At 50.4% G+C, this 283,164-nt stretch overlaps 10 protein-coding genes and 1 pseudogene across 14 annotated transcripts; 4 read left to right on the top strand and 7 right to left on the bottom strand.

Annotated features, from left to right (window-relative positions):
* Positions 1-6,359: 6,359 nt before the first annotated feature.
* On the bottom strand, positions 6,360-10,412 carry LOC144274262 (uncharacterized). Its single transcript, XM_077832922.1, is given in 4 exon segments — positions 6,360-6,806; positions 6,808-9,334; positions 9,643-9,756; positions 10,262-10,412. Coding segments are annotated over 4 exon segments (2,859 nt in total). The 5' UTR covers positions 10,389-10,412; the 3' UTR covers positions 6,360-6,715.
* A 14,744-nt stretch (positions 10,413-25,156) lies between these two features.
* LOC144274469 (zinc finger protein RFP-like) lies at positions 25,157-36,081 on the top strand (annotated as a pseudogene). The gene is made up of 7 exons (XR_013347882.1): positions 25,157-25,629; positions 27,261-27,356; positions 28,353-28,583; positions 28,921-28,943; positions 29,690-29,805; positions 33,725-33,784; positions 35,159-36,081. The product of XR_013347882.1 is annotated as a zinc finger protein RFP-like (transcript).
* A 21,739-nt stretch (positions 36,082-57,820) lies between these two features.
* Positions 57,821-80,485, top strand: LOC144274785 (E3 ubiquitin-protein ligase TRIM39-like). The gene is made up of 7 exons (XM_077833874.1): positions 57,821-58,237; positions 61,494-61,589; positions 62,141-62,371; positions 62,899-62,921; positions 63,614-63,729; positions 78,446-78,505; positions 79,971-80,485. The coding sequence occupies exons 1-7, from the start codon at positions 57,821-57,823 to the stop codon at positions 80,483-80,485; spliced, it is 1,458 nt and encodes a 485-aa protein (XP_077690000.1).
* A 19,934-nt stretch (positions 80,486-100,419) lies between these two features.
* LOC144274849 (uncharacterized) lies at positions 100,420-104,914 on the top strand. The gene is given in 5 exon segments (XM_077833948.1): positions 100,420-100,443; positions 101,299-101,425; positions 102,022-102,135; positions 102,431-103,844; positions 103,846-104,914. Coding segments are annotated over 5 exon segments (2,031 nt in total). The 3' UTR covers positions 104,198-104,914.
* Positions 104,915-122,972: 18,058 nt separating this feature from the next.
* Positions 122,973-129,187, top strand: LOC144274257 (uncharacterized). Its single transcript, XM_077832920.1, has 6 exons — positions 122,973-122,996; positions 123,855-124,056; positions 125,914-126,027; positions 126,330-126,650; positions 126,903-128,852; positions 128,937-129,187. The coding sequence occupies exons 1-6, from the start codon at positions 122,973-122,975 to the stop codon at positions 129,185-129,187; spliced, it is 2,862 nt and encodes a 953-aa protein (XP_077689046.1).
* A 27,780-nt stretch (positions 129,188-156,967) lies between these two features.
* On the bottom strand, positions 156,968-163,775 carry LOC144274263 (uncharacterized). Of its 2 annotated transcripts, none has more exons than XM_077832923.1 (5): positions 163,259-163,775; positions 161,502-161,582; positions 160,862-160,988; positions 160,153-160,266; positions 156,968-159,829 (listed from the first exon to the last, which is right to left on the bottom strand). In XM_077832923.1, exons 2-5 carry the CDS (start codon positions 161,523-161,525, stop codon positions 157,947-157,949), a joined length of 2,148 nt encoding a protein of 715 aa, XP_077689049.1. In that variant the 5' UTR covers positions 161,526-161,582; positions 163,259-163,775; the 3' UTR covers positions 156,968-157,946. The 2 variants fall into 2 exon arrangements, with proteins under 2 accessions (XP_077689049.1, XP_077689050.1); XM_077832924.1 differs by having other exon boundaries at positions 156,968-159,826.
* A 7,997-nt stretch (positions 163,776-171,772) lies between these two features.
* Positions 171,773-198,119, bottom strand: LOC144274271 (uncharacterized). Its single transcript, XM_077832935.1, is given in 6 exon segments — positions 171,773-175,073; positions 192,720-194,583; positions 194,904-195,017; positions 195,581-195,707; positions 196,288-196,401; positions 196,403-198,119. Coding segments are annotated over 6 exon segments (3,591 nt in total). The 5' UTR covers positions 196,490-198,119; the 3' UTR covers positions 171,773-173,788.
* Positions 198,120-205,777: 7,658 nt separating this feature from the next.
* Positions 205,778-213,038, bottom strand: LOC144274256 (uncharacterized). The gene is made up of 3 exons (XM_077832919.1): positions 212,912-213,038; positions 211,775-211,888; positions 205,778-211,408 (listed from the first exon to the last, which is right to left on the bottom strand). The coding sequence occupies exons 1-3, from the start codon at positions 213,036-213,038 to the stop codon at positions 208,527-208,529; spliced, it is 3,123 nt and encodes a 1,040-aa protein (XP_077689045.1). The 3' UTR covers positions 205,778-208,526.
* A 7,680-nt stretch (positions 213,039-220,718) lies between these two features.
* On the bottom strand, positions 220,719-252,374 carry LOC144274268 (uncharacterized). Of its 2 annotated transcripts, none has more exons than XM_077832932.1 (5): positions 241,539-241,950; positions 240,712-240,825; positions 238,231-240,342; positions 234,723-234,725; positions 220,719-223,578 (listed from the first exon to the last, which is right to left on the bottom strand). In XM_077832932.1, the coding sequence occupies exons 1-5, from the start codon at positions 241,723-241,725 to the stop codon at positions 221,495-221,497; spliced, it is 4,500 nt and encodes a 1,499-aa protein (XP_077689058.1). In that variant the 5' UTR covers positions 241,726-241,950; the 3' UTR covers positions 220,719-221,494. The 2 variants fall into 2 exon arrangements, with proteins under 2 accessions (XP_077689058.1, XP_077689059.1); XM_077832933.1 differs by lacking the exons at positions 220,719-223,578; positions 234,723-234,725; positions 240,712-240,825; positions 241,539-241,950 and adding exons at positions 249,273-250,451; positions 250,769-250,882; positions 251,444-251,570; positions 252,161-252,374 and having other exon boundaries at positions 236,177-239,910.
* On the bottom strand, positions 223,702-226,430 carry LOC144274266 (zinc finger protein 707-like). Its single transcript, XM_077832930.1, has 4 exons — positions 225,553-226,430; positions 224,852-224,978; positions 224,083-224,261; positions 223,702-223,821 (listed from the first exon to the last, which is right to left on the bottom strand). The coding sequence occupies exons 1-3, from the start codon at positions 225,580-225,582 to the stop codon at positions 224,137-224,139; spliced, it is 282 nt and encodes a 93-aa protein (XP_077689056.1). The 5' UTR covers positions 225,583-226,430; the 3' UTR covers positions 223,702-223,821; positions 224,083-224,136.
* A 7,273-nt stretch (positions 252,375-259,647) lies between the features above and the next one.
* LOC144274265 (zinc finger protein 688-like) lies at positions 259,648-265,006 on the bottom strand. 2 transcript variants are annotated; one of them, XR_013347850.1, is made up of 5 exons: positions 264,795-265,006; positions 264,562-264,688; positions 263,430-263,543; positions 262,073-263,053; positions 259,648-260,721 (listed from the first exon to the last, which is right to left on the bottom strand). XR_013347850.1 is itself a non-coding variant. In XM_077832929.1 (4 exons), exons 2-4 carry the CDS (start codon positions 264,686-264,688, stop codon positions 262,404-262,406), a joined length of 891 nt encoding a protein of 296 aa, XP_077689055.1. In that variant the 5' UTR covers positions 264,795-265,006; the 3' UTR covers positions 261,897-262,403. The 2 variants fall into 2 exon arrangements, 1 of the variants encoding a protein (XP_077689055.1); XM_077832929.1 differs by lacking the exon at positions 259,648-260,721 and having other exon boundaries at positions 261,897-263,053.
* Between the last annotated feature and the right edge of the window lie 18,158 nt (positions 265,007-283,164).

Genomic DNA, 283,164 nt, shown 5'->3' with positions numbered 1-283,164 from the left:
CTCTATGGCCCCTGGAAACTCCTCCCTCTCCCTCCCTGCCACCCCAGGGATGGGAGGGGGAAGAACTTTAATTTCCACCTGTGATGTTTGAATTTTGAAGGCAGATGTGGGATTTTTTTCCCTTAAATTGGTTGTGTGAACCCAACACCAGTGAGGAGAGCCGTGTAGGTCACTATGATGCTAGCCTGGACCTTACAGTAGTATGTTACTATCCAGCCTGCACACAGGGCCTTGTGCTTTGTGTCAGCATGTATGTCCAGGGCCAGCCCTAGGGAAAATGATGCCCTGGGTGAACTTGTATTTTGGCGCCGTTGGCCCCCGTGGGCTCCCCGCACCGAGCCCCCTTCATGCCAATCCCTGTAACCCCCCCTCTCCTCCCGGCACCCACCTGCAGAACCTGATCTGGATGCATGGTGCAGCTGGCATTGCTGCTCACACCCCCTCTCAAACACTGCTTCTCCACACACCCCTAGGGGCTGTGGAAGTGTCTGATGCCTCTCTGGTGTGGGAGTGTGGTTTTTCATTAGCGATAAGGGTTGTGAAGTGCATGGAAATATAAAGAACAAAAAGGAGAGGTGTATTTAACCACAAGGCTTCTAGCTCCTGCTTTGTTGCATCATTGCTACCGACTATTTCCTGGCAGAAGAGTTTCTCACGGGTTCAAATGTAGGGGCAGGCGATCCAGGTGACTGCCTGGGATGCCGGACTTGGGTGGCGCTGAGCTCGGGGTACTGTTTGTGACAAAAGTTTAACAAATGGCGGGGGGCACCAAAGACGCAGTTTTACTTTATGTTAACAAAGTTTTGCTTCTGAATTTATGTTCACGTTATCAGTAGAAAATATGGTCCAGGTCTACACAGGTAGTTGAGCACCTAAACCCCAGATTTAGGCCTCTAAATTCCAGTTTTAGGTTATCGTCATGCCTCATCTGGATGCCTGTCTCTCATGTAAGCTCCAGCATGATCCACACACCAGGGGAAGGTATGCACAACTCCCCTGCCTGTAACCCCTGTGAGGACAGATCTGGTATGCATGCGCTGAGCACCTCTCCTGGAAGAGGCGCCATTAAAATCAAGGAGGACCTGGTGGGGAAGATGCCCATATTATAGTTTTCAGCCCACTGATTAAAGCAGTCACCCAGGATGTCAGAGACCTGCATTCAATACCCCCTCTGCCTGGGGAGGAGAAAAGATTTGGACATGGGCCTCCCACATCTCTCAAGAGCATGCCCTACCCATGGGCTATTCTCAGGTGGGGCTCCCTCACTCTCTCCTGTTGAAGCTGTTCCATTGAGAATAAATACTTAAAGAGTCATCGAATTCGGGGGAGCGAGAATGAGAATTGTTCTGTTGCCTAAAACATGCACCTGGAAAATCCCTGCTCACATGCTTTCCCATCTTCAGAAGATGGGGGAATTGAACCTAGCACTCCTACATCACAGCGGAGTGCACTAATCACTGGGTTACAAGGTAAGCAGCACCAGCTCCCCTTCTGGTCACTTTGTAAGGTGTGGGCAGGCACCTGCGCTGTTCTGAGGCCCTTGGAATTGCAAGCTCTTGCTTCAAGAGCATAGGTGAGGAGAGGTTCTTTGGTCCTGCTTGCAACAGGGGCTCTGCAGCACTCCACTGAGCAGACGCTGACCGTGTTTTCCAGACAGCCAGCTTAGAGCAAGGTGGGGTGAGTTGTGTGGCTGTGGTTTAGGGAGCAGCCTGGTTTTCTCTCTCTCTATTTGATTTCTTGTGTGTTCTGAATTCTAAGACATAACTTCTCTATCTGTCTGCTGTGAACACAACAGCGCCAAACTCCTTTCCGTAAGACCATCTTAGGTACTTAAGCACACCCAGGAATCTGAGTTTAACCTGATGGGTTTTTTTAATTCTGTGTTCTCTGTAATGCTTCTCAGTTAACAATCAGTGTGCTGGCTTAGAAGGAGCCGTGCAATAACGTATAACTGCTGGCGATACACAGAGAACAAGGTGCAAGCCCTCCTCCACCTTGGTGTCTGTCTTCTGCTTGGCAACTTTCCATTCCTCCAGCGCCAGCCCCCACCCCCCGCAGAGGGCAGGTGGAAAACAGGTTTCCCTTAGGACAGGAGCAGGCAAACTTTTTGGCCTGGGCTTCTCAGTTAACAATCAGTTAACTTTTGTTAACTTAACAATTGATGTGATTGCCTTTTATGAAGCATACACATAATAATATATGTTGAATTCTTTCTATTTGCCTTCTGGTTTCTCAGACCTTTAGGCTGCACTCAGATCATATTTTCAAGTTTTTCTCTGCAATCAAGAAAGCTAGAAACTTCCTTTGTTTAGGAAAGGAAAGCCAAGAGTCTCTCCTCATCACATGCTTCTAGGAGCTGGGGCTTTAACAAACACAACAAATACAATGAGCCTCATTAGAAAATCTTGATAACACCGCAGCTTCTTTACACTGAGCCAGAGCTGCCTTAGTGTACATGAGAATCAGGCCTTTGAAACATTGATCTCAGCTTAACCTAGGTTTTCTCCTGTGAATTTCATATCACTAGACTTCGAAGGATTAGACTTTATTGGTTGATGTCTGTAAATGTTGATTTCACTCTACACACAAAAACCAGGAAAAACTACTCCCACTGCTAATAACTGAAATTTACCAATAGGCACAGTAAGAACAATGCTTCCTGAGAAGTTATTAGACATTGATTTAAGAATATTTACTTTGCATATTTGGATATGTGATGTTGACATTCTCTATTTTAATGGTTGTGAAGCTTTAACTTTTGGAATCTGTCTCTACTGTCATTACATAGTTATTGTCTGACCCAAATATTGTCTGATCCCGCCCTAAATCTCCCACCACTGTGAACATTTAAATGGAGGACAATTGGAATGAAATGCTAAAAACCCAGATTTTTGTGCAACTGTGAATGTTTAAATCAATAAATATAAAATTGCTTAAAAATATATATTAAAAAAAAAAAAGAATTCTACCAAGCCTGACTATCCCGCCTTAGACTCACAAATCCTGCTCCTGCAGGCTCATAGAATCGTAGAAGATCAGGGTTGGAAGGGACCTCAGAAGGTCATCTCGTCCAACCCCGTGCTCAAAGCAGGACCAATCCCCAACTAAGTCATCCCAGCCAGGGCTTTGTCAAGCCTGACCTTAAAAACCTGTAAGGAAGGAGATTCCACCACCTCCCTAGGTAATCCCTTCCAGAGCTCATCCTCACAGGGGGATGCCTCTCATTGCAAGACCAGAGCCCTAGAGGTACATTTTTCACTAAATGGTCCAGAGGGAGCCATGGCCACAGAGAACCCCCTGGAAAGTCTCCAGGAGGAAGCTACACGTCCCGTCTGTCTGGAGTAGTTCACAGAAGCTGTCACTCTGGCGTGTCGGCACATCAGCCAGTGCTGGGAGGGATCCGATACAGCCGTCTCCTGCCCTCAGGAACTGAGCAACACAGAAACATCAGGCTGAACAGGCAGCTGGCAAACATGGTAGAAATCACCAAGTGGCTGAGTTTACAGGCAGCAAAAGGAGCAGGAGAGGACGGGGTGTGTGGGGAACACCAGGAGGCTCCAAAACTTCTGTGAAGAGGATAAACTTCGATCTGTGTAGTATGCCATCTGTCCCGGGCTCACCGAGCTCACACGGTGGTTCCCAGAGGAGGCTGCACAGGAGTACAAGGGAGGGAACTGCTGTCAAGTTTAATGGGTAATAACTTTGGATTTTAATTTTAGGCTAATTTCACTGAAAGTTACCTGGCACAGGCATGAGGCATCATTCAGCTCTGTAAACCGTTCATGGTATGGGAGATGCTGTAACAAAATAACTGATTTGACAGAGTGGCAACAGAGGAAGGTCTTTAACGATACCTGATGTGGGAAAATGTCCTCTGAGATTCTGATGGGGATTCCTGAAAATCTTCATCATATAAAGAATTCTACCAATCCCAAAGGATCAGACATGTTACCCACCAAGTTAATGAATACTTCAGTTCTTACCCAAGTCCACGCTTACAGCCAATTCTTGTTAACTAAAGTACGATTTATTAAAAGAAGAAAAGGCAGTATTGGCTAAAAGATCATTAGACATACAAATGCGAATAGAGTCCATAGGTCAGTTTCACCATAGAGATGACGCGTTATAATTGAAAAGAGTCCTTTTCAGAATCATTTCATCACGTTCTAGTCCAATGTCTAAATGTTCAATATCAGGGCGGTCCAGAGAGGACTGGAGATCTCAGTCTTACGACTCGAACTCCCCCTGAATAAAGCTTAAGAAGATCTGAGATAAAAGGATCAGGTCCCAAGAGTTTATATAGAAGTTTTTGCAGCCTCTCGACAGCAGGCAGTCCTTGGGTGAACAATAGGTTTTGGAAGTAACCTCCTATTTCCCAAACATCACAGGTAATAAAACTACATGGATTAATATAAGGTAATTATCTATAAAGCAGTTCATAGACAGTTTACCACAAACTTTAAAAAGAGATATATATACAATGACATTATTACACCCAAGTTTCATTTAAATGTTAATATTTCCTTTTGACTTCTGAATTAACAAAATACAGTCGTCGACAGAAACCCTTTGGTTATACTGTTAATCTATATCTCGTTACAGATTAACATAGACTACTACAATTACTATGTTCTAGGGCTGTCAAGCGATTAAAAAAATTAATCGTGATTAACCGTGCTCTTAAACAATAATAAAATACCATTTATTTAAATATTTTGGATGTTTTATACATTTTCAAATATATTGATTTCAACTGCAACACAGAATACACTCCATGCATCTGATGATGGGTTATAGCTCACAAAAGTTTATGCCCAAAGAAATGTGTTAGTCTCTAAGGTGCCACAAGGATTCCTTGCTGATTTTACAGAATACGAAGTGTACAGTGATCACTTTATATTTTTTATTACAAATACTTGCACTGTAAAAAACAAAAGAAACAGTATTTTTCAATTCACCAACTGCAAGTACCGTATGCAATCTCTTTATCATGAAAGTTGAACTTACAAATGTAGAATTATGTACAAAAAATAACTGCATTCAAATGTAAAACTTTGGAGCCTACAACTCCACTCCGTCCTACTGCTTGTTCGGCCAATCACTCAGAAGAACAAGTTTGGTTACAATGTGCAGGAGATCATGCTGCCCGCTTCTTGTTTACAAGGTCACCTGAAAGTGAAAATAGGCGTTCACGTGACACTGTTGCAGCCGGCGTCACAAGATATTTACGTGCCAGATGCTCTAAAGGGTCCTAGGTCCCTTCCTGCTGGAACCACCATTCCAGAGGACATGCCTCCATGCTAATGACGGGTTTTAATCGATAACGATCCGAAGCAGACCAGACCGACACGTGCTCATTTTCTTCAACTGAGTCAGATGCCACCAGCAGAAAGTTGATTTTCTATTTTGGTGGTTCGGGTTCTGTAGTTTCCCAATCAGCGTCTTCCTCTTTTAAGACTTCTGGAAGCATGCTCCACACCTCGTCCCTCTCAGATTTGGAAGACACTTCAGATTCTTAAACCTTGGGCCGAGTGCTGTAGCTATCTTTCGAAATCTCAGATACTTACTTTCTTTGCGTTTTGTCAAATCTGCAGTGAAAGTGTCCCCCCATGTGCTAGGTCATTCTCCAGGACTTCGATATGATGACATATTTGGCAGAACGTGTGTAAAACAGGACAGGGGACATACAAGTCTCCTTCAAGGAGTTCAGTCACAAATGGAATTAATGCATTATTTTTTTAAAATGAGCATCCTCCACTGAAATGGTGGCCGAAGGGACTTAGGCATGTTTAGCATATCTTGCACTTAAATACCTGTGCTGCCAGCTACAAACATGCCATGGGAACGCCTTCTCACACTTTCCGGTGACATCATAAATTAGAAGCAGGCAGCATTCGCTCCCGTAAATGTAAACAAACTTGTTTGTCTTAGCGAGTGGCAGAAAAAGAAGTAGCACTGAGTGGACTTCTAGGCTTTAAACTTTTTAATTGCTTTATTTTTCAGTTCACTTATATAATTAAAATCATCTATGTTTCTAAGTTACACTTTCCTGATAAAGAGATTGCACGACAGCACTTGTATGAGGGGAACTGAAAAATGCTACTTTTGTTTCGCATGTTTGCAGTACAAATATTTGAAATCAAAAATAATATAAAGTGAGCACTGTACACTTTCTATTCTTTGTTGTGAGAGAAATCAATAGATATGAAAACACAGAAAAACATCCAAAAACATTTAACAAATTTCAACTGGTATTCTATTGTTTAACAATGTGATTCACTGAGATTAATTTTTCTAACCACAATGGATTTTTTTGAATTAATCACACGAGTTAACAGCAATTAATCAACAGCCCTACTATCTTCTTCCAGTCAGTGCTGATGGGGTCTCTCTCCTGTGTGGATCCTCTGAGTGTTATAAGATTTGATCTTTGTGTGAAACTTTTCACATGATCCAAACATTTATGGGGTCTCTCTCCTGTGTGGATTGCCTAATTTGAAACAAGTTCTGACTTCCATTTCAAAGGTCTTTCACAGGCTAAGCAGTTATGGGGTTACTCCTGTGTGTGGATTCTCTGATGTAAAACAAGGGATAACATCTATTTGAAACATTTTTCCAAAGTCAAAGCACTTACGGGGGTCTCTCTCGTGCGTGGACTGCCTGTTGTTTAGAAGGGCTGATCTGTTTCTGAAACCTTTCCCAGAGTCTTATGGTATTATGGTCTCCATCTTGTATGGATTGCTTGATGTTTAACAAGGTGGGACCTCTGTATGAAACTTTTCGCACAGTCTAAGCACTGATGGGGTATCTGTTGTGTGGATTTTCTGATGTTTAGTTAGACCAAATCTCCGTACCAATTTTTTCCCAGAGTCTAAGCACTTGTGGGGTCTCTCTCCTGTGTGGATTAGCTGATGTTTAAGATGGGATGACCTTTCTGTGAAACTTTTTCCACAGTCTAAGCACTTATGAGGTCTCTCTCCTGAGTGGGTTGCCTGATGATTAAGTAGGTTTGACCTCTGTATGAAACTTTTCCCACAGTCTAAGCACTTATGGGGTCTCTCTCCTGTGTGTATTCTCTGATGTGTCACCAGGGCTGATCTCCATGTGAAACTTTTCCCACAGTCCAAGCACTTATGGGGTCTCTCTCCTGTGTGGATTACCTGATGTTTAAGAAGGGTTGGCCTTTCTGTGAAACTTTTTCCACAGTCTAAGCACTTATGGGGTTTCTCTCCGGTGTGGACTGCTTGATGTTTAAGAAGGTCTGACCTCTGTATGAAACTTTTCCCACATTCTAAGCACTGATGGGGTCTCTCTCCTGTGTGGATTTTCTGATGTTTAATTAGGCCTGACCTCCATATGAATTTTTTTCCACAGTCTAAGCACTTGTGGGGTCTCTCTCCTGTGTGGATTACCTGATGTTTAAGAAGAGTTGGCCTTTCTGTGAAACTTTTTCCACAGTGTAAGCACTTATGGGGTCTCTCTCCTGTGTGTATTCTCTGATGTGTCACCAGGGCTGATCTCCATGTGAAACTTTTCCCACAATCCAAGCACTTATGGGGTCTCTCTCCTGTATGGATTACCTGATGTTTAAGAAGGGTTGGCCTTTCTGTGAAACTTTTTCCACAGTCTAAGCACTTATGAGGTCTCTCTCCTGTGTGGGTTGCCTGATGATTAAGTAGGTTTGACCTCTGTATGAAACTTTTCCCACAGTCTAAGCACTTATGGGGTCTCTCTCCTGTGTGTATTCTCTGATGTGTCACCAGGGCAGATCTCCATGTGAAACTTTTCCCACAGTCCAAGCACTTATGGGGTCTCTCTCCTGTGTGGATTAGCTGATGTTTAAGTAGGGTTGGCCTTTCTGTGAAATTTTTTCCACAGTCTAAGCACTTATGGGGTTTCTCTCCGGTGTGGACTGCTTGATGTTTAAGAAGGTCTGACCTCTGTATGAAACTTTTCCCACATTCTAAGCACTGATGGGGTCTCTCTCCTGTGTGGATTTTCTGATGTTTAATTAGGCCTGACCTCCGTATGAATTTTTTCCCACAGTCTAAGCACTTGTGGGGTCTCTCTCCTGTGTGGATTACCTGATGTTTAAGAAGGGTTGGCCTTTCTGTGAAACTTTTTCCACAGTGTAAGCACTTATGGGGTCTCTCTCCTGTGTGTATTCTCTGATGTGTCACCAGGGCTGATCTCCATGTGAAACTTTTCCCACAGTCCAAGCACTTATGGGGTCTCTCTCCTGTGTGGATTACCTGATGTTTAAGAAGGGTTGACCTTTCTGTGAAACTTTTTCCACAGTTTAAGCACTTATGGGGTCTTTCTCCTGTGTGGATTAGCTGATGTTTAAGAAGGGTTGGCCTTTCTGTGAAACTTTTTCCACAGTCTAAGCACTTATGAGGTCTCTCTCCAGTGTGGACTGCCTGATGATTAAGTAGGTTTGACCTCTGTATAAAACTTTTCCCACAGTCTAAGCACTTATGGGGTCTCTCTCCCGTGTGTATTCTCTGATGTGTAACCAGGGCTGATCGCCATGTGAAACTTTTCCCACAGTCCAAGCACTTATGGGGTCTCTCTCCTGTGTGGATTACCTGATGTTTAAGAAGGGTTGGCCTTTCTGTGAAACTTTTTCCACACTCTAAGCACTTATGGGGTCTCTCTCCAGTGTGGACTGCTTGATGTTTAACAAGGTCTGACCTCTGTATGAAAGTTTTCCCACAGTCTAAACACTGATGGGGTCTCTCTCCTGTGTGGATTTTCTGATGTTTAATTAGGCCTGACCTTCGAACGAATTTTTTCCCACAGTCTAAGCACTTGTGGGGTCTCTCTCCTGTGTGGATTAGCTGATGTGTAATCAGTGCTGACTTCCAATTCAAACAATTCCTGCTCTCAAGACACCCAGAGGGTTTCTCTCCCATGTGGCTTCTCCCATGGTTAGTAAGATCTGAGCGCTTATTGAAGTTTTCCCCACAGTCCAAACATTGAAGTGTTTTCTCTCCAGTATTTATTGCCTGAAGCATAAGAAGCGCCGGTCTCAGAATGAATCCTTTCCCATAACCGAGGCATTCATAGCATTTGTCTTCCTTGGGGGTTGTCTGCCGGGCTGTGGGATCCCTGTATCCTTCCCCACATATAATAGATCCATCCAGTTGCTCCCTTGAGTGGTTTCCCAGCAGCCTCTTTGACCTCTGCCAATTTCCCCAGGCTTCTCCCTGTGCCAAGCACTGGGAAAAATTCCCTTCAGCTCTTCCCACAAAAATCCCCTGTGGTTCCCCGTGCCCAGGAATTTCCTGATGTTGATTCCCCTCCTTCTTCTCACTCACTCTCTCATCACCTGCTGGGAGAGAGACAATGCAGACAGGAGTCATTCTGCTGAGGAGAAATTAAGAGGAATAGAACCGAGGGAAAACCCAACATACTAAAGCTGCAGAGATGGAGCAATTGGATTCTGCCTCCACTTCCCAGTTGGGAAGGAAACTCCTGCAGTGAACAGGACACGCAGGAAGCGATGTCAGTGATATCTGCTGCCTGCAGCCCTGCTCTGGGTGAGATGAGGAAGGAACCGAGGGCACTTACTAATATGTCATTTTTGGGATTCTCAACTTTTTCTTTCATTCACTAGATGATTTGTATGTCAGCGCTCACCTGTGTGGGTACCTCTTGGGATCTCTCTTTCATCACAGGCCTGGAGATCGGGCACCCACGGCTCTTCCCCTCGTTCCAGCCGGGTGATCAGGCCAGGTTTGGGAAGGGGAAATCCTGTGCAGGGAGTGATATCAGACCAGATCAGGGTTTGTGGAGGATTGAGAGAGCATCTGTCAGAAAGGATATTCCATGGGTGGCACCTGTCCCAGTGCTGTGCTGGGGAATGTGGAATCTAAGAGGACAGGAACGTGGTCACTGAGCCCCCTTGCGGGAGGCAGACGTCTGAGGAGGTGAGGGCAATTGTGATGCACACCCAGCTCTCGTGTTAAACCCCTGCCTATTTCTAAACCTGCCAAACCCAGAGCCCTCCACATGACTGGAGCTGTTCCCAAGGAGCGGGGAGAAGAGGGATTCTGTGTGCGACAGAGAAACAACACAGACAGGACAATGCACGGCTTCTCCACCGTGCAAGATAGGGGGTTGGGTGGGGATGATTTAGTATGTGCCTTATGTTTTGACACCCTCTTCTCATTGGAGCATGATGAGGGAAGAACCTGACCGGTGTCAGACACGCAGACCTCCCCAGTTTCCAATAACCAAGGGGCCAGGAATCCCTTACCCAGCGAGGTCACTGTCTCGTAGTTCTCCTGCATGACATCCCTGTAGAGGGCTCTCTGAGCAGGGTCCAGCAAAGCCCCCTGCCCCTGGGTGAAATACACAGCCACCTCCTCAAAGGTCACCGGCATCTGAAACAACAAGAGTCCCCCGCTCAGCACCTGCTGCCCCAGCCACAATCCCACTAGTCATGGGGTAGGACGGAGAGAGAAGCAGAATCCTCCGCGCACCCTGCTCAGAGTAGCTGGGAGGCTTGAGGGGGTGGGAGAAGGTGAGAGCTCGTTGTCCTCCCCAGCACACGGAGTGGGGCAGGGTCTTCTCATTTCCCACTCGCCTGCCAGCCATAGGCTGAGACGGGAAGCAGAGCTCTGAGCCACGGACAGGGACAGGAACCTTGACAGCTTCCCTTTGTATTTCACAGCAGCCTCTGGCCAGTGGGTCAGGCTCCAGCACTGGGAGTCTGGTCCGTTTTCCCAGCCCTGCCCAGGGGGGTGTTTCCTGGTTCAGAAATGGGGGATTGTTTCCCCTCCCTCCCCCCGTCAATGGGCCTTTTCAGAAAATCAGACCCAGGTTGATCACGTTCCAGCAGGTTTATCGCACCCCGTCCCACCCCGGGTGATTAACCCCTTTACACTACCCCTCCCCCACCACCAAAAGCCCCCTGAAAATCCCCTACCTGAGCTGGCTCCATCACAGCCATTTCCCTGCCCTGTCCCCTGCAAGATGGGACAATCTGAAGCGAAACGTGGACGCAATTCCTCAGCCTGTCGGAGGAGCAGGGAGATTGGGCAGGTTTCATAAGGGGCTGGAGTCCATGTCACTCCCCGATTCCCCCCAGGCTCTCTCCCTGCAGACAGACGCTCTGATTCTATGACTCTGCCATGCCAGGAACAAACCTAGTTATTTTGTTACCTCCCCGGCCAGCCCCCCCCGCTTAGAACTAACCCACCATGTCCCTTCTAAACCTCCCCAGAGCAGCATCTCTGAGCCAAACGCTGGAAAAAGAGCAGATCAAAGGAGTCACTTCAGGGTACTGCCCCACAGTGTATTGTGACCCCCTCTAGCTCTCCCCCGTCTCCCTCCGTAGTGCGGTGCTCAGCAGAGCGAGCAACTGGCTTTTCCTCTCTCAGCCCCTGCTCTTGTTCCCAGGAGAGCGGACTGCCGCGGGGGTGCAGGGAATGGATCTGGGCAGGGCTGGGAACCTCCCTCCCCACTTCTTGATGCTGCTGCCCTTCAAGTCTCTCCGCTCTCCCTTTTTATCTTCTTCCCTCAACCTGGGAGAACGGGTGACTGTCCCATTGCCATGGGCCTTTGCTCTCATTAGGCAGCTCAGCCACTGACACTGGTAACAGGGGTTTGAACCTGGCTGTGTCACTGAGGGCAGGAGCTGTGGGACTCACAGACACGGGGAGCCACTCCCCTTGTAGGCCAAACTCACCAGCCAGTCCCTGAAATCAGCTCTTTGTGCAGAGTCATTTCCCTGCCTAGCTCCAACCCTTTCCCCAGGTCTCTCCATCATCTGGAGGTTCAGGCTCAGGGGCTGGTATGGTCAGAGTGGTTCCAGTCACTGAGAAAGTGCCCCTGGGGCTGGTCTCAGAGGGGTGTGATGAAGGGGGAATGTTCTTAATTTTTTCTCTGAATAGTGAGTGTGTGCCTCAGTTTCCCCATGTATTACTCAACTATCAAGCTGGTGGGATACAGGTGAGTGGTTACTGCGGAGACCTCAAGAGGGCAGGTGTCACTGCAGAGTGGCTGCGTGGTCACAGAGAATGGCCAAAATTCTGTATCCTGAGGTCTCTGAGGATGCGGGGCTGGAAGTGGGTCAGTCTCCTGATTTGGGACTCAGCGGGGAGAGCCCAGGGCTCGGGACTCTGGATTCCCCCCAAGATGGACTTTGCTGAATGCTCCTGATTTCTGTGCTAACAAGCTCTGTTCCACACTGTTTTCTCAGCAACCAATGAACCCTTCTGTTTTCCAAGCTGGCTGAGAGTAACAGCTGACTGCGGAGGTGGGGTGCACGGCCCCTGTGAGGAGCATGTCAGGCTTCTCCTTAGGCTGCCCCCGGGGTTCAGGCTGGGGCCATGTGCCCTCCCTGGGCCCCAGGACCGGGAAGGCTGGGGCCACATGCTCAGCAGGTCGGGGGAGATGTTGGGGGTGCTCAGGGTCTGGGGTCCTGCCCCTACAGTGGGAGGGGGACTTGCCTCCCCCAGTCCGAGGTTCATCCCCCACCAGCTGTACCTCGTTCTTCTTCCCAGCTCCTAGTCCCAGGCAGGGGGGCTGAAACAATCTGTACAGTGGGGTGTCAAGGTTCCTTCCCCACTCTGAACTCTAGGGTACAGAAGTGGGGACCCACATGAAAGACCCCCTAAGCTTATTCTTACCAGCTTAGGTTAAAAACTTCCCCAAGGTACAAACTTTGCCTTGTGCTTGAACAGTATGCTGGCACCACCAAATGTTTTAAACAAAGAACAGGGAAAGAGACCACTTGGAGACGTCTTCCCCCCAAAATAGCCCCCCAAACCCTACACACTCCCTTTCCTGGGGAGGCTTGAGAATAATATCCTAACCAATTGGTTACAAAATCATCAAAGACCCAAACCCCTGAATCTTGGAAGAATGTAAAAATCAGTCAGGTTCTTAAAAAAAGGATTTTATTAAAAAAAAGAAAAGAGCGGTAAATCTCATCTCTGTAAAATCAGGATGGAAAATACTTTACAGGGCATTCAGATTCAAAACACAGGATCCCCCTCTGGGCAAAACCTTAAAGTTACAGAAAACAGGAATAAACCCCCCTCTTAACACAGGGAAAATTCACATAAAACAAAAGATAAACGAATCCGCCTTGTCTGGCTTACCTATACTGGTTGCAAAATTGGAGACTTGGATTAGGATGGGTTGGAGAAGATGGATTTCTGTCTGGCCTCTCTCAGTCCCAAGAGAGAACAACCACATAAACAAAGGTTTCAGAGTAACAGCCGTGTTAGTCTGTATTCGCAAAAAGAAAAGGAGTACTTGTGGCACCTTAGAGACTAACCAATTTATTTGAGCATGAGCTTTCGTGAGCTACAGCTCACTTCATCGGATGCATACCGTGGAAACTGCAGCAGACTTTATATATACACAGGTTTTTAAGGTCAGGCTTGACAAAGCCCTGGCTGGGATGATTTAACTGGGAATTAGTCCTGCTTCGAGCAGGGGGTTGGGCTAGATGACCTTCAGGGGTCCCTTCCAACCCTGATATTCTATGATTCTGTGATTAATATGAAACAATACCTCCTCCACAAACAAAAGCCTTCCCCTCCCCCCGCAAGATTTGAAAGTATCTTGTCCCCTTATTGGTCCTTTGGGTCAGGTGCCAGCCAGGTTAGCTGAGCTTCTGAACCCTTCACAGGTAACAGGATGTTGCCTTTGGCCAGGAGGGATTTTATAGCACTGTGTACAGAAAGGTGGTTTCCCTTCCCTTTATATTTATGACAGGGGGGCTGAGAGCCATTGAACCAAACTGTAAAGCCTGGATAGGATGGAAACCCCTTCAAGCCAGGGGGTGCAGCAGGGCCCCGCCAGCCGAGATCCAGAGCCTGTGCTGCCCCCCCCCCCCGCCCCGATTGTGCCCCTGGGCCCCGCTCCCTCCCCGACCCCCAGCTGGGGCCTCCACCCTGCATCCAGTTTGGCCCCGGCCCCCCTTCTGCCCCTCCCTATTTACCCCCCTCACATCTCCCTGATCTGCAGCCCCCGTCCACACCAGCCCGGCCAGGGCAGGGAAACAAAAAGGCAGATTGCGGGTGGAGGGGGTAACGTGATCCTGCCCCCGCCCCGCACACGCCGGGAGCTGCGGCAGCTTTCCCGGGCCCGGGGCAGGGAATCGCAGCCGGCTCCGCGGGGAGCAGCCTGGGGCCAAACCCGCCCCCTGCAGCCCGGGGGTGACGGGGGGGGCGGGTCTCTCTTACCTTCCCTCCGAGCGGGGCCCCCGGGGCAGGGGCCGGGCCGGGAAGGGGCCCTGGCCGGGCTGGGGGCTCTGCCCTGGGAGAGGCTCCCGGGGAGCAGCGGGCAGGGCCCGGCTGGAGGTTCCCCTCTCCCGGCTGCAGCCCGGGCTCCGGGCTCCCAGCACCAGCCGCCGGGGCGCGGGGATCTCGCCGGGAGCCAGAGTCCCCGCAGCGGCTGCAAGTCACTTCCTGCGGCCGGGCCTGAGCCCCGCGATCCTCCCCCCAGAGCCGCCCCCCAGCCGCTCCTGGGTCCTAGCGATCAACCTACCGCACTGCGGCATCTCTGTGCCCGGCTCCTGTTACACTCACAGGCTCGAAGTTCAGAAGGGCCCCTCATGAGCATCTAGCCCAGGGGTTCTCAGCGGATAGCAACTCTCACTGGTGGAGGATCTGACATTTTTCCCTAAATTAGTTAATGCACTTTCGCAGAAACCAGTAAACATGCACAGAGGTAGGCAGGGAAATGGTCCCCTTACTGTGGGAAACTTTCCTGACTTAAACACTGCCCTGGTGGAATCAAATAGCAGAAGGATCTGAGTCCTCGCTCCCTCTTCCCTCACCCAGAGCCTGCTTCACCTTGAGGGCTCCCCTTCCACTCTCCTGTGTAGCAAAGTCCTTATAACCCTGACAAGGCTGGGCCCTGGCTTCCTGTGGGGCTCGGCCCCCCCAACCTGGTTGTGACCACTCAGGACACGGGCTAGAGCATCCCCACTCTGGGTTCTTTCTCCACTCTGGATGCTTCCCTGACCTCTTCCCTGACCATTGTCTATACCCCAGAACAAATGCAATTTATTAAACAGCAGCTAATAAAAGAAATCAGGAAGCAATGGGAAAGGTGAAAGGAAAACACTTAGCCCCACTCTGTGGGCCCTGGGGAAGCACAACCAGGGTCTGTGGAATACCAGGGCAGTTCACAGTCGTCCCTCCCATGTCCCAGGCCTCCTGCCCAGGCCCTGGCTGTGCTGCAGGGATGCTGCGGGTTAGACCCGTGCTCTGGCGGTGGCCACACGCCCTCAGGCTCTCGGTGACAGGACCTTTCTTCCCAGTGTCCTCAGAAAGGAGCAAATCCAGAGGACAAATAAAAAGCCCCCCCCCCCCCCCTTTGGTAATCTCTGTCAGCTGATGGGGATGGGGGAGACTCCTGATCTTTGAGCACTTCTGGCTGCTAACCTAGTTCTGTCCCTGCCCTCCCCCAGGGTTCCACGGGGTGCAGGCCATGGACCGGGACACCCCATGGGGGGAGGAAATGACAGTACTGCAGGGATGACTTCATCACCTTCCGCATCCAGCGTCAGGCCCCTTACCCCTTTCTGCATCCTGACCCCCCCACCCGAAGCCATGGCCCTGCTCCCGGCCCCACCTCAACGGGATGGGGGGGCACAGAGAGGGATAAGGGGGGACACCGCACCCCTTCTCTAAAAATCATTCCGCTGGGCCCAGAGCAATTTCAGCCTGTCTGCCTGTGCTTTGCATGGCTAAACCAGTCATGGTGGCAGCAGGGATGCCGGGTGGGGGCGAGAGCCAGTATCCTGGGCGGGGGTCTATGTTGTGAATTCCTTTAACGTGTAACCAATACAATTTTAATAGTTGAAACGGTTACTTTTGTAAAATGCTATTTGCATCCCTAGTCTGGACACCTGCCTTGTAGCTTCAGAGCCCTTAGGCAGAAACCTCCACCTACCCCCAAAGCTTCCCTGACTATTTGCAGTAAAAGAATGCCCCTCCCCCTCTCCTGCCCCATGGGGTGAGGAGCTGCCATTGTATCTTTCCCTCTCCTTCTCCTTGACCCCACCCTCTTTCCCTCCCTCCTCCAGCCAGCCTGCTCTTGCTCTCACAGTCTACTCCCAGCTTCCCCCAGCCTGACATCCCGCCTTCCCCTCTCAGTGACCCCCACCACCAGTTTCCTTCTATTGCAGCTCTGTTCCCGTCTGGCCCATAAGTCTTGTCTATTCCCCTGCGTTACCCCATGTCCCCTGCCCTGCCCACTCCATCCCCCTCCTGCCCCTGAGCCGTCCTTCATCCCCCCCGCCACAATCCCACGTTTTCTACACCCCCTTCCCCTCTTCAGGTGTCTTTCAGCTCCCCCCAGGGGTGGCTGTCTCAGCCCTCCGCACTGCGTGGGTTGGCTTCCCCCCTGCTCTGCACACAGTGGGAACTGGCGAGTGTCGAACAGGAAACTGTTCCCGGTAGGAATATGCTACCTGCACCAGTTGCAGATATGTAAAAGGTTTGTAAGAAACTGCTATTGGAAAAACAACTGCTCTCTGATGGAACAAATGATGACAGAGAACAGTTTGTCCCCTGCACTCATGGCAGGACTAAGTATTATCTGGACCATTCCTGGCAGGTGTTTGTCAGGTTCATGACCCCCCCGACCAGTCAATTTTCCCCCCTGATCAGACCCTAGCTGCCCCCCTTCTCCGATTTGCCCCCTTTGCCTCTTTTTAACCCCTGTATAAAGCAGTCAGCACAATCTTATGCTTAGTAAGAGTAGGGTGAAGGTCAGTGGCACCATTCCTACAGGGAGAAGTTGTCTGTACTGCACCAGCGGGAGAGGCTAATCCACTAATCCAGACTAATCCACCCCAATGGGAGATAGCAGCTATGTCCGTGGGTGAAGCCAATTGACTCTCCTTTGGCAGGAGGCAGGCAAATGGGAAATGCCAGCCAGAGGGGATTTCCCTGGCAGATAAGGTTTCCAACTCTCCCGGACCAGACGCCATTGCCACAAATGGCGTCCAGTCCAGGAGAGTTGGGAACCCTACTGGCAGATGAAAAATTTTCCCCATAGACCCTAGAAGAGGCTAAAGGGCTGAAGAATGATCAGCTCTGGTCTGAGCATGGGCAGCAGGTATAACAGGCCAGGGGAAGGGATATTAAGCAATGGTGGTTGAAGCATGAAGGGACAGAGGAATCTTTAGTGCATCTGGCATGTAAATATCTTGCGACTCCGGCTGCAACCGTGTCATCAGATTGCCTCGTCTCACTTGCCGCATTACCTCCTGCAAATGGAAACAAACTTGTTTGTCTAAGCGATTGGCTGAACAAGAAGTAGAACTGAGTGGACTTACAGGCTCTGAAATTGTACATTGTTTTATTTAATTTATTTATTTATTTTTTGAATGCAGGTATTTTTTACATAATTCTACATTTGTAAGTTCAACTTTCATGATAAAGGGATTGAGCTACACTACTTGTAATAGGTGAATTGAAAAATACTATTTCTTTTGGGGGGGGTTTACAGGCAAATACTCGTAATAAAAAATAAAGTGAGCACTGGAGACTTTGTATTCTGTGTTGTAATTCAAATCAATATATTTGCAAATGGAGACAACATCCAAAAATATTTAGAGAAATGGTATTCTATTATTGTTTAACAGTTCAAATAATCATGTGATTAATCAGGATTAATTTTTTTAATCACTTGAAATCCCTCATTCCAATTGATTTCTTTGTTAAAATTATATGATAAAAAAGAGAAAGGAAGTAATTTTTCACTAATAGTAGCTGTGACACTTTTGTCTTTTTCTGTCGGATTTTGGAAGCACGTCATTTTTCAGTGAGCCAAGGAGGCAAGACAGATCAGACTCCTGAAAGAGGTACCATAGTGGGGAAAGGCTGAGAGCCACTGGAATATAGGACCAACAGAAAGAGCACACTGGAGAACAGACAATGGTGGGGGGACCACTTCAGCAGTTTACTGGACTATAACTGGGGGACAAAAACAGCACCCTGCAGTCCTTCAGGAAGCCAAAAAGAGAGCATGCTTTGCATTCATGAAAAGGGGGATTTCATCAGTGGTGGCTGGTGGCCCTGGGAGAATGCGTTAGCCATGGATTTTACCTGTTAAAGTTAAACTCGGCCTATCTGAATCCTGTTATACCTGATGATTGGTTTGTAACCTGTTGGTCTTATTGCTTCGCTCACTATCTCTTCAATCTTAACTAATAAACTCCTGTTTGTTTTCACTAAAAATACATCTCAGTGCTGTGATGTTCTGTTGGCACTGATCCTCAGATGAATCAAAGAAGCTGGTGTTGTCCCGATGGCCTACCTGGGAATGTCTGAGTGTCCAGTGGAGAGGGGGTGGCCACTACAGAAGGACACGTCAAGGGGGCTGGAGACAAGGTTGCGCCCAGTGTTAATCTGCAAGGCAAAGTTAGGACTGGCAGAGCCCTGATGAGTTTTTGTGGGGAGGTAAAAGGCTGGGAGTGACAGGGAACTGACACCCATTGAAGCAGAAGCACGACTCCCTCGCACTGAGACAGGGGTGGAAACAAGGAGATTCACTGTCCAGGGTGTTGGGACGGTGCTGAATTATTATGAATTACTGTGCTTCTTATTAATGAATGTGGTGAACATGAATGTGGTACGGCTTGACATGTTTGAATTTGCTAGAGGATTCTGGGAGCAGGGCCTCCTTAGTTTCAAACGGTTAAAGTGGAAATTCTCTATTCTGCGTATCTGTTCTGTTACCGACCTTTGTCAGTCAATATGCCAGCTCACTAGGTAAAGAAAATGTATAGACACAAGATCAGTGAGCTTGGCACAAGCTGACCCGGGGCAAAATGACCCCTTTGGAAGGCATTTAACTGACAGCTTGAGTGAATGATTGATGAGAGCACCAACGTGGGGTGATGTCTGGTCGGTACCCCTTCTGCAGTCCCTTCCAAAGTATTAATTAGGAGAAAATTAGTAATAAAATGTCCACAGGGCATAAGACTCCTTTGAAAACCACTGCCTCGGGGGAATCCTTGATAGATCAGGTGACTGAGAATAGAAGACAATGAAAGAGAGAAATCCTCATCTAGATTGATAGTTATACCAGCTTTGCTAGCCAATCAGAATACTGTGTGGGGCCAGTATAAATACTGAGGGTTTGTGCCTGGGGAATTGAGGCTCACTAGGGAGACGTGTATTAGATAACCTTATACTGCTTCTGTGATTCTTTCTCAAATAAACTGTTTTGCATGGAGTCTACTGATTCTGACTTGTTGACGGGTACCGGGAACATTCTGCCCAGCTGTCAGTCGTTAAAGATCCATTTCAATATTTTGTAGCCGAGGATGGTGACCGTGCCAGTGACTAAGTCAACTGTTTCTGAACTGGTTGGATAAGCTAAATTCTTGTCTTAAGATATTAGACTCAGTGGCCGAGGAATTGAGGATTGGATCAGATTGGGATCAGATTATTGGGAGAGAGGAAAATACATAGGCACATGGAGTTGAATTCGTGTTATATTCAAGTCTATGATGTTCTGCAAGTGCGAGCAAGGTGGGTTTACCTGAGAAGAAGGGGGACACCCTGAGGCCTCCAGCTATGGTTGATGAGTGCTTGTTAAGACAGGTGTTTAAAAGCTTGGGGTCTGATCCATGTGTGACCGCTGCAGTCTCTACATTGCACAAGAAAGTTCTGGACAACTTCTCGTTGGGGAATCAAGAGGGCTATTCCCCCAAGAAAGTCCAAACAGCAGCACGAGTCACCTGTGCTATGTCTCAGGCTGTAAATAAGCTCACAGAAAAGCACCATGCCTGTGAGTATGAAAAGGAAAATTTGGAACAGGAATTGGAAAAACTAAAATTGCAACATGAAAACCAGAAACAAAATTTGGATAGTTGGATGGGGGCGGGCTCCCAGGGCATGGCAGGGAGCGAGGGGGGATTAGATGGCGTTGGGAGTCCCAGGGGGGCAGTCAGGGAGCAGGGGGTTTGGATAGGGGTGGCGGTCCCAGGGGGCAGTGAGGGGGCAAGGGGAGTGGACAGGAGGTGGGAGATCCGGGGGTCAATCAAGGGGCAGGGAGAGGGGCGGGGTTGGCTAGGGGGCAGGGGCCGGGTCACGCCTGGCTGGGGAAGCACAGACTCCCCCAGCCTTCCCTACCTGCCCCTCCATACATGTGTGGCCCTCAGGCCAAAAAGTTTGCCCACCCCTGCTATAGACTCATTGTCACCCCCTCGCTCTGACTCAGGGGCTATTTAATTATTTAGCCAATGTGAAGCAGCTTGATCAGAAAAGATTGTGGGAGCCTCACATCAGAATATCCCAGACCCCTGTGGTTAGGGCAGTCACCTGAGCCGTGGGAGACCTGTGTTCAAACCCTTCCTCCCCGTCAGGCAGAGCAGGGAGTAGAACTTGAGTCTCCCATATGCCAGGTGAGTGCCCTAACCACTGGGCTCTATGTTATAAAGGAGCCTCTGCCAGCACCTCCTCTGGGTTTTGTCTGAGCCCTGATCCAAAAGGGGTGCTCAGCGCACTGCTACAGGATTGGGCCCCACAGGCAAGAGAGGCTTTCCACTGCCGGCCTTCTGCTTGGAGGCTCCTTCTGGGGTTTAGACGTGAGGCAGGTGTCTGGACGCCGAGAAGGAGGCAGCAGGGCCCAGGCCCAGAAGCAGAAATTCAGGAACCTTGGGAAATTTTCCCATCGAAATGTTGGTGCTGAGTGAGTTGAGGCCCCTGCAGAGTTAGGGGCAGCCAGGCAGAGATTTTCTGGATTTCAGTGGCACCTAATTCTGGGAGTCAGGGGTCGAAACCTGGGCTTTAGCCACCTAAGTCCCACTGGGGATCTGGGTCTTCACTGCACCGTGCCTCAGTTTCCCATCTGTGAAATGGGGAGAACGTCACTGACCTTCACTGTAAAGTGCTTGAGCTCTACAGATGAGAAGTGCTATGTACGCGCTAGGGGAGGAGGAGGGTGATGAAATGGCCCATGAGTCTCCACATGTCCGTGACCTGCCATCACAGGGAAAGACAGAAGCTTAGAGGCAGGAAATTGTTTCTCATTTTGACTCTCTGGGCTGGAATATCCAGGACCAAGAGGAAAAGGAGGACTTGTGGCACCTTAGAGACTAACCAATTTATTTGAGCATAAGCTTTCGTGAGCTACAGCTCACTTCATCGGATGCATGCTTATGCTCAAATAAATTGGTTAGTCTCTAAGGTGCCACAAGTACTCCTTTTCTTTTTGCGAATACAGACTAACAAGGCTGTTACTCTGAAACCAGGACCAAGAGCAATTCCTGCTGGCCCAGCTTGGGGAACTGGACAGGGAGATTGGGAAGAAATTACGTGAAAATGCCACCAACTTTTCCAAGCCAATATCTCATCTCAACAAGCTGATCAGTGAGCTGCAGGGGCAGGGCCAGCAGCCAGCGAGTGAATTCCTGTAGGTGAGACTGTTCCAGCCACCCAGACCCCTGCACAGAGACAGGACAGCTCCTGAATCCTGGGCGCTGGAGTCCGGAACTCAGAGATCACAGCGTAACTCGGTGTGTGCATGGCAGAGACGGGAATTATTATTGTTCTTAGCAGAGTTACAGACGTGCAGATGTTAGAGATGAAAAAAGCCCCATTCGCTCAGAGAATCCATGGCTTTGGGGCCAGGGCAGGGTCTCGATTTCCGGTGTTTGTAAAATCCCTTCTGATCCTTGTTGATGCCTGCCGGTTACCGTTTCTCTGGTTTGCTTGTGTTCCCTAATTCTTTCCCTGCAGTATTTACTGTCCCTGACTAGTCTTTGGCTGCCTCCCCCTTTCCATTCCCAGGACAGGTTGGTTTATCCTCAGACCCCTTAGGGAGCCACTGGCTGATTCTCATTCCTGCACTCAGCGTTGTCAGGGCTGTCAGAGGCTGGTGCTGGCCTTGAGTTCAGTGGGCCAGATCCAGCCAGCCATTTTTATGCAGAACTCCCCAGTGTGCTGAGAACTGCACTGATAACACATGTATCCAGGTGGTCTGCTGGGCTGGGGCCTTTCACGGATTGGATTCTGCAACTGCCAGCACATGGTTTGCTGAAATCTCATCCCCTGATGCTGCTGCAGACTCTGATCCCTTCCCTTATTCTGCATTTGCTGAAAGGAGGATCTAAACTTACCATGCACAGAGCCATCGCCCCGTATCCCAGAGTCCGACAGCCCCACCAGGGGCCCCACTGTGAGACATATTAGACGGAGCGCTCTTTTCTCTCTTTTTCCCCTCTAGGACGTCAGAGGCACCTCGACCAGGCACGTGGCTCCTTCTCGCTCCCCCTCACACTTCTTGAGCCTGGGCAGGGGCTTGGCCACCAGGTGAAAGCCACGTCTCCCCAGGGCACCTCAGCACAGTGTGGACAGGAGCTACATTTCTGCTACTTTCACTTTGTTCAAGTTAACCTTGAGGTTCTCGCCCTGTGAACAAAACGGTGGGTTTACCCATCCCGTGGGAAAGATTATGAACTTGTTACATCCCTGGGGGACTGGCTGCCTGTAGGCACTGGGGATATAATATGGGCCTTACACTACTAGCTCTCTGCTTACCATCGGCGCTGACTTTTATTTTTCCCTGGGGATGCTTCACCCCTGCTCCGCCCTGAGGCCACGCCCCCACTATGCCCATCCCTGAGGCCCTGCCCTCACTCCGCCTCTTCCCACCCCCACTCTGCCTCCTCCCCTAAGGCCTTGCCCTCTGTCTGCCTCTTCCCACCCCTGCTCCAACCCCTCCCCGAAGCCGCAGCCAATCTGCAGCTCGCTGCTCTCCGCCCTCCCCCAGGCACCTCCCCCAGCCACCAAACAGCTCATTGGCAGCCCCGCAGAACAGCTGTGGCTGGTGGGTGCTGAGCTCCCCCTGTATTTTTTCCGTGGGTGTTTGAGCTCCGGAGCACCCCTGGGGTCAGCACCTCTGCTGCTTACAAACGTGGGACCGAGCAGTGACCTAGTATAAACAGCAACATACAGTGAGACTTAGCCCACGTCCTGCTGTTAATGGACAAGTCGGTGACGCCTAAATTTACAACAGTGGCCTAATTTGGGGTGTCTCAGTTTATCTCCTCGAAACACAGGACTTCAGGGCACGTGTTCCACCTGCATGCTCAGCTGCAGCCGGAGTCAGTGGGCGCTGCCGGTGCCCAGCCCCTTGGAGAACCAGCCCCTCAGCACTTAGCTCAGTCCCCAGATTTGGACCCTAAATCAAAAGACATTCTTGACATTTGGACGCAGCCCAGCATTGTGCTCTGGCTCCTGTGCCGGCGAGCGTGGCTGTTTGTGCCTCCTCCCCAGCAGCTGCCAGCACAGGGAGTGCTCCTGGGAGGGGCGGGAGGGAGTGGGGATGGGGCATGGACAGGCTGGAGGAGGAAGTGGTGGAAAGGGACAGAGGGGTGTGGCCAGGGTGAAGCTGCATCTCTTGTACTCTGCACCCTGGCAAAGCCCCTTAGGACCATTAAACCAGAGATGCAGCTCTGGCTGGAGCTCAGGACTCGCCAAGCTGCTGCTCAGGTCTGCATTGGCCCTTGCAGCCAGTGAATAGGGGGCCCATTGAACCAGCCCACTCCCTGCCTCAGTTTCCCCATCTATACAATGCCTGTGTGTCTCTTCGCATTACAGTCTGTGGAGGACGAGGGCCCCAGGGTGCTGAGCTCTAAGCAGATGCTGAGCAAATAGACCCAGAAAGCTTATGATTCAGTGTCCTGATCCTGAAAGGTCTCAGCATCCCAGTGATGCCAAAGGGACCGGAGTGGGGAAAGTTACAGCCACCATTTACTGCGAAAGGGGCAGAGCAGAAAAAGGCCACCCCAGCTGTCTGACTGAATGTCTCTAAGTAACCAGCTGCACACGGTACACCTGACAGCCAGGAGAGAGAAATTACAGGTACTATATGTACCATGCCAGTCTCTTTCCTTTCCGTAACCCTGTATCAAAGCACTGAATCTGCTCTGCTCTGCAACGCTGAGTGAAGACTCAGGTACCTGAGACAGCAGCAGGGGAAAGGTGTTTGAGGGATGCCTGCAAATCTCAAGCTGCGTGGAGATCAGCAAAAGGGCAGCACTTCACTCCGCTGAGCTGCAACGTCTAGTAACCACGTTGTTAACCTGCTGCGGCGCTGGACCCGGGTAACCAGCTGCATCCGCAGCAGCATCTCTGCACAGCACGGCTTCCCCGCCACAGCTGAGTTCCCTCGCCGTGTCCCCGATGGCGGCTTCCCAGACTGCCCCAGGCCTCCTCCGTCTGTCCCCACATCCCCTGCTGCAGTCGCAATGGCAAGTGGCCTGAGAGGTCTCTGTTTATCCCACACCATGTACCCTGCAGGCCTCTAGTGCGAGCTCCCCTCACACCGGCTGCCCTCGGCCATTGGGCCCCAGCCCTCACGTGGGGGACAGGAGCTTGGTCTCCCTGCAGTCCCTGGTCTCTCTGCTGGGACCGACAAACTGGGAGAAAATGGGAGCAGGCCTTGCTGGGCGTGGTTGTGTGACAGGGTCACCTGCCCCCAGGGCCCAGGCTGAGATCCCAGCACATTCCACAGGCCCCTGAGCCGCCAGCAGATGGACTCTCAGCCTCGGTCCGTGTGGTGGTGGGGGACGCACTGGGTCATTGCCCTGGGGGAGCTGCTGGGGGAGGGAGGAGACTGACCTGCTCACAGACAATTTTAACAGTTCTAAAGCTTCAACTTTTTGAATCTCGGTGTCAAGTGTCATTAATTAGTTCTGGCCTGACCAAAATATTGTCTGATCCCCCCAGAATTTCCCACAACTGTGAAAATTTAAATTGGAATGAAAGGCTTAAACCCCAGATTGTTGTGCAACGGTGAAAGTTTAAATCAATAAATATAAAAATTGCTTAAAATAAACACTATCTGTCACAATTCTATATTATAAAAAATGTCTGCCAAGCCTGACTATCACTCCTTAGACACACAGCTGCTGCTCCTCCAGGTTCATCCTCACAGGGGGATGCCTCAGTGACCCTCCACACCAGCACAGGGGCTGATTGCAGGCCGGGAGCCCTTTGGGGTTTTAATTACAAGCTAATTTCACTGAAAGTTACCTGTCAGGGGTGTGACTGTTCATTTTTTCACTAAAGCCTCCCGGGGTGAAATTGGTTGGGTTCTTCCTGCTCAGCAAACAGCATGAGTCACTTTCAGGCAAGGAAACCCCGCCTTGCTGCTGCAGGCAGGGCATAGTGTGAACTCAGGAAATGGAAACAAAGCCTGTCCCACTGCCCGGAGGGAGCCATGGCTGCAGCAAGCCCCATGGAAAGTCTCCAGGAGGAAGCGACATGTCCCGTCTGTCTGGAGTATTTCACAGACCCTGTCACTCTGGAGTGTGGGCACAATTTCTGCGGAGCCTGCATCGCCCAGTGCTGGGAGGGACCCGACACAGCCGCCTCCTGCCCTCAGTGCAGAGAAACTGTGCAACAGAGAAACCTCAGGCCCAACAGGCAGCTGGCAAATATCCTAGAAATCGCCAAGCGGCTGAGTTTCCAGGCAGTGAAGGGAGCAGGAGGGGGCGAGGTGTGTGGGGAACACCAGGAGGCTCTGAAACTGTTCTGTGAAGAGGATCAAACCCCCATCTGTGTGGTGTGCGACAGGTCCCGGGCTCACCGCGCTCACAGGGTGGTTCCCATACAGGAAGCTGCCCAGGAGTACAAGGTAGGGAGTTGCTGCCCAGTCTAATGGGTAATAACTTGGGATGTTAATTACAGGTTAATGGTGTGACCCTGTCATTCAGCTGTGTGTAGCCTTCACTTCATGAAAGCTGATTGGGGGAGTTACAAGCTGTGGCTGGTATTACTGGTTGTATCAGTGTTTATTGTTATTTGCATCCCCTAGAGACCCCAGATGAGATCTGACCTCGATTGTGGGGGCCTTGCACAAAACCCAGTGAGGGCCAATCCCTGCCCCGAGTCATTTACAGTCTAACTGGACAAGACAGACAAAGGGAGGGAGGGGAAACTGAGGCACAGTGAGAGGAAGTGACTTGTCCAAGGTGACTCCGTAGATCAGTGGCAGAGCTGGATATAAAAACCTGGTTTTCCAAGGCCCAGTTCAGTGCCCTAACCACTAGCTACTCTGCCCCTTTCAGCAGGACTGAGCAGTGATGAAGTGCAGACAGTAGGAGGAAAAGACTCCTTGATACAGTTCCTAGGCCCGGCAGTGAGAGCAGGTTTCCCACGGGGATTGTGAATTCCTGTGCTGCTCCATGAGGGTTAAACTCAGATGCTGCCGGCCTGCACTAGAGGAGATCACTGGGCTGAACATGGTGTGGGACCCCAAGCACCTTCAGTCCACAGCCACAAGGGCTCCAGTGAGCTCAGGTCCATGCCACATGCCGCTGGGATCAGACTTATCTTCAGCAAAACTAACCCCTGGGCAGTGCAGACCTGTGTCAGTCTGACCTGTTCTCGTGTGTTCATTGGCAAGGACCAGCCAACGTGGTTCCGTTAGTCCCACCAGGCAGCCCTTTGAAATCTGCCAGAATCCACCACTTCTGGGGTCTTTGCTAGGGACTTTGGGGTAGCTACCCAGAGGCCATTGCAGGGAAAGGGGCTAGGACAGCACTAGGGCAAACCCCAGCTGTTCCTAACACAAGTCAACACATCTAATGGGGTTTGCCCTAGTCCTTACATCAGTGCTGTCCAACCCATCCCATCCCCAGGGGTACAGGGCTGAAAGTCAATGGAGTTTGACTCCTTTGAGCATCCCAGCCTACATGGCTGCCCCCGGTGGTTTCTGGGATTGGTATCACTGTTTGTTAAATCTTCTCAAAAACAGCTTTATAGATTCACCGCCATGGGACACCAGTTTTCCACTGGTTCCACGCAATGGAGAAAGTGGATGTAAAAACTTCAAACAATCTGAATACAAAACACGGCCAATTTCCATAAATAAGCTTTCATTTCCTTGGTGTCTCGGATGTCCTACCTCTAGAAAGACTCACTGTTGTATACAATATTGTTATTGGTCCCGGGATATTAGAGAGACAAGGTAGGTGAAGTAATATCTGCTCATGGCCAGTTTCTGTGGGTGAACAACAAGCTTTCAAGTTTATACAGAGCTCTTCTTCAGGCCTAGGAAAGTGTACGTTCCCCAGAGCTGAGTTGTGTGTAAGCTCAAAAGCTTGGCTTTCTTACCAACAGGAGCTGGGCCAGCAGAAGATATTGCCTTACCCACCTAGTCTATCTAGGAAGACTGACTGTTATCTTGAATTTTGGGTGGGAAAACACCTCATCCACCCCCTACAACCCTCAAAATAAACCCACCAAATCATTTCTGTTTCTCAGGAAAAAATACAAGCCCATTTGAAGACTCTGAGGGAAGAGAGAGAAAAGATGCTGGGATTGAAAGTGACTGGAGAGAAGAGAAGCCAGGAGTATCTGGTCGGTGCCTGTTGTTCTTCGCCTGCTGGGACATGGAGCTGGGAGGGATGTTTATTGGTAGATTTCTCTGTGGCCTTGTGTGTGTTTCTCCATGATCATGGGATACTCTGTGTGTGTGCACGCAGATGTGCATATCACAAATGTTCTCTCCCTGGAGAAGGACAACAGCATCTTCTGCAAGATCTGAGATGCATTTTCGTTAATGAGTTAATTACGACCCCTTGTGGCTTTCACAAAATTTCTCCCAAACCGCACTGACTATATCCTGGTAGACACGGAGACAGCCCTTGCAGAGAGATTGGGCCCAAATGCGAAGCTGTAAGAAAATCCTCTCCTTTGTGATCACAGTGTAGAGTCAAGTGTCAGGATGTGAAGAATGGTGGGTTTGGAACCTCAGCCCACAGAGACTCTCATGACAACCCGACCGCTCTCCAGAGCCGGGGGGGCGGGGCTAGTGGAACTCTGGCCCACCTGCGGATCTGCCTACGAAGCTCCTGATTGGAGCAGACGTTCGGATACATGAATTACGCCAGCAGGAGTCACGGGAAGTTGTCCAAACAACTGAGTGAACTCCCGATCTGCTGCTGGACTGGACCCTGACTCTGGCTTGGCCCTGGAGTTGTTCCTGACTCAGGTTTGACCTGCAGTGCTGCTGTCTGACTTTGGATTGACCCTTCGCGAGGGTGCCTGACTCCGACTCCAGTCCTGATCCCCCATGTGACTCCAGACACTGATTCTGGCTCAGCTTTTGGCATGACTTCTGAGCTCGACTGTAGCCCCAACCCTTGGTGAGATCCTGACTTTGACTCCAGCTCTGACTTCGGCTGCAGTTCCTTCCTTCTGACTGCAGCTCTGAGCACTAGGCCTGTCGGCTCATGGCCTGGTCTCTACACAGATGTGTTAGAGATTGTAAAGAAACTCTCTCTTGTAAGACTGTATGAAAGGTCAACAGGCTCCATCCATGTTCCTGACCAGCCCTTTCCTTATTTCTTATAGAAACAGACAGAAACTGAGAGGCAGAAGATTGTGTCTGAATTTCAGCAACTGCGGGAGCTCCTGGAGGAACAAGAGCGACTCCTGGTGGCCCAGCTGGAAAAGCTGGACAAGGAGATTGTGAAGATACAGAATGAAAATATCACCAAACTCTCAGAGGGGATTTCCCGTCTCAGTGAGCTGATCAGTGAGATGGAGGGGAAGTGTCAGAAGCCAGCAAGTGAATTCCTGCAGGTGAGACTGAGCTAGAAACATCCCAAATCCCAACACAGGGACAGGACAGCTCCTGAAGTACGGGCACCGGGGTCCAGCAGTCAGAGATCTCAGTGTAACTCAATGTGTGCATTGCTGAAATGTGAATGACTATTGTTCTTTGCAGACTCAGAGACACATTGATATTAGAGATGGAAAAGCCCCATTAGCTCAGTGAAACCATGGCCCTGGGGCCAGGGCAGGGCTGATTTTCCCTGTATTTGCAAAATCCCTTTCCTGGAATCCCAAGTGTGTTTCAGGTGGGGTTTTTTAATCTGAGATTTTTTTAATTTCTCTCTCTCCTCTCTCTCCCCTCTAGGATGTCAGAAGCACCTTGAGTAGGTACGTGGCTCTCTCTCTCACTCCCACATATACTTGGCAATGCTGGGAAAGAGCATGGAGATGATGTTAGCACCGATCTCCACAGCAACGTATGTTGGGAAGGTCACATTTTGGATACAAATCTCTCAGATAAATTTAATCCTGAGGTTCTCACCCTGGTACAGAAGACTCTGGAATTCTCCATTCAGTGGGAAAGACTGACCTCAAGTGTTTCCTCAAGATGTCACATCCCTGAGTGACTGGCTGCCTCAGGATTGTGGGGATGGAATATGGGCCTGTCACTACTGCGGCCCTGGTTACCATTCAGCCCAGGGCAGCAGTGGTCAAGAGTCTTTCCCACCTGAGTCTTTCCCAGCCTGGGGGTTGTTAGGAGACCTGTGTGGAATGAGCTGGGGAGTGGGGAGTTCCCAGTCTAGTCTCAGTCTAGATCCTAGTGGACAGATTTCTATAGCACTTTATATAGGAACATCCTGTCCCTCAGAGAATGGAAGCCAAGGAGTGAATTGGCCATGGAGACTCATTTCCCCTTTTGTCCCCAGAGCTGATCTCTTCAGACCAGAGCTGAAGAATATTAATGAGACCTTTGAAGGGAAGATTGTATGGCCATGGGCTGTGTTGCACTTGCTCTGAGGCTCGGAGAAGTCGAGGAATTCTAACTCCAGGCATATTAGAGCAGCGACTCACTAGCCAGAATTTATAATGAGTCACACAATGAAATATAATCACATGAATTTGTTTCTCTCCAGGTGTGAGAAGGGGAAGTTCCAGCAGCCAGAGGAGATTTCTCCTGAACTGGGAGAGCGAGTCAGCGATTTCTCCCAGAAAACTATTGTGCTAATGGAGACTCTGAGGAAATTCAAAGGTACCTAAAATGGATCTAGGAATGGAAATTGGGATGAGCCTCTGAGACTGTGGGAAGAGAATGGTGCTGGTCAATTGGTTCACACTTAGATGATGCTTCTATTTAATTTTTGGGTGAGATGGCCAGACATTTGTGTCCAAGACACTCAGGTTGATTAATTCAAACCTTTGTTTGCACCAGAAACATGCTTTTCAATTACAGTTACAAAGTAAGAAATGACTCATCGACTTTAAGGTCAGAGGGGACCATCATGATCCATCGACTCTGACCTCCTGCACATTGCAGGCCACAGAACCTCCCCACCCACTCCTGCAATTTACCTGTAAACTCTGGCTGAATTACTGAAGCCCTCATATAATGAGTTAAAGACTTCAAGTTACAGAGAATCCATAATTTATTCTAGTTTAACATCGGTAAATGATATGTGCCCCATATGGCAAAGGAAGGCAAAAGACAAAAAACAAAAAAAATCCCCAGGGTCTCTGGCAATTTGACTTGGTGGAAAATTCCTTCCCTATCCAAAATATTGTGGTCAGCTGGACACTGAGGATTTCAGCAAGACCCTACAGCCAGACATCTGGGAAAGATTTCTCTCTCACTCAGAGCCCTCCCCGTCTAGTGCCCCATCACCAGCCATTGGGATATTTGCTACTAGCCATCGCATATAGAAAGAAGTGCTGGTCAGTTCCCTTCTCCCGGACCGTAGGTAGGTCATGGGGCATTTCTCCTTCGAAGCTCTGATCACCCCTTACAATGTCTGACATATTATACACATCCAAATTGCATATTTACTAGTTCTGTTCCAATCACCTTTGAGTGGTATGAATATTAAGTTCCTTATATTATATTCCTTATATCCTATATATACATGCATGAACATATCATTGGCAGGGCTTTTTTTGTTCAAGCTATTTTCATGTTATTGTTCTCTTCTCTGATTGGTTTATTCCCACTGATTATGCAGGTTTCAGAGTAGCAGCCATGTTAGTCTGTATTCGCATGGTCTCTGTGTGTATATAATGTCTTCTGCAGTTTCCACGGTATGCATCCGATGAAGTGAGCTGTGGCTCACGAAAGCTCATGCTCAAATAAATTGGTTAGTCTCTAAGGTGCCACAAGTCCTCTTTTTACTGATTATGCACACGCCACTTTGACTCTTGTCTCCACACAAGGGGTATTGGACTTTGCTAACTTCTCTGTGGTTGGATGCACAGCCCCCCTCAGCCTAGCTCCAGCCCTTCAGTGCCTCACCCCACTGCACAGCCCCCCTCAGCCTGGCTCCAGCCCTTCAGTGTCGCCCCCCACTGCACAGCCCCCCTCAGCCGAGCTCCCTCCAGCCCCTCGGTGCCACCCTGCACTGCACAGCCCCCCTCAGCCTAGCTCCAGCCCCTCAGTGCCGACCCCACTGCACAGCCCCCCTCAGCCTAGCTCCAGCCCTTCAGTGCCTCACCCCACTGCACAGCCCACCTCAGCCTGGCTCCAGCCCTTCAGTGCCACCCCCTACTGCACAGCCCCCCTCAGCCTGGCTCCAGCCCTTCAGTGTCGCCCCCCACTGCACAGCCCCCCTCAGCCGAGCTCCCTCCAGCCACTCGGTGCCACCCTGCACTGCACAGCCCCCCTCAGCCTAGCTCCAGCCCCTCAGTGCCGACCCCACTGCATAGCCCCCCTCAGCTTAGCTCCAGCCCTTCAGTGTCGCCCCCCACTGCACAGCCTCCCTCAGCCGAGCTCCCTCCAGCCCCTCAGTGCTGAACCCACTGCACATCCCCCCTCAGCCTAGCCCCTGCCCTTCAGTGCCTCCCCTCACAGCCAGAGCCAGAGCTTGTCCCTATGTCCTGGTCAGGAGGCAGAGGAGGTTCCCACCCACCCTGGGATAACCCCTGCCTGGAGAGGGGTGCCTTGGTCACAGTGAAGGGAAGGGAAACCCTGCTCCACTGAGAGACCCCCATTCTCTGCTTCCCACATCCTGTGACACGATGGGGGATCTCCCATGTAAGGGACACAGACAGGGGATAGACATGGGGTAAGTGGTGTAGAGGTGGGACACACACACACAGACACTCATCCTCCCATCAGACATATTATTTAAACAAGAAAAATAAAAAACTAGTGACAACAAAGCACTGAAATATGGTTTTAGGATAAATATTTATTTCAATGCCCCCATCCCACAAAAAAAATATTGACTGCAGCAGTGAGGTACATTCAAAAACACTAACGTGAGTTGAGTTTATTACTATTATTTATTATTTATTAACGAGCTAGGTTATGGTTTTTTCAGTGTGGAAAATTGTGTGTTATTTTACGGGTTGAATGATGACTGAATGACATAACCCCCCGCCAGTGTCCGTCACTCACTCCGGTAATTTTGTCAAGTGTCCGTCGCACAACATGATGCTGCCAACCCCTGGCCAAAGGGACCAAAGTGGGTAAAGTTACTTTTCTGCCAAAGTCTTTGTATGATCTGGATCTAGGGTACGACAAAAGGCAGTGAGTGAATGAGACAAACCAACTGGAGTCTGAAGGCTGGGAGGGGATGAGAAAGGGAAATGTAAATCTCTCTTGCAGATTGTGTCCTGGGATGGTTGTGAGGCTGCAAAGACGTTGGTCTTATTGAGATTGAAGTGTTCTCCGACTGGTTTATGAATGTTATAATTCTTGACATCTGATTTGTGTCCATTTATTCTTTTACGTAGAGACTGTCCGGTTTGACCAATGTACATGGCAGAGGGGCATTGCTGGCACATGATGGCATATATCACATTGGTGGATGTGCAGGTGAATGAGCCTCTGATAGTGTGGCTGATGTTATTAGGCCCTGTGTTGGTGTCCCCTGAATAGATATGTGGGCACTGTTGGCAACGGGCTTTGTTGCAAGGATAGGTTCCTGGGTTAGTGGTTCTGTTGTGTGATATGTGGTTGTTGGTGAGTATTTGCTTCAGGTTGGGGGGCTGTCTGTAGGCAAGGACTGGCCTGTCTCCCAAGATTTGTGAGAGTGTTGGGTCATCCTTCAGGATAGGTTGTAGATCCTTAATAATGCGTTGGAGGGGTTTTAGTTGGGGGCTGAAGGTGACGGCTAGTGGCGTTCTGTTATTTTCTTTGTTGGGCCTGTCCTGTAGTAGGTGACTTCTGGGAACTCTTCTGGCTCTATCAATCTGTTTCTTCACTTCCGCAGGTGGGTATTGTAGTTAGTGGTTCTGTTGTGTGGTGTGAGGTTGCTGGTGAGTATTTGCTTCAGGTTGGGGGACTGTCTGGACACAAATCAGATGTCAAGCATTATAACATTCATAAACCAGTTGGAGAACACTTCAATATCTCTGGTCACTCGATTTCTGACCTAAAAGTGGCTATCCTTCAATAAAAAAACTTCAAAAACAGACTCCAATGAGAGACTGCTGAATTAGAATTAATTTGCAAATTGGATACAATTAACTTAGGCTTGAATAGAACTGGGAGTGGCTGAGTCATTATACAAAGTAAAACTATTTCCCCTTGTTTATTCCTTTCCCCCCCCCCCCCCCGCCCCCACTGTTCCTCAGATGTTCTTGTTAACTCCTTGAAATGTGCTGGAAATGGCCCACCTTGATTATCACTTCAAAAGGTTTTCTCTCCCCCCACCCCACTCTCCTGCTGGTAATAGCTCATCTTAAGTGATCACTCTCCTTACAGTATGCATGATAAACACCCATTGTTTCATGGTCTGTGTGTATATAAATCTCCTCACTGTATTTTCCACTGAATGCATCCGATGAAGTGAGCTGTAGCTCACGAAACCTTATGCTCAAATAAATTGGTTAGTCTCTAAGGTGCCACAAGTACTCCTTTTCTTTTTGCGAATACAGACTAACACAGCTGTTACTCTGAAACCTGTTATAAATAAGAAAGCCTGAAATCTCATCTCTTTTCTCCTTTCCCCTGCCAGACACTCTGCCGTCTGCACTGGAGACACAAATTGGGGAATCCCTAGGAGCACACAGACAGGGTGAGTTTGCAGCTGGAGATTGTCTTTAAATTATGAGAAAATTCCAGTGAAAACATCTTCCTGAGATTGCAACGAAAGTTACCAACCAAATCACCAGTGGCCATGACACACACAGCCCTAAAAATAACCCATTAAACAGTGAGGAGATCCAGGGGCACTGGAACATGGGGGCCCAGGGGGCCAAGCCCACCCACTTTTTAACATGGGCATAGTTTGGGGGCAGGGGGCCCTGTTGGCCCCCCACACTGCAAGCCTTGGGCAGGCGTGGAACATCGCAGCATTGGCTGTGCTTCATGGAGGGGCGGCTGATCAACTGTGCCTTGTGTAGTGCAGCTTCTTCCTGGTGCTTGTCCCTCTCAGTGGCCCCACCCCTGCTCCTCTTCCCCCCGGACCCTCCACCTGCCCTGGGTGCTGCACGCCGGAGAGTGGGGACATGGGAAGGTGGAGGCTCAGGGGCTCTCCAGAGTGGCCAAGGCTCCCAGCCTGGCCAGAGACAGGGCCTCAGCGGGAAGATGAAGAGTGGGGCAGGGCCAGGGAGAGGGCAGGGCCACAGGTGGTGGGACCTCGTACCCCCCTCCCCAACTTCTGCCAAGGTGCCGGAACAGCTGGGGAGATCCCAGGCTGACATCACACAAATAATCCTGACATCAACCTGAGTGCTGAGTTCATGCCCATGCTAATGAACAGAAACACTCTCCCTGAGCAGCACCCGAACAGAGCTCAATGCCCTGAGGACTGACACATCCCTCTACTTTATCCCAGTGCAGGGGGGTCTCCTCATCGCCCTTCTCCAACATCCTGCCTTTCCTCTGGGCAGGGCTGGGCTCTCTCATTGGAGCTGCTCCCTGCTTCCTGGATTGGAAAGATGCTCTTCCTCTGATGCTGGGAACTCCTCCCTTCTCTCTGGGCTGGGGATGGGGCTACCCCACCCAATGCCACCTCCTACTCTCTGGTGTTAATCAGCTCTTCCCCAATGCTGCACCTTCCTCTCTGTTCCCAGCCCTGGGAGTGGAGGCTGCATTAGGGGAGGGAGGTTCCGTCTCGGATTCAAAACTGTACCTGCTTCCTCTGCTCCCTCCCCACTAAAACCTTTCTTGGTGTGTCTCTCCTGCTGGGAATGGAGCAGAATCAACAGGGGTAGGTGGGAGCTGAAGCTTATGCAAGCAAATGGGAAACTAATGAAGTGGGTCTCCTTACAGAGACTGAGGAAGTGCAGTGACATCCCTGCTCAGTCTCAGGTGCCCAGGACAGAGGCAGCTCCCTGGGATCTAGGCCTGTCCCAGCCAGAACAGGGCTGCTGGGGAGTGTGAGAAATGGCCCCAGCCTCCCCCAGGGCTGAGCTCTGCCCCTCACGCTCCGATTCTCTCTCCCCAGCGAATGTGACTCTGGATCCAGACACGGCTGATCCCCACCTCGTCCTGTCTGAGGGTGGGAAAAGTGTGAGATGGGGAGACACGAGGCAGCGACTGCCCAACAACCCTGAGAGATTTGACACTGAGCACTGTGTGCTGGGCTGTTAGGGATTCACCTCGGGGAGACATTGTTGGGAGGTGGAGGTAGGGGGTGGGCAACGCTGGGCTGTGGGGGTGGCCAGAGAGTCTGTGGGGAGGAAGGGACAGATCAGCCTTAGCCCTGAGCGAGGGATCTGGGCTGTGGGGCGGTGGGGGGATCAGTTCTGGGCTCTCACCTCCCCTGTAACCCTCCTGCCCTGGAGCCGGGCCCCCAGCAGGATCCGGGTTTGTCTGGACTGTGGCCGGGGGCAGGTGACATTTATCGATGCTGGTGACGAGGCCCCGATCTTCACTTTCCCGCCGGGCTCCGTCCCTGGGGAGAGAATCCACCCCTGGCTCGGGGTGGGGCCGGGATCCCGGCTCCGACTGTGCCCCTGAGACCCATAGCAAAGGGGGAACCAGAAATCAGCCTCTCTAGCCTCACAGACCCCAGTCTCTATGAGGGGGAGGAATGGAGCAGCCATGGGGGATGATCTGTAACAGGGAGGGGAGGAGAGTGGGAGAAAAACAGGAAAATAAACAGGGATCAGAAGGGAGGGTTAGAAAAATGAATAGAAAAGGAGAGTATGAAAGGAAAGGGAACAGAGAGATTTATGACATGTTACTGAAAGTGAGACTGTAATTTATTAATTCCCTGTATTAATTCCTGGCCATTGGTGCTATTTTGGTGCCATTAAGAAAACTGTTCTCGTAGCTGGGGGTCTCCTTGCCATGCTGTGGTTATTAAGGCTCCTTCTCGGCTCCTTTTACTTACCACCTTTAGTTACTTACTGTAAATAAAACATTACAAACAATTCTTCTTGTTTGTTCCGCTTGAATGTCCCAGCTGCAGTTGTCGGGGGCAGAGCCGTGGGATTTGCTTCTTGACTTGGTTGTGTCCCCCTAGACCCCACAGGGAATATCGCACCTCTAGGAGGAGAGTTTGGGGTTTTACTGGGATGTGTCACTCTCCAGCCTGTGCTCTGTCTCTGTCCTGTGCACGCCCATGTCAATCTGGAATTGCTCAGCTGTGCGCTGCAGAGAGATGACTGGTTGCACAGGGTGCAATCCACGAAGGGACTTGGTGTTGCAATGCTGAGCGTCACAGGGCCTAGTTTGTAGGCAACCAGAAAATCACACTCTGCAAAGCTGAGTCAGGGGCCTGAACCCCCTAGACAATGTGTGGGCATCAGAGGCACCTTACAGTGCGATTCACAAAAGCCAGCTCACTCGGCGGGGAGCCATCTAAGCAAGACAAGGGGAGATGCTGACAAGGGGGGAGGGGACAAGGGGGGAGGGGTGGCCTAAGCCCTGCCCCCTCTCACCGACAGGTGCCTAAACCGGGGCTGCAGGGGGCGTTGGTCTCTGCTCAGCCGCCCACAGACGGGAACCTAGCACCTGACGGTCAGTGGCTCAGGCTCCTACGGCATTTCTTGCTGGAATGAGTCAGGCACCTGCCTCGCTCCACACAAAGTGTGAGTGTGGGGGTGGGGAGAAGGTGGAGGTGGGTTTTTTGATGTCACCTGCCTTATAACTTTCACCCCCATGGTGAGAGCCCTCAGCTGGCATGTGGGAGATGCAGGTTCAACTCCACTGTCTAGAGTAGCTCACAAATGTGAGTACCAACCTCAGGGCAAACAGTTCCAAACCAGGGTACAAACCCCACGCTAGGTATCAAATGTGATCCTCTCAAGCACCATAACAGCCTGAACATGGAGTCACAGACAGTCCCCTTGGGTTCTCCGGTCTATCTTGCTGCTTTTCTGCCTCCTCCCCTGCTCCATCTCCCCGCTCCCCCTGCCGGGGCTGCCACATTCCCAGCAGCAGAGTCGGGGGGGCTCCTGGCCACCGGTTTCTCTGGTTAAAGTCACCAGCTGCTCTATCCTGGCCACAGAGAACGGTGGAAGACGTGGAACAGGAGACAGCCTCTCCCCAGCCCAGGAAGAACCATTAATAGAAACCTTCCCACCCCAAGGCAAAGGGAGCAGGAGGTGGCAGCCCTGGAGGGAGAGACTCTTATCCAGAAACAGGGAGAAGCATCCAGGAAAGATCCCCCCTCAGCCCAAGGCAAAGGGATGTGGCAGCCTGAGGGGGAGACCTCTCCATTCATGTCTCCAGACCCCACCTGGTCAGAGTTAAGGGGGTTTGAATGCTGGGCACTGAGAAGGTTTCTGTTTACTGGTGTGTGTATCCCAGACCTGGTGAGGTGCCACCGGATTGAAGAAAGGGGAACCCAATCTTCTGAGCCCCAGGATCCCCAGATAATTCAAGCCTCTGGGACCGGAACAGAGTTGACCCTCCAGACTCCCGCATGCTTAAACGCACCATCTCCCAGAACTCCACGCCAAGGTGAGAGCCCGCTGGTTTCAGCAGAATTCCCTCCGGAGGCGCGCAGTGGTTGTGAAGCATTTGGCTCTGTCTTCACTAGACAGCAAACCGCTGCCTGTGGGGTCACCTGCGAGCGCTGGGGAGAGAGATCTCCCAGCACTCCTGGTCAACCAGGTCGACGCTCAGAGCCTGTCTACACTGGTGCATTACAGCGCTCAAACTTGCTGCACTTGGGGTGGGGAGGGTGTGATTTTTGACACTCCTGAGACAGCAAGCTACTGTGCTGTAAAGGCACTGTAAAGGCTGCCATCACCAATAATAGCATTAAGTCATCAGTGGCTCCATTTCACCTCCAGAGCCTCCTTCTCAATGCCTAATTAGGTTACCTCCTGTGGGAACAACTTCCTGAGGAGATAGACAACAGGGTGTTCTCCTCCTCTGACTTGTTGAGATAGCACTGCTCAGAGTCTGCCATCGGACGCATCTGTTTGGAGAATAAAGGGCTTTGAGAAGGCTGAGTGGAATAGTACTGGCTCCTGGGTCAATGGCTCTTGTCGTGCCCTAAATGCCTTGTCACAGCTTTTGATCCAATAGACCCTTTTGGCTGCAGTGTCCTTAACCTGGTCTGTCAAAGCGGCAGCCGTGGTAGGATGAACCGTTGATAGTACCCCACTATTTGAATAAGCCACTAGACTGGCTTGTTAGTGAAAGGGACAGGGCAGCCCACTAGGGCTTGGAGTTTTTCCAACAAAGGTCGTAGCTTCCCCTTCCTCACCCCACAGAATATGATACGTAAGAGACATCATGGGTGGCCACTTGACACTTGGTTGGGGTGGCCATGAAACCCAGCTGTCACTGCAGATGATGATATTATCAATGTGTGTGGCTGTGTAGGACCCATGCGGCCGAAGCACTCTGTCCATCAGCTGCTGGAAAGTGGCAGTGATCCCAGGAAGTCCAAAGGGCATGGTTTTAAACTTTTGTACTCCATCATTGGCACAGGAAGTTTGATCAATTGTGGAGTTGTTTGCTTTTAAATGTAACTTTTATTTATTTATTTTTTTACATTATTAAACCTGTTTTTGTTTGTTTGCTTACTTTATTCATTATTATTATTGTTGTTGTTGTTTTGTTTATTATTATTATGATTATGGACATTAATATAACTTCATAAAATGTCGGTGAAAGACTAACCTGGATAAATTTCCCACAAAAAGCTAATTTGAATAATTGGTAAGCAATAGAGTAATTGAGTTTGTTCAGTCTGGAGATGAGAAGACTGGGGGGTGGGGGGGACATGATAATTTTCAAGTATATGAAAAGTTGTTACAAGGAAGAAGGAAGTAAATTGTTCTCATTAACCGTGGAGGATAGGACAAGAAGCAATGGGCTTAAATTGCAGCAAGGGTGGTTCAGGTTGGACATTAGGAAAAACTTCCTAACTGTCAGGGTAGTTAAGCACTGGAATAAGTTGCCTAAGGAGGATGTAGAATCTCCATCATTAGAGATTTCTAAGAGGCAGGTTTTTATTCTTTTTTGGAAGGGTTAGTGTAATTCTGTAAAATGTGGGGAAATGCTAAATTGGATAGATTGCACACCAAAAGCTACTTTAAAAAACTGGTAAGCAATACAGTCGTGAAGTCAGAGTTTAAGATCAGAAGGGACCACTGGATCCTCTTGTCTGATGTTCTGAAGAGGATGTTGATTTCTCTCAGCCTTCACTTTGATGACAAAGTGAAATAAAAGGTAAGAAAATAGAAATGCCTAACAAAAATATATATTTATTTCTCTTTCGTTTTTAGAGAAACGAGATAACGAAATAAGTAAGTATCGTTATCCTTCCTCTGACAAGAAACTTTTTGTTCCAATTTGGAGTCTTATGTGGCTGTTTCTTTAACTGTGGTGGAGTTGTTTGCTTTTAAATTATTATTTTTTAATTGTTACAATAGGAAATCTTTTTTTGTTTGCTTGCTTTCTTTATTACTATCATTCTTTTGGGGTGTGTGTTTTTTAATATGTCTTTATAGAATGTGGGGAAAGACTAAACTGGATGAATTTTCCACAAAAAACTAATCTGAAAAATTGATAACCAATACAGTAGTAAAGTAGGTAGTGTCCAAGAAAATATGGCCCAGGAGGAATTGTGGGAAGGCACTGGAGGACTATCAGCCCCTGAGACGATTAACCTCCCTCCAGACGGCAAAGTGGGCATGTAACCAACCTGAATTAAAGTGGTACTTGGGCTAAAACCTACACTTAAAGTCTTGCCAGCTAGCCTGAGTGTAAAGCACCACCAGACTTGAGTCAGAGTTTTTGTGCTTGTGCAATAAACAGATTGGGGCAACAGCCAGGTCTGATGCTGGCCTAACTCTGCAGTGAAGATCCACCCCGGGAGAGAGACACTCATGCAACCCAGTGAAGCTTCTGATGAACTTATAACTTGATTTTTCCCTCAGTGTATTTGTTTGTACAATATTGACTCATGCAATACCGGTTCAGACCCGCTCTCCTTTCTAATTTTGTGGCTGGTTTTAGCGTGGAGAAGATCTGTGGCACCTATAAAAGAAGGTAATTAAAGATCATATTTTATCAACATCCAGATATCTGTTCCCATTAGGCAATGTGCCTCTTTCCTTGAATGTGGGAGTGGATGTGATATGTAAGGGGACTGTTGCCCCCTTACTAACATTCAGTGGGGGGGGGGGGCGGGGTTGGTTGGCTAGCTCCCAGTACTAAAAGGGGAAGGGTCTATGGGAAAACAGGACCCTGAGACTGATAGTCCCCAGGAACAATGGGGAGAGGCCAATGCTCCAGGTCAGCATGAATGACAGGGTGGGCAGGCTAATCAGAGTCAGGAGGCCAGGGAGGTCCCATCCTCTGTGCGAGCTGGATTTGCCTGGGTCAGACAGAGTGACGCCGAGCTAAGGAGAAAGCAGGGGCCCAAGTTAAGTTGGGGAGCAGAGCTGTGCCAGATCCAGAGGGACCAGAAAAGAAGCCCAGAGAGAGCAGATCCTGTCCTGGGAGCAGAGCTGCAGCCCCAAAGCCAGAGGCACAGCCCAGAGAGAGCAGACTTGTCCTGGGAGCAGAACTGCAGCAACCAGAGCCAGAGGGGCCAGAAAAGCAGCCCAGGAACCAGGTCAGTGCTGGGAGCAGAATCACAGAAGCAGCCTGCAGAGCAGACCTGTCCTGGGAGCAGAGCTGCAGCAACCAGAGCCAGAGAGGCCAAAGAAGCAGCCCAGGGAGCTGGAGGCAGAGCAGCAGCCCCAGCAGCAGTGCTGAGGCAGAGTGGTGGAGCTGGGGCTGGGTGCGGTGAGCAGCTGGGGAGAGCGAGGGGGACCCTGGGCAGCGGGCCCAGCACAGGGAGACGCCTCAGCCAAGGGGCTCTGCAGGCCGGGCTTGGATCATAAACCCGACAGGGCGGGGGCGATACTGGGAAGAGGGGTCCTACCACTTAGAGCCTGAGAGCGTGTGGCCACCACCAGAGCAAGTGTCCAACCCACAGCATCCCTGCAGCACAGCCAGGGCCTGAGCAGGAGGCCTGGGACTTACAAGGAACAGACTGTGAACTGCCCTGACATTCCAGAGACACTCTTTGTGATGTTCCCTGCCGCAGAGTGGGGTGATGTGTTTCCTTTAACCTTTCCCATTTTTCCTTATTCTTTTTAAAATTAATTGTTGATTAAATAACTTGCATTTGCTTTAACTTGTATGTAATGGTCAGTGGGTCAGAGAAGTGCCCAGTGCAGAGAGAGTACCCCAGAGGGGGGACACCCTAGCCCCTGTCCTAGGTGACCACAGCAGGGCTGGGGGTCGAGCCCCCCAGGAATCCTGGGCCCAGCCTTGTTGGGGTTACGAGGACTCTGCCAGACAGGAGAGTGGAAGGGGAGTCCTCAAGGGCAGGGAGGCCACTGGGTAAAGGAAGTGGGAGTGAGGACTCAGATCCTTTCGCTAGCCCACTTCACCAGGGTAGTGCAGAGGCCAGGAAAGTTCCCCACAAGAGGGGGACTGTTCCCCCCGCTTACAATAGTTCAGGGCAGAACTCCCCAGCACCCTTCATTTCATGGCGCATCACAAGGTGAGGTGAGGTTTGTGCCTATGTCCTACCACACCATAATGAATCTACATCATGTTACATCTACGCTTCCTTCCCCTCCACCCCTGGCATGTGCACTGCGCCCTGCCGAGATCTGTGACAGCCACTGCCACCCCTTGTACAGAACCAGTGGGACAATCACCTCCACAGCCACTTCTCCAGGGGCAGTTTGTTCTGTCTCCCTGTGCTGATGGCCAATCCCCAATTTTTCTCTGTTTCTTCCTTCATCTTTTCCCCTCTGAAGAAAGCCAAGAGCTCTGCAGTGACCCCACACTGATGGGGTGAGCAGGGACTGTGTCTGTGGATGACCCTTGCACCAGTCTCAAGCGGAGGACCAGAGCCTTGATCAGACAGGGGCTCTCCTGGCTCCATGATAAAGATACAGGGAGCTCCTGTGATCAGAGCTGTGAGCTTGTCTCTTTGCTCCTCTCTCCATCCACCATGACCCCAGTAGTATTCTCCTGTCTCTGGTAAACAGGACGTCACTTCAGTCTCCTCACCACTAGCATGACCCGCTCCCTCTTTGCACCAGCCACCTATTCCATATCTCCCCCTCTCCCCCAGTGGCCCAGGCCAATTGGGTGTCTCTGTGACCCAACCTGCTCTGCCTGTCCAGCACTCTTGCCACTGAGTGGGATCTGGGCCCAGGGGCTTGCCGGGCTTGTCCCATTCCACCGGCCTGGCACTCCAGCCGGGGAGTGAAGTCGGGTGTGGGGGTTGGCCACGCTATCCGCCGGGACTGCCAGGTGGGCGGAGAGGGGCAAGCCCCTGTGCCCTGACTCCATTTCCCCTGCAGAAGTGTGAGGAGGTGGAGGGACTGCAGGCAGAAGGGCTGGGGTGGGGTGCCCCCTTGCTCTGGCCCATGGCCCCAGAGAACCCTAATCCGCCCCTCCTCCCCCACACTCGTAGCTTCTTCCTCATTCCCCCTTCACTTGTGCTGACCCCTCCCTCCCCCAGGCTAATGTACTTTTGTGCTTTGACTGCTGCTGAGCAGTGAAACTCTGGGCATGTTGAATCCTGGTACCCTGTGGCCTGTTGCTGTCCGAGCTGTGACATTTCAGAGGAGGGTGGGTCCCAGCCAGGATGGGGCTGCTGGGGAGTGTGAGAAATGGTCCCAGCCTCCCCCAGGGCTGAGCTCTGCCCCTCACGCTCTGACAGGGGCAGCAAGTTATATCTCCACGTGGTGCCTTGGCACCAGCAATATTCAGAGCCCAGGGGCCCAGCTCCACCAGTATTTGGGGCTGGGTGTCGCCCCCCCCCCCGCGCCTCCCCCAGCCCCCGCTTGCTGCCCCCACACACCTCCCCGGACCCAGAACAGAGCATCCCTGGCTGCCTCTTCCGTCAAGCTCCAAGCTGCCTCCCTGCAGCAACTGCTGCTGCAGTGTCCTCGTGTCCCGTCTCCACTGCCAGGGCAGACTGACTGAGCCTGCCCTTCCACCTCAGACCCTTCCCTTCTCCGGCGGGACCCTCCACCAGCACGGGGGGGGCCCGCCTGCAGTCACCGCTCCTGCCCCATGCTGGGCAAGAGGCAGCCCCATCCCTCACCCCCAGTGAGGCTACAGTGAGGGGCAGCAGGAGGGGAGGAGGTGCACGCAGCACCCCCTGGCACCCACCACGGGGGAGGCGAGGGAGATTCCTGGACCTGAGAGGGGCCCTAGGAGCACATGCAGTGACAGTGGTGGGGCTGCGTGTGCTGTTCGGGGGGCTGGAAGGGAGGGCTCCTCCCCCAGAGCTCGCTGCTGCTGGCAGGGAAAGGGCTGGGGGGAGTCCTCCTCTCTGGCCCCTGTCCCGGAGCAGCCTGCCTGCACCCCAAACTCATCCCTAGCCCTGCCCCACTGCAGAGCCCACAGCCCCAGCCAGAGCTTTTACCCCGCCCACACCCTCAACCCTGTACCCTAGCCCTGAGCCCCTCCAGCACTCCAAACACCTGATCCCCAGTCCCAGCCAGAGCCCTCACCCCCCTGCACTCCAACCCCCTGCCTTAGCCTGAGCCCCCTCCAACACCACAAACCCCTCATCTCCAGCCCCAGCCAGAGCCCTCATCCCCCCACACCCCAACCGTCTGCCCCAGCCAAGCCTCTCCAACACCCCAAACCGACCAGCCCCAGACAGAGCCCTCATTCCCCACATTCCTACTCTCACCCTGAGCCCCTCCCACACCCCAAACCCCTCATTCCCAGCCCCAGATAGAGCCCTCACCCCCTACACCCCTACTCTCGCCCTGAGCCCCTCCCACACCCCAAAGCCCTCATCTGCAGCCACACCCCACAGCCCTCACCCCTGCATCCCCTCCCTCTGCACTCCCTCGCATCCCCAAACTCCCTCCCAGAACCTGCACCCCCTCCCATCCCCAAACTCCCTCCCAGAGCCTGCACCCTGCAGCCCAATCCCTGCCCCAGCCAAGGGCCTGCACCCCAGACCTCCTGCCCCACCTAAACTCCCTCCCAGAGCCTTGGCCAGGAGGGGGCGGAGTTTGGGGGGGCGGATTCTGGCCACCACCAAAAATTATACAAACCTGCCGCCCCTGCGCTCTGATTCTCTCTCTCTCTCCAGTGACTGTGACTCTGGATCCAGACACGGCTCATCCCGACCTCGTCCTGTCTGAGGGTGGGGAAAGTGTGAGATGGGGAAACATGCGGCAGGATCTGCCCGACACCCCTGAGAGATTTGACACTGAGCCCTGGGTGCTGGGCTGTGAGGGATTCACCTCGGGGAGTCATTGCTGGAAGGTGGAGGTGGGGGGTGGGCGATTCTGGGCTGTGGGGGTGGCCAGAGAGTCTGTGGGGAGGAAGGGAGGAAGCCCTAAGGAGGGGATCTGGGCTGAGGAGTGGTGGTGGGGAGAGGCGTTGGCTCCAGGCTCTCACCTCCCCTGTGACCCCCCTGCCCCTGAGCCGGGCCCCCAGCAGGATCTGGGTTTGTCTGGACTGTGGCCGGGGGCAGGTGACATTTATCGGTGCTGGTGCCGAGGCCCCGATCTTCACTTTCCCGCCGGAATCCATCCCTGGGGAGAGAATCCGCCCCTGGCTCCGGGTGGGGGTGGGGGGATCCCGGCTCAGATTGTGTCCCTGGGCGGGGTGGGGGGATATCCCACTGGGGAACCAGAAATCAGCCTTTCTAGCCTCACTCACCCCAGTCTCTAGGACCTTGGAGGACCCCTGTCTACCCAGCCCCTGGCTCCTCATTTCTATGACCCCTGGAAGCCCCTGCCCTTCCCTGTAGCCCCAGGGATGGTAAGGGGAGGAACCCCTGGAGCAGCAGGAGGGGCAGAGGGGCCCTGAGGGGCAGAGGCGGGGGCTGGGCAGGGGGCAGAACAAACAGCCGGGATGGGGACAGGCAGAGGTGGGGGCTGGGCGGGGACCCAGCATGAATCAATCAGGGTTTGGGGGGTTGGGGAGAAGCAGCAGCAGCAGGGAGCATTTTGTACAAATCTGTGTCCTTAGATCTCATTGGGGGTCTCCCAGCCAGAGCTTCTGTGCAGAACCGTAATTAAGCATTTTAGCACCGTGGGCAAGCAAGGATATTTGCATCCAATAGATGTGATGGGCCGGGGGGGGGGGGGCGGCATCCATGTGACCCTGTGTGCCCCCCACATGCACACAGTTTCTGCCTTGCATTAGCACAGAACTATTCTCTGAGGTGCTTTCTGCAATACCCATCCCCTTGGGCACTGGCCTCTCCGCAGCCCAGTCACACCCCGCTCACTGCCTGGGGACCTGCCATTGCAGCTGCGTCACTCTCCCCAGCCTCCCTGTGCACGGAGCAGAACTGTCCCTTGCTCCCCTTGGCTGCCCTGCCCCGACCTGTGGCTGCCAAGCTTGTGATCACACAGCCCAAGCTCTGAGCCCAGCTGCGCGAACCCAGCGTCCAGCCCAGGTGCTGGGGGCAGGCGGCTGCTGCTGACAGGGTGGACTCACTCCCACAAGCTCTGGAAGCTGAGGCCATGAGAATGGAATAACCCCCCCACCCCCACCGCACAGGCCACCAGACATGGGGAGGTGGCAGGGGGCGCGTCTGACACACATTTCCGCTCAGGCCTGTGGCACCCAGCTCCCTGCCACTGCCCCACGGTCCTCGCACTCTCGGGAGATCCTGCTCCAGCCAGGGTCACTGGGCCTGGGCCGGGGCCTGCGGGGAGGGGAGACTGCTAAGCACCGTGGGCTCCCTCCAGCTGACACTGCTGGGCCTGATCTTGGAGGGGCTGAGCACCCTCTGTTCCAAGTGACGCAGCTGGGCCTGAACCTGTGGGGGAGGGGGCTGAGACCCCTCTGCTCCTGCTGAAGCCACTGGGCTTGATTGTGGGGGTGGGGAACAAGCACCTCTGGGACCATGGCAGCTGGGTTCCATGGGCAGGGGCCAGCCCCAGAGGTTATCATTAGCTGACACTGGGCTTCTTCGGGGCAGAGGGAAGAGTGCATCATGGGTGCAGCTTAGAGCTGTGCTCCCCGCCCTGCCTGGGGAGACCCTGGCCTTGCAGAAGCAGCCCGGCTCGGGGAGAAGGACAGAGAGGGCTGCTGGGAGTTAGGGGGCTTATTTCTTCACCCACTTACTTCCCTGGTCCTTCTCGCATGAACAGAGAACAATAATACCCGAAGTCCAAAGGTACAAACAATTCAATGTTTATTGGGGTGAACTTCCAGCAAGCATGATTCCAGTTTCCTTCCTTAGTGTCCCCCTTCCCAGCTCTGACACCACAGAGCCTTACACCTGTGTCCCTGTTCCCATTCCTGCCCTTAGCCAAACATGATTCCAATTTCCCCACCCCCATTCCCTGTTCCCATTTCCCCCACCCACACACTCACTACCTGATTGACTGCAGACTATATAGTAAAACTTGAGTTCTGCTTAGCTATACCTTAACCAATCATTTTCCTAACCAATCCTAACATATTGTAACATGATTGATTAACCAATTATATCCCACCACCTTAATTAGTTTACACCCAGCAAAATTAATTATACAGCAGACAGAAACAATCAGAACCAGACAGAGATTATACAGACAAACAATAGGGAAATGGGGACTACAGTGATAGAACAAACACAGAAATGAGGATTTCCCTTCCCAGCTATTGATAAGTGAGTTCTTGCCAGACAGGATGCTATCAAACTAAGTTTCCTTTTACATCGTCTAGGCACTTCCCTTTCTCTGGAGGCGATAGGCACTATCAGGACAGGATTGTATTCCGAACAGCCCAATAGCACCTTCTTTCAATGTGACTAGGTTGGAATGTGAGGATGTGACCGTTCGCTTCCCAGTTTATGGCTGCCTCTGCTGCTTAGCCAAAGATCTTAGCCTAAGCACAGGGCCTCAGACTGTCACAGTAAGCCCTGGTCTACACTAGGAGTTTAGGTCGAATTTAGCAGCGTTAAATCGATGTAAACCTGCACCCATCCACACAATGAAGCCCTTTTTCTCGACTTAAAGGGCTCTTAAAATCGATTTTCTTAATCCACCTCTGACAAGTGGATTAGTGCTTAAATTGGCCTTGCTGGGTCGAATTTGGAGTACTGTGGATGCAATTAGATGGTATTGGCCTCCGGGAGCTATCCCAGAGTGCTCTATTGTGACCGCTCTGGACAGCACTCTCAACATAGATGCACTGGCCAGGTAGACAGGAAAAGGCCCACGAACTTTTGAATTTCAATTTCCTGTTTGCATGGTCACCTGCAGCTTGCCACGCTGGCCAGAGCTTATCAGCAGAGGTGACAATGCAGAGCTCATCAGCACAGGTGACCATGATGGAGTCCCAGAATCGCAAAAGAGCTCCAGCATAGACCAAATGGGAGGTACGGGATCTGATCACTGTATGGGGAGAGGAATCCGTGCTATCAGAACTCTGTTCCAGTTTTCGAAATGCCAAAACATTTGTCAAAATCTACCAGGGCATGAAGGACAGAGGCCATAACAGGGACCCGAAGCAATGCTGCGTGAAACTTAAGGAGATGAGGCAAGCCTACCAGAAAACCAGAGAGGTGAACGGCCGCTCCGGGTCAAAGCCCCAAACATGCCGCTTCTATGATGAGCTGCATGCCATTTTAGGGGGTTCAGCCACCACTACCCCAGCCATGTTGTTTGACTCCTTCAATGGAGATGAAGGCAACACAGAAGCAGGTTTTGGGGACGAGGAAGATGATGATGATGAAGTTGTAGATAGCTCACAGCAAGCAAGCGGAGAAACCGGTTTTCCCGACAGCCAGGAACTGTTTCTCACCCTAGACCTGGAGGCAGTCCCCCTCAAACCCACCCAAGGCTGCCTCCCGGACCCGCCAGGCGGAGAAGGGACCTCTGGTGAGTGTACCTTTTAAAATACTATACATGGTTTAAAAGCAAGAATGTTCAATGATTAATTTTCCCTGGCATTTGCAGCTCTCCTGGATATATTCCCAAAGCCTTTGCAAAAGGTTTCTGGGGAGGGCAGCCTTATTCCACCCACCTGGTAGGACACTTTACCACACCAGGCCAGTAGCACGTACTTGGGAATCATTGTAGAACAAAGCATTGCAGTGTATGTTTACTGGCGTTCAAACAACATCCGTTCTTTATCTCTCTGTGTTATCGTCAGGAGAGTGATATCATTCATGGTCACCTGGTTGAAATAGGGTGCTTTTCTTAAGGGGACATGCAGAGGTGCCCTTTCCTGCTGGACTGTTTGCCTGTGGCTGAACAGAAATGTTCCCTGCTGTTAGCCGGCGGGGTTGGGGGTGTGAGGGGCTAGCCACGTGGTGGGGGGAGGCAAAATGCGACCTTGGAACGAAAGCACATGTGCTGTGTATGTAATGTTAACAGCAAGGTTTACTGTGAAAGAGTGTAGTCATTGTTCTATAAAATGTGTCTTTTTAAATACCACTGCCTCTTTTTTTTTCTCCACCAGCTGCATGTGTTTCAATGTTCACAGGATCTTCTCCTTCCCAGAGGCTAGTGAAGCTTAGAAGGTGAAAAAAACGCACTCGTGACGAAATGTTCTCTGAGCTCATGGTGTCCTCCCACACTGACATAGCACAGACGACTGCGTGGAGGCAGACAATGTCAGAGTGCAGGAAAGCACAATATGACCGGGAGGAGAGGTGGCGGGCTGAAGAGAGTAAGTGGAGGGCTGAAGAGAGTAAGTGGCGGGCTGAAGACAAGGCTGAAGCTCAAATTTGGTGGCAGCATGATGAGAGGAGGCAGGATTCAATGCTGAGGCTGCTGGAGGATCAAACCAATATGCTCCAGCATATGGTTGAGCTGCAGGAAAGGCAGCAGGAGCACAGACCGCCGCTACAGCCCCTGTGTAACCAACTGCCCTCCTCCCCAAGTTCCATAGCCTCCTCACCCAGACGCCCAAGAACACGGTGGGGGGGCCTCCGGCCACCCGGCCACTCCACCCCAGAGGATTGCCCAAGCAACAGAAGGTTGGCATTCAATAAGTTTTAAAGTTTTAAACTTAAAGTGCTGTGTGGCCTTGTCCTTCCCTCCTCCACCACCCCTCCTGGTGCTTCTCTCCTCCACCACCCCTCCTGGGCTACCTTGGTAGTTATCCCCCTATTTGTGTGATGAATGAATAAAGAATGCATGAATGTGAAGCAACAATGACTTTATTGCCTGACAGAGGTGATCGAAGGGAGGAGGGGAGGGTGGTTAGCTACAGGGAAGTAGAGTGAACCAAGGGGCGGTGGGTTTCATCATGGAGAAACAAACAGAACTTTCACACCGTAGCCTGTCCAGTCATGAAACTGGTTTTCAAATCTTCTCTGATGCGCACTGCTCCCTCCTGTGCTCTTCTAACCGCCCTGGTGTCTGGCTGTGCGAAACCAGCAGCCAGGCGATTTGCCTCAACCTCCCACCCCGCCATAAACGTCTCCCCCTTACTCTCACAGATATTATTTAGCGCACATCAAGCAGTAATAACAGTGGGAATATTGGTTTCGCTGAGGTCCAACCAAGTCAGTAAACTGCGCCAGTGCGCTTTTAAACGTCCAAATGCACATTCTACCACCATTCTGCACTTGCTCAGCCTATAGTTGAACAGCTCCTGACTACTGTCCAGGCTGCCTGTGTATGGCTTCATGAGCCATGGCATTAAGGGGTAGGCTGGGTCCCCAAGGATAACTATAGGCATTTCAACATCCTCAATGGTTATTTTCTGGTCTGGGAATAAAGTCCCTTCTTGCAGCTTTTGAAACAGACCAGAGTTCCTGAAGATGCAAACGTCATGTACCTTTCCCGGCCATCCTACGTTGATGTTTGTGAAACGTCCCTTGTGATCCACCAGTGCTTGCAGCACTATTGAAATGTACCCCTTGCGGTTTATGTACTCGCCAGCTTGGTGCTCCGGTGCCAAGATAGGGATATGGGTTCCGTCTATCGCCCCACCACAGTTAGGGAATCCCATTGCAGCAAAGCGATCCACTATGACTTGCACATTTCCCAGGGTCACTACCCTTGATATCAGCAGATCTTTGATTGCGTTGGCTACTTGCATCACAGCAGCCCCCACAGTACATTTGCCCACTCCAAATTGATTCCCGACTGCCTGGTAGCTGTCTGGCGTTGCATGCTTCCACAGGGCTATCGCCACTCGCTTCTCAACTGTGGGGGCTGCTCTCATCTTGGTATTCTTGCGCCTCAGGGCAGGGGAAAGCAAGTCACAAAGTTCCATAATAGTGCCCTTACGCATGCGAAAGTTTTGCAACCGCTGGGAATCATCCCAGACCTGCAACACTATGCGGTCCCACCAGTCTGTGCTTGTTTCCTGAGCCCAGAATTGGCATTCCGCCACATGAACCTGGCCCATTAGCACCATGATGCCCACATTGCCAGGGCCCATGCTTTGAGAGAAGTCTGTGTCCATGTCCTCATCACTCACGTTGCTGCGCTGACGTCACCTACTCGCCCGGTATCGCTTTGCTAGGTTCTGGTGCTGCATATACTGCTGGATAATGCGTGTGGTGTTTAATGTGCTCCTAATTGCCAAAGTGATCTGAGCGGCCTCCATGCTTGCCTTGGTATGGCGTCTGCACAAAAAAAAGGCGCAGAACGATTGTCTGCCGTTGCCCTGACGGAGGGAGGGGCAACTGATGACATGGCTTACAGGGTTGGCTTACAGGGAATTAAAATCAACAAAGGGGGTGGGTTTGCAAGAAACAGAATGGCCCCCTCAAGGATAGAACTCAAAACTGGGTTTGGCAGGCCATTGATTTCACAGAGGGAAGGAGGAAAAAATGAATACAAAACAAATCTGATCTATTTCTTGTTTTGAGCCACTTCATCTATCTTTATACATCTTGCTGGCAGCAGACTGTACAGTACAACCGCTAGCTGTCATCATCTCCTGGGTGCTCGGCAGAAGACGGTGCAGTATGACGACTAGCCATCATCTTTTGCTGGCTGGAGGTTAAAAGATAGTACACTGCCGGTAGGACTGAATCGCCACGAGACGAAACTTAAAAGGGAAATGACCTGGCTGAGTCACTCCCATGTTTCCCAGGCGCCTGATTAAAAGAGCACCCAGGACTACGTCGATGACGGCTACCAGTCATACTGCACTGTCTGCTGCCAAAAGGCAATAATAAGCTGCTGCTGTGTAGCAATGCAGCACCACGTCTGCCAGCACCCAGGAGACATACGGTGACAGTTTGCTGAGCGGGCTCCATGCTTGCCGTGGTATGGCGTCTGCACAGGTAACTCAAGAAAAAAGGTGCAAAACGATTGTCTGCCCTTGCTTTCATGGAGGGAGGCAGGGAACGGGGGCCTGACGCTATGTACCCAGAACCACCCGCGATAATGTTTTAGCCCCATCAGGCACTGGGATTTCTACCCAGAATTCAGATGGGCGGCGGAGACTGCGGGAACTGTGGGATAGCTACCCATAGTGCAACGCTCCAGAAGTCGACGGTTGCCTTGGTACTCTGGAAGCACTCCGCCGACTACATGCACTTAGAGCACACACAATCAACTGTATAAAACCGCTTTCTACAAAACCGACTTCTATAAATTCGACCTAATTTCGTAGTGTAGACATACCCTTAGAGAAGGACCTTACACCATCAGACAGTGATTTTGATTCTTTCTTTTATACCTCTATAACTAGCTAAGTGATAAGAATACACCTAAGTTCTTAAAGACTAGGCCTTTGCAGACAGGCCTGAATATCTATATCCTAACACTGGGCAGACAGCCAGTTCCCTGGCTCCCAAAGCATGAGCAGGCCAGGTGGCTTCCACCAGCTTCTGATCTGCCGGTGCCCCCCTCAGTTTGAAAATCTCTGTGCTAAATGGAAGGCAGAAATCGGCGGCGGGTGGGGGGGGCATGAGCCCCACTTGCACACCGGCCCATTTTCCTGCTCTCGCTGGCTTTGCACCCTGGGTGGCTGCCCCTCTCACCCTGCACTACTTATGGACCTGTTCCTGTGGCAGGGGCCAAAGGCACCTTCCTCTACGAAGCTGGGAGGGTTGGCACCATTGTAATCACACACATGGGGATGAACAGGGAATGGACAAAAATCACAAGATGAACCAGATACATTATATAATATAGTTTTGAAACCTCCGCTTTTTTGGCGGGGGGGTGGGTGTCAAACCCATGCTCTTTGATTCTGTCTCACGATTTTTAACTTTTGGGGTTGTTAACACTGGACAGGGTGGGAATAGAAGAAACAAAAGGAAAATATGTCAAAGCAAAACAAAACCAACAGAGAGTCCTGGAGAAAGGGTGAAGACTAGATATGAAAACAATGAAAGGAAAGCACTCTGAAGAGGTGAAACAGCCAGAGGCAGTGAGAGGGGAAAGAATGGAGACCATGAGGGGGAATGATCTGTGACAGTGATCCAAGGAGAGTGGAAGAGACACAGAAATAAACAGGGATTGGAAGTGAGAGCATGCATCCGATGAAGTGAGCTGTAGCTCACGATAGCTTATGCTCAAATAAATTGGTTAGTCTCTAAGGTGCCACAAGTCCTCCTTTTCTTTCTAGAAAAAATGGTGAGTCAAAAAGGAACAGTATGAAAGAAAAGGGAATGCAAGAGGGACAGAGAATTATAAACTGTCACTGAAAGTGAGACTGTAACTCTTCAGTGTTACTTCCTTTACTTTGTTGTCATTTTAGTGCCATTAAAAAAGCTGTTTCCAAAATCTGTAGGTCTCTTTTCCATTGTTGTGGGTATTAAAGCTGCTTCTCGGCTCCTTTTCACTCAGATGGGTATTTATAGTAAATAAAGCAGGAAAGACAATTCTGATTTGTTCCTTGTTAATATTCCAACTGTAATTGTTGTGAGCAGAGTCATGGGATTTGCTTCCCTGCTTTGTTGTGTCCCCCCAGCACCAATAGAAAATATACCATGTAGCCTTTTATTTTATTTAAGGTGAATTGAGTAAGGTGGTGTTACACCTCCCTGGATTCAGCTTTGGTGGCGACAGTTTCAAGCTCAACAGAGTGAAAGTCACCTCTGTTACATGTTTCAGATTTAGAACCTCTAGAAACACATAAAGACCAAGGATGGCGACCGCACAGACATTCACAAGTACATACTCACATCCTGAACGATATTCTTAAGGTCTGATGGCTGCCTTCTCAATTGGTCATTAGTAGAGGGATGGTTCCTGCAGGCGTTTCCCACAGGGAACTCATTTTACCCAATCTGCAAGCAGGGGTGCAGGTGCTCGGGCTGTGGAGGGCACCAGGATTTGTAAAGTCGGCCCTGCTCCGCTGGGATCTAAAGGGTCCTGAGGCCAAGTGGAGAGGGGGCTGTTGCAGTCAGCAGGTGCAATGCTCACCCTCCCCCCTGCACATGTCCTCCATTTTTCCCATTTTGGTTTTCTTTGGTGGAGTTTCCAGCTCAGTAACTGTCCCAACCTGTTTTTTCCTTTCTCCTGTGCATGGGGTGCAAAGATCTCCCCCCTCTTCAACTCTGCTGCTGTGCCAAGCACTCGGGGAAGTATGGTGTCGGCACCAATAGCTGAAGCTGGCACAGACTGAGGAATTTGTCTCTCCAGTCTCCTCCCCACTGCTCCTGGGTTTCACTTCTGCTGCCCTAAAATAATTGATGGGGGAGGGGAAATGAAGAAAAGCAGGTGAAACTCTTTGCCAGGGACAGTGAAATAAGGTAACTCTGGGTCTGAGTTCCATTCTGTTCCATCCAGGCTGGGAGTGAGGCTGATCCTCCTGGCAATGAGACCTCTTGGGACGGTGCTGAATTAGTATGATGTGGTTCGCAAAAAGAACAGGAGGACTTGTGGCACCTTAGAGACTAACCAATTTATTTGAGCATAAGCTTTCGTGAGCTACAGCTCACTTCATCGGATGTGGTTGTTTTGTGTTGTGCTGTGGTTGTTATGAATGAATGTGGTATGGCTTGACATGTCTGAATTTGCTCGAGGATTCTGGGAACAGGATTCTTCTCTTAGCATCGGTGGAAATTCACTGGCTGGCTCTATTCTGTGTGTATGTTTCAATACCAACCTTTGGAATATGTCAGTCAATATGCCAGCCCACTAGGTAAAGAAAATGCAAAAAAACATGTTTCAGAGGGGTAGCCATGTTAGTCTGTTTCTGAAAAAACAACGAGGAGTCCTGTGGCATCTTAAAGACTAACAAATTTATGTGGGCATAAGCTTTCATGGGCTGGAACCCACTTTGTCAGATGCATGAAGACAAGCGATCGGTAAGCTTGGCACAAGCTGACCTGGAGAAAAATGACCCACTTTGGAAGACATCATGCCGTCCGATGAAGTGAGCTGTAGATCACAAAAGCTTATGCTCAAATAAATTGGTTAGTCTCTAAGGTGCCACAAGTACTCCTTTTCTTTTTGCGAATACAGACGAACACGGCTGTTACTCTGAAACCTGTCATTGATAAGAGGGTAAACATGGAGTGATCTTTGGTTGATACCTCTGTGCACTCCCTTCCAAAATATTAATCAGAGAAAATTAGTAATAAAACATCCACAGGGAATGTTTCTGGAACATGTGACTTCTTGGAGAAAAAAAGGTATAAATATTAAGTAAAGTAAATCAGGTTTAGAAAGAAGGAAACGTTCCTTAATTAACTTCCGAAGACACCTGTAATGCTGTAAGACAATCTCCGAGTAGCCAAGACTCTGCCTTGGGGGATATTTGACAAGCCAAGTGACAGAGAAGAGAAGAGCCTGCATCTAGAAGTGATACCTACACCCACTTTGTTTGCCAATCAGGATACAGTGTAAGGCCAGCATAGTTACTGAGGGTTTGTGTTCAGGGAATTGAGGCTCACTCGGGAGACGTGCATTAGATAACCTTATACTGCTTGTGTGATTCATTCTCAAATAAACTCCTGTGCATTCACCATACTGGATCCGACTTTTCACTGGTTCTAGTAAACATTCTCCCCAGCGGTGGGTGGTTAAAGATCTGTTTCAATAAGACCCAGTAGAATATCACTCAGGGCATGTCTACACTAAAATATTAAGTCAACCTAACTTATGTCGGCCTACAGCTGCCATGGTAACTGCATCACTTGTGCTGTCTGCACTTTGCTTCTTGTGTTGGCGGGGCGTGTCCTCACCAGGGGCGCTTGTATTGATTGGACTGTGAGTGTGGGGCAGCATGGAATGGCTCCTGGGAGCCAGTAACAGTGGATGGAAGCTATGCAATGTCCACTGGAGCACCAGAAGCAGTTGGGGCCAAGGGGCCATGCTCCCCCCCTTTTTAACATGGGCATTGTTTGAGCAGCAAGGGGCCAGGTGAACCCCCCAAACTGAAAGCCTTGGGCAGACGTGGAATGGCACCAACAGGGGCTGCGCTTCCTGGTCGGGGAGCTGAGAAGGTGATCAGCTCCCTCGATGTGAAGTGCAGCCCCTGCCAGCAGAGCCAGCTTCTTCCTGGTGGGGGAGTTGAAGTGGCCTTAGCCCCTGACCGGCAGTGAATCCCGATCCCTCTCAGTGGCCCCACCCCTGCTCCTCCTCCTCCCCTCCTTAAGCTCCCACCCCCTGGCCTGCCCTAAGTGATGTGCCCTGGGGGGCAAAGGAGTGGAGCACCTCCAGGGGAAACGAGAAGTCAGCACCTGTGTGGCACAGTATTGACAACCCCCAGCATTTACAAAGCACAAGTCAGGCTCCTCAAAATCATGAAGTTGGTGTGGTCCTGCTTTGAGCAGGGGATTGGACTGGATGACCCTCCTGAGGTCTCTTCCTAATCTTCTGTGATTCTATGAAATGTAATCATAATAAATATTAGGTTGTTTCTATTTGGGTTTTGGTTGCTCAGACCTGTAGGTGGCACTTGGGTCACTTTTTTTAGATTTTCTCTGCAACTGAGAGGGCGAGAATCTTCCGTTGCATAGAAAATGAAAGCCGAGAGTCTCACCTCATCCCATGCTTCCAGGAGCTGGGGCTTTTCAGGCCTGTCTGTAAAGGCCGATGCTTTAAGAATTTCGGTGTATTCTTATCACTTGGCTAGTTATAAAGGTATAAAAGAAAGAATCAAAATCACTGTCTGCGGGTGTAAGGGCCTTCTCTCACAGTGACAGTCTGAGGCCTGTGCTTAGGCTAAGGCCTTTGGCTAAGCAGCAGAGGCAGCCATAAACTGGGACGCAAACGGTCACATCCTCACATTCCAAACTAGTCACATTGAAATAAGGTGCTATTGGGCTAAAGATGGTTGAAGAAAACTTAGTTTGATAGCATCCTGTCTGGCAAGAAATCACTTCTCAATAAGTTGTGGTTGTGAAACCCTCATTTCTGTACGTTTTATCTTTGTGGCCCCCACTTTTCTATTGTTAATCTGTCTGGTTCTCTAATTCTTTCTGTCTGCTGTATAATTAATTTTGCTAGGTGTAAGTTAATTAGGGTAGTGGGATATAATTTGTTAGAGAATTATGTTACAATATGATAGGATTGGTCAGATAGATTTCAGTAAAATGATTGGTTAAGGTACAGCTGAGACTATTGCTATATAAATTAGGGGCAAACAGGAAGTAAGTTGGGATTCAAAAATAAGGAAAAAGGAGCTTGGATTTAAGCTTGGTGGAAGTTCACCCCAATAAACATTGAATTGTTTGCACCTTCGGACTTCGGATATTGTTGTTCTCTGTTCATGCGAGAAGGACCAGGGAAGTGAGAGGGTGAAGGAATAAACCCTCTAACAGGGCTTTAGCAAATGCACCAAATAGAATGAGACTCTTGATAAAATTATGAGAGATGGTGACACTGCTTGCATTAAGGCCTGTTTACATTGAGCAAGAGCAGCCTTAATGTAAATGAGAATCAGGCCTTTGAAACATGGACTCCAGATTAACAAAATTTTTAGCCTGTGAATTTAATATCCCTAGGTTTAGAAGGAATAGAGTTTATCAGTAAACGGTGATAAATGTTGATTTCACTGTACACACGCAAACCAATGACTATATATTTCCATTGACGATAATCACAATGTACAGTCACAAAAGGAACAGTGCTGCATGAGAACTTATTCGAGTTTGACTTAAGGAGAGTTATTTTGCATCTTTTCACATGTGATGTTGACAATTTGTGTTTTAATGGTTATAAAGCTTTAACTTTTTGAATCTCAATGTCTGCTGTCATTAAATAATTGTAGTCTGACTCGCTATTGTTTTATCCCCCACTAATTTCCCACAACTGTGAAAATTTAAATTGAGAAAAATATAAAAACAAAGCTTCAAACCCATCATATTCTGCAAGTGTGAAAATTTCACTCAGTAAATAAAGAAAAATGCTTAAAAACAAACAGCAATATTATACATCAAAATTATAGACACACACATATACAATAGCTTGACTATCCTTCCTTAGACACACACAGACCCTGCTTCTGCAAGCACATTGTGACAGGGGGATGCTGATGTCCTGTGAAGTCTCAGTGACTGTCCACAGGAGCAAAGAGCCATAGGGGCACATTTGATCACGTTCCACCCCAGATTTTAATTGTTAAAGCTACGTGCTCCCAGGCGCGTCCCCGGGGTGCCTGCATTCTTCCCCCTGCCCTCCTTCGCCCTCCTGGCCACTTTGTTATCAGTGGCTCGCTCCACCTCAGCAAACAGCCTGAGTCAGTTCCAGGAAGGGGAACCTGGTGACACTCAATTGTGTTGCAGGTGGAGCATATTTATGAGCTCAGAAAAGTGAAACTAACTCTGTTACACTGTCCAGGGGAAGCCATGGCTGCAGAGAATCCCATGGAAAGTCTGCAGGAACAAGCTACTTGTCCCATCTGTCTGGAGTATTTTAAAGACCCAGTGATAATAGAGTGTGGGCACTATTTCTGCCGAGCCTGCGTCGCCCAGTGCTGGGAGGGACCCGATACAGCCGCCTCCTGCCCTCAGTGCAGAGCAACTGTGCAACAGAGAAACCTCAGGCCCAACAGGTGGCTGGAAAACCTGGTAGCAATAGCCAAATGGCTGAGTTTACAGGCAGCAAAGACAGCAGGAGGAGAGAGGATGTGTGGGGAACACCAGGAAACTCTGAAACTCTTCTGTGAAAAGGACCAAACCCCCATCTGTCTGGTTTGCTATCTATCCCGGGCTCACAGAGCTCACACGGTGGTTTCCATAGAAGAGGCAGCCCAGGAGTACAAGGTAGGGAATTTCTCTCAAGTTTAATGGGCAATAACTTTGGATTTTAATTACAGATTAATTTCACTGCAAGTTGCCTGTCACAAGTGTATCTACATCATGCAGCTCTGGCAAGAAAGGCAAAAAAAAAAAAAAATTCTTCAAAGATACCTGATTTGGGAAACTTTTATCTGAGTAGCTGAATCCTTGCCAAACCCAGCTTCCACTGGTGAAATAAAGGAACTTTTTATGAAATGAAAGCTGTTAAATGATCAGGGAAGCTGAGATCACAAGAGCTGCAGGCCTGTCTATGTGAGAGTGCTGCTTTCAGGCTGGAGAAGGGGAAGTTACAAGCTGTGGCTGTTATTACTGATTTGTATCATGGTTTATAATTGTTCTTATTTTTATTTGGCTCACAGCAGCCCTTACAGCTCTGAAATGAGATCTGTGCCCTGCACAAAACACACTGAGGGATAATCCCTCCCCTGAGCGGGTTGCAGACTAAGTAGACAAGAGAACGGGTGTGAAGGGAAACTGAGGCACAGAGAGGGAAGTGACTTGTCCAAGGTCACACATCAGGTCAGTGGCAGAGTTGGGAATACACCCCAGGTATCCCAAGACCTAGTCCAGTGCCCAAACCACTAGGCAATGCTGCCACCCTAGCAGCAGCACTGAGCAGTGATAAAGTACAGACATTAGGAGGGAAAGATGCCTTAATAGAGGTCCCCGGGGAGCCCAGCAGGGAGAGGAGGTTTCCCACGGGGATTCTGAATTCCTATGTTGTTCCATGAGGGGTTAAACTCAGATACCGGCCTGCACTAGAGATGATGAATGTGCTAAACACTGTGTGGGACCCCGAGCACTTTGAGTCCACACACAAAAGGGCTCCAGAGAGTGCAGGCTCATTCCAAATACTACAAGGATTAGGCTTGATTGCAGCAGAACTAACCTTTGGGCGGTGTTGAGCGGGGTCATTCATCTGCTTTATTGTGTACGTAGGCAAGGACCAGCCAAAGTGGTTCCATTAGTCCCACAATACAGCATTTTCAAACCTCCCAGAATCCACTGCTTCTGCCACCTTTACTAGGCAGTGGGACTGTAGGGGTAGCTACCCAGAAGGCATTTCTATGAAAAGCATTCAAGATAGCACTAGGGCAAACCCCAACCATTCTTACCAAAAATCAGCCTGTCTAATGGGGTTTGTCTGTAATGCTTAGACCAGGTCTGTCCAGCCAGTGCAATCCCCAGGGCTTCAAGGCTGAAATTCAATTGGGAGTTGGGCTGCTTGGAGAATCCCAGCCCATATTTCGAGCCCTGGTGGTTTCTGGGATTTGTATCACTTTGTTAATCTTCTGAAAATCACGTTAATTGATTCACTACCACATGACCCCAGTTTCCTGTTCTATGCTGTACTAGTTGTGATGTTGCACCCCATAATGCTTTATAGAAATATGCTTATGAATGTAAATATGCCATAAATGGAATATGTTTTATGCTACATATGCCATGTAACATATCTTTGCAAAGGTTATGTTCTACTGAATGTATTCATCCTATTCGTATGCATGTGTCATTTTTATATCTGAAGTTATGGGCTTGGCTCTATGCTTGTATTTAAAGTGAAAAGAAAAGGAGTACTTGTGGCACCTTAGCGACTAACCAATTTATTTGAGCATGAGCTTTCGTGAGCTATAGCTCACTTCATCGGATGCATACCGTGGAAACTGCAGCGGACTTTATATATACACAGAGAATATGAAATTTCATATACCGTGGAAACTGCAGCAGACTTTATATATACACAGAGAATATGAATATTTCATATTCTCTGTGTATATATAAAGTCTGCTGCAGTTTCCACGGTATGCATCCGATGAAGTGAGCTATAGCTCACGAAAGCTCATGCTCAAATAAATTGGTTAGTCTCTAAGGTGCCACAAGTACTCCTTTTCTTTTTGCGAATACAGACTAACACGGCTGTTACTCTGAAACCTGTATTTAAAGTGTTTCCTGTAGGAAGCACCTAAGGCAAATCTGGTCAACATAGTGTGAAGGGGTTATTCAAGTAATTGGGAGTACTTGGCTAACAATGGACCTTGATAGACACCAATCCACATCTGAGCTTTCCTGGGAAGGTTCAAACTAGCATGTGGACAATGGCGTCCGCCTGTAAAGAACTGAGTCATGCATGGGCATGTGACTTGCCCATGTGACTCCAAAACTCCATCTTGTAGCTGTAATTCTACACAGGGGGAGAGAGGGGTTTCCACCCACAAGAGAGAGACTATATAAGACCCTGGGAAACCCCTCCATTTTGTCTTCAGCTGGCTCAAGAGATAGCCTTTCCACCCCAAAGAGATGCCGTAAAGAAACTGGAACAAAGGACGGTAACTACAGGGGTGTGAGTGATGGCTGGACCCAGACTAGGAGGAAGTTCAGTCTGTAAAAGAAGCTTATTGGAACATCTGTGAGGGTGGGATTTACCTGCATTTAGTTTCTGACTGTATTAGGCTTAGACTTGCATGTTTTATTTTATTTTGCTTGGTAATTCACTTTGTTCTGTCTGTTATTACTTGGAACCACTTAAATCCTACTTTTTATGTTTAGTAAACCCACTTTTTACTTATTAATTAACCCAGAGCAAGTAATTAATTCCTGGGGGAGCAAACAGCTTTGCATATCTCTCTATCAGTGTTATAGAGGGCGAACAATTTATGAGTTTACCCTGTATGAGCTTTATACAGAGTAAAACAGATTTATTTGGGGTTTTGATCCCATTGGGAACTGGGTATCTGGCTGCTGGAGGCAGGAGCACTTCTTAAGCTGTTTTCAGTTAAGCCTGCAGCTTTTGGGGGACGTAGTTCAGACCTGGGTCTGTGTTTGCAGCAAGCTGGCATGTCTGGCACAACCAGGCAAGGCACTGAAGTCCCAAACTGCCAGGGAAAACGGGCTTAGAGATAGTCCCAGCACATCAGGTGGCAGTCCCAAAGGGGTTTCTGTGACCCAACCCTTCACACTAGTAATTAATTAATAAATACCAATCAAGCTTGGATAATGGAGCTCTCTCTCTAATTACTAAAAAGACTGAATCTGAACTGGCAATAAGCCTGAATATGATACACTGCCAGTCTCCATTATTAGGTTTAATTTCTTTGGTGGCCCTGGTGTCATCAACCGATTAGGACCAACATTCACCTTGGGTTTGGGTGGAAAAACATCGCCTTACACACCGCTCTCATCTCTCAAAATAAAACCTCCCAAATCATCTCTGTTTCTACAGGGAAAAATCCAGGCCCATTTGAAGACTCTGAGGGAAGAGAGAGAAAAGCTGCTGGGATTAAAAGAGACTGGAGAGAAGAAAAGCCGGAAGTATCTGGTAGGTGCCTGTTGTTATTAACCGGCAGGGACTGACCCTGGGAGGTCTGTTTGGAAGGAGACTCTTGTGTGGCCTTGGTGAACGTGGGCTTGTGTGTGTTCCTCCATGATCCTAGATTTTCTGTGTTAGGTTCATGTGCAGAATCTAAGCTTTCATCTCAGTGAATGAGTTAATTTCTAGCCCTTGTGACTTTCCCTGTGTCTGCGTCATTTCTTGCGTTGGTGAATTCTTTGATTCCTTTTTTCCCTTGGAACTTCTGTCAGTGTAATGCTGAGTCCTGCCTCCTGCTGCTCTAGGTCTCCATGCTCAGAGGCCATTGATAACACAATGTCCTGACCACCTCAGAAATGGAAACATCCCTTTTTAGAGACACTGTTGAGAAATGAAAAAGATGAGAGAGAATCCTCTCCCAAGTGACCACAGGGGAGAGTCAAGTGTCAGAAATTTTAGGGTTTGAAAGGAAATTCTCCCCTCTGCACACTCAGCACTCGATGGAAGGACCCCAGGCTGCTGCCATGTCCCTGACCAGCTCTTTCCCTGTTGCTTTACAGAAACACATAGAAAAGGAGAGGCAGAAAATTGTGTCTGAATTTCAGCAACTGTGGCAGTTCCTGGAGGAACAAGAGCGACTCCTGCTGGCCCAGCTGGAAAAGCTGGAAGAGGTGACTGTGAAGATACAGAAGGAAAATATCACCAAACTCTCTGAGGAGATTTCCTGCCTCAGCAAGTTGATCGGTGACCTGGAGGGGAAGTATAAGAAGCCAGCGAATGAATTCCTGCAGGTGAGACTGAGTTAGAAATACTCCAGATCCCACCACAGGGACAGGACAGCTCCTAAAACATGAGCACAGGAGTCCAGCAATCAGAGACCACCGTGTAATTCCATGTGTGCATTCCTGAAATGTGAATGATCATTGGTCATTGCAGAGTCACAGACACATAGATATTAAGAGAGACAAAAGCCCCATTACTTCAGTGAATATATGGCAATGTAGTCAGGGCAGGGCCTCTCTTCCCCATATTTCAAAATCCCTTTCTTGGAAAATTAAGTGTGTCAGGTGAGACTTTTTTCAGAGTAGCAGCCGTGTTAGTCTGTATCTGTAAAAAGAAAAGGAGGACTTGTGGCACCTTAGAGACTCACAAATTTATTAGAGCATAAGCTTTCGTGAGCTACAGCTCACTTCATTGGATGAGCTGTAGCTCATGAAAGTTTATGCTCTAATAAATTTGTTAGTCTCTAAGGTGCCACAAGTACTCCTTTTCTTTTTTCAGGTGAGACTGAAATTCTTTCCCTCTCTCTCTCCTCTAGGATGTCAGAAGCACCTTGAGCAGGTACGTGGCTCTCTCTCACATCCCCTCATACTTCACAATGCTGAGAAAAATCTTGGTGGTGATGTTAGCACCGCATCTCCCCAGGGCGCTACAGCAAAATGTGTGGGGAAGGTCATATTCTGGATACAAATCTCTCTGATCCATTTAATCCTGAGATTCTCACCCTTTTATAGAAGACTCTGGAATTCTCCATTCAGTGGGAAAAACTGACCTCCAGTATTTCCAAGAGATGTCACATCCCTGGGGGACTGGCTGTCTCAAGATTGTTGGGATGGAATATGGGCCTGTCACTGCTGGGGCCCTGGTTACCATTCAGCCCAGGGTAGCTGTGGTCAAGAGTCTTTCCCACGTGAGGAAAGTGTGGAGAGCTGTGTGGAATGAGCTGAGGGAGGGGGGACTCAGTCTAGTTCCAAGTTGACAGATTTCTACAACACTTAACAAGGAAACCTCCTGTCCCTCAGAGCATGGAGGCCAAAGAGTGAACTTGCTATAGAGACTCATGTCCCCTTTTGTCCCCAGAGCTGGACCTTTGGGGGGAAGGTTGCATGGCCATGGCTTGTGTTGCATCTGCACTAAGGCTGGGAGAAGTAGAGGAATTCTGACTCTAGGCCTTTTAGAACAGCAACTGACTAGCAACAACTTATAATGCGTCACTAATTGAAATAGAACCATGTGAAATGTTTTCTCTCCAGGTGTGAGAAGGGGAAGTTCCAGCAGTCAGTGAAGATTTCTCCTGAGCTGGAAAAGAGGCTCTGTGATTTCTCCCAGAAAACTGGTGCTCTAATGGAGACTCTGAGGAAGTTCAAAGGTACAAAGAAGGAATCTGTGGCGGTGGAGGGATGAGGGTGGGGAATTAGGATAAGCCTCTGAGATTGAGGGAGGAGAATGGTTCTGGCCAACTGGTTCATAATTAGATGACACTTCTATTTAATTGTTGGGTGAGAATGTCACACAGTTGGGGTCCAAGTCACTCAGGTGGATTAATTCAAACCTTTATTTCTACCACAAGCATGCCTTGCCATTACAATTACTATGAGAGTACGTAATGACAGACATACTGAAAGAAATATTACCCAGTTACTGGGGTGGAGGATAGGTTGTCCCAGGCCCCACAGCCCCCTAAGGACAGCCCTACCTGGGGCATAGGTGGGTCACAGGGGATTTCTCCTATGATGCTCCGACTACCCTCTTACAATGTCTGACATATTATACACATCCATATTATATATTTATTAGTTCTTCTTCGAGTGATTGCTCTCAACCCCCCAGGCAGAGGGTCGGTGGAATGCTCCTCTCTGGTCCCACACTCAGAAGGGGACCAGACACCGCACGTCCATCCTCATCCTCCCTGGATGAGGCCATTATGGCGCCCCCTTCTCCTGTTCCCCAGGAGGATACACAGGCCCACCAAGAGCTCCTGAAAAGAGTGGCCTCAAGCCTCAACTTACAGGCTGAGGAGGTTGAGGAGCCCTTGGACTCCCTCTTTGATGTCCTCTCAGCCACAGTGCTGGCTAGGGTGGCCCTCCTGCTCCATGAGGGGGTGACAAAAATCTCCACTGCCCTATGGCAGACTCCATCTTCCTTGCCCCCCATCTCTAAGAGGGAAGAGCAGAAATATTTTGTGCCCACCAAGGGGCACAATATCCGTACACTCACCCTCCCGCAACTCCCTTGTGGTCAAGGCAGTCAACCACAAGGAGCACCAAGGCCAGCCCATGCCCACCCCAAAGAATAAGGACTCAAGGAGGCTGGACTTGTTAGGCAGAAAGCTTCATTCCTCTTCAAGCTTTCAGCTGAGGGTGGCAAACCACCAAGCCTTGCTGGGCAGATATGATTTTAACTTGTGGTGGTCAATGCCTAAGTTTACGGACTCCCTCCAGGAACGTGACAGGAAAGAGTACAAGGTTCTGGTGGAGGAGGGCACCGCTGCTGCCAGAGCAGCCCTTCAGGCAGCCTTGGACACGTCAAACATGGCAGCAAGAACCATGGCTTCTGCAGTGTCCATGCGAAGGGCGTCATAGCTACTCTTGTCCAGGCTGTCCAATGAGGCACAGAGCTCCCTGCAGGACCTCCCCTTCGACAGCAAGGCCCTGTTCGCAGAGCAAACAGACATAAAATTACACCGGTCTCAAGGACTCTTGCATGGCCTTAAAGACTCTTGGCCTCTATGTCCCGGCCCCGGCCAGGACCAAGTTTAAGTCTCAGCAGGCCCCCAGCCAAGCCACCCTCTCCTGGCACGAACCTTCTTACAGGAAATCTAGAACCTATAAGAAGCATTCACAGTGGCAGGCTCAGTCCGCCCCCCAACCTGGCCCCTCTAAGGGCAAGCAGGTGGGTAAGTGCACATTTTGATGGGACGCCTGGGGATGACTTACCAGTCTGCACTAGGGATCCCCCCTCCCTACCCTTCTCCAACCATCTCTACACACTCCTCCCAGAGTGGTCACTGCTGACCTCAGGCCGCTGGGTACTCAACACCATCTCCCGGGGCCATACCCTCCAATTTCTTTCAACTCCACCTACCCACCCTCCCTCCCTCCCTGTCCCACATCAGAGACCCCTCTCAGGAGAGTCTGCTCGAGCAAGAGGTGAGGCAGCTCCTTCACCTAGGAGTGATGGAGATGGTGCTTGCGGAGTTCAGGAACAAAGGTTATTACTCCAACTATTTCCTTAGCCCAAAGACCAAAGGGGGTCTCAAGCCCATCCTGGACCTGTGAGGGCTAAATCAATACATGGTAAAACTCAAGTTCTGTGTGGTCTCCCTGGCCTCCGTTATTCCCTTCCTGGATCCCCGAGACTCGTACGCTGCCCTCCATCTCCAAGATGCGTACTTTCACATTCACATATTCGAGGGACACAGATGTTTCCTCTGCTTCATGGTAGGAGAGGAACGCTGCCAGTTCACCAACCTCCCGTTTGGCCTCTCAACAGCACCCAGAGTCTTCACAAGCGTATGTCTGTGGTGGCAGCCTACCTGAAACGTCGGGGGGGGTCCAGATCTTCCCCTATCTTGACAACTGGTTGGTCAAAGGCAGCTCCAGGTCACAGATACAGGACCATGTAACACTCCTCCTGCCCATGTGCACCACACTGGGGCTGTTGGTGAACAACATCAAATCTACGTTGGTATCGGTACAACGAATAGAGTTCATTGGTGCAATTCTCGATGCGACATCGGCCAGAGCTTCTCTCCCTCCGGACAGGTTCGAAACCTTGAGAGATCTCATTAGGGGTTTCCTGTGCCAACGGCCAGGGAGCGCCTCCAGCCGCCGGGCCACATGGCAGCGTGCATGTACGTGGTATATGCCAGACTCAGAATGAGGCCCCTTCAGCTCTGGTTGGCCTCGACGTTCTCCCGGTCTGGAGACAGGTTGGACAAAGTCCTCACCAGGCCTGAGACCATACTTGCCTCCCTCCTTTGGTGGACCACCCCGGAGAACAAGCTCCAAGGGGTCCCGTTCAGGAGCCACTCCCCCACCATAGAATTGGTGCATCGGACTTGGGGTGGGGAGCCCGTGTCAGAGACCTCCAGACCCAAGGCTTGTGGTCTGCGCAGGAACTGGGCCTGCACATAAACATCAAAGAACTCCGAGCAGTCTGTCCGGCCTGCATGGCTTTTCACTAGTGCCTTGCAGGCGGGGTAGTCAGAGTTCTCATGGACAACACGGCCTTGATGTTCTACACCAACACGCAAGTCAGAGCCCGCTCTATAGCCCTCTGCCTGGAAGCCCTCCTGCTGTGGGATTTCTGCATCACCCACAATATCGACTTGGAAGTCTACCACTTACCTGGCATCCGGAACTCTCGAGGTGGATCACCTGAGCTGGGACGTCTCCTCCCAGCACGAGTGGTTGCTGTATCTGGAGGTAGCACACATGATCTTCCAAACGTGGGGCCCTCCCCAAGTGGACCTCTTTGTGACCAGGCAGAACCGCCGGTACCCCCAGTTTTGCTCCAGGAGGGTCCTGGGCAAGGGCGTGATCTCCGACGCCTTCCTTCTGTCCTGGTTGGGCCAGCTGCTATATGCCTTTCCTCCAATTCCGTTGATCAGCAAGGTCCTGCAAAAAATCAAGCTGGACAAGGCTCACATCCTCATGATTGCCCTGGCATGGCCTAGACAACACTGGTACAGGACTCTGATGGACCTGTCCGTTGCCCCACCCATGGCTGCTGCTGGGCCACCCAAACCTTCTCTGTCAGGACCAAGTCACCTCATCCACCCCAACCTTGCAGCCCTCCACCTCATGGCATGGATGCTCAGTGGTTAGACCAAGAGGAAAGGAGGGTGTCCAGCAAGCCTTCCTGGAAAGCAGGAGGCCCTCCACGCATCAGGCTTATCTGGCAAAATGGTCAAAGTTCTCTTGATGGGCCGCCAATCATGGCGTCTCACCAGTGGCTGCTCCCCTCCAGCTAATACTGGATTACCTCCTTCATCTAAGAGCCCAGGGTCTAGCGCCCTTGTTCGTCAAAGTGCACCTGGCAGCCGTATCAGCTTTCCACCAGCCTGTGCAAGGCCACACACATAGGTGGCCAGTTATATGGGCCCGTGGTGCCTGGGCACCAGGAATATTCCTGGCCCGGGACCCGGCTCCAGCAATGTTTGGGACCGTGTCTCTCCCACGGCCCCACCTGCTGCCCCCGAGAGCTTCTCCCCCGCACGTCCCCCAGGCGATTTAAAATGGCCCAGGGCCCCCACCCACCACTGGCAGCACAGCGGGGCTGAGTGGCTTCCTGCCTGCTCACTCCTTGTGGCTGTTGGCCCCTCCCTGTGGCCCCTGGGCAGGGTGGGGCGGGGCTGGGTCTCCGCCTGCTGCCCCCATGCCAAGCACTCCTGTGGCCAATAGGAAGCTGCAGGGGCAGACTCTGGGGGTAGCAGAACATGGAGACCCGCCCCCAGCCCACCCCGCCTAGGAGCCCCAGGTAAACGCCGCACCCCCCACCTCCTCCCAGAGCCTGCACCCCTTACCCCCTTCCCACACCTCCCCTCCTGCCCCCAAACTCCCTCACAGAGCCTGCACCCCCACCCCCTGCCCCAGCCCAGAGCCTGCACCCAAACTTCGTCCCAGAGCCTGCACCTCTCACCCCTCCTCCTGCACCCCCTGTCCCAGCCCAGAGCCTACATCCCTCACCCCCTCCTCTGGCACCAGTCCACAACCTGTACCCAAACTGCCTCCCAGATCCTGCACCCCCACCCCCTTCCCATACATCCTGTCCTGGCCACAAACTCCCTTCCAGAGCCTGCCCCCAAACTCTGTCCCAAAGCCTGCACCCCTCACCCCCTGCCCCAGAGCCTGCAGCCCACACCCCCTCCTCCTGCATGGAAAGTAGCCTTTCTCATGGCAATCACTTCAGCTAGGAGAGTCTCAGAGCTTTGGGCCTGACCTCCGAACCCCCATATACGTTTTTTCATAAAGACAAGGTCCAGTTCTGCCCACACCCTTCATTCCTCCCCAAAGTAGTCTCAGCCTATCATATGGGCCAGGATATCTTCCTTCTAGTCCTCTGTCCCAAGCCTCACGCATCTAGTGAGGAGTGCTGTTTCCACATGCTAGATGTGAGAAGGGCCCTGGCATTTTACCTGAAATGGACAAAACCGTTCAGGAAATCTACACAGTTGTTTATCGCCACGGCTGAAGGAATGAAGGGTCGACCGATCTCCACTCAGCAGCTCTCTAGCTGGATCACTTTGTGTACCCGTACATGTTACGACCTGGCGGGAGTCCCCCCGTCACCAACTGTGAGAGTGCACTCTACAAGGGAGCAAGCCTCGTCCGCTGCCTTTCTGGCTCACGGTCCCTATTCGAGACGCTTGTAGAGCTGCAACATGGTCATCGGTGCACACATTCACCTCGCATTATGCGATCACCTCCCAGACGCCGTGTTTGGCAGGGCAGGGCTCCGTCCCAAGTGTCTGTGAACTCCTACCTACCACCAACAGGTATAGCTTGGAAATCACCTACTGCGGAATACACATGAGCAATCACGTGAAGAAGAAAAGAGAGTTACCTTTTCTGTAACTGGTTTCAGAGTGACAGCCGTGTTAGTCTGTATCAGCAAAAAGAACGAGGAGTACTTGTGGCACCTTAGAGACTAACAAATTTATTTGAGCATAAGCTTTCATGGGCTAAAACCCACTTCATTGGATGCATGCAGTGGAAAATACAGTAGGAAGATATATATATATATATATATATATATATATATATATATATATACACATATACAGAGAACATAAAAAAATGGGTGTTGCCATACAGACTATAATGAGAGTGATCAATTAAGGTAAGCTATTATCAGCAGGAGAAAAAAAATCTTTTGTAGTGATAATCAGGATGGCCCATTTCAAACAGTTGACAAGAAGGTGTGAGTGACAGTAGTGGAGGGAAATAAGCATGGGGAAATAGTTTTACTTTGTGTAATGACACATCCATTCGTAGTCTTTATTCAAGCCTAATTTAATGGTGTCCAGTTTGCAAATTAATTCCAACTCAGCAGTCTCTTGTTAGAGTCTGTTTTTGAAGGGGTTTTTTTTGTAATATTGCGACTTTTAGGTCTGTAATCGAGTGACCAGGGAGATTGAAGTGTTCTCTGAATAGTTTTTGAATGTTATAATTCTTGACTTCTGATTTGTGTCCATTTATTCTTTTATGTAGAGACTGTCTGGTTTGGCCAGTGTACATGGCAGAGGGGCATTGCTGGCACATGATGGCATATATCACATTGGTAGATGTGCAGGTGAACGAGCCTCTGACAGTGTGGCTGATGTGATTAGGCCCTATGATGGTGTCCCCTGAATAGATATGTGGACACAGTTGGCAACGGGCTTTGTTGCAAGGATAGGTTTTTTGTTGTGTGGTGTGTGGTTGCTGGTGAGTATTTGCTTCAGGTTGGGGGGCTGTCTTTAGGCAAGGATTGGCCTGTCTCCCAAGATCTGTGAGAGTGATGGGTCGTCCTTCAGGATAGGTTGTAGATCCTTGATGATGCTCTAGAGAGGTTTTAGTTGGGGGCTGAAGGTGACAGCTAGTGGCGTTCTGTTATTTTCTTTGTTAGGCCTGTCCTGTAGTAGGTGACTTCTGGGAACTCTTCTGGCTCTATCAATCTGTTTCTTCAGTTCAGCAGGTGGGTATTGTAGTTGTAAGAACGCTTGATAGAGATCTTGTAGGTGTTTGTCTCTGTCTGAGGGGTTGGAGCAAATGCGGTTGTATTGTGGAGCTTGGCTGTAGACAATGGATCGTGTGGTGTGGTCTGGGTGAAAGCTGGAGGCATGTAGGTAGGAAAGGCGGTCAGTAGGTTTCCGGTATAGGGTGGTGTTTATGTGACCATCGCTTATTAGCACCATAGTGTCCAGGAAGTGGATCTCTTGTGTGGATTGGTCCAGGCTGAGGTTGATGGTGGATGAAAATTGTTGAAATCATGGTGGAATTCCTCAAGGGCTTCTTTTCCATGGGTCCAGATGATGAAGATGTCATCAATGTAGCGCAAGTAGAGTAGGGGCATTAGGGGACGAGAGCTGAGGAAGCGTTGTTCTAAGTCATCCATAAAAATGTGGGCATACTGTGGGGCCATGCGGGTACCCATAGCAGTGCCGCTGACTTGAAGGTATACATTGTCCCCAAATGTGAAATAGTTGTGGGTGAGGACAAAGTCACAAAGTTCAGCCACCAGGTTTGCTGTGACATTATCAGGGATACTGTTCCTGACGGCTTGTAGTCCATCTATGTGTGGAATGTTGGTGTAGAGGGCTTCTACATCCACAGTGGCCAGGATGGTGTTTTCTGGAAGATCACCGATGGATTGTAGTTTCCTCAGGAAGTCAGTGGTGTCTCGAAGATAGCTGGGAGTGCTGGTGGCGTAGGGCCTGAGGAGGGAGTCTCCATAGCCAGACAATCCTGGTGTCAGGGTGCCAAAGCCTGAGATGATGGGGCACCCAGGATTTCCAGGTTTATGGATCTTGGGTAGCAGATTAAATTAAATTAAATTAGGCTTGAATAAAGACTGGGAGTGGATGGGTCATTACACAAAGTAAAACTATTTCCCCATGTTTATTTTCCCCGCCCTACTCACTCACACCTTCTTGTCAACTGTTGGAAATGGGCCATCCTGATTATCACTACAAAAGGTTTTTTTCTCCTGCTGATAATAGCCCACCTTCATTGATCACTCTCGTTATAGTCTGTATGGCAACACCCATTTTTTCATGTTCTCTGGGTGTATATATACATCTCCCTACTGTATTTTCCACTGCATGCATCCAATGAAGTGGGTTTTAGCCCACAAAACTTATGCTCAAATAAATGTGTTAGTCTCTCAGGGTATGTCTACACTACGAAATTAGGTCGAATTTATAGAAATCAGTTTTGTAGAAAGCGTTTTTATACAGTCGATTGTGTGTCCCCCCACAAATGCTCTAAGTGCCTGTAGTCAGCAGATTGTGTCCACGGTACCGAGGCAGCCGTCGACTTCCGGAGCGTTGCACTGTGGGTAGCTATCCCACAGTTCCCACAGTCTCCACCGCCCATTCGAATTCTGGGTAGAAATCCCAGTGCCTGATGGGGCTAAAGCATTGTCGCGGGTGGTTCTGGGTACATATTGTCAGGCCCCCCTTCCCTCCCTCCTTCCATGAAAGCAAGGGCAGACAATCGTTTTGCACCTTTTTTCTTGAGTTACCTGTGCAGACGCCATACCACGGCAAGCATGGAGCTCGCTCAGCTCACCGTCACCGTATGTTTCCTGGGTGCTGGCAGATGTGGTACTGCATTGCTACACAGCAGCAGTTTATTGCCTTTTGGCAGCAGACAGTGCTTTATGACTGGTAGCCATCATCGACGTAGTCCTGGGTGCTCTTTTAACCAACCTTGATGAGGTTGGGATGCCTGGGTAAACATGGGAGTGACTCAGCCAGGTCATTTCCCTTTTAAGTTTCGTCTCATGGCGATTCAGTCCTACCGGCAGTGCACTGTCTTTTAACCTCCAGCCAGCAGAAGATGATGGCTAGTCGTCATACTGCACCGTCTTCTGCCGAGCACCCAGGAGATGACGATGGCTAGCAGTCGTACTGCACAGTCAGCTGCAAGCAAGATGTACAAAGATAGATGAAGTGGATCAAAACAGGAAATAGACCAGATTTGTTTTGTATTCATTTTCTCCTTCCTCCCTCTGTGAAATCAACGGTATGCTAAACCCAGTTTTGAGTTCTATCCTTGAGGGGGCCATTCTGTTTCTTGCAAACCCACCCCCTTTGTTGATTTTAATTCCCTGTAAGCCAACCCTGTAAGCCATGTCGTCAGTCACCCCTCCCTCTGTCAGGGCAATGGCAGACAATCGTTCCGCGCCTTTTTTCTGTGCGGACGCCATACCATGGCAAGCATGGAGCCTGCTGAGATCACTTTGGCAATTAGGAGCACATTAAACACCACATGCATTATCCAGCAGTATATGCAGCACCAGAACCTGGCAAAGCAATACCGGGTGAGTAGGCAATGTCAGCGCGGTGACGAGAGTGATGAGGACATGGACACAGACTTCTCTCAAAGCATGGCCCCTGGCAATGCATGCATCATCGCACTAATGGGGCAGGTTCATGCGGTGGAACGCCGATTCTGGGCTCGGGAAACAAGCAGAGACTGGTGGGACCGCATAGTTTTGCAGGTCTGGGACGATTCCCAGTGGCTGCGAAACTTTCGCATGTGTAAGGGCACTTTCATGGAACTTTGTGACTTGCTTTCCCCTGCCCTGAGGTGCAAGAATACCAAGATGAGAGCAGCCCTCACAGCTGAGAAGCGAGTGGCAATAGTCCTGTGGAAGCTTGCAATGCCAGACAGCTACCGGTCAGTCGGGAATCAATTTGGAGTGGGCAAATGTACTGTGGGGGCTGCTGTGATGCAAGTAGCCAACGCAATCAAAGATCTGCTGATATCAAGGGTAGTGACCCTGGGAAATGTGCAGGTCATAGTGGATCGCTTTGCTGCAATGGGATTCCCTAAATGTGGTGGGGCCATAGACGGAACCCATATCCCTGTCTTGGCACCAGAGCACCAAGCCGACGAGTACATAAACTGCAAGGGGTACTTTTCAATAGTGCTGCAAGCACTGGTGGATCACAAGGGACGTTTCACCAACATCAACGTGGGATGGCCGGGAAAGGTACATGACGCTCGCATCTTCAGGAACTCTGGTCTGTTTCAAAAGCTGCAGGAAGGGACTTTATTCCCAGACCAGAAAATAACCGTTGGGGATGTTGAAATGCCTATAGTTATCCTTGGGGACCCAGTCTACCCCTTAATGCCATGGCTCATGAAGCCTGGACAGTAGTCAGGAGCTGTTCAGCTACAGGCTGAGCAAGTGCAGAATGGTGGTAGAATGTGCATTTGGAGGTTTAAAAGCACGCTGGTGCAGTTTACTGACTCGGTTAGACCTCAGCAAAACCAATATTCCCATTGTTATTACTGCTTGCTGTGCGCTCCACAATATCTGAGAGAGTAAGGGGGAGACATTTATGGTGGGGTGGGAAGTTGAGGCAAATTGCCTGGCTGCTGGTTATGCACAGCCAGACACCAGGGTGGTTAGACAGGCACAGGAGGGCGCTGTGCACATCAGAGAAGCTTTGAAAACCAGCTTCATGACTGGACAGGCTACAGTGTGAAAGTTCTGTTTGTTTCTCCTTGATGAAACCCCCCCGCCCCTTGGTTCACTCTACTTCCCTGTAAGCTAACCACCCTCCCCTCCTCCCTTTGATCACCACTTGCAGAGGCAATGAAGTCATTGTTGCTTCACATTCATGCATTCTTTATTCATTCATCACACAAATAGTGGGATAACTACCAAAGTAGCCCAGGAGGGGTGGTGGAGGAGAGAAGCACCAGGAGGGGTGGTGGAGGAGGGAAGGACAAGGCCACACAGCACTTTAAAAGTTTAAAACTTTAAAACTGATTGAATGCCAGCCTTCTGTTGCTTGGGCAATCCTCTGGGGTGGAGTGGCTGGGTGGCCAGAGGCCCCCCCACCGTGTTCTTGGGCGTCTGGGTGTGGAGGCTATGGAACTTGGGGAGGAGGGCGGTTGGTTACACAGGGGCTGTAGTGGCGGTCTGTGCTCCTGCTGCCTTTCCTGCAGCTCAACCATACACTGGAGCATATTATTTTGATCCTCCAGCAGCCTCAGCATTGAATCCTGCCTCCTCTCATCATGCTGCTGCCACCTTCCAGCTTCAGCCCTCTCTTCAGCCTGCCACTTACTCTCTTCTGCCCGCCACCTCTCCTCCCAGTCATTCTGTGCTTTCCTGCACTCTGACATTGTCTGCCTCCACGCATTCCTCTGTGTTCTGTCAGTGCGGGAGGACAGCATGAGCTCAGAGAACATTTCATCACGAGTGCGTTTTTTTCACCTTCTGATCTTCGCTAGCCTCTGGGAAGGAGAAGATCCTGTGATCATTGAAACACATGCAACTGGTGGGGGAAAAAAAGGGGACAGTGGTATTTAAAAAGATACATTTTATAGAACAATGGGTACACTCTTTCACGGTAAACCTTGCTGTTAACATTACATACACAGCACATGTGCTTTCGCTCCAAGGTTGCATTTTGCCTCCCCACAGTGTGTGGCTAGGCCCTCCCCCATCCCCGTGGCTAACAGCGGGGAACATTTCTGTTCAGCTACAGGCAAACAGCCCAGCAGGAATGGGCACCTCTGAATGTCCCCTTCAGAAAAGCACCCTATTTCAACCAGGTGACCATGAATGATATCACTCTCCTGACGATAACACAGAGAGATAAAGAACGGATAAAGAACACCAGCAAACATACACTGCAAGGCTTTGTTTTACAATGATTCCAGAGTACGTGCTACTGGCTTGGAGTGCGGCTGTTACTCTGAAACCTGTCCTACCATGGTGGATGGAATAAGGTTGCCCTCCCCAGAAACCTTTTACAAAAGCTTTGGGAGTACATCCAGGAGAGCCGCGAATGCCAGGGCAAATTAATCATTAAACATGCTTGCTTTTAAACCATGTATAGTATTTTAAAAGTTACACTCACCAGCGGTCCCTTCTCCGCCTGTTGGGTCTGGGAGGCAGCCTTGGGTAGGTTCGGGGGGTACTGGCTCCAGGTCCAGGGTCAGAAACAGTTCCTGGCTGTCGGGAAAACCGGTTTCTCCGCTTGCTTGCTGTGAGTGATCTACAACCTCATCATCATCATCATCTTCCTCGTCCTCAAAACCTGCTTCCGTGTTGCCTCCATCTCCATTGAAGGAGTCAAACAACACGGCTGGGGTAGTGGTGGCTGAACCCCCTAAAATGGCATGCAGCTCATCATAGAAGCGGCATGTTTGGGGCTCTGACCCGGAGTGGCCGTTCGCCTCTCTGGTTTTCTGGTGGGCTTGCCTCAGCGCCTTAAGTTTCACGCGGCACTGCTTCGGGTCCCTGTTTTGGTCTCTGTCCTTCATGCCCTGGTAGATTTTGACAAATGTTTTGGCATTTCGGAAACTGGATCAGAGTTCTGATAGCACGGATTCCTCTCCCCATACAGCGATCAGATCCCGTACCTCCCGTTCGGTCCATGCTGGAGCTCTTTTGCGATTCTGGGACTCCATCATGGTCACCTGCAGCTTGCCAAGCTGGCCAAACATGAAATTGAAATTCAAAAGTTCGCGGGCTTTTTCCTGTCTACCTGGCCAGTGCATCTGAGTTGAGAGTGCTGTCCAGAGCGGTCACAATTGAGCACTCTGGGATAGCACCCGGAGGCCAATACCGTCTAATTGTGTCCACAGTACCCCAAATTCGACCCGGCAAGGCCGATTTCAGCGCTAATCCCCTTGTCGGGGGTGGAGCAAGGAAATCGATTTTAAGAGCCCTTTAAGTTGAAAAAAAGGGCTTCGTCGTGTGGACGGGTGCAGGGTTAAATCGATTTAATGCTGCTAAATTCGACCTCAACTCCTAGTGTGGACAAAGGCCACAAGTACTCCTCGTTCTTTTTTCTGAAACTGGTGTTCTTTGAGATGTGTTCCTCGTGTCCATTCCACATCCCACCCTCCTTCCCCACTGTCAGAGTTGTCCGGCAAGAAGGAACTGAGGATTGGGGGAGTGCACAGCGCCCTTTATATTGCGCCATGGAGGCGCTGCCCTATGGGTACTGCTAGGGGAAAAACTTCCTGTAATAGTGCATATGGCGAGCACGCACGCCTACTGTGAAATGGATGTGAGCAACACATCTCGAAGAACACCAGTTATGGAAAAGGTAACTGTCTTTTCTTTCCCAATCACCTTTGAGTGTTATGAATATTAAGCAAAAAGAAAAGGAGTCCTTGTGGCACCTTAGAGACTAACCAATTTATTTGAGCATGAGCTTTCGTGAGCTACAGCTCACTTCATCAGATGCATACCGTGGAAACTGCAGCAGACTTTATATATACACAGAGAATATGAAACAATACCTCCTCGCACCCCACTGTCCTGCTGGTAATAGCTTATCTAAAGTGAGCATCAGGTTAGGCCATTTCCAGCACAAATCCAGGTTTTCTCACCCTCCACCCCCCCACACAAATTCACTCTCCTGCTGGTGATAGCCCATCCAAAGTGACAACTCTTTACACAATGTGCATGATAATGAAGTTAGGCCATTTCCTGCACAAATCCAGGTTCTCTCACTTCCTCACCCCCCTCCAAAAACCCACCCCCATACACACACAGACTCACTCTCCTGCTGGTTTAACTTGGTTTTAAACTTGGAGAGTGGTCAGTTTGGATGAGCTATTACCAGCAGGAGAGTGAGTCTGTGTGTGTATGGGGGTGGGTTTTTGGAGGGGGGTGAGGGAGTGAGAGAACCTGGATTTGTGCAGGAAATGGCCTAACTTCATTATCATGCACATTGTGTAAAGAGTTGTCACTTTGGATGGTCTATCACCAGCAGGAGAGTGAATTTGTGTGGGGGTGGAGGGTGAGAAAACCTGGATTTGTGCTGGAAATGGCCTAACCTGATGCTCACTTTAGATAAGCTATTACCAGCAGGACAGTGGGGTGGGAGGAGGTATTGTTTCATATTCTCTGTGTATATATAAAGTCTGCTGCAGTTTCCACGGTATGCATCTGATGAAGTGAGCTGTAGCTCACGAAAGCTCATGCTCAGATAAATTGGTTAGTCTCTAAGGTGCCACAAGGACTCCTTTTCTTTTTGCGAATACAGACTAACACGGCTGCTACTCTGAAACCTGTCATGAATATTAAGCACCTTTTATAACTCAGACGACACATGCATGAGCTTTTTAAAAGCAGGGCTTTCGCTGTCAAAGCTATTTTCATGTCTCTAGTCTCTTCTCTGCATAGGTGTTGCAGACTTTGCTAACTGCTCCTTGGGGTGTCTGTTGCATGGTCAAAACATCTCTTTGTCCCACATAGCAACTTATGAACACATCACTTAATAACAAGGCAATTTAAGGCAACATTTCCTTTTGCCAAGCAAACTGCTAACCAGAGTCCAGGCCAAAGCTAAGTCAGTCAGTATAAACGCTCCATCTCGGTCTGTCCAAAAGCTGGCCCCAGCCCATCACTGGGTTCTGGTCCCGTACGGCAGCTAGTCTGGGCCAAATGGGCTGCAGGGACGGAGAAAGCCCCTCCCCCACGGTGAGGGATCCCTCCAGCACAGGAGCCTCTTGTGTCTCCTCCCCAGCAGCTGCAAGCACAAGGCGGGTTCCTGAGAGGGCTGGGAAGGGGGTGGGGATGGCGAGGACGGGTGGAAAAGGGAGGGGGGGTGGACGAGGGACAGAGGGAGGTGGGCAGTGTAAAGCTGGGCCTCTGACACTGCACGCTGGGCAAGACACACAGGGGCCATTGTCAGAGGGAGGTAGCTCTGGCTGGCTTCAGAACTTCCTCAGCCTGGGCCAAAGTCTGCACCGGCCCCTGCAGCCACTGAACAGCGGAGTCACAAATGGCCCCTCCCCTCTCTCCTTTTGCCAGGGGTGAATCTGGCTCACTGAGCCACCTTCTCTGAGCCTCACTTTCCACATTGAAAAAATGATTTTATTATTATTCCTATATCTGCCTATGAAGGACAAGGCCCCATCGTGCTGGTCATGCTAGAGAAACTGAGTAAACAGACTCACAATTAGAGCCAGGATTTCACAGCCTCTTAACAGCCCATTAGTGTCAAAGGGACCAAAGTGGGTAAAGTTACTTTTATGCCAAAGTCTTTGTATGATCTGGGTCTAGATTACTATAAAAGGCAGTAAGTGAATGAGACAAACCAACTGGAGTCTGAAGGGTGGGAGGGGATGATGAGGGAAAAGTAAATCTCTGTTACAGATTGTGTGTCCTGAGATGGTTGTGAGGCTTCATGGAAGATCATGTTGCTGCCATTACTGGGAGAGGCCTGAATGAGAGAGGAAATAGAAGGTTTCAGAACTTTTTATATTAAATACCTGAATGTGTCTCGATCTGGTTCTCTATCGTAATTAAAACACAGGTCTATGAGTTCAGAGTGAGGATGTCATTATAGATATGAGAGCCTGACATCTCGTCTCTTTTCTCCTTTCCTGCTCCAGACACTCTGCCATATGTCGTGGAGACAAAAAGAGGGGAACCCCTAGGAGCACACAGACTGGGTGAGTGTGCAGCTGGAGATTGTCTTTAAATTATGAGAAAATTCCAGTGAAAACATCTTCATGAGATTGTAGCTAAAGTTACCAAACAAACCAACAGTGGCCATGGCACACAGAGCCCTAAAACACACTGAACAGCGAGGAGATCCAGGGGCACAGGAACAAGGTGGACCGGGGGGGCATGCCCCCACCCCCAATTTTTAACATGGGCACAGTTTGGTGGCAGGAGGCCAAGTTTCCCCCAAACCTCAAGCCTTGGGCAGGCGTGGAGCATCGCAGACAGTGCTTCATGTTGGGGCAGCTGATCAGCTCTCCGCTGCCCACAGCTCCAGCCTCTTCCCAGTGCTGGCCCCTCTCAGTTGCCCCACCCCTGCTCCTCTTCCCCTGAGGCCCTGCCTCCTGGCCAGGCCAAAAACTAGAGCCAGGCTGCCACTGGGGAGCTGCACTGGGGAGCCCTGCATCCTCCCCCTGCTCTGGGTGACGCACTCTGGAGAGTGGGGATATGGGCCAAGGGCTGCTCTCTGTGCCCCCAGATCTCTGCCCAGGCCAGGTGGAGGGACAGGGGCTCTCCACAGGGGCCAAGGTTCTCAGCCTGGCCAGGGGGTGGGGCTTCAGCAGGAAGAGGAGAAGTGGGGCGGGGCTATGGAGGGGGTGGGGCCACAGACAGCAGGACTTTGTGACCCCCGCAACATCTCTCAAGCTTCCAGCACTCCAGGGGAGATCCCAAAGTGAAGTCAAACACTCCTAACAACAAACTTAGTGCTGCGTTCAGGCCCACGGATGAAATGATGCTGCGTTCAGGCCCTCTCATTCTCACTGAGCAGCACCCGAACAGAGCTCTCTCCCCTGAGGGCTGCCACATCCCTCTGCTTTACCCAGAAACTCCTCATCGCCCTTCTCCAACATCCAGCCTTTCCTCTGGTCACGGCTGGGCTCGCCCATTGGAGCTGCTTCCTGGGTTGGGGAGATGCGCTACCTCTGAGGCTGGCAGCTCCTCCCTTCTCTCTGGGCTAGTGATGGGGCTCCCCCACCCAATGCCACTTCCAACTCATTGGTCTTAAGCAGCTCTTCCCCTGCACTGCACCTTCCTCTCTGTTCCCTGGCCTGGGACTGGAGGTTTCATTAGGGGAGGGAGCTTCTCGCCGGGGTTTAAAGCTGGTACCTGCCTCCTCCGTTCCCTCCTCACCAAACGCTTCTGATACCTTCCTGCCCGTGTCTCTGCTGCTGGGAAATGAGCAGCCCCAGCAGAGGGAACAGGGAGCTGAAGCTTCTGCAAGCAAATGAGAAACAGAGTGAGGAGCTTCAGTGACATCTCTGCTCAGCCTCAGACCGCCAGGACAGAGGCAGCTTTCTGGGATCCAGGCCTGTCCCAGCCAGAACAGGGCTGCTGGGGAGAGTGAGAAATGGCCCCAGCCTCCCCCAGGGCTGAGCTCTGCCCCTAACACTCTGATTCTCTTTCTCTCTCCAGCGAATGTGACTCTGGATCCAGACACGGCTCACCCCCAACTCATCCTGTCTCAGGATCGGAAAAGTGTGAGATGGGGAGACACATGGCAGCAACTGCCCGACAACCCTGAGAGATTTGACTATTGTTTCTGTGTGCTGGGCTGTGAGGGATTCACCTCAGGGAGTCATTCCTGGGAGGTGAAGGTGGGGGGTGGGAGATACTGGGCTGTGGGGGTGGCCAGAGTCTCTTTGAGGAGGAAGGGATGGATCAGCCTCAGCCCTGAGGGAGGGATCTGGGCTGTGCAGCGGTGCAGGGATCAGTTCCGGGCTCTCACAACCCCTGAAACCCCCCTGACCCTGAGCCAGGTCCCCAGTAGGATCCGGGTTTATCTGGACTGTACCCGGGGGCAGGTGACATTTATTGATGCTGGTGACGAGTCCCCAATCTTCACTTTCCCACCAGGCTCCATCCCTCGGGAGAGAATCCGACGCTGGCTCTGGGTCGGGTGGGGATCCCGGCTCAGACTGTGTCGCTGAGACACGTAAGGGAGGGGGGAATATCCCTCTGGGGACCCTGAGATCAGCCTCCCTAGCCTCACACACCGTTGTCTCTGCCTGTGGGCTTTCTATCATGCCATCACTGTGACCCTGGAGGTTGCTTCTGGTCTCAACTCTGTGCAGCCTCTGCACTGTCAAACCATAGAAATCAGGGAGTGAGAGGCAGAGAAGCCAATCTCATTGCCCCAGGGATTGTGCAGCCTGTTTGCCACTGTCCTGTGTGGTCCAGGAGGACTCTGGGGATGCTGGGTCAGACAGTGTCACTGAGACATGGCGGGGGGGAGGGGAACAGCCCACTGGACATGCAAAAATGGGCTTCTCTAGCCAAGTCATCCTAGCCCCTATTGTCTGGAGGACTCCTGTCTACCCAATCCTCTGGCCTCTTAGCTTTATGACCCCTGGAAACTTAGGCACCCACTTCTGCTGGCACTGGTGGGTGCTCGACCCCCCCTCAGCCCCACCCCAACTCTGCCCCTGCCCCGCCCCCATTCCAACCCCTTTCTTAAAGTCCCCACCCCCACTCTGCCCCCTCCCTGCCCCTATTCCAACCCCTTCCCCAAATCCCCGCCCTGGCCCCGCCTCTTCCCCACCTCCTCCCCTGAGCTCTCTGCATTCCTGCTCCTCCCCCTTCCCTCCCGGAGCTTGTTACGCCACAAAACAGCTGTTTTGTGGCAGCAAGCGCTGGGAGAAGAAGCAGGGAAGCAGTGCGCTCAGAGGAGGAGGTGGAGGCAGAGATGAGGTGGGGCAGGGAGGGGAGGTTGGCTGCTGCACCCACCAATTTTTCCCTGTGGGTGCTCCAATCCCGGAGCACCCACAGAGTCAGCGCCTATGCCTGGAAACTCCTCCTTCCTCTCTGCAGTACCAGGGGTGGGAGGGGAAGAAAGGAGAGGGGAGGGAAGGGGGAAGAACCCCTGGAGCTGCAAGAGGATCATAGGTGCTCTGAGGAGAAGATGTGGGGGCTGGGAAGGGTCAGAACTGATGGAGGGGCTGGGGGAAGGAGTGATGTGGAGTTGGGGGAGAATTAACATCTGGGGACAGGCAGATGTGGGGGTGGGAGGGACACAGAATTAATTAGTATTTGGAGAGTTGGGGAGAATCTGGAAGCTCTGTACCAGCAGGGATCCTGGGAGTGGGAGAGCCAGGGACTGAGGAGTGTGACCTACAAGTCATGAAGGAAGGGCTGGTTAGGTGGGAAGGAGTTAGAGGGCAGGGTGATGTCAGCTAGATGAAGATGTGGAGGGTCACGCACAGGGCAAGTTTAAGGGAGAGAAGAAATGAAAGAATAAAAAAGGGAAAAATAAAGTAAAACCAGTGTAAAGAGAGAAGCCTGGAGAAAGTGGAGGGAAATTCAAATGAAGAGTGAATGCAAAATTATCCTGAGGAGGGAAATGATCTGAGTGAGCAGCAAGAGATGATGGAATAAACTCAGGGGAAGGACCTGGGAACCTGAGGTGGAATGATCAGTGATAAGGAATAGAGAAGGGTTAGGGAGATTCAGAGAAATACACAGATGGAAAACGAGTGCTAGAGAAAATGATGTGTAAAACTCGATGTGAAACTTACTCCTGGGGGAATTGTGCAGATTTTGCACAGAATCCCATGTGCTGCACAGAATTGGGGCTGCAGAGCTGCTGGCCACCACGAGGGGCTGCTGGACTCTGCAGAGCCCACTCTCCCTCTTGCAGTGAGCCGAGTGCCTGGGCAGGGATGGAGGCTCTGTACGCTGTGCGGCAGGGCTTGATCATCCACCAGAGATGGGAGTGGGCCCGGGAGACCCGGCTCTGGCAAAAGGTAAGGACAGGGCTTTACCACGTCCACCAGCGAGACAAAGCTGAGCCTACGGCTGGGCTCTGGGGGGCCAGGGAGGGAAGGGAGCATGTGTCTGGGCCGGGGGGGGGGCCTCACGCAACCCCCTCCAGCAGCCCCCAACTGGAACTGGATTGTTTTAGGGCAGGGGTGGCCAACCTTAGAAGGAGCCAGAATTTCCCAATGTACATTGCCAAAGAGCCACAGTAATATGTCAGCAGCCCCCCCATCAGCTCATCCGCCTCCAGCCCCAGCGCCTCCCCCTCTCCCCGCCCCCTCATGCCTCCCGCCTGCCATGATCAGCTGTTTTGCACGTGCAGGAGGCTCTGAGGGGGAGGAGGGAGGGCACAGCATGTTCGGGGGAAGGGGTGGAGTGGGGGCAGGGCCTGGGGCAGAGCAGGGGGTTGAGTAGTGAGCCCCCCCCCCTCCAGGCACATTGGAAAGTTGGTGTCTGTAGCTCGTGCCCCAGAGTCAGCACTTATGCAAGGAGCTGCATATTAACCTCTGAAGAGCCATAAGTGTCTCCGGAGCCACAGGTTGGCCACCTATTTTAGGGTTTAACTCTCCATTCCCAGAGGAATCTTTTTTGCTGTCTGTGTCGTTGACATACTTGCTGACAAGTATTTTGAAATTAATTACTAAAATAATTGAAACGGGTGTGATTTTATTGTGTTATTTTTGACAAATAAAATATGCAGAATTTTAAAACATGCACAGAATTTGTAATTTCTTGGTGCAGAATTCCCCCAGGAGTACAGTACACACACCTGAGCCCAGCGAAGGTGTCTCCAGCCACACCAAGTGGTATAAAGAGGTTGCAATCATTGTTCAAGACTAACACTAAAGGATGCTTCAGAGAAGGAGACAAGTCTCATGGGGTAGCCGTGTTAGTCTGTATCCACTAAAACAACAAAGAGTCCGGCGGCACCTTAAAGACTAACAGATTTATTTGGGCATCAGCTTTCGTGGGTAAAAAATCCACTTCTTCAGATGCATGGAGTGAAAATTACAGACACAAATCGGACATCAGGCGTGGTAACATACAAAAGCCGGTAGGAGAACATTTCAATCTCCCTAGACGTTCTATAACAGATTTAAAAGTAGCCATACTTGAACAAAAAAACTTCAGAAACAGACTTCAGAGAGAAACTGCAGAGCTACAATTCATTTGCAAATTTAACACCATCAATTTGGGCCTGAATAGGGACTGGGAGTGGCTGGCTCACTACAAAAGCAACTTTCCCTCTCTTGGTATTGACACCTCCTTCTCAATTATTGGGAGTGGACCACATCCATCCTGATCGAATTGGCCCTGTCAACACTGGTTCTCCACTTGTGAGGTAACTCCCTTGTCTTCATGTATCCGTATATCTATGCCTGCATCTGTAATTTTCACTCCACGCATCTGAAGAAGTGGGTTTTTTACCCACCAGATCTTATGCCCAAATAAATCTGTTAGTCTTTCAGGTGCCAACGCACTCCTGGTTGTTTTTCAGAGAAGGAGAGTGACTTGACCAGTTGTGCAGAGGGAAGCTGACAGATACCAGGTTTCACAGTGGAGGCCCATTCACATGGAAAAAGCTGCCTTGACAAAGAACACCGACTTCATGGATATACGCCGCTGGCTGGAGGGAAAAAGTGGCCACAGGGGCATGCACAGGAATAAAAATGTGGCTGCATTTGGAGGGGCATTTTCTGTGCCCCCTGCAGCCAGAGGAGCTGGCTCTCCACCACTGCCCCGCTGCCAGAGTAGCTGGCTCTCCCTCTCCCTGTAGCTGGAGGAGCTGGCTCCCCCCCCAACACACACACACACACAAACCTGAGGGGACGAGAAACCCGACTCCCATGACCGGAGGAACTGGTTCTCCCCACCATGGCCCCAGGGTTGGTGGACTGGAGCTGGCCCTTCCCTCCTCCCCCTGCAGCCCTGAGTCTGTGGAACTTGCTTTTCCCGGCAGCCAGACGAGCTGACTCTCCCCCCACGACTCCAGGGCTTGGGGAAGCTATCTCCCACCCTGTCTCAGGGCTGGAGGAGCTCACTCTCCCCGCTCCAGCAGAGTCTTTTGCCCCTGCTTTCACACCCCCCCTCCCTTGCACACACCCATAAGTGGCCACAAGAACTAGTGTTCTGTCAATGCCACACTGTGTGCTCCCTTGTCCAGGGCTCCAGCTGGCTGTACTGCCTGCTCCTCAGCGTCCATATCACTGCTTCTATGGCAGCGGGCAGGAATGATGGGGAGGAAACGGGGGCAAGACACTAGCTGAGAGGTGTGTGAGTGGGAGACCCCTAAGGAGCGATCAGGCAACCCTTGGGTCTGTGGCATTCCCTTAGTTCACCAGACAACAAGCTGCTGTTCATTGAATCAGAAGATTCTTCTTCGAGTATGTGTCCATGTGGATCCCATGCTAAGTGGGCATGTGCCCCTGTGTATGAGACCAGATTCCTTTAGGTAGCATTATACAGTCGAGCCATGCATGTGCCCTGAGCCTCCTTGTGCTCCTGTGCAAGGGAATACAAGTGGGAGCATTCCTGCCATTCCCTCAGGTCCCTCTGACCATCCGCTGAAGTGAGTTAGAACCTAGTGGAATCCACTCTGGTGAGCAATCTCCAGCATTCTAATTCTTCCAAAAAATGTCTGAAAATTCAGAACTCCTCTAAATTACCCCCCTTCATCGCCTACACTCCGAAATCCTCACAGGGAATGGAAAATCTGTGACCAAACCCACTCTCTGGGACTCCCTCTTGTACAGACACCCCCCGCCTCCCCGTACAAGTGATGGACTCTAAGATGGGCTTCAAGCTGTGCCACCATGGGATGGTCTCATCCCCCTGACAGATGGGAATAGCAGGTGCCTGTTTGGCCTGGGAGAATCTCACATCTCAGACAGGGGCTCTGCCTGCCTGTCGTTCTCCACCCCAACCAAAAAAAAAAAAAAAAAAAAAATCACAGGATGCCTGAACCTCCATCCCCAGGAGCAGTTGCTGAGAGTAGCTTCAGACTCAGAACAAGGGGGCCAAGTTCTCTGATAAGACTGTAGCCATAGAGCAGGTGGGTGAGGCCTAAGGTGGACAATGGATAAATCAGCTCTGAGTTCACCACCAGCACCCACAACAGCATTGCTCCCAGCGATAAGCCCAGAACCCAGGTTCTCTCAGTGGTTTGTGCTGAGATCGGCCTCCCAGTCCGCAAAGCAGACTGATAGACGGTGTACAGAATTCTGGGGTCAAGGTTTAAGAAAAAGATCCATAGCCCCACCCACCCACAGAGACATGGGAAGATCTTGAAAGAGAAATCTTCCAAATATCACCAGCGCACAGTACAGAGCTGCAACCACAGGGGCAATGTGATTAAATAGCAGTAGCAGGGAGCCAGTTTCTCACTGTCAACCTGCAAACCGGCCAGTGTGGGATACCAGCAATTGAAACGTGTGACAACTGTTTGCAATGTGGAACACCTGCAGTTTCCAGCAGGTCAGACCAGAAGCTACAGATTATAGTTAAAACATTATGGTCTGAATGAAATAAAGCACTGAAAAAAATTATGCAAAAAGAAAAGGAGGACTTGTGGCACCTTAGAGACTAACCAGTTTATTTAAGCATAAGCTTTCGTGAGCTACAGCTCACATCAAGCTTATGCTCAAATAAACTGGTTAGTCTCTAAGGTGCCACAAGTCCTCCTTTTCTTTTTGCGAATACAGACTAACACGGCTGCTATTCTGAAACCTGAAAAAAAATTATGACCTTCAATCACAAAATCACCCTTAAAAATAACCCTTCTCTATTACGTGAGTTTCAGGATTAATTGCTCTTGTTTCTATGGCTCAGCCGCTAGTGGAAGGAGCTTGACAAACATTTTGCCATGGGGTTACACAACCATTTACTAGACAGCAGTAGAGTATTTGAGATCAGGACTCCTGGGTTCTCTCCTGGCTCTGTTGTGACGGGGGAGGGGGAGGGACAGCAGCTGGGACCCCTGGGTCCTTCAAATTACCTCCAAAGCCCTGGGGTGCCGACTGCCACCGCCACAGCCCCAGGGCTCCTGGCCACCATGGCAGCAGCTGCCATGAAGGGCTGGCTGGGAGAGACTGATCCCCAGCCCTGCTCCTTCCACCCAAGGCCCTGCCCATTCCAGGGGTCAGAGCCACCCCCCGACACCTTGCCCAGGAGGGACCCAACGTACCAATAAGTCCCTCTACTTACTTTCACCCCTGAAATGGTCTGAAATATGATGTCAGCACCAGGGTTGTCTGTGTTTATTTTCCTTCTGCCCCCGGAGATTCCCTGCCCAGGTCTCAGGGACTGGCCCTGGTCACCCAGTCGCTGCCATGGCTGGTGAGGATATTGCCTTACCCTGGGCCTTGATCCCCAAGGATTAGTGCGGAGCACATGGAGAGGTGCTGGCACCTCTGAGCCTTCTGCATCTCTCGCTCACATGGAAAGGGTCCAGCTGAGGACCAGATGTCACGGTGTTGTGCAGGGACAGAGTTTCTGAAAGACTGACTCAAAGGATGTGTAGCCTTGAGGGGACATGATCTCAGGCCTTCTGGGGAAGAATACTTTAAAAAAAAAAATTGATTTTAAAAGGACACTAATTGGACATTCAAACTTGCATGGCTGCCAGATCCTTCTAAGAGTCTAAGCAACCATTTATTTGGAGGACTCTTCATTGCTTCTTACACTGTTACCAATCCTAGCCCACCGCTGGGACCTAGGATTGTAGTGGTCCTAGCAACGAGGTCTTAATAGAGCCTGTCTTCCAAGGCCTCCCACTTCTTCCTTGGTGCCAGACCCCCAAATCTGCCTCTCTTTCAAACAGGGTCCCCTTCCACTGGAGTCCTCCAATAATTGCTCCAGGAGCAGAAAATAAATGAAAGTGTTCTTATGATCGCCCTCTCCTTCCATAGCTGTGATCACTTGAACACTCAAAAACAAAACGTTCATATCATCATAGTACTATCCACTGTAACCAAATTAACCCTTCTCGGGCATATCAGTCAAAACAGGGCTCATTCTTATGAACATAGAATTATTTACCTTAAATTCCCTTAATATCTTACAACTGAAAGCTTTCACTTACCTTTCAGTATGCTTTTATTCAAACGAAATCAGTTTTAGATGTGTGTGTATATAAATACACACTTTATATATATATATATAGCCAGCCATACCTAAAGGCTGCTGTGTGTGCGTGAGAAATCCAGCCAGGTAGTGATTTAACCTGAGTACAATTAAGATATCCTGGCCACACCTGAGTGAAAAGTTTTACGTACCATTCAAATTTGCACGGCTGCCAGATGTGCTAGTGGGTATGTATATGTGTACGTGTATTGGTTTTTACGTGTGTGTGTGTGTGTGTGTGTGTGTGTGTGTGTGTTTATACGTCAATGTCAGAAAGGAAAGAGGTAAAAAGAGAAGAAAGGAAAGATCATAGAATATCAGGATTGGAAGGGACCTCAGGAGGTCATCTAGTCCAACCCCCTGCTCAAAGCAGGACCAGTCCCCAATTAAATCATCCCAGCCAGGGCTTTGTCAAGCCTGACCTTAAAAACTTCTAAGCAAGGAGATTCCACCACCTCCCTAGGTAATGCATTCCAGTGTTTCACCACCCTCCTAGTGAAAAAGTTTTTCCTAATATCCAACCTAAACCTCCCCCACTGCAACTTGAGACCATTACTCCTTGTTCTGTCCTCTTCTACCACTGAGAATAGTCTAGAACCATCCTCTCTGGAACCACCTCTCAGGTAGTTGAAAGCAGCTATCAAATGCCCCCTCATTCTTCTCTTCTGCAGACTAAACAATCCCAGTTCCCTCAGCCTCTCCTCATAAGTCATGTGTTCCAGACCCCTAATCATTTTTGTTGCCCTTCGCTGGACTCTCTCCAATTTATCCACATCCTTCTTGTAGTGTGGGGCCCAAAACTGGACACAGTACTCCAGATGAGGCCTCACCAATGTCGAATAGAGGGGGACGATCACGTCCCTCGATCTGCTCGCTATGCCCCTACTTATACATCCCAAAATGCCATTGGCCTTCTTGGCAACAAGGGCACACTGCTGGCTCATATCCAGCTTCTCATCCACTGTCACCCCTAGGTCCTTTTCCACAGAACTGCTGCCTAGCCATTCGGTCCCTAGTCTGTAGCGGTGCATTGGGTTCTTCCGTCCTAAGTGCAGGACCCTGCACTTATCCTTATTGAACCTCAGATTTCTTTTGGCCCAATCCTCCAATTTGTCTAGGTCCCTCTGTATCCTATCCCTGCCCTCCAGCGTATCTACCACTCCTCCCAGTTTAGTATCATCCGCAAATTTGCTGAGAGTGCAATCCACACCATCCTCCAGATCATTTATGAAGATATTGAACAAAACCGGCCCCAGTACTGACCCCTGGGGCACTCCACTTGACACCGGCTGCCAACTAGACATGGAGCCATTGATCACTACCCGTTGAGCCCGACAATCTAGCCAACTTTCTACCCACCTTATAATGCATTCATCCAGCCCATACTTCTTTAACTTGCTGACAAGAATACTGTGGGAGACAGTGTCAAAAGCTTTGCTAAAGTCAAGAAACAATACATCCACTGCTTTCCCTTCATCCACAGAACCAGTAATCTCATCATAGAAGGCGATTAGATTAGTCAGGCATGACCTTCCCTTGGTGAATCCATGCTGACTGTTCCTGATCACTTTCCTCTCATGTAAGTGCTTCAGGATTGATTCTTTGAGGACCTGCTCCATGATTTTTCCAGGGACTGAGGTGAGGCTGACTGGCCTGTAGTTCCCAGGATCCTCCTTCTTCCCTTTTTTAAAGATGGGCACTACATTAGCCTTTTTCCAGTCATCCGGGACTTCCCCCGTTCGCCACGAGTTTTCAAAGATAATGGCCAATGGCTCTGCAATCACAGCTGCCAATTCCTTCAGCACTCTCGGATGCAACTCGTCCGGCCCCATGGACTTGTGCACGTCCAGCTTTTCTAAATAGTCCCTAACCACCTCTTTCTCCACAGAGGGCTGGCCATCTATTCCCCATGTTGTGATGCCCAGCGCAGCAGTCTGGGAGCTGACCTTGTTCGTGAAGACAGAGGCAAAAAAAGCATTGAGTACATTAGCTTTTTCCACATCCTCTGTCACTAGGTTGCCTCCCTCATTCATTAAGGGGCCCACACTTTCCTTGGCTTTCTTCTTGTTGCCAACATACCTGAAAAAACCCTTCTTGTTACTCTTGACATCTCTCGCTAGCTGCAGCTCCAGGTGCTATTTGGCCCTCCTGATTTCATTCCTACATGCCCGAGCAATATTTTTATACTCTTCTGTGGTCATATGTCCAACCTTCCACTTCTTGTAAGCTTCTTTTTTATGTTTAAGATCCGCTAGGATTTCACTGTTAAGCCAAGCTGGTCGCCTGCCATATTTACTATTCTTTCGACACATCGGGATGGTTTGTCCCTGTAACCTCAACAGGGATTCCTTGATATACAGCCAGCTCAAGATGTGTTTGTCTATGTATGTACATGTGTATGTGTATTGGGTATATATATGTGTGTGTATGTATGTAATGGGTATTGTATGTGTGTGGTGTGTGTACGTGTACATCTGTTCAATCCAGCCACACCTACAGGCTGCCAGATATATATATGTGTGTGTGTGTGTGTCAAATCCAGCCAGGTGGTGATTAAATCTGAGTACAATTAAGATATTTCAGCCACACCTGAGTGACAAGTTTTACTTACCATTCAAACTTGCACATGGCTGCCTGCGAGCAGGTATGTGTATGTATACGGATGTGTATGTAATGAAATGTGCAATGTAATATGTGTTTGTATCTGTCAGAAGAAAGAAAGAAAGAAGAGAAAAGAGAGAGAAAAAAATACTGCTTGGTGTCAATCATCCTTTTATCCAGTAGGAGGTGCTATACCCTCCAGGACTTTACAATAAGCCTTTCAAGATCAGGGTTTAAAGTCGTACCTTGAGCCCACCCAGGGATGCCAATTTTTTGCCTTAAAATTTAGACACCAATTATGTTACCTACAAATTTGTAATTTAACAAAAGGGTAACAAAGTTGTGTCCCACCATAAAGGAATTGCCAGGGTATTACCGGGGGGCTTGACTCTGACCCACAGAAGGCTCCCCAGATTTGTCTTGCTGACCCCTGAAAGGACACAGATACAGCCTTCCACTCAAGGATGGACATACAAGCAGTAATTCTTCAAAAACAAAAGATGTATTTAATAGAAAATAAGTGGTTACAATGTATTTAATAAAGCCAGAAAGAATTATTCCTGTTGGAATTCTGCAACAGTACACTGGCTCCAAATGGAACAGTTGCAGAATTCCAACAGGAGTAAAGTATGCACAGAACGTAGTAAAAAGCAATAGAATGAAGTTTAAAGTATCATATGATTAAAGTGGTGCAACAAAATAAAAGACACAGGCTGTAATGGGGTGCAGACTCACCACCATGGCACCTCCTGCTGGCTGCTCTAGGAATTAGCTCAGTCCAGTTGATTATACTACCTTTCAGGTGGTGTCTCACCTGCCATCAGTCTGCTATCTCCTCCTTCTGCACTGTCTGCGGACCTATGTCACTCTCAGATGGCGACCCTCCAGCTGTGCCCCCAACTCAACCCTTCGGGGAGGGGGGAGGAGATACAATCCAGGGGTACCAAGAATCCTCAGTCCTTGCACCTGCCTCAGCAGCCCAAAGTCTAGTCCCTCACCTCAGGGGCAAACTGAAGTCTGGATTGGCCACGCTCCTCAGTGGCAAGGGCACTGCAAGGTGAGGGGGAAGAACTGCCCCCCCCCCCCGAACTGGACAGCAGCCACACACCGTGTTGGCTGCAACCCCCCAGCGCCTGCTTTCCTGGTCCACTTCCTTGCAGCCCCAGCACCTTTCTGGCCCTTGGTATCAGGGGTCCCAGTAGCCAGTCAGGGTGGAACTCTCTCTTGCTCAGCACTGCTCTATCCAGCGAATCCTTCTCCCTCACCCTCCAGGGAGAGACTGAGCTCTGGTCTGCTGAGCAGCCCCTTATATCTGGGCTGCTCCAGCAAGCCCTTTCCTTATTGGTTCTTAATGAGCTTTTTTGCCATTGGCTGGGCTCTGTGCAGCCGCTCCAAGGCTGCTCTAGGTTCTCCCAGGCCAAAGTGGGACAGCCGCCCCACTACACAGGATATTTTAACACATGCAGTCATTTCAATTTTCAGAGTAACAGCCGTGTTAGTCTGTATTCGCAAAAAGAAAAGGAGTCCTTGTGGCACCTTAGAGACTAACCAATTTATTTGAGCATGAGCTTTCGTGAGCTACAGCTCACTTCATCAGATGCATACCGTGGAAACTGCAGCAGGCATTGGCACCCTGACAGCAGGATTGTCTGGCTATGTAGACTCCCTCCTCAGGCCCTATGCTACCAGCACTCCCAGCTACCTTCGAGACACCACTGACTTCCTGAGGAAACTTCAATCCATCGGTGATCTTCCTGATAACACCATCCTGGCCACTATGGATGTAGAAGCCCTCTACACCAACATTCCACACAAAGATGGACTACAAGCCATCAGGAACACTATCCCCGATAATGTCACGGCTAACCTGGTGGCTGAACTTTGTGACTTTGTCCTTACCCATAACTATTTCACATTTGGGAACAATGTATACCTTCAGATCAGCGGCACTGCTATGGGTACCCGCATGGCCCCACAGTATGCCAACATTTTTATGGCTGATTTAGAACAACGCTTCCTCAGCTCTCGTCCCCTAAAGCCCCTACTCTACTTGCGCTACACTGATGACATCTTCATCATCTGGACCCATGGAAAAGAAGCCCTTGAAGAATTCCACCATGATTTCAACAATTTCCATCCCACCACCAACCTCAGCCTGGTCCAGTCCACACAAGAGATCCACTTCCTGGACACTACAGTGCTAATAAACAATGGTCACATAAACACCACCCTATACCGGAAACCTACTGACCGCTATTCCTACCTGCATGCCTCCAGCTTTCACCCTGACCACACCACACGATCCATCGTCTACAGCCAAGCTCTGCGATACAACCGCATTTGCTCCAACCCCTCAGACAGAGACAAACACCTACAAGATCTCTGTCAAGCTTTCTTACAACTACAATACCCACCTGCGGAAGTAAAGAAACAGATTGATAGAGCCAGAAGAGTTCCCAGAAGTTACCTACTACAGGACAGGCCTAACAAAGAAAATAACAGAACTCCACTAGCCGTCACCTTCAGCCCCCAACTAAAACCCCTCCAACGCATTATTAAGGATCTACAACCTATCCTAAAGGATGACCCAACACTCTCACAAATCTTGGGAGACAGGCCAGTCCTTGCCTACAGACAGCCCCGCAACCTGAAGCAAATACTCACCAACAACCACATACCACACAACAGAACCACTAACCCAGGAACTTATCCTTGCAACAAAGCCCGTTGCCAATTGTGCCCACATATCTATTCAGGGGACACCATCACAGGGCCTAATAACATCAGCCACACTATCAGAGGCTCGTTCACCTGCACATCCACCAATGTGATTTATGCCATCATGTGCCAGCAATGCCCCTCTGCCATGTACATTGGTCAAACTGGACAGTCTCTACGTAAAAGAATAAATGGACACAAATCAGATGTCAAGAATTATAACATTCATAAACCAGTCGGAGAACACTTCAATCTCTCTGGTCACGCAATCACAGACATGAAGGTCGCTATCTTAAAACAAAGAAACTTCAAATCCAGACTCCAGCGAGAAACTGCTGAATTGGAATTCATTTGCAAATTGGATACTATTAATTTAGGCTTAAATAGAGACTGGGAGTGGCTAAGTCATTATGCAAGGTAGCCTATTTCCTCTTGTTTTTTCCTACCCCCCCCCCCCAGATGTTCTGGTTTAACTTGGTTTTAAACTTGGAGAGTGGTCAGTTTGGATGAGCTATTACCAGCGGGAGAGTGGGTCTGTGTGTGTGTGGGGGTGGGTTTTTGGAGGGGGGTGGGGGAGTGGGAGAGCCTGGATTTGTGCAGGAAATGGCCTAGCTTCATTGTCATGCACATTGTGTGGGGAGTTGTCACTTTGGATGGGCTGTCACCAGCGGGAGAGTGGGTTTGTGTGGGGGGGTGGAGGGTGAGAGGGCCTGGATTTGTGCTGGAAATGGCCTAACCTGTTGCTCACTTTAGATAAGCTATTACCAGCAGGACAGTGGGGTGGGAGGAGGTATTGTTTCATATTCTCTGTGTATATATAAAGTCTGCTGCAGTTTCCACGGTATGCATCTGATGAAGTGAGCTGTAGCTCACGAAAGCTCATGCTCAAATAAATTGGTTAGTCTCTAAGGTGCCACAAGGACTCCTTTTCTTTTAACAGGGGAAAAATTAGCATGGGGAAATAGTTTTTAGTTTGCCTAATGACTCGTCCACTCCCAGTCTTTATTCAAGCCTAAGTTAATGGTGTCCAGTTTGCAAATTAATTCCAGTTCTGCAGTTTCTCATTGGATTCTGTTTTTATAGTTTTTTGTGGAAAAATTTGCAAAAAGAAAAGGAGTACTTGTGGCACCTTAGAGACTAACCAATTTATTTGAGCATAAGCTTTCGTGAGCTACAGCTTATGCTCAAATAAATTGGTTCGTCTCTAAGGTGCCACAAGTACTCCCTTTCTTTTTGCGAATACAGACTAACACGGCTGTTACTCTGAAACCTGTGGAAAAATTGTGACTTTTAGGTCTGTGATTGAGTGTCCAGGGAGATTGAAGTGTTCTCCGACTGGTTTTTGAATGTTATAATTCTTGACATCTGATTTGTGTCTATTTATTCTTTTGCATAGAGACTGTCCGGTTTGGCCAATGTACATGGTAGAGGGGCATTGCTGGCACATGATGGCATATATCACATTGGTAGGTATGCAGGTAAACAAGCCCCTGACGGTGTGTCTGACGTCATTAGGTGCTATGATGGTGTCCCTTGAATAGATATGTGGACAGAGTTGGCAATGGGCTTTGTTGCAAGGATAGATTCCTGAGTTAGTGTTTTTGTTGTGTGGTGTGTGGTTGCTGGTGAGTATTTGCTTCAAGTTGGGGGGTTGTCTGTTAGCAAGGACTGGCCTGTCTCCCAAGACCTGTGAGAGTGAGGGATCGTCCTTCAGGATAAGTTGTAGATCCTTGATGATGCGCTGGAGAGGTTTTAGTTGGGGGCTGAAGATGACGGCTAGTGGTGTTCTGTTATTTTCTTTGTTGGGTCTGTCCTGTAGTAGGAGACTTCTGGGTACTCTTCTGGCTCTGTCAATCTGTTTCTTCACTTCAGTAGGTGGGTACTGCAGTTTTTTCACCTGAAGAATGGTTGGAAGCTCACGTGTGCCACAGACAGATTGTCGCCTGCCCGCCAGCTGGGGGTTAACCTTGAAGACGAGAGTGGTATAAAAACAAGGGAGAGTGGCCTCCATTTTTACTCTGTAGTTTACTTCATGAGTGGCTGGCTAGTGGCACTCAGTCCTGTGTAGCTGGGAGTGACTTTGAAGGCTGGTGGCTGTGTGGGAGAAGAGCCTGAAGGGGTTTGTTGTTGGAAGGGGGAAGCAGTGTGAAAGATGCCCTGGGATGGAGAACTAAGCAGTTCAACAGACTGTACCCTGGGGTGTCTCACACCCACTGTCTCCTGGGGCCCAGCATGGCACCATTGGGCTCTCATCATCCTGCTGCTGAAAGACGACCTGAGCAGGGCTAACCAGAGAGGGGGAACCAGCCGACATCCTCTCTTCCACAAGCTTCGGCTAAATCCTGAACCACCCCGGCATGTGACTTGGGGTTGTGCTGTCACCCTTCCCCTCACGCATCATTTTCCTTCCCCACCTTAGTTCTGCTCTCTCCTCTCTCTCCCTTCGCCTTGTGTCTCCTACAAGTCTGGCTCAGCCCGTCCAGACAACGCCACCTCTTCTTCAGCCCTGCTTGTAGCCTGTGACCAGAAACGCTGTGGGTTTCGGAGTAACAGCCGTGTTAGTCTGTATTCGCAAAAAGAAAAGGAGGACTTGTGGCACCTTAGAGACTAACCAAAGTATTTGAGGATAAGCTTTTGCTTAAAAGCTTATGCTCCAATAAACTGGTTAGTCCCTAAGGTGCCACAAGTCCTCCTTTTCTCTTTGCAGCACGGTGGGTTGATCGCTAGGACCCAGGAGCAGCTGGGGGGCGGCTCTGGGGGGAGCGATCGCTGGGGTCAGTCCCCGGCAGGAGGAAGTGACTCGCAGCCACTGCGGGGACTCTGGCTCCCAGGCTCCCGGCGAGATCCCCGAGCCCCGGCGGCTGGTGCTGGGAGCCCGGAGAGGGGACTCTCCAGCCGGGCCCTGCCCGCTGCTCCCCGGGAGCCTCTCCCAGGGCAGAGCCCCCAGCCCGGCCAGGGCCCCTTCCCGGCCCGGCCCCTGCCCCGGGGGGCCCCTGCTCGGAGCGAAGGTAAGAGAGACCCGCCCCCCCCCCGGCACCCCCGGGCTGCAGGGGGCAGAGGATAAAGAGATGCAGGGGGACTTGTGGGCAGGACGGGAGAAGGGGGGAGGAGGCGGGTGATGGGGATGCAGGCGGGCAGGATGGGATGGGGGAGGGACAGGGATGATGGGGCGATGCAGGGGGAGGGGGGATGTGGGGTGGCTGGAGGGAAACTGTGAGAGCAAGCGCAGACTGGCTGGGGGAGGGGAGAGCCTGGGGCAGGGCGGGGGGGGGGACACAAGGCAGCTCCCCCCAACCCCCATGGGGTAGGAGAGGGTGAGGGGCTGCCCCTCCCAGCAGCCAGCCAGATTTCTTTTCCTGGATCTGGTCAAACAAGCTTTGGGGAGTGAGTGAGCAGGGGACTAACCCCTCACTCGGGGCAGGCATTTCAGATTTTGAGTGTGTGTGGGGGGGGGCAACTTTAACTGTGATGCCAGGGGCTACTTAGGCACCTGCAAACTCTTGAGGTTTTTTTGCTGACAGGCTCACCAGATCTAATTCTGACATTAAAAAAAGAGCATTAGATAAATATTAGACCCACTCAGCTCTAATACAAACATGTTCTCAAAGCTTGTGTCAAGTCACGTGAGGGACATGGGTTAGGTTTTGGGAATTTTTGGTAACTCTTGAATACAACAATTGAAACAATTGTAGAAAAATCTGGATTTGTTCCTATCACCATTTTTTGCCGTTCACCAAGTTTGCAATGGATCATTTAACGTTTGGAACCATCCTCCTAGGGCAAGACCCCCTGAGTTTATACGGCAGGTGCCTGGGGCTCGAGGGGTGTTACCCCACTACAAATAATAACTTGAGGCTGACTCTAAACAGGAGTGAAACTGACACTTTAAAGTCCTTTTCCCAGTATTGCCAACTCCAAATGTTCAAAATAGTGAGACTGGCTTTAAAAATAATAGATTTGGAGTTTTTTATTTGCCTTCCTGACCTCTGTGCTCCTTTGCATGCTGTCAAGCTGGATGTCCTTCCCAACCACCTGTGACCATTTGCTGGAGTCTCAGAGAACTGACTGCCCTTTTTGCTCCCATCTGTGAGTCCTCTTTTCCTGCAGCATGCCGCAGAGAGATAGGCTGGGCCAGTGGATAGGGAGCTGGCCCTGGGAGACCTGGGTTCTACCCCCCATGCACTTCCTGTATGACCTCAGGCCAGTGCCTTAGGGACTGAATTTCAAAGTTTTTTAGGCACCCAAAGGTGCAGCTAGGCATCTAGTGGGGTTTACAAAGCACCTGACCTTCTAGGCACTTTTGAAAATCGCATTAGGTACCTAAACACCTTTGAAAATCTGGCCTTTAGTCTGTGTGTGCCTCAGTGTCCCATCTGTTCAATGGGGATAACAGCACTGCTCTGCCTCGCCGAGGGGCTCTGAGGCGGTTAGACCTTGTGAGGCGCTCAGGCACTGTGGTGTCGGGGCCCCATAACTACCACAGGTCGAGTGGGAACCTCTCTATACCACTGCTAGCCCTTCCCTGGGTTTTAGCCCCTTCTTTTCACCTATGCCCCCAAATCACCTCCTTTTCTGAATGTAGCCTTTACTCCGGGGGGAATTCTGGGCCGCTGCGCAAGGCAGAATTTTTGGGAAACTAAATGTTGTGCGTGCAGAATTTCCTTCCTTCCACAGAGCCCAGCTCACACAGAGAAGTCAGTGCTGAGTGGTGGGAGAGGGAGCTAGGGGGGTTCCTGGCAGCTGCAGTTCCCAGCATGTCCTGAGGGAAGGAGCGGGTGGTGCTCAGGGTTCCCCGTGCAAGCCTGTGACCGAGCATCCGGCTGTTTTTCCCTCTGGATCCCTGGGCTGCGGAGGGGAGGTACCTGAGCAAGGGGGGCCCCTGTGGCTGGGCTTTGGGGGTGTGGGGATGCAGGTATCTGGGCAAGCGAGGGCCCCGTGGCATAATTATGTCTTGTTATTTTGACAATAACATTTGCAGAATTTTACAGTATTGTTTGCAGACTTTTTAATTTTTTGGAGCAAAATGACCCAAGGAGTAAACCTTGGCACAGAGAGTCCTCCATATTCTTTCTTAAAACACTCCCCTCCCTTCCCCCCACTTCCTGAAAAGGGATTCCTGTTTTACAGGCAATTACCACCACTTTCTTATGTTAATCACCCTGCCTCTGTTTGTCAACACAATACTGACTCTCTGCAGAACTCACATTCCGCACTGACTAAGAGCTCCACCTGGGACCACAGCGCCTGCATGAAACTCCTTGGGGGGTGGGCTGAGTCCTGCAATTGGCCCCCCTGCCCTCACGGCTCAGAAGCTCCAAGGCAAATATGCACAGGCCACCCCCTCCCTTCCCGCATACCCACACCCTGCTCCCACCTTCTTATTTGATTTCTAATAAAAGACAAACTCATGACCTTTGGGGGTCTATTTCCTGACTGTTCAGGGTTGCCCGGGCTGCCCAAGGCCCTGGGCTGATTTCTGTACAGCATTCAGATCTCAGCCACACCCGGTGTCAGACCAGAGTCACTGCTGGGTATGGCAGGGGCTGAGTGCGGATGGGCCAATGGGATCAGCCTCCACCTGCCTGTCCCTGGGGGCTGCAGGGGGAGACCAGGGCAGCTCATTCATCAGGTGTTGCCACCAGAGGGCTCCAGTTCTGGCTAAGGGAGAAGAGGAGGCTGGTGTGTGTCTCCCTGCCCATGTAATTATAGCCCTGGAGTGCAGCTCCCCGGATCAGAAGCTGCTGCATTTAGACCTGTGAGCCCAGACTGAGAAGCTGCTTCTTACCCAGCAGAGAAGAGACCTTTGTTAAAGCCCCTCTGTGCCCAGCCAGGGTGGGGACTTTCTCCAGTGGCTGGAACCAGCCCCTGGGGCTCTGCTGACCCCAGCTTCTGAGTTGGAGCCTGCAGATGATGAGATGTGGGAAAGGGCTGGGGGCTGGGCAGAAAAGTGACTCTTCACAAAGGGCTCCTTTCAGGGACCAGCTAGTGCATTTGGCCTGCATAGGGAGGGGCTCCCTGTGTCTGTGAGTCCTAGAGCTGCTACACTTATGGACATAGCCAGGTTCAAACTCTGTTAGCAGTGGGAGGGACTGATCTGCCTAATGGGAGCCAAAAGAACAACTTTTGAATTTGGATCTACCCTGCCCCTTCTCTGAGGCCCCGCCCCACTCCATCCCCCCTCCCTCCATCACATGCTCTCCTGCACCCTCACTCACTTTCACTGGGCTGGGGCAGAGGCTTGGGGTGCTGGAGGGGGTGCAGGCTCTGGGCTGGGGCTGAGGGCGAGTTCCCTCAGCACCAGTGGGTGCTCGTGCCCGCTTGCTCCCTGCCCCTCCCCAACTCCACCCCATCCCCATTCCCCGCCCCCCTTCCAACCCCTTCCCCAAAGTACATGCCCCAAATCCACCCCCTCCCTGCCCCTATTGGATCCCTTCCCCAAATCCCCACCCTGGGAGAAGCAGGACCCATCCGCGTGCTCGGGGGGGGAGGCAGAGCGGAGGTGAGCTCGGGTGGGGAGTTCCTGGTGGGTGCTCTGCAGGCACCAATTTTCCCCGTGGGTGCTTCAGCCCCAGAGCACCCACGGAGTCGGCGCCTATGCCTGAGGGGCTTGGGGTATGGAGGGGGCTCTTGGCTGAGCCTGGGGCAGGTGGTTGGGGTGCAGAAGGCTGTGAGGGGTGCAAGCTCTGGACCGGAGTTTGGGTGCAGGAGGGGGCTCTGGGCTGGGGCAGAGTGTTGGGGTAGAGGAGGGGGTGCAGGGTGCAGGCTCTGGGAGGGCCTTTGGGTGCATGAGGGGGCTCAGGGCTGGGGGAGGGGGCTCAGGGCACAGGAGGGGGTTTGGGGTGCTGGCTCTGGGAGGGCACTCTGGGCTGGGGTTGGGGTTTGGGAGGGGGTGCATGTTGCAGGCTCCGGCGGGGTAGCACTTACCTCAGGCAGTAGTGCTGCAGGGCTAAGGCAGCTCCCTGCCTACCCTGCCCCCACACCACTCCTGGAAGTGGCCGGCAGGTCCCTGTGGCCTGGGGGGGGCAGACCTAGCTGCGCGCCCTGTCCCTCTCTGCAGGCACCGCCCCCACAGCATCCAGTTGCAGTTCCCCGTTTCTGGCCAATGGGAGTTGCGTGGGCAGGGCCTGCAGACAGGAGCAGCGAGCTGAGACCCCCCTGTGCCCCACCCCCAGGGGCTGCGTTGCCGCAGGGACGTGCCGGCTGCTCCCGGGAGCGGCATGGGGCGAGGGCAGGCAGGGAGCCTGTCTGAGCCCCGTTGCACCGCTGGACATTTAGCGGCCTGTGATCGAGGTCGACTGTCAGAGGCTCCAGGGTCCACTGGTTGGTGACAACTGCACTACGTTGTAGGGCAATCCCTTGAAGTGGCTCCTTTGATTCTGCTCTTTTTGGCGCAGAGATGCTGTTACGGGGAGAGTTTAAAACTGCCCCGGCGGGTTTAGTCCTGCTGGGATGGGCCTGGCCTGGGTTGTAATAAACTTGGTTTCTTTCCAGCATGGCAGAGTCCAGAGCGTCTGTGTGCAGGGAGAGAGCCTGGGGGGAATGGGGGTGTCACATGGACTCAAGCACCTTCTGAAACCCCCCTCCCCTCCCATTGCCTCTCTCGCCCTGACAGGCTGAGGAATCACGTCCACATTTTGCTCCAGATCGACCCAGGAGACAGGGCAGGGAAATGGCTGTGATGGAGCCAGCTCAGGTAGGGGATTTTCAGGGAGCTGCTGGGCGGGTGGAGGGAGAGGGAGGGAGGAGACAGGGTGTGATAAACCTGTTGATTTTCTGAGCTGGCCCATTGGCTGGGGGAAACATTCCCCCATTTCTGAAACAGGTAACACCAGTGATGAGCTGCCAAAAGCTGAAGAACTGGTTCCTTCACTCGCTCCAGGTCTTCGGCGGCGCTTCGGCGGCAGGTCCTGAAGGACGTGCCGCTGAAGTGCCACCGTAGACCTGGAGCGAGTGAAGGACCCGCCGCCACTGTGCCACCGAAGACCCGGAGCGCCGCCAGGTGAGTAAAAATGAAAAAGGGATTCTCACGGGAGCCTCCCCAGCCGAGAGATCAGACAGGCCAGACCCCTTTAACAACTGGTTCTAAACCGGCTTCAAAATTTAACAACCGGTTCGCATGAACGTGCGAACTGACTCCAGCTCACCACTGGGTAACACCCCCCTCAGCAGGGCTGAGAACATTTTCCAGACTGACAGTGCTGGAACCTGACCCCACTGGCCAGAGGCTGCTGTGAAATACGAAGGGAAGCTGTCGGGATTCCTGTCCCTGTGCCCGGCTCAGAGCTCTGCTTCCTGTATCTGCCTGTGGCTGGCAGGCATGTGTGAAATGAGAAATGCCGTGCTCCGTCTGCTGGGGGAACAAGGAGCTCTCACCTTCTCCCACCCCCTGAAGTGTCCTGGCTGCTCCGAGCAGGGTGGGGGTGGGATTCTGATTTTCTCGGCCCCCCCGAGCTTCCGAGATGTTCATTTTTTCTTCTTCCTTCCCTGTGTGACCAGTGGGGTTGTGGCTGGGGCAGCAGGTGCTGAGGGGGGACTCCTGTTGTTCCAGATGCTGGTGACCTTCGAGGAGGTGGCTGTGCATTTCACCCAGGGGCAGGGGGCTCTGCTGGACCCCGCTCAGAGAGCCCTCTACAGGGACGTCATGCAGGAGAACTACGAGACGGTGACCTCGCTGGGTAAGGGATTCCTGTCCCCTTGGTTCTTAGAAAGTTTCTGGCCTGCATTTCTGACTCTGTTCAGGTTCTTCCCTGGTCAGTTAGCTGAGAGGGGAATGGGTTCCATAGTCCATAGCTGCCGTGTGAGAGAGACCTGCATCTCCAGCCCCCTCCAATGGGACCAGAGTGTCAAAACGGACATGCTAAACCCTCCCCACCATTCCAGCTTTCAAGGCCAAGAAGCCATATATTGTCCTGTGTGTATTGTTTCTCATTTGAACACAGAATCCCTGTTCACCTCCCTCCTTGGGACTAGCTCCAGCCCTGGGGAGGGCTCTGGGCTCTACAGGGGTAACTCCAGAGCTGTGTGTGCATCAGCAAGGGCCCCAGAGTGCAGAGATCCTGCAACCTCCTAGCGAGGGTGTAAAAATTCTCTCCACCTCCCCAGACATCTGCCTCTCCCAAGGGGGCTCAGTGACCATGTTCCTGTCCCTTTGGATTCCTTATTCTCCCAGCACAGCAGGGGGACAGGTTCCACTCCTGGATTGTCCTTTGTGACAGACACACTCCCAATCCTCCATGCAACCTGATCTGGTCTGATTTCACCCCCTGCACAGGATTTCCCTTTCCCAAACCTGACCTGATCGCCCGGCTGGAACGAGGGGAAGGGCCGTGGGTCCCGGATCTCCAGGCCCCGGTGGAAAAAGAGATCCCAAGAGGCACTTGCACAGGTGAGGACTGACAGAAACCATCGGGCGAATTAAGGAAAAAGTTGAGAATCCCAGAAATGTGGTGTGAGTAAGAGCCCTCAGTTGTTCCTCATCTCAGCCGGAGTAGGGCCGTAGTCAGCAGATATTGCTCATGTCTTTCCACCCAGCCTGTTAGCTGCAGGAGTTTCCTTCCCAACTTTCCTTCTGCATGAGTGTTTGGGTGGGAAGTAGAGGCAGAATCCAATTACTCACAGTGTTAGCAGATTCCTCTTTCTCCCCAGCACAATGACTCCTGCCTTGATTGTCTCTCTCCCAGCAGGTGATGAGCAAGGGAGTGAGAACGAGGAAGGGAATCACCATGAGGAAGTTCCTGGGGAAGTGGAACCACAGGGGACCTTTGTGGGAAGAGTTGAAGGGAATTTTTCCCAGTGCTTAGAGGAGGGAGAAGCCTGGGGAAATTGGCACAGGTCAGAGAGGTTGTTGGGAAACCACCCAAGGAAGAAAGTGGATGAATCTATTAAAACTGGGGGAGGAGACAAGGATTCCACAGCTCACCACACAAATCCCAAGGAAGAAAAACCCTACCAGTGCCTTGAATGTGGGAAAAGATTCATTCTGAGATCACACCTTGTGAAACATCAGATAATCCATATTGGAGAGAAACCTCTTCAATGCTTGGACTGTATGGAAAGCTTCAATACCTGCTCACTTCTTAATAACCATGGGAGAAGCCACACGGGAGAAAATCCCTACCCATGCCTCGAGTGCGGGAAATGTTTCAGTGGGAAGTCAGAGCTAATTAGACATCAGGCAATCCACACAGGAGAGAGACCTCACAAGTGCTTGGACTGTGGGAAAAGTTTCACACGGAGATCAGGCCTTGTTACACATCAGAGGATGTACACCGGAGAGAGACCCCATAAGTGCTCGGACTGTGGGAAAAGTTTCGTATGGAGATCACATCTTATTAGACATCAGAGAGTCCACACAGGGGAGCGAGCATATACATGCTTGGTGTGTGGGAAAAGCTTCACTAACAGCACAAACCTTACTAACCATCAGAGAATCCACAGAAGAGAGAGACCCTATAAATGCCTCGATTGTGGGAACTCTTTTGGTTGGAAGTGCAATCTTATCACACATCAGGCAATCCACACCGGAGAGAGACCCCATAAGTGCTTGGACTGTGGGAAAAGTTTCACATGGAGATCAAACCTTACTAGCCATCAGAGAATCCACAGTGGAGAGAGACCCTATAAATGCCTCGATTGTGGGAACTCTTTTGGTTGGAAGTGCAATCTTATCACACATCAGAGAATCCACACAGGAGAGAGACCCCATAAGTGCTTGGACTGTGGGAAAAGTTTCACACAGCAATCAGCACTTCTTGCACATCAGACAGTCCACCCAGGAAAGGGACGCTATAAATGCTTGGAGTGTGGGAAAAGTTTCAGTTGGAAGTCAGGCCTTATAACACATCAGAGAATCCACACTGGAGAGAGACCCCATAAGTGCTTGAACTGTGAGAAAAGCTTCACATTGAGATCAGCCCTTGTTACACATCAGGCAATCCACTCCGGAGAGAGACCCCATAAGTGCTTGGACTGTGGGAAAAGTTTCACATGGAGATCAAACCTTACTAGGCATCAGAGAATCCACACAGGAGAGAGAGACCCCCATAAGTGCTTGGACTGTGGGAAAAGCTTTAGCTGCAGGTCACAACTCACTCAACAGGAGAACCCATATGGGAGAAAGATCCTATAAATGCCTTGAGTGTGGGAAAAGTTTCATTGGGAGTTCTGATCTTGTTGCACATCACAGAACTCACACCGGTGACAAACTTCAGAAATGCCTCAACTGTGGGAAATGTTTCCTGTGGAACTCTACCCTTATAATACATCAGAGGATCCACACGGGAGAAAGACCCCATAAGTGCTTGGACTGTGGGAAGAGTTTCACACTGAGATCAAACCTCATTAAACATGGGAGAATCCACACAGGATCTAAACTTCATAAATGCCTTGCCTGTGGAGAAAGCTTCATTCAGCGATCACACCTCATTAAACATCAGAGAATCCACTAAAGTTTGAGATTCAATCTGAGCTCACACATCAGTGATCCACACAACAGAGAAAGCTTGAATGTGGGGAAAGGTTCATTTGGTGCTCCTGGAGTATCAGGCACCGGCAAATCTACATAGGGAAGAAACCTCTGAGATGTTCTCAGTGTGGAAAATGCTCCAAGTGGAGCTAAGACAAAGTTGGACATGAGAGACTCCTGCACACAGCACGGAAATTTTCTCAGGGCTCTGACTAAGCCACAGTAATCAATGTCCTCATTCCCACACACATCAGGGGCATTTGGCTCCCAAGGACCCAGCTGCCCATCACTGGAGTGAGGATCCAGCAGCAGCTGATCATCAGCTAGTCAGTGACCCTCTGGTTCTGCTTGGTCTAAGCAAACCCCAGGCAGAGAGGGAGAAGCCCCGATCAGCCCCTCCTCCCTGCTACAGCCCTGGCTGCTGAGCTGATGGGCCACAGGGGGGAAGGGAGAGAGAGAAAGTCCTCCAGCTGCTCCCTCTGCCTGGCTGAAGTTCCCCCATCTCCCTTCCCCTCCCAGCCGGGATCCCCCTGCCATGGAGATGAGTAGAAGGACACTTGGGCCAGGCCCCACTTTCACTCTTGACACCCATCTCCATCCCCCATCTTCCAGCAGCCCCTGGGCTGGGCTCCCCCACTTACCTGGAGTGTCCCTGGAGCTGGTTATTCCTCCCCTCCCTGAATCCCCCAGGGCGCTGGGCTCTGGGGAATCAAATATTGAGGGACCAGGCTGATGGGTTCTGGGGAGGACACTGAGGATTGAATGGTTGGGGCTGGGGGAGCTGGGAAGCAGGGGGAGCTGGGTGCTGGGGCTATCGAGTGTTTGGGGATCATGGGATAAGAGGAGAGGGAGAGCACAGGGGTAGAGAGGTGCTGCCTCTCCTCACTCACCCCCTCTGCCCCTTCTCCCTGCCCCCGCTGCATTCAGACAGCACCACTGAGAGGGGCTGATTCCCACAGGGCCCTTTGTGGGAGGCCTGGAGATCCCACCTCTGCCTCGGCAGCATCAGCCTCCGAGCATCTGTCTATGGTTGGAAAATGGTTGGGATTAGCCAGCTCGTCTCCCCTGACGCTCCAACACTCTTTCTAGTCACACTGACCCTGAAGTATATTATCTAGTCTGATCCTCGCCATGAGCAGAGTGATCGGTAGTCCCTGACTTTCCCCCTTTGGGGCCGGATTGTCTCATTCCCAGCCAGTCTCACATTACTCCAGGCCGTGCTGAAAAGCATTGAGTGTTTGTACATTTTCTCCCTTAGGGGGCAGAACTAAACAGATGCTAAAAAAGTGGGAGCAGGGATAGTAAAATGTGATGTTTTAGCTTCTGTGTATTTCAGGGCAATAGGGTGAGTCCGAGGTATCCCCTCCTTCCTGTATCACCATCACCCTCCACACAGCAGCCTCTGTCCAAGCGATGGAGAGTTTTATCCTGTCCCTGTTCTACCCCTCTGCCTTCTAAGGTGACACTTACCACCGTGTCCCTGGCTCTAGGTGCTTAAGAATCAGCTTTGATTTCTGTGATCCTCCATGAGACTTTGGAGGGCTGGAGAAGAAAGTGTGACAGACCTGCAAGGAAGGGGAAGGGAGGAATCCCAAAGAACCTCAAAGCACAGTTTACTTTTCTGATCGGTTTCTATGTATTGCTGAAATTGCTTCCAGACTTTTCTGTGCTAGTCTAGATCATTTGTAGATGGGAAGTTTTTTTTTGTTTTTTTTTTTTATTTCTTATGATGATGCTAAAACTTTTCAGCCGTGTTAGTCTGTATCCGCAAAAAGAAAAGGAGTACTTGTGGCACCGTAGAGACTAACAAATTTATTTGAGAATAAGCTTTTGTGAGCTACAGCTCACTTCATCGGATGCATCTGATGAAGTGAGCTGTAGCTCACGAAAGCTTATGCTCTAATCAATTCGTTAGTCTCTAAGGTGCCACAAGTCCTCCTTTTCTTTTTGCTAAAACTTTTGTAACTCATACAACCGAATTATTAGGCAAGAGGTGAAGACAGTTTAGCCACTTTGGAAGAAAATGGCTACATTTATTTTCCTGATTTTGAGTCTTCAGGTTCTCTGCGATTTCACTTTATGAATGTAAAAGTGTTTTATAGCCCGCCCTGGAGTGTGGGTTTTTCTCTATTCCAGAAGGCTGTTTGGTCACAGACTTTGATATTGGCTTAGTTTAGATGTAGCTCAGATTTACTGAGGACTTAATGAATGCCAGAATAGTCCTTTTTTATTTTATTTTAACCGTATTCTACCCTTTGTGATGTGAACTTTGTTTTATTCGAACAATGGCAAAGGTCTGTGTGTCTCAGCACATGCATGAGGGTGCCATCTCGCGTCACGTCCGAGAGGCAGAGATGGAAACGGGGAATGAAATCGCTGCCTGACCCCTGCAGTGACGTGACTTAGGGCCCAGCCACCCTTCAGAGGCTGCTGCGGCGGAACTGCACTGATGCAGCTTTTGCGCTTCGAGGGGGACGCTACGTGGACCAAGGAGAGGGGTTCTCCCATCGGCGTAGGTCACCCACCTCCCCAAGAGGGGGCAGCTACGTCGATGGGAGAAGTCCTCCTGTTGCCATAGTGCTGTCTACACCAGAAGTTAGGTTGGTCCAGCTGCGTCGCTTGGGGGTGTGGAGTTTCACAACTGACGTAGGTTGCGAGCGCAGACCAAGCCGCAGCGTCAGGAGGAGAAGAGGGTGGGAGGTGAGAACAGAGCTGGGAAATGGCTGGGTTTGCTCTTCAGAGCCAGACGGCTGAGGCTGAGAACTGTGAACTCGCTGCACCAGAGCCAGAGAGACACTAGACCTGACCTATAAGTGTTGTGTGAAGCTTCCCCTGCAATCTAAAGGACCATGAACGACACCCCAAAAATGATTGGGGGAGGGGGCAGCGTCCCCCTATTGCTGAGGTGCCGAGGTTGGGCACAGGCAAGAAGGGAGCCAGGGATGTCAACAGACCTGGGCAGCCTTGAAACCAGGCCAACCCCTAGCATTGAGGCCAGAGGGAAATGAGGAGCCCTAGAGCCCTGCTAGTCACCCCCTCCCCATCTGCCGCGGTGTCCTGTGTGGGGACGAGAGAAACTGTCTCTGCCCCACTCACCCCACACTCATCCCTCCTTTCTGAGATCTTTGAATTCCCTGCTCTCAGAGTGTTTCCTTTTGTGATGGGGTCCCAGTGTCTGTCGTGGCTTCTCACCACTTTTCTATCATTTATAGGTGTGGCTCTGTTTTTGGTTCTTGTGAGAGTTGGGCGTGGCACTGTGCTGGGATGGAACCGAAAAGTACCCCCCTGAGCTGGGCTGGGGGTGGGGAATGGAGTCTGTCTTTGTTCGTCCTTTGGAATAATAAAGTAGCATTTAGTTTCTCCCACTGCCAGTCTCCTTCGTTTTGCATTAAATACCCACCAGATTCAGAGTGGAAGTTAAAAGTGAAAGCAATGCAGATGTGGTCTGGGATGGGAATGCTCAGTGAGGTCACCCAGCCAGCCTCACGCCTGCCTTGTTGCAGACTCTGTCTAACTTCCCATAGAGATAAAACTCTCTACAATCTGGTGCCCCTCTCCCTGACCCCAGTACAAATGAGGAAGAGTTTGACTGGGTTTCTGGGGTCATTATCTTCTCCCTCACCCTGGTGTAAACCAGAAGTAATCCCACTGGAACCCTTTGAACTGTCTACACCAGTGTGAAGTTGTTGTGAGAGGAAAACCAGACCATGGGCCTTTAAGTGTGTTAGCAGGAACAATACTCACACATAGAGAGTGGTATTGTCACCCCAACACTTCAAATATCATGAGTCAGACCCCCAAAAATCGTGATATTGGCTGAAAAATGACGACATTCTTCCAAAAGACGAAATTACAATTTCTTTTGAAATCCACCTGTTTTTTGATCTCCTCCTGCCTACTCCCAGTGTAGTGTGAATAGCACGGCACTGCCCACCCGTGCATATTTATGGAAAGGAAGTGGATTTTGGCTCCTGCTACAGGAGTTCTCACAATAATGCAAAGATCTCGGACCTTTATGCAATTATGGAGCAGGGCCTGCAGGTGCCACTTCCTATCTCTTGCCCGCCCAGGCCATGGCAGTAACCTGTTCCCATAGCTGCTAAAGTTTGTGCAGCTCCATGCAGGACATTTAGCACCCTTGCGAAAGTCACTAGTTTCCCCTAAGTGGTCCCTGGCCACCGGTTGTGAGAGGGACAACCACAGGAGAAACATTGAAGACTCACGGATGAGGAAGCTTTTCTCCCCCTCAAAAAGTCGAGGCATGCCCCATACCTTTTGTGGCCCTTCTAATGCCTCCGATCCTGTCCTGCTGATCTCCGGCAGGAAGCCCTGACTCAGGAGTGGGGGATGCAGAGGAAGATGATGGAATCTTCACTCTGCCTTGCTCCTGGTCCGGAGCAGTAGCAGTGCCCGGAGCAGCCCTACCATCTGCCCCGTTCTCTCTCAGACACATGGAAATAAATTGGTTCGTCTCTGAGGTGCCCCAAGTACTCCTTTGCTTCTTGAAAGCAATGGGGCCATTAGCAGTGCAGTAGTACAATGAAACGTGTAAGATTTTGCAGGATTGGGAATATAGTTTGCTTGGCTTGGGGGTTTCTCTCTACTGATATTCGGTCTGTTCCTCACACCACAACTTTCCCCAGTTTCCTTCTTCTCTGACTGCAAAGTAACTGTTTCTATGGATACCAAGATTATTTTTAATACGGTAGCAGCTAGAAGCTGCACCCAAGACCGAAGCTCTATTGTGCTCAGCATGGTAGTCTATATACAGAGCATGAGAGACAGCACCTAAGGGACAGAGCTTCTTGTCTAAATACACAAAACAGACAAAGTCATGATTCTGTAGGTACTGGGAGCGTCTCCATGATTAAAGCCGGGTGCTTAAAGTAGGTTTTCAACTTCCCACATGTAAGAGAAATACATAAAGCATGGGGCCATGTTCCCAGCTGGTGTAAATCAGCCTAGATCCAGCAAAGTCAACACAGCTTTGCTAAGTGACAGCCAGTGAGATTCTGGCCTTTGTTTCTGCCCTGGAATCACAGTGTGATTAAGTGATTAGCTCCATTGTTGTAGCTGGAAATGGCTATTCTCTGTGATTTAGCTTCTCCAGGTTTGTGCTCTCTGGCAGCCAGATGCTGCATCCTTGCCCTTTGAACTGGGATCGCCCCCAAAATAAAGTCACACAGTCCTGTGTCTCCAGCTTTAGATCCCACCTTTTAGGCCATGTGCATGCTGAGAGAAAAGAGGTTTTTTTTAACTAAGGGTCCCCAAACATGAGAAACAGATCTTGTACAAGCCTGCTGGAGACAAGGTAAGTCACAGCTTCACCTTGTTGTACCTGATCGAGATGCACCCCACCCCATAGTGTTCCTCTCTACACTGAGGTGAAACTACCATTTGCATTGTCTACACCAGGGTTGGTCAATAGGCGGGCCAGGGGACAAATCTGGATCTCCAGACACTTTTGAACAGACTGCAAAATCTTTTATTATCATTATTGTTATTATTGTTGTATTGTTTTCTCTGGAATGTGGACCTTGAATATACCCTGACCAAGAAATTAGGACCCTGACCAAAAAAAAAAAAAAAAATTGTCCCTGATCTACAGTATGACTTTACAATAAGAGAAAGAGAATCAACATCCTAGTGCAGACAAATCCTCAGAGACCGTCTCTTGGAGCAGGTTTCGCCCTTTAACACCTCCATGGCCACCTCAGTTAATGCTGATGGGCAGGAGAAATGCAAAATATTTCATATGTCTTTACCCAGCTTGGAATACATTTCAATCCACACGGGAACCAAGCTAAAGAGTCAGCACTCTATGGCACGCAGCTAAGGAATTCCTGATTTATGTGGCTACAGCCAGCACAAGAGACAGAGCACAGGCTAGCCAGTGACATGTCAGAGTAAAACCCCAGCTCTCATCAGAGGGACATGCCAGCCTATTCCCCATTGTTGTTGTGTCCTGCTGAACATCTAAGTTCCTAACTCCCCTCCCCAGGGAGAAGCAGAATTATGGTCACACCCTGGGTGATGACCAGGTGCAGCTTGTGTGCTGGTAACAAGCTGTGGCCTGTTTGCTCTTGGTTGAGTCTCACTTGAGCTCATCAGTATTTTCTCCTGTCATCACCCTGAAAGTGAAAAGGTCTATAACTCTCTAATCACACCCGCAGCAGGTTGGATCATATTAAAGAAGTTCTGTATTAAAATCACAAATGAGTTTGATTCCCCATAGTTTAAAATCCAGGGTACTACTAATTAAGAGCTCTCTTGGTTTTTGGTACTGTATCTCTCCCTCTATGTGTGAAACTTGCAAGCTGCTAATTGCGTTAGTACATTCTAAGACAGAGTCTGTTCTCAAAGCAATTCACAGAGAGGGAGACTCAAAGTAATACTCTGTAACAACAGAAACAGCACCCAGAGACTCCCCGCCCTTTTGTTGTATTAACAATTGTGATTAAAATAGAGATAGAGGATGTATGTGGATGGATGCTTGGTGTGGATAATAACTGAATGATCAGGGAGGTGCCAGCCTAAGAATGCAGTGTCCATTGGCTGAAGAAGGCGTCAAGTGGAAATAACCAGAGGACCCCCGGAGGGCAGACTGGAATCCACCCAACAGCCTCAAGAATGGGAGAACCAAAGAACAAGACAACATCTGGCAGCATGGAGCCGTCAGGAAATGTGACATCTGCTGATTGATTCAGCAACAGCATGATGAAGCAATTCCCATAGACTGGCATAGGAAGAAATTCCTATAAAAATGGACTCTAGAAAGTGAGAATTTTGGGGGTCTGATTTTGCAAACCAACTTCCAGGAGCATCAGATGAGCATCTGACAAGGCCCTGCTCCCTGCTCATGTCCAGGCCACCTGGCCAGTGGCTTGGCATGAGCAACTCTAAGGCTGGTAACTATGATAACAACCTTGCAGAACCTGTGTGTGTGTTTGTATGAATGAATGTGTGAATAAATATGAGACTGAATGGAATGTTATAGCTATAACTAACTGCTTACTATGATTCTTTCTGTATTCACAATAAATGTGGTATTTTGCCTTTTCCCCTTTAATAAGATCCTGCTGGTTTTTATTTTATTAGTATAACAAGTACCCCTGAATTCATGCCCTGCACACTAGTGTAATAATATTTACACCAACATGCCTTCAAGGGTGTCAGCGAAAAGCTCAAACAACGAGGAGTCCTTGTGGCACCTTGGAGACTAACAAATTGATTTGGGCATAAGCTTTCCTGCTCTAGAACTCCCTTCATCAGATGCATGGAGTGGAAAATATAGGGGAAGGTATATATGTACTTGTGGGGTTGGGGGTTTAAATTGCGACAGCCACAAAGAAGGGGGCCCGATTAAATGAATTTGAGAACCACTGCTCTACACTATTATGGTCACCACTTTTATAAAATGAAGATAAAACTTCTACAAAGTATGCCTTGTGAGGTATCATATGAAAAGTCATTGTCTGCTGAACATTATTGTTCAATTAAAATGTATGTATTAACATTGGGTATGGAGTTATGAGATTTTGCTACATGTTTGTTACTGAAACATGCTGTAAAGCTGAAAAACGCCCTCAGAGCCAGGTGCTCTGTAAATCTGAAAGACTAGCTCCTCAGAGCCAGGTGCTAAGTGTCCATTGATTGCTTAGCCGGCCATTCACCAGCAGGGGAGTTGTGAATAAGAAATGTACTGGTTTCAGAATGGGAGCCGTGTTAGTCTGTATCAGCAAAAAAGAACAAGGAGTACTTGTGGCACCTCAGAGAGTAACAAATTTATTTGGGCATAAGCTTTCGTGGGCTAAAACCCACTTCATTGGATGCATGCAGTGGAAAATACAGTAGGAAGATAGATAGATAGATAGATATAGATATACAGAGAACATGAAAAAAATGGGTGTTGCCATACCAACTCTAAGGAGACTAATTGATTAAGGTGGGCTATTATCAGCAGGAGAAAAAAAGCTTTTGTAGTGCTAATCAGGATGGCCCATTTCCAACAGTTGACAAGAAGGTGTGAGTAACAACAGGGGAAAAATTAGCATGGGGAAATAGTTTTTAGTTTGCCTAATGACTCGTCCACTCCCAGTCTTAATTCAAGCCTAATTTAATGGTGTCCAGTTTGCAAATTAATTCCAGTTCTGCAGTTTGTCATTGGATTCTGTTTTTGTAGTTTTTTGTGGAAAAATTTGCAAAAAGAAAAGGAGGACTTGTGGCACCTTAGAGACTAACCAATTTATTTGAGCATAAGCTTTCGTGAGCTACAGCTTATGCTCAAATAAATTGGTTCGTCTCTAAGGTGCCACAAGTCCTCCTTTTCTTTTCGTGAATGCAGACTAACACGGCTGTTACTCTGAAACCTGTGGAAAAATTGTGACTTTTAGGTCTGTGATTGAGTGTCCAGGGAGATTGAAGTGTTCTGCGACTGGTTTTTGAATGTTATAATTCTTGACATCTGATTTGTGTCTATTTATTCTTTTGCATAGAGACTGTCCGGTTTGGCCAATGTACATGGTAGAGGGGCATTGCTGGCACATGATGGCATGTATCACATTGGTAGATATGCAGGTAAACAAGCCCCTGATGGTGTGTCTGACGTCATTAGGTGCTATGATGGTGTCCCTTGAATAGATATATGGACAGAGTTGTCAATGGGCTTTGTTGCAAGGATAGATTCCTGGTGTTTTTGTTGTGTGGTGTGTGGTTGCTGGTGAGTATTTGCTTCAAGTTGGGGGGTTGTCTGTTAGCAAGGACTGGCCTGTTTCCCAAGATCTGTGAGAGTGAGGGATCGTCCTTCAGGATAGGTTGTAGATCCTTGATGATGCGCTGGACAGGTTTTAGTTGGGGGCTGAAGATGACGGCTAGTGGTGTTCTGTTACTTTCTTTGTTGGGCCTGTCCTGTAGTAGGAGACTTCTGGGTACTCTTCTGGCTCTGTCAATCTGTTTCTTCACTTCAGTAGGTGGGTACTGCAGTTTTTTCACCTGAAGAATGGTTGGAAGTTCATGTGTGCCACAGACTGATTGTCGCCTGCCCGCCAGCTGGGGGTTAACCTTGGAGACGAGAATGGTATAAAAACAAGGAAGAGTGGCCTCCATTTTTACCTCTCTTCCCCCATCTTTTGGAAGGCAACAAAGTGCCTTGAAAGACAACAGGTGCACTGGAGACCAAGTGCTGGAAGGAAATCCAGTCTGGGTACTAAGAACTGTGAACTGCCTGCAACATCGGGTGGGGTGAGAAAAGCTGTTTGCTTCACATCTTACTTAGGTTGATAAAATGTAGAATTTAAAATCCATGTTGACCATTTATTTTTGCTTAACCAAATTGGACCTTTTACACTTTTATCACTTGTCACCACTTAAAATCTACCTTTCTCTCCTTAGTAAACTTGTTTTGTTGTTTTATCCAAACCAGTGTGTTTTCCTCGAAGTGTTTGGGGAATTTCACTTCAGATAACAAGGCTGTTGCCTGACCAGCATCCTTTGTGGGGAGGACAAACGAATTAAAGAGCTTGGACAGCACAGTGCACAGACTGGGCAGTACAAGACTCACATTTCTGGGGTGCAAGGCTAGGACTAGTGAATTGGTTTATGTTGCTCTGTAGTTTACTTCGTGAGTGGCTGGCTAGTGGCACTCAGTCCTGTATAGCTGGGAGTGACTTTGAAGGCTGGTGGCTGTGTGGGAGAAGAGCCTGAAGGGGTTTGTTGTTGGAAGGGGGAAGCAGTGTGAAAGATGCCCTGGGATGGAGAACTAAGCAGTTCAACAGACTGTACCCTAGGGTATGTCTCACACCCACTGTCTCCTGGGGCCCAGCATGGCACCACTGGGCTCTCATCATCCTGCTGCTGAAAGACGACCTGAGCAGGGCTAACCAGAGAGGGGGAACCAGCCGACATCCTCTCTTCCACAAGCTTCGGCTAAATCCTGAACCACCCCGGCATGTGACTTGGGGTTGTGCTGTCACCCTTCCCCTCACGCATCATTTTCCTTCCCCACCTTAGTTCTGCTCTCTCCTCTCTCTCCCTTCGCCTTGTGTCTCCTACAAGTCTGGCTCAGCCCGTCCAGACAACGCCACCTCTTCTTCAGCCCTGCTTGTAGCCTGTGACCAGAAACGCTGTGGGTTTCGGAGTAACAGCCGTGTTAGTCTGTATTCGCAAAAAGAAAAGGAGGACTTGTGGCACCTTAGAGACTAACCAATGTATTTGAGCATAAGCTTTTGCTTAAAAGCTTATGCTCAAATAAACTGGTTAGTCTCTAAGGTGCCACAAGTCCTCCTTTTCTCTTTGCAGCACGGTGGGTTGATCGCTAGGACCCAGGAGCAGCTGGGGGGCGGCTCTGGGGGGAGCGATCGCTGGGGTCAGTCCCCGGCCGCAGGAAGTGACTCGCAGCCGCTGCGGGGACTCCGGCTCCCAGGCTCCCGGCGAGATCCCCGCGCCCCGGCGGCTGGTGCTGGGAGCCCGGAGCCCGGAGCCCGGGCTGCAGCCGGGAGAGGGGAACCTCCAGCCGGGCCCTGCCCGCTGCTCCCCGGGAGCCTCTCCCAGGGCAGAGCCCCCAGCCCGGCCAGGGCCCCTTCCCGGCCCGGCCCCTGCCCCGGGGGGCCCCTGCTCGGAGCGAAGGTAAGAGAGACCCGCCCCCCGCCCCGGCACCCCCGGGCTGCAGGGGGCAGAGGATAAAGAGATGCAGGGGGACTTGTGGGCAGGACGGGAGAAGGGGGGAGGAGGCGGGTGATGGGGATGCAGGCGGGCAGGATGGGATGGGGGAGGGACAGGGATGATGGGGCGATGCAGGGGGAGGGGGGATGTGGGGTGGCTGGAGGGAAACTGTGAGAGCAAGCGCAGACTGGCTGGGGGAGGGGAGAGCCTGGGGCAGGGCGGGGGGGGACACAAGGCAGCTCCCCCGCCCCATGGGGTAGGAGAGGGTGAGGGGCTGCCCCTCCCAGCAGCCAGCCAGATTTCTTTTCCTGGATCTGGTCAAACAAGCTTTGGGGAGTGAGTGAGCAGGGGACTAACCCCTCACTCGGGGCAGGCATTTCAGATTTTGAGTGTGGGGGTGGGGGGGGGGGCAACTTTAACTGTGATTCCAGGGGCTACTTAGGCACCTGCAAACTCTTGAGGTTTTTTTGCTGACAGGCTCTCCAGATCTAATTCTGACATTAAAAAAAGAGCATTAGATAAATATTAGACCCACTCAGCTCTAATACAAACATGTTCTCAAAGCTTGTGTCAAGTCACGTGAGGGACATGGGTTAGGTTTTGGGAATTTTTGGTAACTCTTGAATACAACAATTGAAACAATTGTAGAAAAATCTGGATTTGTTCCTATCACCATTTTTTGCCGTTCACCAAGTTTGCAATGGATCATTTAACGTTTGGAACCATCCTCCTAGGGCAAGACCCCGTGAGTTTATACGGCAGGTGCCTGGGGCTCGAGGGGTGTTACCCCTCTACAAATAATAACTTGAGGCTGACTCTAAACAGGAGTGAAACTGACACTTTAAAGTCCTTTTCCCAGTATTGCCAACTCCAAATGTTCAAAATAGTGAGACTGGCTTTAAAAATAATAGATTTGGAGTTTTTTATTTGCCTTCCTGACCTGTGTGCTCCTTTGCATGCTGTCAAGCTGGATGTCCTTCCCAACCACCTGTGACCATTTGCTGGAGTCTCAGAGAACTGACTGCCCTTTTTGCTCCCATCTGTGAGTCCTCTTTTCCTGCAGCATGCCGCAGAGAGATAGGCTGGGCCAGTGGATAGGGAGCTGGCCCTGGGAGACCTGGGTTCTACCCCCCATGCACTTCCTGTATGACCTCAGGCCAGTGCCTTAGGGACTGAATTTCAAAGTTTTTTAGGCACCCAAAGGTGCAGCTAGGCATCTAGTGGGGTTTACAAAGCACCTGACCTTCTAGGCACTTTTGAAAATCGCATTAGGTACCTAAACACCTTTGAAAATCTGGCCTTTAGTCTGTGTGTGCCTCAGTGTCCCATCTGTTCAATGGGGATAACAGCACTGCTCTGCCTCGCCGAGGGGCTCTGAGGCGGTTAGACCTTGTGAGGCGCTCAGGCACTGTGGTGTCGGGGCCCCATAACTACCACAGGTCGAGTGGGAACCTCTCTATACCACTGCTAGCCCTTCCCTGGGTTTTGGCCCCTTCTTTTCACCTATGCCCCCAAATCACCTCCTTTTCTGAATGTAGCCTTTACTCCGGGGGGAATTCTGGGCCGCTGCGCAAGGCAGAATTTTTGGGAAACTAAACGTTGTGCGTGCAGAATTTCCTTCCTTCCACAGAGCCCAGCTCACACAGAGAAGTCAGTGCTGAGTGGTGGGAGAGGGAGCTAGGGGGTTCCTGGCAGCTGCAGTTCCCAGCATGTCCTGAGGGAAGGAGCGGGTGGTGCTCAGGGTTCCCCATGCAAGCCTGTGACTGAGCATCCAGCTGTTTTTCCCTCTGGATCTCTGGGCTGGGGAGGGGAGGTACCTGTGCAAGGGGGGGCCCTGTGGCTGGGCTTTGGGGGTATGGGGATGCAGGTATCTGGGCAAGGGGGGGCCCCGTGGCGTAATTATGTCTTGTTATTTTGACAATAACATTTGCAGACTTGTACAATATTGTTTGCAGACTTTTTAATTTTTTTTTTTTTTTTGGTGCAGACTTTAATTTTTTGGAGCAAAATGACCCCAGGAGTAAAGCTTGGCACAGAGAGCTTGGCTGTATTTCTTCTGAGTCCTCCACATTCTTTCTTAAATGGAAATGGCCCAACTTGATTATCATACCCATTGTAAGGAGAGTGATCACGTCAGATAAGCTATTACCAGCAGGAGAGTGGGGTGGGAGGAGGTATTTTTTCATGCTTTTTGTGTGTATATAATAAGATCTTCTACACTTTCCACAGCATGCATCTGCTGAAGTGAGCTGTGGCTCACAAAAGCTTATGCTCAAATAAATTGGTTAGTCTCTAAGGTGCCACAAGTCCTCCTTTTCTTTCTTAAAACACTCCCCGCATTCTCCTCCCCATTAAATCCCAGTTCCTGAAAAGGGATTCCTGTTTTACAGGCAATTACCAGCACTTTCTTATGTTAATCACCCTGCCTCTGTTTGTCAACACAATACTGACTCTCTGCAGAACTCACATTCCGCACTGACTAAGAGCTCCACCTGGGACCACAGCGCCTGCATGAAACTCCTTGGGGGGCGGGCTGAGTCCTGCAATTGGCCCCCCTGCCCTCACGGCTCAGAAGCTCCAAGGCAAATATGCACAGGCCACCCCCTCCCTTCCCGCATACCCACACCCTGCTCCCACCTTCTTATTTGATTTCTAATAAAAGACAAACTCATGACCTTTGGGGGTCTATTTCCTGACTGTTCAGGGTTGCCCGGGCTGCCCAAGGCCCTGGGCTGATTTCTGTACAGCATTCAGATCTCAGCCACACCCGGTGTCAGACCAGAGTCACTGCTGGCTCTGGCAGGGGCTGAGTGCGGATGGGCCAATGGGATCAGCCTCCACCTGCCTGTCCCTGGGGGCTGCAGGGGGAGACCAGGGCAGCTCATTCATCAGGTGTTGCCACCAGAGGGCTCCAGTTCTGGCTAAGGGAGAAGAGGAGGCTGGTGTGTGTCTCCCTGCCCATGTAATTATAGCCCTGGAGTGCAGCTCCCCGGATCAGAAGCTGCTGCATTTAGACCTGTGAGCCCAGACTGAGAAGCTGCTTCTTACCCAGCAGAGAAGAGACCTTTGTTAAAGCCCCTCTGTGCCCAGCCAGGGTGGGGACTTTCTCCAGTGGCTGGAACCAGCCCCTGGGGCTCTGCTGACCCCAGCTTCTGAGTTGGAGCCTGCAGATGATGAGATGTGGGAAAGGGCTGGGGGCCGGGCAGAAAAGTGACTCTTCACAAAGGGCTCCTTTCAGGGACCAGCTAGTGAATTTGGCCTGCATGGGGAGGGGCTCCCTATGTCTGTGAGTCCTAGAGCTGCTGCACTCATGGACGCAGCCAGGTTCAAACCCTGTTAGCAGTGGGAGGGACTGATCTGCCTAATGAGAGCCAAGGGAGAGTGGAGGGACTGGAAGGGGCAGCAGGAGCAAGAAGGGAGGAGCAGGTTCCCAGCTCCCAGACCTGCCCAGATCCATTCCCTGCACCCTCCTGGGCAGACTGACTCTCCTGGGAACAAGGGGAGGAGCTGAGAGAGGAAAAGCCAGTTGCTGACTCTGCTGAACACCCCACTACTGGGGGGGGGGGGGGGGGCTAGAGAGGGTTACACTACACTAGTGGTTTCCAACCTTTTTACGCAAAAGATCAACTTTTGAATTTGGATCTACCCTGCCCCTTCTCTGAGGCCCCGCCCCACTCCATCCCCCCTCCCTCCATCACATGCTCTCCCTCACTCACTTTCACTTGGCTGGGGCAGAGGGTTGGGGTGTTGGAGGGGGTGCAGGCTCTGGGCTGGGGCTGAGGGCGACTTCCCCCAGCGCCGGTGGGTGCTCGTGCCCGCTTCCTCCCTGCCCCTCCCCAACTCCACCCCTTCCCCATCCCCATTCCCCGCCCCCCTTCCAACCCCTTCCCCAAAGTACATGCCCCAAATCCACCCCCTCCCTGCCCCTATTGGATCCCTTCCCCAAATCCCCACCCTGGGAGAGGCAGGACCCATCCGCGTGCTCGGGGGGGGAGAGGAGGGAGGCAGAGCGGAGGTGAGCTCGGGTGGGGAGTTCCTGGTGGGTGCTCTGCAGGCACCAATTTTCCCCATGGGTTCTCCAGCCCCAGAGCACCCACGGAGTCATAGAATCATAGAATATCAGGGTTGGAAGGGACCCCTGAAGGTCATCTAGTCCAACCCCCTGCTCGAAGCAGGACCAATTCCCAGTTAAATCATCCCAGCCAGGGCTTTGTCAAGCCTGACCTTAAAAACCTCTAAGGAAGGAGATTCTACCACCTCCCTAGGTAACGCATTCCAGTGTTTCACCACCCTCTTAGTGAAAAAGTTTTTCCTAATATCCAATCTAAACCTCCCCCACTGCAACTTGAGACCATTACTCCTCGTTCTGTCATCTGCTACCATTGAGAACAGTCTAGAGCCATCCTCTTTGGAACCCCCTTTCAGGTAGTTGAAAGCAGCTATCAAATCCCCCCTCATTCTTCTCTTCTGCAGACTAAACAATCCCAGCTCCCTCAGCCTCTCCTCATAAGTCATGTGTTCTAGACCTCTAATCATCTTTGTTGCCCTTCGCTGGACTCTCTCCAATTTATCCACATCCTTCTTGTAGTGTGGGGCCCAAAACTGGACACAGTACTCCAGATGAGGCCTCACCAATGTCGAATAGAGGGGAACGATCACGTCCCTCGATCTGCTCGCTATGCCCCTACTTATACATCCCAAAATGCCATTGGCCTTCTTGGCAACAAGGGCACACTGCTGACTCATATCCAGCTTCTCGTCCACTGTCACCCCTAGGTCCTTTTCCGCAGAACTGCTGCCTAGCCATTCGGTCCCTAGTCTGTAGCGGTGCATTGGATTCTTCCGTCCTAAGTGCAGGACCCTGCACTTATCCTTATTGAACCTCATCAGATTTCTTTTGGCCCAATCCTCCAATTTGTCTAGGTCCTTCTGTATCTTATCCCTCCCCTCCAGCGTATCTACCACTCCTCCCAGTTTAGTATCATCTGCAAATTTGCTGAGAGTGCAATCCACACCATCCTCCAGATCATTTATGAAGATATTGAACAAAACCGGCCCCAGGACCGACCCTTGGGGCACTCCACTTGATACCGGCTGCCAACTAGACATGGAGCCATTGATCACTACCCGTTGAGCCTGACAATCTAGCCAGCTTTCTACCCACCTTATAGTGCATTCATCCAGCCCATACTTCCTTAACTTGCTGACAAGAATACTGTGGGAGACTGTGTCAAAAGCTTTGCTAAAGTCAAGAAACAATACATCCACTGCTTTCCCTTCATTCACAGAACCAGTAATCTCATCATAAAAGGCGATTAGATTAGTCAGGCATGACTTTCCCTTGGTGAATCCATGCTTGCTGTTCCTGATCACTTTCCTCTCATGCAAGTACTTCAAGATTGATTCTTTGAGGACCTGCTCCATGATTTTTCCAGGGACTGAGGTGAGGCTGACTGGCCTGTAGTTTCCAGGATCCTCCTTCTTCCCTTTTTTAAAGATTGGCACTACATTAGCCTTTTTCCAGTCATCCGGGACTTCCCCGGTTCGCCACGAGTTTTCAAAGATAATGGCCAATGGCTCTGCAATCACAGCTGCCAACTCCTTCAGCACTCTCGGATGCAACTCATCCGGCCCCATGGACTTGTGCACATCCAGCTTTTCTAAATAGTCCCTAACCACCTCTATCTCCACAGGGGGCTGGCCATCTCTTCCCCATTTTGTGATGCCCAGCGCAGCAGTCTGGGAGCTGACCTTGTTAGCGAAAACAGAGGCAAAAAAAGCATTGAGTACATTAGCTTTTTCCACATCCTCTGTCACTAGGTTGCCTCCCTTATTCAGTAAGGGGCCCACACCTTCCTTGGCTTTCTTCTTGTTGCCAACATACCTGAAAAAACCCTTCTTGTTACTCTTGACATCTCTCGCTAGCTGCAGCTCCAGGTGCGATTTGGCCCTCCTGATTTCATTCCTACATGCCCGAGGAATATTTTTATACTCTTCCCTGGTCATATGTCCAACCTTCCACTTCTTGTAAGCTTCTTTTTTATGTTTAAGATCCGCTAGGGTTTCACCATTAAGCCAAGCTGGTCGCCTGCCATATTTACTATTCTTTCGACTCATTGGGATGGTTTGTCCCTGTAACCTCAACAGGGATTCCTTGAAATACAGCCAGCTCTCCTGGACTCCTTTCCCCTTCAAGTTAGTCCCCCAGGGGATCCTGGCCAACCGTTCCCTGAGGGAGTCGAAGTCTGCTTTCCTGAAGTCCAGGGTCCGTATCCTGCTGCTTACCTTTCTTCCCTGCGTCAGGATCCTAAACTCAACCAACTCATGGTCACTGCCTCCCAGATTCCCATCCACTTTTGCTTCCCCCACTAATTCTACCCGGTTTGTGAGCAGCAGGTCAAGAAAAGCGCCCCCCCTAGTTGGCTCCTCTAGCACTTGCGCCAGGAAATTGTCCCCTACGCTTTCCAAAAACTTCCTGGATTGTCTATGCACCGCAGTATTGCTTTCCCAGCAGATATCAGGAAAATTAAAGTCACCCATGAGAATCAGGGCATGTGATCTAGTAGCTTCCGTGAGCTGCCGGAAGAAAGCCTCATCTACCTCATCCCCCTGGTCCGGTGGTCTATAGCAGACTCCCACCACTACATCACTCTTGTTGCTCACACTTCTAAACTTAATCCAGAGACACTCAGGTTTTTCTACAGTTTCGTACCGGAGCTCTGAGCAGTCATACTGCTCCCTTACATACAGTGCTACTCCCCCACCTTTTCTGCCCTGCCTGTCCTTCCTGAACAGTTTATAACCATCCATGACAGTACTCCAGTCATGTGAGTTGTCCCACCAAGTCTCTGTGATTCCAATCACGTCATAGTTCCTTGACATCACCAGGACCTCCAGTTCTCCCTGCTTGTTTCCAAGGCTTTGTGCATTCGTATATAAGCACTTGAGATAACCTGTTGATCGCCCCTCATTCCCAGTATGAGGCAGGAGCCCTCCCCTCACAGACATTTCTGCCTCGGCGCCTATGCCTGAGGGGCTTGGGGTACGGAGGGGGCTCTTGGCTGAGCCTGGGGCAGGAGGTTGGGGTGCAGAAGGGTGTGAGGGGTGCAAGCTCTGGACTGGAGTTTGGGTGCAGGAGGGGGCTCTGGGCTGGGGCAGAGTGTTGGGGTAGAGGAGGGGGTGCAGGGTGCAGGCTCTGGGAGGGCCTTTGGGTGCATGAGGGGGCTCAGGGCTGGGGGAGGGGGCTCAGGGCACAGGAGGGGGTTTGGGGTGCTGGCTCTGGGAGGGCACTCTGGGCTGGGGTTGGGGTTTGGGAGGGGGTGCATGTTGCAGGCTCCGGCGGGGTGGCACTTACCTCAGGCAGTAGTGCTGCAGGGCTAAGGCAGGCTCCCTGCCTACCCTGCCCCCACACCACTCCTGGAAGTGGCCAGCAGGTCCCTGTGGCCTGGGGGGGGCGGACCTAGCTGCGCGCCCTGTCCCTCTCTGCAGGCACCGCCCCCACAGCATCCAGTTGCAGTTCCCCATTTCTGGCCAATGGGAGTTGCGTGGGCAGGGCCTGCAGACAGGAGCAGCGAGCTGAGACCCCCCTGTCCCCACCCCCAGGGGCTGCGTTGCCGCAGGGACGTGCCGGCTGCTCCCAGGAGCGGCATGGGGCGAGGGCAGGCAGGGAGCCTGTCTGAGCCCCGTTGCACCGCGGGACATTTAGCGGCCTGTGATCGAGGTCGACTGTCAGAGGCTCCAGGGTCCACTGGTTGGTGACAACTTCACTACGTTGTAGGGCAATCCCTTGAAGTGGCTCCTTTGATTCTGCTCTTTTTGGCACAGAGATGCTGTTACGGGGAGAGTTTAAAACTGCCCTGGCGGGTTTAGTCCTGCTGGGATGGGCCTGGCCTGGGTTGTAATAAACTTGGTTTCTTTCCAGCATGGCAGAGTCCAGAGCGTCTGTGTGCAGGGAGAGAGCCTGGGGGGAATGGGGGTGTCACATGGACTCAAGCACCTTCTGAAACCCCCCTCCCCTCCCATTGCCTCTCTCGCCCTGACAGGCTGAGGAATCACGTCCACATTTTGCTCCAGATCGACCCAGGAGACAGGGCAGGGAAATGGCTGTGATGGAGCCAGCTCAGGTAGGGGATTTTCAGGGAGCTGCTGGGTGGGTGAAGGGAGAGGGAGGGAGGAGACAGGGTGTGATAAACCTGTTGATTTTCTGAGCTGGCCCATTGGCTGGGGGAAACATTCCCCCATTTCTGAAACAGGTAACACCAGTGATGAGCTGCCAAAAGCTGAAGAACTGGTTCCTTCACTCGCTCCAGGTCTTCGGCGGCGCTTCGGCGGCAGGTCCTGAAGGACGTGCCGCTGAAGTGCCACCGAAGACCTGGAGCGAGTGAAGGACCCGCCGCCACTGTGCCACCGAAGACCCGGAGCGCCGCCAGGTGAGTAAAAATGAAAAAGGGATTCTCACGGGAGCCTCCCCAGCCGAGAGATCAGACAGGCCAGACCCCTTTAACAACTGGTTCTAAACCGGCTTCAAAATTTAACAACCGGTTCGCATGAACCGGTGCGAACTGACTCCAGCTCACCACTGGGTAACACCCCCCTCAGCAGGGCTGAGAACATTTTCCAGACTGACAGTGCTGGAACCTGACCCCACTGGCCAGAGGCTGCTGTGAAATACGAAGGGAAGCTGTCGGGATTCCTGTCCCTGTGCCCGGCTCGGAGCTCTGCTTCCTGTATCTGCCTGTGGCTGGCAGGCATGTGTGAAATGAGAAATGCCGTGCTCCGTCTGCTGGGGGAACAAGGAGCTCTCACCTTCTCCCACCCCCTGAAGTGTCCTGGCTGCTCCGAGCAGGGTGGGGGTGGGATTCTGATTTTCTCGGCCCCCCCGAGCTTCCGAGATGTTCATTTTTTCTTCTTCCTTCCCTGTGTGACCAGTGGGGTTGTGGCTGGGGCAGCAGGTGCTGAGCGGGGGACTCTTGTTGTTTCAGATGCCGGTGACCTTCGAGGAGGTGGCTGTGCATTTCACCCAGGGGCAGGGGGCTCTGCTGGACCCCGCTCAGAGAGCCCTCTACAGGGACGTCATGCAGGAGAACTACGAGACGGTGACCTCGCTGGGTAAGGGATTCCTGTCCCCTTGGTTCTTAGAAAGTTTCTGGCCTGCATTTCTGACTCTGTTCAGGTTCTTCCCTGGTCAGTTAGCTGAGAGGGGAATGGGTTCCATAGTCCATAGCTGCCGTGTGAGAGAGACCTGCATCTCCAAACCCCCTTCAATGGGACCAGAGTGTCAAAACGGACATGCTAAACCCTCCCCACCATTCCAGCTTTCAAGGCCAAGAAGCCATATATTGTCCTGTGTGTATTGTTTCTCATTTGAACACAGAATCCCTGTTCACCTCCCTCCTTGGGACTAGCTCCAGCCCTGGGGAGGGCTCTGGGCTCTGCAGGGGTAACTCCAGAGCTGTGTGTGCATCAGCAAGGGCCCCAGAGTGCAGAGATCCTGCAACCTCCTAGCGAGGGTGTAAAAATTCTCTCCACCTCCCCAGACATCTGCCTCTGCCAAGGGGGCTCAGTGACCATGTTCCTGTCCCTTTGGATTCCTTATTCTCCCAGCACAGCAGGGGGACAGGTTCCACTCCTGGATTGTCATAGAATCATAGAATCATAGAATCATAGAATATTAGGGTTGGAAGGGACCTCAGGAGGTCATCTAGTCCAACCCCCTGCTCAAAGCAGGACCAATCCACAACTAAATCATCCCAGCCAGGGCTTTGTCAAGCCTGACCTTAAAAACTTCTAAGGAAGGAGATTCCACCACCTCCCTAGGTAACGCATTCCGGTATTTCACCATCCTCCTAGTGAAAAAGTTTTTCCTAATATCCAACCTAAACCTCCCCCACTGCAACTTGAGACCATTACTCTTCGTTCTGTCATCTGCTACCGCTGAGAACAGTCTAGATCCATCCTCTTTGAAACCCTCTTTCAGGTAGTTGAAAGCAGCTATCAAATCCCCCCTCATTCTTCTCTTCCGCAGACTAAAGAATCCCAGTTCCCTCAGCCTCTCCTCATAAGTCATGTGTTTCAGTCCCCTAATCATTTTTGTTGCCCTCCACTGGACTCTTTCCAATTTTTTCACATCCTTCTTGTAGTGTCTCTCATGTTATATATGGTGAAAGATTTGCATGGTTTCTAAGCACATGAAAGAATAAAAGAATGTGCCTTCTTTTCTTCTCAGTAATAAAAGTCCATTTCTTTCAACACCTATCTTTCATACATCTGGAATAATTATATTGTCTTGAAAAATCCAATTGTATACTCCTCCCACAACTATCAGGCAGCTATCATCATCCTGTGTGTTGAAAGTCAGAGAAAAATTTCTACAGGGACAAAGGACAATCCAAATTTGTGCCATACCATGAGCTTTCTTCTAATTTAAAATTAGAATGAAATTTCAAGCTCTTTTTCACTTGCAGAGATCAATTTCATAATGCAAAAATTCATTTTATTTTATATTGAATAAATCAGACAATTTCTTGCTAAATAATAGCAATTATCATTGAACAAGAGTTACAAAGGGCTTAAAACACACATATTAAATATGGATTCTTTTTAAAAGGAGATTGCTATCAGCTTACACTTTACTTTCTTTTAAAGGTTGTGAGCCCTTTGGAATATAAAGAAAATCTTCCAGATGTAAGCAGAGTGTAAACTGGTGCATTGTTTCTTCCAAATTCTTCAGGCAACTCCAGTACTTTTGCTATTGCTTATGGCTTTTCCAAGCAGCAGTGATAACTGCCGCTATTTATATACCCGTGGGCAGCAGTGAAACCACAAAGCTGTCAGGCTATTTTCACTCAGCTGCTGCTTGGAAAGCCAGGCGCAATACCACAGGAGCTATTGACTAGGATGGATAACTCAAAAAGAGGCTGAGAGATGTAAATTAAATGGAGACAATCCTGACCATCCATGCAGCAACCAAAAGGCTCTGTGACAGACACACTCCCAATCCTCCATGCAACCTGATCTGGTCTGATTTCACCCCCTGCGCAGGATTTCCCTTTCCCAAACCTGACCTCATCGCCCGGCTGGAACGAGGGGAAGGGCCGTGGCTCCCGGATCTCCAGGCCTCGGGGGAAAAAGAGATCCCAAGAGGCACTTGCACAGGTGAGGACTGACAGAAACCATCGGGCGAATTAAGGAAAAAGTTGAGAATCCCAGAAATGTAGTGTGAGTAAGAGCCCTCAGTTGTTCCTCATCTCAGCCGGAGTAGGGCCGTAGTCAGCAGATATTGCTCATGTCTTTCCACCCAGCCTGTTAGCTGCAGGAGTTTCCTTCCCAACTTTCCTTCTGCATGAGTGTTTGGGTGGGAAGTAGAGGCAGAATCCAATTACTCAACCTTCACAGTGTTAGCAGATTCCTCTTTCTCCCCAGCACAATGACTCCTGCCTTGATTGTCTCTCTCCCAGCAGGTGATGAGCAAGGGAGTGAGAACGAGGAAGGGAATCACCATGAGGAAGTTCCTGGGGAAGTGGAACCACAGGGGACCTTTGTGGGAAGAGTTGAAGGGAATTTTTCCCAGTGCTTGGAGGAGGGAGAAGCCTGGGGAAATTGGCACAGGTCAGAGAGGTTGTTGGGAAACCACCCAAGGAAGAAAGTGGATGAATCTATTAAAACTGGGGGAGGAGACAAGGATTCCACAGCTCACCACACAAATCCCAAGGAAGAAAAACCCTACCAGTGCCTTGAATGTGGGAAAAGATTCATTCTGAGATCACACCTTGTGAAACATCAGATAATCCATATTGGAGAGAAAACTCTTCAATGCTTGGACTGTATGGAAAGCTTCAATACCTGCTCACTTCTTAATAACCATGGGAGAAGCCACACGGGAGAAAATCCCTACCCATGCCTCGAGTGCGGGAAATGTTTCAGTGGGAAGTCAGAGCTAATTAGACATCAGGCAATCCACACAGGAGAGAGACCCCACAAGTGCTTGGACTGTGGGAAAAGTTTCACACGGAGATCAGGCCTTGTTACACATCAGAGGATCCACACCGGAGAGAGACCCCATAAGTGCTCGGACTGTGGGAAAAGTTTCATATGGAGATCACATCTTATTAGACATCAGAGAGTCCACACAGGGGAGCGAGCATATACATGCTTGGTGTGTGGGAAAAGCTTCACTAACAGCACAAACCTTACTAACCATCAGAGAATCCACAGAGGAGAGAGACCCTATAAATGCCTCGATTGTGGGAACTCTTTTGGTTGGAAGTCCAATCTTATCACACATCAGAGAATCCACACAGGAGAGAGACCCCATAAGTGCTTGGACTGTGGGAAAAGTTTCACACAGCGATCAGCACTTGTTACACATCAGACAGTCCACCCAGGAAAGGGACGCTATAAATGCTTGGAGTGTGGGAAAAGTTTCAGTTGGAAGTCAGGCCTTATAACACATCAGAGAATCCACACTGGAGAGAGACCCCATAAGTGCTTGAACTGTGAGAAAAGCTTCACATTGAGATCAGCCCTTGTTACACATCAGGCAGTCCACACCGGAGAGAGACCCCATAAATGCTTGGACTGTGGGAAAAGTTTCCCATGGAGATCACGCCTTGTTACACACCAGGTAATCCACACCGGAGAGAGACCCCATAAGTGCTTGGACTGTGGGAAAAGTTTCACACAGCGATCAGCACTTGTTACACATCAGACAGTCCACCCAGGAAAGGGACGCTATAAATGCTTGGAGTGTGGGAAAGGTTTCAGTTGGAAGTCAGGCCTTATAACACATCAGAGAATCCACACTGGAGAGAGACCCCATAAGTGCTTGAACTGTGAGAAAAGTTTCACATTGAGATCAGCCCTTGTTACACATCAGAGAATCCACACCGGAGAGAGACCCCATAAGTGCTTGGACTGTGGGAAAAGTTTCCCATGGAGATCACGCCTTGTTACACACCAGGTAATCCACACCGGAGAGAGACCCCATAAGTGCTTGGACTGTGGGAAAAGTTTCACACAGCGATCAGCACTTGTTACACACCAGGTAATCCACACCGGAGAGAGACCCCATAAGTGCTCGGACTGTGGGAAAAGTTTCATGCAGAAATCACACCTTATTAGACATCAGACAGTCCACACAGTAGAGAGACCCCATAAGTGCTTGGACTGTGGGAAAAGTTTCACACAGAAATCAGCACTTTTTACACATCAGACAGTCCACACAGGAGAGGGACGCTATACATGCTTGGAATGTGGGAAAAGTTTCAGTTGGAAGTCAAGCCTTATAACACATCAGAGAATCCACACTGGAGAGAGACCCCATAAGTGCTTGAACTGTGGGAAAAGTTTCACATTGAGATCAGCCCTTGTTACACATCAGGCAGTCCACACCGGAGAGAGACCCCATAAGTGCTTGGACTGTGGGAAAAGTTTCACATGGAGATCACGCCTTGTTACACACCAGGCAATCCACACCGGAGAGAGACCCCATAAGTGCTTGGACTGTGGGAAAAGTTTCATACAGAAATCACACCTTATTAGACATCAGACAGTCCACACAGTAGAGAGACCCCATAAGTGCTTGGACTGTGGGAAAAGTTTCACACAGAGATCAGCACTTGTTACACATCAGACAGTCCACACAGGAGAGGGACGCTATACATGCTTGGAATGTGGGAAAAGTTTCAGTTGGAAGTCAAGCCTTATAACACATCAGAGAATCCACACAGGGGAGAGACCTCATAAGTGCTTGGACTGTGGTAAAAATTTCATACAGAGATCAAACCTTACTAGGCATCAGAGAATCCACACAGGAGAGAGACCCCATAAGTGCTTGGACTCTGGGAAAAGCTTTAGCTGCAGCTCACAACTCACTCAACATCAGAGAACCCATATGGGAGAAAGATCCTATAAATGCCTCGAGTGTGGGAAAAGTTTCATTGGGAGTTCTCATCTTGTTGCACATCACAGAATTCACACCGGTGACAAACTTCAGAAATGCCTCAACTGTGGGAAATGTTTCATGTGGAACTCTACCCTTAAAATACATCAGAGGATCCACATAGGAGAAAGACCTTATAAGTGCTTGGAGTGTGGGAAAAGTTTCACACTAAGATCATGCCTGAAAACACATCAGGTAACCCACACGGGAGAAAGACCCCATAAGTGCTTGGATTGTGGGAAGAGTTTCACACTGAGATCAAACCTCATTAAACATGGGAGAATCCACACAGGATCTAAACTTCATAAATGCCTTGCCTGTGGAGAAAGCTTCATTCAGCGATCACACCTCATTAAACATCAGAGAATCCACTAAAGTTTGAGATTCAATCTGAGCTCACACATCAGTGATCCACACAACAGAGAAAGCTTGAATGTGGGGAAAGGTTCATTTGGTGCTTCTGGAGTATCAGGCACCTGCAAATCTACATAGGGAAGAAATCTCTGAGATGTTCTCAGTGTGGAAAATGCTCCAAGTGGAGCTAAGACAAAGTTGGACATGAGAGACTCCTGCACACAGCACGGAAATTTTCTCAGGGCTCTGACTAAGCCATAGTAATGAATTTCCACATTCCCACACACATCAGGGGCATTTGGCTCCCAAGGACCCAGCTGCCATCACTGGAGTGAGGATCCAGCAGCAGCTGATCATCAGCTAGTCAGTGACCCTCTGGTTCTGCTTGGTCTAAGCAAACCCCAGGCAGAGAGGGAGAAGCCACGATCAGCCCCTCCTCCCTGCTACAGCCCTAGCTGCTGAGCTGATGGGCCACAGGGGGGAAGGGAGAGAGAGAAACTCCTCCAGCTGCTCCCTCTGCCTGGCTGAAGTTCCCCCGTCTCCCTTCCCCTCCCAGCCGGGATCCCCCTGCCATGGAGATGAGTAGAAGGACACTTGGGCCAGACCCCACATTCACTCTTGACACCCATCTCCATCCCCCATCTTCCAGCAGCCCCTGGGCTGGGCTCCCCCACTTACCTGGAGCATCCCTGGAGCTGGTTATTCCTCCCCTCCCTGAATCCCCCAGGGCGCTGGGCTCTGGGGGATCAAATATTGAGGGACCAGGCTGATGGGTTCTGGGGAGGACACTGAGGATTGAATGGTTGGGGCTGGGGGAGCTGGGAAGCAGGGGGAGCTGGGTGCTGGGGCTGTCGAGTGTTTAGGGATCATGGGATAAGAGGCGAGGGAGAGCACAGGGGTAGAGAGATGCTGCCTCTAATCACTCACCCCCTCTGCCCCTTCTCCCTTCCCCCTCTGCATTCAGACAGCAGCACTGGGAGGGGCTGATTCCCACAGGGCCCTTTGTGGGAGGCCTGGAGTTCCCACCTCTGACTCCACAGCATCAGTCTCTGAACGTCTGTCTATGGTAGGAAAATAGTTGGGATTAGCCAGCTCGTCTCCCCTGACGCTCCAACACTCTTTCTAGTCACACTGACCCTGAAGTATATTATCTAGTCTGATCCTCGCCATGAGCAGAGTGATCATTAGTCCCTGACTTTCCCCCTTTGGGGCCAGATTGTCTCATTCCCAGCCAGTCTCACATTACTCCAAGCTGTGCTGAAAAGCATTGAGTGTTTGTACATTTTCTCCCTTAGGGGGCAGAACTAAACAGATGCTAAAAAAGTGGGAGCAGGGATAGTAAAATGTGGTGTTTTAGCTTCTGTGCTATTTCACGGCAATAGGGTGAGTCCGAGGTATCCCCTCCTTCCTGTATCACCAGCACCCTCCACACAGCAGCCTCTGTCCAAGCGATGGAGAGTTTTATCCTGTCCCTGTTCTACCCCTCTGCCTTCTAAGGTGACACTTACCACCATGTCCCTGGCTCTAGATGCTTAAGAATCAGCTTTGATTTCTGTGATCCTCCATGAGACTTTGGAGGGCTGGAGAAGAAAGTGTGACAGACCTGCAAGGGAGGGGAAGGGAGGAATCCCAAAGAACCTCAAAGCACAGTTTACTTTTCTGATCGGTTTCTATGTATTGCTGAAATTGCTTCCAGACTTTTCTGTGCTAGTCCAGATCATTTGTAGATGGGAAGTTTTGTTTTTGTTTTTGTTTTTATTTCTTATGATGATGCTAAAACTTTCCAGCCGTGTTAGTCTGTATCCGCAAAAAGAAAAGGAGGACTTGTGGCACCTTAGAGACTAACAAATTTATTTGAGAATAAGCTTTTGTGAGCTACAGCTCACTTCATCGGATGCATCTGATGAAGTGAGCTGTAGCTCACGAAAGCTTATGCTCTAATCAATTTGTTAGTCTCTGAGGTGCCACAAGTCCTCCTGTTCTTTTTGCTAAAACTTTTGTAACTCATACAACCGAATTATTAGGCAAGAGGTGAAGCCGGGTTAGCCACTTTGGAAGAAAATGGCTACATTTATTTTCCTGATTTTGAGTCTTCAGATTCTCTGAGATTTCACTTTATGAATGTAAAAGTGTTTTATAGCCCACCCTGGAGTGTGGGATTTTCTCTATTCCAGAAGGTGTTTGGTCACAGACTTTGATATTGGCTTAGTTTAGATGTAGCTCAGATTTACTGAGGACTTAATGAATGCCAGAATAGTCCTTTTTTATTTTATTTTAACCGTATTCTACCCTTTGTGATGTGAACTTTGTCACCCCCTTCCCATCTGCTGCAGTGTCCTGTGTTGGGACGAGAGAGACTGTCTCTGCCCCACTCACCCCACACTGCATCCCTCCTTCCTGAGATCTTTGGATTCCCTGTTCTTGGAGTGTTTCCTTTTGTGATGGGGTCCCAGTGTCTCTCGTGGCTTCTCACCACTTTTCTATCATTTATACGTGTTGCTCTGTTGTTGGTTCTTGTGAGAGTTGGGCGTGGCACTGTGCTGGGATGGAACCAAAAAGTACCCCCCTGAGCTGGGCTGGGGGTGGGGAACGGAGTCTGTCTTTGTTCGTCCTTTGGAATAATAAAGTAGCATTTAGTTTCTCCCACTGCCAGTCTCCTTCGTTTTCCATTAACGACCCAGATCTGCAATTGGACTTAGGTGCCCAAAGCCCAGGTTTAGACCCCTGACTCCCAGAATTAGGTGCCACTCAAATCCAGAAAGCCGCTGCCTGGCCCCTCACTTAGCACCAACATTTCTGTAGGAAAATTTCTCAATGTTTCTAAATTTCTGCTTCTGGGCCTGGGCTCTGCTGCCTCACGCTAGGCATCCAGCGCCTGTGTCACATCTAAACCCCAGAAGGATCCTCAATCAGAAGGCCGGCAGTGGAAAGCCTCTCTTGTCTGTGGGGCCCAGTCCTGTAAGAGAGCGTGCTGAGCACCCCTTTTGGATCAGGACTCAGACAAAACCCAGGGGAGGTGCTGGCAGAGGCTCCTTTATAACATTGAACCCAGTGGTTAGGGCACTCGCCTGGCATATGGCAGACTCAGGTTCTACTCTCCGCTCTGCCTGACGGGGAGGAAGGATTTGAACGCAAGTCTCCCACTGCTCAGTTGACTGCCCTAATCACGGGGATCTGGGACATTCTGATGTGAGGCTCCTGTAATCTTTTCTGATCAAAGTGCTCCACTCTGGCTAAATAATTAAATAGTCCCTGGGTCAAAGCGAGAAAGTGACAATGACTCTATAGCTTGGACACTGGGAGGTAGAAGATGCAGGTGCAGGACCCTGCTTCAATGGCTATTTAATTATCGTCCCTTTCCTGCAGGAGGGAGCGTTTCATTGCAAACCAGTGGGTTCAACCTTTGACCTTTCTTTGGGTTGTGACCTAGGCTCAGTTGAGAGATTCCCCTGTAGATGCTGCTTCCGGAGCACTCCCAGGGCCCAACACCAGGGAGAGCAGCAGAGTACGACCAGGCACAGGGTCACCATCTGATCAGTGCCTAGAACGGTCACTGGGGTAGGTCACTTGCGGGAGGGCAGGGAGCAGCACATGATCTCCTGCTGGGATGATCTCAGAGAAACAGAATGTTCCGGTTGTGTGAAATTTAGACCTTTCCCTCTCCGGATCAGACTGAAATCTCAGCATATTGAAAATATTTCTGGAACTAACTATTCTGAAATGTTTTTCTGCAGAAATGTGGAAACAGAAAATGTGGGTGGACATTTTAGACTGAAAATGAAATAATTCAACTGTTCGACATTACATTTTGATTCTCCTGATCAGAATCTAGAGTAATGTCGTAAAAAGCAACATTTCCAGGTTTCAGATTTTGCTGAAGCGATACTTTCAGGTGACAGATGTTTTTGTGTGAAAAATGTCAACTAGCTGTAATTATAGAGTACTTTAGATGCAGAGGAATTGAGATTTCTAATAAAGATTGTTCAAATTGTTCATGTTTTAAAGAAAACTATTTGGATTATTCAGTAAGTAAATATAATTTCCTCCTTTCTCCTGTTTCATTTCCATTAAGCCAGAACAGAAATTACTTTGCACAGAGGAAACAATAAATAGTCTCTCACAGGGAAGAGCATGTTACTTGCTGTTACTCTCCTGTTACTCAGAGATCTGAGCACTGATAACATCCCTGTGCATATTTATTGGTGAATAACAACGGCACCTACCATCAGTTCCTGCATTTTCCTTTTCCTCACTCTGGTTAAACACCATATTCTCATCTCCCTCTTTCTTCAAACTCCCCAAACAGCTCCAAAATTGATCCTAAGAAGAGAAAAGTTGCTCTGTGTTTTGGAGATTTTACCTCAGGAACAAAATGTATCAAGATACTATGGGCCTAGACCGTCACAGGAACAGCTCTGCAATCCACAAAGCTGAGTTAGGTGTCTAGACGCCCTGTAGAATATCCCTCAGGTCAGCATCTCCTATTGGCTGGCTTAGGCAGCTCTCTGCCTAGCATGCTGGCTTTTGTGTCACCCATTGTAAGACACATCTCCCCATAACTCAGGCTTTGTGGCTCACAGTGTCATTCCAGTGATTTTCCAGGCAGCTAACATTTAGATGCAGTGACATTCAACATTGCGATGCTACTCCTGGGGATATTCTGTGCAACTGTGCACACGCAGAATTTATGTCCAGCTGCAGAATTCTTTTCTTCTGCAGAACATACACTCTGCCTGAGAAGTGCTGCAGTTTCGCCTTTCACCCACCAGGGGCGACCATGGCACCAGAACAGCTGAATCTATTTGTGAAAAAAATTTACCAGATTTTTTTTTTTGGTCTGTTACAGATATAGTTGCTGACAGGTATTTTGAAATAAATTACCAATAATTGAAACTTGCATGATTATATTGTGTTATTTTGACACATAAAATATGCAGAATTTTAAAATACTGGGTGCAGAGTTTTTAATTTTTTGGTGCAGAATTCCCCCAGGAATACAATATCTAGGTCCCTTCATGGATCTTGCTCTTTGTCTCCAACTCAAAAGGAGAGAACAAAGTAACCAGCTGTACATTTTGATTATGGTTTATGGAAAATATTTTTTCACTGGTTTGTACTGGGGTTGGCAATACTGTGCCAGTGAGAATTCAGCCCTTAATTCTCGACAATTTACCCATGGAAAGCCCACTAAATGAGTGTCACCAGTTATCAAAAACAGCAGAATCAACAGAAAGGGAAATGGACAGAGAGGGTAAGCTCTGGGACTGCACATGGAGCCGTGCTGTAGGCCCCAAGGAGAAAATGAGCACAGCCCCTCTGAACTGGGGGTGAAATAAAAAGATAAAGAAGAATGCTCAAGTTTACATTTAGATCCCTAGATCCAGATCCTCTAAGGTATGTAAGCTCCTAACTCACATTGACAGAAGTGGGAGTTAGATTCCTAAATACTTCTGAGGATCTGAGACTTAGAGTCTCACGTGGAGAAAACAGCCCTGGAAACATAAACTGATCAATGACCATGCACTACTGCCAGCACCAAGTATTCAAAATTCATGAGATTGGCTGAAGGAATCATGAGATCTTGTATAAAATGTATCACTTTTTTGATGCTGAGTGATGAGGTTTCACTTTGGTCACATTCTCAAGTTTTTCCACTAATCCACAAGAGAAAATAACTCTTCAAACTTTTAAGCTTCTCCTGCAAGAAACTTGTATAAAAAAATAGAGAGAGAGAGAGTTTCTCCTATATTCACAGGATTCCAGGAGCTGGGGATTTAACAAAACCAAAAGATATTGAAGGAATCCAGATGACATTAAGAGAGTTTATGAAACACACTTGTGATTTGTGTGTGATTTGGTGTGGAAAGGGAACAGCATCACTTCTTATCATTGCTGATACCTTTCTGTCTCCTGTCACTGCTTTATCTGGACACCTCACAATCTTCAATGTGCTTAGCCTTCAGGGGCACCATTTCAGATTTGGGGGGGGGGGGGGCATCTTTAACCATGATTCCCAGAGCTATTTTCTACTGCATCAGTAGTCCACACTCACTTAAAAACTAGCCCAAAAGTAGCCCAATCTATTTATTTAAACATTTTTTTATTAACACTATGGTTTATGCCTTTAAAAAGAATGACTATCTAGAGTACAATTAAATGATTGATATTGGCAGCACAGATCTATAACAAACAAAATTTGCCAACCCAATTGTACAAATTGTTCAGATTGGCATAGGGTTATGTTCACTGAAGGGTTTATACGAATAGTTATGATAAATACAAAGGATTAAGCTGGAAGGAGGTTTCTAGTGTGTTGCTGTAAGGATTTGATACAGTAAACATCACCTCCATGAAATTCACTGATCATACTCAAGTTTGTGAGACTCTGCCACGCTCACAAATGTTGAACAGTAAGTACAATCGGAGATACGAATATTTACCAGCTGGAAGAGGAGATACAGCAGAAAGCTGCAAAATGGCTGCTCAAGGGTAGGAGTTGAGGGGCAGCAGCTCCTCAAAAGGTCTCTGGGGAAAAGGTCCAAGAAAAGTGCAGCCCCACTCTGAGGAGATTTGGTAAAATCCAGACATTCCCAGGGGAATCGGTGTTTCTATGTCACAGCCGATGGACCTGACCCAAAGTCCATTGTTGGCAAAGGAAAGACTCCCACAGACAAGTGGAACTAAATGGTAGAATAAATGGCCACAATGGGGCACTGCCATTCACTGCAAAATTAGAGAGTTGGAAAAAAATTGGAAAGTTTTAAGTGTAATTTAAACAATATTTGTGGTGGTGGCAGCTTATGCTTGTTTCCTCACAGCAGGGAAAGATTCCAGGTTTTCTATTCTGTAGCACAGCTCTTGCAGCCTGGCTGTGCTCTACTTTCTCCATTTGTCAAAGTGTGGCCACTGGAAAAAAAAAATCAGTGTTACAACTTTTAATTCATTTCACTTTCAATGTCCTAGTGCTCCAATGTCTGGGTTTCAAACACTGCCCAGGAATCTGGGTCTAAGAACTATTTTCAATCAGATACGTAGCCTTTAAAAAAGAAGTTATAAGTGCTGGAAGTAGGGGCACTAGGGGTGCAGCACCTAGGGCTGCCAACTGTCATGACTAAAGGGGGAAGGGTAGCAACCTTTATGTATGCTTGGCAGCTGTACTGGATTGCCTTACCTGTAAAGGGTTAAGCAGTTCAAATAACCTAGTTGGCATCTGACCAGAAGGACCAATGAGAAAAGAAGATACTTTCAAACCTGGGGGGGAAGGATTTGTTTGTTGTTCTGTGAGTTGTTCCCTCTCCGGATGGAGGGAGAAGCCAAGCAGGTACAATATCTCCTGAAAAATATACCTGGAATAATCCATCTAAATCCACAGAAACTGTGAGTAGGGCAAGGAAATTCATTAGGTTTCAGAGTAACAGCCGTGTTAGTCTGTATTCGCAAAAAGAAAAGGAGTACTTGTGGCACCTTAGAGACTAACCAATTTATTTGAGCATGAGCTTTCGTGAGCTACAGCTCACTTCATCGGATGCATACTGTGGAAACTGTAGCGGACTTTATATATACACAGAGAATATGAAACAATACCTCCTCCCACCCCACTGTCCTGCTGGTAATAGCTTATCTAAAGTGATCATCAGGTTAGGCCATTTCCAGCTTGGGAATTTTCCTATGCCACAGAAGTAGTTTCATTCCTGTTTTTGTAACTGTGAAGCTGAGCCCCAAGGGGAATCCTCTGTGTTTTAAATCTTTTTCTTACCCTGTAAAGTTACTTTCCATCCTGATTTTGCAGGTGTGATTCTTTTACTTTTTTCTTTATAAATAAAGTTCTTCTTTTAAGAACCTGATTGATTTCAGTGTCCTGAAGACAAAGGGTCTGGTCTGTGCTCACTTTGGTAAGGCAACTGGTTGGTAGTTTATTCTCAAGCCTCCCCAGAAAAGGGGGTGAAGCGGCTTGGGGGCATATTTTGTGGGGATAGGGATTCCAAGTGACCCTTCGCTGAATATTTTGTGTAAATCACTTCGTGGTGGCAGCAATACCAGTCCAAGGACAAGGAAAGGGATTTGTGCCTTGGAGAAGTTTTAACCTAAGATGGTAAAATATAAGCTTAGGGGGTCTTTCATACGGGTCCCCACATCTGTACCCCCGAGTTCAGAGTGGGGTGGGAACCCTGACACCAACTCAGTCAGACTGGATGCCATTGCCACAAATGGCGTCCGGTCCGACTGAGATGGGAACCCTAGCAGCACCTCCTGGCTTGAAGTGGTTTTCATCATACACAGAGCCAGCACAGTGGCTGTATGATCTCTAGATTATTCTTGGGCATGATGTATGTGGAGATCTTTCTAGTTCATCATGAAATAAATTTTCAGATTATGTGTTGTAATTTGATCTTTGATCACTAACAGAAATGAGCTGATGCTGAGCTACAGTGGGTAAGATGAACATTTAAAAATTTGTCAAGGGGGAAAGTAACATTAGAGACAAAGTATGTTCATTAATTAACAAATTAAGGGGGTGAAATTAACGATGGCTCAAAAGTAGCTGAGGTACCAAACTTTTTTTTAAAAAACCCTCTTAAAAGTCACTCGATAACTAAATGACGGATTTTAGCAACATAGATCTAGACTAAAATAAATTTTCGCAGCCAAATATTACAGATTATTCAGATTGGTTTGGGATTATGTGCACTGAAGGGTTTATACAAATAGTTATGATAAATACAAAGGATTAAGCTGGAAGGATTTGGGAGAATAAACACGTCAATGAAATTCACGGATGGTACTCAAGTTTGTGAGACTCTGGCACCCTCAGAAATAAAGAGAAAGTAAACAGGAGCTAAGATTACTTACAGCTGGAAGAGAAGGACTCACAGCACAGCTATAAAATGGCTGCCTAGGGGCAGCAGTTGCTTGTATCTGCAAAGGAGCAGACACCTCATGTTTGTTTCTTGACATCAGGGAAAGATCCCAGGTGGTCGTTCTTTAGCTCTGCTCTTGCAGTGAAGCCCTGAAACTTCCAAAGCTGGGCTGGGTGTGGGGATAATTAGCCCCTGAACGTGCATGGGGCAGCAGCCCTGTGTCTACTGGTGTCACAAGGGGCTTACGCCTGCCTTTGTAATATACCAACATGTGCCGGTGAGGGGCAGAGCGCGATGAAGTCCGCAGCAAGCATCTTCTGACCTAAGCACGGAGCTGCCTTCCGCCACCTCCCGCCTGAGCCTGCTTGTTTCAATGAAGTCGAAAAAACTGCGGAAGCTCCCGGTCCCACCACTGCTATTAGCTCCACCAGATACACCTCCACGTTCCTATTGGCTGAGCAAACAATAGCCAGCCCAGGAAGGGGAGGGGCAGAAGAGGAGGGAGTAGTAGTGTGGCTGAGAGCTTCGCTGTCACTCCTGGCTGGAGAGGGCGGAGGAGTAAGGGCGGCAAGCGGCGTGAGGGCCGCTGTCACCTTTGGGTTTTGCATTTGCTGCTGCGGTTCTCGCCAGTCAGGAGGTGGAACCGGTATCTCAGGAGCTCTGATTCGAACGCTGCCGCTCCTGCTTTGAGGGCTGGGCTTTTTGGTTCTGCTGGGTGCGGGGGCATTCCTCTCGCTCCCCGCTGGTGAGGGGAGGTGGGAGAGGAGTAAGCAGCATCCTGGTAAGAAACTCAGGGGTTTGGCTTCAGCCCCCAATCTGCCCCCCCAGATGGCAGCCTTGTTAGCCTCACGACACCTCTGTGAGGTGCGTTTTAGAAAGGGAGACGTGTGAGACCGATAGGCCCTGACCAGAGGCAGCTCTACCTATTTTGCCGCCCGAAGTAGTCGCCGCCGAATTGCTGCCGTGGCAGGAAGAGCGGCGGGGCTGCCGCCGAATTGCCACCGCAGGACACGGACTGCTGCCCCATTCTCATTGCCGCCCCAAGCACCTGCTTGGAACGCTGGAGCCTGGAGCCGGCCCTGGCCCTGACACACACAGCCCTGCCCTGGCAGGTATATTACGTCTCTGTCCCACCATCTTCTCTCTTTTACACCAAAGGGGCTGATGTGGGGGCTCTGCCGAAAGCTAAGAACTAGCCGATTATTCCTGTTGTTGTGAGGTGTTTGTAGGGGAAACTATTTTGAGAGCTGTGGAACATGTAGGATATTGGGCTCCCAATGTGTTGGAAGTGAAACCTGCCCCCTGAGGAAGGGGAGTCTGGGACCCGACCCACTCTGCACTCTCCCTGGACGGAGCCAGTTTGTGTTGCTGTCTGGGGAAGACGCAGTGTTGAGCACACTCAAAGACACAGGAGAGTTCTCAGAAGAGGGGGGGTCCCTGGGCTAAGAGGCAAGAGCCTGTGACTGTATCAGAGAGGAGAACAAACCCAAGCAGGGATCCATTACAGAATGACTCTGCCAGCGGGGGCTGGGTTGACTCATAAAAAGTGGCTCCAAGCCCTTTGAACTGGACAAGCCCTGCAAGGACTAACCTCTGGATGAGAAACACCTTATTGGCCAGGAAAGTGACTGGTTTGTAAGTACAGGCTGTAAACTGTGCTTTGTGTTTCTCTTTTACCTGTAACTTGGGTTTCCCAACCCTTACACTGGCTTTGGCGTGAATCAGTCTCCAGCTCTGTTAAATAAACTGCAGTTGGGTTTTCCTATAGATGCTCTTCAGTGCCTTGTGTGGAGGAGAGTGTTGGCCTGTGTTGGATCGGGGTTGTACTGCTTGCATGGATGCAGCGGATGGTGGACATTGTGGGTGTCCCGAAGATGGCATGCCTGTGCACTCGAGCATAACCAAGTTGGGGAGGTGTAAATGGCCAGCCTGCACTGGGAAAGAGTGGTTCTCATGGAGCCTCAGAGCAGCGCACCTGTGTTACCAGCAGCCCAGGCCTGGGGAGTGTTTCCCCTGATGGGCACAGACGGGGCTCCTTCCACTGTGAGCAGCTGGTGGTGATTCACCCTGAACACCTCAGGTAACCCTGAGAAGTGTCACAGAAAGCCAGGCACAGGGGCTCTGATGCACAAAGGAGTTAGGTGACAGTCCCAGTTTCAGGGCCATTGTGATGCACAAAACTCCTGCTACACCCCAGAAGCTCCTAAATTCACTCAGCTGCTAAGTTTCCATGGTAAAACATTCACTGGGTGCCTGTGTTTCAGCCTGTGAGCATGCACACTGCTGCCTCCTTGTGGGCATCTGGACACCTATCTCCCACCTCTGCCCCAAAGCTTCTTCTCACTTGGTGCCTAACTCATGTGAGGGCCCAGCCCTATAGACATGCTCACAGGGGCTGTTCACTAGATTGTCACATTCAAAGTCCAGCTGAGGGAGGGGGTGGTGCCAACCTTTAACTTTTAGCCAAGCGGGCAGAGCATCACTTGTTCACAGGTTCAACCCACAGGCTATGTTCAGAGAATGTCCACCAGATCGGGCCCTGCAGGTGAATTAGATGGGGGAGTGTCCATCTTCCCCCGATTTGTGGATGACCCTCGGGCTTAGGGGGATGATCGGCATCCGGATGTGTAGAGACAAGTAGCAGCACACAGCCTCAGAAGCAGAACACGGGGACCTAGAGAACTTTTACCCTGAAAACTTAGGCACTGAGTCACTTTTAATGTGCAGAGACAACCCAGATGCCTGGGCTATTATCATAGTGATGTTTGTCTGTCTGTGCCCTGATGGTGCTTAGGTCTGAGATGTTAGTAGGGAAACAAATCCCTGGTCCTGCCCCCCAGATTACTGCAGTTTAGAGGGGGAAACCTCCTAACACTCAATCCTTATTATTACTAGGGAACCCCCTAACACTCAGTCCTTATATGTGAGCAAAGAGGGAGGGTCATAGATCAGCACCATTCTCTGAGGGATGCTTCATTTTCATGCCACAAGAGGGCTGCATTTGGGAGCTCCAAATACTTATTCTTCTCCCTAGTCAAGAAGGAGCTGACCCCACAGAGCCAAGCAGAGCCCTTGGGTGTATCCATGCCCCACTGAGGGGTTTCCTGGCTCAAGGGGACCTCAAAGGTTCTGGATATTTTGAACATCTGCCTGAGTTAGTATAACAAGAGTTTTTTGCTTTGGATGTTCCGAGATACTTTGTAGCACCACCTTAATAGAAGCTTACAGGAAAATCTCACAAAGGGTTTAAAAATGCTATAAAATTCCCTTCTCCCAATTGACATAATTAAGGTGGTGATAGTATCAGGACACTTCGGTTTGCATAAAACAGTAATTAGTTTTAAGATTACAGCTCTAATTAAGTAGAAATTAATGACAGTTTAAATTTAGAAAATCCAAAATGGTAGAGACAAGGATGATGCAGTTCAAATAAAGGCCTGGTCTACAGTATGAGGCTATTTTGGAATTAGCCAAGTTAATTCTAAATAAAACTGATTCCGTCCACACGACCAAACCGGTTTTTTAGATTTAAAGGGCTCTTTAATCCGATTTCTGTACTCCACCTCGGCAAGTGGAGTAGCGCTAAAATCGAGATTGCAGTTCCGGGTTACAGGTACTGTGGACGCAATTCAACGTTATTGGCCTCCGAGAGCTATCCCAGAATGCTCCCTTGTGACCGCTCTGGACAACACTCTCAACTCCAATGCACTAGCCAGGTAGGCAGTAAAAACCCTGGGAACTTTTGAATTTCATTTCCTGTTTGGTCACCATCAGCACAGGTGACCATCAGCACAGTCCACCATCACAGGCGACCATGCAGAGTCCACCATCACAAGAGACCATGCGGTCCCGGATTCGCAGACGAGCTCCAGCATGGTTCGAACGGGAGGTACTGGATCTCATTGCATGCTGGGGAGACGAATCTGTTATGGCAGAACTATGTTCCAAAAAAAGAAATGCAAATACGTACGCTAAAGTCTCCAGGGCCATGACGGAAAGAGGCTACTCCAGGGACACAGAGCAGTGTCGTACAAAAATCAAGGAGCTCAGGCAAGCGTACAAAAAAGCCAGGGAGGCAAACAGGCGCTCTGGGTCACAGCCCCATACATGCCACTTCTACCGTGAGCTGCATACAATTATGGGGTGATGCCACCACTACCCCACCATGGGGGAGTTGCATGGAGTGAGGAGGATGAGTTATTGGAGGATGAAGAGGAGAAGGAGGACAGTGCACAGGCGGCAAGTAGGGAATCCGTTTCCCACCCCCCCAGCCAGGAACTATTCTTAACGCTGGAGCCAATAGCCTCCCCCCACTCCCAAGGCATGCTCCCGGACCGTGACCCTGGAGAATGCACTTCTGGTGAGTCAGAGCCTGACCGGTACCATGTGGTGGATGTGGGGGGTAAGGGGAAACCCAACTGTGCTGGGCTGTTTGCGTTTAGTTTAAAGGGCTCATCCCTGCTCAGAGCCTCACTGGAGCCACCCGGTGGGTGTGGGGGAGGGGCAGTGGGGGTGTTGTGTGAAGCGATCATCCCAGAGAGCCCATAGGCCCTTCTTTTATATGGCAAACCCACCAGGCATTGCTTGCTATGGGAAAGGGGGCCTGGCAGTTTGAAAGCATTGAAATGAATGCAGAAGAAGCAGAACGCCATGTGCCCCTAGGGCTTACCATGGCTGCCTGCAAGCTGAATTCTGTTGCCTGGCCGCATGTGATGGCTTACTCACACCAAAGTGGCAGGCACTTCAGTATAAGAGGCAAAATGCGACCTTGTACAGAAAGAACGTGTGCTGTGTACTATGAATTGCCTGTTTCAATGAGAAAGAGTGTCCCCTTTGTCCGCTAAAATGTATCTTTTAAATTACAACCCTCCCTTTTTCTCCTCCCGCAGGTGCAAATGTTTCAACGCGACCCCTATCTACTCCATCCCAGAGGCTGGTCCAGATTAGAAGGCGGAAAAAATGAACTCGGGAAGACATGTTCACCGAGTTCATGCAGTCCTCCTGCACTGATAGGGCCCAGTTGAATGTGTGAAGGCAAACAATTGCGGAGTCCCGTGAAGCGTTAAATGAACACGAAGAGAGGAAGGACGCACACGATGAGAGCAGGCAGGATGCTATGGTCAAGTTCATTGGGGAGCAAACTGACATGCTCCACTGTATGGTGGATCTAATGCGGGAAAGGCAGCAAGACCACAGACTGCCTCTGCAGCCCCTGAATGACCGCCCTCCCTCCTTCCCAAGTTCCATAGCCTCCTCACCCAGACACCCAAGAACACGGGGGTGGGGAGATGGGAGGCTACGGGGAGCCACACACTCAACCCCAGATGATTGCACAAGCAGCAGAAAGCTGGCATATCCGAAATTTTGATTTGGTTTCTGGACTTGTCCTTCCCTCCTCCTCCACCCCCCCCCACCCCGTCTACCTTCTGATTTCTCTCAATGTGTTGTGTAACAAATAATAAAGAACGTTTTTTTAAACACTTGTGACTTTATTTCCTTTCATATATATATATAGGGGGCGGGTAACTTCAAGAGAAACAAACACAACTGTCACACCGTAGCCTGGCCAGTCATGAAACTGGTTTCAAAGCTTCTCTGATGTGCAGCGCGCCCTGCTGTGCTCTTCTAATTGCCCTGATGTCTGGCTGTGTGAAACTGACCACCAGGCGAGTTGCCTCAACCTCCCACCCCACCATAAATGTCTCCCCCTACTCTCACAGATATTGTGGAGCATACAACAAGCAACAATTACAATTGGAATATTGGTTGTACTGAGATCTAACCGACGCAGTAAACTGCACCAGCGCGCTTTCAAACATCCAAACGCACATTCTACCACCATTCTGCACTTGCTCAGCCTATAGTTGAACTGCTCCTCACTACTGTCCAGGGTGCCTGTGTACAGCTTCATGAACCATGGCATTAAGGGGTAGGCTGGGTCCCCGAGGATAACTATAGGCATTTCAACATCCCCAACAGTAATTTTCTGCTCTGGGAAGTAAGTCCCTTCTTGCAGCTGTTCAAACAGACCAGAGTTCCTGAAGATGTGAGCATCATGCACCTTTTCTGGCCATCCCACGTTGATGTCAGTGAAACGTCCCTTCTGATCCACCAGTGCTTGTAGCACCATGGAAAAGTACCCCTTGCGGTTTACATACTGGCCGCCCCGGTGTTCCAGGGAAAGTTAGGGATATGGGTTCCGTCTATCGCCCCGCCGCAGTTAGGGAACCCCAGTGCATTAAAGCCATCCACAATGGTCTGCACATTTCCCAAAGTCACTACTCTTGATAGCAGCTGGTCAATGATTGCATTGGCTACTTGCAGCACAGCAGCCCCCACAGTAAATTTGCCCACTCCAAACTGATTCCCGACTGACAGGTAGCTGTCGGGCGTTGAAAGCTTCCACAGGGCTATGGCCACTCGCTTCTCAACTGTGAGGGATGCTCTCATTTTGGTATCTTTGCTCTTCAGGGCAGGGGACAGCAAGTCACAAAGTTCCATGAAAGTGGCCCTATGCATATGAAAGTTTTGCAGCCACTGGGAATCATCCCATACCTGCAACACTATGCGGTCCCACCAGTCTGTGCTTGTTTCCTGGGCCCAGAATCAGCGTTCCACAGCATGAATCTGGCCCAACACCATCATGATCTCCCAATCGCCACATGCCGTGCTTCTAGGAATGTCTGTGTCCATGTCCTCATCACTATTGTAATCGCGCTGTCATCGCTTCCTTGTCCGGTTTTGCAGGTACTGCACATACTGCTGGATAATGTGTGAGGTATGTACAATGGTCAAAACAGCAGCGGAGATCTGAGCAGGCTCCATGCTTGCCGCGCTATGGCGCCTGCACGGGTAATCCTGGAAAAAGTTCGCGAAAAGTAGGAGAGCGGAGTGGCAGCAGAAGAGGTGCTGTTCGGTTCACGATAGCTGAAGGAAGGCGGGAAATGGTTGTCTTCTGCTTTCATGGAGGCGGGAGCCCAGGACAGACAACATGGAGAAGCTCGGTAGAGCGGCGAGAGTGGGAGATCAGAGTTGGCGGCAGAAGCTGTGCCGCTCGGTTCACGATGGCCGAGCAGAGTTGGCAGCGGAAGCAGTTGATGAGGAAGAGAAAGAAAGAGTAGATACTTATAGAGATGACATAGAAAGACGAGAGGAAATGCGAGGTGGATTCATAGTACCAGGAGAGAAGCGGTGCACCGTACTGCACCGTCTGCTGAAAGCAGTATGGCGTCTGCAGGCCAAAAAGGCGTGAAATGATTGTCTGCTGTAGCTTTCACGGCGGGAGGAGTGACTGATTACACACACCCAGAAACACTGGCAAGAATGTTTTTGCCCCATCAGGCGCTGGGAGCTTAACCCAGAATTCCAATGGGCGGCGGGGACTGCGGGAACTGTAGGATAGCTACCCACAGTGCAACGCTCCGACATTCCATGCTAGCCTCGGTACTGTGGGTGCATTCCGCCGAATTCACGCGCTTTAGTGGGGACACACAAGACCGAATGTGTAAAATCGCTTCCGAAAATTCGAATAGAATAATTTCAAAATAATTTTGTACTGTAGACGTACCCTTAGAGTCCTGTGGCACCTTAAAGACTAACAAATGTATTTGGTCATAAGCTTTCGTGGGCTGGAACCCACTTCGTCAGATGTGAAAGCTTATGCCCAAATACATTTGTTAGTCGTTAAGGTGCCACAGGACTCCTTGTTATTTATGCTGAAATAGACTAACATGGCTACCTCTCTGAATCTTCAAATTTAGAGATGATGCAGTGGAAAATTCCATCATCAGAGGGAGGAGCTCTGCTCTGCCAAAAATAACCTCAAAGGGAGGGGCTCTCCAAAAAATGATGTCGTGGGGAGGGGTTCTGTGTCTAAAAATAAGTATGACATGATGGGAGGGGCTCAAAAACGAGAAGCTGATTGGCTGAGGGGAGCTGACCCTGAGAGACACCAACCAGTATATAAGGCCAACAGCCAGCAGGCTGAGGATGTAGTGGGTTCGATAGTAGGCTGAATGTAGTGGGTTTTGGATTTCGAGAAGAGCAAGAGAGGAAAGACATCTAAGGAAGACAGCACTACCGGGATGCCTCAAAAACAGCAGCAGCAATGAAGAACTGCCTGCCAGCAGTAACCGCTACATTAGCCTCATCCCAAAGGAACAGCAGCGCAGCTGTGGAGAAAACACTCTTTGAAAAAAGACAGATCAGAAGGACCCATTAGATGCATCAGAGGGAATTTGAGCACAAGTGTAAGTTTGATCCTCTTTCTAACTGTTATTTAGGAGTGTGTGAGTCTGTCTGCAAATATAGCTGGCTGCCTGTGTCTTGAGTGAGATCTCCCCTACCCGTCCTGCAACTGCTTAGTGCTTACAGGATGGTAAATTTTAAATGTTAAATGTTTAGTGTTAATGTTAATTAAATGTTTTATTTTTAATTTGTGACTATGATGATGGTTTCTCATATGTATATATAGACACCACATATATTACATTGTATTATGTATGGGATTAGATTGCAAGACTAAGAAGAATAAAGCCTTTGTGTATGTGGGATCTTTATGTGTATGTTACATTGAAATGACTAGGAGTCCTTGTGGCACCTTAGAGACTAACCAATTTATTTGAGCATGAGCTTTCGTGAGCTACAGCTCACTTCATCAGATGCATACCGTGGAAACTGCAGCAGACTTTATATATACACAGAGAATATGAAACAATACCTCCTCCCACCCCACTGTCCTGCTGGTAATAGCTTATCTAAAGTAATCTTCAGGTTAGGCCATTTCCAGCACAAATCCAGGTTTTCTCACCCTCCACCCCCCCACACAAATTCACTCTCCTGCTGGTGATAGCCCATCCAAAGTGACAACTCTTTACACAATGTGCATGATAATCAAGTTAGGCCATTTCCTGCACAAATCCAGGTTCTCTCACTCCCTCACCCACCCCCCTCCAAAAACCCACCCCCATACACACACAAACTCACTCTCCTGCTGGTAATAGCCCACCCAAACTGACCACTCTCCAAGTTTAAATCCAAGTTAAACCAGAACATCTGGGGGGGGGGGGTAGGAAAAAACAAGAGGAAATAGGCTACCTTGCATAATGACTTAGCCACTCCCAGTCTCTATTTAAGCCTAAATTAATAGTATCCAATTTGCAAATGAATTCCAATTCAGCAGTTTCTCGCTGGAGTCTGGATTTGAAGTTTTTTTGTTTTAAGATAGCGACCTTCATGTCTGTGATTGCGTGACCAGAGAGATTGAAGTGTTCTCCGACTGGTTTATGAATATTATAATTCTTGACATCTGATTTGTGTCCATTTATTCTTTTACGTAGAGACTGTCCAGTTTGACCAATGTACATGGCAGAGGGGCGTTGCTGGCACATGATGGCATAAATCACATTGGTGGATGTGCAGGTGAACGAGCCTCTGATAGTGTGGCTGATGTTATTAGGCCCTGTGATGGTATCCCCTGAATAGATATGTGGGCACAATTGGCAACGGGCTTTGTTGCAAGCTTTGTTCCTGCTATTACCAGCAGGAGAGCGAGTCCGTGTGTGCATGGGGGTGGGCCCCCGGAGGGGGATGAGGGAGCGAGAGAACCCGGACCCGTGCAGGAAATGGCCCAACCTGACCACCATACACATTGTGCAAAGAGTTGTCACCCCGGATGGGCCACCACCAGCAGAAGAGTGAATCTGTGTGGGGGGGTGGAGGGCGAGAAAACCCGGACCTGTGCTGGAAATGGCCCAACCTGAAGATTACTTTAGATAAGCTTCAGAGTAACAGCCGTGTTAGTCTGTATTCGCAAAAAGAAAAGGAGTCCTTGTGGCACCTTAGAGACTAACCAATTTATTTGAGCATGAGCTTTCGTGAGCTACAGCTCACTTCATCAGATGCATACCGTGGAAACTGCAGCAGACTTTATATATACACAGAGAATATGAAACAATACCTCCTCCCACCCCACTGTCCTGCTGGTAATAGCTTATCTAAAGTGAGCAACAGGTTAGGCCATTTCCAGCACAAATCCAGGCCCTCTCACCCTCCACCCCCCCACACAAACCCACTCTCCCGCTGGTGACAGCCCATCCAAAGTGACAACTCCCCACACAATGTGCATGACAATGAAGCTAGGCCATTTCCTGCACAAATCCAGGCTCTCCCACTCCCCCACCCCCCTCCAAAAACCCACCCCCACACACACACAGACCCACTCTCCCGCTGGTAATAGCTCATCCAAACTGACCACTCTCCAAGTTTAAAACCAAGTTAAACCAGAACATCTGGGGGGGGGGGGGTAGGAAAAAACAAGAGGAAATAGGCTACCTTGCATAATGACTTAGCCACTCCCAGTCTCTATTTAAGCCTAAATTAATAGTATCCAATTTGCAAATGAATTCCAATTCAGCAGTTTCTCGCTGGAGTCTGGATTTGAAGTTTCTTTGTTTTAAGATAGCGACCTTCATGTCTGTGATTGCGTGACCAGAGAGATTGAAGTGTTCTCTGACTGGTTTATGAATGTTATAATTCTTGACATCTGATTTGTGTCCATTTATTCTTTTACGTAGAGACTGTCCAGTTTGACCAATGTACATGGCAGAGGGGCATTGCTGGCACATGATGGCATAAATCACATTGGTGGATGTGCAGGTGAACGAGCCTCTGATAGTGTGGCTGATGTTATTAGGCCCTGTGATGGTGTCCCCTGAATAGATATGTGGGCACAATTGGCAACGGGCTTTGTTGCAAGGATAAGTTCCTGGGTTAGTGGTTCTGTTGTGTGGTATGTGGTTGTTGGTGAGTATTTGCTTCAGGTTGCGGGGCTGTCTGTAGGCAAGGACTGGCCTGTCTCCCAAGATTTGTGAGAGTGTTACTCACACCTTCTTGTCAACTGTTGGAAATGGGCCATCCTGATTAGCACTACAAAAGCTTTTTTTCTCCTGCTGGTAATAGCCCACCTTAATCAATTAGTCTCCTTAGAGTTGGTATGGCAACACCCATTTTTTTCATGTTCTCTGTATATCTATATGTATCTGTCTATCTTCCTACTGTATTTTCCACTGCATGCATCCAATGAAGTGGGTTTTAGCCCACGAAAGCTTATGCCCAAATAAATTTGTTACTGTCTGAGGTGCCACAAGTACTCCTCGTTCTTTTTTGCTGATACAGACTAACACGGCTCCCATTCTGAAACCAGTACATTTCTTATTCACAACTCCCCTGCTGGTGAATGGCCGGCTAAGCAATCAATGGACACTTAGCACCTGGCTCTGAGGAGCTAGTCTTTCAGATTTACAGAGCACCTGGCTCTGAGGGCGTTTTTCAGCTTTACAGCATGTTTCAGTAACAAACATGTAGCAGGTTTCAGAGTAACAGCCGTGTTAGTCTGTATTCGCAAAAAGAAAAGGAGTCCTTGTGGCACCTTAGAGACTAACCAATGTATTTGAGCATGAGATTTCGTGAGCTACAGCTCACTTCATCAGATGCATACCGTGGAAACTGCAGCAGACATTATATATACACAGAGAATACGAAACAATACCTCCTCCCACCCCACTATCCTGCTGGTAATAGCTTATCTAAAGTGAGCAACAGGTTAGGCCATTTCCAGCACAAATCCAGGTTTTCTCACCCTCCACCCCCCCACACAAATTCACTCTCCTGCTGGTGATAGCCCATCCAAAGTGACAACTCTTTACACAATGTGCATGATAATGAAGTTAGGCCATTTCCTGCACAAATCCAGGTTCTCTCACTCCCTCACCCCCCTCCAAAAACCCACCCCCATACACACACAGACTCACTCTCCTGCTGGTAATAGCTCATCCAAACTGACCACTCTCCAAGTTTAAAACCAAGTTAAACCAGAACATCTGGGAGGGGGGGGTAGGAAAAAACAAGAGGAAATAGGCTACCTTGCATAATGACTTAGCCACTCCCAGTCTCTATTTAAGCCTAAATTAATAGTATCCAATTTGCAAATGAATTCCAATTCAGCAGTTTCTCGCTGGAGTCTGGATTTGAAGTTTCTTTGTTTTAAGATAGCGACCTTCATGTCTGTGATTGCGTGACCAGAGAGATTGAAGTGTTCTCCGACTGGTTTATGAATGTTATAATTCTTGACATCTGATTTGTGTCCATTTATTCTTTTACGTAGAGACTGTCCAGTTTGACCAATGTACATGGCAGAGGGGCATTGCTGGCACATGATGGCATAAATCACATTGGTGGATGTGCAGGTGAACGAGCCTCTGATAGTGTGGCTGATGTTATTAGGCCCTGTGATGGTGTCCCCTGAATAGATATGTGGGCACAATTGGCAACGGGCTTTGTTGCAAGGATAAGTTCCTGGGTTAGTGGTTCTGTTGTGTGGTATGTGGTTGTTGGTGAGTATTTGCTTCAGGTTGCGGGGCTGTCTGTAGGCAAGGACTGGCCTGTCTCCCAATCTCATAACTCCATACCCAATGTTAATACATACATTTTAATTGAACAATAATGTTCAGCAGACAATGACTTTTCATATGATACCTCACAAGGCATACTTTGTAGAAGTTTTGTCTTCATTTTATAAAAGTGGTGACCATAATAGTGTAGAGCAGCGGTTCTCAAATTCATTTAATCGGGCCCCCTTCTTTGTGTCTCTCGCAATTTAAACCCCCAACCCCACAAGTACATATATACCTTCTCCTATATTTTCCACTCCATGCATCTGATGAAGTGAGTTCTAGAGCAGGAAAGCTTATGCCCAAATCAATTTGTTAGTCTCCAAGGTGCCACAAGGACTCCTCGTTGTTTGAGCTTTTCGCTGACACCCTTGAAGGCATGTTGGTGCAAATATTATTACACTAGTGTGCAGGGCATGAATTCAGGGGTTCTTGTTATACTAATAAAATAAAAACCAGCAGGATCTTATTAAAGGGGAAAAGGCAAAATACCACATTTATTGTGAATACAGAAAGAATCATAGTAAGCAGTTAGTTATAGCTATAACATTCCATTCAGTCTCATATTTATTCACACATTCATTCATACAAACACACACACAGGTTCTGCAAGGTTGTTATCATAGTTACCAGCCTTAGAGTTGCTCATGCCAAGCCACTGGCCAGGTGGCCTGGACATGAGCAGGGAGCAGGGCCTTGTCAGATGCTCATCTGATGCTCCTGGAAGTTGGTTTGCAAAATCAGACCCCCAAAATTCTCACTTTCTAGAGTCCATTTTTATAGGAATTTCTTCCTATGCCAGTCTATGGGAATTGCTTCATCATGCTGTTGCTGAAACAATCAGCAGATGTCACATTTCCTAACGGCTCCATGCTGCCAGATGTTGTCTTGTTCTTTGGTTCTCCCATTCTTGAGGCTGTTGGGTGGATTCCAGTCTGCCCTCCAGGGGTCCTCTGGTTATTTCCACTTGACGCCTTCTTCAGCCAATGGACACTGCATTCTTAGGCTGGCACCTCCCTGATCATTCAGTTATTATCCACACCAAGCATCCATCCACATACATCCTCTATCTCTATTTTAATCACAATTGTTAATACAACAAAAGGGCGGGGAGTCTCTGGGTGCTGTTTCTGTTGTTACAGAGTATTACTTTGAGTCTCCCTCTCTGTGAATTGCTTTGAGAACAGACTCTGTCTTAGAATGTACTAACGCAATTAGCAGCTTGCAAGTTTCACACATAGAGGGAGAGATACAGTACCAAAAACCAAGAGAGCTCTTAATTAGTAGTACCCTGGATTTTAAACTATGGGGAATCAAACTCATTTGTGATTTTAATACAGAACTTCTTTAATATGATCCAACCTGCTGCGGGTGTGATTAGAGAGTTATAGACCTTTTCACTTTCAGGGTGATGACAGGAGAAAATACTGATGAGCTCAAGTGAGACTCAACCAAGAGCAAACAGGCCACAGCTTGTTACCAGCACACAAGCTGCACCTGGTCATCACCCAGGGTGTGACCATAATTCTGCTTCTCCCTGGGGAGGGGAGTTAGGAACTTAGATGTTCAGCAGGACACAACAACAATGGGGAATAGGCCGGCATGTCCCTCTGATGAGAGCTGGGGTTTTACTCTGACATGTCACTGGCTAGCCTGTGCTCTGTCTCTTGTGCTGGCTGTAGCCACATAAATCAGGAATTCCTTAGCTGCGTGCCATAGAGTGCTGACTCTTTAGCTTGGTTCCCGTGTGGATTGAAATGTATTCCAAGCTGGGTAAAGACATATGAAATATTTTGCATTTCTCCTGCCCATCAGCATTAACTGAGGTGGCCATGGAGGTGTTAAAGGGCGAAACCTGCTCCAAGAGACGGTCTCTGAGGATTTGTCTGCACTAGGATGTTGATTCTCTTTCTCTTATTGTAAAGTCATACTGTAGATCAGGGACAATTTTTTTTTTTTTTTTTGGTCAGGGTCCTAATTTCTTGGTCAGGGTATATTCAAGGTCCACATTCCAGAGAAAACAATACAACAATAATAACAATAATGATAATAAAAGATTTTGCAGTCTGTTCAAAAGTGTCTGGAGATCCAGATTTGTCCCCTGGCCCGCCTATTGACCAACCCTGGTGTAGACAATGCAAATGGTAGTTTCACCTCAGTGTAACTGGTAGAGAGGAACACTATGGGGTGGGGTGCATCTCGATCAGGTACAACAAGGTGAAGCTGTGACTTACCTTGTCTCCAGCAGGCTTGTACAAGATCTGTTTCTCATGTTTGGGGACCCTTAGTTAAAAAAAACCTCTTTTCTCTCAGCATGCACATGGCCTAAAAGGTGGGATCTAAAGCTGGAGACACAGGACTGTGTGACTTTATTTTGGGGGCGATCCCAGTTCAAAGGGCAAGGATGCAGCATCTGGCTGCCAGAGAGCACAGACCTGGAGAAGCTAAATCACAGAGAATAGCCATTTCCAGCTACAACAATGGAGCTAATCACTTAATCACACTGTGATTCCAGGGCAGAAACAAAGGCCAGAATCTCACTGCCTGTCACTTAGCAAAGCTGTGTTGACTTTGCTGGATCTAGGCTGATTTACACCAGCTGGGAACATGGCCCCATGCTTTATGTATTTCTCTTACATGTGGGAAGTTGAAAACCTACTTTAAGCACCCGGCTTTAATCATGGAGACGCTCCCAGTACCTACAGAATCATGACTTTGTCTGTTTTGTGTATTTAGACAAGAAGCTCTGTCCCTTAGGCGCTGTCTCTCATGCTCTGTATATAGACTACCATGCTGAGTACAATAGAGCTTCGGTCTTGGGTGCAGCTTCTAGCTGCTACCGTATTAAAAATAATCTTGGTATCCATAGAAACAGTTACTTTGCAGTCAGAGAAGAAGGAAACTGGGGAAAGTTGTGGCATGAGGAACAGACCGAATATCAGTAGAGAGAAACCCCCAAGCCAAGCAAACTATATTCCCAATCCTGCAAAATCTTACACGTTTCATTGTACTACTGCACTGCTAATGGCCCCATTGCTTTCAAGAAGAAAAGGAGTACTTGGGGCACCTTAGAGACGAACCAATTTATTTCCACGTGTCTGAGATAGAACGGGGCAGATGGTAGGGCTGCTCCGGGCACTGCTACTGCTCCGGACCAGGAGCAAGGCAGAGTGAAGATTCCATCATCTTCCTCTGCATCCCCCACTCCTGAGTCAGGGCTTCCTGCTGGAGATCAGCAGGACAGGATCGGAGGCATTAGAAGGGCCACAAAAGGTATGGGGCATGCCTCGACTTTTTGAGGGGGAGAAAAGCTTCCTCATCCGTGAGTCTTCAATGTTCCTCCTGTGGTTGTCCCTCTCACAACCGGTGGCCAGGGACCATTTAGGGGAAACTAGTGACTTTCGCAAGGGTGCTAAATGTCCTGCATGGAGCTGCACAAACTTTAGCAGCTATGGGAACAGGTTACTGCCATGGCCTGGGCGGGCAAGAGATAGGAAGTGGCACCTGCAGGCCCTGCTCCATAATTGCGTAAAGGTCCGAGATCTTTGCATTATTGTGAGAACTCCTGTAGCAGGAGCCAAAATCCACTTCCTTTCCATAAATATGCACGGGTGGGCAGTGCCGTGCTATTCACACTACACTGGGAGTAGGCAGGAGGAGATAAAAAAACAGGTGGATTTCAAAAGAAATTGTGATTTCGTCTTTTGGAAGAATGGCGTCATTTTTCAGCCAATATCACGATTTTTGGGGGTCTGACTCATGATATTTGAAGTGTTGGGGTGACAATACCACTCTCTATGTGTGAGTATTGTTCCTGCTAACACACTTAAAGGCCCATGGTCTGGTTTTCCTCTCACAACAACTTCACACTGGTGTAGACAGTTCAAAGGGTTCCAGTGGGATTACTTCTGGTTTACACCAGGGTGAGGGAGAAGATAATGACCCCAGAAACCCAGTCAAACTCTTCCTCATTTGTACTGGGGTCAGGGAGAGGGGCACCAGATTGTAGAGAGTTTTATCTCTATGGGAAGTTAGACAGAGTCTGCAACAAGGCAGGCGTGAGGCTGGCTGGGTGACCTCACTGAGCATTCCCATCCCAGACCACATCTGCATTGCTTTCACTTTTAACTTCCACTCTGAATCTGGTGGGTATTTAATGCAAAACGAAGGAGACTGGCAGTGGGAGAAACTAAATGCTACTTTATTATTCCAAAGGACGAACAAAGACAGACTCCATTCCCCACCCCCAGCCCAGCTCAGGGGGGTACTTTTCGGTTCCATCCCAGCACAGTGCCACGCCCAACTCTCACAAGAACCAAAAACAGAGCCACACCTATAAATGATAGAAAAGTGGTGAGAAGCCACGAGAGACACTGGGACCCCATCACAAAAGGAAACACTCTGAGAGCAGGGAATCCAAAGATCTCAGAAAGGAGGGATGAGTGTGGGGTGAGTGGGGCAGAGACAGTTTCTCTCGTCCCCACACAGGACACCGCGGCAGATGGGGAGGGGGTGACTAGCAGGGCTCTAGGGCTCCTCATTTCCCTCTGGCCTCAATGCTAGGGGTTGGCCTGGTTTCAAGGCTGCCCAGGTCTGTTGACATCCCTGGCTCCCTTCTTGTCTGTGCCCAACCTCGGCACCTCAGCAATAGGGGGACGCTGCCCCCTCCCCCAATCATTTTTGCGGTTTCGTTCATGGTCCTTTAGATTGCAGGGGAAGCTTCACACAACACTCATAGGTCAGGTCTAGTGTCTCTCTGGCTCTGGTGCAGCGAGTTCTCAGCCTCAGCCGTCTGGCTCTGAAGAGCAAACCCAGCCATTTCCCAGCTCTGTTCTCACCTCCCACCCTCTTCTCCTCCTGACGCTGCGGCTTGGTCTGCGCTCGCAACCTACGTCAGTTGTGAAACTCCACACCCCCAAGCGACGCAGCTGGACCAACCTAACTTCTGGTGTAGACAGCACTATGGCAACAGGAGGACTTCTCCCATCGACGTAGCTGCCCCCTCTTGGGGAGGTGGGTGACCTACGCCGATGGGAGAACCCCTCTCCTTGGTCCACGTAGCGTCCCCCTCGAAGCGCAAAAGCTGCATCAGTGCAGTTCCGCCGCAGCAGCCTCTGAAGGGTGGCTGGGCCCTAAGTCACGTCACTGCAGGGGTCAGGCAGCGATTTCATTCCCCGTTTCCATCTCTGCCTCTCGGACGTGACGCGAGATGGCACCCTCAGTGTATGTGCTGAGACACACAGACCTTTGCCATTGTTCAAATAAAACAAAGTTCACATCACAAAGGGTAGAATACGGTTAAAATAAAATAAAAAAGGACTATTCTGGCATTCCTTAAGTCCTCAGTAAATCTGAGCTACATCTAAACTAAGCTAATATCAAAGTCTGTGACCAAACAGCCTTCTGGAATAGAGAAAAACCCACACTCCAGGGTGGGCTACAAAACACTTTTACATTCATAAAGTGAAATCTCAGAGAACCTGAAGACTCAAAATCAGGAAAATAAATATAGCCATTTTCTTCGGAAATGGCTAAACCAACTTCACTTCTTGCCTAATAATTTGGTTGTATTAGCTGCAAAAGTTTTAGCATCATCATAATAAAAGAAAGAAAAGAAAACAAAGGCAAAAAAACTTCCCATCTACAAATGGTCTGGACTAGCCCAGAAAAAGTCTGGAAGCAATTTCACCAATAGATGGAAACAGATCAGAAAGGTCAAACTGTGCTTTGAGGTTCTTTGGGATTCCTCCTTTCCCCTCCCTCGGAGGTCTGTGACACTTTCTTCTCCAGCCCTCCGAAGTCTCACGGAGGATCACAGAAATCAAAACTGATTTTTAAGTATCTAGAGCCAGGGACACGGTGGTAAATGATACCTTAGGAGGCAGAGGGGTAGAACGGGGACAGGATAAAACTCTCCATTGCTGGAACAGAGACTGCTGTGTCGAGAGTGGAACATGACAGTGATGGGGTTAGGAGAGAAACCCTTGGACTCACCCTATTGCCCTGGAATAGCACAGAAGCTAAAACACGACATTTTGCTATCCCTGCCCCCATTTTTTTAGCATCTGTTTAGTTCTGCTCCCTAAGGGAGAAAAATATACAAACACTCAATGCTTTTCAGCATGGCCTGGAGTAATGTGAGACTGGCTGGGAATGAGACAATCCGGCCCCAAAGCGGGAACTCAGGGACTAACGATCACTCTGCTCATGGCGAGGATCAGAATAGATAATATACTCAGGGTCAGTGTGACTAGAAAGAGTGTTGGAGAGTCAGGGGAGACGTGCTAGGTAATTCCAACAACTTTCCTACCATAGGTTTCAGAGTAACAGCCGTGTTAGTCTGTATTCGCAAAAAGAAAAGGAGTACTTGTGGCACCTTAGAGACTAACCAATTTATTTGAGCATGAGCTTTCGTGAGCTACAGCTCACTGCATCTGATGAAGTGGGCTGTAGCTCACGAAAGCTTATGCTCAAATAAATTGGTTAGTCTCTAAGGTGCCACAAGTACTCCTTTTCTTTTTTCCTACCATAGACAGACGTTCAGAGACTGATGCTGCGAAGGCAGAGGTGGGAACTCCAGGCCTCCGACAAAGGGCCCTGTGGAAATCAGCCCCTCCCAGTGCTGCTGTCTGAATGCAGCGGGGGCAGGGAGAAGGGGCAGAAGGGAAGAGTGAGGAGAGGTAGCACCTCGCTACCCCTGTGCTCTCCCTCGCCTCTTATCCCATCATCCCCAAACACTCGATAGCCCCAGCACCCTGTTCCTCCTGCTTCCCAGCTCCCCCAGCCCCAACCATTCAATCCTCAGTGTCCTCCCCAGAACCCGTCAGCCTGGTCCCTCAATATTTGATCCCCCAGAGCCCAGTGCCCTGGGGGATTCAGGGAGGGGAGGAGTAACCAGCCCCAGGGACACTACCCCTGCAGGAGATAGTTCCAGGTAAGTGGGGGAGCCCAGCCCAAGGGGTGGTGGAAGATGGGGGGTGGGGAAGGGTGTGTAGAGTGAAGGTGGGGCCTGGCCCAAGTGTCCTTCTCCTCATCTCCATGGCAGGGGGATCCCAGCTGGGAGGGGAAGGGAGAGGTGGGAACTTCAGCCAGGCAGACGGAGCAGCTGGAGGAGTTTCTCTCTTTCCTTTCCCCCGTGGCCCATCAGCTCAGCAGCCAGGGCTGTAGCAGGGAGAAGGCGCTGATCGGGGCTTCTCCCTCTCTTCCTGGGGTTTGCTTAGACCAAGCAGAGCCAGAAGGTCACTGACTAGCTGATGATCAGCTGCTGCTGGATCCTCACTCCAATGATGGGCACCTGCGTCCTTGGGAGCCAAATGCCCCTGGTGTGTCTGGGAATGAGGAAATTGATTACTATGGCTTAGTCAGAGCCCTGAGAAAATTTCTGTGCTGTGTGCAGGAGTCTCTCATGTCCAACATTGTCTTAGCTCCACTTGGAGCATTTTCCACACTGAGAACATCTCAGAGGTTTCTTCCCTATGTAGATTTGCGGGTGCCTGATACTCCGGGAGCACCAAATGAACCTTCCCCCACATTCAAGCTCTCTCTTTTGTGTGGATCACTAATGTGTGAGCTCAGATTGAATCTCACACCTTTGTGGATTCTCCCATGTTTAATGAGGTTTGATCTCTGTGTGAAACTTTTTCCACAGTCTAAGCACTTATGGGGTCTTTCTCCCGTGTGGGTTACCTGATGTGTTATCAGGCATGATCTTTGTGTGAAACTTTTCCCACAGTCCAAGCACTTATGGGGTCTCTCTCCTGTGTGGATTCTCTGATGTAAAACAAGGGCTGATCTGTTTGTGAAACTTTTCCCACAGTCCAAGCACTTATGAGGTCTTTCTCCTGTGTGGATCCTCTGATGTGTTATAAGGGCAGACTTCCACCTGAAACATTTCCCACAGTTGAGGCATTTCTGAGGTTTGTCTCCAGTGTGAATTCTGTGATGTGCAACAAGATGAGAACTCCCAATGAAACTTTTCCCACACTCAAGGCATTTATAGGGTCTTTCTCCCGTGTGGGTTCTCTGATGTTGAGTGAGTTGTGAGCTGCACCTAAAGTTTTTCCCACAATCCAAGCACTTATGGGGTCTCTCTCCTGTGTGGATTCTCTGATGTGTGATAAGATCGGACTTCCAACTGAAGGAGTTCCCACACTCGAGGCATTTATAGGGTCTGTCTCCTCGGTGTATTCTCTGATGCCTTGTGAGGGATGATCTCTGTATGAAATTTTTCCCACAGTCCAAGCACTTATGGGATCTCTCTCCTGTGTGGATTCTCTGATGTGTTATAAGGCCTGACTTCCAAAGGAAACTTTTCCCACACTCCAAGCATGTATAGCGTCCCTCTCCTGTGTGGACTGTCTGATGTGTAACAAGTGCTGATCTCTGTGTGAAACTTTTCCCACAGACCAAGCACTTATGGGGTCTCTCTCCTGTGTGGATTCTCTGATGTATTATAAGGGCTGACTTCCAACGGAAACCATTCCCGCAGTAGAGGCATTTATAGGGTCTCTCTCCTCTGTGGATTCTCCGATGGTTAGTAAGGTTTGTGCTGTTACTGAAGCTTTTCCCACACACCAAGCATTTATATGCTCTCTCTCCTGTGTGGACTGTCTGATGTCTAATAAGGTGTGATTTCTGCATGAAACTTTTCCCACAGTCCAAGCACTTGTGGGGCCTCTCTCCGGTGTGGATTGCCTGATGTGTAACAAGGCCTGATCTCCATGTGAAACTTTTTCCACAGTCCAAGCACTTATGGGGTCTCTCTCCGGTGTGGATTGCCTGATGTGTAATAAGGCCTGATCTCCGTGTGAAATCTTTCCCACAGTCCAAGCACTTATGGGGTTTCCCTCCTGTGTGGATTCTCTGATGCATAATTACTGCTGACTCCCCACTGAAACGTTTCCTGCACTCGAGGCATTGATAGGGATTCTCAAGCGTGTGGCTTCTCCCATGGTTATTAAGATCTGAGCAGTTATTGAAGCTTTCCCCACAGTCCAAGCATTGAAGGGATTTCTCTCCAGTATGGATTGTTTGATGTATCACAAGGTGTAATCTCAGAATGAATCCTTTTCCACACTGGAGACAGTGGTAGGGTTTCTCTTCCTTGAGATTTGTCTGCTGGGCTGTGGGATCCTTGTCTCCTCCCCCACATTTAATAGATTCATCCACTTTCTTCTTTGAGTGGTATCCCAACAGCCTCTCTGACCTGTGCCAATTTCCCCAGGCTTCTCCCTGTTCCCAGCACTGGGAAAAATTCCCTTCAGCTCTTCCCACAAAGGTCCCCTGTGGTTCCACTTTCCCAGGGACTTCCTCATGATGATTCCCTTCCTCCTTCTCACTCATTGTCACATCACCTGCTGGGAGAGAGAGACAATCCAGACAGGAGTCATTGTGCTGGGGAGAAAGAGGAATGGCACCGAGGGAAAACCCAACACACTCAAGTTGCAAAGAATCAGCAACTGGATTCTGTCTCTACTTCCCACCCAAACACTCACGCAGAAGGAAAGTTGGGAAGGAAACTCCTGCAGCTAACAGGATGGGTGGAAAGACATGAGCAATATGTACTGACTACAGCCCTACTCTGGCTGAGATGAGGAACAACTGAGGGCTCTTACTCACACCACATTTCTGGGATTCTCAACTTTTTCCTTAATTCGCCCGATGGTTCGTCAGTCCTCACCTGTGCGGGTGCCTCTCGGGATCTCTCTTTCATCACAGGCCTGGAGATCTGGGACCCAAGGCCCTTCCCCTCGTTCCAGCCGGGCGATCAGGTCAGGTTTGGGAAAGGGAAATCCTGCGCAGGGGATGAAATCAGACCAGATCAGGTTGCATGGAGGATTGGGAGTGTGTCTGTCACAAAGGACAATCCAGGAGTGGAACCTGTCCCCATGCTGTGCTGGGAGAATAAGGAATCCAAAGGGATGGGAACATGGTCACTGAGCCCCCTTGGGAGAGGCAGATGTCTGGGGAGGTGGAGAGAATTTTTACACCCTCGCTAGGAGTTTGCAGGATCTGTGCACTCTGGGGCCCTTGCTGATGCACACACAGCTCTGGAGTTACCCCTGCAGAGCCCAGAGCCCTCCCCAGGGCTGGAGCTAGTCCCAAGGAGGGAGGTGAAAATGTGTTCAAATGAGAAACAATACACACAGGACAATACACAGCATCTTGGCCTTGAAAGCTGGAGGGGTGGGAAGGGTTTAGCATGTCCATTAGGTTTTGACACTGTGGTCCCATTGGAGGGGGTTTGGAGATGCAGGTCTCTCTCACACGGCAGCTATGGACTATGGAACCCATTCCCCTCTCAGCTAACTGACCAGGGAAGAACCTGAACAGAGTCAGAAATGCAGGCCAGAAACTTTCTAAGAACCGAGGGGACAGGGATCCCTTACCCAGCGAGGTCACTGTCTCGTAGTTCTCCTGCATGACGTCCCTGTAGAGGGCTCTCTGAGCAGGGTCCAGCAGAGCCCCCTGCCCCTGGGTGAAATACACAGCCACCTCCTCGAAGGTCACCAGCATCTGGAACAACAAGAGTCCCCCCTCAGCGTCTGCTGCCCCAGCCACAACCCCACTGGTCATACGGGAAAGGAAGAAGAAAAAATAAACATCTCGGAAGCTCTGGGAGGCTCAGAAAAGCAGAATCCCACCTACCCCCTGTTCAGAGCAGCCAGGAAGGTTCAGAGAGTGGGGAGGTGAGAGCTCCTTGTCCCCCCCAGCTCACGGAGCAGGGCAGCGTCTTCTCATTTCCCACACACCTGCCAGCCACAGGCTGATACGGGAAGCAGAGCTCTGAGCCGGGGCCAGGGACAGGAATCCCGACAGCTTCCCTTCGTATTCCACAGCAGCCCCTCGCTCGTGGGTTCAGGCTCCAGCACCGGGAGTCTGGAAAATGTTCCCAGGCCTGCCAAGGGGGGTGTTTCCTGGTTCAGAAATGTGGGAATGTTTCCCCCCTCCCAATAGGCCAGCTCAGAAAATCAGCAGGTTTATCACATCCTGTCTCCTCCCGCCCAGCAGCTCCCTGAAAAGCCCTACCTGAGCTGGCTCCATCACAGCCATTTCCCTGCCCTGTCTCCTGGGTCGATCTGGAGCGAAATGTGGATGTGATTCCTCAGCCTGTCAGGGCGAGAGGGTCAATTGGGGAGGGGGGGGGTCAGAAGGGGCTTGAGTCCATTTCACACCCCCATTCCCCCCAGGCTCGTTCCCTGCAGACAGATCCTCTGGACTCTGCCATGCTGGGAAGAAACCCAGTTAGTTTATTACCACCCAGGCCAGGCCCCTCCCAGCAGAACTAAGCCCCCCAAAGCAGTTTTAAACTCTCCCCGTAACAGCATCTCTGTGTCAAACTCTAGAAAAAGAGCAGAATCAAAGGAGCGACTTCGAGGGATTGCCCTACAGCGTAGTGTAGTCATCACCAAGTGGTGGACCCTGGAGCCTCTGAGAGTCAATCGTGATCACCGGCCGCTAACTGTCCGGCGGTGTAGCGGGGCTAAGCCCTGGGCCCATGCCACTCCCGGAAGCAGCCGGCATGTCCCTATGGCAGTGCAGCCCCTGGGGGGAGGGGGCAGGGGGTCTCAGCTCCCTGCTCCTGTCTGCAGGCACTGCCCATGCAGCTCCCGTTGGCCGGGAATGGGGAACTGCAGCCAACGGATGCTGTGGGGGCGGTGCCTGCAGAGAGGGGCAGAGAGCGGAGCTATGTGCCCCCCCCCGCCACACACAAGGGCCACAGGGATGTGCCGGCCGCTTCCAGGAGCAGCATGGGGCCAGGGTAGGCAGGGAGCCTGCCTTAGCCCTTCTGCACCGCCGCCCGAGTTAAGCGTCACCCGGTTGGACCCTGTACTCCGCACCCCCTCCCACACCCCAGCCCCAGCCCAGAGGCCCCTCCCATAGCCAGCACCCCAAACCCCCTGCCCCAGCCCTGAGCCCCCTCCCAGATCCTGCACCCCCCACCCCCTCCTGTACACCAACTCTCTGCCCCATCCCAGAGCCGCCTCCTGCACCCAAACTCCAAACCCCCCCTCCCAGAACATGCACCCCTCACATCCTTCTGCACCCTAACCCCCTGCCCCAGGCTCAGGCAAGAGCCCCCTCCCATACCCCAAACCCCTCAGCCCCAGCCCAGAGCCTGCACCCCCTCCAGCACCCCAACCCCCACCTCAGCCCGGTGAAAGTGAGTGAGGGTGTGGGAGAGTATGTGATGGAGGGAGGGGGGATGGAGTGGGGCGGGGCCTCAGGGAAGGGGTAGGATAGATCCCAGGTTGCACTTCAATTCAAAAGTTGATCTTGTGCATAAAAAAAGGTTTACCACTGATGTAGTGTAACCCTCTCTAGCTCCCCCCCAAGTAAGGCTGTATTCAGCAGAGTTAGGAACTGGATTTTCCTCTCTCAGCTCCTCCCCTTGTTCCCAGGAGAGTCAGTCTGCCAAGGGGAATGCAGGGAATGGACCCAGGCAGGTCTGGGAGCTGGGAATCTCCCTCCCTACTTCCTGCTCCTGCTGCTCCTTCCAGTCTCTCCTTTCTCCCTCTTTATCATCTTCCCTCTCCCTGGGAGAGCTGGTGACTGCCTCATTGACGTGGGCCTTTGCTCTCATTAGGCAAATCAGCCACGGCCACTGCTAACAAAGGTTTGAATCTGTCTGTGTCTGTGAGGGCAGCAGCTCTGGGACTTGCAGACACACAGGGAGCCCCCTCTCCATGTAGGCCAAACTCCCCAGCAGGTCCAGGAAAGGGGCCCTTTGTGCAGAGTCACTTTCCTGCCTACCCCCAGCCCTTTCCCCCAGGTCTTCCCATCACCTGCAGGCTCCAGTTCAGGAGCTGGTGTCAGCAGAGCCCCAGAGGCTGGTTCCAGGCGCCGGAGAAATTCCCCACCTTGGCTGGGCACAGAGGGGCTTTAACAGAGGTCTCTCCTCTGCTGGGTAAGAAGCAGCTTCTCATTTTAGGTTCCCAGGTTTAAATGCAGGAGGCAGCTTCTGATCCGGGGAGCTGCACTCCAGGGCTATAATAACATGAGCAGGGAAGAGAGAGACAGACAGACAGACACACACACACACCTGCCTCCTCCTCTCCCTTAGCCATATCCGGAGCCCTCTGGTGGCAACACCCGATGAATGAGCTGCCTTGGACTCCCCCTGCAGCCCCTAGGGACAGGCAGGCGGAGGCTGATCTCATTGGCCCATCCGCACTCAGCCCCTGCCATACCCAGCAGTGACTCTGGTCTGGCACCGGGCGTGGCTGAGATCTGAATCCTGCACAGAAATCAGCCCAGGGCCTTGGGCAGCCCAGCCAGCCCTGAACACTCAGGAAACAGACTCCCAAAGGTCATGAGTTTGTCTTTTATTAGAAATCAAATAAGAAGGTGGGAGCAGGGTGTGTGTATGCGGGAAGGGAGGGGGTGGCCCGTGGATATTTGCCTTGGAGCTTCTGAGCTGTGAGGGCAGAGGGGCCAGTTGTGGGACTCAGCGGGGGCTTCCCCCCCCCAGGAGTTTCATAAAGGAGTTGTGTTCCCAGGTAGAGGTCGAAACTACAGCACACCTAGTCAGTGCGGAATGTGAGTTCTGCAGAGAGTCAGTATTTTGTTGACAGACAGAGGCAGGGTGATTAACATAAGACCATGCTGGCAATTGCCTGTAAAACCTTTTCAGAAGGTGGGGATGTGGGGGAGGGTGTTTTAAGAAAGCACGTGGAGGACTCCGAAGAAATACAGCCAAGCTCTCCGCGCCAAAGTTTACTCCTGGGGGCATTTTGCGCCAAAAAATTAAAAATTCTGCACACAATATTGTAAAATTCTGCAACTGTTATTTGTCAAAATAACACGACATAATCACGCCAGTTTCAATTGTTTTGGTAATTTATTTCAAAATACCTGTCAACAAGGATGTCTGTAACAATACAGACACACAGAAATCCCCTCAGGAGCAGAGAGTTAAAGAAACCCCTACGACACCCCAGTTCCTGTTCCTCTGCCCCCTTCCCATCCCACCCCCGCCCCCAGGCCCAGCCGAGGGGCCAGACACCCACAGCTCCTCCCCCTCAGAACCCAGCCGTGCTCCCCCCAGCCAGTACACCTGCACCCCCTTCCCCCCAGAGCCCAGCTACAGGGCCCCCCCTTGCCCAGATACCTGCACCCCCACACCCCAGAGGGCAAAACAGCCGGATGCTCGGCCACAGGCTTGCACGGGGATTCCTGAGCACCACCCTCTCCTTCCCTTAGGACATGCTGGGAACTGCAGCTGCCAGGAACCCTCTAGCTCCCTCTCCCGCCACCCAGCAGTGACTTCTCTGTGTGAGCTGGGCTCTGTGGAAGGAAGGAAATTCTGCACGCACGACATTTAGTTTCCCAAAAATTCTGCCTTGCACCAGCGGCCCAGAATTCCCCCCGGAGTAAAGGCTACATTCAGAAAAGGGGGTGATTTGGGGGCATAGGTGAAAAGAAGGGGCCAAAACCCAGGGAAGGGCTAGCGGTGGTATAGAGAGGTTCCCACTCGACCTGAGATACTCATGTGGATTTTAACTGGAAACCATTTTGTTTTGTCATTTTTTGTTCTGAGATAGAGAAAAGGAAGGAATGAGAAAGTGTTGTAGGAGTACGAGGAGAGGCTGAGGGAACTGGGATTGTTTAGTCTGCAGAAGAGAAGCAGGAGGGTGGATTTGATAGCTGCTTTCAACTACCTGAAGGGGGGGTTCTAAAGAGGATGGAGCTCGGCTGTTCTGAGTGGTGGCAGATGACAGAACAAGGAGTAATGGTCTCAAGTTGCAGTGGGGGAGGTTTAGGTTGGATATTAGGAAAAACATTTTCACTAGGAGGGTGGTGAAGCACTGGAATGCGTTACCTACGGAGGTGGTGGAATCTCCTTCCTTAGAGGTTTTTAAGGTCAAGCTTGACAAAGTCCTGGCTGGGATGATTTAGTTTGGGATTGGTCCTGCTTTGAGGAGGGTGTTAGACTAGATGACCTCCTGAGGTCCCTTCCAACCCTGATATTCTATAATTCTATCAGGTGTGTTCATGCTCAGATTCTTAGGGTTGCAGCTGGACCCAGGCGAATTCCAGAACAAAGAACAGAAATTGCATCCTCTGAGTATATATATACTGGTTACATGTTTATACTGCAGTTTCCACGGTATGCATCTGATGAAGTGAGCTGTAGCTCACGAAAGCTCATGCTCAAATAAATTGGTTAGTCTCTAAGGTGCCACAAGTACTCCTTTTCTTTTTGCGAATACAGACTAACACGGCTGTTACTCTGAAACCTGAGTATATAAAGTTGACGATTGTCATGATTTGTATTATTCAGTGGGCACCATCTGTGCGCTCAGCACAGTTCAGAATATGCCAGTAAATACAATCCCTGAGCCAGTGTGTATAAAATGTCAGGTTTCAGAGCGTAGCCCTGGATAAGATGACTCTGCTATTTAAGTAGGAAGTGCATAGTTATTCAGCACATGTTAAGATCTATGAGTGGAGGTGATGTTTTACTGGATTAAGGACTAGATTTGACCCTCCAACTTCCTTTCAAGAGGAAGAGCTGCCCAGAGCTCCTGGGCCTGTTTATTTTCCTTTCCTGCCTGCCGTGGCCTTGATACACCTCAGAAGTCTCATTTTTTCCCCCTCAGCTTTCAAATCTGGAATTTTCCTGGTGTTTGGTTTTAAATATTCTCCTGTGAGAACTGCAACTCAGTCATTATACTGTCGTGTTGAAGAGCCTTCTGGAAAGTAACTAGCCTTTAACCAAAAGTGAAAGCAGCATTGCCAACTCTCACAATTTTCTCATGAGCCTCAGGAGAATGACTGTTTTCCTTAAAGCCCCAGCTCCTGGAGTCAGGTGGAAATGTGATGATTTCAGCCTTCCTTCTTAAAGAAAAATGAAGTTTCTCACCCTTGTGGCTGTGGAGAAAGCTTCAAAATGAGACCCCAGTACACCCGAAAGGCTCAAAAAGCAGAAGGCAATAAGCACCAAATCTATTATTTGTACACAGCCTCATGATTTTAAAGCCAATCTCACAATTCTGAACATTTGGAGTTGGCAATACTGGGAAAGGGACTTTAAAGCATCAGTTTCACTCCTGTTTAGAGTCAGCTTCAAGTTAATTATTTGTAGTGGGGTAACACCCCTAGAGCCCCAGGCACCTGCCCTATAAACTCACGGGGTCTTGCCCTAGGAGGATGGTTCCGAACATTAAATGATCTATTCCAAACTTGGTGAACGGCAAAAAATGGTGATAGGAACAAATCCATACTTTTCTACAATTCTTTCAATTGTTGTATTCAAGAGTTACTAAAAAACTCAGAAGAGAGATTGAAATTCCCTTAAGTGACATGACACAAGCTTAGATCATGTTAGTATTAGAGCTGAGTAGGTCTAATATTTATTTCATTCTCTTTTTTTAAAATGTAAGAATTAGATCTGGTGAGCCTGTCAGCTAATTTCTATGATATTATCTGAAAAAAACCCAAGAGTTTTCAGGGGCCTCAGTAGCCCCTGGAATCACAGTTAAAGTTGCTCCCCCACCCAAAGTCTGAAATGCCCCCCCTGTGTGAGGGGTTAGTCCCCTGCCCACTCATCCCCCAACGCTTGTTTGACCAGATCGAGGGAAAAACTATTCCCGGCTGCCTTGTATCTCTGCCCACCCCTCTGCCTTCTCCCTGCCCCCGGCTCTCCCTTCCCCAACCAGTCTGCGCTTGCTCTCACAGTCCCCCTCCAGCCACCCCCTTTCCCCTGCATCGCCCCATCACCCCTGCCCCCCGCATCCCCGTCACCCGCCCCCTGCTCCCCCCGCATCCCTGTTCCGCCGTCCTGCCCACACGCCCCCCTGCATCTCTTTATCCGCAGGGCGGGGTCGGGTCTCTCTTACCTTCCCTCCGAGCGGGGCCCCCCGGGGCAGGGGCAGGGGCCGGGCCGGGAAGGGGCCCTGGCCGGGCTGGGGGCTCTGCCCTGGGAGAGGCTCCCGGGGAGCAGCGGGCAGGGCCCGGCTGGAGGTTCCCCTCTCCCGGCTGCAGCCCGGGCTCCGGGCTCCCAGCACCAGCCGCCGGGGCGCGGGGATCTCGCCGGGAGCCAGAGTCCCCGCAGCGGCTGCGAGTCACTTCCTGGGCCGGGCTGAGCCCCGCGATCGCTCCCCCCAGAGCCGCCCCCCAGCCGCTCCCGGGTCCTAGCGATCAACCCACCGCGCTGCGGCGTTTCTGGTCACAGGCTACAAGCAGGGCTGAAGAAGAGGTGGCGTTGTCTGGACGGGCTGAGCCAGACTTGTAGGAGACACAAGGCAAAGGGAGAGAGAGGAGAGAGCAGAACTAAGGTGGGGAAGGAAAATGATGCGTGAGGAGAAGGGTGACAGCACAACCCCAAGTCACATGCCAGGAATAGTTCAGGATTTAGCCAAAGCTGGTTCCCCCTCTCTGGTTAGCCCTGCTCAGGTCGTCTTTCAGCAGCAGGATGATGAGAGCCCAATGGTGCCATGCTGGGCCCCAGGAGACAGTGGGTGTGAGACATACCCCAGGGTACAGTCTGTTGAACTGCTTAGTTCTCCATCCCAGGGCATCTTTCACACTGCTTCCCCCTTCCAACAACAAACCCCTTCAGGCTCTTCTCCCACACAGCCACCAGCCTTCAAAGTCACTCCCAGCTATACAGGACTGAGTGCCACTAGCCAGCCACTCATGAAGTAAACTACAGAGCAACATAAACCAATTCACTAGTCCCAGCCTTGCACCCCAGAAATGTGAGTCTTGTACTGCCCAGTCTGTGCACTGTGCTGTCCAAGCTCTTTAATTCGTTTGTCCTCCCCACAAAGGATGCTGGTCAGGCAACAGCCTTGTTATCTGAAGTGAAATTCCCCAAACACTTGGAGGAAAACACACTGGTTTGGATAAAACAATAAAACAAGTTTACTATCAAGAGAAAGGTAGATTTTAAGTGGTCACAAGTGATAAAGATGTAAAAGGTCCAATTTGGTTACAGCAAAAATAAATGGTCAACATGCATTTTAAATCCTACATTTTATCAACCTACGTAATTAAGATGTGAAGCAAACAGCTTTTCTCACCCCACCCGATGTTGCAGGCAGTTCACAGTTCTTAGTACCCAGGTTAGATTTCCTGGGTACTAAAGAGGTAAAAATGGAGGCTACTCTGTATTTGCATATCGCTCTCCTCTTTGAGGTTTGCCAGCAGGCGGGAGGTGAGGGTAGGGGTAGAAGGCAGGTGACAATCAGTCTGTGGCGCAGGTGAGCGTCCAACCATCCTTCAGGTGAATAGTAAATTTCTTATTCACAACTCCCCTGCTAGTGAATGGCCGGCTAAGCAATCAATGGACACTGAGCACCTGGCTCTGAGGAGCTAGTCTTTCAGATTTACAGAGCACCTGACCCTGAGGGTGTTTTTCAGCTTTACGGCATGTTTCAGTAACAAACATATAGCAAAATACACAATGTTAATACACACATTTTAACAGGACAATAATATTCAGCAGACAATGACTTTTTATATGATACCTCTCAAGGCATACTTTGCACAACATTTATCATTTTGCAAAAGTGGTGACCGTAATAGTTTAGAGCAGTGGTTCTCCAATTTATTTCATCCCCCCCCCCTTATTTGTTTCTGTCACAATTTAAATCCCCAACCCCAGCTCTGAAGGCAGAGCAGAAAGCAGCGGCTGCTGGCCAGGCCAGCAGCAGCCCAGAAGGAAGGGTGGCCATGTGAAAAGTGATATTCACCAATATCGCTGTTCACCACAGACTTATCACCCCATTGCCACCCTGACTTCTGCGCTGCTGCTCCACCTGGGGCTGACAGCTGGAGCCCCCCTGCCTCCAGGTGAGGGATTGTGTGGCGGGAGGAGAGCCCGAGCCTGGATAGCAGGGCTCCATCTGTCCCCTTTATACCCACCTCCCAGATATGCACGGCCTTCCTTCATCTTCCCCAGCCACCTAGGGCTGCTAGCCAGTGTTCTCTTAAAAAAAAAAAACTCACACAGGTCACGCCTCCCTTGACACATTCCTGTGACTCGCTTGGGAGACGTGCCCCGTAGTTTGAGAACCACTGGTGTAGATAGTCGTAGTGGGGACTGGCAGCCAAGATGGTAACGCTTGCTCCTTTTTGTCCCTGGGATCCCCAGAGAAAACATCCAAGCAGGAGAGCGAAGCAGATGCCATTAACATAAACCTTGCAAAATACATTTCAGTGATTTCAGCTCAAATATTCCCTCCCTGGCCATTTCCACAATCTTTCAGCCCCTAGCCCCAGTGATTGCAATGGGACTGAGCTAGAATTAGGCAGGTGGTGAGATTGTCAGAACGGGCACTGGGCTGAAACCCAGCTCAGTGATCAGAATCGCTTCAGCACAATCTCCTGCAAACAGACCGAGAAGCCAATGGTCTGATTCTCCCCTTACAACAACTTCACGCTGGTGTAGACAAGTCACGTGACTCCGGTGGGATTACTTCTGCCTAGCACCAGGGGGAGGGAGAGGAGGATGAGCCCATGACCCAGTCAGACTCTTCCTGGGGTCGGGGAGAGGGGCACAATTTTTCAGTCAGTTTTATCTCTATAGGAAGTTTGAGGAGCCTGTGATAGGGTAGGGGTGAGGTTGCCTGGGTGACCTCATCGCGTATTTCCGTCCCAGATCACATCTGCATTGCTTTAATCTTTCACCTTACCTCTGCAGTTGGCAGCCATTTCATGCAAAACAACGGAGACTGGGAGTGGGAGAAACTAAATTCTATTTTATTATTCCAAAGGACAAGCAAAAGGCCGACTCCTCTCTCAATCCCCAGCGCAGCCCATTTCTCCACCCAACTCCCCCATGGACCAGCAAGAGAGCAACAGCTACACATTGGGAGAAAAGTGCCAAGAAGCCATAAGAGGCTCTGGGAGCCCGTCACGAAAGCAAACCCCCCGAGAGCAGGGAACCCAAAATGCTCAGGTTAGATGGATGCAGGTTGGGGTGAGTAGGGCAGAGACAATCACTATCATCCCCACACAGGACTCAGCTGTAGATGGGGAGGGGTGACCAGTTGGGCTGTCAGGCTCCCCATCTCCCTCTGGCCTCCACAATAGGGATCACAATAGGGATCGCCTGGCTTGAAAGCTGCCCAGGTCCTCTGACATCCCTGGCCTCCTTCTCACCTCTGCCCAGCCTCGTCCTCTCAGCAATCAGGAGACGCTGCCCCCTCCCCACAACATTCCTCTTGGGCGGGATTCACAGCATTATACAATTCAGGTAGGGCTTGACCACGACACGCGCATGATAATCCCTGTCTCTCTCCAGCTCTGATGCAGCGAGTTCACAGTTCTCAGCCTCAGCTGCCTGGCTCTCAGCAGCAAACCCAGCAGTTTCCCAGCTCAATTCCCCCCACCCGCTAAATCCCCCGATCTCCCACCCTCTACCCCTCCTGACTATGTCCCACATCCCTGCAGGGATCAGGCGGTAACTTCCTTCCCCATTTCAGTGTCTGCCTCTGGGAGAGTGAATCTAGCTCACACCCTCAGTGTTTGCACTGAGGGATATTGATAATTGTCATTGTTCAAAGAAAAAAAATCAGTTGACAAGGGGTAAAAAAAGGTTAAAATTTAATTGAAAGGAGTGTTCTTGCAAATCAACAATTGTTTCATGAAGCCCTTAATAAATCTGAGCTACGTACTGGCAGACTAATCTAACAGCCAAGTACGTGACCAAACAGCCTTCAGGAACAGAGAAAAAGCCACAACACAGTGTGGGCGATAAAACATTTTCACATTCATAATGTGAAATCCCAGAAAAGCTGGAGACTCAAAATCCAGAAAATGAGTGAACCCATTTTCTTCTAAAGGGGCGAGACCTGTTTTACTTCTCGCATCATTATTTCGTCGTGTTACTTACAGAAGTTTTAGCATCATCATAATAAACCAAAAACTCACAAACCAGCTTCCCAACTACAAATGATCTGGACTAGCCTAGACAAAAACTGAAGGCAATTTTACCAAGAGATGCAAACAGGGCTATGAGATCAGAAAGGTCAAAATGTGCCTTCAGATTAATTTGGATTCCCTTCCTGGTTTGTGACACTTCCTTCTCCAGCCCTCAGGGCTCTGACTTGGGATCACAGACATCAAACCTGTGATTCCTAAGCCTGGAGAGCCAGGGACATGGTGGTAAGTGACAATTTGGGAGCTGGAGGGGTAGAAAGGGGACAGCATAAAACTCTCCATTGCTGGTACAGAGGCTGCTGTGTCGAGTGTGGAGGGTGACGGTGCTGGGGGAAAGAGGGAATCCCTCGGACTCACCCCATTGCCCTGAAATTGCACAGAGGCTAAAACACCACATTTTACTGTCCTGGTTCCCACTTTTTTAGCATCTGTTTAATTCTGGCCCATAAGGGAGAAAATGTACACACACTAAATGCTTTTCAGCACGGCCTTGAGTAATGTGAGACTATCTGGGAATGAGACAATCCAGTCCCAAAAGGGGGAACTCAGGGACTAACAATCACTCTGATCATGGAGGGGATCAGAATAGGTAAGATGCTTAGGGTGAGTTCGTCACACTCTTGGAGTGGTTCACAAGTAGGAGTGCCAACCTCCAGGCAAAAGGTTGTACAAAAGGTTCCCCCCCGACCCCCGCTCTCCTGCTGGTAATAGCTCAACTTAAGTGATCACTCTGGTTACAGTGTGTGTGGTAACACCCATTGTTTCATGTTCTCTGTATATATAAATCTCCACACTGTATTTTCCACAGTATGCATCCGATGAAGTGAGCTGTAGTTCACAAAAGCTTATGCTCAAATAAATTGGTTAGTCTCTAAGGTGCCACAAGTCCTCCTTTTTTTTTTAATAAACAGTTTCCCAAAAGTCTTTTCGGGGTACCCAGATTGTCTCCGGGGAGCTCCGTTTTCTATCCAGGACACTTCTCTGTAAGAGTCCAAACAACCCAGAGGTAAAGGATCTTTCCTTGAATCCATACTTACAGCTTCTTCTCACACAAAAAAAGGCCGACAGGGTCACTACCTGCATGGGTTTTTCCTCTGATGACAGATAGTGAGGAACGCATTTTGATTCTTTGACTGCCGATCCTCACGCCCAACGCCCACTTGCTTTGAAATTAGCTCTTTTCTGTTCAAGTTCTTCATTTGCATTCCACGAGGCTTCTTCCTCGTTTGATGGGTTATTTCGTTACAGGGCTATACACTGTGGAAATGTTCGCTACTACATTATAACACCATATAGTTAAGTGAAAACAATACAAGTAACATCCCATTAGTTGTCATGAAGTTTAAACACCAAATACACTTTATACATTTCACAATCACTTTGATGTATCCTAATACACAAGTGAATGAGCCTAGGGGTCTGGCACCTGCGCTGCCAGCCTCAGAGTGTTTACACCAGGAAATCTGGTGGAGGGCCACAGAGATGCGCTGGCTAATGCCAACAACAAGACCATTGTGACCAGCCGTAGTCAGGGCACTGAGAGAATTTCCCCCATGTATGCAGTTAGCGCCTCCTGGAGCATTGTACACACTGGGACCATCTCAGGGGTTTCTTCCCTGTGCAGATTTGCAGATGCCAGATACTCTACAATATCTTACTGGCTACACAGTAAGATAAGTACGAAGATCTGAGATCTAAGATAAAAGATCCGAGATCTGAGAAAAAAGGATCAGGTCCCAAGAATTTTTCAAGAGATTTTTGCAGCCTCTCGTGAGCAGGCAGTCCTTGGGTGAACAATAGGCTTTTGAAGTAAGCTTCTATTTCCTAAACGTCACCATTAATTAATTACAAGGATTAACATAAGGTAATTATTGATAAAGCAGTTCATAGACAGTTAACCAGAAATTTAAAAGAGACATACAGACAATGACATTATTACACCCAAGTTTCATCTAAATGTTAATATTTCCTGTTGATCTCTGACTTAACAGAATACAGCCCTAGACAGGAACCGCTTGTTTACATTGTTAACTTCTAACAAGATAAAGGTAAACATAGGTAAACTATGGTAACATCTAACAATATAAAGATCTCAGAGTAGCAGCCGTGTTAGTCTGTATCCGCAAAAAGAAAAGGAGGACTTGTGGAAACTTAGAGACTAACCAATTTATTGAGCATAAGCTTTTGCGAGCTACAGCTCACTTCATCGGATGACAATATAAAGGTAAACATATGTAAACAAAGGTAAACTACTCTAGTTACCATCTTCTTCCAGATCTTTAACAATCAAAGTTTACATTTTAAAGTTCTACTCTATATAACGTTGAATGGCCCTAATTACCATTTCCACACTTTTCAAACATATCTCTAAAAGTTGAATCTGGGTCATTTATTCTGCAAGTTTCTTAACTCTTTCTGGCCGTGTGTCACAGAAGTTTAGATTCTGTGTGGATTCTCCCATGTTTAATGAGGTGTGATCTCTGTGTGAAACTTTTCCCACAGTCCAAGCACTTATGGGGTTTCTCTCCTGTGTGGATTGCCTGATGTGTAACAAGGGCTGATCTGTTTGTGAAACTTTTCCCACAATCCAAGCAATTATGGGGTCTCTCTCCTGTGTGGATCCTCTGATGTGTTATAAGATATGATCTCTGTGTGAAACTTTTCCCACAGTCTAAGCACTTATGGGGTCTCTCTCCTGTGTGGATTGCCTGATGTTTAATAAGGTCTGACCTCCATATGAAACTCTTTCCACAGTCCAAGCACTTATGGGGTCTCTCTCCTGTGCGGATTGCCTGATGCTTAAAAAGGTCTGACCTCCATATAAAATTTTTTACACAGTCTAAGCACTTATGAGGGCTCTCTCCTGTGTGGATTGCCTGATGATTAACAAGGGCTGAGGTATTTCTGAAACTTTTCCCACAGTCCAAGCACTTATGGGGTCTGTATCCTGTGTGGATAACCTGATGTTTAACAAGGTCTGACCTCTGTATGAAACTTTTCCCACAGTCTAAACACTTATGGGGTCTCTCTCCTGTGTGGACTGCCTGATGTTTAACAAGGTCTGACCTTTGTATGAAACTTTTCCCACAGTCCAAGCACTTATAGGGTCTCTCTCCTGTGTGGATTACCTGATGTTTAACAAGGTCTGACTTCGATATGAAACTTTTTCCACAATCTAAGCACTTATGGGGTCTCTCTCCTGTGTGGATTGCCTGATGCCTAAAAAGGGCTGATCTGTCTCTGAAACTTTTTCCACAGTCTAAGCACTTATGGGGTCTCTCTCCTGTATGGACTGCCTGATGTTTAACAAGGTCAGACCTCTGTATGAAACTTTTCTCACAGTCCAAGCACTTATGGGGTCTCTCTCCTGTGTGGATTGCCAGATGTTTAACAAGGTCTGACCTACGTATAAAACTTTTCTCACAGTCCAAGCACTTATGGGGTCTCACTCCTGTGTGGATTGCCTGATGTTTAACAAGGTCTGACCTCCATATGAAACTTTTTCCACAGTCCAAGCACTTATGGGGTCTCTCTCCTGTATGGATTGCCAGATGCTGAACAAGGGCTGATCTCCATGTGAAACTTTTCCCACAGTCTAAGCACTTATGGGGTCTTTCTCCTGTGTGGATTGCCTGATGTTTAACAAGGTCTGACCTCTGTATGAAACTTTTTCCACAGTCTAAGCATTTATGGGGTCTCTCTCGTGTTTGGCTTATCTGGTGTGTAATTAGTGCTAACTTCCAATTCAAACATTTCCCGCACTGAAGGGATTGATAGGGTTTCTCTCCCGTGTGCCTTCTCCCATGGCTATTGAGGTCTGAGCGGTTATTGACGCTTTCTCCACAGTCCAAGCATTGAAGGGGTTTCTGTCCAGTATGGATTGTCTGATGTGTCACAAAGTGTGATCTCAGAATGAATCCTTTCTCACATTCGAGGCACTGATAGGGTTTTTCTTCCTTGGGATTTGTCTGCTGGGCTGTGGGATCCTTGTCTCCTCCCCAACATTTAATGGATTCATCCACTTTCTTCTTTGGGTAGTTTCCCAGCAGCCTCTCTGACCTGTGCCAATTTCCCCAGGCTTCTCCCTTTTCCAAGCACTGGGAAAAATTCCCTTCAGCTCTTCCCACAAACGTCCCCTGTGGTTCCACTTTCCCAGGAACGTGCTCATGATGATTCCCCTCCTCGTCCTCACTCCCTCGCTCATCACCTGCTGGGAGAGAGACAATCCAGACAGGAGTCATTGTGCTGGGGAGAAAGAGGAATAGCACCGAGGGAAAACCCAACACGCTAATGCTGCGAAGACAGAGCAATTGGATTCTGCCTCCAAATCCCCCCCCAAACACTCAGAGGGAAGGAAAGGTGGGAAGGAAACTCATGCAGCTAACAGGACGGGTGGAGAGCCGTGAGCGATATCTGCTGACTCCAGCCCTGCTCTGGGTGAGGTAAGGAAGAACTCAGGGCCTTTACTCACACCACATTTTTGGTATTCTCAACATTTTCCTTCATTAGCCAGATGGTTTCTATGTCAGTCCTCACCTGGGCGGGCGCCTCTTGAGATCTCTCTTTCCTCCGAGGCCTGGAGATCGGGCACCCACGGCTCTTCCCCTCGTTCTAGCTGGGTGATCAGCTCAGGTTTGTGGATGGGAAACCCTGCGCAGGGGGTGAAATCAGACCAGATCAGGGTGCATGGAGGGTTGAGAGAGTCTCACACGGCAGCTGTAGATTATAGAACCCATTCCCCTTCAATCTAACCGACCAGGGAAGAACCTGACCAGATTCAGCAATGGAGGCCCTACATTTTCTAATAACTGAGGGGACGGGAATCCCTTACCCAGCGAGGTCACCGTCTCGTAGTTCTCTTGCATGACGTCCCTGTAGAGGGCTCTCTGAGCGGGGTCCAGCAAAGCCCCCTGCCCCTGGGTGAAATACACAGCCACCTCCTCAAAGGTCACCAGCATCTGAAACAACAAGAATCCCCCACTCAGGACCTGCTGCCCCAGCCACAATGCCGCTAGTCACGGGAAAGGAAGAAAAAAAAATAAACATCTCGGAAGCTCTGGGAGGACCAGAGTAGCAGAATCCCACCCCCACCCTTCTCAGAGCAGCCAGGACCCTTCAGGGGGTGGGAAGAAGGTGAGAGCTACTTGTCCCCTCCAGCACACGGAGTCTTCTCATTTCCCACGTGCCTGCCAGCCACAGGCTGACATGGGAAGCAGAGCTCTGAGCCGGGCACGGGGACAGGAACCTTGACTGCTTCCCTTCGTATTTCACAGTAGCCTCTGGCTTGTGGGTTCAGACTCCAGCACTGGGAGTCTGGAAAATGTTCCCAGCCCTGCCCAAGGGGGTTGTGTCCTGTTTGAGAAATGGGGGAATGCCCCCCCCCCCCCCCCCGATCAGTGGCCCTGCTTCATCCTGTGTCTTTCCTGCCCCTCCCCCTCTACAACACACCCCCTGCAGCTCCCTGCAAATCCCCTACCTGAGCTGGCTCCATCACAACCATTTCCATTCCCTGTACCCTGGAAGATGGGACGATCTGCAGCGAAATCTGGACGTGATTCCTCAGCCTGTCAGGGCGAGAGGGGTGATGGGGCGAGGTTACAGAAGCGACGTGAGTCCATTTCACACCCCGATTCCCCCCAGGCTTCCTCCCCGCAGACACACGCTCTGGACTCTGCCATGCTGCCAGGTCAGGCCCCTCCCAGCAGAACTAAACCCACCAGGGACACTTTTAAACCCTCCCAGTAAGAGCATCTCTGCGCCAAATGCTGGAAAAAGAGCAGAATCAAAAGAGCCACTTTGGGGGGTTCCCCATGACATTATCGTGTAACCCCCTGTAGTTACCCCCCATCTCCCCTGCTAGTGCGGTTTTCAGCAGAGTCAGCGACTGGCTTTTCTTCTCTCAGCTCCTCCCCTTCTTCCCAGGAGAGTCAGTCTGCCCTGGGGGTGCAGGGAATGGATCCAGACAGGTCTGGGACCTGGGAACCTCCCTCCCAATTCTTGCTCCTGCTGCCCCTTCCAGTCTCTCCACTCTCCCTTTTTATCTTCTTCCCTCGCCCTGGGAGAACTGCTGACTGCCCCACTGACGTGGGCCTTTGTTCTCATTAGGCAGATCAGCCATTGCCACTGCCACTGCTAACAGGGGTTTGAACCTGGCTGTGTCATGGGGGCAGCAGCTCTGGGACTTGCAGACACACAGGGAGCCCCCTCCCCTTGTAGGCCAAACTCACCAGCAGGTCCCTGAAAGGGGCCCTTTGTGCACAGTCACTTTTCTGCCCGGCCCCAGCCCTGTCCCCCGGGTCTCTCCATCACTTGCAGGCTCCAGCTGAGGAGCTGGTGACCGAAGAGCCAGGGGATGCCCCAGGGACTGGTTCCAGCCACTGGAGAAAGTCCCCACCTAGGCTGGGCACAGAGGGGCTTTAACAGACGTCTCTCCTCTGCTGGGTAAGAAGCAGCATCTCAATCTGGAGTTCCCGGTCAAAATGGTGGAGGCAGGAGCTTGTGACCCAGGGAGCTCAACTCCACAGCGCTGATAACATGAGCAGCAAGAGACGCACACACCAGCCTCCTCCTCGTCCTTAGCAATAACCGGAGCCCTTTGGTGGCAGCAGATAAGGATGAGTCTCCCTGGCCTGCCCCTGCAGCCCCCAGGGACAGGCAGGCAGAGGCTGATCTTTTTCACGAGGAGGGTGGTGAAGCACTGGAACGGGTTACCTAAGGAGGTGGTGGAATCTCCATCCTTAGAGGTTTTTAAGGTCAGGCTTGACAGAGCCCTGGCTGAGACGATTTAGTTCGAGATTTGTCCTGCTTTGAGGAGTGGGTTGGACTAGATACCTCCTGAGGTTCCTTCCAACCCTGAGATTTTATGATCTCATTGGCCCATCCACGCTCACCTCCTGCCAGAGCTAGCAGTGACTTGGGTCTGACAATGGGTCTGGCTGAGATCTGAATCCTGCATGGAAATCAGACCAGGGCCTCGAGCAGCCCCAAACACTCAGGAGACAGACCCCAACATCATGAGTGTGTCTTTTTTATTTTTAAATCAAATCATAAATTGGAAGCAGGGTGTGTGGGGCGGGGAGGAGGCGGCCTGTGGATATTTTCCTTGTCGCTTCTGATTCCTGAGGGGAGAGTCTCCTCAACTCACATGCTTGTTTGACCAGTTCCAGGAAAAAAATTGCCCACTGGCTGCTGGGTGGGGAAGTCCTTCACCCTCTCCTATCCCATGGGGCAGGGGAGCTGCCCTTGTATCTCTCCCCACCCCTCTGCCTTCTCCCTCCCCCAGCCAGTCTGCACTTGCTCTCACCTTCTCCCTCCAGCCTCCCCTCCCCACATCCCCCCTTTCCCTCACTGTGCCCCCCATCACATCCTCCCTCTATTTCATCCTCATTCCCCTCAGCCCAATAATTCTCCTCCTACAGCCTGACTCCCCTGCATTGACCCATCCTCCCTGCCCCCCATCCTGCCCCCTGCATTCCTATCACCCATCTCCTGTCACCTAATGCATCCCTGTTCGCCCCTCCTGCCCACACATCCCAGTGCACCTCTTTAGCCTCCTCCCCCTGCAGCCCGGGTGTAAACGGGAGGCAGAGCTCCACAGAGGGTGGGGGTAAACGTCCCTCTTACCTTCCCTCCAAGCAGTGCCCTTCTTGGGAGCAGGGGCTAAGGCTTAGGAAGGGGGTCCTGGCTAGGCTGGGGTTACTGCACTGGGAGAGGCTCCTGGAGAGCAGCAGGGATGTTCCTGCCTTACAATATAAACCTCTCCTGTCTGCAGCCAGGGATTTTGCTAGGGGAATAACTGTGATTCACTTCCTGCTGCTGGGAATGAGGAACCCCACTGATTACTCCCACATCACTCCAGCTCCTTTTGGGCCCTAGCCATAAACCCATTCAACTGAAACCTCCCTGCCCCAGACCCTGCCCCTCAGAGCTTCCACATCCCTTGACCACAGCACTATGGGGGCATCATCCATAAAAGCCACCAAGTCAATGGGAGAAAAGAAAGGAGACATTCTGATCCCAGGAAGGGGGGAGAAGGGGCATGTCTGTGGGAACCCATGATTGTTCCAGAGAGTCCCCAGTATCAACCAGGATTCAGGGGTGAAGGGGTCCTGGTCCGAAAGAGGCTGCCCAGAACATTAGGGGACACATTGCACGGTGACACTGACTCTGTGTGTGATTCGCTCTGGGAAGAGATTGGATCAGGCAGCAGTTTGTCAGAGACGGTCTCTGGTCTCCACACAAGGCTCGCTGGCGAGCAGCTGCTCCTGGGAGAGTTTTGCACTATTGCACGCATGCGTAATGAATGAGCCATGCATATTTTTAATTTTTTGGGAAGAAAAAGCTTCTGTAAAATTGTTGATGCAGTTCCATCTTTTGCCCATCAGAGGGCGCTGTGGCACAAGAAGAGCAGCAGCTCCCAGCAGAAAATAACTTCTGCAGTTCCATCTTTTGCCCAGCAGAGGGCATGGTGGTAATATAACACAGCAACAGCTCCCAGCCAGCTTGGGAAGAGAGAAAGTCTGCTTTCTTCAAAGCCCCTGTCAGGCCAGGTCAGGAGACAGGGGTTATGGGGAAACAGACAGCGTGGCATGCTGGAGGGGAGCTGGGGGGTCAGACAGGGGCTCATAAGGGCTAGTGGGGGAGGAAAGAGTGGGGCCAGGGGGTGAACGGTAGTGGAGGCAAAGGGCCTCAGAGGGGAGGGAGATGCAGGTCCACATGGTGATGGGGGAGGCGGTGCAGAGCTACATAGGGACAGAGGGTGACTGAGTGGGGGCACAGACACACATGGGGATGGGGAGAGGGTACAGGGACACCTAAGGACAGGGAAGTGGCTGGGTGGGGGCACAGAGCCACATGGGGATGGGGAGGTGGTGTAGGGGCACATGGGATTGGGGGAGTGGGTGTCTGAGTGGGGGTAGAGGGACACATGTGGACGGGGGTGCAAGGACACATGGCAGGGGCAGGAACAGATGGGGACAGGGGCAGATGTGCCTGACTGAATGAGAGAGGCTAGGGGTCAGCCAGGATCTGCATGGGGGAAGCTCCCTAACAATCCCACCCCACTTCCCAAAAAACCCTGTTCCATGCTTTACCCACCCGTACCCCCAAACGCTCCAAGTTCACACCCAGGCTCCTTTCCAGCAATTTACTTCTCTCTCCCTCAGCTCCTCCATTACCCCTTACTCCCCCAAACCTTTATATTGCTTCTCAGGGGCATGGGAAATATGGTTCTGTATGTAGTTTCAAGAAATTATTACTCAGAGTTCTGAATTAATATGCCTAGTAAGGAATCTATTTGTCAAAAAACATTTCCTGAATCTTTTTGTTCTCTGTATTGTTACAGACGTACCTGCAGACTGGTATTTTGAAATAAATTCCCAAAATAATTGAAACTGGTGTGATTATATTCTATTATTTTGATGAATAAAATATGCAGAATTTTGCATAATTTTAAAATATTGTGCTCAGAATTTTTAATTTTTTGGCGCAGAATTCCCCCAGGAGTAACTAGTTCTGGGCCTAATATACAATGCTGTTTCCCCTAACTCGGGCAACAAAGTTGTTATTTGTCAGTGCTTTGCAGCCAAGTTCCCTCTGGTGATTCGCAGAGCTAGATTAACCCATCACCGGGCTCTAGAGAAAACCCCCTTATGTCTGCCCTAGCCACAGTGCCGCTTATGGAGCTGTCCCTGCTAGGCCCCTGGGGTTATTTGTAGGACCACATTAACCCATCACGGGGCTGTTGGCAAAACCTCTCACATCTACCGCACCGCCACGGCTCCCTGCTGGTGTTACAGCACAAAACTGCACCCAGCACAATTTCCTAGCGGTAGCCGTTACCAACATCTAGGTCCAGATGTGCCAGAGAAGTTAGCAGGGCGCATGCTCAAAGGCAGAAACTAAAGTTCCCCAGGTAATATTTACCATGATAATATAGCTGCTGCTGAGTGAGCTTTGGCACCTAGGATGTTCATCAGGAGTTTTGTACGTCTCCGTGGAGCCTAAACTGAGATGTAGGCACCTAATCCCAGATTTATGTGTTTAGCCTGGGGTTTCGGTGCCTATGTGCCATTGTGAATCCAGACCTCAGTCTCTGTAATGTGGCCACATGTAGCAGAAGCACCTGGGTTCATCGGATGTGAAGAACGTCAGGGTCTCCTTCCTTTTACAACGCTGCAGTCAGTGTTGTCAGTAAATGCATCCCACACAGCAGCCACAAGTATGCTCTTGCACTGAGCAGCCCACTGATATCCCAGGGTGTGACAAAGTGGGTATGTTCTTAATGTTTTCTCGGAATACTGTGTGTGTGTGTGCCTCAGTTTCCCCAATGTGTTCCTCAAGCATCAAGGTGGTGGGACAAGTGTGTGTGATCATTGCGGAGACCCCTAGACGGCAGGGGTGACTGCAGACTGGCTGCCTGGGCACAGAAAATGGCTGAACACTCTGTATCCTCATAAGTGGTGGCCGGCACCCGTCCTCTGCAAGGAGCCAGGCAAAGGTGTTGGAGAACAAAGAGAGAGGGGGAGGCCAGGTGACCTGTTTGCCCAGGAAAGAGAGAAAGCATGGAGGAGGGCAGCTGGGTGTGACTGAAGCTGGGCAGCTGGAAGCGGGTCAGTTTCCTGGTTTGGGACTCAGCAGGGAGAGTCCAGGGCTCTGGATCTCCCCCAAGATGGACTTTGCTGAATGATCCTGATTTCTGTGCTAACAAGCTCTGTTCTGTGCTATGTTCCCAACGACTAACAAACCCTTCTGTTTTCCAAGCTGGTTGGGAGTCACTGCTGACTTCAGAGCTGGGGTGCGGCGTAAGGCTTCCCCAGGTGTCTCATCCAGGTGCACTCCCTGCCAGGAGCTCATGGTGTGACAGGGGTGTGAACGCTCCAATGTCAGACCCACGAGGTGCTGAAGCTGAGGCGGCTTCTTGCCCTGGTGCCAGTGTGCCCCGAGGGGAGACACACCGCACTAGAGTCCTGCCTGGCTTCATTGAGAGCAGTCCCAGAGCACCGAGACTGGGACTCCATGACACAGGGCTGTCTTAAACACAGATCTCCCCTCCAATCTCTGATTGCCTCAGCTATCAGGTGAATAAAGAGGGAGCGGCCTGCCAGGTGGACATCCTATACAGATTTGGAAACAAATACAGAGCATGTCTAGTAACTACACCCACAGCCTATTTCTGGATGCTTTTGATGTTTTATGTGAGCTGAAAATACTTTTGCTATGTCTCTCAGGGTGCGTCCTCACACCTATCGCAGCTATAGAGTCACCAATATAATCATCCTCATCTAAGACAAGGGTAACAGACAATGCTGTCTAAGGCCTGGTCTACACGGGGCGGGGGGGGGGAATTGATCTAAGATACGCAACTTCAGCTACGAGAATAGCGTAGCTGAAGTCGACGTATCTTAGATCGACTTAGAATCACTTACTTCGCATCCTCGCGGTGCGGGATCGACGGCCGCTGCTCCCCCGTCGACACCGCTTCCGCCTCTCGCCGTGGTGGAGTTCCGGAGTCGACGGCAGAGTGATCCCCGATAGATCGATCACTACCTGCTGATCCGGCGGGTAGTGTAGACGTACCCTAAGTTACATTTTCCTGGCAGTGCCTAGTTAGTAAGAGAGAAAATTTGTATAGCATGTGGTGAGCAAGCATCTAAAGGCTGAGATCAAAGAGGAATCTTTACATTTTAAAGCACCAAAACCGAGAATCAGGTGGTTCATTCTCATGGGACAAGAGTGCCCCCACTTCATCTAAGTTTCTTATAAAGGGGATCCCTGCACAGCAGGATCTACCATCACTACCCGGCCTTTATTCTCCTGCTCAGGACAGATGTTCTAACCTGCGCAGGGCAGGGATCACTTTACATTTCAACCTTAAAATTTCAATAAATGGGTTGTCAGGCCAAAACTGTGAAATATCGTAATGATGTTTCTACATAGGGACAGGCTCAGGAAAGGTGAGATGAGTGCTTCACTCCTTCTCTTTGGGCTTGAAAAATCTAATGCGGGTTACACCTGGATGATACAAAACTTTTAAAATGTTCAAGACAGATCAAAGGCCTGATAAGTATTAGAATTTGGGGGAAGGTCTCCCGCACTTGTCTGTGGTGACCCTGACTGCCACTGTCAAAATTAAGGCCACCTTAATTCTGAATGAGAGCGTCCACACGGGGTTTACGGTGCTGGGATTTATGTGCATTAACTTCAGCTCTTTAGTGTCTCTCGCAGCACTGGAGCACTCCCACGGCAGCGCTTTGAAGTTTTGAGTGTAGCCATCCCCTTAGTGTCAGATCATGCAGACAAGATGTCAATAAGTAAAGGGAAGGGAATAAGGGAAATTGGAGGGAGGGGGTGGAATCCCCTGCAAATTCCTTTAGTTTTAAGTGCTTCAACTGGTTTTCCAAGGTTGCCCTCACAAATGGGCGCAGACATTCAGACACAGAGCCTGGCAAAGGAGCAGGAGTAGTAGCCACACAATCAGTGCCAGAGTTTTCAGCCCATCAACAATAATGGTTCATTTAACATCGGAGTCAGCAGTATAGTCTGTGTCTATAAGACAATGGGTGTTTATACCATGGGGCAACTAATCTGCATTAGCGATCCCACTGTGAAAACATAAAGGAGGTAAGACATTTTAGTTGCACCAAAAGGTAAACTAGGTGAGGTCAGCACGGTGTCCTCCTGCCTCGCCAATGCAAAGGAGAAACAGTAGAATTTGTTTTAAAATTTTTTGACTTTGGCTGTAATCAGTACACGTGTCAGAATGAAGAACATTCCTGGAATGTATCACAACAAAAAATGTAGCACCCATAAAAGGCTGTGAACTTAAAATAGGTCATTAGTATACAAAATGCTGTAGAAAAATCAACATCAATGCATACAATAAATGACGTCATAGAAAAGTAAAATGTGCATTTAATTCAAGTGTGTGCGGAATGGGGGGGTTACTTACAGAAAAACGGTTTTTAAATCAACTGTCAACTGCAAGTGGTGGTGGGGAATCACATATTTTGGGAAGTGCAAAATGGCATCTGATGTTACAGGACTGTACAGCCATTCTAGGTATATGGACCCTTTGGAAGGGGTAGCAGTAAAAGTGTGAAGCGAGGGCACCCTAAAGGCTCAGACTCCAAAAGATAAATAAAAGGAAAACAAAATTTATTTTTTTCTTTATTTAAATTCTAGACTTTTGGGTGCATAACTCACGGGGTTTGAATTCTTGGGGTTGTCAATCTATCTTGGGGTTGTAGATCTATGCTTAGTAAAAAATACCATAGAAATTTCCTTTTTAGAAGCAATTTATACCAGACACTCTAAGGCCCCTAAGGACAGAATTTTAAAAGGATTTTGGCCACTAGTGGCATATTGCAAAGTATCTAGGTGCCTTGAACCTTGAAAATTCTGGCCGTTAGTGAATATTAGGGAACCAAGTTCTTTACACAAATGGGACATGGGATAAAGCACAAGGGTGCTGGACAGAGAGACAAAGTAATTAGCTAAGGCAAGCCCCATCGGTGGATCAAAGCAAACTGGAGGAGTTTTGAGACCAGCCCATGAAATCAGTCAGCACTGAACTCAAATTACAATATTGCAATAGAAACAGGAAATGTTACCGTGTCACTGTGAGATGTGACTGCTGAAGCTATGAGCAACTATTAATATTTTCCATGATTATTTGCCTTTAAAAATATGAATTCCGTGGCACAATGACGTCCACCTGCACAACATTAATGAAGTTTAGGATGAAGAGCTCAGAGTAATAAAAATACTATTTTTAAAGGTAAATAATTTACAGGAGTGAAACTCCATAGACTGGATTCCAAGGGGAGTCAAACCCAGGGGAATAGGCACAGTGGCAAGGGCTTGGCTACACTTGCGAGTTACAGCACAATAAAGGAGACCCGGGCGCACTAGCTCACTCCTCGTCCACACGGGCAAGGCACGTAGAGCGCTCTGACTCTGCGGCAACAGAGCTGCTGGTACGCCACCTCGGCGAGGGGAATAACCTTTGCTGCACCCCGCTGGAGTGCCGCAGCGCCAGTGTGGACCAGGGGTTGCATTACAGCGCTCTGATCAGCCTCCGGAAATGTCCCATAATCCCCTTAAGTCAAGTGGCCTCTCTTGTCATTGTTTTTGAATCGCTGCAGGAATGCAGATACGCCCTGTGAAAGCTCCGTTTCTGACAGCCGGCTGCTTCGCTGCTCCGAGACAAAGCAGCCACTACTGTGGAGCGCTGTGTGAGAGAGAGCGAGGCGGGGGCGGAGGGGGGGTCTGCTGCTGTCTGAGCTGACAAGACAGCCTGCTGACTGCTCTCAGCCCCCCCCCAACCCACTCCCTCTCCCCCCACATACACACAACACACTCCCTGTCACACTCCACCCCCGCACCCCATTTGAAAAGCACGTTGCAGCCACTTGCATGCTGGGAGAGCTGCCCATAATGCACCGCTCCCAATGCAGCTGCAAGTGCTGCAAATGTGGCCACGCCCAGGGCGCTTGGAGCTGTCAGTGTGGACAGACTGCGGCGCCTTCCCTGCCGCGCTCTCCGAGGGCTGGTTGAACTCAAAGCGCTCTACACCGGCAAGTGTAGCCAAGCCCTCAGACACACTGATGACGCGCTGGGCGGCTTTAAGCAAACATATAAACTGTGAACCAGATTCTTTTAAACACTAAAAACAAGTGTGACAATTATTGGGGAGGGGGGCGGGGGTCTGTAAATATTTCCCTGGATCAAGCCTCCTTTAGCAGCTCAGAAACATCGTATACAGGAGGGGAGAGGGGCCCTGTCCAGGCTCTGCGATGCACTGGGCCTTTAAGGACACGGCCTGGGGAAATGGGAGCTGAGATCCTGTCAAAAGGGGGAGGAAAAGCCCCTCTGCCCCCGCCCCCCCTTATTTTTGCAACCACGGCAGCTGGCTCACTCCATTGGGGGGGGGGCTTTTACTCCTCTGCCCCCACCCACCATTCCTGGGTTACCCCCTCTGCCCTGTCTGGTACGGCCTGTACCCCGGCTCTCACTCCGATCTGTCGTCCCTGCCCCAGCCGGGCTCCGCACACGCCGGGGGCTGGCGGCAGCTTTCCCGGGCCCGGGGCAGGGAATCGCAGCCGGCTCCGCGGGGAGCAGCCCGGGGCCAAACCCGCCCCCTGCAGCCCAGATGTGACGGGGGGGGCGGGTCTCTCTTACCTTCCCTCCGAGCGGGGCCCCCGGGGCAGGGGCCGGGCCGGGAAGGGGCCCTGGCCGGGCTGGGGGCTCTGCCCTGGGAGAGGCTCCCGGGGAGCAGCCCGGGGCCAAACCCGCCCCCTGCAGCCCGGGGGTGACGGGGGGGGGGCGGGTCTCTCTTACCTTCCCTCCGAGCGGGGCCCCCCGGGGCAGGGGCCGGGCCGGGAAGGGGCCCTGGCCGGGCTGGGGGCTCTGCCCTGGGAGAGGCTCCCGGGGAGCAGCGGGCAGGGCCCGGCTGGAGGTTCCCCTCTCCCGGCTGCAGCCCGGGCTCCGGGCTCCCAGCACCAGCCGCCGGGGCTCGGGGATCTCGCCGGGAGCCAGAGCCACCGCAGCGGCTGCGAGTCACTTCCTGGGCCAGGCCTGAGCCCCGCGATCCTCCCCCCAGAGCCGCCCCCCAGCCGCTCCTGGGTCCTAGCGATCAACCCATCGCGCTGCAGACTCCTGCCCTACAACCTGCCTCTTGCGGGCCCCACCTCCCCTGGGCTCCAGCAGCTTCTCTCCACATTAACGGGGCATCGTGCATAGAAGCCACCCTGTTAGTGACTGGACAGAACGGATCCATCCAGACCCCAGGGAGGGGGGAGAAGGGGCGTTTCTAATGGAAATTGGGGATTGTTCCAGAGAGTCCCCAATATTCTCAAGCACGTGGGGGTGAGAGGTCCTGGTCCTAGAGAGGCTGCCCAGAGCCCTAGCAGCAGGAGACACATTTCTCGGGGACGCTGACTCTGTGTGACACCTCACCCTAGACATAGGAATGTCGTTTTTCCAGTGCTTAATTTGTGCCAGGGCTTCCCAGGGGTGAGCCCCAGACAGCACCTCTGGGCCTGGCAGTTCATAGCCCCCGTACCTCTGGGCCTGGCACTTCAGAGCCCCCACCAGTGGTGCGGGAACACTTTGGATACTGGGGGTGCTGAAGGTCAGTGCCTTTATCCCTGTCCCTTTATCCCCCACCCTTCCGAGCCGGCAGCAGGGACCTGGGGGTGGGGGGCCAGCAGCTGGGCCCTGGAGGGCCAGCAGACGGGGCGCAGGGTGCCAGCAGCGGAGCCCTGGCTAAAGCCCTAGGGTGCTGCAGCACCCACTGTACCACTAGTTCCCACGCTTATGGGCCCAGCACCTCTGGGCTGGGCAGTTCAAAGCCCCGGCACCTCTGGGCTTGCTGCATCAATTACAAATGTAAAAAAAAAAAAAATCCCCCTGGGAGTTTCTGCCATAGGACTTGGAAGGGTGAAGAGAATGTATTTACATCTCAGGTAAACAGACCCCTCAAGCTATAGAGAGAGGGTGTGACCCCATCCGTTGCACCAGAGGGGGCAGGAACTAAACATTTTGCATTTTAGCAGACACCCAGCTCTGGCGGGGGAGAAAGAAGCAGGACCCTGCCCTGAAAACAGAGGGCCTGTCGCCTGGCTCACAGCTCGAAATAGACTTTTGTCTGAAGGTCACCCTCAGAAGAATCCTTTTCAAAGGTTCATTGGATTCTGGAAGAGATCAATCCAGCCACTGTGTTTAAATGGAACTGTTCAGTGACTCTGGGGAAAAGTAACACACTGTTGCACATTGACTCCTTAAAGGGAGAACACCCTTAACATTCCTCTGACTGTTCCAGGACAGGGCTGGACTTTACAGAACACCCCTTCCTGGGGACCTTCAGGCCTGGGCAGAGTCGGGGCTCTGAAACCTGGAAAGTGGGGAGGATCTCGGACCCCAGGCTCCAGCCCCTGCATCTGCTCTGCTAATTTTATCCGTACAGCCCGAGCCCCTCTCCCCGCCCTCCTCCCCAACCAGAGTCAGCTGACCCCCACTCTGAGACTTGTTGCAGTGTCTTCTTTTGCTTGTGTTTTTGTTTTATTTTTGCAGTGTAGATAGACATACCCTGAATGAGGCAGGGTCCTGTGTTAATGAGCGCTGCAGTGTGTGATCCTGTCATTAAAGATCATATAATAATGCACAGACACAAGGGGGCTGAATTAACAAGGCCCAGACATCCTTGATTCTGGCCCTGCCTCAGACTGCTTGACTTTGCACCATTCAGAACATCCTTTTACTGGAATATTTTGAGGGTAAAGTGGATAGAAATCCCCTCCAGTTTTCCTGCTCTACCATAGAATTATTGAATAGGAACATATTACATCCTCCAATAGTCAAAAATTGCAGTACACATTTTCCCTTTTATTCACTTACTCAATTTTACTGCACTCCACTCAGATGTTGATCACTCTCTCTCTGTTGAAGGATTACTAATATAATCTCTGCATAAAGGTCACTTATTTTTCCTTTAAATACCCACTTGATACAAAACCTTTCTGATTTTTGCTTTTTTCCTGTCGACTTAGCCAATTTGTGTAAATCTTCTCAGATTTTTCCTCATTATCAAATGCTGCTATAAATTCTCCTCGACCTTCACAGATTATTTCTCTCTGGAATTACTGAATAATACCAAATTCCCTCAGTTTGGGAGGAAATTGACTGTGCTGAGTCATTCTCACAGCGGGGGGTTGGGGTTTAAACCAGACAAGGATCAACTTTCCCAGCGACATTTGAAAATGGAGATGTTTCCTCCCTGTTCGAGGAGCTGTGGTGTTGATATGGGGATGTCTCATTCCCAGCGGTGGGTAAGACGTTAACAAATCCCTCATTCATCGCTCCAGCATTAAACAGAGAAGTGGGGTTTGGCTACAGTTAGCACGGCATCCTCTCATGGTAAAAACAAGCTGGATAGAATCTGTTGCCATAGGGGGGAAATCCCTGCTTCACAGTCTTTTAGGTGCCTTAAGGATGGTACTAACTGTGCTTTTGAGGGGAAAAGAGAATAAATGAGGTGAGACAGGTTGGAGCTGTGGCTGGAGTCCAATCCTGCTCCCTATGAGACAAAAGAAAACAACGACCCACAAAAGGGGAGAGAAAAGCTCAGCAAAGAGAAATCTCAGCCTCTGGTGCCGGGGCTCAGTCTCCCTTGCAGCCTCACTGCAGGAGAAAGCTGGGCACGGCCTGCCGGCTGATCAGCCCCTCTGAGACGTGGCAAACTTCTCTCCGCATTGGGCTGGCTAAGGCATTGCTTGGAGCTGCCTCTCTGGTCACAGGCTACCGGCACTGGTGCAAAATGTGGCGCTGTCTTGCGGGGCTGAGCCGGACGTGCAGGAGAGAGAAGGCAAAAGGAGAGGGAGAGAGCAGAAGAAATGGGGGCGGGGGGGATGATGCATGTGAGATTTCAGCTATAACATTCCCTCTCATCTCCACAATCTTTCAGCCTCTAGCCCCAGTGATTGCAACGGGACCGGGGTAGAATTAGGCCAGTGGTGAGGTAATTAGGCCGCTGTGCGGCCGTGCAGCAGGCTATTTAGCGCCGCGCAGGGAACCCACCGGGACTCGGGGACCTGCCGCGGCCGGGAGACGGGCGCCCCTCCCCCGGCCCCATCCTACTCCGGACCCCAACCTGCCATTGCCAGGGCCGCCACCCAGCTCCAAGTATGCTGTGGTCCAGACCTGCTGCATCTGGCGTGCACCTACCCCATCCTGGCCCGGCCCCACCCCAGCCGCAGCGGCCTGGCCCAGCCCCGAACCTGAACCTGGGCGGCCCAGCCCAGAGCCAGCCGGAGCCACGGTGCCATAGCGTGGCCCGGACACAGCTGCGGCAGCCCGGCCTGAACCGAGCTGTAGTGGCGTGGCCTAGCCAAGCCCGAACCCAGGCAGCCTGGCCTGGAGCCAGCCGTGCTGGCCTGGCCCGGACCCAGCCGCAGTTGGGGCAGCCCTCCCTGAATCTAGCCCTGGCCCAGACCTGCAGGGATATTGATAGTTGTCCTTGTTCAAAGAAAAAAAATCAGTTGACAAGGGGTAAAAAAGGTTAAAATTTAATTGAAAAGGAGTGTTCTTGCAAATCAACATTTGTTTCATGAAGCCCTTAATAAATCATAGCTACGTCCTGGCAGACTAATCTAACAGCCAAGTATGTGACCAAACAGCCTTCGGGAACTGAGAAAAAGCCACCACACAGGCTGGTCGATAAAACATTTTCACATTCTTAATGTGAAATCCCAGAGAAGCTGGAGACTCAAAATCCAGAAAATGAGTGAACCCATTTTCTTCTAAAGGGGCGAGACCTGCTTTACTTCTCGCATCATTATTTCGTCGTGTTACTTACAAAAGTTTTAGCATCATCATAATAAACCAAAAACTCACAAACCAGCTTCCCATCTACAAATTATCTGGACTAGCCTAGACAAACACTGAAAGCAATTTTACCAAGAGATGCAAACAGGGCTATGAGATCAGAAAGGTCAAAATGTGCCTTCAGATTCATTTCTGGTTTGTGACACTTCCTTCTCCACCCCTCAGGGCTCTGATTTGGGATCACAGACATCAAACCTGTGATTCCTAAGCCTGGAGAGCCAGGGACATGGTGGTAAGTGACAATTTGGGAGCTGGAGGGGTAGAATGGGGACAGGATAAAACTCTCCATTGCTGGGACAGAGGCTGCTGTGTCGAGTGTGGAGGGTGACGGTGCTAGGGGAAAGAGGGAATCCCTCGGACTCACCCCATCGCCCTGAAACTGCACAGAGGCTAAAACACCACATTTTACTGTCCTGGTTCCGACTTTTTTAGCATCTGTTTAATTCTGGCCCATAAGGGAGAAAATGTACACACACTAAATGCTTTTCAGCATGGCCTCGAGTAATGTGAGACTATCTGGGAATGAGACAATCCAGTCCCAAAAGGCGGAACTAAGGGACTAACAATCACTCTGATCATGGAGGGGATTAGGATAAGATGCTCAGGGTGAGTTTGTCACACTCTAGGAGTGGTTCACAACTAGGAGTGCCAACCTCCAGGCAGCCTGGCAGAAAACCAGGCAGACACCTCAAGCTGGTGGGACATTCTGTAATTAGATTTCACCAGGCCAGTGACATATGTGAACTCCTGGATCACTATCCCTGTCTTACCCTAGACTCACAGACAGTACTCTTTGACTCTCCAGTCTGTCTTGCCACCCAGACAAACTGGACTTTGTGATAAAAGGTCACTTAAACCAAAAATCACATCACATCACGTTGCTCCCAGTCCCAGGAGACCAGTCACTTACCCCAGAGTAATTGGTACCCTAGATCTTACACCAACATCAACGCTGGCAGCCAATTCTGTAGTAAACCAACTGAAGGTTCATTAGCTAAGGAAAGGAAGTGAGAGCTATTGAGAGGATAAAGCAGGTAAAATGTACGCACAGGTGAGTCAGTTTGTAATTCCAAAGGGTGGCAGTGATATAATAAACTGACAGTTTCCCCAAAGTCTTTTCGGGGTACCCAGATCGTCTCTGGGGAGCTCCGTTTTCTATCCAGGACACTTCCCTGGAAGAGTCCAAACAGTCCAGAGGTAAAGGATCTTTCCTTGAATCCATGCTTACGGCTTCTTCTCACACAAAAAAAGGCTGACAGGGTCACTACCCACACAGGTTTTTCCTCTGATGACAGAGAGGGAGGAAGGCATTTTGATTCTTTGACCGCCGATCCTCACGCAATATGCCCACTTGCTTTGAAATTAGCTCTTTTCTGTTCAAGTTCTTCATTTGCATTCCACGAGGCTTCTTCCTCGTTTGATGCGTTATTTCGTTACAGGTTTAAGAAGATCTGAGATAAAAGGATCAGGTCCTAAGAATTTTTCAAGAGATTTTTGCAGCCTCTCGTGAGCAGGCAGTCCTTGGGTGAACAATAGGCTTTTGAAGTAAGCTACTATTTCCTAAACGTCACAGGTAATTAATTACAAGGATTAACATTAGGTAATTATCCATAAAGCAGTTCACAGACAGTTAACCACAAACTTTAAAGAGACATACAGAAAATGACATTATTACACTCAAGTTTCATCTAAATGTTAATATTTCCTGTTGATCTCTGACAACAGAATACAGCCCTAGACAGGAACCGTTTGTTTACATTGTTGACCTCCAACAAGATAAAGGTAAACACAGATTACTACACTTACCATCTTCTTCCAGATCGTTGACAATAAAAGTTTACATTTCAAACTTCTAGTCTATCTAACGTGGAATGGCCCTAATTACCATTTCCACACTTTTCGAACATGTCTCCAAAAGTTGAGTCTGAGTCAATTATACTGCAAGTTTCTTAACCCTTTCTGGCCGTGTGTCACAGAAGTTTAGCTCCTGTGTGGATTCTCCCATGTTTAATGAGGTGTGATCTCTGTGTGAAACTTTTCCCACAGTCCAAGCACTTATGGGGTCTCTCTCCTGTGTGGATTGCCTGATGTCTAACAAGAGCTGATCTGTTTGTGAAACTTTTCCCACAATCCAAGCAATTATGGGGTCTCTCTCCTGTGTGGATCCTCTGATGTGTTATAAGATATGATCTCTGTGTGAAACTTTTCCCACAGTCTAAGCACTTATGGGGTCTCTCTCCTGTGTGGATTGCCTGATGTTTAATAAGGTCTGACCTCCATATGAAACTCTTTCCACAGTCCAAGCACTTATGGGGTCTCTCTCCTGTATGGACTGCCTGATGTTTAACAAGGTCTGACCTCCATACAAAACTTTTTAAACAGTCTAAGCATTTATGAGGGCTCTCTCCTGTGTGAATTGCCTGATGTGTAACAAGGGCTGATGTATTTCTGAAACTTTTCCCACAGTTGAAGCACTTATGGGGTCTGTATCCTGTGTGGATTACCTGATGTTTAACAAGGTCTGACCTCTGTATGAAACTTTTCCCACAGTCCAAGCACTTATGGGGTCTGTATCCTGTGTGGATTGCCTGATGTTTAACAAGGTCTGACCTCCGTATGAAACTTTTCCCACAGTCCAAGCATTTGTAGGGTCTCTCTCCTGTGTGGATTGCCTGATGTTTAACAAGGTCTGACCGCCGTATGAAACTTTTCCCACAGTCCAAGCACTTATGGGGTCTCTCTCCTGTGTGGAATGCTTGATGTTTAACAAGGTCTGACCTCCATATGAAACTTTTTCCACAGTCTAAGCACTTATGGGATCTCTCTCCTGTGTGGATTGCCTGATGCTTAAAAAGGGCTGATCTGTCTCTGAAACTTTTGGCACAGTCTAAGCACTTAAGGGGTCTCTCTCCTGTATGGACTGCCTGATGTTTAACAAGGTCTGACCTCTGAATGAAACTTTTCTCACAGTCCAAGCACTTATGGGGTCTCTCTCCTGTGTGGATTGCCAGATGTTTCACAAGGTCTGACCTACGTATAAAGCTTTTCTCACAGTCCAAGCACTTATGCGGTCTCTCTCCTGTGTGGATTGCCTGATGTTTAACAAGGTCTGACCTCCATATGAAACTTTTTCCACAGTCCAAGCACTTATGGGGTCTCTCTCCTGTGTGGATTGCTTGATGTTGAACAAGGGCTGATCTCCATGTGAAACTTTTCCCACAGTGCAAGCACTTATGGGGTCTCTCTCCTGTGTGGATTGCCTGATGTTTAACAAGGTCTGACCTCTGTATGAAACTTTTCCCACAGTCTAAGCATTTATGGGGTCTCTCCCATGTTTGGCTTATCTGATGTGTAATTTGTGCTGACTTGAAATTGAAACATTTCCAGCACTCAAGGGATTGATAGGGTTTCTCTCCTGTGTGGCTTCTCCCATGGCTATTGAGGTCTGAGCGGTTATTGACGCTTTGTCCACAGTCCAAGCATTGAAGGGGTTTCTGTCCAGTATGGATTGTCTGATGTGTCACAAGGTGTGATCTCAGAATGAATCCTTTCCCACATTCGAGGCACTGATAGGGTTTTTCTTCCTTGGGATTTGTCTGCTGGGCTGTGGGATCCTTGTCTCCTCCCCAACATTTAATGGATTCATCCACTTTCTTCTTTGGGTGGTTTCCCAGCAGCCTCTCTGACGCGTGCCAATATCCCCAGGCTTCTCCCTTTTCCAAGCACTGGGAAAAATTCCCTTCAGCTCTTCCCACAAATGTCCCCTGTGGTTCCATTTCCCCAGGAACGTGCTCATGATGATTCCCCTCCTCCTCCTCACTCCCTCGTTCATCACCTGCTGGGAGAGAGACAATCCAGACAGGAGTCATTGTGCCGGGGAGAAAGAGGAATAGCACCGAGGGAAAACCCAACATGCTAATGCTGTGAAGACAGAGCAATTGGATTCTGCCTCCAAATCCCCCCCAAACACTCAGAGGGAAAGTGGGAAGGAAACTCGTGTAGCTAACAGGACGGGTGGAGAGCTGTGAGCTATATCTGCTGTCTCCAGCCCTGCTCTGGGTGAGGTAAGGAAGAACTCAGGGCCTTTACTCACACCACATTTTTGGTATTCTTAACATTTTCCTTCATTAGCCAGATGGTTTCTATGTCAGTCCTCACCTGGGCGGGCGCCTCTTGAGATCTCTCTTTCCTCCGAGGCCTGGAGATCGGGCACCCACGGCTCTTCCCCTCGTTCCAGCTGGGTGATCAGCTCAGGTTTGGGAATGGGAAACCCTGCACGGGGGTGAAATCAGACCAGATCAGGGTGCATGGAGGGTTGAGAGAGTGTCTGTCATAAAGGGCATTCCATGTCCCGGTATTGTGCTGGGAGAATCTGGAATCCAAGGGGACGGGAACATGTCACTGAGCCCCCTTGGGGGAGAGAGACTTCTGGAAAGATGGGGAGAATTGTTACGCCCTCACTAGCAGTTCCCAGGATCTGTGCACTTTGGGGGCTTTGCTGATGCACACACAGCTCTAGAGTTAAACCCCTGCCTATTTCTAAACCTCCCTATGGCTGGAGTAATTCTCTGTGCGACTGAGAAACAATACAGATTGGAGAATACATGGCTTCTCCCTCTTGAAAGCTGGAGGGATGGGGATGGTTTTGCACGTCCATTATGTCTGACACCCTTATCCCACTGGTGAGGGTATGGAGATGCAGGTCTCTCTCACAGGGCAGCTGTGGATTATAGAACCCATTACCCTTCAATCTAACTGACCAGGGAAGAACCTGACCAGATTCAGCAATGGAGGCCCTACATTTTCTAATAACTGAGGGGACGGGAATCCCTTACCCAGAGAGGTCACCGTCTCATAGATCTCTTGCATGACGTCCCTGTAGAGGGCTCTCTGACCAGCATCCAGCAGAGCCCCCTGCCCCTGGGTGAAATACACAGCCACGTCCTTGAAGGTCACCGGCATCTGAAACAACAAGAGTCCCCCGCTCAGCACCTGCTGCCCCAGCCACAATCCCACTAGTCACGGGAAAGGAAGAAAGAAAAAATAGAATCACCTCGGAAGCTCTGGGAGGACCAGAGTAGCAGAATTCCTCCCCCACCCTGCTCAGAGCAGCCCGGAGGCTTCAGGGGGTGGGAGAAGGTGAGAGCTGCTTGTCCCTCAACAGAAGACGGAGAGGGCAGGGTCTTCTCATTTCCCACACACCTGCCAGCCACAGGCTGATACGGGAAGCAGAGCTCTGAGCCGGGGACAGGGACAGGATTCCCGACAGCTTCCCTTCGTATTTCACAGCAGCCCCTGGCTAGTCAGTTCAGGCTCCAGCACTGGGAGTCTGGAAAATGTACCCAGCCCTGCCCAATGGGGTTGTGTACTGTTTGAGAAATAGGGGAATGTCCCGCCGCGCCCCCCCCCCCCCAACTGTCAATGGGCTTGCTCAGAAAATCAGCAGGTATATCTCACCCTGTCCCCTCCCTGCTTCACCCTGTGTCTTTCCTGCCCCTCCCCCTCTACAACACCCCCCTGCAGCTCCCTGAAAATCCCCTACCTGAGCTGGCTCCATCACAACCATTTCCATTCCCTGTACCCTGGAAGACGGGACGATCTGCAGCGAAATCTGGACGTGATTCCTCAGCCTGTCAGGGCGAGAGGGGTGATGGGGGGAGGTTACAGAAGAGACTTGAGTCCATTTCACACCCCGATTCCCCCCAGGCTCCCTTCCTGCAGACACATGCTCTGGACTCTGCCATGCTGCCAGGTCAGGCCCCTCCCAGCAGAACTAAACTCACCGGGGACACTTTTAAACCCTCCCAGTAAGAGCATCCCTGCGTCAAATGCTAGAAAAAGAGGAAATCGAAAGAACCACTTTGGGGGCTCCCCATGACATTATCGTGTAACCCCCTCTAAAGCTACCCCCCTTCTCTCCAGATAGTGAGGTGTTCAGCAGAGTCAGCAACTGGCTTTTCTTCTCTCAGCTCCTCCCCTTCTTCCCAGGAGAGTCACTCTGCCCTGGGGGTGCAGGGAATGGATCCAGACAGGTCTTGGACCTGGCAAACTCCCTCCCCACTTCTTGCTCCTGCTGCCCCTTCCAGTCTCTCCTTTCTCCCTTTTTATCTGCTTCCCTAGTCCTGGGAGAACTTCTGACTGCCCCATTGTCTTGAGCCTTTCCTCTCATTAGGCAGATCAGCCACTGCTAACAGGGGTTTGAACCTGGCTGTGTCCATGGGCACAGCAGCTCTGGGACTTGCAGACACACAGGGAGCCCCCTTCCCACGTAGGCCAAACTCACCAGCAGGTCCCTGAAAGGGGCCCTTTGTGCAGAGTCACTTTTCTGCCCGGCCCCAGCCCTGTCCCCCGGGTCTCTCCATCACTTGCAGGCTCCAGCTGAGGAGCTGGTGACCGAAGAGCCAGGGGATGCCCCAGGGACTGGTTCCAGCCACTGGAAAAAGTCCCCACCTAGGCTGGGCACAGAGGGGCTTTAACAGACATCTCTCCTCTGCTGGGTATGAAGCAGCATCTCAATCTGGAGTCCCCGGCTGAAATGGATGAGGCAGCAGCTTGTGACCCAGGGAGCTCAACTCCACAGCGCTGATAACATGAGCAGCAAGAGACGCACACACCAGCCTCCTCCTCGTCCTTAGCAATAACCGGAGCCCTTTGGTGGCAGCAGATAAGGATGAGTCTCTCTGGTCTGCCCCTGCAGCCCCCAGGGACAGGCAGGCAGAGGCTGATCTTTTTCACGAGGAGGGTGGTGAAGCACTGGAACGGGTTACCTAAGGAGGTGGTGGAATCTCCATCCTTAGAGGTTTTTAAGGTCAGGCTTGACAGAGCCCTGGCTGAGACGATTTAGTTCGAGATTTGTCCTGCTTTGAGGAGCGGGTTGGACTAGATACCTCCTGAGGTTCCTTCCAACCCTGAGATTTTATGATCTCATTGGCCCATCCACGCTCACCTCCTGCCAGAGCTAGCAGTGACTTGGGTCTGACAATGGGTCTGGCTGAGATCTGAATCCTGCATGGAAATCAGATCAGGGCCTCGAGCAGCCCCAAACACTCAGGAGACAGACCCCAACATCATGAGTGTGTCTTTTTTATTTTTAAATCAAATCATAAATTGGAAGCAGGGTGTGCGGGGCGGGGAGGAGGCGGCCTGTGGATATTTTCCTTGTTGCTTCTGATTCCTGAGGGGAGAGTCTCCTCACCTCACATGCTTGTTTGACCAGTTCCAGGAAAAAAATTGCCCATGGCTGCTGGGTGGGGAAGTCCTTCACCCTCTCCTACCCCATAGGGTGGGGAAGCTGCCCTTGTATCTCTCCCCACGCCTCTGCCTTCTCCCTCCCACAGCCAGTCTGCACTTGCTCTCACATTCTCCCTCCAGCCTCCCCTCCCCACATCCCCCCTTTCCCTCACAGTGCCCCCCAATCACATCCTCCCTCTATTCCATCCTCATTCCCCTCAGCCCCATAATTCTCCTCCTACAGTCTGACTCCCCTGCATTACTCATTCTCCCTGCCCCCACATCCTGCCCCCTGCATTCCTATTAGCCATCTCCTGTAACCTAATGCATCCCTGTTCCCCACTCCTGCACCTCTTTAGCCTTCTCCTCCTGGAGCCCGGGTGTAAACGGGAGGCACGGCTGCCTGGGGGGCGGGAGTAAAGGTCTCTCTTACCTTCCCTCCAAGCGGTACCCTCCCTGGGAGCAGGGGCTGAGGCCTGGGAAGGGGGGCCCTGACTAGGCTGGGGTTACTGCACTGGGAGAGGCTCCTGGGGAGCAGCAGGAATGTTCCTGCCTTACAACATAAACCTCTCCTGTCTGCAGCCAGGGATTTTGCCAGGAATGGGGATTCTGCACAGCAGTGACCAGTTACTGCAGTAACTGCCATTCACTTCCCGCTGCTGGGAATGAGGGAGCCCCATGATTACTCCCACATCACTCCAGCTCCTTTTGGGCCCTAGCCATAAACCCATTCAACTGAAACCTCCCTGCCCCAGACCCTGCCCCTCAGAGCTCCCTCGTCTCCTGACCACAGCACTATGGGGGCAGCATCCATAAAAGCCACCAAGTCAATGGGAGAAAAGAAAGGAGACAATCTGATCCCAGGAAGGGGGGAGAAGGGGCATGTCTGTGGAAACCCCTGATTGTTCCAGAGAGTCCCCAGTATCAACCAGGATTCAGGGGTGAAGGGGTCCTGGTCCGAAAGAGGCTGCCCAGAACATTAGGGGACACGTTTCACGGTGACACTGACTCTGTGTGTGATTCGCTCTGGGAAGAGATTGGATCAGGCAGCAGTTTAGCAGAGACGGTCTCTGGCCTTCACACGAGGCTCGCTGGCCAGCGGCTGCTCCTGGGGGAGTTTTGCACTATTGCACGCGTGCATAATGACTCAGCCATGCATATGTTTAATTTTTGGGGAAGAAAAAGCTCTCACTCCGATCTTTTCCCCCACTCCGTGGGGCTGCCCCAGCACGGCCCGGGCTGGCTCCCCCCGCCTCCAACGGGACCTGGCGGCCGCTTGCCTAGGCCCGGGACAGGGAATCGCAGCCAGCTCCGCGGGGAGCAGCCCGGGGGTGCCGGGGCGGCGGGTCTCTCTTACCTTCCCTCCGAGCGGGGCCCCCCGGGGCAGGGGCCGGGCCGGGAAGGGGCCCTGGCCGGGCTGGGGGCTCTGCCCTGGGAGAGGCTCCCGGGGAGCAGCGGGCAGGGCCCGGCTGGAGGTTCCCCTCTCCTGGCTGCAGCCCGGGCTCCGGGCTCCCAGCACCAGCCGCCGGGGCTCGGGGATCTCGCCGGGAGCCGGAGTCCCCGCAGCGGCTGCGAGTCACTTCCTGGGGCCGGGCCTGAGCCCCGCGATCGCTCCCCCTCAGAGCCGCCCCCCAGCCGCTCCTGGGTCCTAGCGATCAACCCACCGCGCTGCAGCGTCCCTGTGCCCGGCTCCTGTTACCCTCACAGGCTCTAAGGTCAGAAGGGCCCGTCCTGAGCATCGAGCCCAGGGGTTCTCACGGCCACATTTTTGGTGGCCTCAGAGTGCAGGCAGCAGCTCTGGCTGGTGGCCGCTCTGACACTTTTCCCTAAAATACTTAATTAACTTTAGGAAAAACCATGAGCTGTGCACATAGGTAGGGGGCTGTAACATGTCTGTACCCGGACACAAGTGTCCACGGTAACAATGTTGAGGTCAATGGGGGATGATCCCCGCAAGCGGCTCCCCATCCCTGCTGTTGCTGGCAGAGGTGCAGCCAGGGGGTTCTGCAGGCTGCCTCCGTTCCCCCTCCCCCTGGCTCTGAGACCTGCAGATGGAGCAAGAGGGGGGACATGCCGCTGCTTCCAGGAGCTGCTTGAGGGAAGTGCTGCACAGAGCCTGAATATGCCTCCCGCGCCCCACACTCCTGCCCCAGCCCTGATCCCCCTCCCGCCCTCCAGACTCCTTGGTCCTAGCCCCCAGCACCCTCCAACATCCCAAACCCCTCATCCCCAGCCCGACCCCAGAGCCTGCCCCTGCAACTGGATCGCTTACCCCCGCCCCCAGGACCCAGCCTTGATCCCCTTACCATCCTCCGAAACCCTTGGTCCCAGCCTCAAACCCCCTCCTGTACCCCAAATCCCTCATCCCCAACTCCACACCACAGCCTGCACCCCCAGCCAGAGCCTTCACCCCCCCACATCACATCCAGCCCAGAGCTCCAACCCTGAACCCCTCAATTCTGGCCCCACCCCAGAACCTGCACCCACAGCCCAGAGCCCGAACCCCCTCCCACACCCAACCCCCTGCCTCAGCCTGGAGCCCCCTCCAATGTCCATCACTAAGTCTGGTAATTTTGTTAAGTTTCCATTTTGCAACATGGTGGTGCTGACCCCTACAGAGAGCTAAGCGGGGGAATGGTCCCTCTATTGTGGGGAATTTTCCTGGCTTATACACCCCACCCCAGTGGAATTGAATAGCAGAAGGATCTGAGTCCTCGCTCCCACTCCCTTCATCCAGAGGCCTGCCTGACCCCAAGGACTCCCCTTCCACTCTAGTCCCCATAACCCTGACAAGGTTGGGCTAAGGATTCCTGAGGGGCTCGACCCCCAATCTTGTTGTGATCACTCAAGACAGGGGTGACAGTGTCCCCACTGCGGGGTACTCTCTTCGCTCTGGACTCTTCCCTGACACCTTCACTGACCATTGCACAGAGTTCAGAACAAATTAATTAAACAGCAAGTAATTTAAAAAAAAGGAAAAAAATGGGAAAGGTGAAAGGAAAACATGTCACCCCGCTCTGTGGGCATGGGGGGAACCACAACCAGCGTCTCTGAGATGTAAGGGCAGTTCCAAGTCTGCTCCTCACATGTCTCAGGCCTCCTGCCCAGGCCCTGGCTGTGCTGCAGGGATGCTGCGGGTCAGACACGTGCACTGACGGTGGCCACGTGCTTTCAGGCTCTAGGTGGCAGGACCCTTCTTCCCAGCGTCAGCCTCCTCCTGTTGGGGTTAGGCTTCCCCTCCACGTCTGGCCTACGAGGCCCCTTGGCTGGGGGCATCTCCCTACGCTGGGCCCTCTGCCCAGGGTCCCCCTCGCTCTCTCCAGCTGCTCACCGCACCCGGCTCCAGACTGGCCCAGCCCCTGCTCCCCTCTGCCTCAGCACTGCTGCTGCTCTGGCTCCAGCCCCGCTCAGGTTGCTGCTCTCCCCTTAGCTCTGCCCTTCTCTGGCAGGCAGCTCCAGCTCACACAGAGGACGGGCTCCTGACTCCCTCATTGGCCTGCCTGCCCTGTCAACGAGGTTGACCTAGAGCATTAGCCTCTCCCCATCGGCCCTGGGGACTACTCTCAGGGCCTTGATTTCTCATTGGTCCTTCCCTTAGCTTTTGGTACTGGGAGGGGGCCAACCAAAACCCCCCCATTAAGTTTCAGTAAGGGGCCAACAGTCCCCTTACCCAGATACACACCAAAATCATTGTAATTTATTTATTGCTAGCTAGTAAGTCTGCTGCTGTGAAAAGTGATATTTGTTTGTTTGTTAATATTTTTCACAGCCTCTCAGCTAGCTATATGGGTTCTCAATTTGGTAATTTAAAAAACCCAGACACTCCAGCAGGAGTGCCGGAACCTCCCCACCCCATCTCTTCCCCTGAGGCCCCACACCTGCCTCGCCTCTTCCCCCTAAGGCTCCTCACCCATCCACTCATTTTACACCCTCCCTATCCAGGTCAGGAGGGACTTGCCTGTGGAGCCGGGGCTGGGAGCTGCAGCCGCCCAATGCAGGTAGGAGGCAGCCCCGGCTGAGTAGGGGCTGGTGTGGGTGATGACCCAGTGCCTCCCCACCTGCAGTAACTCGACTTTGGGTGGCCAGTCAGTAGATCTGACCGGACAATGTCAGGTTCCCTTTTTAACTGGACTTTCTGCTCAAAAACCGGGCAATTGGCCACCCTATCATCAGCACCCAATGTGCAATAAGTGCTGGGTACATGTCAGGGACAACTTCTGCTTTCTTATGGTGGGGGAAGTAACCATGGGACAGTCAGGTTAGACTCAGTTCTGACCGGCAGGGAGGAATTCGTTGGTCTAGATGAAATTACTATAAGGTGGGTGCACAACTGGTTGAAAGACTGTACTCAGAGTAGTTATTAATGGTCTGGTGTCAACCTGGCAGGGGAGTGATGGAGGGGGAGCCCCAGGTGGCTTTCCCACACTCCCAGCAGGGAACGGGGAGTTGAAAAGCCGCAGGTGCCTTCCCCCGCTCTTTACGGAGAACAGGGAGTGGTGGGCGGGCAGCCCACTAAGAGCCTGTGGGGCAGCTAGGCCCCTGGGAGGGAGCCATAGGCGCCAACTCCATGGGTGCTCTGGGACTGGAGAGCCACCGGGGAAAAATTATCAAGTGCTCCGCACCCACCAGCAGCCAAGCTCCCTGCTCCTCGCCTCCTTCTCCCCACCCCCAGTGCCCCACATCCCAGCTCCTCCCCCTCCCAGCGCTCCCTGCCCCCTGCCGCCTTACAGCTCTTTGATGGCGCTTAGAACTTTCCAGGAGGGAGCAGGAGGAGCAGGGATGCGGGGCGCTCAAGGGAGGAGGCGGAGAAGAGGCAGGGCAGGGACTTTGTGGAAGGGGTGGAATGGAGGTGGGGTGAGGGCAGTGCAGGGAAACCCACCGGGCAAAGGGGAAGTTGGTGCCTATGGCGGGAGCTGCCACTGGAGATGACAGACTGGGCTCTCAGCTCCCCACACTGCCCCTCTTCGGTTGGTGGAAGCGCTCCTGGGCAGGACATGCCCCAGTGACCCAAAGAGGGTAGTGTGGACATCAGCTATTGCAGTAAGTACTGTGGTGGCTCTAAGTCAACCTAATATAGGTCACCTTAGGTTTGAAGTGTAGACGTACCTTTACAAGCAAAAGGATTTCTCTTACCCAAGAGCTTTCAGCAGTCCATGCTCACTGGAAAGCCTTCCAGCTAGGACCACTTCCCTCAGTTCAGTGATGCTCCTATTATCTTTCAAGCGATCTTGCTACTGTGAGTAGAGATGAGGAAGGGGATGTGGCTAGAGGCTTTCCCCCCCCTTCTTATACTCACAGCCTTTCTAGTGGAAAAGTCTTTGCTGGGTCATGGCGTCAGGCAACTCCATGGCGTATGTGAGCTCCAAACCGTCCTTCGGATGAATTGTAAATTTCTTTGTTTACCCCCTTCTTCCTCTTGGTGGACAGACAGATAAGAGTTTTCTAACACAGATGGTCAGATCTGTCTCGTCTCTGAGGAGTTAGTCTGTGGGCGTTCCCCAGAACGACGACATATTTCAGCAACAAATAGGGTTACCATATGTCCGGGTTTTCCCGCAGAGCCTCTTTTTTGAACCCGCTTTCTCTGTCCGAGCGGGATTTTCCTATAACAGCAAATGTCCAGGAGTTCTGCAGAGCAGATGGGCTGCAGCTCAGAAATGGCACTGATTGGTCAGCTTCCCAACTGGTCTAGTTCCTGGCATCCACAGCTGATTGGTCCATTCCCCTACATCTGCAGCCGATTGATTGCTGCCGGATCCCTCCCACCCAGGCCCCAGCCCTGGGCAGGTGGTCCCACAGGTAGGTGCTGACGGACGGCTGTTGCTGCATTCTGGGCTTGTGTCAATGCCCTGCCACTGTGACAGTGACCGACACTTCCCTCACCTCGTGAATACCCCCACCACACCCCCTCCAGCACCCACAACTCTACCCCCCCCAGGCTCCCACCCCTCATCAGTGTCCTCTTTTTGGGCACCTGGAATATGGTCACCCTAGTAACAAACATACAGTAAAATCTCACCATTCTACATGCACTGGTGGTACATACATTTCGATGGCATAATATTCAGCTGATCGTGAGTTTTCCAGTGATCCCTCACCAGGCACTCTTTGTACACTATATATCATAACCATAGGCAAGTGGTGAACATGGGGCACAGGGGGTTAGTCACAAGAGGGATCAGTGTGGCGTGAGTGGGGCAAAGAGAATCTTTGTCATCACAACTCAGGACACTGGGGTACAGGGGGAGGGGGTGATCAGCTGGGCTGTCAGGTTCCTCATTTCCCTCTGGCCTCAGTGATGGGGGTCGGCCTGACTTAAAGGCTGCCCAAGCCTGTTGACATCCCCGGCTCCTTTCTTGCCTGAGCCCAACCTCGGCATCTCAGCAATAAGGAGACACAGCCCCCTCCCTCTATTATTTTTTGGGGTATCGTTCATGCTCCTTTAGATTTCAGGGACAGCTTCACACGACACTCACAGGCCAAGTCTAGTCGCTCTCTGGCTCTAATGCAGCGAATTCACAGTTCTCAGCCTCAGCCGTCTGGCTTTGAGGAGCAAACCCAGCAGTTTCCCAGCTCTGTTTCCCCTCGTTTTTCCCCCTCCAAACTGTATCTCACATCACTGCAGGGATCAGGCAGTAACTTCATTCCTCTGTCTCCCGCACTGTGAATCTAGCTTGCACCATCAGTGGTTGTTTTGAGAGATACTGATCACTGTCATTGTTCAAACCACACACAAAAATCTCATGACAAAGGGTCAGATAAAGATTAAAATAACAAAATCTAAAAAAGGCCTATTCTGGCAAATGATCATTTGTCTCATGAAGTCCTCAATAATTCTGAGCTACATCCTGTCAAACTAAATATTAACGTATGTGACCAAACAGCCTTCACGAAGAGAGAAAAACCCACAATCCAGGGTTTTTAACACACTTTCATGTTCATAAAGTGAAATCTCAGAGAATCCTTTAAGACACAAAATCCGGAAAATAAATTTACCCAGTTTCTTCTGTAGTGGCTAAACCAGCTTCACTCCTTGCCTCCGTATTTGGTTGTATTAGTTGCAAAAGTTTTAGCATCATTATACTAAAAGAAAGAGAAAGAAAGACAAATCTTCCCATCTACAAATGATCTGGACTAGCTTAGAAAAAGCTGGGAACTAATTTCACCCATAGGTGTAAACAGGGCTATAGGATCTGAAAGGCCAAACTGTGCTTTAGGTTCAATGGGATTTCCCCGCCCACTCGTAGGTCTCTGACCCTTTCTTCTCCAGCCCTCTGGAGTCTGACTTAGGATCATAGACATCAAAACTGTGATTCCTAAGCTTGGAGAGCCAGGAACATGGTGGTAAGTGACACCGTGAGAGACAGAGGGGTAGAATGAGGAGAAGATAAAACTGACAGGTTGGATCACAGAACCCCCCTTGGGAACTGCCAACTGATGTGCCAAGACAACTTCGGCCCCTGCTTTCCCTGCCAGCTTGGGACTCCAGCACCCTGTCTTGTGGAGCCGGACACGCCCGTCTGCTCCAGCACAGACCCAGGGTCTGCTCCAACACAGACCCACATGTCCCAAAGCTGCAGACTTAACTGAAAGCAGCGTAAGAAGTGTTCCTGTCTTTAACACTCAGATGCCCAACTCCCAATGGGGTACAAACCCCAAATAAATCCGTTTTACCCTGTATAAAGCTTTTACCCTGTATAAAGCTTATACAGGGTAAACTCATAAATTGTTCGCCCTCTATAACACTGATACATATGCACAGCTGTTTGCCCCTCCCTCCAGGTAGTAATACATACTCTGGGTTAATTAATAAGTAAAAAGTGATTTTATTAACTACAGAAAGTAGGATTTAAGTGGTTCCAAGTAGTAACAGACAGAACAAAGTGAATTACCAGGCAAAATAAAATAGAACACGCAAGTCTATGTCTAACACAGTAATAAAACTGAATACAGATAAAATCTCACCCTCTGAGATGTTTCAATAAGTTTCTTTCACAGACTGGACACCTTCCTAGTCTGGGCACAATCCTTTCCCCTGGTCCAGCCCTTGTTCCAGCTCAGGTGGTAGCTAGGGGATTTCTCATGATGGCCGCCCCCTTTGTTCTGTTCCACCCTCTTCTATATCTTTTGCATAAGGTGGGAATCCTTTGTCCCTCTGGGTTCCCACCCCTCCTCAATGGAAAAGCACCAGGTTAAAGATGGATTCCAGTTCAGGTGACATAATCACATGTCACTGTAAGACTTCATTACCCACTTGCCAGCACACACATATACAGGGAGACTTCCAAGTAAAACAGAGCCATCTACAGTCAATTGTCCTGGTTAATGAGAGCAATTAAGATTCCAAACCACCATTAATGGCCCCCACTTTGCATAACTACAATAGGACCTCAGAGTTATATTTCATATGTCTAGTTTCAGATACAAGAGTGACACATTTATACAAATAGGATGACCACACTCAGTAGATTATAAACTTTGTAATGATACCTTACAAGAGACCTTTTGCATGAAGCATATTCCAGTTACATTATATTCACACTCATAAGCATATTTTTAAAAAATCACATAGAGTGCAACATCACACTGTCCATTGCTGGGACAGAGGCTGCTATGTGGAGAGTGGAGGGTGATGGTGCTGGGGGAACAAGGGAATCCCTCAGACACACCCCATCGCCCTGAAATAGCACAGAAGCTAAAACACCACATTTTACTGTCCCTGCTCCCACTTTTTTAGCATCTAGTTAATTCTGGTGCATAAGGCAGAAAATGTACAAACACTAAATGCTTTTCAGCAGGGCCTGGAGTAATGTGAGACTATCTGGGAATGAGAAAATCCAGCCCCACAGGGGGAACTCAGGGACTAATGATCACTCTGCGAATGGGAGGGGGTCAGAACACATAAGTAAGGGTACGATTTTGTTATGGATTTGCAGAAGTCACAGAATCTGTGACTTCCAGAGACCTCTGTGACTTCAGTCCATGGTGGCTCGGAGCTGCGGGGTTCCCCTGCTGCATGCAGTAGCAAAGAGCTGCCCCCTGGAGCTCTAAGCTGCTGCAGGCCGTGGGAGTACCCCGCAGCACCCAGCTGCCAGGAGTGGCCACCAGATCTATGAGTCACTGCGGGGGGCAAGGCCCCCCCACAGTTCCCAACTGCCCTGGGCTGCAGGGGCCCCAGAGCTCCGAAACACGGGAGTCAGGAGGCCCATGCAGCTGCAACCAGGGCCCCCACATCTGCCTGGCTGCCATGGGACCCCAGAGTCCCAGGAGCAATGGGTGCTGCAGACTTCTTCCTCCCCATTTTGTCACGGATATTATTAGTAAATGTCACATATATTCACAGAAGCCCGTGACCTATTTCCTGTCTGTGACTTTTAGTAAAAATATCCATGACAAAATCTCAGCCTTACACATAAGATGCTCAGGGTGAGGTTACACTAGGAAATCTGGTGGAGGGTCACAGAGATGCTCTGGCTAATCCCAACCACATTTCCTAGCATAGATAAATGCTCGGAAGCAGAGGTGGGATCTCTCGGCCTTCCCCAAATGGCTCTGTGGGAATCAGCCCCTCCCAGTGGTGCTGTCTGAATGCAGCGGGGGCAGGGAGATGGGGCAGAATGGGAGAGTGAGGAGAGGCAGCACCTCTCTACCCCTGTGCTCTTCCTCGCCTCTTATCCCATGATCCCCAAACGCTCGATAATCCAGCACCCAGCTCCCCCTGCTTCCCAGCTCCACCAGCCCCAACCATTCAATCCCCAGTTCCCTCCCCAAAACCCATCCTCCTGGTCCCTCAATATTTGATCCCCAGAGCCCAGCGCCCTGGGGGATTTGCGGAGGGGAGGAGTTACTAACCCCCAGGAACTCTCCCCCTGCAGGGAACAGGTCCAGGTAAGTCGGGGAGCCCAGCCCAGGGGCTGGTGGAAGATGGGGGGTGGGGACAGGGGTCTAAAATGAAGGTGGGGCCTGGCCCAAGTGTCCTTCTCTTCATTTCTATGTCAGGGGGATCCTGGCTGGGAGAGGAAGGGAAGGGGGGAACTTCAGCCAGGCAGAGGGAGCATCTGCAGGAGTTTCTCTCTCTTCTTTCCCCACCTCTGGCCCATCAGCTCAGCGGCCAGGGCTGTAGCAGGGAGGAGGTGCTGATCGGGGCCTCTCCTCTGCCTGGGGTTTGCTTAGACCAGGCAGAGCCAGAGGGTCACTGATCAGCTGCTGCTCGGCTGCTGCTGTATCCTCACCCCAGCGATGGGTAGCTGGGTCCTTGGGAGCCAAATGCCCCTGTGTGTGGGAATGAGGAAATGGGTTTGTCACCATGGCCAGCCCTTGTCAGGGCACTCAGAGAATTTCTCTGCTGTGAGGAGGAGTCTCTGATGTCAGCTCCACTTGGAGCATTTTTCACACTGAGAACATCTCAGAGGTTTCTCCCTGTGCGGATTTGTGGATCCCTGATACTCCGGGAGCACCAAATGAAGCTTCCCCCACATTGAAGGTCTCTCTGTTGTGTAGATCACTGATGTGTGAAGTCAAACTGAATCTTTTCCTGCAGTCAAGCTATTTCTAGTGTCTCTCACCTTTGTGGATTTTCTGATGTTTGGTGAGCTCTGAGCTCTTATTGAAGCTTTCCCCACAGTCAAGGCATTTATAACGTCTCTCTCCTGTGTGGATTCTCCCATGTTGAGTAAGGTTTGAGCGCTGACTGAAAGTTTTCCCACAGTCCAGGCATTTATGGGGTTTCTCTCCTGTGTGAGTTTTGTGATGTGTATTAAGGGTTGATTTTAAACTGAAACTTTTCCCACACTCAAGGCATTTATAGGGTTTTTCTCCTGTGTGGATTCTCTCATGTTTAGTAAGGGATGAACTTTCCATAAAACTTTTCCCACACTCAAGGCATCCATAGGGTCTCTCTCCTGTGTGAACTCTCTGGTGTATAGTAAGATGTGAATTCTGAATAAAACTTTTCCCACACTGAAGGCATTTAAAGGGTCTCTCTCCTGTGTGGATTGCTTGATGTCTAGTAAGTTTTGAGTTATGAATAAAACTTTTCCCACAGTGGAGGCATTTATAGGGTTTGTCACCTGTGTGGATTCTCTGATGCTTAATAAGGACTGAGTGCTGAATGAAACTTTTCTCACACTCAAGGCATTTATAGGGTTTTTCTCCTGTGTGGATTCTCCCATGTTTAGTAAGGGATGAACTTTCCATAAAACTTTTCCCACACTCAAGGCATTTGTAGGGTTTTTCTCCCATGTGGATTTGCCCATGTTTAATAAGGGATGAACTTTCCATAAAACTTTTCCCACACTCAAGGCATCTGAAGGGTCTCTCCCCTGTGTGGATTCTCCCATGTTGAGTAAGGTGTGAGCGTTGACTGAAAGTTTTCCCACAGTCAAGGCATTTATGGGGTCTTTCTCCTGTGTGGATTCTCCCATGTTTAATAAGGGATGAACTTTCCATAAAACTTTTCCCACACTCAAGGCATCCATAGGGTCTCTCCCCTGTGTGGATTCTCCCATGTTGAGTAAGGTGTGAGCGCTGACTGAAAGTTTTCCCACAGTCAAGGCATTTATATGGTCTCTCTCCTGTGTGGATTCTCCTATGTTTCATAAGGGATGAACTTTCCATAAAACTTTTCCCACACTCCAGGCATTTATAAGGTCTCTCTCCTGTGTGGGTTCTCTGATGTGTAGTAAGCTTTGAGTTATGAATAAAAGTTTTCCCACACTCCAGGCATTTATAAGGTCTCTCTCCTGTGTGGGTTCTTTGATGTGTACTAAGATGTGACTTCTGAATAAAACTTTTCCCACACTCAAGGCATCCATAGGGTCTCTCTCCTGTGTGGGTTCTCTGATGTTTAGTAAGCTTTGAGTTATGAATAAAATTTTTCCCACACTGCAGGCATTTAAAAGGTCTCTCTCCTGTGTGGGTTCTCTGATGTGTAGTAAGCTTTGAGTTATGGATATAAGTTTTCCCACACTTCAGGCATTTAAAGGGTCTCTCTCCTGTGTGAGTTCTCTGGTGTATAGTAAGTTGTGACTTCTGAATGAAATTTTTCCCACACACCAAGCATTTATGGGGTCTTTCTCCTGTGTGGATTGCCTGATGTCTAGTAAGTTTTGTTCTGTCAGCAAAACTTTTCCCACAGTCAAGGCATTTATACGGTTTGTCACCAGTGTGGATTCTCTGATGCTTAATAAGGACTGAGTGATGAATGAAATTTTTCCCACACTCAAAGCATTTATATGGTCTCTCTCCTGTGTGGATTCTGCTATGTTTAATAAGGTATGAGCTCTGACCAAAAGTTTTCCCACAGACCAAGCATTTATATGGTTTCTCTCCGGTGTGGGTTCTCTCATGTTTAATAAGGTTCCATCGTGCATAGAAAACTCTCTCACACTGAAGGCATTTATAGTGTCTCTCTCTTGTCTTCAGACATGGATGTCTAATAAAGTTTGAGTGATGAATGAAACTTTTACCACACTGAAGGCATTTATATGGTCTCTCTCCCGTGTGGATTTTCCTATGTTCAATAAGGTGTGAGCGCTGACGGAAAGTTTTCCCACAGTCCAAGCATTTATGGGGTTTCTCTCCTGTGTGAGTTTTCTGATGTGTATTAAGGGTTGATTTCAAATTGAAACTTTTCCCACATGCAAGGCATTCATAAGGTCTTTCTCCTGTGTGGATTCTCTGATGTGCAGTGAGGTGTGAACTTTCAATAAAACCTTTCCCACACTCGAGGCATTTATAGGGTCTTTCTCCAGTGTGGATTCTCTGATGTGCAGTAAGGTTTGAACTCTGACTAAAACTTTTCCCACATTCAAGGCACTTATATGGTCTCTCTCCTGTGTGCAGTCTTTGGTGTACAACAAGACATGGTTTCTTACTGAAGCTTTTCCCACAGACTAAGCATTTATAGGGCTTCTCTCCTGTGTGGGATCTGTGGTGTGCCATAAGAGGTGATCTCTGGCTAAATCTTTTTCCGCACTCCAGGCATTTATAGGGTTTCTGTCCTATGTGCAGTCTCTGGTGCATAATAAAGTTTGACTTCTCACAGAAGCTTTCCCCACAGTCTAGGCATTTATAGGACTTCTCTCCTGTGTGGGTTCTCCAATGTTTAATAAGGCTTGCACTGAAATGGAAACTTTTCCCACAGTCAAGGCATTTATAAGGTTTCTCTTCACTGTGACTTTTCTGCTGGACTGTGGTTTCCTTGGGATCCTTGCATCCTCCACCACGGTGAATGGATTCATCAAGTTTCTTCCTGGGATAGTTTCCCAGCTGCATCGCTGATCTGTGTCGATCTCCCCAGGCATTTCCCTGTTCCAAGAACTGGGAAAAATTCCCTTCAGCTCTTCTCAAAACCATCCCCTGCGATTCCACTTTCCTAGAACCTTCCTCCTGCTGATTCTCCTCCTTGTTCTCACTCACTGTCCTATCACCTGCTGGGAGAGAGAGAACCCAGAAAGGAGTCACTGCCTGTGCCGGGAGAAAGGACAGAAAGGGAAATAGCAAAGAGGGAAAACACAACACAGTGACTGTTGGGGAGATGGAGACACTGGATTCTGCCTCCTCATCCCACCCAAACACTCCCAGGGAAGGAAAGTCAGGGAGGAAATTCCTGACAGCTAACAGGATGGGTGGGAAGCTGTGACTGATATTTGCCTTCATGATACGAAACCTGTCACTGCAGCCCTCACCTGGGTGAGAAGGGGCAGAACTGAGGGCTCTCACTCACAGCACATTTTGGGAGTCCCAGCTTTTTCCTTCACTCTCAAGATGGTTCTGTCTCAGGTTCCCTGACTCCTCACCTGTGCGGGTGCCTCTCAGACTCTCCCTTTCATTACTGTCCTGGAGATCCGGGACCCACGGCTCTTCCCCTTGTTCCAGCCGGGCGATCAGGTCAGGTTTGGGAATGGAGAATCCTGCACAGGGGGTGAAAACAGGCAAGGTCAGGGTGCATGGAGCATTGGTAGAGAATCTGTCACAAGGAACATTCCCTGAGTTTTACCTGACCCTACATGGGACTATGGTAACTCCGACGCTTTGTGAGCAGCAGATATCTGGGGGAGGGGTGTTGTCATGCCCTCACTAGGAGTTCTCAGGGTAGATGAGCTCTGGGGGACTTTCTGGTACACACAGCTCTGGTGTTAAACTCCTGCCTATTTCCAAACCAGCACATCGGTGCTGGATCTAGCGGTGCTGGGGGAGCTGCCAGACCCCCGGCTTGAAGTGGTTTCCATTCTATCCAGGGTTTACACTTTGGTTCAATGGCTCTCAGCCCCCCACTGTACAGATTGTCCCAGCACCCCTGAGCCTGCAGCACTGAAAGCCCTCCCTATGGATGGAGCTAGTCCCAAGAGGACTGGTGTGAAGGAGAAATAACACAGGCAGGGCAATCCCCTGCTTCTGGCCCCTTGAAAGCTGGGGAGATGGGGATGAATTAGCCTGTCCATTAGGTTTCTGCCTCCCCTGTTCCCTTGAAGGGGGCATGGAGAGGAGCGTATCTTTCACAGTGGAACTGTGGACTCTACCAGGGGTTCTCAACCTTCTTCTCTCTGAGGCCCCCCCCGACATGGTATAAAAACGCCATGGCCCACCTCTGCCACACCAACTGTTTGTCTGCCTATAAAAGCCAGCACCAGCATTTGGTGGTAGGGAGCAGGGCAAATACCCAGGGTCCCACGCCCCATGGGGCCCCACAAAGCTCAACTGCTCAGGCTTTAGCTCCAGCCCCATGCAGTGGGGCTCCCAATTTGTGCCCTGGGCCCCACAAATCTAACGCTGGTCCTGCATGGCGGCCCCCCTGAAACCTGGTCGCGGCCCCACAGGGGCCCCTGGTTGAGAAGCACTTCACTTTGAGACCCATTCCTTCCTAATCCAACTGAGCAGAGTCAGACACGCAGACCCTACGGCTTATAATAGCTGAGGACACAGGAATCCCTTACCCAGCGAGGTCACCGTCTCGTAATTCTCCTGCATGACGTCCCTGTAGAGGGCTCTCTGAGCGGGGTCCAGCAGAGCCCCCTGCCCCTGGGTGAAATACACAGCCACCTCCTCGAAGGTCACCGGCATCTGAAACAACAAGAGTCCCCCGCTCAGCACCTGCTGCCCCAGCCACAATCCCACTAGTCATGGGGGAGGAGGCCCAGAAAAGCAGAATCCCCCCCACAGACACACACCCTGCTCAGAGCAGCCAGGACACTTCAGGGGGTGGGAGAAGGTGAGAGCTCCTTGTCCCCCCAGCACACGGAGCGGGGCAGGGTCTTCTCATTTCCCACCCGCCTGCCAGCCACAGGCTGAGGCGGGCAGCAGAGCTCCGAGCCGGGGACGGGGACAGGAATCCCGACAGCTTCCCTTCGTACTTCACAGCAGCCCCTGGCCAGTGGGGTCAGGCTCCAGCACAGGGAGTCTGGTCCGTTTTCCCAGCCCTGCCCAGGGGGGTGTTTCCTGCTTCAGAAAAGGGGGAATGTTCCCCCCCCAACCCGTGCCAAAGGGCCTGTTCTGCACGGCGCGGGCTGGTTCCCCCCGCCGCGCACGCACCGGGAGCTGGCGGCAGCTTTCCCCGGCCCGGGGCAGGGAATCGCAGCCGGCTCCGCGGGGAGCAGCCCGGGGGTGACGGGGGGGCGGGTCTCTCTTACCTTCCCTCTGAGCGGGGCCCCCCGGGGCAGGGGCCGGGCCGGGAAGGGGCCCCGGCCGGGCTGGGGGCTCTGCCCTGGGAGAGGCTCCCGGGGAGCAGCGGGCAGGGCCCGGCTGGAGGTTCCCCTCTCCCGGCTGCAGCCCGGGCTCCGGGCTCCCAGCACCAGCCGCCGGGGCGCGGGGATCTCGCCGGGAGCCTGAGTCCCCGCAGCGGCTGCGAGTCACTTCCTGCGGCCGGGCCTGAGCCCCGCGATCCTCCCACCAGAGCCGCCCCCCAGCCGCTCCTGGGTCCTAGCGATCAACCCACCGCGAACCCGGGCAGCCCAACCTGGACCCAGCCGCAGCAGCGTGGCCCAGCCAAGCCCAAACCCGGGTGGCCCAGCCTGGAGCAGCCGTGGCTGGACGGCGCGGCCTGAATCCAGTTGCAGCCGGGGCAGCCCAGCCGAGACCCAACTGTGTTGGCCCGGCCTGGACCAGCCGCGGTCAGGGTGGCCTGGCCCAGCCCTGTCATGGGGCACCTCTCCCTGAACCTAGCCCCGGCCTGAACCTGCGGGGACCGAGCTAGGGGAGCCTATCCTGCAGCCACAATGGGGAGAGGTGCCTCTCCCCCCCAGCCCAGGTACTGCTGTGGGGAGACAGAGCTGGGGGGAGTCCTCTATCCCTGACGTAGCCCCGGAGCACTCTCCTACATCCCAGACAACTCATTCCTGGCCCCACCCCAGAGCCTGCACCCCAGTCGGAGCCCTGCACCCCAACCCTTTGCCTCAGCCCTGAGCCCCCTCCCATACTCTGAATCCCTTGGACCCACCCCCACCACGTGAGTTTTGTTATGATATGAAGGTAATGTGTCACATATCACCTCCATATAGGTGCACATAACAAAATTCATTCTGCACATGGGTGGGAAAAATTAGAGGAAACACTGGTGGTAAGGCTGAGAGAACAGGGGCTTTGGGAAACCCAGCTCAGTGATCACAATCACTTTAGCACAATGCGTGAGTGTGTCTCCTGCAAATAGACCTAGAGGCCAATGGTCTGATTCTCTTCTCACAACAACCTCACAGTGGTGTAGATAGGTCACATGGCCCCAGTGGGATTACTCCTGATTAGTACCAGGGGGAGGGAGAGGAGGATGAGCCCGGGAGCCCAATCAGACTGTTCCTGATTTGTACTGGGGTCAGGGAGGGAGGCACAATTTTTCAGTGAGTTTTCTCTCTTCGGGAAGTTTGAGGAGCTTGTGACAGGGCAGGGATGAAGTTGGCTGGGTGACATTTCCATCCCAGATCACGTCTGCATCACCTTTACCTTTCACCTTACCTCTGTAGCTGGCAGCCATTTCATGCAAAGCAAAGGAGACTGGGAGTGGGAGAAACTAAATTCTACTTTATTGTTCCAAAGGTCAAGCAAAAGGCCGACTCCTTTCCCCAGCTCCAGCCCAGTCCAGTCCAGTCCCAGCCCAGCCCCCGGCTCCACCCAACTCCCCCAAGTGCCAGCAAGAGAGCAACAGCTACACATTGGGAGAAACGTGCCGAGAAGCCGCGAGAGGTGCTGGGAGCCTGTCACAGAAGCAACCCCCCCGAGAGCAGGGACTCCAAAGAGCTCAGGTTAGAGGGATGCAGATTGGGGTGAGTGGGTCAGAGACAGTCGCTATCATCCCCACACAGGACACAGCGGTAGATGGGGGAAGGGGTGACCAGCTTGTTGCCGGCACCCAGTGCCGAGAGGCTGAACAACAGCTTGAGTGGTTCGTTACCCGGTGTGCTACACCCAATAATCACAACGGGGTGGAGAAGCAGAAAAGTTTATTTGAAGCTTCAAATAGGTACAGGGAGATTTGAATCTCAAATCCTGTACACAGAGCAGGAAGTTCCACAGACTTTTATACATCCTTTTCCCCAGCATACTTATCCAATAGCAAGCTGCCCCAAGTATCCATATAGCCAGCCAATCCAGTTCCCAGCTAGTTCCCTGGTTCTCTGTATCATTTATTAAACTATACATAAAGCTGCTTTATTCAGCATTGTTCTTCCATATCTCCCCTGTTTGGCCTTGCTTAGTTTCAGGCAGTCTGACTCTGCAACATATTGTTGCAGATTCTCAGCATAACTGCTGTGTGTGCCTCCAGGCGGGGGGGCCAAGGACACTTGGGCCTAGCACGCAGAGCTGCTGCGAGTGCCTCCAGGCGGGAGGGGGGGCCAAGGACACCTGGGCCTAGTGCGAGGGGGCTTCATCGACACTCGTGGTCTTCCATCCCCTCGAGTTACCTAGTGGCCATGCCCCAGTGTCCCCAACAAGCTGGGCTGTCAGACTCCTCATCTCCTTCTGGCCTCCACAATAGGGATCTGCCTGACTTCAAAGCTGCCCAGTGACATCCCTGGCCTCCTTCTCATCTCAGCCCAGCCTTGTCCTCTCAGCAATCAGGAGACACTGCCCCCTCCACACAACATTCCTCTTGAGCGGGATTCACAGCATTTTACAATTCAAGCACCACTTGACCAGACACTTGCAGGAGAATCCCTGTCTCTCTCAGGCTCTGATGCAGCGAGTTCACAGTTCTCAGCCTCAGCTGCCTGGCTCTCAGCACCAAATCCAGCAGTTTCCCAGTTCTGAACTCTGGGGTACAGATGTGGGGACCCGCATGGAAGCCCCCCTAAGCTTATTTCTACCAGCTTAGGTTAAAAACTTCCCCAAGGCACAAATCCTTTGTCCCTGGGTGGTATGCTGCCACCACCAAGTGATTTAAACAAAGAATCAGGGAAAGGACCACTTGGGGTTCCTATTCCCACAAAATATCCCCCCAAGCCCTACACCCCCTTTCCTGGGGAGGCTTGAGAATAATACCCTAACCAATTGGTTACAAAGTGAGCACAGACCGAAACCCCTGGGTCTGTAGGACACTGAAAATCAATCAGGTTCTGAAAAGAAGAATTTTATTTAAAGAAAAGGTAAAAGAATCACCTCTGTAAAATCAGGATGGAAGATAACTTTACAGGGGAACAAAAGATTCACAAACACAGAGGAACTCCCTCTCGGCTTAGTTTCAAAGTTACAAAAAACAGGAATAAATCTCCCTCTAGCAAAGGGAAAATTCACAAGCTAAAACAAAACATATTCTAACACACCTTGCCTGGCTTTACTTACTATTTTTGTAATATTAGAGACTGGTTCAGGATTGGTTGGAGGAGATGGATTTCTACCTGGCCTCTCTCAGTCCCAGCAGAGAGCACAAACAAAGAGCGCAAAAAAAGGCCTTCCCCCACAAGATTTGAAAGTACCTTCTTTCCCCATTGGTCCTTTTGGTCTGGTGCCAACCAGGTTATTTGAGCTTCTTAACCCCTTACAGGTACAGAGGAATTCTAGGCTACCCTTAGCTGTATGGTTATGACAGGCTCTGATGCAGCGAGTTCACAGTTCTCAGCCTCAACTGCCTGGCTCTCAGGTGCAAACCCAGCAGATTCCTAGCTCTGTTTCCCCCTCCCCACCCCACCATCTCCCACCCTCTACCCCTCCTAGCTATGCCCCACATCGCTGCAGCGATCAGGCAGTAACTTCCTTCCCCATTTCAGTGTCTGCCTCTGGGAGAGTGAATCTAGCTTGCACCCTCAGTGTTTGCGCTGAGGGATATTGATAATTGTCATTGTTTGGAGGAAAAAAATCAGTTGACAAGGGGTAGAAAAAGATAGAAATTTAATTGAAATGGAGTGTTCTTGCAAATCAACATTTGTTTCATGAAGACGTCTGTTAAGATACAAAAAGAAAAGGAGTCCTTGTGGCACCTTAGAGACTAACCAATTTATTTGAGCATGAGCTTTCGTGAGCTGCTCATGCTCAAATAAATTGGTTAGTCTCTAAGGTGCCACAAGGACTCCTTTTCTTTTTGCGAATACAGACTAACACGGCTGTTACTCTGAAACCTGTTAAGATACAGATATTCAGGCCTGTCTGTAAAGGCCTATACGCTAAGAATTTAGGTGTATTCTTATCACTTAGCTAGTTCTAGAGGTATAAAAGAAAGAATCAAAATCACTGTCTGCCAGTGTAAGGGCCTTCTCTTGCAGGGACACTCTGAGGCCCTGCGCTTAGGCTAAGGCCTTTGGCTAATCAGCAGAGGCAGCCATAAGCTGGGAAGAGACCAGTCACCTCCTCACATTCCAACCTAGTCACATTGAAAGAAGGTGCTATTGGGCTGTTAGGAATACACTCCTCTCCTGATAATGCCTATCACTGCCAGAGAAAGGGAAGAGCCTAGAGGACGTAAAAGGAAACTTAGTTTGATAGCATCCTGTCTGGCAAGAACTCACTTATCAATAGCTGGGATGGGAAATCCTCATTTCTGTGTTTGTTCTATCACTGTAGTCCCCATTTCCCTATTGTTTGTCTGTATAATCTCTGTCTGGTTCTGTGATTGTTTCTGTCTGTTGTATAATTACTTTGCTGGGTGTAAACTAATTAAGGTGGTGGGATATAATTGGTTAAATAATCATGTTACAATATGTTAGGATTGGTTAGGAAAATGATTGGTTAAGGTATAGCTAAGCAGAACTCAAGTTTTACTATGTAGTCTGCAGTCAATCAGGGAGTGAGTGTGTGGGTGGGGGAAATGGGAACAGGGAATGGGAGTGGGGAAACTGGAATCATGTTTGGCTAAGGGCAGGAATGGGAACAGGGACACAGGTGTAAGGCTCTGTGGTGTCAGAGCTGGGAAGGGGGACCCTGAGGAAGGAAACTCAAATCATGCTTGCTGGAAGTTCACCGCTATAAACATCGAATTGTTTGCACTTTTGGTCTTCGGGTATTGATGTTCTCTGTTCATGCGAGAAGGACCAGGGAAGTAAGGGGGTGAAGGAATAAGCTGCCTAACACCATCAATAAATCTGAACTACGTCCTGGCAGACTAATCTAACATCCAAGTACGTGACCAAACAGCCTTTGGGAACAGAGAAAAAGCCACAATACAGGGTGGGCGATAAAACATTTTCACGTTCATAATGTGAAATCCTAGAGAATCTGAAGACTCAAAATCCAGAAAATAAGTGTACCCATTTTCTTCTAAAGGGGCTAGACCTGCTTTACTTCTCATCTCGTTATTTCATCCTGTTACTTACAAAAGTTTTAGCATCATCATAATAAATCAAAAACTCACAAACCAGCTTCCCATCTACAAATGATCTGGACTAGCCTAGACAAAAACGGAAAGCAATTTTACCAAGAGATGCAAGCAGGGCTATAAGATCAGAAAGGTCAAAATGTGCCTTCAGATTAATTTTTATTCCCTTCCTGGTTTGTGACACTTCCTTCTCCAGCCCTCAGGGCTCTGACTTGGGATCACAGACATCAAACCTGTGATTCCTAAGTATGGAGAGCCAGGGATGCGGCGGAAAGTGACACCTTGGAAAGTGCAGGGGTAGAACGGGGACAGGATAAAACTCTCCATTGCTGGGACAGAAGCTGCTATGTTGAGTGTGAAGGGTGACGGTGCTGGGGGAAAGAGGGAATCCCTCGGGTTCACCCCATCGCCCTGAAATAGCACAGAAGCTAAAACACCACATTTTACTGTCCCTGCTCCCACTTTTTTAGCATTTGTTTAATTCTGGCCCATAAGGGAGAAAATGTACAAACACTGAATGCTTTTCAGCACGGCCCAGGGTAACGTGATACTATCTGGAAATGAGACAATCCGGCCCCAGAGAGAGAACTCAGGGACTAACAATCACTCTGCTAACGGAGGGGATCAGAATAGATAAGATGCTCAGGGGGAGTTTGTCACGCTCTCTGGAGTGGTTCACAGCTATGAGTGCCAACCTACAGGCAGTCTGGCAGAAAAACGGGTAGATACCCCAAGCTGGTGATGTGATCTGTAATTAGATTTCACCAAACTAGTGACAAATGTGAACTCCTGGATCACTATCCCAGTCTTACCCTAGACTCACGGACAGTCCCCTCAGACTCTCCAGTCTGTCTTGCCACCTAAACAAACTGGACTTTGTGATAAAAGATCACTTAAACAAAAATCACATCATATTACGTTGCTCCCAGTCCTGATCCTCACACACAACACCCACTTTCTTCAAATTAGCTCTTTTCTGTTCAAGTTCTTCATTTGTATTCCATGAGGCTTCCTCCTCGTTTGATGGGTTATTTAGTTACAGGGGTATACACTATGGAAATGTTCGCTACTACATTATAACAAGATATAGTTAAGTGAAAACAATGCAAGTAATGTCCCATTAGTTGTCATGAAGTTTAAACACCAAATACCCTCTTATACATTTCACAATCACTTTGATCTATCCTAATACACAAGTGAATTGGTCTAGGGCTCTGGCATGTGCTGGCAGCTGTTCTCCCAGCGTCAGACAGTTTACACCAGGAAATCTGGTGGAGGGTCACACAGATGCACTGGCTAATCCCAGCAAGACCACTGTGACCAGCCTTAGTCAGGGCACTAAGAGAATTTCCCCCATGTATGGAGGAGTCTCTGGTGTGCAGTATGGAGTTAGTGCCATGTCGAACATTTTCCACATTGAAAAAATCTCAGAGGTTTCTTCCATGCGTGGATTTGCTGATGCCTGATACTCTGGGAGCACCAAATGAAGCTTCCCGCACATTCAAGGTCTCTCTGTTGTGCGGGTCACGGATGTGTGAGCTCGGATTGAGTCTTTTCCTGCAGTCAAGCTATTTCTAGGGTCTCTCACACCTGGGTGGATTCTCTGATGTTTAATGAGGTGCGATCGCTGAATGAAACGTTTTCCCACAGGCAAGGCATTTGTGAAGTTGTTACCAGTGTCCTGAGGGGCACACTGAGATTCCTCAGTTAGGGCAAACTGCAAAGAATGGGGCAGACAATCCTCAAAATTGGTGGATATTCCAATATTTCAATTCACCAAGCCAGCAACAAAACAGCTTCTACAATACCTTACTGGCTACACAGAGGCGAAAGCACAGTTCCCTTGAAGCAACCCAGTCTGGGGCTCCCTCCCAGACAGTCCAGTGAATATGGTGGGGTTTGTTCATCATATAAAAAGTTCTACCAATCTCAAAGGATCAGACACATTACCCACCAAGTTAGTGAACGCTAGAGTTCTTACCCAAATACACGCTTACAGCCAATTCTTATTAACTAAACTAAGATTTATTAAAAGAAGAAAAGAGAGAGAGTATTGGTTAAAAGATCATTATACACACAGACATGAACAGAGTCCTTAGGGCAGTTTCACTGCAGAGATGGTGCTTTACAATTGCAAAGAGTCCTTTTCGGAATCATTTCATCACGTTCTAGTCCAATGTCTAAATGTTCAATATCAGGGGGGTCCAGCTGGACTGGAGATCTCAGTCTTACGACTCAAACTCCCCCCCAAATAACGTTTAAGAAGAACTGAGATAAAAGGATCAGGTCCCAAGAGTTTTTCTAGAGATTTTTGCTGTCTCTCATCAGCAGGCAGTCCTTGGGTGAACAATAAGCTTTTGAAGTAAGCTTCTATTTCCTAAACGTCACAGGTAATTAATTACAGGGATTAACATAAGGTAATTATCCATAAAGCAGTTCATAGACAGTTAACCACAGACTTTAAAGAGACATGCAGACAATGACATTATTACACCCAAGTTTCATCTAAATGTTAATATTCCCTTTTGATCTGACAACAGAATACAGCCCTAGACAGGAACCGTTTGTTTACACTGTTAACCTCTAACAAGACAAAAGTAAACACGGACTACTACAGTTACCATCTTCTTCCAGGTCTTTAAAAATAAAAGTTTACATTTCCAAGTTCTAGTCTATCTAACGTGGAATGGCTGTATTTACCATTTACAGAATTTTTGAATATGTCTCTAAAAGTTGAATCTGGGTCAATTATTTTGCAAGTTTCTTAACCCTTTCTGGCCGTGTGTCACAGAAGTTTAGCTCCTGTGTGGATTATCCCATGTTTAATGAGGTGTGATCTCTGTGTGAAACTTTTCCCACAATTCAAACAATTATGGGGTCTCTCTCCTGTGTGGATTGCCTGATGTCTAACAAGGTCTGACCTACGTAAAAAACTTTTCTCACAGTCCAAGCACTTATGGGGTCTCTCTCCTGTGTGGATTGCCTGATGTCTAACAAGGACTGATCTCCACGTAAAACTTTTGTTACAGTCTAAGCACTTATAGTGTCTCTCACCTGTGTGGACTGCCTGATGTTTAACAAGGTCTGATCTGTTTGTGAAACTTTTCCAACAGTCCAAGCACTTATGGGGTCTCTCTCCTGTGTGGATTGCCTGATGCTTAAAAAGGGCTGATCTGTTTGTGAAACTTTTCTGACAATCCAAGCACTTATGGGGTCTCTCTCCTGTGTGGATTGCCTGATGCTTAAAAAGGGCTGATCTGTCTCTGAAACTCTTTCCACAGTCTAAGCACTTATGAGGTCTCTCTCCTGTATGGACTACCTGATGTTTAACAAGGTCTGACCTACGTATAAAACTTTTCTCACAGTCCAAGCACTTATGGGTTCTCTCTCCTCTGTGAAATGCCTTGTGCTGAACAAGGGCTGATCTCCACAGGAAACTTTTCCCACAATCCAAGCACTTATGGGGTCTCTCTCCTGTATGGACTGCCTGATGTTTAACAAGGTCTGACCTCTGCATGAAACTTTTCCCACAGTCTAAGCACTTATGGGGTCTCTCTCCTGTGTGGATTGCCTGATGTCTAACAAGGGCTGATCTGTTTGTGAAACGTTTCCCACAATCCAAGCAATTATGGGGTCTCTCTCCTGTATGGATTGCCTGATGCTGAACAAGGGCTAATCTCCACAGGAAACTTTTCCCACAATCCAAGCACTTAAGTGGTTTCTCTCCTGTATGGACTGCCTGATGTTTAACAAGCTCTGACCTACGTATAAAAGTTTTCTCACAGTCCAAGCACTTATGGGGTCTCTCTCCTGTGTGGATTGCCTGATGCTGAACAAGGGCTGATCTCCACAGGAAACTTTTCCCACAATCCAAGCACTTATGGGGTCTCTCTCCTGTGTGGATTGCCTTATGTCTAACAAGGGCTGATCTATTTGTGAAACTTTTCCCACAATCCAAGCAATTATGTTTAACAAGGTCTGACCTACATATAGAAGTTTTCTCATAGTCCAAGCACTTACGGGGTCTCTCTCCTGTGTGGATTGCCTGATGTCTAACAAGGGCTGACCGACGTAGAAAACTTTTCTCACAGCCCAAGCACTTATGGGGTCTCTCTCCTGTGTGGACTACCTGATGTTTAACAAGGTCTGACCTGCGTATAAAACTTTTCTCACAGTCCAAGCACTTATGGGGTCTCTCTCCTATGTGGATTGCCTGATGCTGAACAAGGGCTGATCTCCACATGAAACTTTTCCCACAATTCAAGCAATTATGTGGTCTCTCTCCTGTGTGGATTGCCTGATGTCTAACAAGGTCTGACCTACGTATAAAAGTTTTCTCACAGTCCAAGCACTTATGCGGTCTCTCTCCTGTGTGGATTGCCTGATGCTGAGTAAGGGCTGATCTCCACATGAAACTTTTCCCACAATTCAAGCAATTATGTGGTCTTTCTCCTGTGTGGATTGCCTGATGTTTCACAAGGTCTGACCTACGTATAAAAGTTTTCTCACAGTCCAAGCACTTATGGGGTCTCTCTCCTGTGTGGATTGCCTGATGTATAACAAGGGCTGATCTACGTGTGAAATCTTTCCCACAGTCTGAGCACTTGTGGGGTTTCCCTCCTGTGTGGATTCTCTGATGTATAAGTAGAGCTGACTCTCCACTGAAACGTTTCCCGCACTCGAGGCATTTATAGGGATTCTCTCCCATGTGGTTTCTCCCATGGTTATTCAGGTCTGAGTGCTTATTGAAGCTTTCTCCACGGTCCAAGCATTGAAGGGGTTTCTGTCCAGTATGGATTGTCTGATGTGTCACAAGGTGTGATCTCAGAATGAATCCTTTCCCACATTTGAGGCACTGATAGGGTTTTTCTTCCTTGGGATTTGTCTGCTGGGCTGTGGGATCCTTGTCTCCTTCCCAACATTTAATGGATTCATCCACTTTCTTCCTTGGGTAGTTAACCAGCAGCTTCTCTGACCTGTGCCAATTTCCCCAGGCTTCTCCCTCTTCCAAGCACTGGGAAAAATTCCCTTCAGCTCTTCCCACAAAGGTCTCCTGTGATTCCACTTCCCCAGGAACATGCTCATGTTGATTCTCCTCCTCCTTCCCATCACCTGCTGGGAGAGAGACAATCCAGAGAGGAGTCATTGTGCTAGGGATAAAGAGGAATAACACCAAGAGAAAACCCAACGCGCAAATGCTGTGAAGACTGAGCAATTGGATTCTGCCTCCACATCCCCCCGAAACACTCAGAGAGAAGGAAAAGTGGGAAGGAAACTTGTGCAGCTAACAGGACGGGTGGAGCCATGAGCGATATCTGCTGACTCCAGCCCTGCTTTGGGTGAGATGAGGAAGAACTCAGGGCTTTTACTCACACCACATTTTTGGGATTCTCAACATTTTCCTTCATTCGCCAGATGGTTTCTATGTCAGTCCTCACCTGGGCGGGCGCCTCTTGAGAGCTCTCTTTCCTCTGAGGCCTGGAGATCGGGCACCCACGGCTCTTCCCCTCGTTCCAGCTGGGCGATCAGCTCAGGTTTGGGCATGGGAAACCCTGCGCAGGGGGTGAAATCAGACTAGATTATGATGCATGGAGCATTGAGAGAGTGACTGTCATAAAGGGCATTCCATGTTCCGATGCTGTGCTGGGAGAATATCGAATCCAAGGGGATGGGAACATGGTCACTGAGCCCCCTTGGTGGGGGGAGACATCTGGGGAGAACTGTTACACCCTCACTAGCAGTTCCCAGGATCTTTGCACTTTGGGGGCCTTGCTGACACACACACAGCTCTAGAGAACCCCGGCCTATTTCTAAAGCTGCAGAGCCTTCCCTATGGCTGGAGTGATTCCCAAGGAGGCAGGTGAACAGGGATTATCTGTATGAATGAGAAACAATATAGATGGGACAATACACGGCTTCTCCCCCTTGAAAGCTGGATGGATGGGGATGGTTTAACATGTCCATTAGGTTTGACACCCTTATCCCACTGGTGAGGGTATGGAGATGCAGGTCTCTCTCACAGGGCAGCTGTGGATTATACAACCCATTCCCCTTCAATTTAACTGACCAGGGAAGAACCTGACCAGATTCAGCAATGCAGGCCCTACATTTTCTCATAACTGAGGGGACAGGAATCCCTTACCCAGTGAGGTCACCGTCTCGTAGATCTCCTGCATGACGTCCCTGTAGAGGGCTCTCTGATCAGCATCTAGCAGAGCTCCTTGACCCTTTGTGAAATACACAGCCACCTCCTCGAAGGTCACCAGCATCTGGAACAACAAGAGTCCCCCACTCAGCACCTGCTGCCCCAGCCACAATCCCACTAGTCACGGGAAAGGAAGAAAGAAAAAATAAAATCATCACGGAAGCTCTGGGAGGACCAGAGTAGCAGAATTCCTCCCCCACCCTGCTCAGAGCAGCCCGGAGGCTTCAGGGGGTGGGAGAAGGTGAGAGCTGCTTGTCCCCCACAGAAGACAGAGCAGGGCAGGTTCTTCTCATTTCCCACACGCCTGCCAGCCACAGGCTGATACAGGAAGCAGAGCTCTGAGCCGGGGACAGGGACAGGAATCTCGACAGCTCCCCTTCGTATTTCACAGCAGCCCCTAGCTAGTGGGTTCAGGCTCCAGCACTGGGAGTCTGGAAAATGTTTCCAGTCCTGCCCAAGGGGGTTGTGTCCTTTTTGAGAAATGGGGGAGTGTCTCTCCACCCCCTCCCCCACGTCAATGGACCTACTCAGAATATCAGCAGGTTTATCACAGCCTGTCCCCTCCCTGCTTCATCCTGAGTCTTTCCTGCCCCTCCCCCTCTACAACACTCCCCTGCAGCTCCCTGAAAATCCCCTACCTGAGCTGGCTCCATCACAGCCATTTCCATTCCCTGTACCCTGGAAGACCGGATGATCTGCAGCGAAATCTGGATGTGATTTCTCAGCCTGTCAGGGTAAGAGGTTACAGAAGCAGCTCGAGTCCATTTCACACCCTGATTCCCCCCAGGCTCCCTCCCTGCAGACACACACTCTGGACTCTGCCATGCTGCCAGGTCAGGCCCCACCCAGCAGAACTAAACCCACCAGGGACACTTTTAAACCCTCCCAGTAAGAGCATCTCTGTGCCAAATGCTAGAAAAAGAGGAAATCGAAAGAACCACTTTGGGGGCTCCCCATGACATTATCGTGTAACCCCCTCTAAAGCTACCCCCCTTCTCTCCAGATAGTGAGGTGTTCAGCAGAGTCAGCAACTGGCTTTTCTTCTCGCAGCTCCTCGCCTTGTTCCCAGGAGAGTCAGTTTGCCCAGGCGGGTGCAGGGAATTAATCAGGGTAGGTCTGGGAACTGGGAACCTCCGTAACCAATTGTTGCTCCTGCTGCCCCTTCCAGTCTCTCCACTCTCCCTTTTTATCATCTTCCCTCCCCCTGGGAGAACTGCTGACTGCCCCATTGACGTGGGCCTTTGCTCTCATTAGGCAAATCTGCCACTGACACTGCTAACAGGGGTTTGAATCTGGCTGTGTCCATGGGCACAGCAGCTCTGGGACTTGCAGACACACAGGGAGCCCCCTCCCCACGTAGGCCAAACTCACCAGCAGGTCCCTAAAAGGGGGCCTTTGTGCAGAGTCATTTTCCTGCCCGGCCCCAGCCCTGTCCCCCGGGTCTCTCCATCACTTGCAGGTTCCAGCTGAGGAGCTGGTGACCGAAGAGCCAGGGGATGCCCCAGGGACTGGTTCCAGCCACCGGAGAAAGTCCCCACCTAGGCTGGGCACAGAGGGGCTCTAACAGACGTCTCTCCTCTGCTGGGTAAGAAGCAGCTTCTCAATCTGGAGTCCCCAGTCAAAATGGAGGAGGCAACAGCTTGTGAGCCAGGTCGCTCAACTCCAGAGCGCTGATAACATGAGCAGGCAGATAGACGCACACCAGCCTCCTCCTCTCCTTTAGCAATAACCAGAGCCCTCCTTTGGCAATAACCAGATAAGGATGAGTCTCTCTGTCCTGCCCCTGCAGCCCCCAGATCCAGGCAGGCAGAGGCTAATTTCACTGGCCCATCTGCCTGCCACAACCAGCAGTTACTCCAGTCTGACAAGGGGTCTGGCTGAGATCTGAATTCTGCATGGAAATCAAACCAAAGCCTCGAGCAGCCCCAAACACTCAGGGGATAGACCCCAAATCAGGAGGAGTGTGTCCTTTTTATTTTTAAATCAAATAATAAATTGGAAGCAGGGTGTGCGGGGAGGGGAGGAGGCTGCCTGTGGATATTTGCTTTGTAGTTTCTGAGCCCTGAGGGGACAGTCTCCCCACCTCACATGCTTGTTTGACCAGGACCAGGAAAAAAATTCCCCACTGGCTGCTGGGTGGGGAAGTCCTTTACCCTCTCCTACCCCATGGGGTGGGGGAGCTGCTCTTGTATCTCTTTCCACCCCTCTGCCTTCTCCCTGCCATCTGGCTCTGCCTTCCCCAGCCAGTCTCCTCTTGCTCTCACATTCTCCCTCCAGCCTCCCCTCCCCACATCCTCCCTTTCCCTCACAGTGCCCCCCCTCAGATCTTTCCTCTATTGCAGACTCGTTCCCCTCAGCCCCATAATTCTCCTCCTACAGCCTGACTCCCCTGCATTGCCCCATCCTCCCTGCCCCCATCCTAGCCCCTGCATTCCCATCACCCATCTCCTGTCACCTAATGCATCCCTGTTCGCCCCTCCTGCCCACACATCCCGGTGCACCTCTTTAGCCTCCTCCCCCTGCAGCCCGGGTGTAAACGGGAGGCACGGCTCTCATAGAGGGGAGAGGGGGTGAAGGTCTCTCATACCTTCCCTCCAAGCAGTGCCCTCCCTGGGAGCAGGAGCTGAGGCCTGGGAAGGGGGCCCAGGCTAGGCTGGGGTTACTGCACTGGGAGAGGCTCCTGGGGAGCAGCAGGAATGTTCCTGCCTTACAATATAAACCTCTCCTGTCTGCAGCCAGGGATTTTGCCAGGAATGGGGATTCTGCACAGCAGTGACCAGTTACTGCAGTAACTGCCATTCACTTCAAGCTGCTGGGAATGAGGGAGCCCACTGATTACTCCCACATCACTCCAGCTCCTTTTGGGCCCTAGCCATAAACCCATTCAACTGAAACCTCCCTGCCCCAGACCCTGCCCCTCAGAGCTTCCTCGTCTCCTGACCACAGCACTATGGGGGCAGCATCCATAAAAGCCAAGTCAATGGGACAAAAGAAAGGAGCCATTCTGATCCCAGGGAGGGGGGAGAAGGGACATGTTTATGGAGACCAACGATTGTTCCAGAGAGTCCCCAATATCAACCAGGATTCAGGGGTGAAGGGGTCCTGGTCCTAAAGAGGCTGCCCAGAACGTCAGGGGACACATTTCACGGTGACACTGACTCTGTGTGTGATTTGCATAATTTTAAAATATTGTGCACAGAATTTTTAATTTTTTGGTGCATAATTTTTAATAATTTTGGAGTAGAATTCCCACAGGAGTAAGTAGCCCTCGGCCTAATCTACAAAGCCCGCTCCCCTAACTCGGGCAACAAAGTTTTCAGTTGTCAGTGCTTTGCAGCCAAGTTCCCTCTGGTGATTCGCAGGGCCACATTAACCCGTCACTGGGCTCTAGACAAAACCCCCTTATGTCTGCCCCAGCCAGGGTGCCGCCTATGGAACTGTCCCTGCTAGGCCACTGTGGGGATTTGTAGGGCTTCATTAATTCATCACTGGCCTGTAGGCAAAACCTCTCACATCCACCTGACCCCCGGGACTCCCTGCTGGCGTTACAGCACAAATGGCAGCCAGCACAATTTCCTAGAGGTAGCCATTACCAATATCTAGGTCCAGATGTTCCGGAGAAGTTAGCAGGGCGCATGCTCAGAGGGAGAAACTAAGGTTCCCCAGGTAACTTTTACCCTGAAAATATAGCTACGGCTGAGTGAGCTTTGGCACCTAGGGGGTTTGTCAAGAGTTTTGTATGGCTCCATGGAGCCTAAACTGGGATTTAGGCACCTAATACCAGATTTATGTGTTTAGCCTAGGGTCTGGGTGCCTACATGCCATTGTGAATCCAGCCCTCAGTCTCTGTAATGTGACTGTATGTAGCAGAAGCACCTGGGTTCATCGGATATGAAGAATGTCAGGGTCTCCTTCCTTTCACAACACTACGATCAATGCACCAAGCACTGCTCGTGCACCAAGCAGCCCACTGATACCCCAGGGTATGACAAAGTGGGAATGTTCTTAATGTTTTCTCGGAATAATGCGTGTGTGCCTCAGTTTCCCCGATGTGTTACTCAAGCTTCGAGGTGGTTGCACAAGGGTGTGTGATCATTGTGAAGACACCTAGAGGGCAGGGGTGACTGCAGGCTGGTTCCCTGGGCACAGAGAATGGCTGAACACTCTGTATCCTCATAAGTGGTGGCCGGAACCCGTCCTCTGCAAGGAGCCAGGCAAAGGTGTTGGAGAACAAAGAGAGAGGGGGAGGCCAGGTGACCTGTTTGTCCAGGAAAGAGAGAAAGCATGGAGGAGGGCAGCTGGGTGTGACTGAGGCTGGGCAGCTGGAAGCGGGTCAGTGTCCTGGTTTGGGACTCAGCGGGGAGAGTCCAGGGCTCTGGATCCCCCCCAAGATGGACTTTGCTGAATGATCCTGATTTCTGTGCTAACAAGCTCTGTTCTGTGCTGTGTTCCCAACGACTAACAAACCCTTCTGTTTTCCAAGCTGGTTGGGAGTCACTGCTGACTGCAGAGCTGGGGTGCATGGCCCCTTTAAGGGGCACGGTGTAAGGCTTCCCCAGGTGTCTCATCCAGGTGTACTCCCTGCCAGGAGCTCACGGTGTGACAGGGGTGTGAACGCTCCAATGTCAGACCCACGAGGTGCTGAAGCTGAGGAGGCTTCTTGCCCTGGTGCCAGTGTGCCCCGAGGGGAGACACACAGTACTAGAGTCCTGCCTGGCTTCATTGAGAGCAGTCCCAGAGCACCGAGACTGGGACTTCATGACACAGGACTGTCTTAAACACAGATCTCCCCTCCAAGCTCTGATTGCCTCAGCTATCAGGTGAATAAAGAGGGAGCGGCCTGCCAGGTGGACATCCTATACAGCTTTGGAAACAAATACAGAGCATGTCTAGTAACTACACCCACAGCCTATTTCTGGATGCTTTTGAACCAGGAGATCAGCCCCGCACACTGCACCTGTGCTGAGACACATCATAATGTTTTATGTGAGCTGAAAATACTTTTGCTATGCCTGTCAGGGTGCGTCCTCACACCTATCGCAGCCACAGACTCATTGATGTAACTATCCTCATGTAAGACAGAGGTAACAGACAATGCTGTCTAAATTACATTTTCCGGCAGTGCTTAGCTAGTAAGAGATTAAGTTTGCATAGCATGTGGTGAGCAAGCATCTAAAGGCTGAGATCAAAGAGGAATCTTTACATTTTAAAGCACCAAAACCGTGAATCAATTGGTTCGTTCTCATGGGAGAAGAGTGCCCCCACTTTGTCTAAGTTGCTTATAGAGGGGATCCCTGCACAGCACGATCTCCCATCACTATCCGGCCTTTATTCTCCTGCTCAGGACAGATGTCCTAACCGGCGCAGGGCAGGGAGAAGGAGCCAGATCACTTTAAATTTCAACCTTAACCCATTTATTGAAATTTTGTCAGGCCAAAACTGTGAAATATCGTAATGGCGTTTCTACCCAACGCAATGCTCAGGAAAGGTGAGATGAGTGCCTCACTGCTTCACTCCTCCTTTTTGGACTTGAAAAACCTAATGTGGGTTACACCTGGATGATACAAAACTTTAAAAATGTTCAAGACAGATCAAAGGTCTGATAATTATTAGAATTTTGGGGGAAGGTTTCCTGCACTGGTCTGTGGTTACCCTGACTGCCACTGTCAAAATTAAGGCCACCTTAATTCTGAATGAGAGCATCCACACAGGGGGTTAAGATGCTAGAATTTATGTGCATTAACTTAGACCTTTAGTGTCAGACCATGCAGACAAGCCCTCAATGAGTAAAGGGAAAGGAATAAGGGAAATTATGGGGAGGGGGTGGAATCCCCTACTAATTCCTTTAGTTTTAAATGCTTCAACTGGTTTTCCAAGGTTGCCCTCACAAATGGGCGCAGACATTCAGACACAGAGCCTGGCAAAGGAGCAGGAGTAGTAGCCACACAATCAGTGCCAGAGTTTTCAGCCCATCAACAATAATCGTTCATTTAACATCGGAGTCAGCAGTATAGTCTGTGTCTATAAGACAATGGGTGTTTATACCATGGGGTAACTAATCTGCATTAACTGTCCCACTGTGAAAACATAAAAGAGGCAAAGCACTTCAGTTTCACCAAAAGGTAAACTAGGTGTAAAGGAAAAATAAGAGTAGGCCTAAAATTTGGTCAAGAAAACTGTGTAAGTGGTCAAGGGGCAGGAGGAGAGAGTGTGGAAAATTACTGACAAGACACAATTGCGACAGCCAATCTTGTTTAATGTGACTGCAACAATTAGTGTTAGGAAAGCCGTTAACCGCAAAAGAACAAACCGTGAATAACAGGAAAAGCTTGTTTTTGCTGTATTCCTAATAAGGGAAAATATTAATAAGGAAGTATGTGTAACGAAATGCGGTTTTGATCTATACTATAAGCTTCTGTGTTCCCTTTTTCGACAGAGCTGCCAGACTGGTGGTCTCTCCCTGCATGCTTGTAATAAAGGAGCCTCAGGCTGTTCTGATCCAAACACAATGCATGGTAAATTTCTCCACAGCATAGGTGTGGTCAGCACTGTGTCCTCCTTCCTGACTAAGGCAAAGGAGAAACAGAACAGTTCATTTTAAAAAACCTTTGACTTTGGCCAGACAAATTAGTACATGTGTCAGAATGAAGAACAGTCCTGAAAGGTATCACCACAAAAAATGTAGCACCCATAAAAGGCTGTGAACTTAAAATAAGCTATTAGAAGTATAAAAAATGTTGTAGAAAAATTAACATCAATACATACAATAAATGACATCATAGAAAAGTAAAATGTGCATTTCAGTGTGTGCAGAATGGGGGGTTACTCACAGAAATAAGGTTTTTAAATCAATTGTCAATTACAAGTGGTGGTGGGGAATCATATGTTCCCGGAAGGGCAAAATGGCATCGAATGTTACAGGATTGTACAGCCATTCTAGGTGTGGTGGAAAATTAACCACGCATTGTGTTTTGGATCAGAACAAGCCTGAGGCCAGCTTTAGTCAAGCATGCACATACAGGGAGAGTCAGCCGGAGCTGCTCTACCGTAAACAGAAAATACAGGAGCTTATATAGCTGAAAACCAAAATTAGTTAAGCACACTTTCATCAAGAGCGTCTTTTCCTTATTTGGCATGTAATGCAAGCTTTAACAGTACTTTACCTTATTTGGAATACAGCTTTTCCTGTTATTGACAGGTGTTTCCTTTGTGGTTAACGGTCTTTTTTAACTTTGAGCGGTTATGGTTACATTTCTTAAGTTGTGCTGATGCAATTGCCCCACAATGGAATTTTCCTCACTCTCTTCTTATGCTTCATATACACAATTAGCTTGACCAAAGTTTTAGGCCTATTAGTCTAGGCCTACTAGATTTTTCCTCCACATAAGTATATGGACCCTTTGGAAGGGGTAGCAGTAAAAGTATGAAGCGAGTATGCTCTAAAGGCTCAGACACAAAAAGATAAATAAAAGGAAAACAAAGTTTATTTTTTCTTTATTTAAATTCTAGACTTTTGGGTGCATAACTCATGGGGTTTGAATTCTTGGGGCTGTCAATCGATCTTGGGGTTGTATATCTATGCTTAGTAAATAATACCATAGAAATGTCCTTTTGAGAAGGAATTCATACAAGATACTATAACGCCACTAGGGACAGATTTTTAAAAGGATTTAGGCTACTAGTGGCATATTAAAAAGTATCCAGGTGCCTTGAACCTTGAAAATTCTGGCCATTAGTGAATATTTGGGAATCAAGTTCTATATACAAATGGGACATGTGAAAAAGCACTAGGGTGCTAAGTAGAGAGACAAAATAACAATTGGCTAAACCATGCAGCGGTTCTCAAACTGTGGGTCAGCAACCCAAAGTGGGTCATGACCCCATTTTAAAGGGGTCGCCAGGCCTGGCACTGGACTTGCTGTGGCCTGGTGCTGAAGCCTGAGCCCCACCGCCCAGGGCTGAAGCAAAGCCCGAGCTGTCCCCCCGCCCCGGGCTTCAGTGGGCTCAGGCTTCGGTCCCCCTCCTGGGGTTGTGTAGCAGTTTTTCCAGTCAGAAGGGGGCCAGGATGCAATGAAGTCTGAGAACCCCAGGAAGGCAAGCCCGGTTGGTGGATGAAAGCAAATGGAAGGAGTTTTGAGACCAGCCCATGAAATCAGTCAGCACTGAACTCAAATTACAACTAGGGCTGTCAAGCAATTAAAAAAATTAATCGTGATTAATTGTGCTGTTAGTAACAGAATACCATTTATTTAAATATCTGTGGATGTTTTCTACGTTTTCAAATATACTGATGTCAATTATAACACAGAATGTGAAGTATACAGTGCTCACTTTATATTTATTTTGATTACGAATATTTGCACTGTAAAAAACAAAAGAAATAGCATTTTTAAATTCACCTAATACAAGCAGACAAGTACAAGCCACAGTAGGGCGCAGGCTGGCTCCCAACCCCGCCCGCCCCGCACACGCCGGGAGCTGCGGCAGCTTTCCCGGGCCCGGGGCAGGGAATCGCAGCCAGCTCCGCGGGGAGCAGCCCGGGGCCAAACCCGCCCCCTGCAGCCCGGGGGTGACGGGGGGGGGGGGCGGGTCTCTCTTACCTTCCCTCCGAGCGGGGCCCCCCGGGGCAGGGGCAGGGGCCCTGGCCGGGCTGGGGGCTCTGCCCTGGGAGAGGCTCCCGGGGAGCAGCGGGCAGGGCCCGGCTGGAGGTTCCCCTCTCCCGGCTGCAGCCCGGGCTCCGGGCTCCCAGCACCAGCCGCCGGGGCTCGGGGATCTCGCCGGGAGCCAGAGTCCCCGCAGCGGGTGCGAGTCACTTCCTGGGGCCGGGCCTGAGCCCCGCGATCCTCCCCCCAGAGCCGCCCCCCAGCCGCTCCTGGGTCCTAGCGATCAACCCACCGCGCTGCAGCATCCCTGTGCCCGGCTCCTGTTACCCTCACAGGCTCTAAGGTCAGAAGGGCCCGTCCTGAGCATCGAGCCCAGGGGTTCTCACGGCCACATTTTTGGTGGCCTCAGAGTGCAGGCAGCAGCTCTGGCTGGTGGCCGCTCTGACACTTTTCCCTAAAACACTTAATGAACTTTAGCAAAACCCATGAGATGTGCACATAGGCAGAGGGCGGTAATGTGTTGGCAAAGTGTCCACAGTCAAAATTTTGAGGTCTCTGGGGGCTGCTCCCAGGCAGCTCCCCACAAGCGGCTCCCCCTCCCTGCTGTTGCTGGCGGAGGCTCGGCCAGGGGGCTCTGCACGCTGCCTCCGTTCCCCCTCCCCGAGCACTGACTCCGCGGCTCAGAGCCCTGCAGACGGGGCAGCTCGAGTAGGAGCCAGAGGGGGGACATGATGCTGCTTCCAGGAGCTGCTTGAGGTAAGCACTGCCTGGAGCCTGAACACACCTCCCCTGCCCCACACTCCTGCCCCTGATCCCCCTCCCGCCCTCCAAATCCTTTGTCCCCAGCCTGGAACACCATCCAACACCCCAAACCCCTCATCCCCAGCCCCACTCCAGAGCCCGCACCCACAACTGGAGCCCTCACCCCCCCCCCCGGCCCCAGCCCTGATCCCCATCCCATCCTCCGAACCCCTCGGTCCCAGCCTGGAGTCCCCTCCTAGAGCCCAAACCCCTCATCCCCAGCCCCACCCCAAAGCCTGAACCACCAGCTGGAGCCCTCACGCACCCCCGCACTGCAACACCCTGCCCCAGCCCTCAGCTCCTTCACACACTCTGAACCTTTCAGCCCCAGCCTGGAGCCTCCTCCTCCACCCCAAATCCCGCATCCCCAGCCCGAGCCCTCACTCTCCCCCCTGCATCCCAACCCCCTGCTCCAGCCCCGGAACCCCATCTCGCACCCTGAACCCCTAATTTCTGGCCCCACTCCAGAACCCATACCTCCCCAAAATCCCTGCCTCAGCCCGGAGCCCCCTCTTGCCCCCCACCAATGTCCATCCCTAAGTCCGGTAATGTTGTCAAGTGTCCATTGCACAACATGGTGGTGCTGACCCCTGCACAGAGGTAAGCGGAAGAATGGTCCCACTATAGTGGGGAACTTTCCTCGCTTTTACACCCCACCCCAGTGGAATCAAATAGCAGAAGAATCTGAATCCTCGCTCCCGCTCCCTTCACCCAGAGGCCTGTTGGACCTCGAGGACTCCTCTTCCACTCTAGTCCCCATAACCCTGACAAGGTTGAGCCAAGGATTCCAGAGGGGCTCAACCCCCAATCTTGTTGTGATCACTCAGGACAGGGGTAAGAGTGTCCCCACTGTACTCTCTTCGCTCTGGAAGCTTCCCTGACATCTTCCCTGACCATTGCATAGCATACAGAAGAAATACAATTCATTAAACAGAAAGTAATTTAAAAAAAAATAAGGAAAACAATGGGAAAGGCAAAAGGAAAACACGTCACCCCGCTCTGTGGGCACAGGGGAAACCACAAACGGGGCAGTTCACAGCCTGTCCCTCCCACATCCCAGGCCTCCTGCCCAGGCCCTGGCTGTGCTGCAGGGATGCTGCAGGTTGGACACGTGCTCTGGTGGTGGCCACATGCCTTCAGGCTCGAGGTGGCAGGACCCTTCTTCCCAGCGTCAGTCTCCTCCTGTCAGGGTTATGTTCCCCCTCCAAGTCTGGCCTGCGAGGCCCCTGGCTGGGGGCATCTCCCTAAGTTGGGCCCTCTGCCCAGGGTTCCCCTCGCTCTCCCCAGCTGCTCACCGCACCCGGCTCCAGACTGGCCCAGCCCCAGCCCCAGCTCCCCTCTGCCTCAACACTGCTGCTGCTCTGCCTCCAGCCCCGCTCAGGCTGCTGCTCTCCCCTTAGCTCTGCCCTTCCCTGGCAGGCAGCTCCAGCTCACACAGAGGACGGGCTCCTGACTCCCTCATTGGCCTGCCTGCCCTGTCAACGAGGCTGACCTAGAGCATTAGCCTCTCCCCATCGGCCCTGGGGACTATTCTCAGGGCCTTGATTTCCCATTGGCCCTTCCCCTGGCTTTTGGTTCTGGGGAAGGGTCAAGCAAAAAAACGTACTAAGTTTCAGTAAGGGGCCAACAGTCCCCTTACCCAGATACACACCAAAATCATTGTAATTTATTTATTGCTAGCTAGTAAGCCTGCTGCTGTGAAAAGTGATATTTGTATGTTTGTTCATATTTTTCACAGCCTCTGAGCAAGCAACTTGTGTTGCCAACTTTTTAATTTAAAAAACCCGAGCCACTCCAGCAGGAGTGCCGGAACCTCCCAGCCCCACCTCTTCCCCCGAGGCCCCACACCTGCCTCGCCTCTTCCCCCGGAGGCTCCTCCCCCATCCACTCATTTTACACCCTCCCTATCCAGGTCAGGAGGAATTTGCCTGTGGAGCCGGGGCTGGGAGCTGCAGCCGCTCAATGCAGGTATGAGGCAGCCCTGGCTGAGTAGGGGCTGGTGTGTAGAGAGCAGACGGTGATGGGAGAAGGAAGGAAACTCTCGGACTCACCCCATAGCCCTGAAATAGCACAGAAGGTAAACCACCACATTTTACTGTCACTACTTCCACATTTTTAGCATCTAGTTAATTCTGGTGCATAAGCCAGAAAATGAACAAACACTAAATTCTTGTTAGCAGGACCTGGAGAAATGTGAGACTAGCTGGGAATGAGACAATCCAGCCCCACAGGGGGAACTCAGGGACTAACACTCACTCTGCTAATGGGAGGGAGTCAGAACACGTCAGTAAGGTTTCAATTTTGTTACGGAGGTAACGCAAGTCAAGGAATCTGTGACTTCAGCCTGTAGTGGCTCTGAGCTGCGGGGTCCCCCTGCTGCCTGCAGTAGCAAAGAGCTGCCCCCCAGAGCTCTGAGCTGCTGCAGGCCGTGAAGATACCCCACAGCACCCGGCTCCCAGGGGTGGCCTCGAGATGTATGAGTCGCCACAGGTGGCTGGGACCCCACAGCTCTCAGCTGCCATGGGTGGCAGGGCCCCGGAGCTCTGAGCGACAGGAGGCAGAGGGCCCACAACTGCCCAGCCACCATGGGACCCCAGAGCCCCAGCAGCAATGGGTGCTGCAGCCTTCTCTCTCCCCGTTTTGTCACGGATATTATTAGTAAATGTCACAGACAGGTCACGGGCTTCTGTGAATTTTTTGTTATTGCCCATGACCTGTCTGTGACTTTTACTAAAAATATTGATGACAATATCTTAGCCTCACACATAAGATGCTCAGGGCGAGGTTACACTCGGAAATCTGGTGGAGGGTCACAGAGATGCTCTGGCTAATCCCGACCACATTTCCTACCATAGATAAATGCTCGGAAGCAGAGGTGGGATCTCTCGGCCTTCCCCAAATGGCTCTGTGGGAATCAGCCCCTCTCAGTGGTGCTGTGTGAATGCAGAGGGGCAGGGAGATGGGGCAGAAGGGGAGAGTGAGGAGAGGCAGCACCTCTCTACCCCTGTGCTCTCCCTCATCTTTTATCCCATGATCCCATGATCCCCAAAACACTCAATACCCCAGCACCCAGCTCCTCCTGCTTCCCAGCCCCAACCATTCAATCCCCAGTTCCCTCCCCAAAACGCATACTGCTGGTCCCTCAATTTTTGATCCCCCAGAACCCAACACCTTTGCGGATTGGGGGAGGGGAGGAGTTACCAGCCCCCAGGGACACTCCCCCTGCAGGGAACAGCTCCAGGTAAGTGGAGGAGCACAGCCCAGGGGCTGGTGGAAGATGGGGGGTGGGGACAGGGGTCTAGAGTGAAGGTGGGGCCTGGCCCAAGTGTCCTTCTCATCTCCATGGCAGGGGGATCCCAACTGGGAGGGGAAGGGAGACGGGGGAACTTCAGCCAGGAAGAGGGAGCATCTGGAGGAGTTTCTCTCTCTTCCTTCCCCCACCTTTGGCCCATCAGCTCAGCAGCCAGGGCTGGAGCACGGAGGACGGGCTGATCGTGGCTTCTCCTCTGCCTGGGGTTTGCTTAGACCAGGCAGAGCCAGAGGGTCACTGACCAGCTGATGCTGCTGTATCCTCACCCCAGCAATGGGCAGCTGGATCCTTGGGAGCCAAATGCCCCTGATGTGTGTGGGAACGAGAAAATGGGTTTGCCACCATGGCCAGCCCTAGTCAGGGCCCTGAGAGAATTTCCCTGCTGTGTGGAGGAGTCTCTGATGTCAGCTCCACTTGGAGCATTTTCCACACTGAGATCATCTCAGAGGTTTCTCCCTGTGCGGAGTTGTGGATCCCTGATACACCAGGAGCACCAAATGAAGCTTCCCCCACATTGAAGGTCTCTCTGTTGTGTTGATCACTGATGTGTGAAGTCAAATTGAATCTTTTCCTGCAGACAAGCTATTTCTAGGGTCTCTCACCTTTGTGGATTTTCTGATGTTTGGTGAGCTCTGAGCTCTTATTGAAGCTTTCCCCACAGTCAAGGCATTTATAACGTCTCTCTCCTGTGTGGATTCTCCCATGTTGAGTAAGGTGTGAGCGCTGACTGAAAGTTTTTCCACAGTCCAGGCATTTATGGGGTTTCTCTCCTGTGTGAGTTTTGTGATGTGTATTAAGGGTTGATTTTAAACTGAAACTTTTCCCACACTCAAGGCATTTATAGGGTCTTTCTCCTGTGTGGATTCTCCCATGTTTAGTAAGGGATGAACTTTCCATAAAGCTTTTCCCACACTCGAGACATTTGTAGGGTCTTTCTCCCGTGTGGATTCGCCCATGTTTAATAAGGGATGAACTTTCCATAAAACTTTTCCCACACTCAGGGCATCCATAGGGTCTCTCTCCTGTGTGGGTTCTCTGATGTGTAGTAAGCTTTGAGTTATGAATAAAAGTTTTCCCACACTCCAGGCATTTATAAGGTCTCTCTCCTGTGTGGGTTCTGTGATGTGTAGTAAGCTTTGAGTTATGAATAAAACTTTTCCCACACTCAATGCATTTAAAGGGTCTCTCTCCTGTGTGAACTCTCTGGTGTACAGTAAGTTGTGACTTCTGAATGAAGGTTTTCCCACAGTCCAAGCATTTATGGGGTCTTTCTCCTGTGTGGATTGCCTGATGTCTAGTAAGTTTTGTTCTGTCAACAAAACTTTTCCCACAGTCGAGGCATTTATAGGGTTTGTCACCAGTGTGGATTCTCTGATGCTTAATGAGGACTGAGTGGTGAATAAAATTTTTCCCACACTCAAAGCATTTATATGGTCTCCCTCCTGTGTGGATTCTCCTATGTTTAATAAGGTATGAGCTCTGACCAAAAGTTTTCCCACAGTCCAAGCATTTATACGGTTTCTCTCCGGTGTGGGTTCTCTCATGTTTAATAAGGTCCGATCGCGCATTGAAATCTTTCTCACACTGAAGGCATTTATAGCGTCTCTCTCTTGTGTTCAGACATGGATGTCTAATAAAGTTTGAGTGCTGAATGAAACTTTTACCACACTGAAGGCATTTATATGGTCTCTCTCCTGTGTGGATTTTCCTATGTTTATTAAGGTGTGAGCGCTGACTGAAAGTTTTCCCACAGTCCAAGCATTTATGGGGTTTCTCACCTGTGTGGGTTTTCTGATGTATATTAAGGGCTGATTTCAAATTGAAACTTTTCCCACACTCAAGGCATTTATAAGGTCTTTCTCCTGTGTGGATTCTCCCATGTTTAGTAAGCGATGAACTTTCGATAAAACCTTTCCCACACTCAAGGCATTTATATGGTCTTTCTCCTGTGTGGATTCTCCCATGTTGAATAAGGGATGAACTTTTGCTAAAACTTTTTCCACACTCACGGCATCTATAGGGTCTCTCTCCCGTGTGCAGTGTCCGATGTGCAGTAAGGTGTGAACTCTGACTAAAACTTTTCCCACACTCAAGGCATTTATATGGTCTCTCTCCTGTGTGCATTCTCTGGTGTATAATAAGACATGGCTTCTTACTGAAGCTTTTCCCACAGTCTAAGCATTTATAGGGCTTCTCTCCTGTGTGGGATCTGTGATGTGCCATAAGCGGTGATCTCTGACTAAACCTTTTTCCACACTCCAGGCATTTATAGGGTCTCTCTCCTATGTGCAGTCTCTGGTGCATAATAAAGTTTGACTTCTCACTGAAGCTTTTCCCACAGTCTAGGCATTTATAGGACTTCTCTCCTGTGTGGGTTCTCCAATGTTTAATAAGGCTTGCACTGAAACGGAAACTTTTCCCACAGTCAAGGCATTTGTAAGGTTTCTCTTCACTGTGACTTTTCTGCTGGACTGTGGTTTCCTTGGGATCCTTGCATCCTCCGCCACGGTCAATGGATTCATCAAGTTTCTTCCCGGGATAGTTTCCCAGCTGCATAGCTGATCTGTGTCGATCTCCCCAGGCATTTCCTTGTTCCAAGCACTGGGAAAAATTCCCTTCAGCTCTTCTCAAAACCATCTCCTGCGATTCCACTTTCCCAGAACCTTCCTCCTGCTGATTCTGCTCCTTGTTCTCACTCACTGTCCTATCACCTCCTGGGAGAGAGAGAACCCAGACAGGAGTCACTGCCTGTGCCCGGGGAGAAAGGACAGAAAGGGGAATAGCAAAGAGGGAAAACACAACACAGTGACTGTTGGGGAGATGGAGACACTGGATTCTGCCTCCACATCCCACCCAAACACTCCCAGGGAAGGAAAGTCAGGGAGGAAATTCCCGACAGCTAACAGGATAGGTGGGAAGCTGTGACTGATATTTGCCTTCATAATATGACACGGGCTGACTGCAGCCCTGACCTGGGTGAGATGGGGCAGAACTGGGGGCTTTTGCTCACGGCACATTTCAGGAATCCCAGCTTTTTCCTTCTCTCATCGGATGTTTCTGTCTCAGTTTCCCTGACTCCTCACCTGTGCGGGTGCCTCTCAGACTCTCCCTTTCCTCACCAGCCTGGAGATCCGGGACCCATGGCTCTTCCCCTCGTTCCAGCCAGGCGATCAGGTCAGGTTTGGGAATGGGGAATCCTGCACAGGGGGTGAAATCAGGGAAGCTCAGGGCGCATGGAGCATTGGTAGAGTATTTGTCAGAAGGAACATTCCCTGAATTAAGCTGAGCCTACATGGGACTGTGGTAACTCCGACCCTTTCGAAGGAGCAGGCATGTGGGGTGGGGAGGTGGGGTGGGGGAGTGTTCTCACGCACTCACTAGGAGTTCTCAGGGTAGATGAGCTCTGGGGGACTTTCTGGTACACGCAGCTCTGGTGTTAAGCTCCTGCCTATTTCCAAACCAGCACATCGGTGCTGGATCTAGCGGTGCTGGGGGAGCTACTGCACCCCCTGGCTTGAAGTGGTTTCCATTCTATCCAGGGTTTACAGTTTGGTTCAGTGGGTCTCAGCCCCCCACTGTACAAATTGTCCCAGCACCCCTGAGCCTGCAGCACCGAAAGCCCTCCCCATGGATGGAGCTCGTCCCAAGAGGACCGGTGAACCCCGCAAAGCTCAGTTCTTCAGGCTTTAGCTCCAGCCCCATGCAATGGGGCTCCCACTTTGTGCCCTGGGCCCCACAAATCTAACGCCGGCCCTGCATGGCGGCCCCCCTGAAACCTGGTTGCGGACCCACAGGGGCCCTGGTTGAGAAGCACTTCACTTTGAGACCCATTCCTTCCAAATCCAACTGAGCAGAGTCAGACACGCAGACCCTACGGCTTATAATAGCTGAGGACACAGGAATCCCTTACCCAGCGAAGTCACCGTCTCGTAATTCTCCTGCATGACATCCCTGTAGAGGGCTCTCTGAGCGGGGTCCAGCAGAGCCCCCTGCCCCTGGGTGAAATACACAGCCACCTCCTCGAAGGTCACCGGCATCTGAAACAACAAGAGTCCCCCCTCAGGGCCTGCTGCCCCAGCCACAATCCCACTAGTCATGGGGGAGGAGGCCCAGAAAAGCAGAATCCCCCCCACAGACACACACCCTGCTCAGAGCAGCCAGGAGGCTCCAGGGGGTGGGAGAAGGTGAGAGCTCCTTGTCCCCCCAGCACACGGAGCGGGGCAGGGTCTTCTCATTTCCCACCCGCCTGCCAGCCACAGGCTGACACGGGAAGCAGAGCTCCGAGCCGGGGACCGGGACAGGAATCCCCACAGCTCCCCTTCGTATTTCACAGCAGCCCCTGGCCAGTGGGTCAGGCTCCAGCACTGGGAGTCTGGTCCGTTTTCCCAGCCCTGCCCGGGGGGGGGGGTGTTTCCTGCTTCAGAAAAGGGGGAATCCCCCCCCCCCCCCCAGCCGTGCCAATGGGCCTGTTCTGCACGGCGCGGGCTGGTTCCCCCCGCCCCGCACACACCGGGGGCTGGCGGCAGCTTTCCCGGGCCCGGGGCAGGGAATCGCAGCCGGCTCCGCGGGGAGCAGCCCGGGGCCAAACCCGCCCCCTGCAGCCCGGGGGTGACGGGGGGGGCGGGTCTCTCTTACCTTCCCCCCGAGCGGGGGCCCCCGGGGCAGGGGCCGGGCCGGGAAGGGGCCCTGGCCGGGCTGGGGGCTCTGCCCTGGGAGAGGCTCCCGGGGAGCAGCGGGCAGGGCCCGGCTGGAGGTTCCCCTCTCCCGGCTGCAGCCCGGGCTCCGGGCTCCCAGCACCAGCCGCCGGGGCTCGGGGATCTCGCCGGGAGCCAGAGTCCCCGCAGCGGCTGCGAGTCACTTCCTGCGGCCGGGCCTGAGCCCCGCGATCCTCCCCCCAGAGCCGCCCCCCAGCTCCTCCTGGGTCCTAGCGATCAACCCACCGCGCTGCAGCGCTCTGCCCCAGAGCCTGCCCCCTTGAGGCCCAACCTACCCAGGGCTCCGGCAGCTTTTCCCTGTACTAAGGGGGCATCGTGCATAGAAGCCACCCTGTTAGTGACTGGACAGAACGGATCCATCCAGACCCCAGGGAGGGGGGAGAAGGGGCGTTTCTAATGGAAATTGGGGATTGTTCCAGAGAGTCCCCAATATCCTCAAGCACGTGGGGGTGAGAGGTCCTGGTCCTAGAGAGGCTGCTCAGAGCCCTAGCAGCAGAAGACACATTTCTCGGGGACACTGACTCTGTGTGACACCTCACCCTAGACATAGGAATGTCGTTTTTCAAGTGTTTAATTTGTGCCAGGGCTTCCCAGGGGTGGGCCCCAGACAGCACCTCTAGGCTTGGCAGTTCATAGCCCCCGTACCTCTGGGCCTGGCAGTTCAGAGCCCCGGCACCTCTTGGGCTTGGCACTTCAGAGCCCCAGCCAGTGTTGAGGGAACACTTTGAATAGTGGGGGTGCTGAAAGTCAGTGCCCTTACCCCTGTCCGCCCCCCCTCCCCAAGTTGGCAGAGGGGACCCAGGAGAGGGGGGCCAGCAGCTGGGAGCCTTGCACTGGTGGGCTGGCAGTGGGGTGCCGGCAGGCCAGGAAACAGGAAGCGGGGATCCAGCAGTGATGCCCTGGCTAAAACCTGAGGGTGCTGCAGCACCCCCTGCATCACTAGTTCCCACGCCTATGGCCCAATAGGGTGACTAGATGTCCCGATAAAATTGGGACTGTCCTGATATTGAGCAGTTTGGCAGTTGGGGTCCCAAATTTCATGGTGCCCTACGCAGCTATGTCTGCTGTGTATGCCGAAGGACGGCCCTGACTGTGGTACACATGTTCCCCTTTATCCCTGACTGAATTTTACTGCACCCTCCCAGATGTTGATCACTTTCTCTCTGTTGAAGGATTACTAATATAATCTCTGCATAAAGATCACTTATTTTTCCTTTAAATACCCACGTGGTAGGAAACCTTTCTGATTTTGCTTTTTTCCTGTTGCCAATTTGTGTAAATCTTCTCGGATTTTTCCTCCTTTTCTTCTCATTATCAGTGCTGCACCTACCCTGGCCCAGCCCCAGCTGCGGCAGCCTGGCCCAGCCCCGAACCTGGGCAGCATGGTCCAGCCATGAACCTTGGTGGCCCGGCCTGGACCCAGGTGAGGGTGGGGCACCACAGCGTGGCCCGGAACCAGCTGGGGGGGGCCTGGCCCAGGGCCAGCCACGGCCAGGGCGGCCCGGCCCAGAGCCAGCCGCAGCCTCAACACAGCTGCGGTGGCCCGGCCCAGTCCCAAACCTGGGTGGCCCGGCCTGGACCCAGCCACGGCAGCGTGGCCCAGCCAAGCCCGAACCCAGGCGGCTCAGCCTGGAGCCAGCCTCAGCTGGGGCAGTGCAAACGGAACCCAGATGGCCCGGCTTGGAGCCAGCCAGGGCTGGGGCAGCCCGGCCTGAAGCCAGTTGCGGCCGGGGTAGCCCAGCCTAGACCCAGCCGTGTTGGCCTGGCCCAGACCTAGCCACGGTCGGGACGCCCCTCCCTGAACCTAGCCCCAGCCTGGACCTGCGAGGGCCAGGTGTGGGGAGCCTATCCTGTGGCTCCAGCCCCGGAGCTACCGCAGCAGGGAGAAGCGCCCCTCCCACACAAGCCCAGGTACTGCTGTGAGGAGACAGAGCTGGGGGGAGTCCTCTATCCCTGACGTAGCCCCGGAGCACTCTCCTGCATCCCAAACCCCTCATCCCCAGCCCCACCCAAGCCCATACCCCCAGCCGGAGCCCTCCACCCCACCCAACCCTCTGCCCCAGCCCGGAGGCCCTCATCCCCGGCCCCACCCCAGAGCCTGCACCCCCAGCTGGAGACCTCACACCCCTGCACCCCAACCCTCTGCCCCAGCCCTGAGCCCCTCCCCCACACTGAATTCCTTGGCCCCACCCCCACCACATGCATTTTGTTATGTGCACCGATATGAAGGTGATGTGTCACACATCACCTCCATATAGGTGCACATAACAAAATTCATTCTGCACATGGGTGGGAAAAATTAGAGGGAACACCGGTGGTAAGGCTGAGAGAACAGGGGTTTGGGAAACCCAGCTCAGCGATCAGAATCGCTTTAGCACAACGTGTGAGTGTGTCTCCTGCAAATAGACCTAGAGGCCAATGGTCTGATTCTCTTCTCACAACAACCTCACACTGGTGTAGACAAGTCACGTGACTCCAGTGGGATTACTCCTGACTAGCGCCAGGGGGAGGGAGTGGAGGATGAGCCCCATGACCCAGTCAGACTGGTCCTGATTTGTACTGGGGTCAGGGAGAGGGACACGAGATTTCAGAGAGTTTTATCTCTAAGGGAAGTTTGAGGAGCCTGTGACAGGGCAGGGGTGAGGTTGGTTGGGTGACCTCACTGTGCATTTCCATTCCAGACCACGTCTGGATTGCTTTAACCTTTCACCTTACCTCTGCAGTTGGCAGCCATTTCATGCAACACAAAGGACACGGGGAGTGGAAGAAACTAAACTCTACTTTATTATTTAAACAGACAAGCAAAAGGCAGACTCCTTTCCCCACCCCTAGCCCAGCTCAGTTCAGTCCCAGCCCGTTGCTCCACCCAACTCCCCCACGGACCGGCAACAGAGCAACATCTACACATTGGGAGAAAAGTGCTGAGAAGCCATGAGGGATTCTGGGAGCCTGTCACAAAAGGAAATACCCTGAGAGCAGGGAATCCAAAGAGCTCAGGTCAGAGGGATGAGTGTGGGGTGATTGGGGCAGAGACAATCTCTGTCATCCCCACTCAGGACACTGTGGCAGATGGGAAGGGGGTGAACAGCAGGGCTCTCAGGCTCCTCATCTCCCTCTGGCCTCAGTGATGGGGGTCGGTCTGGCTTCAAGGCTGCCCAGGTCAGTTGACATCCCCGGCTCCCTTCTTGCTTGCATCCTACCTTGGCATCTCAGCAATAGGGAGACGCTGCCCCCTCCCCCATCATTTTTCTTGGGGTGTCGTTCAGAGCTGTCAAGTTTCCTTCCCCACTCTGAACTCTAGGGTACAGATGTAGGGACCCACATGAAAGACCCCCTAAGCTTATTTCTACCAGCTTAGGTTAAAACTTCCCCAAGGCACAAAGTCTTTGCCCTTGGATTAGGTAAAACGCTGCCACCACCAAGTGCTCTAACAAAGAACCAGGGAAAAGGACCACTTGGAGTTCCTCTTCCCCCAGTTATCCCCCCAAGCCCTTACACCCCCTTTCCTGGGGAGGCTTGAGAATAAACAAGTTGAGCACAGACCAGCTTGGGTTTCTTAGGACCATAAGAATGCAATCAGATTCTTAAAAAACAGAACTTTATTAGAAGAACAAAACAAAGACAAAAGAAACACTGTGTAAAACAAGAGCCATTTAGATTTCAGGAACAGCTTCACACAACACTCAGGCTACGTCTAGTCTCTCTCTGGCTCTGATGCAGCGAGTTCACAGTTCTCAGCCTCAGCCATCTGACTTTTAGGAGGAAAGCCAGCCATTTCCCAGCTCTGTTCTCCCCGCCTTCTCCCTGACAGTATCTCACATCTCTGCGGGGATCAGGCAGTATCTTCATTCCCTGTTTCAGTCTCTGCCTCCGAGTGTAAATCTAGTGCTAACTCTCAGTGTTTGTGCAGATATGGATAATTGTCATTGTTCTAACAGCACAAAAATCCCATGACAAAGGGTAGAAAAAGGTCAAAATACAATTGAAAAGGACTATTCTGGCAAAGGACCATTTGTGTTGTGATTTCCTCAATAAATCTGAGCTACATCTTGTCAAGCTAAACTAATATCAAAATGTGTGACCAAACGGTGGTCGGGAAGAGAGAAAAACCCACAATACAGGGTGGGCTATAAAGCATGTTCATAAAGTGAAATCTCAGAGAATCTTCAGATTCAAAATCAGGACAATATATTTACCCATTTTCTTCTAAGGTGGCTAAACCTGCTTTACTTCTTGCCTCATTATTTGGTCATGTTAGTTTCACAAGTTTTAGGGTTATCATAATAAAAACAAAGCAGCTTCCCACCTAAAAATGATCTGGACCAGCCCAGACAACAACTGGGAGCAATTTTACCAAGAGACGGAAACCAGGCTATAAGATTAGAAAGGTCAAAACGTGCCTTCAGATTCATTTGGATTCGGACACTTTCCGTCATGGAGAGCCAGAGACACGGTGGTAAGTGACACCTTAGGAGGTGGAGGGGTAGAACGGGGACAGGATAAAACTCTCTATTGCTGGGATAGAGGCTGCTGTGTGGAGAGTGGAAGGTGACGGTGCTGGGGGAAGGAGGGAATCTCTCGGGCTCACCCCATCGCCCTGAAATAGCACAGAAACTAAAACAGCCTATTTCGCTCTGCGCAGGTGCTCAGGGAACCCGCCGGGGGACCTGCCGTGGTGCCCCTCCCTCGGCCCCAACTATACCACAGCCCAGACCTGCTGGGGTGGCCCCTCGGCCCCAGCTATGCCGTGGCCAGGGCATCCCTACCCTGGCCCAATGCCGGCCGCGGCGGCAGGGCGTAGCCAGGACCCAGCCGCAGCAGCCCGGCCCAGACCTGAACCTGGCCCTAACCCTAACCCTAACCCTAACCCTAATTTTACCAAGAGACGGAAACCAGGCTATAAGATTAGAAAGGTCAAAACGTGCCTTCAGATTCATTTGGATTCGGACACTTTCCGTCATGGAGAGCCAGAGACACGGTGGTAAGTGACACCTTAGGAGGTGGAGGGGTAGAACGGGGACAGGATAAAACTCTCTATTGCTGGGATAGAGGCTGCTGTGTGGAGAGTGGAAGGTGACGGTGCTGGGGGAAGGAGGGAATCTCTCGGGCTCACCCCATCGCCCTGAAATAGCACAGAAACTAAAACAGCCTATTTCGCTCTGCGCAGGTGCTCAGGGAACCCGCCGGGGGACCTGCCGTGGTGCCCCTCCCTCGGCCCCAACTATACCACAGCCCAGACCTGTTGGGGTGGCCCCTCGGCCCCAGCTATGCCGTGGCCAGGGCATCCCTACCCTGGCCCAATGCCGGCCGCGGCGGCAGGGCGTAGCCAGGACCCAGCCGCAGCAGCCCGGCCCGGACCTGAACCTGGCCCGGACCCAGCTGCGGCGGCTTGGCCCTGTCTCAGGGTGCCTCTCCCCAAACCCAGCCCGGGTCCCGTCACCTCTCTCGCCCTCGTAGCCCCGGAGGAATCTGGTGGAGGGTCACAGAGATGCGCTGGCTAATCCCAACCGCACTTCCGACCACAGAGAGAACCTCCGAGGCTGATGCTACACAGGTGGGATCTCCAGGCCTCCCACAAAAGGCTGTGAAAATCAGTCCCTCCCAGTGCTGCTGTCTGAATGCAGACAGGGCAGGGAGAAGGGGCAGAGGGGGTGAGTGAGGAGAGGCAGCACCTCTCTACCCCTGTGCTCTCCCTCGCCTCTTATCCCATGATCCCCAAACACTCGATAGCCCAGCACCCAGCTCCACCAGCCTCAACCTTTCAATGTCTAGTTTCCTTCCAAAATACCTCCTCGTCCCTTAACCTTTAATCCCAGCGCCCTGGGGAGGGGAGGAGTTACCAGCCCCCAGGGACACTCCCCCTGCATGGAACAGCCCAGGTAAGTGGGGCAGCCCAGCCCAAGGGCTGGTGGAAGATGGAGGGTGGGGACAAGTGTCTACAGTGAACATGTGCCCTAGCCTAGTCTTTCCTCTTCGAGTGATGGTCCCTATTGTACTCCAGGAGGATTATGCACATACTCTGGGCCCGGAGCTGGAGCTTTTCAAAGTAGGAGTGTCCACTGGTCCACGCACGTGCCCTTGTACCACCTTGTGGGTCCACCCCAGGCGATAAGGGGCGGGACAGACTGACCGCATCGTCAGTTCCTTCTCACCCCACAGGGTCCGAGTCAGAGCTTCTGCGGTCTTCTCATACTTAGCACTGTGCTGTCCAAACTTTCCAGGAAGATTGTGTTTTATTCTTGTACATAGGATTTTACTATTTTTGTAGTAATTTTCTTGTTTCTAGAAGGGAACTTCAGCCAGGCAGAGGGACCATCTGGAGGAGTTTCTCTCTTTCTCTTCCTTCCCCCACCTTTGGCCCATCAGCTCAGCAGCCAGGGCTGCAGCAGGGAGGAGGGGCTGATCGTGGCTTCTTCTCTGCCTGGGGTTTGCTTAGACCAGGCAGAGCCAGAGGGTCACTGACCAGCTGTTGCTCGGCTGCTGCTGGATCCTTACCCCAGGGATGCGCAGCTAGATATTTGGGAGGCAAATACCCCTGATGTGTGTGGGAATGAGGAAATGGGTTTGTCACTGTGGCCAGCCCCAGTCAGAGCATTCAGAGAATTTCCCGGCTGTGTGGAGGAATCTCTGATGTCCAACATGGTGTTAGCTCCACTTGGAGCATTTTCCACACTGAGAACATCTCAGAGGTTTCTTCCCTGTGCGGATTTGCAGATGCCTGAACCATGGAAGCACCAAATGAAGCTTCCCCAACATTCAAGGTCCCACTGTTGTGTTGATCGCTGAAGTGTGAGCTTGGATTGAATCTTTTCCCACAGTCAAGCTATTCGTAGGGTTGCTCTCACCCTTGTGGGTTCTCCGATGTTTAGTGAGGTTTGAGCTCTTACTGAAGCTTTTCCCACAAGCAAGGCATTCATGAGGTTTATAGCCTGTGTGGATTCTCTGATGTAAGATAAGGTTTGATCTGTGCATGAAACTTTTCCCACAGTCAAGGCATTTATAAGGTCTTTTTCCCGTGTGGCTCGCCTGGTGTCTAATAAGAGATGATCTGTGTGGGAAACTTTTCCCACAGTCCAAGCACTTATGGGGTCTCTCGCCTGTGTGGGTTGCCTGATGTGTAATAAGGGCTGATCTCCGTCTGAAATTTTTCCCACACTCCAAGCACTCATGGGGTCTCTCTCCTGTGTGTATTGTCTGATGTCTATTACGGGCTGATCTGTGTGTGAAACTTTTCCCACAGTCCAAGCACTTATAGGGTTTCTCGCCTGTGTGGATTCTCTGATGTGTAACAAGGCCTGATCTCTGTGTGAAACTTTTCCCACAATCAAGGCATTTATAGGGTCTTTCTCCCCTCTGGATTCTCCAGTGTTCATTAAGGTCTGATTTGTGGCTGAAACTTTCCCCACAGTCCAGGCATTTATAGGGTCTCTCTCTTGTGTGGATTTGCCGATGTTTAGTAAGGTTTGAGCGGTTATTGAAGCTTTTCCCACAGTCCAAACATTTATAGGGCTTCTCTCCTGTGTGGATTGTCTGATGTGATATAAGGTCTGTTTTCTGAATGAAACTTTTCCCACAGTGCAGGCACTGATGTGGTTTATCTCCAGTATGAATCCTCTGATGTCTAATAAGGTGTGAGCTCTCAATGAAACTTTTCCCACAGTCGAGGCATTTATAGGGTCGCTCCCCTGTGTGGGTCCTCCAATGTCCAACGAGGTGTGAGCTACGGCTAAAACTTTTCCCGCAGTCCAGGCACTTATGGGGTTTCTCTCCAGTATGGATTGTTTGATGTGTAACAAGGTGTGATCTCAGAATGAATTGTTCCCCACACTGGAGGCAGTAGTAGGGTTTCTCTTCCTGGGGATTTCTCTGCTGAGCTATGGGATCCTTTTCTCCTCCCCCATATATAATAGATTCATCCACTTTCTTCTTTGCATGGTTTTCCAGCAGCCTCTCTGACCCGTGCCAATTTCCCCAGGCTTCTCCCTCTTCCAAGCACTGGGATAAATTCCCTTCAGCTCTTCCCACAAAGGTCCCCTGTGATTTCACTTCCCCAGGAACATGCTCATGATGATTCCCCTCCTCGTTCTCACTCACTCTCTGATCACCTGCTGGGAGAGAGAGACACTCCAGGAGAAAGAGGAATAGCTCAAAGGAAAAACCCAACACGCTAACGCCGTAAAGACTGAGCAATTGGATTCTACCTCTACTTCCCACCCAAACACTCACAGGGAAGGAAAGTTGGGAAGGAAACTCCTGCAGCTAACAGGACAGGCGGAAAGCCGTGAGCGATATCTGCCGACTACATTCCTGCCTTGGCTGAGACGAGGCAGAACTAAGGGCGCTCGCTCATAGCACATTTTTGGGTTTATCAACTTTTTCCTTCACTCGCCAGATCATTTCGCTGTCAGTTTCACTGAGTCCTCACCTGTGTGAGTGCCTCTTGGTATCTCTCTTTTCTCACAGGCCTGGAGATCGGGGATCCACGGCTCTTCCCCTCGTTCCAGCCGGGCAATCAGGTCAGGTTTGGGAATGGGAAATCCTGCACAGGGGGTGAAATCAGCCCAGATCAGGGTGCATGGAGGATTGGGAGAGTGTCTGTCACAAAGGGCATTCTATGAATTGAACCTGTTCCCGTGCTGTGCTGAGAAAATTTGGAATCCAAGGGGATGGGAACATAGATGAGCCCTCTTGGGAGAGGCAGATGTCTGAGGAGGTGGGGAGAATTATTACGCCCTCACTAGGAGTTCCCAGGAGTTAAACCCCTACAGAGCCCAGAGCCCTCCCCATGGCTGGAGTTATTCCCAAGAAGGGAGGTGACCAGGGATTGTGTGTGCAACCGAGAAACAATACAGACAGGACAATACACAGTTTCTATCCCCTTGAAAGCTGGGGGATGGGTTTGGATGGTTTAGCACGTCCATTAGGTTTTGGCATCCTGGTCCCATTGAAGGGGGTTTGGAGATGCAAGTCTCTCTCACACAGAAGCTGTGCATTATGGAACCCATGCCCCTCCAATCTAACTGACCAGGGAAGAACCTGACCAGAGTCAGAAATGCAGGCCCAAAACTTTCTAATAACTGAGGGGACGGGAATCTCTTACCCAGGAAGGTCACCGTCTCGTAGTTCTCCTGCATGACGTCCCTGTAGAGGGTTCTCTGACCGGGGTCCAGCAGAGCCCCCTGCCCCTCAGTGAAATACACAGCCACCTCCTCGAAGGTCACCAGCATCTGAAACAACAAGAGTCCCCCACTCAGAACCTGCTGCCCCAGCTGCAATCCCACTAGTCACACAGGAAAGGAAGAAGAAAAAAGCAACATCTTGGAAGCTCTGGGAGGACAACAGTGGCAGAATCCCACCCCAACCGTGCTCAGAGCAGCCAGGTGGCTTCAGGGGGTGGGGAGAAACTGAGAGCTCCTTGTCCCTTCCAGCAGATGGAGGAGAGCAGGGCCTTCTCATTTACCATCCACCTGCTAAGCCAGAGGTTGATACAGGAAGCAGAGCTCTGAGCGGGGGACAGGAATCCTGACAGCTTCCCTTTGTATTTCACAGTAGCCTCTGGCTAACGGGTTCAGGGTCCAGCACTGGGAGTCTGTTCAGTTTTCCCAGTCCTGCCCTGGGGGGGTTTCCTGGTTCAGAAATGGGGGGGGGGGGGTGTCCCCACCCCCGCAATGGGCTGGTTTGGAAAATCAGGCCCAGGGTGAACCTGTCCCAGCAGGTTTATCACACCCTATCCCCTCCCTCCCTGCCTCACACTGTGTGTTTCCTGCCCCTCCCCCTCCACAACAACCCTCCCTTCAGCTCCCTGAAAATCTCCTACCTGATCTGGCTCCAACACAGCCATTTCCCTTCTCTCTCCCGTGGGAATACAGGCCGATCTGGACTGAAACCTGGATGTGATTCTCCAGCCTGTCAGGGTGAGAGGGGAGATTGGGGAGGTTACAGAAAGGGCTTGAGTCCATTTCAAACCCCAATTCCCCCACAGGCTGTCTCCCTTACTCCTGGGGGAATTCTGTGCAACTGCGCATGCGCAGAATTTATGTCCCCCGTATATTTTTGTTTCCCTGCAGAAAAATTACTTTCTGATGGGGAAGCAAAGGGAAGCGACAAAAGCAGTCATGCGACCCTCCCCAGCAGTATGTTTCTGGTGCACAGGGCAGCTGGCAGAGAGGTAAATCACTGCGGGGCGGGTAGGGTGGCTCCTACCCTGCGTTGGGCTTAGCTGTTAGTCCTGGCTGGGCTGGAGAAGACGGGACTTCCTATTCTCCAGCACGGCACCTGAGGCCATGTCAGACGCACCCCCAGATTTCTCCTCTGATGTAGGAAGCTCTGCGAACTCACCCTCCCACCCACACTTCCTGCACCCATCGCTCCTCAGCTGCAGGGGAAGGGATGACTGTACAGGGAGCTGGTCCCGCATCCACCCAACCCCCATGCATCCAGACCCCCTCACAGCCAGACTCTTCCACCGAGCCTTGCCCACCTCCGCACCCAGCCCGACAAGCTCCACTCCTCCTGCACTTTGACCACCCCAAGGAGCCACCCGCACCCAGATCCCCACCCTACCTACCCCCAACTAGATGCACCTGGATTGCAACCACACTGAGCCCCACTCCCCAGCATCTGGATGCCCCCATTAAGCCTCCCACACCCAGACCCCCTGGCTGAGCTCTATATCCCCCACACATTCAGACCTCCTTGCTGAGATTTATCCCCCACCCACATCCAGACCCCACCCTGCTGAGCCCTAACCACCTTCACCTGGACCCCCCTGCGGAGTCCCATTACCGTTCCACCCATAAACCCCAAACAAGCCCCTGTGCATCCAGATCCCCCCCTCACATGGATCCCTCACGGAGCCACCCAGATTGCTCCACACAGGACCCTCTCAAACCACACCTGGATTCCTCCAACACCAAGACCCTCCCCACTGGGATCCTGCCTTGCTGAGCCTGCCTGCCCACACCTGGTGCACCTGGCATGGGGGGCAGGGCTCTGGGGTGTTTCTGGGGCAGGCCCAGTCCTTGCGCTGTGTCAGGGTTGGGTGCAGCCTCACCACTGAGTCCGTGTACTGGAAGCGCGGAGCTGCACAGTGATCTCCCACCTCTGTGCAGCCAATGGCCTGTGCTCCCTAATGCCCATGCTGGAGCTTCCTCATTTATTTGACCCCAAAAAATTGCAGAATTTTAAAATACTGTGCACAAAACTTTTAATTTCTTGGTGCATAATGCCCTCAGGAGTATCTCCCTGCAGACAGACACTCTGGACTCTGCCATGCTAGGAAGACAACTGGTTAGTTTATTACTCCTCAGACCAGGCCCCTCCCAGCAGAACTAAACCCACCAGGGCACTTTTAAACTCTCTCAGTAAAAGCATCCCTGAGGCGAATGCTAGAAAAAGAGCAGAATCAAAGGAGCCAGTTTGGGGGATTCCCCCTGACACTGTCCCCAAAGGCAGCACATCCCCCCAGGCTCCGAGCAGCCCAGTGATTCAAGAGAGACAGGACCTGGCTTTTCCTCTCCCAGCTCCTCCTCTTGTTCCCAGGAGAGGAAGTCTGCCCAGGGGGTGCAGGGAATGGATCTGGGCAGGGCTGGGACCTGAGAACCTCCCTCCCCACTTACTGCTCCTGCTGCCCCTTTCAGTCTGGTCACTCTCTGTTTCTATCACCATCCCTCTCTCCCCTTCCCTCTATCCGGGAGAACTGATTCTGCCCCATTTACATGGCCATTTGCTCTTCAGTAGACTGATCGGTTTGAACCTGGCTGTGTGAGGGCAACAGCTCTGGGACCCAGGGCCAGTGTAACCACTAGGCGAACTAGGCGGCTCCCTAGAGCACCAAGATTTGGGGGCGCCAAAAAGCGGCGCCCAAACATTTTGTTTTACACTCTTGCTTAGGGGCAGGTACGTGTCAGTCTCCAGTGCTCGGGCCGCTGCGCCAGGGTCAAGCAGCCTCTTCACCTCGGAGTCTCCCCCGCTTGCCCGGGGGCCACTCCTCCTCTTAGGCTCCCCGGCTGCTGCCGCCGTGGCCACCCGGGAGGATGCGGGCGGAGGGCGCCGCGGCGGAGGAGACGCAAGGGGCCAGGCTCAGCTGGGGCCCGCCGAGAGCAGCAGCAACCGGGTGCTGCTCAGTGCGGGGGAGCCGGGCGGCAGCAGCCTCTACAAGGTGGAAGTTTCACCTAGGGTGCAAAACATCCTTGCACTGGTCCTGCTGGGACCTGCAGGCACAGGTGGAGCCCCCCCCCTCCGGTACAAACTCACCAGCAGGTCCCTGAAAGGGGCCCTTTGTGCAGAGTCACTTTCCTGCCTGGCCCCAGCCCTGTCCCCCGGGGGTCTCTCGCCTCACCTGCCGGCTCCAGCTCAGGGGCTGTCAGCAGAGCCCGAGGCTGCCCCTGGGGCTGGGTCCAGCCACCGAGAAAGTTCCCACGGGGGCTGGGCAGGGAAGGGGCTTTGATGAAGGTCTCTCCCAGGCTCAGACTCTGCTGGATAAGAAGCAGCGTCTCAGTCTGGGCTCCCAGATCAAAATGGAGGAGGCAGCAGCTTCTGACCCAGAGAGCTCAACTCCAGGGCTGTAATAACAGGAGCAGGGAGAGAAACACACCCGCCGCCTCCTCCTCTCCCTTAGCCAGAACCGGAGCCCTCTGGTGGCAGCAGCTAATGCCTGAGCCTCCCTGTCCTGCTCCGGCAACCCCCAGGGACAGGCAGGTAGAGGCTGATCCCATTGGCCCATCCACACTCACCCCGTGCCAGAGCCAGCAGTGACTCCGGTCTGACTCCGGTGTGGCTGAGATCTGAATCCTACCCGGCAATCAGACCAGGGCCCTGGGCAGCCCCAAACACTCAGGAGACAGACCTCCCAAAATCACGGGTTTGTCTGAAAATAATAAATTGGGGAGGGGGAGTGGAAATTTGCCTTGTAGCTTCTGAGCCCGGCGGAGTTAGTCCCCTGATCACCCCAAATACTGCTTTGACTAGTTTCAGGAGAAAAAAAAAATTCCCAGTGCCTGTTGGGCAGGGCAGCCCCTCACCGTCTCGTGGGGCGGAGGCGTTGCCTTTGAATCTCTCCCCATCCCTCTGCCTTCTCCCTGCCTCTGTCTCTCCCTTCCCCAGGCAGTCTCCCCACATCCCCCCCCCTTTCCCTCGCAGTGCCCCCCCACATCTTCCCTCTATTTCAGCCTCTTTCCCTTCAGCCCCATAGGTCCTCCCGATTCCCCTGCATCGCCCCATCCTCCCTTCAGTGCAAGCAACCACTGCCCCCCATCCCACCCTACCCCCCGCATCGCCATCACCGGCCTCCTGCCCCCTCCATCCCGTTCCCCCCGCCTGCCCACACATACCCCTGCACCTCCTCCCTCTGCAGCCCGGGGGTGACCCTGGGGGGGGGGCGGGTCTCTCTTACCTTCCCTCCGAGCGGGGCCCCCCCGGGGCAGGGGCCGGGCTGGGGGCTCTGCTCTGGGAGAGGCTCCCGGGGAGCAGCGGGCAGGGCCCGGCTGGAGGTTCCCCTCTCCCGGCTGCAGCCCGGGCTCCGGGCTCCGGGCTCCCAGCACCAGCCGCCGGGGCTCGGGGATCTCGCCGGGAGCCAGAGTCCCCGCAGCGGCTGCGAGTCACTTCCTGCGGCCGGGCCTGAGCCCCGCGATCCTCCCCCCAGAGCCGCCCCCCAGCCGCTCCTGGGTCCTAGCGATCAACCCACCGCGCTGCAGCCCCCCTGCCCCAGACCCTGCCCCCTGAGGCCCCACCTGCCCTGGGCTCCTCCAGCTTCTCCCAGCGCTATGTAGACGCCCTGCCCAGAAGCCACAGGATCGATGGGGGGACAGAAAGGAAACGAGCAGATCCCGGGGCGGGGGGAGAAGGGGGGTTTCTAGGGAGACTCCAGGTTGTTCCAGAGGATCCAGGGGTGTCGGGGAGCAGGGGACACTGTGTGTGATCCGCTCTGGTAACAGACTGGCCCAGGGAGCAGTTGGTCAGAGCTGGTGTCTTGTCTCCACACCAGGCTCCCTGGCCACCAGACCTGGGCCGGAGCTCCCAGCTCTGCTCCCCTGGCTCGGGTCATGGAGCTGTCAGAGCTTTGACTCTGGCTTCTGCTGGTTGACTTGCTGGTCCACATGAACCTGCCCTGGGCTCTATTTAAACCCCTTCATGTCTGCCCCCCTCCCAAGGATCCCCTCTGCCCATCTCCCAGTGGCTCCCCCTGTGGGCACTGACCGCAGCTCCCCGTGGCTCTGCCCACTCAGGATTGTCCCCTATTTCCCCCTCATCGTATCCTGGCTCCGCGCTGCACCCCAGAAGTGGTCAGCAGATTTGGCTCCTACGGGGGGGGGGGGGCGCACAACTGTGCACTCTCACCCACAGGCACTGCCCCCCCAGCTCCCAGCCCATGGCAGGGGCAGTGCACAGACCCTCATGCTCCCCCTCACACACACACCTGGGAGCCGGACCTGCTGGCCCCTTCCAGGGCACAGCACAGTGCCAGGACCGGTAGGGACGAGCCTGCCGTAGCCCTGCAGCACCGCCGACCGGACTTTTACCAGCTTGGTTGGCAGAGCTGACCGTAGCGGGCAGGGTCCTTTTTCAACTGGGCGTTCTGGTCAAAAACCAGACACCTGGCAACCCTAATGGGAAATGCCAGCCAGAGGGGATTTCCATTGCAGATGAAACATTTTCCCCACCAATCCCTAGAAGAGTCTGAAAAGCTGAAGAATTAGCAGCTCTGGTCTGAGCATGGGCAGCAGGCTTAGCCACCACCAGACGCCTGGGCTGTGGTGGTCCCACGTGCACTCCGCCTCTTCCCCTCCCTGCTTCGCCCCTTCCCGGAGACCCCCACTGCCCAGGTGCTGCCTTGTGAGTCCCTCCTTGCCTCTTGCCCACTCCACCTCCACCCCCTTGGAGGTTCCCACTGCTTGCTGTGTCCCTCCTCAGGGTGGCTTGGGCAAGCGGCTTGGGCTGGTGCTTGGGTCAGCCTGGGGTCAGGCGGGTGCTGGGTCCGGTCCTCCTCCAGCACATGGTGGGAGTGGGGGGGGCGAGGGGGGACTCAGGGCTCTGGTGGGTGAGGGGGGCTGCCAGAGGCAGGACCTCTCACAGAAGGGGTGGAGCCAGGGCACTAGGCTCCCCGAAGGTGGGGCGGGGGGGGGGTTACCCGCTGTCCATGGGTATGACACTAAGAGCTCCAGTGTTGAGGGGAAAAGGGTGCATTGTTCTATGAGGACAACACCTATCAGGCCTGACCCACTCCTCATGCATTGCTTTCACAGTATTTATCCAGAACGGGTCATGGGAAGTCGCTAATAAAGGCTTATGTCACACTGTTCCTCATGATCCTTGAAAGAAGCGTGGACAGATGATCTTTAAGGAACTACATTTATATACCAGAAACTGTTTTAAAGCCTGAATCCAGTCGGGGCTGACAAACCGGTTTTGCCAGAAGAGGGATTTCTTTTCATCTCTCTCCCACAATTCATAGGTAGATGAAGCATTGTAAGGAACACAATTGAAGTCCTGTTTCCATATAGCAGTGGTTCTCAAACGGGGGTACATGTACACCTGGGGTACACAGAGGTCTTCCAGGGGGACATCAACTCATCTAGATATTTGCCTCATTTTACAACAGGCTACAGAAAAAGCACTATCGAAGTCAGGACAAACTAAAATTTCATACAATGACTTGTTTATACCACTCTATAGACCACACACTGAAATGTAGGTACAATATTTATATTCCAATTGATTTCTTTTATAAAATTATAAAGGTACAAATGAGAAAGGAAGCAATTTTTCAGCAATAGTGCGGTGGCTGTGACACTTGTGTATTTTTGTCTTATTTGGTAAGCAAGTCGTTTTTCAGTGAGGTGAAACTTGGGGGTAGGCAAGACAAATCAGACTCCTGAAAGGGATACAATGGTTGGGAAAGTTTGAGAGCCACTGGCATATAGACCAACAGAAAGAACACGCTGGAGAACAAATACAGGGGGGTGCGGGAGAGAGCACTTGAGCGGTTTACTGGACTATACCTGGGGAACAAGAACTGCACCCTGCAATCCTTCAGGAAGCAAAACAGGAGAGCACGTTTTACATTCGTGAAAAGAGGGATCCCAGCGATGATGGCTGGTGACTCTGGGAGATGCTTTAGCCACGGATTTTACTTGTTAAGTTAAACTCAGACCGTCTGAATCCTGATATACCTGGTGTTTGTATGTGTAACCTGTTGGTCTTATTGCTTCGTTGCTAAACTCCTGTTTGTTTTCACTAAAACTATATCTCAGTGCTGTGATGTTATATTGGCGCCAACCCTCAGTTGAATCAAACAAGCTGGTATTGTCCCTTTGGGGACAGCTTACCTGGGAATTTCTCCGTGTCCAGTGGAGAGGGGCTGGACACTGCAGAAGGACACGTCAGAGGGGCTGGAGGAAAAGGTTACGTCTAGTGTGAACCTGCCAGGCAAAGTAAGGACTGGCAGAGCCCTGGGGAGTTTGCGTGGGGAGCTAAGGCTGGAGGTGACAGGGAACAGACACCCAGTTCAGCAGAAGCACGTCTCCCTCGCGCTGAGGCTGGGGGTGGGGGGGTGGGGGTGGGGGTAACAAGGAGATTCACAGTCTGGGACATCTGGAGGAAACATCACAGTCGGAACCTGCAGTGTGAGGAGCTCAGGGATGGTGAAATAACAGGCTTAGAAAAGAAACAACCCACCCACCTCCCATGCTGGGGATTCCACAAGCTCCCTTCGAAGCTATTTCAGAGCTTAAATACCCACATGGTTAGAAAGTTTCTTAATCTCGCACCTAAATCTCCCTTGCTGCAGTTTAACATTTTTTACTTCTCATCCTCCCTTCAGTGGCCATGGAGCACAACTGATCCCCAGTCTCTGTATAACAGCCCTTAGCAAGGCTGCAGACCATCACCAGTCTGGTTTTCTCAAGACTAATAGACCCACTTTTTAAAATCTTCCTCCACAGGTTGGGTTTTCTAGATCTCTGGTCATTTTATTTTGCCCTCCTGGGGGCTTGATCCAATTTGTCCTCATTTTTCCTGAAGTGTGGTGCCCAGAACTGGACACAGGACTCCAGCTTTGGTCTCGCCAGGGCCGAACAGAGTGGGACAATGACCTCCTGCAGCTTACATACAACACTCATGTTACTGTGCCCCAGAATGATACCAGCTTTTTCCCCAGCTGCGTCAATAGGTGACAGCCAGACAGCGTCTGAGTGAGTCCATTAAAGACCATTCCCCCTCGCCCATGTTATTCAAGACAAGGGACATTGGGAGTTTGAGAAACTAAATTCTACTTTATTCTTTTCAAAGCAAGAAATAAAAGCTGAATTCCGCACACCCCGAAAATCCAATGCCCAGCTCAGCATGGTGCGTTTCAGCCACAGCCCAGCACATTGCTGCTCCGGCCACACATGGCCCCCAGGGAAAGGGGAACAAGTTAAAGCTAGTAGAAAAACCACTCAATCCATGAGAGAGGCACTTGCCCTCCCTCCTCCTCTCAGCAATGGGGAGACACCGATACCTCTCCACAGCAGTCCTCTTGGGGCTTAATTTGTAGCCCTTTAGAGTTCAAGGATGACTTCACCCAGCACTCGTAGGACATTTCCTCTCTCTGGGACTTATGCAGTGAGTTCACAGTTCAAAGCCTCGCAAGAGCAAAGAATGCCCTTTCAAGGCCCTGGCCACCCACCCACCCTCTCCCCATCCTGATTGTATCTCACATCTCTGCAGGGATCAGGCAGTCACTTCCTTCCATATCTCTGACTCTCAGAGTGCATATCCAGCACTCGTCCTGAAGAGTTTTTGCAGATAGATGTTGATCATTTTCATTGTTCAAAGAACAAGAAATGAACAAAGAACAAAATGACAAAGGCTAGGGAAATATGAAAAGAAAATCAGAAAGGACTGTTTTGGCAAATGACCATTTCTCTTTTGAAGTCCCCAAGAAATCTGAGCTACAGCCTGTCAAACGAATTTAGTGTCAAAATACGTGACAGAACAGCCTTCACCAAAAAGAGAAAAACCCACAAACCAGGGTGGGCTACAAACTACTTTCCCATTCATGAAGTGAAATCCCAGAGAATCTTAAGACTCAAAATCTGAAGAACAATTTTACCCATTTCCTTCTGAACAGGCCAAACCTTCTTTACTCAGCACCACCGCATTATTTGGCTGTGTTATTGTCAAAAGTTTTAGCATCATCATAATAAAAGAAAAAGGAAAAAAAGACAAACCTAACCATTTCTAGACAGGAAGTTTTTGATCTGGATTTGGCTCGAAAAACTCCAGATGCCACTTTACCAATAGATGGAGGCTGGGATTGAAGCTCAAACTTGTGCTTTGGGGTTCATTTGAATTCCCCCTTCAGGTTTTGTGACATTTTCTTCTTGAGTCCTCAGGTGCCTGATTGAGGATCAAAGAAATTAAAGTGTGATTCCGAAGCATGGCGGCCAAAGGACACTGTGGTAAATGACACACATGAAGCGGGAGGGGTAGAAAGGGAAAAGGATAAACTCTCTATGGCTTGGGTAGAGGCTGCTCTGTCAAAGAAGATGAGTGAGGTTGATGGGGGCAGGAGAGAATCCTCCAGACTCACCCCGTCCCTCTCAAACAACACAGAAGGTAAAACACCACATTATTTTACTAGCCCTGCTCCAGCTCTTTTAGAATCTATTGAATCCAGGTGTATAAGGGAGAAACAGCACCAAAAATTAAATGCTTTTCACCATAAAGTGGAGGAATGTGAGGATGTCTAGAAATGAGACAATCTCACTGCAAAGGGGCACTTAGTGACTCTGACAATCACTTTGCTAATGGCAGATTGGAATAAACTGCTCAGGGGCAGTCTAGACAAGAAAAAGGGGTGGAGGAACAAAGGAGATGCCCCAGCTAATCCCAACCACTTTTCCTGCCCTAGACAGATGCTTGGAGGCTGATATTATCACTCCCCATTTATTCCCCCTCTGTAAGGCACAGATTTGTCTCAGGTCACCCCGCAAGCTGCTGGCAGAGTTGGGAATAGAGTTTAGGTCTCCTGGGTCCCAGGCCAGTGCTCTATTCATTAGGCAACATTGCTTCCCTCTCAGAGGCTGATACTGCAGTAGCAGAGGTGAGAAATCCAGGCTTCCAAGAAAAGGCCTTGTGGGAATCAGCCTGAATGCAGCGGGGGCAGGGAGACGGGGCAGAGGGGGTTAATGAGGAGAGGCAGCACCTCGCTACCCCTGTGCTCTCCCTCGCCTCTTATCCCATAATCCCCACACACTTGATACCCCAGCACCCCGCTCCCCCAGCCCCAACCGTTCAATCCCCAGTTTCCTCCCCAGAACCCATCACCCTGGTCCCTTAACTTCTGATCTCCCACAGCCCAGGGCCATGGGTGATTTGGGGAGGGGAGGAGTTACCAGTCCCCAGGGACACTCCCCCTGCAGGGAACAGCTCCAGGTAAGTGGGGGAGCCCAGCCCAGGGGCTGGTGGAAGATGGGGGGTGGGGACAGGTGTCTAGAGTGAAGGTGGGGCCTGGCCCAAGTGTCCTTCTCCTCATTTCCATGGCAGGGGGATCCCATGGGGGGGGGGGGGGGGGACGGACTTCAGCCAGGCAGACGGAGGTGCTGGAGGAGTTTCTCTCTCTCCCTTCCCCCACCTGCGGCTCATCAGCTCAACACCCAGGGCTGCAGCAGGGAGGAGGGGTTGATCGAGACTTTTCCTCCTCTGCCTGGGGTTTGCTTAGACCAGGCAGAAGCAGAGGGTCACTGACCAGCTGATGCTCAGCTGCTGCTGGATCCTCACCCCAGTGATGGACAGCTGGGTCCTTGGGAGCCAAACGCCCCTGATGTGTGTGGGAACGAGGAAATGGGTTTGTCACCATGGCCAGCCTTGGTCAAGGCCCTGAGAGAATTTCCCTGCTATGTGGAGGAGTCTCTGATGTCCAACACGGTGTTAGCTCCACTTGGAGCATTTTCCACACTGAGAACATCTCACAGGTTTCTTCCCTGTGCAGATCTGCAAATGCCTGATACTCTGGGAGCACCAAATGAACCTTCCCCAACATTCAAGGTCTCTGTTGTGTTGATCACTGATGTGTGAAGTCAAATTGAATCTTCTCCTGCAGTCAAGCTATTCGTAGGGTTGCTCTCACCCTTGTGAATTATCTGATGTTTGGTAAGCGCTGAGCTCTTAATGAAGCTTTTCCCACTCTCAAGGCATTTATATGGTCTCTCTCCTGTGTGTACTCTCTGGTGTATAATATGTTGCGACTTCTGAATGAAGCCTTTCCCACAGTCCAGGCATTTATGTGGTTTCTCTCCTGAGTGGATTTTCTGATGTGTGCTAAGCGTTGATTTCAAACTGAAACTTTTCCCACACTCAAGGCATATGTAAGGTCTCTCTCCAGTGTGGGTTTGCTGATGAATAATAAGGTTTGCACTGAAAAGGAATCTTTTCCCACAGTCAAGGCATTTGTAAGGTTTCACTTCATTGTGACTTGTCTGCTGGACTGGGGTTTCCTCGGGATCCTTGCATCCTCCGCCACGTTGAATGCATTCATCCAGTTTCTTCCTGGGACAGTTTCCCAGCTGCCTCACTGATCTGTGTTGATCTCCCCAGGCATTTCCTGGTTCTAAGCCCTGGGAAAAATTCCCTTTGGCGCTTCTGAAAAAAGTCTCCTGCGGTTCCAATTTCCCAGGAACTTCCTGCTGCTGATTCTCCTCCTTGTTCTCACTCACTGTCCTATCACCTGCTGGGAGAGAGAGAACCCAGACAGACAGGAGTCACTGCCTCTGCCGGGGAGAAAGGACAGAAAGAGGAATAGCAAAGAGAGAAAACACAACACAGTGACAGTTGGGGAGATGGAGACACTGGATTCTGCCTCCACATCCCACCCAAACACTCCCAAAGAAGGAAAGTCAGGGAGGAAATTCCTGACAGCTAACAGGATAGGTGGGAAGCTGTGACTGATATTTGCCTTCATAATATGACACGGGCTGACTGCAGCCCTGACCTGGGTGAGATGGGGCAGACCTAACTGGGGGCTTTTGCTCATGGCACATTTCAGGAGTCCCAGCTTTTTCCTTCTCTCACCAGATGTTTCTGTCTCAGTTTCCCTGACTCCTCACCTGTGCGGGTGCCTCTCAGACTCTCCCTTTCCTCACCGGCCTGGAGATCCGGGACCCATGGCTCTTCCCCTCGTTCCAGCCAGGCGATCAGGTCAGGTTTGGGAATGGGGAATCCTGCACAGGGGGTGAAATCAGGCAAGTTCAGGGCTCATGGAAAATTGGTAGAGTATTTGTCACAGAGAACATTTCCTGACTTTAACCTGAGCCTACATGGGACTATGGTAACTCTGACGCTTTGTGAGCAGCAGATATCTGGGGGAGGGGTGTTGTCATGCCCTCACTAGGAGTTCTCATGGTAGATGCGCTCTGGGGGACTTTCTGGTACACGCAGCTCTGGTGTTAAACTCCTGCCTATTTCCAAACCAGCACATCGGTGCTGGATCTAGCGGTGCTGGGGGAGCTGCCAGACCCCCGGCTTGAAGTGGTTTCCATTCTATCCAGGGTTTACAGTTTGGTTCAGTGGCTCTCAGCCCCCCACTGTACAGATTGTCCCAGCACCCCTGAGCCTGCAGCACCGAAAGCCCTCCCCATGGATGGAGCTCGTCCCGAGAGGACCGGTGAACGGTGTGTGAAGGAGAAATAACACAGGCAGGGCAATCCCCTGCTTCTGGCCCCTTGAAAGCTGGAGAGATGGGGATGAATTAGCCTGTCCATTGGGTTTCTGCCTCCCCTGTTCCCTTGAAGGGGGCATGGAGAAGAGCGTATCTCTCACAGTGGAGCTGTGGACTCTACCAGGGGGTCTCAACCTTCTTCTCTCTGAGGCCCCCCTGACATGGTATAAAAACGCCACAGCCCACCTCTGCCACACCGTTTGTCTGCCTATAAAAGCCAGGACCAGCATTCGGGAGCAGGGCAAATACCCGGGGTCCCATGCCCCATGGGGCCCTGCAAAGCTCAATTGCTCAGGCTTTAACTTCAGCCCCATGCAGTGGGGCTCCCACTTTGTGCCCTGGGCCCCACAAATCTAATGCTGGCCCTGCATGGCAGCCCCCTGAAACCTGGTCGCGGCCCCACAGGGGCCCCGGTTGAGAAGCACTTCCCTTTGAGACCCATTCCTTCCAAATCCAACTGAGCAGAGTCAGACACGCAGACCCTACGGCTTATAATAGCTGAGGACACAGGAATCCCTTACCCAGCGAGGTCACCGTCTCGTAATTCTCCTGCATGACATCCCTGTAGAGGGCTCTCTGAGCGGGGTCCAGCAGAGCCCCCTGCCCCTGGGTGAAATACACAGCCACCTCCTCGAAGGTCACCGGCATCTGGAACAACAGGAGTCCCCCCTCAGCGCCTGCTGCCCCAGCCACAATCCCACTAGTCATGGGGGAGGAGGCCCAGAAAAGCAGAATCCCCCCCACAGACACACACCCTGCTCAGAGCAGCCAGGAGGCTCCAGGGGGTGGGAGAAGGTGAGAGCTCCTTGTCCCCCCAGCACACGGAGCGGGGCAGGGTCTTCTCATTTCCCACCCGCCTGCCAGCCACAGGCTGAGACGGGCAGCAGAGCTCCGAGCCGGGGACGGGGACAGGAATCCCGACAGCTTCCCTTCGTACTTCACAGCAGCCCCTGGCCAGTGGGTCAGGCTCCAGCGCTGGGAGTCTGGTCCGTTTTCCCAGCCCTGCCCCGGGGGGGGGGGGTGTTTCCTGCTTCAGAAATGGGGGAATCCCCCCCCAGCCGTGCCAATGGGTCTGTTCCGCACGGCCCTGGCTGGCTGCCCCCGCCCCGCACGCACCGGGGGCTGGCGGTGCAGTGTAGCAAATTGCTCTGGGTAGGAATGTGCGTCTGACTGTGTCCTGAGCATGCTCAGTTCATCTGCTGAAGCCACTGCCCTTCACGCTGCCCTTATTAGCCTGTAAGATTCTATGGATTGCTATTGACAGGGGTTAAAAAGGGGCAAAGGGGGCGAATCGGAGCAGGGGGGTAGCCAGGGTCTGCGCAGGGGGCGGAAATTGACTGATCGGGGGGCGAAGCAGCTGGAGGCAGCATTAGGAGAGGGGCTAAAGGGCAAAATCAGGGCTGGGGGGTGGAGCAGGAGTTAAGTCTGGGGTGAGGTGCTGGCAGAGGGTGACAGAGGGCAAAACCCGGCACAGGCGGGGGCACGGGGGTAACAGTTACCCCAGTGGGATGAGACACCAGTGTTTGCAAGAAATGTTGGGGGGCAAAGGGGCTTTTTAATTTCCCCTCCCACAGACAGCACCTCTCAGCATGGGCTTCCCAGGGCTGGGTTCTTAAAGGCACAGGCATCCCAATGCCTAGTCAGGGCCGCTCCTCTTGGTCTGATCTAACCCACTGAGGCTACGTCTACACGAGAAAGTTCAAAGCGCTGCCGTGGGTGCCAGTGCTCCTGGTAATCCACCTCCACGATTATGAAAATATGCTTAGGATACGGATATGACATAGCTAATATATAATTTATGCAACATGGCTGATATGGGATATCATTGCAAAACTTAAGACCTATTGACTGTGTTTATCCACTCTGAATACATGTAATGTTTGTATCTGAGGCTAGAAATATTGACCATGTCTCTGTATTTCAAATGTGCTGTGTTGGATGAGGCCAGATAATGTGAATGGCTTATTGAAGGAATGCACAAAGACAAAGATTACCCCAGGAACTGTGTGCAATAGGAACCTCTGAATGATAGTGCTATACAATGGGGACTATTTGACCAAGATCAGATACCTCTACACAGTGGGTGCTATTTGACCCAGGTCACAGCACAAGAGCCTTCCAGAAAGTGGGGGGAAGAAAGAAAAGGTGGACAGTGACAGCCTACAAGAACAACCGGAAACACCCGAGGTACAAAGACTGAACAGTGAGTAGTGATTGTCCCAGCAATCTGGATGATGGGAAGACCAACACTTCAGCTCAGCATACTGAGAACGAGCAGGATCTGACATTATCAACCTCTGAAGAATAATCCAGGTGTCTAATTAATCTTGTGTCCCCATTATGCAGACATAGCCCTTTTTCCTCACTGCTAATAAAACTTATGAAAACACCACAAGACACGTTAAGTTTTAACAGTGAAGACAAAGGCTAAAGAAAATGTTTCAAAAATTAAATGCGAGAGCAATGAGATGACATGTGAGTACCACAGTTTTGAGTGTAATTTTTGTGGTGATACCTCTTTGCTCCTTCTGTGTGTGTAACAGTGACAGAGGTGGAAGTCTGTATAAAGCACAATGGTAGATTTTCTGCCTGTGAGCTTGCTTGCCAAAGGAATTAAGTATTTCACATAATATTTATAATGCTTTTCACTACTCTCAATGTTGTGTGTGCATTCAGTGGTTTTTTTTTTTATTAATAGACTGTATGACCTACTATGAGGTGGAAAGGGAAATGTTCAGACTTTCATTAAGGGTTTTTCATGCAATAGCCATGAAATTCCACTTGCAAAATGTTTTTTAAACAGTCCTGAAAATATAGGAATATGGGATTGGTTCTCTCTTCTCCAAAAATGTGTTTGGTATCAAGTGTTTGTCTAATGGGTATTTTGAGGATGGCAACTAACCATCTTGTCATACAGTGAAAGTGTCCCTTAAGATTTCTTGTGTAATAAACATGTACATAAGGCTATGATGCTGGCCCTAAACCATGGTGGATTTGATTTAAATCAAATTTATTTAAATCATAATTTAAATCACTAGTCAGGAAGACTCTATTTAAATTTCATTTCTAGAAGGTACACACCATACATTTTTAAACAGGGATTTATTTAGAAAACTTTTAAGAGTAGTTTTACAGCTATATCAGAAAGTGAATGTGTGACATTTTATTCCTGGGGAGAGCGTACCCCATATTCCTCATTTTCATATCATCATGATCTTACATATAAAGCATGCCTCATAAGGTATCTGGGGAAAGGGTTAGGGTTACACACCAAACCTGTCCAAAGGAAAGTTTATGGCATACATTTTTTTCCCCTTTCTGCTTAACCTAGAGATGTGCACAAAAAACACGGGGAATACAACGTAGCTTCACCAGCCCAAACCATTCACAAACCAACGGACTAGCTGAAAACACAAACAAATCCATCAAAAGGTCATTTTAGGGCAGGGAAAATTACAGTATTAATAGAAAGGAGAATGCACTAGGACAGAAGCTACAAATTGTTTCAAATGTTAAGTACATTGAAACTCAGCTTGTCTTTTATTTCAAGTAAAAGGAATTATCCCACTGCACTAGGATGGCCTCTTTACGCCTTTTTGATTGTATACAATTTCTCTCAGTAAAGACAGTCCTTTCCCCTTCCCCCACAAATAATCCATCACCATTTTTTACAGAGCATTGTGCAAGTTGGTTGATGACAATGCGACTAATTGGGATGCATCTCTTGGTGACGTATTTTCTTTGCTAACAAAACCAAACACGACAACCAAATTGTCACCCTATCGACTACTGTATGGCTTTGAGGCAAGATTCCCAGACCAAGTCTGAGACAACTGCACGGTAAGTGTCCTTCAGCTTTCGGGTGCATATGGTATTCTGTGATTGTTCCTTTTACAAACAACTCCTTCTCCATTTGTTTCCAAAACCAACAGATTTTGAGGAACTCGAGGAAGAATACTACAAAGAGTACATCATGAAAATTGAAGCTAGACGTGATGCTGGAACTAAACTGGCTATTAGTAATATTTCAAAAGCACAAGAAAAGCAATAAATACAGTATGCCAAAACTAAGACTCATAAGCATGGGGAAATAACCTTCAAGGTTGGTGACACTGTCATGTTACTGAATTCGAGAAGGAAAGCAAGAAAGGGAGGGCAGCTACAACCTACCTACGTGGGACCATACAAAATTGCTGCTGTAGAGGGTAAAAGAGTTAAATTAGAAAACAAGTTAGGGAAAGGTAAAGCAATGTTGTATAGGTTTCAGAGTAGCAGCCGTGTTAGTCTGTATCCACAAAAAGAAAAGGGGTACTTGTGGCACCTTAGAGACTTACAAATTTATTTGAGCATAAGCTTTCGTGAGCTACAGTATCTCCCAACTAAAAGTATTTAAAGAGCCTACAAAATTAGATAAGGAAAACATATCACAGAGAAACATGGAAAAGGAAACTGCTGTAGATGACACTGTGAAAACCTCAGAGTTAGGAGAAATGGGAGGCAACGGATCTCACAAGCCTCACAACAGCCAAGTGGAGGTCACACACATGGAAGAGGAGGGGTGTGTAGTGTCAGGAGTTTCAAGCAGTCACCCAGGTGATTTTGATGACGTGGTGATGGAGGATGAAGAAGACAAAGAATGGTTTCTCAAAGGTATTGCTTACCACACAGTTGTTTTTAAAGAATTTGTTGACACACTTCCATTTATTAAGCATGTCAATAGTTTCCATGTAGGAATGGAATGTTTGTTTGCAAAAATCATTTCTTGATCTCTTTTGTACACTACACCACACAAGAGAGGTGGGAGGCACACCAACGTCTATCTAACACCTGGCGATAGATCCAGAGGGGTAAAAAGATCTGCTGCTGAAATCAGAATTGTAGTTGGCCTAGTTACTCTGGAGTTAACACGGCAGGGGAAAGTTGAGGGGACAAACCAGAGGCACACAAGGTGATGTAATTTGCCCAAGGTGACACAGCAAGTCAGTGGAAATCCTGGCTCTCATTTCCCTGTACTTTTCTTCAGAATCCCAAATTATGAAGTTTCTGGATTTCCCTGGTAAATTCTCAGAAGGCCTGATCAGTGTAATTTCTCTGGTATATTCCTGTCAAGGTTCCTTCCCCACTATGAACTCTAGAGTACAGATGTGGGGACCTGCATGAAAACCTCCTAAGCTTACTTTTACCAGCTTAGGTTAAAACTTCCCCAAGGTACAAACTATTTTACCCTTGGACTTCCACTACCAAACTTTATCTGGGTTCCTGAGAAAACATTGTTTGGAAACATCTTTCCCCCCAAAATCCTCCCAACCCTTGCACCCCACTTCCTGGGGAAGGTTTGGTAAAAATCCTCACCAGTTTGCATAGGTGACCGCAAACCCAAACCCATGGATCTTAGAACAATGAAAAAGCATTCAGTTTTCTTACAAGAAGATTTTTAATAGAAGTAAAAAAGAATCACCTCTATAAAATCAGGATGGTAAATACCTTACAGGGTAATTAGATTCAAAATATAGATAATCCCTCTAGGCAAAACCTTAAGTTACAAAAAAGACACACAGACAGGAATATTCATTCTATTCAGCACAGCTCTTTTCTCAGCCATTTAAAGAAATCATAATCTAACACATCTCTAGGTAGATTACTTACTGAATTCTAAGACTCCATTCCTGTTCTGTCCCCAGCAAAAACATCACACAGACAGACAGAGACCCCCCTTTTTTTTTCTCCCTCCTCCCAGCTTTTGAAAGTCTCCTCATTGGTCATTTTGGTCAGGTGCCAGAGAGGTTACCTTTAGCTTCTTAACCCTTTACAGGTGAAAGGATTTTTCCTCTGGGCAGGAGGGATTTTAAAGGTGATTACCCTTCCCTTTATATTTATGACAATTCCCCTACTATATTTCCAGCAGCAGGAGCAGCTATTATCTGGCAGGTTCATCCACTGAAACTGTCATCTTTCCAAATGTCATCTTGTGTGGATTTTGGTTTGTGCTGAGTGAGAGAAGCCAGATGAAGGTAGGGAGTGTGATTGGGTTGGGCATGTGCAGAGTTTAGCAGAAAGCTCTTCTAACAAGAGACAGATCTGTGTGATACTTGTTTACATCACATTCTGTCAGCTGCAGTATTCAGCACTAGTTTCTTTTGCTCCTAATGAAAATAGCAGGATAGGTTCACTTATTGTGCTAGGCCAGGGGTTTTCAAACTATGTGTTGCGGCTTGTAAGGGAAAGCCACTAGCTGGCCGCAAGACACTGTTTACCTGAGCGTCCACAGGTGCAGCCCTTCGCAGCTCTCAGGAACTGCTAATGGTAAGAATTCACGCTCTCTCTGCTACAGGTTTCAAATTGCTACAGATAGCAGCCTCACATACCTAGGGCGTAAGAAACTGCCACATGTAGGAATTAGCTTCACCAAATATAGCAGTTACAGGCAGCACATCCCTACAGGTGGCAGTTTCTTACACATCTGTACGAAAATGCTATCTGTAGGATTGGGCTTCCTGCAGCAGCCACAGGTCCTGCTTTGCTAATAAAGGCCGTCTGATGTAGCTAATTCAAGCAGTCTCACACGTAAAACCAACCTGATAGCTTTCTTTAACAGGGTAACAAGCCTTGTGGATGGGGGGAAGTGGTCAACATGGTCTATCTTGCCTTTAGTAAGGCTTTTGATACTATCTCCCATGATCTTCTCATAAACAAACTAGGAAAATGCAACCTAGATGGAGCTAAAATAAGATGGGTGCAAAACTAGTTGGAAAACAGTTCTGACAGTAGTTATCAGTGATTCACAGTCAGGCTGAAAGAGCATAAGGAGTGGGGTTCTGCAGGGATCAGTTCTGGGTATGTTTCTATTCAAAATCTTAATCAATGAGTGAGATAATGGCATAGAGAGTAAGCTTATAAAATTTGTGAATGATAACAAGCTGGGAGGGGTTGCAAGTGCTTGGGAGGATAGGATGAAAATTCAGAATGATCTGGAGATATAGTCTGAAGTAAATAGGATGAAATTCAAAAAGAAGAAATGCAAAGTACTCCATTTAGGAAGAAACAATCAACTACCCCAGGTCAGAGCCTGCACCCCTCACTCAAACTCCCCATAGCCTGCAACGCTCCTGCACCCCAACTCCATCCCAGAGCCTGCACCCTGAAAAGGGCCGGATTAACCTTTTGTGGGCCTGGTGCTAAACATATTTGTGGGCCCCCATGGGGGCTATGGGGCCATGGGGGAGGGGGGCAGAGTCCTCAGAGCGAGGGGCTGGCTGGGGGCAATGGAAGATGGGTCATGGCATGGCAGGGACAGCCCCGCTCCACCCAGCCCAGTACAAGGGCACTGTTTACAAACTGGGAGCTGCCAGACGCACACTGGCCAGCCCAGCCCTGCATTGCCATCATGCTTCTTCCCCTTGGGGGCGGGCCCATGCTGCACCATGCTACCCCCCTGCCCAGCACCCCTCTGACTCCCTACGCCCAGTGCCACACCACCCAGAGACTCCACAAACCCCCATGCCCAGTACCCTCCCACAGACCACTATGCAAAGCACAGCCCCCCCCCCAGAACTCCCCCACAGCTCCTCTCTCTGCCCAGTGCCCCCCTAGCCGACCACCTCCCACAACTGCACAGTGCCCTGTACCTCCCCGCCCAGAGCCCCCCTCACAGATCCCCTCACTGCCCAGTGCGCCCCACTGCCACAACTGCACAGTGTCCCTCACAGACCCCCCACACTTCCCAGCACCCCGACACACACAGATCTCCCCACCCCGCACTGCCCAGCACCCTCCCAGACCCACTAGAGACCTACTCTGCCACACCCTGAGCCCCGGCCACAATAGCCGGCCCTGATGGGAGGTGACTGCGTCTGCCAGGCTGAGCCGGCAGTGCAGCCAGAGCTGGTCCTGGGGCAGGATAACTCCAGCCCCTTGGAAGTGGTGCAATCAGCCAGGCTGAAGCAGGAGCAGAGCCTACCCTGGCCAGGCTCCCTCAGGACCCACATGCCTGGCAGGACCCACCCAGCTGAGCCCCCCCACACTGTCCTCTGTGACTGGCTGAGACTGGCCCAGCCTCTGCACCAGTCCCAGGTGACTCTTCCCCCGAGGAGGCAGGTGGGGCCCCACAGGTCCCAGGCAGCGGCGACAGCTCAGAGTTGGAGCAGTGCTGGGGAGTGGGGCAGATCCCTGGGACGTAACTCCCGAGATCCCACCCACACCCATTGGCCCCGTGGCCAGCAGCCCTACCGAGCCCGCATGGTGGCCCCCAGCTGCGGCTGATGAGCCCCCTACTGGCACGTGGAACCTGCTGGCTGAGAGCTGCTCACACAGCAAGGCCTGTGTGCTGGACTGCCCCAGGTGAGGGGCCAGACCCGGCTACGTGGATGGGTTAGAGGGGCCTGTAATGGGCCCCTTCCCAGGGTGGGCCTGGTGCCACGGCACCATTGTAAACCCAGTACTGACCCCAAGCCCCCTCCCACAGCAAAACTCCCTTGGACCATTTCTCGACAGCCCCCCAAAAATATAAAAACCTGCTGCCCCGGTGCTATTTTACTGCTACAGGAGACTCGATGCCGTGAAATAATTTCCCTACATTCCATCAAACTCTGCGTCACACATTTTGAGTATTTAAAAGAGTCTCTTATCACTATTTGTCTATGTGAAGTCTCATAACAGTTCACAAATTTTAGGATTGCCTTTTGCTGCATTTATCTTGCCTGTGAATCCAGCCCTTACAATCCCATGTTCACACGTCATTGCTTGCGTGTAGAAGCTGATTCACAAATATTCAGTAAGTGTGTTCAGCACCCCGCTCCTGGTCCCCTAAAGAACCGCAGCATCCAAACCCCCGCCGCAGCCCTGGGACTGGAGGAGCTCTCACTCCCTGGTACAGCCCTGGGGCTGTGACACGGGGACAGAGCTTCTCCAGTCTTGGGGCTGTGTGGGAGAGCGGAGTGGTGGGAAATGAGCAAAGGAGTTGTGGGGCAGGCAAAACAGTGGGGAGCTTAGGTGGAACATGGGTGAGATCCTGGGGAAGAGGACGAAAGGGATAGGGCCATAGGTGGTGCAGCCAGTGGACAGGGTGGGTAGGGGTCCAACAATTCGGACAGGGTGGGTAGGGGCCCAACAATTGCTCTGACCCAGGGCCCCGAGAAACCTTAATCATCCTCCATGCTCCATTTGCTATGATCAACAGAGGGGACATTGTTCCATTCTGCAAAAGGAAGAAAGGTTGTCGTCATGCATACGATGAAAGAAGCCCCACAACTCTTTGAAAGGAATCATGACAGTCTATTGGGTGGACATCTAGGAATATTCAAAACGAGGAATATGCTGACATCAACACACTATTGGCCAGGGGTGACCAAAGACAATGCCAATTGGGTAAGTAAAGGAATGAAACGAAATCCTGAAGAAGGCTATTTACAACTGAAATAGAAGTTCAAAATGTATAAAAGAAATATAAAAATATATTTGGCGTGCAAAGTTGAACTCTGTTCCCTTGCAATACGATTTCCATAACAAAATGTTAATATCATCATATTGTTCCTTCAAAAACCGATTGCACCATGTCTGACTTGCCAGAAAGAGGGAAAGGAATTAAATCTGGATACCTCCTTGAAAAGCATAAAGGTGAATTTTGGAATCAGACACATTGTTGTTTATCATTATCCATTGTTATTGCTTGCGACACAATGAGGCTTTGATTTTGAAACGAGCCCATTACATACAAGGGGCAAAGCACAGTGCAGCAATTACCTCTAATGCGCCTTTGCACTGGCTGGGGATATTTCTTCAGCTTTACTCTTGTATGGTTACCCATTCCTGTACTTCTCTTTCTTTGTTTTTTCTTTCTTTCTTCTTCTTCTGTATTTAAAAATGGGCTTTACAATCTCTGCTTATGACATATGGGTTTATTGAGAACATTTAGTAAGAAACACGTGTGGTATGACTGTAACTGGTACCCTTGTATGTAGGTCACTCGGATCTGGGAATTGGTGGGCATGGATTTAATAGGACCATTACCAGTAACAAAGGATGGATACCAGTATATACTGACAACCATAGATTATCTTTCAAGATGGGTGGAAACCTTTCCACTTCGAAGTAAGTCAGCATCTGAGGTGGCAAAGGGCATGTACAAAATGATTGTTCGACGTGGATGCCCACAGCAGATACTGACCGATCTTGGTCCGGAATTCAATAATAAGGTAATCACTGGTTTTTTTTCTGGTTATTTGTACTGTGTAGTCGAACTCACTCTCCAGTCACCCGTTGATCTCAAACAATCACCACACTTTTTTTTTATAAACTGTTGTTGGTCACCGTCAGGGTTGCTATAAAATCATTTTTCGGTGTCTTCATATCTACCAAAGAAACGCACAAACCAAATATTAAAAGATGGGCTATTCCTGTTGCTAATTACACATAAAAGTAGTGTCAAATACACAGGAACATTCCTTAACACAAGTCTATAGGTAAGTTTATGGTGTAACTTATTTTCTTTCAGTTTAACCTGTATATCTGTGAAAGATTGAGAATAGCTTCACCAGCCCGTACCACCCACAAACCAATGGCTTGGTTGAAAACGCTAATAAATCCATCTAAAGGTAAGTGAATGGGTGGGAATATTACAGTACTAATGGCAAGTACAGTGTGCTATGCAAGAAGATGCAACTCACAAAAAGATCTTTAAAAGCAATGTGTTGCATGGAAAGTCTTTTCCATCATGTATTACACTTTTTTGATTATGTATGATCTGTTTCAGTCAAGACCTTACGTGTGACTTTCTTTTTTTAAACAAACCAGTCAATGAGCGTTTGTTGCAGAGCATTGCGGAAGATGGTTGATGACAATGGGAGTAATTGGGATGAATTACTTGACCCCATTTTGTTTTCTTTGTGAACTAAAGTACACGCAACAACAAAAATTTCACCCTTTCGACTAATGTTTTGTGCTGACCCAGTGCTTCCAGAAGAAGTCTCAGAGAATTACACGGTAAGTGTATGTTATTACCAGCACCTTTCATGTACACATGGCATTCAGTGTGTCTTCATTTTACAAATACAACCCCTTCTCCATTTGTTTACAAAGATCCCAGATATGAATACATTCGGGGAAGATTTCTGCAAAGAGCACAGCATAAATATGAAATCAAGACATGATGCTGACATTGCACTGGCCCTAAGTAACATTTCTAAAGCACAAGAAAAACAACAAAGACATTATGCTAAAAGAAAGATTTCTAAATATGGGGAAATAACATTGGATGTTGCGGACTCTGTTCTGTTACTGAACGCTAGAAAGAGAACAAGAAAAGGAGGAGTACTGGAACCTAGGTATCAGGGACCATACAAAATTACGACTGTTGAGGGTAAGAGAGTGAAATTACAAACTATCTCAGGGAAACGGTTAGGAACCATGTACAGGGTCACACACTTAAAACCATGTAAAGAGCCACCCACGTTAGCTGCTGAAAGCACATCAGAGGGAAAAATCGGAACTGAAATTGCAGTTGGTGACACTGAACCAGAAACACCCTCAGAAGAGATTAGAAATGTGGAGGGCACTGTATCTCACGCCAGCACAGTGAAAACCATCGAGGTCACAGCAACGGAAGAAGAGGAGCATATAGGGCAAGATGTTTCAAACCATGATACAAGTGATGCTGATGACAATTTTGATGACATGCTTATGGAGGAGGTGGAAGACAAGCAATGGATTCTGAAAGGTAATTGGTTACCGCACCTTTCTTAAATAGATTAACATACTTCATACATGGAACTATGTTAAAGGTTTTCATATGCAAAGTGATGGCATTCACAGTAGTAAAACAGAGAAAAAGGAAACTGTATTACCATGCATATAATATGGGTTAATATTTTTTTCCTAGTCAAATTTGTAATGACCGGCAAACACACAGAGAGACTGGAGGCCAAAGTGAGAAACGTTAAATTGCATGGCTCTGCATTTCATTGCCTGAAACCGAGAAGCTGGATAAGTGATGAGGTACATTTAAGTACCACTAATCATGTATTTGTTAACGGGATTGATTCATCAAATATTATTGAAATTGTGCCTTTTCTTTCATCATGTGTTGTAGGTTATTGATGCATATTTGAGCTGCCTGGTTGAGAAAGCGGATGGAAAGGTCGGCTACTTACCGTGAAGGTACATGAAAGTGTACACTGGTTCAATAAGTAAACAATCACGTGAATATGTAGCACAACATATTTAAGTCCAAATACCCTTAAAATATCAACATAAACCTGAAATTGCAACATTTCAGTGTATTTACTGCTGCCAAACATTTACTGAAATGTATTTGTAGGAGGGAGTGATGCAGGGAGAGATAGCTCAGTGGTTTGAGCTTTGGCCTGCTAAACCCAGGGTTGTGAGTTCAATCCTTGAGGGGGCCATTTATGGATATGGGGCAAAAATTGGGGATTGGTCCTGCTTTGGGCAGGGGGTTGGACTAGATGACCTCCTGAGGTCCCTTCCAACACTGATATGCTATGATTTGGAGGTGCATATCAGACATACAATACTAGACTAACTGTGGCCCTCAGTTAGTGGCTGGACAGTTAAACACAAGTATGCAAACAGCTTAATCAGTTTTTACATTAAGTAAGACAGCACATTGATTACAAATCTTTTTCTTTTTACAGGACTCTCTTACATACCTGATTTGTAACACTAAGGATCCCTTGCATGTCTGTCTATATTAAATTCATTCTGTTCTTGATGTGCCAGAATTATTAATGCATTAATAACTTTGTTGACTGTCAACAGGTACAAGCCATCTCATCAGTAGTTTCCACTGTCATTCTCTCAGGCAGGGCTCCACAAATGAAAGGGAAGGTAAATGCTAACACACTTTCACAGGTAGCATGAGCAAAGCACAATTTCATTCAGTGAGTTAAACCCAGGGTGAAACAGAAAATACATGGCTATGTTTGATGTGGAGGAGTACTCTAACAGTAATGCATCTAATGAAATTGAGAAATACAGTGTAATGTACATTTCATGGTGTGCTTCACTGGAAACTATAATTGTTTTTCTAATTTATTTTTTTAAATAAATACAGAGTGAATTACTTCAGAATGGTATATCGTTGCTTCCTTACCACACACCAGGTCATTGGGTTCTTGCGGGAAGATGTTTTGTATTCTACTTCTGGATTATGGGCAATAAATGTGGTATTAAATAAGAGATTTGTAACACAATTATAGTAGCACTGATATAATTCCCTGTGTTGCGGGTTTTCAGTGAGTTCAGTGCATGCAAAGGAAAGTGGAATGTGAATGTTAAAAATAAAATGCTCCTGTCCGAGTTTTGCTGATGATGTAACTTGGAAGAATACAGAATTGTTAATAATTGACCCCTTGTGTGACGAGATGAGATACAAAAGAACATGCCTGAGGAATTGGAGGTGATTTAGTAGATACTTACTTTTACAGTGGACATGAACTGTTCCGCTGACTTTTTTTTTTTAAAAGGGAATGTAACAATAGTGAGTAATATCTTCCCGTTAGCGACAACTAAAAATTGAAACAGCATGGACTTGTACTGAATATGCTTAGTAATGGACTTTGAGTGAACTTGTGTGATTTGACTGTGGGGAACGACTTCACAGAATGTGGACACGAAACAGTAGCACATTGCATGAGTGAGAATGTGTTGTTATCAACATGGGGCATGGCAAATCAGGTGATACATTGTGTAAGAGTGAGACAATCCTATGAAAGCAAGTGTGTGTATATATGCGAGCAATAAGTCATTTCAATCATTAATTAAAAAGAGATAGAACTAATTTGTATCTATGTCCAGAAACCGGAGAGGAAAGAAAAAAAAGGAAAGAAAAGCTCATTTATGCAGTCTGCTAATATACTTTCTACAAATTTCAGAAACTTCATCAAACGATTAACTAGAAAATCCTCATCTGATTGGAATAGTAAAATTGTTCAGCATCCCAGACACAGTGATGGCCACAACTGTGGACCTCTCATCTTCAAGGTATTGAATACCAAATTGCCATTATCATTTGTTATGTACGTGTAATTATCCAGGGTGAAAGTAAATGCCAGAGATTACCAGTGGGCACTGCACCGGCATCCTTGCCAAGGTGTGTGGGGTGGGCTTGTGGCCCCCAGAAGGGATGGGGTTTCTGGTGGAAGGTGCGGTGCTGGGGGGCCAGATTCCACCAGCCAGCCCTTCCTGACAGCTGCTGCTGCAGTGGCCAGGAGCACCAGGCTCTTGTAAATTGCCAGAACACAGGGCCCCTTTTGCTCCGCCACTGTCAGCGGCCCTGCCAGTAGCATGCAACAGCGTTGCCTGACCCTATGGCAGGGTCGCTGATGTGGGGGGGAATGGGATAAAGGGGACAGCGATGTTAAAGCATAACGCACTGCCAGAGAGGAAGTGTAACGTCAGCCGTGTACGGGCCGGTACCGGTTCTTACCGGTATGCTGGACCGGCCCACTTTCACCTCTGGTCATTTGATGTTTATTCTAAATATCAGTGTTGTTAGTTTGCAGAAACGTATTTGCAGCACAAAGACATCAGTACTGTAGAAACAACCCAAGAGGCTAATACTGCGTTTAGAAAACATATAGCAATTCTTCTAAAGAAGGAGTCAGGTAATTACTTTCTACCATGTACTGTGGACTCATTAGGCACATGTGAAGATAACAGGAAGAGTGGAATTATGTCACGTAGCAGACATTATCTTAATATCCCTGAAGTGGGATATCTCACAGGTCTGGTTCTGTAATGGTGACTATGAATCAATAATATCTTCAAGTACTCAAAAATCTGAATGGGGTGAATGGTTCCTATTGATCGACCAGCTGAATGAAATTGGTATTCATATATACAGCTGCAGTAAAGTAAAAATTTGAGAAAATATGACTCTCAAAAAAGAAAAGATATATTCAAACCAGTGACTGGATTAAAATATTGACATTAATTAATAACTCAAGGTTTGCATTTTCAGTGTTGGTCGTAACGTATTCATCATTTCACTACGCTATATTGATTTTACAGCGCTGCAACTTTCTCGCTCAGGGGTGTGAAAAAACCACCCCCCTGAGCTCTGCAAGTTTCAGCTCCGGCAAGCGCCCCTGGAGACAGCGCACCAGCGCTGGGTGGGAGCTACGCCCCTCACGGAGGTGGTTTTTTGCTGTGCCATAACTACACAAGCCACCTTCAAGCGCTGCCACGGCCGGGCTTTAATCTCGCCGGTGGGGACAAGCCCTTACACTCACAGACTTTAACATCAGAAGGGCCCATCAGGATCATCTAGCCCTGGGGTTCTCACGACAAAATTTTTGGTGGCCTCAGAGTTGGTGGCTCTCGCTGGTGGCTGCTCTGACATTTTTCCCTAAAATACTTAATTAAATTTAGGGAAAAACCAATAAATATGCACAGAGGTAAGCGGGGGAATGGTCCCGCTGTTGTGAGGAACTTTCCTGGCTTATACACCACCCAGGTGGAGTCTTCACTCCCACTCCCTTCACCCAGAGACCTGAATGACCTTGAGGGCTCCCCTTCCACTCTAGTCGCCGTAACCCGGACAAGGCTGGATCCAGCATTCCTGTGGGGCTCGACCCCCCAGGACAGGGTCTAGGGTGTCCCCCCTCCGGGGTGCTTTCTCTGCTCCAGACACTTCCCCTGAGTGTTGCAGAGTTCAGAACAAATACAATTCATTCGGCAGCAAGTAATAAAAAAAATGGGAACAGTGAAAGGAAAACACATCACCCCGCTCTGTGGGATGAACCACAACCAGCCGCCTCTGGAATGCCCGGGCAGTTCACAGTCTGTTCCTCGCACGTCCCAGGCCTCCTGCCCAGGCCCTGGCTGTGCTGCAGGGATGCAGCAGCTTGGAGAGTTACTCTGGCGGTGGCCAGGTGCCCTTATGCTCTAGGTGTCAGGACCCTGCTTCCCAGCATCGACCCCAGTCATGGTTATGATCTGCCTCTCAGTCCAGGCTGCAAGCCCACTGCCCAGGGTCCCCCCTCGCTCTCCCCAGCTGCTTACAGCACCCGGCTCTGGACTGCTCCTGACTCCCTCATTGGCCTGCCTGCCCTGTCAATCAGGCTGACCTGGAGTGCTGACCCCTCCCCACTGTCAGTCTCAGGATTTTGATTTCCCACTGGCTGTTCCCTTTTCTTTTGGTGCTGGGGAGGGCCAACCAAACCCCCCACCCCACTAAGTGTCAGTGGGGGACCAACAGTCCCCTTACCCAGAGACAACATCAACATCGTAATTTATTTATTGCTAGCTAGTTAAGTCTGCTGCTGTGAAAAGTGATATGTGTACGCGTGTTCATATTTTTCACAGCCTCTCAGCTAGCTACTTCGGTTGCCACCTTGGTAATATTTAAAAACCGGACACTCCAGCAGGAGAGCTGGAACCTCCCCTGCCCCGCCTCTTTCCCCTGAGGCCCCGCCCCAACTCCGCCTCTTCCCCCAAGGTTCTGCCCTCCCCCCGTCAACTCCTCTTCTCCCCCTCCCTGCCTGGGTCAGGAGGGACTTGCCTGTGGAGCCGGGGCTGGGAGTTGGAGCTGCTCAATGCAGGTAGGAGGCAGCCCCGGTTGAGTAGGGGCAGGGGCAGGTGATGACCCAGTGCCTCCCCTACCCATAGTAACTTGACTTTGGGCGTCCAGTCAGTCGATCTGATCGCACACTGTTAGGTCCCCTTTGTGACTGGACTTTCCGGTCGAAAACTGGACACCTGGCCATCCTAGCAGCACCCACTGTGCAATAAGTCCTGGGAATGCGTCGGGGACAACTTCTGCTTTCTGATGATGGGGGAAGTAACCAGGGGGCAGCCGGGTTAGACTCAATTCTGACCAGCAGGGAGAAATTCGTTGGTCTCGATGAAATTACTATAAGGTGGGTGCACAACTGGTTGAAAGACTGTAGCTTTCAATGATCTGGTGTCAAACTGGGAGGGGAACGCTGGGGGTCAAGAAGCCCCAGGTGGCTTACCCTGCTCTTTGCAGGGAACAGGGAGGGGAGAGGGGTGAAGCCCACCCAGAGTTGTGGGGCAGTCAGGCTCCTAGGTAGGAGCTGCCGCTGGAGTTGACAGAGCGGGCTCTCAGCTCCCCATACTACCCCTCTTAGGTTGGTGGAAGTGCTCCTGGTGAGAACGCGCCTCACCAACCCAAGGAGGGTCATGTGGACATCGGCTTCCGCAGTCATTACTGTGGTGGCTGTAAGTCAACCTAATATACATAGGTGTTGGCTTGGCGTGTAGACGTACCCTTACAAGCAAAAGGATTTCTCTCACACAAAAGCTTTCAGCAGTCCATGCTCACTGGAAAGCCTTCCAGCTAGGACTACTCCCCCGAGTTCAATGGTGCTCCTATTGTCTTTCAAGTGATCATGCTACTGAAAGTAGTGATGGGGAAGGGGAGGTGGCCAGAGTCCTTTCCCCCCCGCCCTTCTTATACTCAGACCCTTTCTAGTGGAAAAGTCTTTGCTGGGTCAGGCAACTCCATGGCTTATATGAGCTCCAAACCGTCCTTCAGATGAATTGTAAATTTCTTTGTTTACCCCTTTCTTCCTATTGGTGGATGGCCAGATAAGAGTTTTCTAACACCCACGGTCGGTCCTTTGTCATCTCTGAGGAGTTAGTCTGTGGACGTTCCCCAGAACGATGACATATTTCAGTAACAAATAGGGTTACCATACATCTGGATTTTCCCAGACAGAACCTCTTTTATGAGCCTGCTTTCTCTGTCTGAGCGGGGTTTTCCCATAATAGCAAATGTCCTGGGGTTTTGCAGAGCAGACAGACTGCAGCTCAGAAACAGCCCTGATTGGTCACTTCCCAATGCCCCTGCATCTACAGCTGATAGATTGCTGCCAGATCCAACCCACCCAGGCCCCAGCTCCCAGCCCCGGGGAGGGGGTCCCACAGGTAGGTCCTGACTGATGTTTGTCGTTGCATTCTGGGCTTGTGCCAGCACCCTGCCACGGTGACGGTGACCGACACCGCCTTCACCTCATGAATACCCCCCCCGCACCCCCCCCGCACCCCCCCCGCACCCACAACTCTAACCCCCCAGCTCCCTGCGCATCAGTGTCCTCTTTTGGGAGACCTAGAATATGGTCACCCTAGTAACAAACATACAGTAAAATCTCACCATTCTACATGCAGTTGTGTTACACACATTTCAACAGCATAATGTTCAGCAGATCATCAGTTTTCCAATGATTCCTCACCAGGCACTCTTTATGTACAATATATCATAACCATCTTGAAGTGGTTAACACGAAGTACAGAGGCTTAGTCACAAGAGAGATGCAGCGTGGGGTGGGTGGGGCAGAGACAGTCTCTCTTGTCCCCACGCAGGACACTGCAGTAGATGGGGAGGGGATTGTGACAGGTTCCTCGTAGGGTACCATCTGGAACTGGGGTACCACTGAGCCCCCCTATCCAACCAGCCTGTGCCCCCTATACACTGTACTGCTGTGACCAGCCTGCCAAGCCCTCTCCCAGGCTTCAGTCTGCACGTTACCAGCACGCATACAGGTAGGGACACACCCAGCTGGAGTTCATACCGACTCTGTGATCAGCTCTGCATGGGAAGGCACAGATAAGGCACCTGAGAGTTCCTGCACCCCCGTCTGGAGTTTAAAGCCAAAATTATACCATCCTGCGCTGCACAGGGAACTGTACAGCGTAAGCTCCTGAAATTCACCCCCTCCCTCAATGTGGAGAGGAATAGACAACAGCTTTCTGCTCTAAGTTATGTCTTCCACACACACTGGTTTTAGATAAAGCAAAAACAAGTTTATTAACTACAAAAGATAGATTTTAAAAGATAATAAGGGATAGCAAACAGATCAAAGCAGATTACCTAGCAAATACACAAAACACAATCTAAGTTTAATATACTAAAGAAATTGGATATGAATAGCAACTTCTCACCCTAAATGATGATTTAAGCCAGTTTTAGGTATTCTTAAAGAGGGCCAGCTGCCCTTGTTTGCAGCTTAAAATTCCCAGGTATTCCTTTCACAGGCTAGAAACCCCTCTAGCCTGGGTTCAGCACTTCCCCCCAGTTCAGTGCTTGTTCCTCAGGTGTTTCCCAGAGTCTCCTTTGGGCAGAGAATAAGGGAAGAACCATGATGATG

This window comes from Eretmochelys imbricata, chromosome 14, assembly GCF_965152235.1.
Source record: "Eretmochelys imbricata isolate rEreImb1 chromosome 14, rEreImb1.hap1, whole genome shotgun sequence".
Classification (NCBI taxonomy): Eukaryota; Metazoa; Chordata; order Testudines; family Cheloniidae; genus Eretmochelys; species Eretmochelys imbricata.
The sequence above is the reverse complement of the archived record's forward strand: the minus strand, read 5'-3'. Positions and strand labels throughout refer to the sequence as shown.

Bases quoted from the DNA above. Each gene is read 5' to 3' on its own strand.
- LOC144274266 (XM_077832930.1), bottom strand. From the start codon at position 225,582: ATGGAAATGGCTGTGATGGAGCCAGCTCAG. The intron at 224,979-225,552 runs GTAGGGGATTTT...TTGTTGTTCCAG, and splicing joins CTGTGATGGAGCCAGCTCAG to ATGCTGGTGACCTTCGAGGA. The intron at 224,262-224,851 runs GTAAGGGATTCC...CCCCCTGCGCAG, and splicing joins CGAGACGGTGACCTCACTGG to GGTTTCCCATGCCCAAACCT.
- LOC144274785 (XM_077833874.1), top strand. From the start codon at position 57,821: ATGGCTGCAGAGAATCCCATGGAAAGTCTGCAGGAACAAGCTACTTGT. The intron at 62,372-62,898 runs GTGAGACTGAGT...TCTCTCCTCTAG, and splicing joins CAGCGAATGAATTCCTGCAG to GATGTCAGAAGCACCTTGAG. The intron at 62,922-63,613 runs GTACGTGGCTCT...TTTTCTCTCCAG, and splicing joins GTCAGAAGCACCTTGAGCAG to GTGTGAGAAGGGGAAGTTCC.
- LOC144274256 (XM_077832919.1), bottom strand. From the start codon at position 213,038: ATGCCGGTGACCTTCGAGGAGGTGGCTGTGTATTTCACCCAGGGGCAG. The intron at 211,889-212,911 runs GTAAGGGATTCC...CCCCCTGTGCAG, and splicing joins CGAGACGGTGACCTCGCTGG to GATTCTCCATTCCCAAACCT. The intron at 211,409-211,774 runs GTGAGGAGTCAG...TCTCTCTCCCAG, and splicing joins TCTGAGAGGCACCCGCACAG to CAGGTGATAGGACAGTGAGT.
- LOC144274263 (XM_077832923.1), bottom strand. From the start codon at position 161,525: ATGGCTGTGATGGAGCCAGCTCAG. The intron at 160,989-161,501 runs GTAGGGCTTTTC...TTGTTGTTCCAG, and splicing joins CTGTGATGGAGCCAGCTCAG to ATGCTGGTGACCTTCGAGGA. The intron at 160,267-160,861 runs GTAAGGGATCCC...TCCCCTGCGCAG, and splicing joins CGAGACAGTGACCTCGCTGG to GATTTCCCTTTCCCAAACCT.
- LOC144274265 (XM_077832929.1), bottom strand. From the start codon at position 264,688: ATGCCGGTGACCTTCGAGGAGGTGGCTGTGTATTTCACCCAGGGGCAG. The intron at 263,544-264,561 runs GTAAGGGATTCC...CCCCCTGTGCAG, and splicing joins CGAGACGGTGACCTCGCTGG to GATTCCCCATTCCCAAACCT. The intron at 263,054-263,429 runs GTGAGGAGTCAG...TCTCTCTCCCAG, and splicing joins TCTGAGAGGCACCCGCACAG to CAGGTGATAGGACAGTGAGT.
- LOC144274268 (XM_077832932.1), bottom strand. From the start codon at position 241,725: ATGACTAGTGGGATTGTGGCTGGGGCAGCAGGCCCTGAGGGGGGACTC. The intron at 240,826-241,538 runs GTAAGGGATTCC...CCCCCTGTGCAG, and splicing joins CGAGACGGTGACTTCGCTGG to GATTCCCCATTCCCAAACCT. The intron at 240,343-240,711 runs GTGAGGAGTCAG...TCTCTCTCCCAG, and splicing joins TCTGAGAGGCACCCGCACAG to GAGGTGATAGGACAGTGAGT.
- LOC144274257 (XM_077832920.1), top strand. From the start codon at position 122,973: ATGGCTGTGATGGAGCCAGCTCAG. The intron at 126,028-126,329 runs GTGAGGACTGAC...TCTCTCTCCCAG, and splicing joins CCCAAGAGGCACTTGCACAG to CAGGTGATGAGCAAGGGAGT. The intron at 126,651-126,902 runs ATCAGATAATCC...GCCTTGTTACAC, and splicing joins GAGATCACACCTTGTGAAAC to ATCAGAGGATCCACACCGGA.